The following is a 236,133-nucleotide window of genomic DNA, read 5'->3' as shown; positions in this document are numbered from 1 at the left end:
ATTACTAGTACACCCTCTATAGTTGTAATTGTAATTTACATCAGCAGCCCCTCAAAGGCAAAAACTTACATCAGTACCTCCTGAGATAAGTTACATGGTCTTCTCTTTACGAGGTGTATTTGTAATTTTACAAAAATGTATGGAATAACTGTATAATTAGACATAATTTTAAGGGATGCAGATGAAATTGTTTACACAATTTTTGAGTTTGCAAAAATGGCTTACAAGAATAAAAACAAAACGAAGTTTTATAATTTATTTAAGAAGATGTAACAGTATCTGAAGTAAAGATTATCCCATGATTCTTACCCTCGAATATCGATCGAAGGGCTTACAACATATTTTTGGATGTAGATGCATAATGTCCTCCGGTTGTGTGGAGCAAATTACATGTTATTTTGAATTGTGGTAGGCTTGAAAACTTAATATCGAGGAAGATATGGAACCTTTGCAATTGCAACACTTTCATCACGACATACAGATTTGTTGTAGTCTTGTGTTGTTGTGTGTTGACTTGTTGTACAGTGATGGCATCTTTTTTATAGGCACGAGTAGCACTTAAAAAATTTGGACTCACTTCAATTGTATTTACACACCATGGACTTTGACATAAATTAGTCTCTTGACGTGTTGTATTTGAATATATTTTGACCCTATTTAACCGATCCAACATAGAATAAATAAATTTATACTTATCTTGAACTGACTCATAAAATGCATAATGCCTAAATTTAGTGCGGGCTTATTTATTATCTTAGATATATGTAAAATTCAAATTTATTATGAACTTTAATTTGAAACCTAATTATTAGTCAATTTATTTGGAATTTTAATTGATTATTTGTTCCAAAATTTTCGACACACAGTAATTTATCCTAGAAAACATGAAATGACCCAAAAAAAAATGTATATGTAGTGGCATCTTTATAAGGTTAATTAAATTCTATCGACACCTAAAGTGCGGTCTAATTAAACAAACACCTTTTGTCATTCGTAAAATTACAAGTAAATTCTTGCCACATAATATAGGGTGTACTTGTAATAACAACTCCAACATCAAGAATGTACAATAATTTTACATTGAATAGAGTATTTGTGTAATTAAATTTGATTTTAGATAGTGTCCGTATCATTGACCTAATATCAAGGGTGTAAATGTCATTTTGATTAGTTTCATTTATGTGGTACTATTCCCTCACTTTTCTTTCAATATAATTCCTAATTTACCCTTATATATTTGGGAAAACTGCAGCGCACCCTTTGTGATATGGGTAATGTGCATGATACCCCCTGTGATATAAAAAATACCAAATTACCTCGTGAAAATTTTATTGTAGCAATTAGACCCATGCGAGTCCAAGGTGTGGCACACATGCCAATGTTGCAGCTGGGGGCCATATTTATTTTATATTTTAACAATTCTGCCCCTCCTTCATCAAATGAAAGAGGTTAAGAGCAAAATACCACCTGTGTTAGTGATAAAGAGCAAATTACCCCCTGTATTTTAAAGTGCACCAGCTTGCTCATCTGTTATTGTAATTTCTCCTTCTTCCACTTGTTTCTCACTTAAATTTCAGAAATGGAAGCTGAAAATGTACAGAAAAATTAAGCACAAACACTAAACAAAATTGACAAAAATATAAAATTGAATTCCATTAGAATGGATTGAAACCTGATATTGTTTTTACTGCCACATTGCAAGTTTGAATGAAATCCATATCTACAAACATTGAGTGTCATATTATAGACAAGTTTTGCCACATTTAGAAAAGGAACAGACCATTTACCCAAAAAAAAAAAAAAGGCCATTAACAAGATAAAGATGCAGTCTAAACTACTCTTCTTGTCTTCTCTTTTATCTTTACTTCATTTTGTCCAAAACTTGTGAAATAGTTGTCTCTTGTTGTATCTCTTAGTTGCAAGTACTGAAAAAGTTGCTGGAGTATCATTCCCCAACAAGGATGCATTTCTAGGGCCTTGATAGCCTACTTGTTATTGCATTAAATTTGGATTTAGAAAAATATTGCTGCAACTGGGTTTATTTAAAAATATTTTAATAAAGAAGAGCATACATGGATTGCAAAGCTTGGTGCAGGTGTAGGTGGTTGTATTACATTTCTGCTTTTTCTCTTTCCTTTTGCTACAGCCTGCAAATTGTGATCAGAAATGAGTTTTAAAATAAAGGTGAAGGGATAAAATAGAAAGAGCATAATTCATTGAACAGGCTTGATGTTAGATATCCCAACTTAATACCATGCAATTTTAATCCCTAAATGTAAATGAAGACATACAACAAAAACAATTGTTCAATTCCTCTGCATTTGCACTACTGCAATTTTACCGGGTAGTTATACTCTGTTCAATTCAATTGAGAGTACTTATTTTTTAAGACTTCAAAAAAATAAGCAGCAGAAAAATAACCTTGTTTAGAAATCTTAATCTACCAAGCCTTGGTCCATCCTCGATTCCATAAATGTCAACTAAAATCTCGTAATGATGCTCATCAACTAATTCTCCAACTTCCAAGCAAGCCTTGATCCCCGTATCAACACAAACACATTATAGAGATCAATCTAAATAACCAAATATATTCAAAGTGTAGTAAGGATTATTCGACTTCAATCAAGAGAATTGTAGAACTCATTTGAAGCTTTAGAATTACTCACAATGAACACTCAAAATCCATTTTCCTTCCAACACACCCATTAAAAATTTGAGTGTCCTTCTGCATGCCCGATTCTCATTTGTGGAGGCAATTACATGGGTGACACTTGAGTCCCAATTCTTCAGTATCGTTACTCCACATGACAAAATCCACAATCCCCCAAAAAAGGTATAAAACATACTAAACCCTAATCTGCTTTCCAAATGAAGAAAATACAGAAAAATAAAAATAAAGTTATTAAAATACTTACCGAGTTGCTTCGTTTTAATATTCAGTCATTTTAATAGGGTTCATGGTTCAGTCGCCTCTCTTCCTCTCTCTCCAGAAACAAAGTCGACAATAGAAACTCTAAGTTTGACTAGCAGTCAGTCTTTTCAAATATAAGGAGGGATATTTTTGTCTTTCATCCTTCACACCAACGTTTAGTTCGTGCAGGGAGGCAGTGTGCTACATTGTTTGATTCACAGGAGGGTAATTTGCGTTTTTATTTAACACAAAGGGTAATTTGCTCTTTATCACTAATACAGGGGTATTTTACTTTTAACCCTTATATATTTTTTTGTTCTCATAGCTCGATTTTAAATATTGTGTTGGATAAACCTGACTGACTAGAGTCCGTATAAAAGCCTTTTTTTTTTAAATATATTTACCAAATTGCCCTTTGAATGGAAATATGAAAAATGAACATTTGGATCTAGTTGTTGTTATAATAATAATAATAATAATAATAATAATAAGGAATAATTACACTCTGCTATCTTGAGTTTGGTGTAATTACACGTAAACCCCATATGGTTTGAGAAATTACATCTAACACCCATGAGTTTTTGCTTCCATATATTAAAAATCTATATTTACTCCTGATTGACTTATTACTAATTTAACTTACGTCTTCACGTATTAATGCGTGTGAAGAAGTATGTGTATCTTCACCATTATAAGGGTACTTTAGTCAAAAAAAATTCTTGACCTTCAATAAATGAGTAATAGGTCAACTGAAGGTAAATATTAATTTTCATTCAGTTTTTTTTGTTAATATCAGCAAATTCAATAAATCTTGACTAATGGATGGACTTATTTGTTAGACCAAAGTAAATCTCAGGGGTGCTAAATGTAATTTTTCAAACCACAGAGAACAACGTGTGATTACATCAAATCGCAGGAGAGGAGAGTGTAATTATCTCTAATAATAATAATAATAATAAAATAGGGGTAACAACAAACAAATATGTACCTAATTAATAATATATGAGAGGACATTAAAGTCATTGTGCACATGAAACTATGTGAAGAGTCAAAATTCCAGACTTCCAGACTTGGAGAGTTAAAGAAGCTGACACCCCCCCCCCCTCTTAAAATAATAATAATTATTATATTATTATTTATTTTTTGGGGCTGAATCCCATTCGAGATTCGAGAATTAATGGAACCTCAAAAACATTAATTAATTCACATCTAATTAATTTTAATCATTATTTAATAATCGAAAATATTTAATTATTTTTTGCATTAAAAAAATTGTGAAGATAGGTGCAGGTAGCAGGTCCACATGCTTGGGACATGGAATTTTCCCACAAGAAAACAAAATAGAAGCCTCCCCCACGTACGTTACTCTTTTAGAAAATAATAATTATTATTATTATTTTGTCTTCATTATAAATTAATTAAATTAATCAATTTATTAATTTGCTTCATAAGTTTAAAATTAATTTAAACCCTATAATTAAAGTAAAGGGTTGTATTAATTATTTATCAAAAAATTAAATTTTTCCCTACACTGTAAATCACTTCCGTTTAAAAATCATGATAAATCAATATTGTGTCTATTGTGAATCTATGATCAAATAAAACCAGTACTTTATATAATTTCAGCAACGATCAAAATATCTTTCATGATTTCTCATTAGGGCTAGCGTCTTGAACTCGTGTGCATGAATAATAATTAATGGTCGATGCGTAAGTATTATTAATTTGTATTTATTATAATTTTTTATTTTTAATTATAATTATAATAAATTATATATAACAAAAAGTCATATGTTTCTGAAATATTTTAATATTAAAACAATAATTGTTTGGAGGAAAAGGGATATGAATTTCTTGATTCCAAAGAAAATTAAGAGCTTTTGCAAATATTTAATATTTTCCCATCTTACTTGCAAGAGTAATAAATGTTACAATTATATATATATGCTTACAAAGAACAAAAAGAGACATTAAAATCTTTTGCCTTGATTCTTCTTCTGATTACTGGGCCATATATATATATATATTTGTTTATTTAACTAATTTTAGTGGTAGATTTATAAAATTTAAATAAGTTAATTAGCCACATATATAAATATTGATTTTCCAAAAATAGTGCATGCTCTAGCACATGCATAACTATACTGTAAGTAATTAATTATATTGCACTCTATCATAATTTATGTTAATTATATAAAACTAAAATTAATGATCAATACGGAATAATTTTGAAGGATTAAATGCAATTTTGGTCCTCTAATTATAGCCAAATTTCGTTTTAGTCCTTTAACTTGTGAGGGTTTGGACTTGGTTCTCTATGTATTTTAATTGTTCAATTTTGGGACTTTTTTCGCCGGAAAAACATATATTTTCGCTCTAGTTTCACCGCTACCTTCTTTCTAAAAATTTGCCGTCGTCACTCAATATTGCTGAGAGCCACATATACCGTTCGACTCCCCAGCTCAAGACGAATAAAACCCCTCAATCAATTTCAGGTTTCGATCACCACAAAAACTGGGCTTTCACCTTCACCGCTGCAGCCTCTTCGCGTCAATTTGCTGCAGTCCATACGAACGGCGGTCGCGGACTACCACAGTTCGACTCGCCTCTTCCTTGCGACTCTAACGAGACAAGTCCCAGCTATTTTCATCAACGTGGTGTGGAGATCCAAGGATTTGAAGTTCACGGCCATCGTCCGGCAGAATGGATATTTTTCTGGCAAAAAAAGTCTCAAAATTGAGCAATTAAAATACATAGAGGATCAAATCCAAACCCTAACAAGTTAAAAGACTAAAACGAAATTTGACTATAATTAAAAGACCAAAATTGTATTTAATCCTAATTTTAATTATAATTAGTTAGGTGGCTGTGACAGACATAGTTTTGTAGATACCAATAAAAATAACTGCACATCACTATTACAAAAAATCAAAAACCAAAGAAATCATGATAACATTAAGGGTTAATATATTACATTGCCTTTTTTATCAAATTTGGTGTAATTATATATAAATTTTTTATAATTTAAAAATTATATTTATTAATCGTAACGTCTGTTTGTGTTTAATAAATAAAAGTGAATGTAAGTCCAAATTCACCAAAACATGTAACCAGTACTGTGTGTGTGGGAGGGGTGCATTAAAGAAGGGAGAAAGGGGGTAGGTCTGTATTAATTATTAATTATTTATAATGCTCTGATTATACATATATATATATATGTGTGTGTGTGTGTGTGGATGGATACTTCTTATTTTCCTTCTTTTGATCTCATTGTGGAGCAACTGTGCGTGTGTGTGTGTGAAATGAAGAAGGGTCATTGTTGATAGATATGTATCTATAAATCTCAGGCAGAGAAACATAAATATTCACATATATATATATATATAGAGAGAGAGAGAGAGAGAAAGGAGAAAGAGAGGCAATCATGAGTTTGATGGTAGCTGAATGTGTTTGGGACTGAGTGCATATTCCATCTCTCTGCTTAATTGCCCTGCAACCACCTCCCTTTAATTCCCCAGCAACTCTTCTTCACTCCCTTACTCTTCTCTGTGTGTGTGTGTGTGTGTGAGAGAGAGAGAGAGAGAGAGGTATTAGGTGTATATATATATTATATATATTATGATGAGGAGATGGAATTGAATAGAGGTCATTGTCGAAGCCTGCTTTCTTGCTGGCCTGTTTTGGGGTGGGCTTATTATTAAGAGAAGGTGTAGAGTGTGGAACTTGTCTTACCCACCCACTAATGGTGTGAGAGTGTGTGTGTGTGTGTGTGTGTGTGTTTTGTTCTCTTTTTTTGGCACTGAATGAAATGGGCAGTGTTGGGAAGATTAAGGGGTTTTCAATTTCATCACCATCATCAACAGCAGCAGCTCTTGTGTTATTTCCTCTTGTGTTTCTTGCACAAGAATCCATAGCCACTTCCGCTTCGAATTCCTTAAACTACACTAACTTCAGACCACAAATCAGCAGCTTGAGACTGGCCAGGATTCAGAGGCATTTGGACGGGATCAACAAACCTCCTGTCCTCACCATTCAGGTACACACACCCCACTTGCTCTCTCTCTCTCTCTCTCTCTCTTTTCTCTCTCTTTGATTCATTTTTGTGTGTGAATTCGTTTTGTTGCAGAGCCCCGATGGAGATATCATAGATTGTGTTCATAGAAGAAAGCAGCCAGCTTTAGATCATCCTCTTCTCAAGAATCACAAGATCCAGGTATATACCCCCCCTACATCCCCATTATACCCTCTCTCTCTCTCTCTCTCTCACACACACACACACAAACACACACTGGAAGGTGGAAAAAGAGAGAGACAAAAGCAACTTTTTATTAAATTTGAGGAAACGTAACGCAAACACATACATATATACTAACTTTTTTCAGCTGCTAATTTCTCTCTTCATGGTTCCATAAGTTTCCAACTACCAACCACCTCCTTTTTTTCTCTTCACATCCACAATACCCTGCCCTCTCACTGTGTGTAAAAACAAGAAGAAAAATCACACACAAATATATATAAATTATATATATATATATATTGTCGATAAATAAATTGCTTCGTGTGTTTACATACGCTCGAAAATGGATTATATATATTCATCGAAAATTTCAATTCAAATTAGATTTGATCGAATCCAACAACAGCTATTAGGACGTTGCTATTTTGTATTTTTTCTTAAATATACAAAATATTAATTAATAATAATGTGAGATATATATATACACATACAGAGAGTTCCATCAGCAATGCCAAAGGCAATGAGAATGGTGAAGACAGATGCCGCAAAAGACAAAGCCAACAGCAGCGGCGGCGGATCCAAAGGGGTCCGGCAAACATGGCATCAAGATGGGCGGCGCTGCCCCAAGGGCACCGTGCCGATACGGCGGAGCACCGTGCATGATGTGCTCAGGGCTAAATCTTTGTACGATTTCGGCAAGAAGAAGTCCAGGTACACGCCGCCGGCGGCAGGCCGCCGTCCAGAAGCCCCTGATGTTGTCAGCGGCAATGGCCATGAGGTATGTGTCTATCTGTGTGTGTGTGTGTGTGTGTAGATTCTTGATTTGTACACACACTTATATGTGCGTCTCATAAGCAAAAGACACACACATACACATGTGGGTGTGTGTAGTGATTTTCAGTGGGGTGCAAGAAGAAATTGCATGGGGTATTTTATTATAATTATTTAAAATTATATTTTATAAATAAATAAATGTGTGAAATTATATTGATTATTGGAATTTCAATAAATTAAATTATTTGGTGCAAAGTAATTAGTGCAATTAGAATATAGAGTAAATCCGTGGCTGCCACGGCATTGTATACAGTTTTGTCATCTTTGGACACACAATTTTATGTAAAATAAGTGCTATTTTTAATTTATTAAAAACGTTTGTAATATATTATTTTATTTTTGGGAAATAAATCTAAAAAATTATAAATTAAACAATAGTAAAAATTAAGAATATTTGTGGTAGGAATTTCAGTACGTGTTTAAAAATTTAAGAAAAATAACTTAATATTTGTAAGGATTAATTACATTGACACTCCCTGAGGTTATAAGGTCAAATTACACAAAAAATCCCTATATTTTGCAAAATTGTAGCTACACCCCTGCAAGGTGTTGGTGTAATATTTTTCAAGAAGGGTTTGTGTAAGTTTTGTATTTGAATATGGAGTGCACTTGTAACTACAATTATAACATCAAAAGATATAGTAATTTTATAAAAACCCAGGGGTTTTTTTGCATTTTAACCTAACTTCAGGAGGTGTAAATGCAATTTATCATATTTATAATTTTTATCAATAAACTCAATAAACTAGACAACTGGATAAGCTAATCAACCACTGTGATAATTATTATATCACGTAACCTAAAAAATTTTAGTTCAAATTAAGTCTTATAAATTATAATGTCCAAGATTATATTTATTCTGAAATATTCATTTAAAATAATATTAAAAGGGGGGGGGGGGGTTGAATAATTAATTAAGTCTGATGAAATTATATTTGGACAATAATTTTCCCATATGAATATATGGGACTTAATTTTTATCCCACCAATGAATTTATTTATGAAATTCATGCGATTTTTTTGTTTTTTTTGGAAATGAAAAAAGACGTATCTTTAATTAATGGCATGAGTATATATATAAATATGTGTGTATTAATAAGTCGGGTTTTGATAAAAGCACGCGATAGCATACACGACGGGATCGGGGGAAGTGTACGGGGCAAAAGCGACAATAAACGTGTGGGACCCACGGATAGAAGTGGTGAATGAGTTCAGTCTCTCTCAGATTTGGGTTCTCTCCGGCTCCTTTGATGGCTCTGACCTCAACAGCATTGAAGCTGGTTGGCAGGTACCTCCTCCTTCCCCATCCACCCACACCCACACCCACACACACGCACACCTGTTTGTGTGTGTGTATTTATATATATATATTGCATCACACATACACATGATTTCTTGGGGTTAATTATTTGTTATTCTACCAGTGTCATTATAAATGCATTACTAATTATTTTCAGTGGTAATCTTTTTACTTAAATATTAAGAATAATTATATGGGTAAAATACATTGCCCTCGGAAATATTCGTCGTATAATTAAATTACCCTCTAAACTAATAAATGTAATATTTACCCCCCACAATTAAATTTTTAGCCAATATTGCCCTTATATTCTATATGTATATCTAGTTCAAAGAATATATTTCTTTTAGTAACTTTGCATTTTAAGTTAATTAAATTTTTCTTAATTGAAAAAAAAACTTGTATTTATAATAAAATAAAATATAATTAACGAGTTAAATAGTTCAAATTTTATTTTTTTATTATTTATTCTTTTAGGTAAAAAATAATATTAATTTTTTAACATATTTTCTTTAAAAAATATAATAAAATATATTTATTCATTTTTTAAAAATATTTAATTTTTGGTTAAGCATATATATATTTGTCCATTTCTTTTAAGAAGCATATATGAGTTGTGAGTTATATTATATTTATTATGTATCTACTATATATATTAATTTATACTCCACTTTTAATGTAAATTCTTCACTTATTAAAAAAATTAATTAAAAATTAATTTGGTGATGATTTAACATGCAAAATACTAAAATATATTAAAAATAATATAGTTGCTCAAGGCATGATGGGCATTTTTGTCCAACTAAGGGGGTAAGTATTATATTTGTTAGTTTAGAGTAGTAAATGTTACACGACGAATAGTATAAGATGGCAAGTGTATTTTACCCTAATTATATTTATACCCCTTTTATCTATAGTTTATTAACACAAATTATCTCTACATTTAAAAAATTATACATACACCTACTATTATAAAGTCAAATTTATTATTTTTTTTTAAGAAAAAAAAAGGTTTGAAATTCTGAAGCTGTGATGGTTGTACTAGTCAGGTTAGTCCGGAGCTGTATGGTGACAGCACCCCAAGATTATTCACCTACTGGACGGTTAGTGCTCTCTCCTCTCTCTCTATACGTTATTTTTGTGTGTATATAATATTTAATCTTTTATATTTTTAAATATATTCTAAAGCCAAAAAAAAAACTTAAGGTAGCATCAAGTCAACAGAAAAATTGATGTGGTGGTGCTAAAATGACGTGGAGTCATTTTTATAAAATTTAAATATAATAATTATTTATCTTTTGTTTAATTTTTTATGAAGAACATATTTCTTTCGTTTTTTTTTAAAAAAAAGACAATTGATATTTCTCTCATTTGTTATGACAAAAAATAATATCATTGACAAAATATTAAGTAACAATTATAAAATTATTTCGATTTAATTATTAGTGACATGATTGGGCACAAAATATTCTTAATTATAATTTTAGAAACAATTTTTTTCATTATTATTATTATGAATTGTTAAAAGTACAGTAAAATCTCTATAAATTAATAAACTCTCTAAAATAATAAAATTTTCCAGTCCTGACTTCGGGCCTTTGTAAAAAATCATCAAATTCGATTATAAGATAATAAGATAATAATTTTTTGAAAAATTTCTTTACAGATATTAGGTCCCATTAAAACTCTAAATTAATAATTCATAAATATTACAATTATAAATATTATGATAATTTGCTAAAATATGAAGTTTGTAATGCTTTACGCATTTGATCATTCATGGATGATTTTGTGATGGCTTTTAAATGAGAAGACATGGTTGGGTGTTATGAATTATTTTATTTTCATATTGAGATTTATATAGTTTATATTTCATTTATCATGCACGAATGTATTTAATTGGTTATAATAGTTATTTAAGTGCAACGAATTAATGTAAACATGTATATTTAGGTCATTTCAATGAATTAATACATGCGTCTATGAATATAATAGTTAATTGTATACAATGAATTGGTATTATACATGAATATATTTAATTAGTTACAAATAATTGATTGATGCATGAATATAATCGACGAAACATATATGAATTCATTTATTTTCAATACATATATACTAAATTTGTTGAATTTAAAAAGTTTCTCTTTTAATTAATAAAATATTAATTTATCAATAAATTAATAAAATTTTATGATTCCAAAGTTATTAATTTATAAAAATTTTACTGTATATAAGTTTTTAGGAGGGAATCTTGATATAGGTCAGAACCCAATTAAATAAATATATATAATTCTAATCCTTCGGATCGAAACTTGGAACTCCAAAAAGTCAAATTAAATGCATAGACTTTCCCAATTTTTTAATTATTAATTAATAAATTAATAAATGAACCTCGAGATTGTTCCTTGAGAAAGTCATCGTCTCCATTTCCACCCCACTATTTTATAAATATCTAAACATTTAAATAATATATCAAGATTCATAAATGTATTATTTTTTTGTACCTACTTAATGCTACTGACAATTAAATAATGTATATATATATATATATATATTCCATTTGAAGCCTTTGAAATCGCAAAGAGTGACTTTGTGTTAATATTTGAATGTACTGAATAATATAATATATACAAATGTTAAAAAATTAGGGATATTATACTTTTTTTTTTCCTGAAATTTGATATAATAACACGTAGACATCTTGTGATTTGGAGAATTACATTTAACATCCTTGAGGGTTGTTTCCATTTAATAAATAAATCATTTCGTTAGTTAAAATCTATCAAATTTGCTGATATTAACAAAAAAAATCGAATATAAAAAATCTATATATATTCTTGATTAACTTAGTACTGATTTATTACAGACCAAATAATTTTTTTTATAACCAAAGTACCCTCATACGTTTTCATACATTAATGCATGTGAGGAGATATATTTTCACCGTTATATGGGTAGTTTAGTCCAAAAAAAATATTTGGTCTGCAATAAGTCAGTAATAAGTCAATCGAGGGTAAATGTTAAATTATTATTTAATATTTTTATTAATATCAATAAATTTTAACTATCCTACACATACATAAAGAGTAATAAATACAGTTGGAATAATTAGGAGTGGAGCATTTATTTTTGCTTACCCTTCTTCTGCCTTAGCATTGATTGAATTTGCAAGGTCAAAATGGTCATTTCGTGTTATGAATTGTTTTAGAGCGATGCATACCAAGCGACGGGATGCTACAACCTTTTGTGTTCAGGATTTGTGCAGACAACCAACGAAATAGCGATTGGAGCTGCCATTTCACCGTTATCGTCGTTCGATGGCAATCAATACGACATCACCATCCTAATATGGAAGGTCCAATCAAATTACCATAATTTTTTCAAAGGTGAAATCTCCATAATGCCCTTCTCACATAAACCAATTTATTGTAGGACCCAAACTTGGGGAATTGGTGGATGGGCTTTGGTGAAAACACCCTAGTGGGCTATTGGCCCACTGAGATTTTCAGCCACTTAGCGGACCGGGCCACGATGGTCGAGTGGGGCGGTGAGGTCGTTAACTCTCGAGCTAACGGCCATCACACCTCGACACAGATGGGCTCAGGCCATTTTCCCGAAGAGGGGTTCGCCAAGGCCAGCTACTTCCGGAACCTAGAGATCGTCGACTCGGACAACAGCCTCAGCTCAGCCCATGACATATCAACCTTGGCTGAGAACACAAACTGTTACAACATCAAGAGCTCCTACAACAATGAATGGGGAACCCATTTTTACTATGGTGGGCCTGGGAAAAGCCCACAGTGCCCTTGAAAAGCCCATCTTAGGCCCAATTGCTATATTCTTTGGTTAGGGTGTAGAAATATATGCTATTTCCAATCATGTTTTTTGCTAATTTTCCATATTGGTTTTCATGTTTTGTGTGTGTTGGGGGAAGGAATTGTATGGTTAAATAAGCATCAAACAGGTGTGGAAATAGCTAACATTCTATTGGAAGAAGAAAAAAAAAGAAGTAATTATTAGTAGTTTGTATTGTAATTCTACATTTGTTACTATTAAGATTAATCTTTTTTGGTTAATTGAGTGCGTGTTTTTTCTCGTTGTTGATTTTTATGTAATCAAAACCACAAGAATGTATGGGAAAAGCCATACTAGAGAAAATTCTTCTCATTTCTGTAAAATTTTTTCATCAATTAGAAAGATGGTGTACCAAGGCATTAAATACATAATGGGCGTAACTGCCCCAGCAAATTTAACAAACTTTGTTACATAAAAGATAAAAAACAGTTACAAAGAATCCATCCCGTATTTAGGATAACTGCTGTTGTGATATCAGCGACTTGGCTAGCGACCTCAGTATCAACGACCTCATGAAGTTCAGTTGGTAATATGTCCTCAGGATGCGCATGATGACCGGTCTGGATGGCGACCTCCACATGTGCGACCTGATGTTCGACCGCATGATGTCAAGGCTAGAAGGTCGAACTCTCAACACTCGTACTTGATTTTTATTTTAAAGCCCTTCGTGATAACTCATAGTTGGAGAATATTTGTTAAATAAAAATTAATTTCACAGGGACATTTGTATTTTTTAAATAATGAACAATATTTAAAATTATGAAAAATATTAGGGGAGTATGTAACTTACCCTTATTAGAAATTGATATTTTTCCTTTTATATTCCCCTCTTCCATATGATATAAAATATTCTACAAATATCAAATACTTAAATCACCTAAATTCAATCTCATAACATATATATATATATATATCTAAAATAAAAATATAATATACTAAATTAATTATAATAAAAAAACCCAACCTTTTTTTTTGGAAAAACAAGAAATTTATAAAAATTGCTAAGCATTGAAATGGGCCATCTCACAAAAGCCCAATACCATACTAGAAATTTATGTGAAGCCCTCAACAAGAAAAAGGCTGAATCCAAACACAGAGCAAAGAGCGGCAAATCCACCACTCTCCGGAGAGCTTTCACCTTCACCCTCAACTCTGAGAAGGGACTTCGTAATATATTACGGTTGTACGTATACATACGTATATATACATAGAGGTATACGTACATACAGAGGGAGAAAGTGATGGGAGGCGAAGAAGAGATTTTTGTGACGCCTGGTGAAGTATTGGGGAAAGCCACGGAGTTGAAAGCTGGGAAGGGTGCTTATGTTTCGACCAATGATAGAACGGTGTATGCCTCCCTCACCGGATTCCGCTCCCTTACTCCTCCACCGGAGGGCTCCGACGACCCGGTAATCAATTTGAAGAACTCATCTCTGCAAAAGCGTTATTATTCTGATTTTGGGTTAAAGAATTGTTTTCTTTTTCTTTTTTGTTTGAGTTTTTTTGCGATTTAATTTGTAAAATTGTTTGTGGTTGTTTCTAGAGGCCTACGGTGGAGGTGAAAGGTCACAAGGCACATGGTCCAGTTCCTGAGCCCGGTCTTGTTGTTATTGCAAGAGTAAGCTTCTTTATTTGCTGATTGTTGCCGTCTCTGTTCAATTTCATTTGCTAGTGTGAAGGAGTATGCTGAATAATATAGCTTGCCCAGAGTAGAAGTTGCTTGTTTTGGGAATTCTTTGATTGGTACTGGAAAAGCTGTGGGGAGTTGATAGGCAAATGTACGAGGTAGTATGAGATATTGGGGTGTGACTGAGGGATCCAGGAATTGATATGCGTGTAATTTCGTCGTGTGTTTTCTTCCTCTGGGCTAAGTTACTTCCTTGTTTGTGTTGCAGCAACCTTTTTGTTAGTTATCAGAGTTAAACAGATCTTTCTAGTTGCATTTTGGTGCAAAAGCAAAATTAGTTAATTTTATTTATTTTGGGGTTTATCCTTGTCTTTTGACTGCTTATATTGGTTGTGGCAGGTTACAAAGGTGATGGCTAAAATGGCTTCAGCTGATATAATGTGTGTAGGTCCCAAGTCTGTACGAGAAAAATTTACGGGCATTATTAGGTACCGATATCTAAATGCTGGTTTCTCCAGCGTTTCCAATTATCATGATGCAATGATGATAGCTTGATTTCTGGATAAGATGCGATTTTTTGTATTCCACTAGGCAGCTGTTTCAAGCTTTGGAATTGTTGAAGTGGGTGAGAAATAACTTATAACCAACTTTGTAATATGACAGGCAGCAAGATGTCAGAGCAACGGAGATTGACAAAGTAGATATGCACTCTTCGTTCCACCCGGGTGACATTGTTAGAGCATTAGTTGTATCCTCCATGAAACGAAACATCTATTTTGCCCCCCTTCTTTTTGTTTGAATTTTATTCCATTTCCATAGTTGATTAATCAATGTTTACTAGCAATCTGCCTTTGAAGCAGCTTGGTCATGTTCCTGAATAATTGCGAAACATACACTTCTCTCTATCATTCTTTTGCAAACACAGATGGAATTTATAATGGTGGCTGTTTAGTCCGAGTCAGAAAATATATATATATATATATATATATATATGTACATCTCAATGCCGATTCTTCTTGTTTTTATTGTTGGCATTATTCTCTGTGTGTGTGTGTGTGTGTGTTCACTAACCTGACTATGCCTATTGATTTACATTGTATCGATTCTATTCTAATCTTCTGTGTAATCTGTTCGCCTTAATGTTTTTATTTGAAAAGCTATCACTCGGAGATGCCCGAGCTTATTATTTATCAACTGCAAAAAATGAACTTGGTGTTGTTTCAGCAGAGAGTGCAGCTGGTATGAATTTCTTTACAGCATTTATTCTACTGACATTAGTTTCTGAAACTTTTGTGTATTAAACAAGCCCACCTTCAATGAAATAATAGGCTTGTTTATCTTATTCATTGGACATTTAGTGAATATGGAATTGGTCGTTGCATGATGGACTCTCATTAGCTTCTTACTACATTCACACTCTGCTTTCAGCATTATTATGATAACAGTGACAGGCTAGATTTTTTGTGATGACTTCTCATAACTAAATTGGCCAATGTTTTTCTGTCAAAGTTGCCTTACATATGTCTTGCCGCATACCTTGTTGAAAGGATTATTAAGGTTTCTGTTGTTAATGTGCACCACTTTTTACTGACTAGGGCTAAGTTGTATATCTCTTCACTTGACGTTGATCATTAACAGTCCGTTAGCCATTAGGTTGCCTTATTATAGGTTTTCTGCTTAGTTTCAATAGTCTGATTTTGTTCATATAGATGCTTATGACATTTTATTCATCCTTCAGAACCCTAATAAGATGGCTTTTTAACTTTCTGCAGGTGCAATGATGATTCCTATAAGTTGGACGGAGATGCAGTGTCCCTTAACAGGTCAAGTAGAGCAGAGAAAGGTGGCAAAGGTCGGAGCCTGACTGATGGATGCACGTGTAGACTTAGAAATCATCGTGTGGAAAGCCGAGGCTAGTTGCAGACTAAAGAGTAGAAAATGTTGCTTGTAGTATAAAACATCTTAAGCTAGTGTGGTGCTACTTTGTCCAGGCTTCCTTCTTGAGGGGAAGTGTGGGAAACTTTGTCTTTGATTCCAAAGATTTGATGCAAGAAAACATCAGTTGTAGCCGAAAGTGCAGTTATACTACTTTTAATGGGAATTCCCAGCTTTATTTCCTTGCTTGGGATGCACTTGTAATGTGAGAAGACAAAGCTAACAGATATTAGAGTGATTTCTGGGATGGCAACAGGGTGAGGGAGGGTTGATATACGTTTTACTTGAAAATTCGTGATTTGGGCCCATCCCGCTCATAATGGGATGCGGACTTGTCTATTTCGTCTTAAAAGTCATCTGGCTTGCAGCTCTGATGGATTTAATATGGAAGATCCACGCATTGAGTGTTTCCATTGCTTGTACAATATAATGCAGGGTTTCCTCAAAATACTTCTTAAATTACATTTACACCTCTTAAGAAAATTCACTGTTTATTAATATTTAAATGAAAAATATAAATGTTAGTAAAAATATTTATATAAATTTTTAATTGTATCTCTTATTTAATATAAACGTATAATAATTTTGTATTTATAAGGAAAAAAATATAATGATGTTAATCTCACTCTCTCTCTCTATATATATATATATTTATTACATTTATCCTTTGATAAGTATAAAAATATAATTGAAAAAATGAGAGGTGAAACTAAAAATTTATTTTATAAGGTTAATATTTTTTGTCTAAATCTCAACAGAAGGAGATCATGTGTAAATTAAAAATTTTCCAGAGAAAGTGTAAGTATAACTTTAAATTTTTTTAAGAAAAAGTATAATTGTATATTTTTTAGAGTGTCGACTATCCCTATAATTTTTAGGGATAATTATACCCCTCGCTTGAGGTTTGGTGTAATTACATGTAACCTTCTATAATTTAAAAAATTACATCTAGTATTCTTGAGGTTTACTTCCGTCTAACAAATAAGTTCTTCCGTTAGTTAAAATTCATCAAATTTATTGATATTAACCCAAAAAAGATTGAATGGAAATTGATATTTACCCTCGATCGACTTATTACTGACTTATTACAAGTCAAAAAAAATCTTCCAACTAAACTATCCTTATAACAGTGAAGATATACCTCATCACATGCATTAAAATTAAAGAAGTATGATGGTACTTTGATCATAAAAATATTTAGATAACCTGCAATAAATCAGTAATAAAACAATCGAAGGTAAATATAGTTTTCTTTAATATAAGCAAACTTGATAAATTTTGATTAATAGATAGACTTATATGTTAGATAGAATCACATCAGCAAACCTCAAAAGAATTAGATATAATATTCTAAACTATAAAGAGTTTATATGTAGTTATACCAAATTTTAGAAAAAAGATCAAACCAGACGTGTATTTGAAACAAACTCCACCATATCCAAGAATTTGTGCAATCATTGTCAGCATGGCAAGTGTCACAACCAGATGGATGGATAAAAATCTCCAGAATCCCAAAACCAGAAAAAATAATGCCGAGAGTGAGTGAGAGGCAGAGGAGAGGACTAACTCTTAACACAACTGCCAAAATCTCTTTCACAACCACCTTTCAAAAATGGCTACTGCTTCTCTTCCACCTCTGCATCTTCCACCTCCCTCCAAATTCTCTTCCTCTCATGCCCACTACTTCTCTCAAATTCCACTCCATCTGTCCTCTTTCCCACACTGCAATTCCCTCAAATCCAAATCCCTGTCAAGAATCTCATTTGCTCTCACAGAGTCATCAGACTCCCCGAAATCCCTTGACCCTGACCCGAAAATTCTCCTCCAAGAACTCGCTGTATGGGCAATAAAATCAGCACCCTTCTTTCTTCCATTGTGAATGTCATGATGTTTTGCTCGAAAACTGTTTTATGTTTATGTTCTTTATTTTGGGGGTATTGGTAATTTCCTTTTGTTGGGCTCGCAGGGTTGTTTTGTTCTTCCGGCGGATTATTTTCAGCAGCTACCGCGGGATCTCCGGTTAGATGTAAGTTTTAATGTTAGAGTAAATGCGCAGATGACTTTTTGGATTTGTGGTTTGTACAATATCGCTCAGAGGTTGTACCTTGGATTGGTGGGTTGTTTGTTAGCTGATGCATGTTGGCGTTTGGAGCATACTCTCATAGTGTGATGTACATTTTGGGTTTACGTATATTATGCCTCAAAGGTTGTAACTTGCACTTAACAAAAGAAAAGTTGTACCCGCATTCTGTAAATTCCTTAAGAAGTTTAGTTTTCAGAGTAAAAGGACAATTTATAGTGGCAAAGTAGCGTTGTTCGGACTTTGAGCATCGTACTATATTGCTGAAAGATTGTAACTTGTTTTGGTTGGATGATTGGAACTGTTGAAGCATATTGGGATGGCACCCAATTTTATACCTTTTGCTCTGGAGATAACTCTTGTATCTCTTTGATCATTGCTTTGTAATACAATGATGTAACATGAGTGTAACCTGTGTTGGGGGTTGCATATTGAGAGTAGGAAACTGTACTTTGCTCTAACAAGATTAAACGTTGTTCCAGATTTGGCTTATTACTTTCTTGGGTTTTGTTCTCTCTTCATTTATGGACAGGAGAAATTCTTCTTGTGGAGAATGTCTAACTATCTTCCCATTTATTTATTTATTTTTTATGTTGAAGCTGAACGATGCAGCATTTGATCTTTCAAATGGTGCTGTCAGAGATGAGGTTAGTACTCAATATTTATCTTATAAATGGAAATATTCATATACTAGGAATTTTGACCGATACTCCTTTTGTGAAGACAAATGCTTTGTTTAGTTTTTGAACTTAAATGAGAAAACACCAAGGAAGTATTATCTTAACTTCAAATGATAATACCAGGTGTTTGTTCTTTGATCTTTTTCCTTTTCCTCTTCATTTTCTAACCAAAATCCAAGATTTAAGTTAGTTTGAAGGAAAAACAAAAAATTACATGAGAACATCAATTAATATAATCTTGTGATGCTGTTTGCCTTCTGTTAATCTTCACCTCTAAGCTCAATTTCATAAAGCTTCATATTTGTACAGTAGTGTATGTATGATTTTCTCTATGTGCTCATGATAGGCACTGGATACCACATTCTCGTTATGCACTTAGGGTTTCCTATAAAGCTGATCTGGGTCCAAACTGAAATTTGGATTACCTTGGTATTTACTCGTATGGATAAAAAGATAGTATCAGCTTGTACTTGTACCAGATCTACTGAATAATTAGCTATAGATATACCACCTTGCTATGATAAATTCTCCAGTGTGAGCTACAGATAAAAGTTTATAGAAAGACAGCAGCATTCACACTAGAAAGGGAAAAGAAAACAGGATTTGGGTTTGACGTAGGCGTCCTTTTATCCTGATCAACGACTAGAGAGGTATTGAGAACACAGTCTTTTTCTATCTTTGAAGCATAAATGAAAAATTAAACCTCTATGCTATTATCTGAATACCTCATGTAACCATTTTTAGGTGATTCCTTATGAATTATGGTGTCATATAACATTCCTAGTGGTATTACATTATGAAAGTATCTTGCAGTAACCTGCAGATTCTTTTTGCAAGTTCAGATCAATGATTGGCTTTAAGAGATGATTGAAAACTTTCTTCCTCCACTGCATACTCTATCTATTACAAACATGATAAGGGTGATGCTGCAAAATTACTTTTGAGGCTACTTGTCTGTTAATGGAAAATCGCTTTAACTCTTCCAAATCCTCTAAATGCTAATTGACTAATTCATAGATGTTAATATCTGCTTCACTTTGTATTATAGTGTGGTGAAGAGCTGGGAGAGACTTTATTAAATATAAGTCGAGCATGGGAAGTTGCAGACACATTGACTTCGGCGAACTTAGTAAGCAAGCTGCCTCTATTAGCAGGCTCTCTCACCACCAAAAGTAAATCAGGCAAGTGTGTGGTCATATATACACTTCTATGATCATTCACATATTTTATGCTTTGTTAAACTCAGTTCGAATTACTACTTCACTGATTTGGCCTTATTGCTAGTTAGCACTTGGCAAGCGCTTGGTATCTGCTTCTAGGAGGTTCCAGTCCATGGGTCAGTATGGTCAAGGTGAACTACAAAATGTATGGACTGGAACGTTTTGGTTTTTCTTTAGATATGATGGTATTGCCTAAATTTAACTTATAGTGAACTTTTAACCAGCATAGATGCTTCCCCCCCCCCCCCCCCCCCTCTTTTTCTGCCTATCCTCAAACTTACTGTTAGTTCTTGATCAGCATAGATTGCCAAAGTGATGAATAGGACAGGAAAGCTTTTATCTGCAAGGCCTACTGAGGTAGCTACTGAAGAACCAAAACAGGAAAACAGGGTGCTGAAGGTATACTTGCTTGCAGTTGAAAGAAATTTCAGTTGCAATTGGATGGGCACCTTATTTCATGAGAATGTGTTCTGTTGATCTGTTTTTTTTTTTTCTTGGATCTCATGTGTGTCTGTAATTGAGAAAAATGCCTCCAAACTTTTTTCTTCCGTTTCCTAGACAACCTTGCATGCTAGAACCCCTTCAAACTTTTGGAAAACTGTTCTCTCCTACATACCCAAAACGTAAATGATATGTCACAACAATAGTAATCATCGTATTCTTTCCTATAAAACAACCCTTCCAAACACACATATCTAATGGTTTCTCATTTCCATAAATTTACTTTTTCTCATTTAATTTTTCTGGAAATCAAGTTCTAGGAAGTAGCCATCCAGCCAATCGCAGCCTATCGTTTCTGCTTCATTACATTGCAACTAATTTAACAGAATAACATTGGCCCTATGCAACAGTTTGGCGATCTTCAGGTTGAATTGACTCCAGAAAAAGCATACATTGGTGCTGCCATTGGCTTCATTTTTGGGTAACCACTACATGTAAGCTGTGAGTCTTCGTTCGTCAACTTGAGTTTTTAAAACTTACAACATTCATTCTTGAAACCTCCAACTATAGGATTCTTTCATGGCAAATAAGTCAAGGCATCCAAAGCATACCGGAAAGCTCGTTGGAGTACGCAAATGACAACGCATTGCTTCTTGCGAAGGTGAATGAAAATGTACTCGGTTTAGTGCATTTCTTTTATGATCCTCACTGATGATCAATCACGAAAATGATCATGGTGAATGCAGTCGTTGCGTGGAGCTCTTCTCGCGCTTTTCTATTCGTCAACGGTCTTATCTGCTTTTGCAACTGTTGGACTCGTCCTACTTGGAGGTCAATTGAAGTCAAAAGGAAACTGAGACTGTAAGTTTAATACTTGAATAGACACTTGCCTTCTGCTGCTGAAGTTTGTTATGTAATTCTGTAGCTATATGTCAAAAGTAAAGTTTTGTAATATATCAAGTGGTTCTACTTTTATTTTGGGCATATCGAGTTCACGTGATCCACAGAATGTTGAGCAAATTTTGAATTATTTGAAATAGGAGAAATTTTGCATGGAGCAAGACAAATTATCTGGTAAAATGTTTCTCATTGGCTGATCCAGGAGCTCATCTCAATCTTTTAAGCAAACGAAGTTATTTTAGCTTTAGGATTCTTGTAACAACCAAATCATAAAACTAAATAGATCGATAATGTCAGTGCCCATAATGAGGTTGTTAATTGCTTGATTTTGTGGATTGAAGTCTCATTTTTGGTTGTGTAACTAATTGGATCTTGTAAATGGTTGCCTCCAAAAGTAGGGTTACTAGCGGCTATGCGAGTGGCTTGTGAGATTTGCTGTTATATTTTTGACAGAGGAATGAGAATTTCAAAGGATAAAGGTGAGAACCAAAATCGAATGAAGCCTAAGTTGTGGATGAAAAATGAGATTTTCCATCAGGGTCTCCCATGTACTGCAACATATTTAGATTGTCTAAAGAGCAAGCTCGTCATGACAGTTCCACCGATTATAGTCAGACCAGGATATTCACAACCTACAATCATCGCTGAATCTAGCTTGTGATTTGTAGAATAATGATAAGTTTGATAAACTGAAATACCATCTTAACTGGTTGCTAATATTAATAGGTCGTCAGTACAAGTAGCCAACCCCTGGGTCACTAGGGGGTGGGGGTGGGGATTTGCTTTGAGCTCCTTGGACTTACTTGCTTACTAGTACTATCTTGTCCCGAAATCCATCAAGAATCTTGTTTCTTTTGAAAAATAGCAGCAGTTATTGGTACTGTCACAGCATATAGAGACATCAATGTTTTTCTGGTATGAAATTCTTTAATTGGGGTCAAAGTGACCACTTCTCCTTCTGAGAAGCCATGTCCAGACTGTGTGATTTAGCCTCTTGGATTATATTTATTAGCTTAAACAGTTGTGTTTTAGTCTTCTGGATTATATTTAAAGCCTTCCAACTGCAGACATCACTGTCAGTATGAGCTACACATGTCCTGTCATTTGCTTCATTTTCTAGCTAGGCTTTCTTTCTTCTTACCATTATGTTTTCTTGATTTCCTCTACCTTTATTAGCTCATCTTTTCTGTTCTCCCTCACTTGTCTGTACTTAGGTATGGATCTTACTGGTAACGTAATATGCAACTTGATTTGGTTTGTAGTACACTAGATTTTATGTTTAAGCCGTTCAACTTCTTCTCAAGTTGTCGAGTTGATCCTCATATACTTGTGTTCACAAAGGTTTTTAAAAACAACACTTTGTGGACTCCGGTTATAAACTTTAGTGTAGTTGATAATAGTCAGTGATACTAATAAATGTGCAATTATTGGACCTCGAGCTACTCTTTAACCCTAGAGAAAAGCCAGTGATGACTGAGTTAGACGTACAATCACAACTTCAAATTCTAATTATTATAAAAAGGGATAACTGTATTTACTCTCCTTGATCTATAATTTATTTATATAAATAATTCATATTTTTTGCATAATTACATAAACCACTCCAAGGATAGTTTGTGCAATAATGATGTTTTTACGAGGTGTATGAGTAATTTTTCAAAAAGTTGTGATGGTCTGTATGAATGATGTTGACCTTTTGTGGGTGTTTGTGCAGTTTTTAAAAAATAAGAGTGATTTGTGTGAATAGATCATGGTTCATGGGTGTATTTATAATTATCCCTTATACTAATACGTTGGACCAATTTGCAAATACGTCCTTGTGAATTTGTTCGTCCAAATTCATATTAAGTTGCAAAGTTATAACGACAACAAATATATGGGTGTTTTTTTTGTTTTTTTTTTTTTGGGGGGGGGGTTTGTTAAAAATATTTATAAATTATTTTTTAGGTCAAAATTGCATTTAAATAATTGGAGATGACGTGTCAAAACGTGGGCGTTTCACAGCCTCACCCTTATTAACAACAAAAGTGGGAATATCATAGACATAATTAGGAAGTAAAAATTAATATAAAGTTTGATTAAGTAGTTTCTATATTATAATACATTTTATTAATTAAATAATTGTAGTAAGTGTAGAATGTGTATATTTTAATTGAAAGTATCAGCTTGAGATTCTTTGCATCTTGAGATTATTTACTTTTTTATTATTTATTTATTTAGAGTTAGGTTTGACATTAATGCAAGTGGATTAGTATTTAATCCGCGGTGGGCCCGCCTCGATTACCTCAGCTAATTTTGATTAATCAAACATTCTGGATATAATACTCCAATACAGATCGATATGAAAAGCCAATGAAGCTTACTTCATTTGGCGAAATTGAGGTCCCATGATCTTAAAGTGTGTTGTGTTTGCTGAACAGTAGGTGTTGGTTATATTTGATTTATTTAATATTATTATTGTAATTCGATAACAATCAATTTTAATTATATTTTGATTTACGGATGATTTTTTTTTTTAAAAAATAAAGCGTAAAAGAAATGTTTAATATGTAAAAGAGATTAATAACGTCATAAATTTGTGGATACCACATATTTATTTATTTGATAACTAATTTTGAGAGAGATGATAATTATATAAATTTAATTAGTCTTAATTAGGCGGCTAATACAGAAGCATAATTAACAATTAATAGTTATGGATTCCATTTAGTGTAATGTATTCTTAAGTAATTAATTAATTCAATTCTTGAATCTTTCATACTAATTATATTTAAAACTTGGCAAATAGTTCAAATATATGATAATAAATAAATAAATAAATTGAGAGACTGATTTCTCAATTAGGGTTAATTGTAATTTGGTATATTAAATAATAATTAATTAGTACCTTTCTTATTTATATCATCATTGATGACCTAACAACCTTAGGGCAAATTGTTTTAAATAAATTGAGTAAGTCAAAGAACCTAAATTAACCTAATTTCTATCCCATGGTTTTGTTACCTCATGACCTTAAAAATTTTATGAAATTATTTCTTGGCTGAATTACAGGACTTCCTATGAGGCATGACGTAATTATGAATATCTCTTATTATTTAAAAAATTACAAATATTCCTATTGATATTTGATGAAATTATATAATTCTTGGATGGAGGTACGAAATTGCCAATTATGTTCTTACTGTATTTTTTAAAAAAAAATTGGACGGAATGGATGAATTTTTTTATCCATTTAGTCAATAAAAAAATTATAAAATAAATAAATTATAAAATCTTGGTCTACAAGAGCATTTTGATTAGTTTACCACAAAAAATGAATGAAAAACTAGCAGAATGGACCAATTGTTAGACGGATGTTAAAATTATGGAGGTATTGGGATATTCATAATAATGCCGAACCTCATGGAAAGTCTTGAATTTGAATAAACAAACAACTACATATAAATAAATTAACAACTATTACTAAAGAAAAATTAAAAACTGATACATTAATAGAATTCTAGTCCATGACCTCATACTAATAGAATTCAGTTTTATTGTTAAATAGATTCTAATATTAGTTGATCATAGAGTAAATAAGTCAAGATTAATATTCCCTAAGGTTATAGTTATAATTAATTAAAAAAAAAAGAAAAATTTCACTTTTAATTTACATAAAAATTGCATTTTTCATATTGGAAATATTAATCATATAACAGAAAATGGCATGTTTTCTTCATATCAAAGCCAAAATCGTTTCAAAATGACCAACGACTTAATAGGTATATAGTTACAGGATTAAACATATTAATTTTATAAATATTACATTTTTCCAAAAATGTAATATTTATATACTTAAAGGACTAAAAATAAAATCTTAGCTTAGTGTCTACATAGAACAAAATAGTCTTACATACCCCCATTATTTGGGTATGGCTTGATTTGACAATTTGCAAAGAGTTGACTTCTCCTACATATGTAAAATTCAGCAATTACCTAATCCCTAAAACATTTACTTTAAACAATATATCTACATGTCTCAAAATTGTGTGACATAAGTCACAAATCCCCTAATTTGATTTTTCTTTTCTTTATCATAAATTATTCTTTAATTTTTATATATTTTCATGATCTATGTAGGTTTACATATTTTTATTATTAAATTATACTCATGCATCACTTTTTCCATTTACACATACACCTATAAAAAAATATTATTTTAATATAAATTTTATATATTTGAAATGAAAATTAAGATATAATTCCATTTTATAATAAAGAATCTTAATTATGATGATATATGTATAAAATTCGGATCTGTCTAAAAGATTTGTTATATTTACCTGTTTAAGGAGGTAAGTTGCTTTATTTTGAAAATATATATGAAAGTAAATTACTTTATTTTTTAAAATACAAGAAGATAAATTACTATTTTTTTTTTATAAGGGGATAATTTGAACATTTACAATAGCATAAGAGAGTTACTGCATTTTTTCCTATAAGATCATAATAATAATTTTCAATTAAGAAAAAGAAAATCCAGAATGGGATTCCCACTATAAAAATCATCTCAAGAATTCATTTCCACTTCAATTTTTTTTCCTCAAACAAAACAAGAAGCGGTTCCTCCATGGCTGATCCCATGAGCTGCACAGCCTCAGACCTCCTCCCCCTCCTCGGCGGCGCCCCCAACGCCACCGCGGCCGCCGCCTTCATATGCACCCGCTTCGAGGCGGTCTCCGCCAAGCTCTCGGACGCCACGTACGCCATCGACAACACGTACCTCCTCTTCTCGGCGTACTTGGTTTTCGCCATGCAGCTGGGGTTCGCCATGCTGTGCGCGGGCTCCGTGCGCGCCAAGAACACCATGAACATCATGCTGACCAACGTCCTGGACGCGGCCGCCGGCGGCCTGAGCTACTATCTCTTCGGCTACGCCTTCGCGTTCGGAGGCCCGTCCAATGGGTTTATCGGCAAGCATTTCTTCGGGCTGAAAGAGTTCCCCGCGCCGGCGGCGGATTACAGCTTCTTTCTGTATCAGTGGGCTTTCGCCATTGCTGCAGCAGGTGTGTATTAAATTACGATTAATGTGTAATTTTTCATCTGCTGCGATTACTTTTACTGAATATTTAATATTTGGGATAATTACACTGTTTAGGGCAATTACACATACAACCCTTATAATTTTGAAAAATTATATCTAACACCCTATGATTTGCTTCCATCTATTAACAAAAAAAATTATATTAATTCTTAAGAGACTTATTACTGAGTTATTGCAAGTCAAATAAATATTTTTTTATGATCAAATTACCTTCATACATCTTCAAGCATTAATGTATGAAAGGAGGTATATTTTCACTATTATAAGGATAGTTTAGTTCGAAAAAAATTGTTTGGCCTGCAATAAATCAGTAATAAGTTAATCGATGGTAAATATCAATTTTCATTCATTTTTCTGGCTAATACTAGCAAATTGAGTGAATTTTGACTAACGAATAAACTTATTTATTAGATGGAAGCATACCTCATGAGTGCTAGATATAATTTTCTAACCACAAGGGGTTTATGTGGAATTACACCAAACTTCAGGAAAGGGGAGTGTAATCATCCCTTAATATTTTCATCCTTTTTACTCTCAATGATGAGTCGTGGATTTATGCCACCCTCATCAATTATAAACATTCACTTACGCTGAGATAATCGTTAAATTGAAAGAAAATAGACAAAAGTACTCTTAACTATTAATAATAGGATAAAATACACTTTGTCCCTTCTAAATTATTCTCGATATAATATTTATTCTTAAACTAGCAAATATAATAATTATCCTGTAAAGTTTGACAAAAATACCCCTCATGTTTTGAATAATTATATTATTCTTAAAATAGTGTAGCATTTTGCACATTAAATCATCACCAAATTATTTTTTAAGTTTAAAAATAAAAATAAGTCAAGAATTTAAATTAAAAATAGAGTAACAAGTTAATATATATATATATATATATATTATATTGTAACACTCCCTACAATATTATACTTAATTATCGCTAATTATCATACACTTTCCTGATTACAACCCTTCTTATAAGATATTTTCAGTTATCAATATAATATATAAACGTCTCATGAGATAATAAGCATATTCAAAAGATAATATTTTACTCTCTCCAAACGTTCTTATTTACAAAGTTCCAAAGAAAAATAACGCAACAACCAGTTATACAAGATTTTAAATGCAAATCGGGCTAGAGATTGGCATATTTAATATTCTCATAACAAAAGTTTTGGCTTTAGATGTCATGGCTAAGCCATCTATTCACAATAACGACATGGTTCAAACTCCAATAACTAGTCAGTGTGATCTATCTCCGAAAAAAGTACATGGCAAGGCGTGAGCTGCCCACTCAGTAAGTATAGTAAAACAATCGATATACATATATATATGTCACAAGTCAAATATTATACAATCATATCAACCAACTAATATTCGTCAAATAATACCAGTAGATATAAGAAATCACAAATGCTCATAATCATATATCAGTTTTTGACATAATAGTGACATTTTAGTTTATTTTTTTAAGGCTTTGCTTAATCAAACTGGAGTACATTACTCAATGGCTTTACCGACTATCAACCTCATCTCAATCACAATATTTCCTTTTTTTTTTACTCGATATCACACAGCACACAGCTTGTATGATATCCCCATCACCAATCATATTACACAACACACAACTCGTATGATATGCCACATCATTTCCACTTATCAATTACAGCACACAGCTCGTCATTAATCATATCATCATAAACCATTGCAGTATGCCCTTCCCTAGTTAGGTAAGTCATCTTTTATTCCAGTTGACAATAACAATATCATTAACTTCATCAGTAAGTTCAATGACCACTTGTAATATTTTTGTCATTAAAATTATATCTAATATAATGCACAAATATTTTTTTTCCAAAAGTGATGTATATGTTGGTAATACACATTTATTTATAAGGGTAAAAAAGTAATTTTTATATATAGCCATATAATAAATACACAAACTCCACCACACTACATAATTTCTAGCACCATTATAAATACTCAAAATATTATTTTTACAAGAGGGTTACTCTCTCCAAAACCTAATTTCACCTGGTAAGTTGTTGTGTCAAGAGTATAATTCCCATTTCATCCTTCATCAAAGTCACAACCACATAAAAAGGTACTAAAATTGATATCAATACTTGACAATTATAATGTTAATTTATTAACATTGTAAATGAATAAAATTAGAAGGAATAAAATGCAGTCAACTCGTGTTTTTTGTCCGAGACGGCGTACTTTAGAGGTATAAAATGTATCTAACTCTGTTTTTCTTTATTACATATGTGATCAGGTATTACTAGTGGATCAATTGCAGAAAGGACGCAGTTTGTGGCATACCTAATATACTCCTCATTCCTAACCGGTTTTGTGTACCCAATAGTCTCACACTGGTTCTGGTCTGGTGATGGTTGGGCTGGGGCGGCTAAGTCCGATGGAAACTTTCTATTTGGCTCAGGAGTCATTGATTTTGCCGGTTCAGGCGTGGTTCACATGGTTGGTGGCATTGCCGGTTTGTGGGGAGCACTCATTGAAGGCCCTAGGATAGGTAGGTTCGATCGGACCGGCCGGTCTGTTGCCCTACGTGGCCATAGTGCCTCACTAGTAGTGTTGGGCAGCTTCTTATTGTGGTTCGGCTGGTACGGATTTAACCCCGGTTCCTTTCTGACAATTTTGAAGTCGTATGATACAAAGGGGTCCTACTACGGCCAATGGAGTGCAGTCGGGAGGACGGCTGTCACGACAACATTGGCCGGGAGCACGGCCGCCCTGACAACTCTTTTTGGAAAGAGGTTCTTGGTGGGCCATTGGAATGTGATTGATGTGTGCAACGGGTTGTTGGGAGGTTTTGCTGCGATCACTTCAGGGTGCTCGGTAGTTGAGCCCTGGGCCGCTATCATATGCGGGTTCATGGCAGCTTGGGTCCTAATTGGGTTCAACAAGTTGGCTGAGAAATTGAAGTATGACGATCCATTGGAGGCAGCCCAACTTCACGGTGGTTGCGGGGCGTGGGGTGTGTTGTTCACTGGACTATTTGCAAAGAAAGATTACGTGAATGAAGTGTATCCGGGCAAACCGGATAGACCATACGGGTTGTTCATGGGTGGTGGTGGGAGGCTCTTAGCAGCGCAGGTTATCCAAATCTTGGTGATAATTGGGTGGGTCACGGCTACAATGGCACCACTCTTCTTGGTACTCCACAAGCTGAGGCTACTTAGGATCTCTAGTGAGGATGAAATGGCCGGAATGGACTTGACAAGGCATGGAGGGATGGCCTATATTTACCACGATGAAGGTGAGAATTCCAACTTGCCACAGTTCAAGATGAGGAGGATTGAGCCAACAGATACTCCGACACCCGACCATACATCCGACCACCCCCCACATATTCGTGTGTGACATGAAAAAGTCGACACTTTTTTTGGAGTGAATTAATACGTCTTATAAAGACATGTGAATACAAGTTCGGATATGGTTATTGAGGATGACAAGATGTGAATGTTGGCCATATGAAAGGATGTTTTTGCCTTGTGTTGGAGCCTCTAGGAGATCGATTAAGGTGAAGTTTGCTATTAGGACATCAATGTTCAAGTGGTTTTCTACATTGATATGTTTCTATATAATACCTGTGCATTCATGTATAAAATATTTCCTTAAATATACGCTTCAATATAATTATGTGCACATGGCGCGAATCAAACAATGAGAATGCCCCTATAGACTGTATAAACTATACGTGTAGTGTTACTTCACAGCATTCGTTCTTTCTAACACAGAATACAAGATAAATACATAGACTGTAAACAGTCCTCTAGTAAGCTAGCAGATAAGGACTGTAGACTGTAGTAATGAAATTAGGAAAATTAACTGTGGAAGCAGGGTTCAGACACCGAACCAGTGCACATCATACCAAGATTCACCATACATTTCAGCTCTAAAATGGCATAGTCAGCAAATGTTGTTCGACCCCATCTCATTATCTGGTTCCGACTGGTTGAGCATGAGCAACGTCAAGGCCATGTGACCATATTGAATGAAATCTTGATTCCCCCAGAATGGATACCTTTGAATGCAAACTAAAGTAGATTAGAATATTTTTGTCCAAAATCCCAGATAGGGAAACATGGCAATCAACAGTCTCATAAGAAGTGGAGTATCTCCCTTTATTCCCCTGCGTATTTTTACTGCCATTTGCGCTCTTGGTTCATTTGCATTTTTAACAGATGCAACACGAGGTTCCTCATCCACTCTTGGTTGATTATCTAGCTCATCCCATCCATTGAATCTTTGTTGTTTACGTTTCTCATTTTTGGTACAAGCATTATTTGCATCTACCCATGACTTATAATTCCCGGCTTCCTTTCCCTTACGAGTTTGGACTTCTTTTTCTTTTCTCACTCTGGTATGATTTTTGGCTCCAGCAAAAGGCTTCTTCTTGCTTTTAGGTCTTGGTCTTGGGGGTTCATCGGCCGTCCCCAATAATGCTTCAGCAGCCAAAGAAAGTGCTGATTGGGCAAGGGGTAGTGCTAAGGCCATGATGATAGCGTTAGGTCCAGTTCCAAGCAGCAACGAGATGATAACTGCAGGAATCATCCACCCAAAGGCTCGAAAAATCTGCAGTAAAGCTAACTCTATTGCATCACAAAATGGAAACAAAATTCCTGGCACGAGTCCTTAGCATCATGTGTAGTGAAATATTAGCTGAAATGAGCGCCCATAGTCGACCATCTTACTAATGTTTACAAAGAAAATTTTATAACAATGTCGTGAATGAACAATCTATTTACTGCAGCAAAACTGACAGATGGTTGATGCATTAAACAATTATGTAAAGAACAGAATCTCTACATGCTAAAAGAGATTATGTAATAGCACAACATTAACTCGAACACAATAGCAAGAGATAGATTATGTAATGAATAGAATCTCTACATGCTAAAAGAATAGGGCACAATTAACTAGCAAAAGAGTTTAAACTTGAGAAAAAGCCTCAGATAGACCTTGGATAATCTAAATGTCTTAGGCGTCTATAAATGGATGACTATAGTAAAGCGAGAGACCTATTAATTGAGGTGTAACGGATGCATAAAGTAGAGCGAACAGAAGCAGATAAAAAAAAAATTGCTAATTACGTTCGATACTAAGTACAATATATCCAGAATGGCCACAAAAAAGAAGCCGACACTTTGCCGCCTGCTTAAAGCACCAAGTGAGACCAAATACATGATTATGAAGAAGATTAGCAAGACTGACATGAATTATTTGAAATTAGAAGGCGATTCAGTCTATGATCTGTGGTAAGAACTAGCTTTACCAACCCGATTCTGACTTCCAAAACTTCAATCGAACTTGCCCGTCAACCTCTACCAAGATTATGAAAGATATCAGCTGTGAAAAGCAACAACCTCCGAGTATATTTGCTTCTCAACAAAGATTACACTGTTATTTCAACTTATAACCAGAATGACTAGATTGTCGAAAGTTAGCCTGAACTTGAACACGAATATGTGGACGTAGTCAAATGGGAAAATCGAACTGCCTTATATGTGTTTTACTCCCATCTGCCTATTTACCAAATTGCTGGCAAGACCAGGAACAGAGCTATATGTGAACTTTAGAATTTAAGACAGGTGAGTATAAAATAATCAAGCTCTGAATTTCTCATATGTCTGTCAAGATTCACCACAACTCTGGGATAATATTATCTTAACTCTACACTAATAGCAGTTAAAAAAATCAAGCAAAATTGAGTTCAAAGGACTACCTTCAAAACCCAATTAAATCCAATGGAAGCTTCGAGAATCCCAAACCCTTCGTCGTCTTCATCGTCATCTTCTGCACCGAAATCATCAGACCACCAAATCCTCTCCTTCGCGCCGTTTCTGAAACTATACTCAAACTCCTCATCATACTCGTCCGTCACATAAGAGTCTGTAAATCTGGACCTCTGCCTGGGGTTTACATTCTTCTCCCAATCCCACCGCGAGCCGCCGCTCCGGCCACCAGAAAAACACCACCACCAACGAATTTTACTATTACCGTATCCACCATCCAAGGACCGACCATAACAGTTGTGGCAAATTGAAACGGGGAAATGGCAGAGAAATTGAATTGCTTGAGAGCCCATCAACAGTGGCGATTCAAGAAAGCTCCATTATCAGAGTAATGAAAATAGAAAGTACAATAATTCCATCACGAGGTACAATATTGCGATGCAGTAACTTGATCCACTAAGCCAGTTTGATTGCTGGTTGGTCTTCAACTGTTTTTGAGCTGAAAAAGTAGGAGATGTCCATATTGTCCCTAACTTTTCACATATGTACATATAACACCCCTAACATATTCATTGTTACAAAACCTCCAAATTTAATTGGCTAAATTCCACTTTACACATGTGTTTGTTGAATTAACAAAAAACTCCTTGTATTTAATACAATAGGCAAAAAATCTCTCTTAATATTAAAATTCTAGACAAAAAATCCCATTCTATTATAAATTTATGGAAAGTGGTGTGTACGTGCGGATGTTGTACCTCGTTCTCGATTTCAGCCGTTTTGGTTAATATTTTAGTCTATTTTTAATTAAAATGCCCCTTTTTTTCACTTATTTTTAACTTGGTTTGAGTATTTGTATTTCTATTTTCATCTCTAAAAAATTAAAAAAAATATAAATATATTTATTTAATAATACAAAACATTATATAAAAGTTTTAATATTCAATAATTTAAATTAAAAAATTGAATTACAATCACAATATAAAATTTAAAAATAAAAAAATGTGGATATTAATAAAATATAAAAATTATACATTACCAACTAATTTAAATATTATATACTTAAAAATATTAAATAAATTATATTTAAATTTATTACATTATAAAAATTATACATTATTATTTTTTATTTTAAATTTTTTTAAAAATATCAAAAAGATAAAAATATACTTTCTATACATATTTATATACATTATTTGTTTTATTTCAAAAATTTTTAAAATATATTTATATGAAAAAAAATACCAAAAAAATATAAAAACTTACATTATAAAAAATAATAAACTAAATTTTATTTTTTTAAATTTAGATATGGACATGAATATAAATCTTAAACAATTATAATAAATTATAATTTATAAATTGATTTAAATAAAATATTTTATTAAATTTATATTATTTTTTATAAATGATATTTATATTTAAATTAGTATTATATCAGACAAATTATTAATTAAATTTCTAATAATTATAATAATTATCTAAAATTAGTTTTAATTAATTAAAATATATATTTAATGATTAATTAATTAAAAAAGAAAAAAGAAAAAATTGGGGACGTCCGCCGCCCCTATCTCATCATCACCCTCTTTCTCCTGTCTGGGCGACGACGGCATCTCCAAATTTGGGGGTGACAGTGAGATTGTCAGCCCTTTTTTTTTGGGCAACAACTCTTTCTTGTTGTTGGGAGATGTCGTCATCCCTAGATCAGTCACAACAAGGGCGGGGCATGGCAATGGAGGTAGGCGGTGGGGGTTGGGGAGGCTGGGATGGGAGTAGGGTTTTCTTTTTTTTTTTTTTTTAAAAAAAAATTATATATATAAAATGATAATTTATTTTTTATAGTTTTTAATTATTTATATATAATTAAAATAGGACATAACGGTCAAACGATGTAAAGCTTTAGTGCCATTACACTTCAAAATAAAAAATGGCGCATGTGTTGAATTAAAAAAACACAGGGGGTACTTTATCGATTTTTGAAACAGGATGGGGGGTTTTCGTTGAGTTTTCAAAATACAAATTTTTTTTTTTTTGCAATTTAGCCATATAATTTGTGCTAAAGTTATTTATTATCTTTCAATTATTATTTATATAAATTATCAAAAAGATTATTTTATTTCATTAGCAGCTTTAGCCTTATTGGCCTAACCCCACCTCTTTCTCCAATCGAAGTCAGACTTGCGTACTCTGAGACTGTTCTGGGAACCTACTTGCCCTACTTCCCTATCGACAAAGAACTCTGCAATGAATGCCTATGATGTGACTAGCAGGGCAGGTAGAATGGAAGTCGAGTGAGGAATAGTCGAACTTTTACGTTCAATAGTTCAACACTGATAAATTGATGAAACAATAGCCGATCCAATAGCTGCTTCAGCGACTGCAATAGCTATAACAAAAATTGAGAAAATGTTTCCTCTTAATTGACGATTATAAAAAATATCAAAAAAATTATAAAATCGATATTAACTGAATTTAATGTAAGTTCAAGACACATACGGGCTCTAACCATATTTCGACTTGTGATAAATCCCTTGATACCAATAGAAAATAAATAGGCACTCAAAGCAAATATATGTTCGAGCATCATGTCACTTTTATAGCTAGTCACTTGCGTTACTTGAAATGATACTATCTGGCTATCCTAGACTTCGAGCAATCGCTTGAGTTCTTCCTCAGGCCCCCCGTGAGTCCATGGAGAATTAAAAGATTACCTGAAGATAAAACAATAGAAAAGATATGTTGAAGAACGGGGAAGTGATTCTTCCCTTATCTCCTTTGAGTGATACCCTTATCTCCTTTGAGTGATACAAGTGGTTTAGACTTTCCAACCTCTGAAATTTCCACTTCAGCGGGTCAGCCGATCAAAACATAGAGAGCGCAGTTCCAGCAGAAGCCTAATCAAACCGAGAGTTTATATATTGCTATTTCTTTTTATTATCTAGTCGATGCCAAGATGAACAAAAGCTTAACACCTCTCATTCTTATTACTTTTTCAACGAATAAAATGAAAAATCAAAAGGTCGTCTTATTCAAAACCCCAATTATGATATACCTTCTCTTCCACTTCATACCTAGGAACGCACTGTTTTTATAAAGATAAGCGCACTTTCACATCTTCTTAACCTGAAAATGGCTGGGGAGAGGATTGCAAATTTTATATCATCAAAATAAAGATGAGCTAATATTTTAATTTAAAATAAATTCTCTCTACTCTAAATTTTAATCTTTTTTATTTTTCATAAGCAAAACTTGGTTTATACATTTAATATTCAATATTTTTAAAAAGGATTTTCATATCTAAATATGCTTTAGAATGTGTTTCCAAGCAGACTCTTGATGCCCTTTGACCTTCCAAACAATCATGCTTTGCTGTTTAGAGTGCAAACCTAAATATCTTTGATTTATTTTTTAATAATTATTTTTGAAATTTAATTCAATCAAAACTATATCTTTGAAATAAAAACTACAATTTGTTACTTTTAATTCAACCACGATTATTTTTTATTTAATTATCTATTTTTCCATGCTAATCAAATTATAATTCTTCATTTGTCTTTAAAACGTGGCGAGTTTAGAATTTAACTACAGTATGTGTAAATAATTATGGTTCATGACCCATCTTTGGTAAGCCCAGCCCAAAAAGGCCCAACACCTAAATCTCACTGGATAGTCTGGATGGCTCTCAACCTAGCCCACACTACCTTGGCCCATGACCCGACCCACCACCTGGCCTATTACCCGACCCAAGTTCTATCCTATTTAATCTTAACCCTAACCCTAATCTCCCATTCTTCCGCCTCCCTCTCTTCTCTTTGTATATGTTCTCCTTCTCTTCTCTCTTTGTCGCTTGGTTTTCTCCTCCTCATTTTCCCAAAGGTTTTGAAATCATTCCACCGCCTCCTCTTCTTCTCCGCCTCTTTAATGTTGCCCTTTGTATAATCAATTGTTAATCCAAATCTTGTTATAATTTTTTTAATTAATTATTTCAAGTTCATTATATTAGAACATATAGCGATTGAAGCACACTTCATGCGCGTGCAAAAAATTATTTTTTTATTATATATTAATTAATTGAATAAATATAGAAGAAAGACAAAATAAATACTTGATCAATTCTGATGCTAATCTAAGAGAGTAAGCCCTTCACCCTTATAAGAATAATTTTGACACATAACAGAACCTAAGAGATCATAATCATATAAGAATTATGGGCATCTCCATCATGTTTATGACAAAAAATCAAGATTTCATATCGGCCCATGGACGAAGATGGCTTAGTACTGTCCTAGCTACTGCCTGACCTCCCTACTAGGTGGCAGAAAACCATTCGACCAAAAAAAAAAAAAAAAGCAAACGGCCACATAGGCTATGACAAAACTCAAAGACGAAGGCGGATATAACGCGTGCCCTAACCACCCCTTGGGAACTTGCGGATTATCTGACCGAGGTTCCCTTAGCTAACGGGATTCCTTGGAAATTCTTACCTACTGCCTCCTATTTTTTAGGGGATTTATCCTCGAGGTCAGACTTCTTCACCCGCTGGGGGACTATGGCTACAAAAGCAAGCCTTCCCCCTCGATTAAAAGTAACACATTTTTGCATTACATACGCATGAAAGCACTACAAGAACACTCTACCAAATACTCTCTTATCATCTTTTAAGCACTCATTTCTATCTTATGTTGCTTAATTCTATTTTTCCTCAACTGTTTATTGATCTGAGTATAGGAGTGTTAACATTTTTTTTTCAGGTCTCCTTTCCCGACTTTTCAAAAAATTTAGCCGGAACCTCAAGTCCGAATATCTATTTAGCGAGCGATTCTTACTCGCATCACTACCCAAAAAAATTCCATAATCTTTTCGAATCAAGCCAAATCTTGTCAACTAAACACACAATCCTTCTCGAGCTTGTAGAAGTGTAGCAAAATTCAGTTGTTGTCTAAGATACAGAGAGAAGTTCAATTTTTCGGAAATAGTATACGTCTCATTAATTGATTCAATATATCAATAATTCAAATCAACGATATTGCAAATGAACAAATTATTTTTCATAAAAAAATAATAGCAATTTATTCTCCTCCCCCTATATTTTTTAAAATGAATCAATTTACCTCACATTTTGAAAAACACAAAAGGGCAAAATGCCGCTTATTTTCATAAAATGATAAATTTACTTATTTTGCAATACAACAAAAGATTTACTTACATTTTTTTTTAAAAAATAATAAATTATTATCAAAATACACATATATTTATATTTTTAAAACTCGAACTCATAAAATTTTAATCTTATCAATTCGGCAAGGGTTTATGTCCCCTGGATCCTACAGCCAAACAGGGCCTAATCTTTCTGTTGGGTTGCAGTTACTTATTTCAACTGTCTACGGTTTGAGCCCAATGGCTTCACTTTCGGGTCTATATATATAAATGGGCTGAGAAAGGTAGCCATCACTTCTTAGTTTCATCCGTCGAATTTCTCCAGTTGAAAGAGACTGTACTGCTCCTCCGCCATACACCGCCCCCTACTCCTCCGCTGCCGCCACCTTCTCAACAAGAAGCCAAGAAATCCAATCAAGAAGAGCATAAAGTCCATAAGAATAAGAGATTCATTGCGATTTTGATGCAAAAGCTGTTCCATTTCTCCAAAACCCTATTCCCACTCTCGCTAAATTTGTTGCCAAAACCCTCGTCCGCTTCTTCTCCGGTGCCTCATTCTTCAGTGTTCGTTCCCTGCTTCCGATCTTACAAATCTGCGTCAACCACCGGTGATTTTATCAAAATCTCGATGGCATCGTCGGCAACGGTGAAGTTGCCGGCGTCACCGATAGAAGAGGGTTTAGGGAGGAGATTTTGGATCAAGTTTAGAAAGGAGTGGACCCAAGCTCTCTACACTCCTTTTGTGGTCAGTTTGGCCGCCGGAAATCTCAAACTCGATACATTTCGCCATTATATCGCGCAGGACGTACATTTCCTCCGCGCCTTTGCGAAAGCGTTAGTATTCTACAACCGTTTTAATAGTTTGTTTTCCCTTTTTGCCTGTTTTAGTTTATTGTGTTTTCGCTAATAGGGCTGTCTTAATGTTTGTTTCTTTGTGTTGAGTGTAGGCTTGTTGAAGTTTCTATGGTATCTTGGAATGTTAGTATTGATTCTATGTCAGTTATTGGATAGTTTTCTTTGTTGGTTTTTCTTTATGAATTCATTCGTCAAATAGTGAATTTTAGTATAAATATGGGTTTTCGGACTGTCAACCTCTTATCATCTTGCTCTGTTATTCTTTTTATAGGTTTATTTGGTATACAAATTAGGATTCATTAGTAGGGATAAAATTGCAGTAAAGCGACCATATTATCCACTTCTTCTGCACAAAACATATACTCATTACATTATTTGTTATTCTTGGGATGATAGTTTACTGGGAAAATGTGGGAGAACAAATAATCGGGAAGTGTCTTCTTTTATCTTCAATTTCAGGAATAAAACAAATAACAAATTATCTTAACCAGTTTCCTATAGGTGGTGATGCTTCTTTATGCGGAATGCTATTCTCGTTCTTCTTTCCACCTGCCATTATTAGTTCATTTCTCCAGCTGATGACTTGCCAAGTGGCAGAGGAGCAGATTGACACAAAATTAAAACACACAAAATCTTTTACAAATGAAAACAAAAATATAAAGACACGGGAGATCCACAGTTTTTGGAGGGCAATCCATCACCTATGGATTCAAAATTATCAGAAAGATTTTCTTTGACCAAGTTGCCAGATGTTGTAACAAATGTAAATCTAGGTCGCCACAGGCCTAGTGTCCATGTTTTGGCTTCTGTTTCACCCTCTGCTGCATGTCTATGATGTCAATTGTGGTCAAAAGTGACAGGATTTCTTATATTCATAAAAAAAATGTGCATCAGGTATGAAATGGCTCAGGAGTGTGCGGATGATGATGATGCAAAAGTTGGGATTAACGAATTGCGGAAAAGTGTTCTAGAAGAGCTTAAAATGCATGATTCATTTGTTCAAGTAAGTATGGATAAGACTCTGCAGATGCATATATGCATGCGGATGCTTTATGCATTTTCTGGTATGAAACGTTGGTTTCTATGAACTGATATATTGCTTTTGTTGTATTTACTAAAAGAAAAGGATAGATTTACTCAAGATAAAAGCTGCTAGTCGCAATGCCTTAGGGCTTGGTGATAAACCAGAACTTTGAAGAAGATAAGTGTGTTAATGTCATCAAATACTGAACAGTGGAGTTGTAGTTTTCGGTGAATTTGTTGTGAAGAAGAATATTTGTACTGAAGATGTCTTCTGAAGATTAGCTTAGGCCAGAAGGAGATGAGTCTAATCAGATCAGCCTGCTTGTGGCTAATTCTGTTAGTTGTTTCATTATTTTTGATGGAACCTTTTCTGTTCTCATACCAGTCCCCCTTCCCCCGCACACCACCCACCCATACACAAAACCACTAAACAAATACATAAATGCTTCTGAATTATCTTGAAAGTTTGGCAACAGATTCACGTATGCTCACCTTTGTTAGTGTACATGCTCCTAATTCAACTTCTCATTTTCTTTATTATACGTTCTCTAAAGAATCGCTGTTTCCTCTGATCAGTATCTATCATGTAATGCAACATGAGCTGTGCTGTCTTTCGTTATGTTGTTTGGGTATCATGTGCAGATAAGTTTTCCATTCTGTAACGGTTGTCCGTATTGGAATATGCAGGGATGGGGTTTTGATTTGCCCAAAGAGAGCACTCCACACGCTGCAACTGTTAAGTATACAGACTTTTTACTGGCAACAGCCTCTGGAAAACTTGAAGGAGTAAAAGCTCCTGGTAAACTGGCCACTCCTTTTGAGAAAACAAAATTGGCAGCTTATACTCTTGGTGCTATGACTCCTTGTATGAGGCTTTATGCCTTTCTGGGCAAGGAGTTGGAGGCATTTCTGGATCCCAATGAAGTTCATCTTTATAAGAAATGGATTGACAATTATTCATCTGATGTTTTTCAGGTTTGTATTACTAATGAAAAACCCATCAGGGCCTCTTTGTTGTTAACAATTGACTTTCTCAGTCATGAAAAAGAAATTGGACATAGTGTTTACATCTGAGCAAGTCTGTTTTGTTGATGTAGGCTGCAGCTTTGCAAACAGAGGACCTTCTGGACAAGTTAAGTGTGTCTTTAACTGGGGAAGAGCTTGATGTCATTGAAAAGCTCTATCATCAAGCTATGAAACTGGAAATAGAGTTCTTCCTAGCTCAGCCGCTTGCTCAGAAAACTGTTGTTCCTCTATCTAAAGAGCATAATCCGGCAGAACATTGTCTCATGTTATTTTCAGATTTTGATTTGACATGCACTGTTTTGGACTCATCTGCCATCTTGGCAGAAATAGCTATTATAACCGCCCCAAAATCAGACCAAAATAAATCAGAAAACCAACTTTCTCGGATGTCTTCAGTCGAGTTAAGAAGTACATGGGGAGAACTTTCCAAAGAATACACTGAAGAGTATGAACAGTGTGTAGAAAGCATCTTGCTTTCAAATAAAGGTGAGTGCATTATAGTATCTCCCTCTTAAAAGAATAACGATGCTTTTTCGTCTTTACTTATGATTTGGCATGTGTATGACCTGAGGCTTGAGAAACAACTGTGCTTTGCAGTGGAAAAATTCGATTATGAAGGGCTGCGAAGAGCACTCGAAGACCTCTCAGATTTTGAGAAAAAAGCAAATCTGAGGGTGATAGATTCTGGGGTGCTTAAGGGTCTGAATGTCGATGATATAAAACGAGCTGGTGAACGCCTTATTCTCCAAGATGGTTGTACCAGTTTCTTCCAGAACATGGTTAAGAGTGAGAAATTGAACACAAATGTCCATGTCCTGTCCTATTGCTGGTGTGGAGATCTCATCCGGTCTGCTTTTTCCTCAGGTGAGTTCTTCTGTGGAACGATGGGAGTTTGTATTTATTTATGGATTCAATCAGTTTCAATTATTTATGCCTTATTTGTTTTAATTTACTTATGAGCTAATGATTCCGTTTTCCCATTTGCAAATGAGCTTATTACAACCTATACTACAAAATCAAAACAATTCTCGTTAATTGCTATAAATTAAGGGAAGAGTTGTTGCCTTTACTTATTCATTTCACAAGTTTTAGCATCTGACCAAGTATATGTATCTCAGGAAGGAGACATCTGATTACTTGTACCCTTAACATGCCTTTTTCTTGCTATTGTTGTCTTCTTAGGGAAAGCTGAATTTGTCCATTTTCTTATAGCAAAGTTTCTGTATTGTTCTATCCTGTTAGTTATCACCTGAACTTAGGATTCTTCAAAGGACTGATTTTGTTCCAGGTGTGCAGCAACTTTTTGGTATGCTAATTTTCTCTGATGTCAAGCAGGTGGCTTGGACTCTGTGAATATACATGCAAATGAGTTCATCTACGAAAACTCTTTATCCACGGGCGACATTGTTAAGAAAGTTGAGTCTCCTCTCGACAAGGTTGAAGCTTTTACTAATATTCTGCAGAACTGCTGCAAGGATCAGAAGATTCTGACAGTATATATTGGAGATTCAGTGGGTGACTTACTTTGCTTGCTTGAGGCAGATGTTGGTATCGTGATAGGTTCAAGCTCAAGTCTGAGGAGAGTGGGAAGTCATTTTGGTGTTTCTTTTGTTCCTCTATTCCCAGGTTTAATCGAGAAACAGAAACAGTTTGCTGAGGAAAGTTCATCTGGGTGGAAGGGCCTGTCGGGAGTTCTATATACAGTATCTAGCTGGGCAGAGATTCATGCTTTCATTCTTGGATCATAGAAAACAATTTGAGAGATGTTCATATAATAGGATACATATACAAGCTTGGTGGCTGTTTTTGTCTCAGGCCACCAATCACCTCTGTTGTTTTTGGTACAGGGTCTTCTAATCAGCAATGAGCTGTGTATCGTTCCCTTTGTTTTTTACTATGGGGATCATTCAGAACTGTAAATGCAATTCTTTTGCCTGGTGCTCTTCTACTCGTCGAACCTTTTACTCACTCCTGCTTGAACCCTGCCCCATTCGATGTGTATAATATTGGGTTTTTACATTTGAATGACATTTTGGACTAGTTGGTATGTGGATTCTCAAAACTGCAATTGTATTTGAAGGGGAACTTCTTTTCCATTTCGCAGCTTTTCCTATGATGATTGAATTTTTTGTTTTTCCACATCACAAACGAAGCCATATGTAGATGATGTGCTCTTGTCTTGATACAAAATTTGTTTTAGCAGCATATCTACTTACCTTTTTGTTTCTAATTGCAAATAGTTGAGATATTTTTATAGTTGTTCACTCGATTTTTGGTATTAAATTATAATATAGTATATTTGGACTATACCCTTTGACAATATGACAAAGAGATGAAGCATTTTCATTTTTCTAACCTAAACAACAAAAGGGTATCCATTTACAATATGGTATCCCATAAGGCAAATCAATCTCAACAAGATTCTCATGAGATAAGAAGACAAATCCCCCAACTATTTTTTGGTCATGTTAGGCCCTTTGTGTGATTGATGGAAAATTGAGTTAGACTTCTTACTCATCTCCTCCAATAATTTTTGTTGTTTAATGGATAAAGATTCAAACTTTTTCTTGCCTCCGTACGAAAATTTGTCATTATCAACATGGTGACTTTTGCATTGTTGATCTTCTTAGTGGGTTGGATGGACATTAGTCACTCACTTTTAACCTTGTTGCAAACTTCTTTTCAGAAAAAATAACATTATTTAATTCACCCAATATTATTATTTTATAAAAGTATCTGTCGATGATTCATTGGTTGCAAGTACAACATTAAAAGAAATTGATATGAAACTAAATTCTTATCAATAACTATAGTACGACTCCAACTTTCTTTTTTTTTTTTTGGCTAAAGTATGGCTCAAATTTAAAGCATTTAAAATGGTGTCTTTCTTTAGTGGGTAATTAACCGACTTTGAGGATGTTTGGTTGGAAAAATAAGTGAGAAACTGCTATAAGCTCCTAATAATTTATTTTCTAGTATTATAAGTTTATTCTCTAAAAATATTCAACCACACACTTCTATTTAATCATTTTATAAAATATTTTAAAAAAATTATAAATTCTTATAATACAAAAACATAAAAATTCTCAATAGATGTCTATCATACTTTACACTAAAAAAACTCTTGAAGCCGCCCACAATGCTTTCTACTTCCTTTATTTTCCATGTATAGTTTGGCCAACATATTTATATATGCACACCTTTCTTTGCCCCCTCCTAAATGGAGAGGTATGACCCACAATTCTTGATGGGCTCTCCTCAGATTCCCACTTCAATTTGAAGCAAAGTTCCTTTATTTAGTTTCCATCCACTTCAACAAAGTAAAAATTATTGAATAGGTCCTCTACTATGTTTAATACATTATTATTTTTTTCCTATTCAACCCTTTGTACCTGTCGCCCTTTGTTTATTTCCCTATGAACTAAGCAAATATTATTCTTCATTATAAGTACTCATAACTACTCTTTCAAGCTCCAAACCCTCTTACACATACGCCTATCTTCTTCTTCTCCTTCTTTTTCTTCTTTCTCCTCCTTTAGCTCCAATGATCAATTTTAGGTCATATTTCGTGCCAAGAACCATGTCGGGACCAACGAAAAATGACCCGTCAAGATATCTTTGTGGTCCTCGCTTACGTGTCGAGATATATATACACAAGAGTGTATGCATATTTGGTACATGGGATGTATTGTGAAGCAATTGACACCAAGGGGTTGAATTTTTCAAGAAAAAGTGCAACTTCTAGGCAAGTCTAATGCTTGGCTTCCATTTACTTTGTTTTTTCTTTTTTCCCCCTTCTTGAATGGCTAAATGGGATTTGGACAAATGGTGGGAGGTATGAAAATTTGGGATTTTTGGATAATTATGTTGTTGTCCAAAGATTTCAAGATTAACATTTATCCCTTTGTCTTTTCAACAAACCAACCCCCCCCCCCCCCCCAATTGTTTTTCCTTTCAACTTTCTCATATTGTTTATGGGAGTTCTTGTGGTTTTAAGCTTTGTAAGAGAGGCCATTTTCCTTGTAAAACCCTAATTAATGATGGTTCACTTCTCCTTTACATTTAGACTCTTAAATCATTTGGTGTTTATTTAATTTTTTCATTACGTTGATCGTTAAATAATTAGTTGTAATAAATTAAAAGATCGAATTGTGTTTAACATATATATAGTTCAAATTTCTAAGATACAATGAGTAAAAATAATTTATGTATAAATACATAATAATTTATTAATGGGAAAAGAAAGCATAATTAAAAATTAACATTGAAAATAAAAAAAATCCAACATTGGCACATGCAAAGATAAAGGATGTTATGTAATACAAATGATTTCTACCTCAATTACAAACTTTTGGAAAGCTAAAAAAGTTTGGTGGACTGGTCCCATCACACACACTAACACTATGATTGTGTGTGTATATGGAGTAGGAGTTGGTTTAATAAATTGCAATATTAGCTGTTAAAGTTGCAATGATTTGTCAAAATAATTAGTTAATATAAGAGGAAGAAGACTTTACCATATGATTAATTACTTTTTTTTTTCTTTTCATAATAATTCTAAATATTTAAACCACCAAACATTAGTAATACCTAACATGTAAGTACGACTCGTCGGGTAATTTCAAATTATATTTTAAATATCCTAAAAATTATTTTCGAGAGACTATCGAATCCCAAATATTCTTTTCCAAAATACTATTGTAATAGAGCGATGTAGTATTGTTAGGAATGGCGATTCAGTGATTTTAAACTTACACTGAAATAAATTGAAAAAAATTATCATATATTCAAATATTTTACACGCATTTATTGTAAATGTTTGCTGGTTTTTATGGATATGATGGGCTCTTAGACTTGCAGATCATTGTCAACTTTTGCTGGCTATAATCCATCTTTAGTAGATCTACATAGGCAATATCAGTGCTTGCTTTTACTATTCAAGTATATATTAGGTATGATTACGCTATTCGTTTTTTAAGTTTGGTGTAATTACACGTAAGTATTCTTAGTTTCGGAGATTACATCTAGCACTCTTAAAGTTTGCTTTCATCTAATAAATAAGTCATTATACTAGTCAAAATTCATCGAATTTGTTGATATGAACAAAAAATTAAAAAAAAAAATCTATATTTACCTCCGATTGAGTTATTACTTATTTATTGCAGGTCAAATAAATATTTTTATGAGCAAATTACCCTCATACGTCTTCACGCGTTAATGCATGTGAGGAAGTATATCTTCACCCTTATAAGGGTAGTTTAGTCGAAAAAAAAATATTTGACCTGCAGTAAGTTATTAATAAGTCAATCGAGAGTAAATATCAATTTTTATTCAGATTTTTTTGTTTATATAAGTAAATTTGGTAAATTTTGACTAACGGCTGGACTTATTTGTTAGCGAAAAGCAAACCTCAGAACTATTAGATATAATTTCTCAAACCATATAAAATTTACGTATAATGACACCAAATTTAAAAAAAAAAAGTGTAATTATCCCTATATAATATATTTGCAGTTGAACAGAAAAATTCAAGTCCTACAGTTGTATTATCTATTCTTATATAACCATCACAATCACATAATGATTTACATTAATGAATTGGTAAATTACAATACTTTTTCGTTATTTAAAAAATTATAAATACCCCCTAAAATTATAAATATCTTAATAAAACTCCTCTAGTGACAGCTTATTGTATGGGGTATTTATTAGGATATTTGTAAGTTCAAATGGGTATTTATAATTATTCTAATAATAAGGAAGTATTTATAATTAAGACAAACATCAGGAGAGCCCTTGTAATTTACCCTTAAAGAAATAACCTACAATAAAAAAGAAATGGAAGAAAGCCAATTCTTTTTATTAAAACAAAAAATTTATATTTTAATTGTAGATATATGTAATTAATTGATTATCATCCTTAATTATATTTATCAAAAAATAATTATTTATTTATGTAAGGATGATCTCATATGATCATTGCGTTAATGGATCATTTATATTTAATTATATAATTAGTAAAATAATTGCATGATAATGAGATTTCACTGATTTTATGTCCCAAATCACCATATCTTAAAAATCTTGAAATTTTAATCTCAACCCTTTTTGTGTTATGATTATGACACAAACTAAAATGAAAATTTTGAAATATTCTCCTAAAAATTTTAAGCAAATAAAAATACTAATTATATTACCTACTCTTAATTGATGGTTTATTAATAAAGACACGAACTAATTACCACGATTAATTAATATTCTTCAAGTTTACGTTATGGATGATGAATCATTATATCACCTTTCCACGCCAAACATGCACAAAATAGTGATAATTAGCGTTAATTATATTTAAATCCCTTTTAAAAAAAATAAAATTATATTTTCTCTCGAGAATTATTTTCTCCCATTATGATTTGAACGACAAATGCTAATGTAAGCAAGAAAAACTACATAAACTTCTGATTATACACCTCATCCAGCATTCAACATAAATTATTGACAATATCGCTCGTTTTTCAATTTTCATTCATTGATGGTTACTTTTTATTCAATGAAAATAACTCGAGAATAATATTTTATTAGGTTCCACCGTTTTTACGTTCTATATATTACATTTACACCCTACAAGCATAAAAATATTAGGAAAAAAGAAAATTTCCGTCCTATAACTTTGATTCGAATTTTTTTTGGTCGTTTAGCTTTGACAATATTAGACTTAGTCCTTTATCTTTTAATTTTGTGTAGATTCGGTCCTTTAGCCTAATTTAGGACTCTTTTGTCCTTTTGATGATAAATTTTAGTAGTTCATCCTAATACTTTTAAAAGTCTCAACATGCTTTCGAAATAAAACTTATGTGAGCATTAGTTACGAGATGCAAAATGAATGAAGATGGACTAAATTTGCTCTTTAAAAAGCTATGTAGGGGTAAAATTGTTCGAAATTGAGTCAGAGGACTAAAATTACACATTTTTGAAAATTACAGGAATAAAACTAAAATGGGTAAACTTAAAAAACTAAAATTAATAACAGACAAACTTAAAGGACTAAACAAATAATTTTTTTAAAATATTATTATGATATATTTATCAATAAATTATGCGGAATGTTGAGTTAAGGGTAAAATTAAATGCTTATATAATTTTTTTACAAACTTATTTATTTTCCATCAAAATCCTAACCAAAAAGGGGTATAGTAGTAAGCGGAGAATCCTTGGAGTGGGTGCAAATGTAATTTCAAAAATTTTCTAAGAGAAAGTGCAATTTCGCACTTTAGGTGGAATTGAAGTGTAATTAATCCTAATAATTATGATAAATAAATAAAAAAAATTGTCCTTCAATAGTGCAAATAATTAATGGAAAGGGACAGGTTAATCAAATATATATATGCTATATATGAAAAGAAAGAATCTAATTAATAATTAGTAAAATCAATTATCAATTTTCTATTGGTTGATGAGTCATCAACGAGTCAGCGACAACATTAATTATATAAATAATAAATAATTAGAGTGGTGAATTAGTTGAGATGACAGTTCACAACTATGGATTAATGATCCTTTTTAGCTGTCTTAATTTTCATTAATCTCCACTAATCATATTTGTTGTATTTTTACCAAATCTTTTGCTTTTTGTCTCACCATCCACACCTTTATGTTGGGTTGGTAAAAAGAAAATAAATATTAATTTATTTTAAGGAAAAAAAGGGTATTTCTAATCCATAATAATTCATGATATATATTTCAAGTGTATTTTAATGGATCGTCATGTATTATATTATAAAATTATTCTACAGAATCAAGTTTGGATCGGAATTTTTCATTCTTTTACAAAAATTTAAAATCAATAGAGTAAAAGTTGAATGGTTTTCTTGTTGGATCGAGCGTTTGTTAATGTGTTAAAAGTTAAAAACGTTAGCAACAGTGCTACTGAAACTTTTAAATTTATATAGCAGCTCAAGCACCACGTTTCAATCATGGTCCCATCATGAGAGCGATTGCTGCCACAATAAAAAAATTTCATTGATCTGTAGCTGCCTTATCCCTTTTCTGTTTTTTGTTGAAAGAAGGGATAAAACGAAAAGATTGTGGGTTTCTGGTCGGACCACATTTTCAGTGAGGCCTTATATAAAGGTTGAGACCTCGCAATCAAAAGATTATGGACTCAAATATCAAGAATATGGACGTTTGTCTATTTATTTATTTATTTATTTGGTCTTTAGTTTGAAGTTATTGATATAATATATGAATCTACAAAAATGGCTTAGAGGGTGTTTGGCTAAGCTTATAAGATCTTAAAACTCGTGTGGTAAAAATTTGTTTAAAAAGCTTATAAGATCTTAAACTAAGAAATTTTGGATCTTGTAAGCTTTTTTTTTTAAAAAAAAAATAATTCTACCCAACTTTTTTAAAATATCTTATAAGCTCTTTAATCTTAATATTCAATAAACAAATTTTATTGATTCATTTTTACCCTTTATATAATTGGCGTCCCTCCCCCCCCCCATAAAAAAAATAAAATCTATAAGAGTTTGATGGCTTATTTTGTAATTATTACAGTATGAAGAGCTTATTACGATAAATTCTCTAAGATCTTATATATCCAAACACTTTAAAAATTTATTTTTAAAATAAAATTAAATATTTTTAAGCTTTTAAAATATCTTATAACATATAAACTTATAAAATATTTCAAATGAACTTAGCCAAACATCCTCTTAGTTAACTAAGATAAGAACACAAGAAAGAGAAAAAAAAATCTCTAATTTAGTTTTATGACTTAGGAAAAAAAATTTATATCAATTTTTTTTCCAACAAGCATGAAAATACACAATGAAACTACTAATTAGGGTTAAAGTATCAATTGGATCTTGGGATGTAGCCCAAATTAAGGATCCATTATGAATTGAAAAAAGAGAAATCTAGTTGGGCTGCCTTAAATGGGTCATTTAATTTGTATATGGTAAATGAAACATGTCCCACAACCAATTTCCCCTAAGAAATTAACGAAAAAAATCACATGTAAATTACGTGGTTGTTATCTCTTTATGATGGAGGGAAGGACCACCTGAATTGCATGCGGGTTTTTCATCAATTTTCCTAACGTACGTTGGTAGGAGAATCGAAAGTGAGAATATTGTAAAGTTTTAGGACTATTTTCGAGAATACCATAACCAACGTGACTAAAGAATTTAGATCATAAATGATGAAAAGAAAATTGCAATTTCCCCTCTTGTTGATGATTCATCTATGAAGAATTAAATTTGGTCAGATCTAACTTTTTATGTATCGTTATATGAATATGAAATTAATAATGAAAAAAAATTGATAATATGATAAAGGAGTCGAATTCGAATAGTTTAAAGATTAACTCAGTCCAATTTGAGAAGAAAAAAAAATTATATATATAAAAATGGGTCCAAAAATTTAAATTGAAATTTAACTTAAATAGCTTTATGGCCTAATACCTATATTTTGCTACAAGTATTATACCAATTTCTTAATGGTAAAAAAATAAATTTATTTACTCTTATCAAAATGATTCTTCCAATATTATAATGGTAATATAGACTTTCATAATTTAATACTTTTTTTATTTGGAATAAAATAAAAAAAAAAGGGAGAAATGGGCCAACATGAATTTCATATTTTTTATGTGTTTTCCAAAGAAACAAAAAGAGAGAAAAAGGGGGGGAAAAAACCAATTAAGTATCAATCTTATAAATATTGTCCACAAAATCATAAATTCCAAATCAAAACCTTTCATAAACCCAAAGAAATGGGAAATACTAACAAAAAGTGGCACTTTTTTGTAATTTAAATAATGTGTAAAAAAAAGGCCAATTATTTTTTTTTTAAAAAAATCATAGTTAAGCATGAAAAGAGATTAGTCATCATCAGTACCATTCTTGAAAAGCTTCATGATCTTGATTTTATATATATATATATATATATATATAATAATGAAACATATTTGAGGGGTGTTTTTTTTACAAAAGTCATATAAACTTGATGCAGGTTGTACAATCGGGATTGAGACATCGAACCTTGGTACCTTGAGGTTGGGTTGATGAACCCTTCTTCGAGTTTCCTGACAATAGATATTGAGAACATAACATACGTTAGACTTGTTGGGTGGCCCCCAATACTTAAGTTAGAATGAATAGGGTCGAATTCGATCTAAAGAGCTTGAAAGGCTGAATGTAATAAATGCTCCTCTATAAATGCTCATATTTACCGATATTTATAGTGTACGGCACCGTATGAGAAGGCTCCATGTGGCATCATCTGGACGTCTGTGTCAGATGATCAAGCGGCTGACAATCCGGGTCTTCTCATATGGACTGGGTCATGCTGGTCGAGTCGCGAGTATATACATGGATCCAGTTCTTTTCAATGAATCCCATAAAAATTTAAGGAAAATTTGATCCTTTTTACCCTTTGATGTAATTACCCTCGTCAGAACTGATAGTTATACTTAAATTATTATACAATAAATAGCACATAAATACCACTCTCTCCATTCCAATTTAAATATTTTTAGCAATAGCACCGAATTTTAATTGATATATCCACTTAATCAATATTTACTTTTTGCGGGAATCCTTGTGAATTGTAGTTATGTTTATAAGCAATAGTTGATGGTTAATAGCTGAAATTTTAAATTGATAAGAAAATTATTATTTTGAAAAACAAAGCATTTGGACATTTCAGAGAAAAAGGGACATGCAGTCTCGTTTCCTGAGATCTGGGGTAATTATTCATAAAATTAATAATTTGAGAAGTTGCACCTGGTATTTCTGATGTTTGTTTACATCTAACAAATGAATCCGTTCGTTAATCAAAATTCATCGAATTTGTTGATATTAGAAAAAAAAATAAAAATTCATATATAATCTCAATTGACTTATTACTGATTTTTTTTTATTTTTATTATTATTATTAATGATATATGTTTGGAAATATTGAGGCAAAAAATCCTTGTAGCAAAGTAAGCAGGGTGTTCCTAAGTGCAAATTGGAAGTTCAATTTTGGGAAGGGGAAGCTGCAGCTGCACCTTCATCACCTACCCTTTCCACATGCTATCCAACCTTTTTCTTTCTTTATTCATCATCATCATCATCATCATCATCATCAACTCATCACACCACACACACATACCATATCAATCAATATAAACTTTTTTTTTCAAATTTTCCATAAATAAATTCATGTATGATTCAATGAGCCAGATGGGCTCCATGTGCTTTTCCAAGTAATAGCACTACTTTTTCCATTATTGGGGGGTGGGGGTGGGGGGGGTGGGGGGGGGGGTTCTTGTATTATGGGCACACACAAATGAGATTGATAATTGTGTGTGTGTGTGTGTGTGTGTGAAAATAAGAAAGAAAAGATTGTTATATGTTGTATGATTCTAACTAATATACCTTAAGCTAACATGCATAGATTCTTGGAACACCCTTTCTTCATCATGTTCAACATTATTCTCATTTTTATTGCAACTTACAAGAATCAATTTTGATTGGGAATAATACAACTAGGGAATTGTTTTTTTTTTTTTTTAACAATTATTTAGATTTAATATGTTAATGTTAATTAATATTTAAGAGTATGTTAAAGTTGTATTAGTACGCGGATTGCGTCGTTAATATCACTTTAGTACCTGAAAATTCATTCGCAACTCACTTAATCAGTGTCCGAGTTTCGCAATATTTTCATCCATTTTTCTGTTGTTCGTTTGCGTAATGACTGTTTTACCCTCAACAGCTGATATAAAAATTGTTGAATATACCACAAATTGGTTTATATCAACATATTTTATCCTATTTTATTCTCTTGACTTTTATTTTTCACATTTGATTATTAATTTTTAACGGTTTTTAATTCGTAATGAATCGTACTTAATAATTTATGCTAAAAACCAAGTTCAAAATTCATTACAACCTAAAAAAATAGGTCCAATTTACATTTTAAGTTCATATCATCAACATAATCTTGTTGGGATAATTACCAAAATAGGCTTGTTCAATTTCAATCAATTAGTGAGGAGACAAAAGCAATGGACAAAGAGTTGATAAGGTTGTTATAGTTCAATAGGACATTTGTATATGATGTAAATAAGAAAACATAGTATTAGATATAATATTATTTTCATTTTATTTTAGTTATGTGTTAATCAAAATGTTATTTATGGTTCTTTTTTTAATTTTCTCCATCTTTTATTATTATGACCTCTATTTTTAACCACTGCATTAACAAAAAAAAAAATATTAGTAACAAAATATTGTCCGATAATTTTAAGTTATCATAATAACATGTAAATCGCCTGTGATTTGAGAAATTACATTTTTTACTCTTGACGTTTAGGTTTGTCCAATATAGAAATCCATCTATTAGTCAAAATTAATTGAATTTGTTTATATTAGCAAAAAAGAGAGAGGGAGAGAGAATCTATCTACTCCCAATTGACTTATTACTAACTTAATAAAGGTAAAAGAATCTTTTCTAACCAAACTACACTTAGAATCGTGAAAATTTTTAAGGATAGTTTGGTTAGAAAATATTTATTTAACCTATAATAGATTAACAATATGTCAATAGGGATAAATATGAATTTTCATTTTATTTTTGCTAATATTTGCAAAAATTAGTGAATTTTGACGGGATGATTTAGTTATTGGACAAAGCCAAACGTCAAAGGTACTAGCTATATATAATTTTTCAAACCACATATATCTACGTGTAATTACTCCAAACCTAAGAAAAAGAAGATGTAATTATCCCTATTTTAGTGATAAAAATTATGTATTAAATTATTATTATATTTATGGTCACTGAGTTATCAGTGTACACGTGCCAATGCGCCACTAATTATTTATAGTGATAATTTTATACACAATTATTTTTTACCGTTAGTTATTTCTAGCAACAACATTTACTTAAATATAGTCATTGTTAAAATTACGAAACTTATAAAATAAAAATTCTCGTCACTTGAAATATATATTTTGTGAAAATTTTAATATCCTTACTGATTTTTTGGGTAATATTTTCTTTTTCTTTAGGTGAATATCCGAACTATTTTTTCGCAAAAAATGACCTTTTTTTTTAATTTTTTCATCGTTAATTAAATATTTGTGTATAATATAATTATTTATTTTCTATATCTATAAAAATAATTAATTGAAAAATAAGAACAATTAAAATTAATAATTAGGGTATAGTTAATTAAAATGACAGCTTCCCTCAAATAGCAAAAGCTTAACACCCCACATGGTGGGATTATATTCTTCAACAGTTTTCTCTTCACAACCACAGAAATAAAATTTAAAAAACAAAAAAAAAACATTATCTTTTTAAGGTTAGCAGAAAAATCTGAACTCCATTATAATTGAAAATAATAAAAATATAATTTTTAATTTGACCAAATTACCTCGAAATATCTTTTGATTTATGGCGTAATTTTCATAATATTAATTATTACCAAAACAAGTATTAATGGCGTAATTCCATTAACAACCTTGTTTGAGTTGACCAATTGATGAATAAATATTGCAAGTACAAAGTAATATTGTAAATTATGATTCTCTTGCAGTACTTAAAACACATTCCTTCCATGTTTTAATGTCTGAACAACCACAGATCAGTCCAAAGGTTTACAGTCCTTTGCTGCAAGATTCATAGCTGGTTAGCATCCCAAGGCCTCACGAACTCAACTAAACTAACAATCCATCACTAATTAAACTACTAATCCCACACTAATTAATGATTAGAATCATGCTTAAAACACAAGAACATTCACACACATGGACAGGGGTCCCATTCTTGTGCAAAAAAAGATGTAATGATGATAACTAACTTATTGTCCAATCATTGATCTGAATTTTCATTCATATAACTCTTCCTCTGTCCATTTTCAGACACCCTTCTTGCAAGAACCTAAAATGGTGCAAGAAAACTGAGCAAGAAAGAGTGTACATGAACTAAAATGAGCACTCATCATCATCACCTCTTCTTGTTCCTCTACTGTTCCATTGGTTTGTGTTCCGTTTTTGCCGATGTCCGAAACAGTGCGGAGTTATCAGCATTGTTGGCAGTGAAATCCAGCTTGGTTGATCCATTGGACAACTTGAAAGACTGGAGAACGACGAATGATGCGCCACATTGTAGCTGGAACGGTGTCGTCTGCGACTCTGAGGGCTATGTGGAGAAGCTGGACTTGTCCAACATGAACCTCAGCGGCCGTGTATCCGACAGAATCCAAGATTTGAGCCGTCTATCGACTCTCAATCTCTGCTGCAACGGGTTCGAGTCCGAACTGCCGAGATCACTGGCAAATCTTACTTTGTTGAAGATCATCGATGTGAGCCAGAACAACTTTGTAGGGAGCTTTCCTGTGGGGCTAGGAGGATTTCCAGGCCTAAGGAGCATCAATGCGTCGAGCAACAATTTCCAGGGCCGTCTGCCGGAGGATCTTGGCCGTGCAGCATTGTTAGAAAGCCTGGATTTCAGAGGCAGCTTCTTTGAAGGCTCGATCCCGACATCGTTTAGGAATTTGCAGAAGTTGAAGTTTCTTGGCCTTTCTGGTAACAATCTTACTGGAAAGCTTCCGGTCGAGCTTGGCGAGTTGTCGTCTCTGGAGACTATGATTCTTGGATACAATCAGTTTGAAGGTCCAATTCCAGCAGAGTTTGGTAATCTGACTAATCTTGAGTATCTTGACTTGGCTGTTGGGACACTGAGTGGTCCAATTCCAGGAGAATTAGGCAAGCTGAGAAAGCTAACAACTGTTTACTTGTATCAGAACAATTTCGGAGGAAGAATTCCAGCTGAGATTGGAAACATAACATCTTTAGTGTATTTGGATCTCTCAGACAACCAAATTTCAGGACAGATACCAGACGAGGTAGCAGAACTCAAGAATCTGAAGTTGCTGAACCTTATGTGCAATCAGCTGAGTGGTCCTATTCCAGAGAGGCTTGGAGAGCTGAGAAAGCTAGAGGTTCTTGAGCTGTGGAAGAATTCATTGAACGGTTCTTTGCCGTTGGATCTTGGGAAAAACTCTCCGTTGCAGTGGTTGGATGTATCGTCGAACTTCCTTACTGGTGAGATTCCACCTGGTTTGTGTGAATCAGGTAACCTCACTAAACTCATACTTTTCAACAACTCATTCTCCGGGCCGATCCCAGCAAGCCTCTCGAACTGTTCATCTTTGGTTCGTGTTAGGATCCAAAGCAATCGTCTCTCAGGTTTGATCCCATTTGGCATTGGAACTCTTCCAAAGCTCCAGAGGCTAGAATTGGCTGACAACAATATCAGTGGTGAAGTACCTCAAGATTTCACTCTTTCAACTTCACTTTCGTTTATCGACATCTCCAGGAATCACTTGGATTCATCATTACCTTCGACCATTCTGTCCATTCCAAGCCTCCAAACCTTCATAGCTTCGTCTAACAACCTGCAAGGAAACATCCCGGATCAGTTCCAAGATCGCCCGTCTCTTTCTGTGCTCGATCTTTCTTATAACTTTTTCTCTGGAAAAATTCCTCAGAGCATAGCTTCTTGTGAAAAACTGGTGACTTTGAACCTCAGAAGCAATCGGATGATCGGAGAAATCCCAGGAGCCTTAGCCACAATGCCAACTTTGTCGGTTCTTGATTTGTCCAATAACTCTCTTGTGGGAAGGATACCGGGGAATCTTGGGAGTTCACCAGCTCTTGAAACGCTGAACTTGTCTTACAATAAACTCGAGGGCCCTGTCCCAAACAACGGCATCTTAACGACCATCAATCCGGACAACCTCATAGGCAATGCCGGTCTATGTGGAGCCATACTCCCACCGTGTTCTCAAAGCATCATCGATGCACCTAAACCTAGAAAAGTTCACATAAAGCACATAGTTGTCGGATTTCTTGTAGGAATATCAGTAATTTTAGCTGTAGGGATCATAGTTTTCGCAGGGAGACAGATGTACAGAAAATGGTACCTGTGCAGCAACTCCTTCACAGATTGGTTCAAGAAAAACAACACAGAATGGCCGTGGAGGCTAGTTGCATTCCAGAGGCTGAGCTTCACCACTTCCGACATTCTATCTTGCATCAAGGAATCAAACATCATAGGCGTTGGGGGAGCTGGGATCGTCTACAAGGCTGAAACTCAAAAGCCACATGCTCTAGTAGCTGTGAAGAAGCTCTGGAGATCAGAGGGAGATGTTGAAACAGGAGACGACCTCTTTGCAGAAGTCAACCTTTTAGGCAAACTGAGGCATAGGAACATAGTGAGACTGTTTGGATATCTTCACAATGAGACGGACGTTATGATGGTGTATGAGTACATGCCTAATGGCAGCCTTGGCGCAGCATTGCATGGAAAACGAGGGGGGAAAATGCTGGTGGATTGGGTGTCGAGGTATAATATTGCACTGGGTGTAGCACAGGGGCTAGCTTATCTGCACCATGATTGCCATCCACCGGTCATCCATCGGGACGTAAAGTCGAACAACATTCTTCTTGACTCGGACTTTGAGGCAAGAATTGCTGATTTTGGCTTGGCAAGAACAATGCTGCACAAGAATGAGACGGTCTCAATGGTGGCTGGATCATATGGATACATAGCACCAGGTAAAATAAATCGCCAATATCAGCAAGTTAAAAATTCATGTGAGTTCCTTTTCCCTTCTAATTAATACTAATCATGTTTTTTTCCCTACAGAATATGGATACACATTGAAGGTTGATGAGAAGAGTGACATATATAGTTTCGGAGTAGTACTTCTTGAGCTGATAACAGGGAAAATGCCATTAGACCCTTCTTTTGGTGAGTCCATCGACATAGTCGAATGGGTTCGGAGAACGGTAAACAGCAAATCAGCCATTGAAACAGTACTGGATCCAGACATTGCAGGACAGTGCAAACATGTGCAAGAAGAGATGATTCTTGTCCTCAAGATTGCACTCCTCTGCACCGCTAAGCTCCCCAAGGAGAGGCCATCGATGAGGGACGTCGTAACAATGCTCGGTGAGGCAAAGCCACGGAGAAAGAGCATTTGTCAGAACTGGGGATATGCTGCTAACAAAGAGAAACTGATATTTGCACATTCACCAGTGATAGGCCTTCTGTAGCCACCTCCAAAAGAAGTGTATAGTTTTATGATGTCTTTTTGGGACGATCGTGCTGATATCCTCTTGAGGTTCTTGCAAGACTCTTCTCGAGTTTAGACTATTAAACAACATTTTCCGGCAGTCATGTTTTACATTACAGATTCCCATCCTGAAGATTGGATGTTCATCAGGGGAGAATTTGTATTACAAATATGACCGGCACGGGTGTTTGTGTAATTTTCTAAAATTGAGGGGCTCTTTTGTAATATGCCAGAAACTACAGGGGGGGTTTTCTGTAATTGTCCCTTTTTCCTATTCTTTCCCCCCTACATAGCAAACAAACATAGTGATAATGTTATGTTGCTATTGGAAACAATGGCTGTGGAGACAGAAATTAGTACATCCAAAGCCAGAATCAAGTTCAGACAAACAACTGTTCATATCTCTTCTTATGTGCAATAACCTATACTATACCTTCTCTTTTTCTAACATACAATGTCTCAAGTCCATACATCTAATCATGAGATGGGTGAAAACAACTTGTGTAGATATGCTTATTCCAACTTTTCTTGGAAAATTCATTATGTACTACTTGTGCAACAAAGGTTGTAGGAGAAATTGGTCCATTTCTTGATTATAGAGTGAAATAACTAATAGTTATATGTTTAAATCAATAATCGAGAAAATAAAATTTACTATCGATAATTTAAGAACTTGTTTCATGTTTCTTATTGGACGCAATTTGACAGAGGGTGAATAGAGAAGGCAATAGGCCCCGCTTGGGGGTTGTCAAAATTCGGGAGTCGACCCATCAAGAATTTTTTTAATTTCGGGACTTATCAAGTTGGGCTACTAAATCAAATTTAATTTTATTTAAAAATAATATATACTAAAAAATAATACTACCACAGTATTATATTTATGAGCAATAATTTATTGGAAGATTAAAGTTCTTTTTTGAATTTATATGTATATATTTTAGATTTAAAATATTTTTTATATGTAACTTATATATGTATTAAAATAACAAACTATATAATTTTATTATTTTAATATATAAAAATATTATTTTTATATATTATGTCGGACTTTAAATATTTTTCATATATATATATATAAATGTATAAAAAATTACTAAAAGAATCAGGTTTGGATCCAAAACATCAAAATTAAAGGGTCGATTATGACTTCAAAACCCGCCACAATAGGTTGCAGAAAGAATTGATACTTTATTAATTCCAAATTTTATAGTTGCAGAAAGAATATATACTGTATTGATTTTTTTTTTTTAAAAAAACTCTTATCATGACTTATATATTGTGCCCAATTATTATTAAAATATATAATTTGTAACAACATAAGTTTACATCAAATTGCCTACAATTTTGATGTTATATTATTCTCATAATATGTTAATAATAGATTTTAAAAAATGTAATAAATTAAAATAAAACTCAAAATAAAAAAAGAATATAATAATTAGGGGAATTAATTTAACTTAAGTTTAATATAACAAGCAACAAAGAGATAAAAATATGGGATAATTACAGCCATCTCCTAATGTTCGGTGTAATTACACATAGACTCCATTATGATTTAGAAAATTACATCTAGTTTGCCTAACAAATAGATTCACTTGTTAGTCAAAATTTATCGTTTTTTTTTATATTAATAATAAATGAATAAATAAATATTGATATTTAAATTCGCTTGATTGATTACTGACTTATTGTAGATCAAACAAATATTTCCTAACCAAACTACCTTTATAAGGTGAACAATATACCTCCTTACATACATTAATGTACGAAGATATATAAGGGTAGTTTGATTATAAAATAATTTATTTGAACCGAACAAGTCACTAATTGATCAGTCAAGAGTAAATATGAATTTTCTTAAATTTTTTTGTTAATACCAACAAATTTGATAAATTTTAACCAATGTATTTATTTGTTAGACAAAAGCAAATCTTAAATATATTAAATATAATTTTTTAAATTGTAAGAGATTTATGTTGATGAGTGGTATTTTAGCACGGATCCAACGAGTTAGGACCTTTATAATGGACTTGGGCTGATTAAGCAAAAGATCTTGAAAAAATGAAACCTGCAAAACAACGCGTTAGTACTTCGATGCCAAAGTTAGTATAGAATTTAGGAATAAATAATCGTATTAGTAAACTGTAATGAGAAATTGAGATAAAGTAGGATATTCATGAGAAAATTATGGTCAGAACGCAAGTTGATAGCTTATAGCAGGAGTAGAAGCAATTTTCTAGATTATGGAAGGTGTCCCCATTGGGGGATTGTACTTGTATTTATAGAGGGAGTGTCTCCCTCCGTTGGAACTTTGCATACTACCTGCGTTTTCGAAAAAAAGGGGCAAGATATATGAGGATAAGACATGGCTTGGTTTTATCTTTAGTTGATCAGTACACAACGACACATCTTTGCTTGGGGGAGGACTCCTTTCATGTGAGGACTCCTTTTCTGCAGGGAGTCCTTCTAGGTTAAGGAGCCCTAAGTCTTGGGGGCGCCTCCTTTCTCCTGGGTTGTTTTAATTGGGCCTTGGAGGCAGGCTTGTGGTCTGGTAAGCATTTTACTGGACCCCCCTCTTGGGCCGAGTCTGGTAATATTCTGGTGGGCTACCTTCTTAATAGACTGATGGGTTTGGTTTGGGCTCATAACCTCTTTTAGGTCAAGTGCTTTTAGGTCGCACACATTATTCAGTCTTCCCACTTTAAAGAGGAAGGATGCCTCCTAACTCTTTAGAGTAGGAGCTCTTGTAGCGCAAGAAGAGGGGATCCTCCATCAATATTCTGTCGCTCGTTCATTTCTGCCGCCTTCTGCAACTTAGGAAAGCATATCCCAGCTTTTTGTCAGTTCAATTTGATAACAAAAATTACTGCAAAGTTAGGTGACGTTTTGGTAACCACCCCCCACGCGCCTTGTAACCACCCATCGACGCACCTGGTAACCACCCACTCTCGTGCGGTTACAAGTGGGTCATGGCTTAACCCTCTTCAAACATTATATTGGCTAGGTGTAATCTGCCTCTACTTTTCCCATTCAGAAATTCCTTTTGAAGCACGAGGGTTTTCGATCTTTAGCTCCAGTAAGTATTCTCTCCCTTCTTGTTTTTTCAAGATTCATCTTTCTCCACGTTTTCTTCCAGTGAGTCTATCCATTTCCTCAAGGAAACCTTCTTGGGCGATGATCCCTCCAAGGCCACTTCAAGGAAAACAAGTCCTATCTTGTCTCAATTTACCAAGGGTGGAACGAGGAGCCTGCGACAGGTGATGACTGTTGCACGCGATTAATAAACGAGAATTCCGATGAAGAGACAGGGGAAAATGAGGGTGAGGGATCTTACCCAGAGGAAGAGAGGGAGCCCAGGTCTCTTTTAAGGGAAGATGAGACACCTGTGTCTTCCTTTGGGGAGGACAGGGTGTCTGGATCTCCTCCTAGAGAGGAGGAGAAGAGGTCACACCAGGAGAAGGAGGAAGAGGAAGAGAGGGTGTCCCAATCACCAATAGATTAGGGGTCTTCTACTCTGAAAATTTCCTCCATAGACCAGCTGCTCCAATAGTTTCACGTTCCTTCCTCATCTATTATGTATACTCATTCTCCCATAATTCGTCTGTTCCATCCTCCCCCCAATTATTGGTGTTTTTTCGTTGTCCAGCTACGTTCAAGTTTGCGTTTTCCCATCCCCATTTTTTATTCATAGGTTGCTCGTCTTTTTCAAGTACCTCTGAATCAATTGGTCCCCAACATTTTTAGGATTTTGGCCAGTTTGTTATGGTTTTTCGCTTTCATGGCTCCCCTGTAACAACACATATTTTTGCTAAATGTTATCGCTTTAAACGAGTTGAGAAAGATTTCTTTTGTTTTGTCCCTCGAAAGGTGGTGTTCTTCTTACCACCTCTAAATCCCCCTAAACATTGAAAGACAGTTATTTTTATGTCCTCCGCCCCATGCCTGGTCTTTCTCCAGTCAGTGGGTCTAGGAAACCCCGCCTCTTGTACATGTGGGGGCAAAAACAGTGGCTTTGTCTTTTTGTTGGGTAGGTTGAATGAGGCCCTCTATGATTGACGATCTTTTATTGACGAGAAATTAGGACACTTTGGCTTGGCCCCTCAAACAGAACCTTTGGGAGCTTCCTTCAGTATCTCTTTGTTTTTTGTTTATTGCTGCATATTTTTCTTGTATATCATTGGGGTACTGACCTTTTCTTTGTATTCGGCCGAAAACATCATGTTCAGTAAGCTCATGAGGGATCATGTCTTGGGAAGTCGTGCTGGAGGGACCCCTACTCTTCCTTTGTCTTTCTTGTGGGATGCTCTTTACCTTTCTCGGGGGTTGCCTCCTTTGCCTTTCCTATATCCTAAGTGCTCAAGCATGGGGTTATTGTTCATATTATATCATGAAATGTACTTATGTGAAAAGAAATGGATGAGAGATGTATGAGGGCTTATAGGAGTCCCTGTAGAGGCTGATTGTTGCCAGGTGTCTCCACGGCCTTTTACTTGTTTGCTGGATTGCTGGGGGTTTCCATGGTAACTCATGTCTTTAACTTAAGTTTTCCACAGACGACGCCAATTGGTGCGTGAGATTTTAGCACAGATCCAATAAGCTAAGACCTTGATAATGGATTTGGGCTGATTATGCAAAAGATCTTTGAAAAAAAGGGACCTGCAAAACAACACGTTAGCACTCCGACGCCCAAGTTAGTATAAAATTTGGGAATAAGTAATCGTAAAAATAGATTGTAATAAGAAATTGAGATAAAAGTAGGAAACTCATGAGAAAATTATGGTTAGAACGCAAATTGATAGCTTATAGCAGAAGTAGAAGCAATTTTCAAGATTGTGTAAGGTGTCCCCGTTGGGGGACTGTACCTGTATTTATAGAGGGGGTGTCCTCCTCCGTTGGAACTCTGCATACTACCTGTATTTTCGAAAAAGGGGGCAAGATATATGAGAATAAAGCATGATTTGATCTTATATTTACTTGATCAGTACACAACAAACACGTCTTTGCTTGGGGGATGACTCATATTCTATAGGGAGTCCTTCTAGGTTAAGGAGTCTTGAGTCATGGGGGCGTCTCCCTTCTCATAGGCTATTTTAACTGGGCCTTGAAGGTCGGCTTGTGGTCTGGTAAGCGTTTTACTAGACACCTTATTGGGCCGAGTTTGTAATCTTTTGGTGGGCTAATTTCCTAATGAGTTGATGGGCTTGATTTGGGCTTCATAACCTCTTTTGAGTCAAGTGCTTTTGGGCCGCACATATCGTATGTATAAGTATACCAGACCATAAGGGAGGGCGGCATAATTATTCATTAAATATATATAAATAGAAATGAAGTGAGAAGCTTTTGCGATTAGGGAGAACTAAATACTTTTCTTACCGCCAATTACGATTTATCAAAACTGGAGCTATACGACGTCGTCCGGCTGTTTCCCCCAATTTTCACTCTTTTCCTAAAACCCACTCGAAATTACAACTGATATATGGGTTATGTTTGTATGTGTAAGCACTTAATTTTGATTCGAAAATTGTTCAGGAAATGGTTGAAGAAAAGGACGTAGAGAAGAAAGAGGAAGAAATTGAGGCTGTGGGAGCTGATTCTTCCGACGATTATCTTGGGGACGATAATGAGGGGGAGGAGGAAGAAGAAGAAGAAGAAGAAGAAGAGTCGCATTCTGAGGTGTGTTTCATACTCGTTTGATCAGGGTTTCGTTTCTTTCTTTGTAATTTTTAGCTTATTCTTTTGGTTGGAAGAATGTTGGCTGTGTTGGAAGTTTTGGAATGAAGGTTCTACAGTCGCCACCCTTTTGATCAAATTCTGTTCTTTTGTTTTACAAGTTTTCTTTTATTAGTGGGTTTGTCGTTTTGTTATATGAATCTTTGTCTTTATTTAAAGTTTTCTGATTGTTTCCGAGTTTTTCCTCTGTTTGCTTTTAAGAGAAACTCAGAAGTTTTTGAATGAGATTCATGTGTTTGCACTAGAAGAAAGAAGAAAGAAAAAAGAATCACATTCAAGCACCTTTGCTGTGTAAAGTAGATCATGTAAGGTGGTTTTTTTCCCCCTCTGGTGCAGAACTTATCCGTTCTGTTTTCAATTAATGCGCTTAGTTGCCCGTGCATGTGTGTTTCAGTTATTTCTATTAAGTTGTGATTGGATGGCCTTTGTGCCTTCATCTTCGAGATAGTGCAGACTGCAGAGTAGGAGCATACTTAGCAGCAATTGTTTTGCTTTGTTTCTGGTCATTAACTCTTTTGGGTAAATTCATTATTTGCTCCATTCTTTTGTGGATTTTTTGATTAGTCAAATAACCTTGAATTGCTATGATATGATGACCTGATGGAAGAGAGTAAGTTCAGGGGACAAAAAATTGATGGATTGTTGTATCTGGTGAAAGTACTTTTGGGCCTGTAAGAAGTGGAATTTTGCTACTCATAACTTTTACTGGACGATTTACCAATTCCTTAATATGAAAGAAAGGGGTGGGGGAGGGGTTGGTAGGGTCTTAACAATTTTGATGAAGAAGGGAAATCAACACATTGGAGATAAGAACGGATTTATAGAAATAGGTAAAGCATCAAGAGGACTGTAATCCACAAGTTGAATCACATTATTACAATGAAATGAGGAATCAGACATCGTAGTTCTGATCAATATTAGTATTATGTTTGCTCATGCTTATGCCGTATTTTCACTCTGATGATAATGGCCCAATTCGAATATCCATGCGGGTTCTCTCTTTCTAATTAAACTCCAAATCCTTTATCTATGTAGGATTGTTCTCTTCTTAGTAAGTAACTCTGTTTGCTCATGGCTGGGTTCAATCTACCTCCCAGTTCACCTCTTTCATTTTCTACATTTTATCTGAGTGTAAATGTCAGAAGATCCTTATTAGTGACTTCCCTAGGCATAGCTATGTTAAGTTTTGTTTAACCAACCGCATTGAGTGTTTTCATGATCTGAATAGTTTGTAGAAACTTCTCCTCCACTCTTTCTTTACTACTGGAGAAGAATGGGGGTGACCCCCGTTCATTTCAATCTTGATAAGATTCATTTCTTTGACTATAACCTGGCTCCGGAAAATTTGTTTATGTTTTCAGCTCGTATTTTCATGGGTTTTTGCTCTTATCTTGATAAGATTCATTTCTTTGACTATAACCTGGCTCCGGCAAATTTTGTTTATGTTTTCAGCTTGTATTTTCATGGGTTTTTGTTCTTTCTTCTTGTCTTTTTTTTCCCCTGGTCCATTTCAACTTGTAAGGTTGCCATTTTCCATGTTCTCAGGAACCCTTGACCGAGGAGGAGATAGAAGAGCTCATTGCTGAGCTTTTAGAAGTTGAGAGCAAAGTAACATTTTTTTACTTATCTTTGCTTTAAAGTAAAGCAAACTTGTTTGGATCCACTAATTTATTTCTCTAGGCTGCGGAAGCTCAAGAGGCATTGGAAGAGGAATCCCTAGTCAAAGTAGAGGCTGATGTTAGGAAAGAATTGGCTCAATCTCTGTCTGGTGATGAGGTAATATATCCTTTCTCCTCTTCATATATTTCGTATGTTTTTGTATTATTACCTTGGATTTTGAATCTTTTTGGTGGTTGGGTAGTTGGATAAGGCTGTTACAGAAGAGATGACAACATTGAAGGAGGAGTGGGAAGTGGAGCTTGACAAGCTTGAGACCGAGAGTGCTCATTTACTGGTATAGAGTTTAGATTTGTTTTTATTCCATGTGAAACTAGGGCTGTTGTAAATTTTAGTTTTATTACATTAGTTGTATCATTAACTTTGTTGAATCCAGTTCAAAGTATTGGCTTCTTTGGTTTGTTGGTTTAAAATATTTTGAAAAGGTAAAGAAGGAATAGACACTAGGATATCTACTGATGTGTAATTCATACCCAAACATGTCTGAGGACATCATTTTGACTGACTTAACCTTTTATTTTTTCATGGCTGATTTTCATAATTTCTACTAATCTTCATGTAATTCACCTAATAATGTCATATCGATATGAAAGTCAAATTTTTGATTCCCAAAAATTTTCTGCATTAGCAGTGATGCCCTTTGTTCTGTTTATTCATTGTTCTCTGATCAGGAGCAACTTGATGGTGCTGGTATTGAGCTCTCCAGTCTCTATAAGTGGATTGAAAGGCAAGCTCCTAATGTTTGCTGCACTGAAGCATGGAAGAAGAGGACTCACTGGGTTGGAAATCAAATGCCCACTGATGCTACTGAATCAGTTGCACAAGCTGAAGAGTATCTCCAGATTCACAGGCCTGTGAGAAGGTTCATCCTCACCCTTCTCTATGAGTTAGTACACTTATAGATTAGGTTTGAGTTCTTAATTTGGGATCTTAATTGTAGGGCAGGCGGCATGGCAAAGTCTTGGAGGAGGGTGCCAGTGGTTACCTGGGAAAGAAAGTTGTGACAAGTGAAAGCAGTGTAGCTGTAAATGATAGTATGAATGTAGATTGGGATTCTTTCAGCAAAATGTGCTCTGATAGGTCATCTTTGGAGGATGTCTCTTTCGGCAGCAAACACTGGGCTTCTGTCTACCTGGCCAGCACACCACAACAGGCTGCTGAACTGGGCCTAAAATTTCCAGGAGTAGATGAGGTGACATATTTTGGAGTTGTTTTACCATATATCTTTGGTGACGTTTGACGTTTACCTAAAGGCTACCTGGTCGCGGTTCAAATAATTATTGTGCTGAGTTTCCTTAATACGCCCCTGATTAGATGATAGATCTGCACTCTTTCTCAAGTTGCTCTATAAAAATTCCATATGTATCTTTTTCACATATCATTCCTGCTACTATGAGTAACTCCCACTTGAAACCTCCTGTATCATAGTATTGTTGCAGCCCCAAGAATAGAGATAGTCTTCTAGACGTGAACATTCTCATTATTTTATTACTTGAGTTGATCATATACTGTGTGATTTTGCCTCTGTAAAGCAGGTGACTTATATATCATTTTGTGGTATATTATAAGTGATCCTAATTGGTTGAAGCAGAGTTGGAGGTTTATGAATAAGTAGTTTAAATCCAGGGAAATGGACTACTATAACAAAAATGTGAGAGTATTCTGGAACCAGAGAAGCTGGGGCTAGGAGCAGTCACAGAAATGATCTTAAGCTGGTGGAAATTATGATTCTAAAACTTCTGAAGAGGATCTGTATCATGCTTGATCAAAATGCTATAGTAACTTTACATTTGAAAGATAGTAAATGGAGTCTTTTTATCTGTTTATTTTAGTTTATTGCATTTTCAGAATGTTTTATGTCTCATTCTATTGCTTGGTTAGGTGGAGGAGATTGATGATGTTGATGGTACTTCTAGTGATCCGTTTATTGCAGATGCTGTAGCAAATGAAGGAGATTTGAATCTTACTGAAGAACAAAAGAGAAACTTTAGAAAGGTTAGTCAGCTGTATTTTGTGCGACATTGTATTCACTTGCTTCTGAAATCCTTTGATTGATAGCAATACCAGACAAAAGCCACTCCTCTCTTATCCATCTCATTTAGGATGTCTCAATGTGGCGAATTGTGAATCATCCAGGGCCTTTCTTTTTTCATGGTTGAGAAGTTTTAATAAATTCTCTTTGTAACTCTACTTGCATAATTGAGTAAATGTGGTACAATAATATGCCTGAGTCTGGAATCTAGTGTTGAAATTGTATTCTGTTGAATCCCAAGGTCGATGGATGAGGAAAGATGTACTTAACAAAAAGAAGTCATCCACAAATATATTTTCACATTGTCACTACTATTCAAGGTGAAATAAGGTGGCTGTACATCCTGTACTTGTTTTAAGCAATAATTTGTCTAGCATGTGAAAATGATATTGCCTCATTCATGGGTCACGGACATAGATGGATGGGAGAATCCAGAAAAGCTACCCCTAGAATTACAGATTTACCTTGAGTATTGCATAAAATATATTTCTAGGTTGGGTAAATGTTATATTTGGTCTCTTAAGTTTTTGTTTAAAATCACTTCATTCTCTCAAGTTCATTTGTTGACTTTAGCATCCCTAAATTTTAATTTTTGTCTCAGTTTGGTCCCTTTGACCATTTTCCGGCGAAAATATGGCCGGAGTTTGACTTTTTGGAGGGTAAAATGGTCAATTTAAGTTTGATTTTATCATTTTAGTCCCTTAAGTTTATAAAATTATTGAAATTAGTCCTTTTTTAGAAAGAACTATATTTTATATTTTTATATGGTGATTGATGTAATTATCTTGTATGAAAAATGAAAATTTTGAACTCTTATGAACATAATATTAATATATTGCTTAACTCAAAATAAAATAGTTTCTTTTTTTTCACTTTCAAAAGTTACCAAAAAAATAATCATAGTTTTTTTTATAAAACTTATCTAATAGAAAAATTTAAGTTGATTTTTTAATCTGTCTAATAAAATTAAATCTTAACAATGTTATTAAATATTAGGCTAAAATGCATAAAACCCCTATGTGTTTTAAAAAGTCCGTTAAAAACCCCCCTCTGTGTTAAAAATAGGCTAAACCCCCCCTTTGTTTTCTTAAATATAGCCCAATCGTCCCTCTCCGTTAAATATAACTAACGGCGTGGATTTTTCTCTAAAGTAAATGTTATGTCCTTACTTACTGTATATTTTTCCTTATTTTAAAGGACCATTGGATCTTTTTTGAATGAATAAAAATCGTAGATCTAATCAATTCATCGTAACCTATTGATCTTAAAAATTGAAGGGGCCAAATATAGTATTTACCCTTCTAGGTTTCAGTATTCTTATGGTTTATAAGATATATTGTTATGTGATTAAATCAATGCATGGGGACGGGAATATATAATGTTGATGCTCAAGTAAGGATATGATTATGCTTTATTTGCCACAATTCTTTTTCTTTTTAAATATACACAAGGAATCTCGTTATAAACTCATGTTCTTTGAAGAATTTGATGACATGTATCTTCTTATTTCCTTTCAAGTCTAAGCTCAAAGTTGCATGTGCTATGAATGTTAAGGAGCCATATATGAGCTCCACAAGGGCAGCAGTCTGGGATTTTAGTTCGTCTAAAACATGTATATCTCAGCAGTTCTATGCGGCGACTTCATATAAATTCTGAACATCTGTCCAGCATTATAGTTAAACTTAATTTGCAATATAGTGGATATGAAAAATATTAATATTGATTAAGAACAGGTGTGTTTGTTGCATGTTTAGTTAAGGTAGAACACTTTCTTGAAGCAAGCTGATAAACATTCTGGAACTGTATCAAGTTACTGAGCTAGATAACCTTTCCGTTTCTACAGACGACATCCTTTCTGTGCATTTTACTTGTCTTCCTTATTTTTCTTCGATTATATTAGACGATTGATTTAAAGAATATTCTATGAAGTAGTTTCGTTGACTTTTGGTATGGGAACCTCTAAAAAACTTCTCCTTTGTCTGAAATTTTGAACTCAATTTGGATTTTCAATGATAATGGTAAGTGAATTAACAAGCCAACCAATTTAATTTTTGAGGTAACTATAGAGGCTTTTATAACTAAGGGACCACCTATTAATATAATAAATTCCATTACCAGTCAATCCTTGGGCTATAGATTCTGTTGGACTTTCACTGCCATTGTAGTGTAAGCAGGTATTATATGGATCTTTCTTTTATTTATGGTGCTAATGGAGTTTTTAGGAATGTTTGGTGTGTTTTGCCACCTTTACAATATAACATTCCTGAGGCTTGCTTCTCTTGCGTGTAATAGCTGGTAGGTTTGCTGTTTTCTCAATTTAATATCTATTTGTTGACAGGTTAAAGAGGAAGATGATGCAAATGCTGATCGCAAGCTTCATAATCGTTTGAAACGAAGGAGACTTAAGAAGCAGCGGAAAGAGGTTTGCTTCAAGCTCTCGTCTGTTTAGGTTCCTTATTTGGTTTAATCCAATTTGTTACAATATCTAATTCCAAGTTTTCTATATGACTTAGGCTAAAAAAATGTTTCGGGTATGGTTTTCTTAATTTTCATTAAAGTAATGGCATCCCCATATTCGTGATACTAGTGATTAAACTAAGCCAAGTAAAAAATAGCCTAGTCGAATAAGCAGTGAATTACATGTTCAAAAGTAATAATCTAGTTGGCTACAAGCAACTTTATAGAACTTGAGCCGATGTTGTGGTGGAGGAGGTAACAGATAATGGTTGGGTTTTCATCTGGTGGTCTCTTTTGACCATGCTGGGCAAAAAATAGCTCAGTTTGAATACGTCGATAAGGATGCAAAAGCATGAAAAATATGCGCTATTCATCTTTAGGTCACTCTGGGAAAGAAAAATAACAGAGCCTCTAAGAAACTGAGAAACATACATTGATCAAGAAAGATCTGTTTGACCACCTTTTCCTATGTTGCATGGAGGAGGTATATTCAACATCTTCTTGCCTGCTGACTCTTTATGTTACTATACACATTTCAACATCTTTATGTTTGGTGACTCTTTATGTATACGTGATTGTGTATGATTGATTGCTTATCCATGTCAAATTCTAATTCAAAGTAAGTTTGATCAAAACTCAAATTAATCATATAACAGAGTATTAGATAATCTGAAAATTGCACTTGCCGTGTGATTCAATGAATATGACCAAATCTAATCTCATTTCAACATAAGACATATGGAGGACAATTAGTTATACCAATTTATATATGAAACTGGGGCCTTTTTAAAAGTTTAGTAATTTTCTGTGTTTTGTTTGGTGTTCTTGTGGTGGGTGGCAGATCTGGTGCCAGGGAGGCAGATTCATTGGCACCCATGATTTTCACTGTGTAAATAATCACATTATTGGCATATGCTGCCCCTAGTGCTATGGATGTACATAGAGCACACATTCTTGTTAGAAGTACTTTGTTGCCATCATAGATTTGTTAGAGTCTAGTAGCAAGTTCAAAGATATTGTATTGCTACATGAATGGCTCTTGATGAGCCACAGCATAGCCAATTAGAGTGGCGAGTGCATTGCTCAAGATAGAGTTGCATTGACGTGCTGATCCATTCTTGCCTCCCTCCTGCTATCCATCTGACTGGCTATCTTTGTATGGTATCTTTACTTACATGATTCTTATTCCAAGATGTATCTGAAATTCTGAATCGAGTTAAGTCGTTAACCCGAATTTCTGCAGACCTTAGGGCTCTTCTATTGCTACATGCCAATTTTGCTGATAGTAATAACAAAAATCTGCATTCAGTGTTTATAACTTGATTTCTGGATTGTTATAATTTGGTTTATCTTATCTGTGAATTATTGTCGGTTCACTAGATTTTACTTTATGAATGAACATTTTTTAGGAGACTTGAGTTAGGATTGCCATCTTAATTTAGAAAAATTTAGTATCAACATATATGGACCCTGGATCTGACAGAAATTATTCCGTTGGTTCCTTGTAGTTAATGAGACACGATATTATAAGTCATGCAATCCCGAACTGATATTATGAATCAAGTAAGGAACTTGATTTAGGATTATTATTACAATTTAGAAAATTCAAGTACATAAATTTTCTGACAGAAATTATTGTGTTGGCCCCTGGTAGTTAATGAGACACGATATTATAAGTCATGCAATCCCGAACTGAAATTATGAATCAAGGAAGGAACTTGATTTAGGATTATTATTACAATTTAGAAAATTCAAGTACATAAATTTTCAATTCTGGAATCCAAAGAACTTGTTCTGTTGGCCTCTTAAAATTAGTCTGATGAGCATTCTAAATCATGAAATTCTTGCTCATTCATACTTACTCGTTCTTCTTGGATGTGGGCCCTCACGTTTGTGTAATGGGACTTTTAAGTGACACAATCCAGAGGTAGCTGACCGGTGATTCTGAGGGTTTACATTTGGAATGGGGGAATCCCAATAGATTAACAGGACAGATAGTTAATACTTTTCTGTAGCTGTGTCTTGCTCATTCAAAGCCACTCTCTTTTTCGGTGGTCTCTGCTGAATAATTGGGTGGGTAAATACAAATTAAGTATTTCTGCTGATTATGTAATACATAGCATCTATAATAGATGGCAAAGCATATGATGTATATAAGATGGTTATGTGGCTATTAGTGTTATGTGCAATTGTGCATACAAGCACTTTAACTGCTGTGATATAAAGGTATATTGATTGTTGATGATTTTTGCTCCAATATGTTAAGATTAAACCATAGCTATTAAAGAAAAAATTAACTTAAACCAGTGTGCTAGTTCTTGGACCAGGTTTAGTTTCCTTGAGAAGGAAGAATGACCTCGTTGGTTTTCCTGTACCGTTAGTCAGTTACATGTGAATTAGAATGGTAAGAGTCAAAAAGAAAAAGAAGTAGGAAACATCATTCAAGGTGCAATTTTTTCTAACTCAAGTTCTGCTTAGACTTCAGAAGTACAATCTGAATGCTCTTTAATGTTTCTTCATTTAGATGCTTCATTTCTTCTAATGCTGTTTTTAATTTCGAATTATTTGTCTGACCTATCTGTTTGATCACATTGGATGCATGAGTTATGAAATAGACTGGACTTTGTGTCTTGGTTCTGTATGGTTTGTATATGGACATAATTCAAATTTGTTACATATTTGGAATAGATAGTCACCTCTTTCTTGCAGCTTGCCCTTCTATAATTGTGGTTGGCATGGGCTTTTTTTCCCCCTCTATTTTGATCAGGATGCTATTCAGGGAGAACTTTCCTCGGTTGTTGGGCTAAGGGAGCGACAATTAGATGGTTCCATGGTTCACGAGGATGGAACTGCTAAAAATGAGATCGAAGATCAAGAAATAATTAATATCGTGCCGGAGTTGTCTGGTTTTGTTGATGGAGAGAAAGCAAAGAGTGACAATGATGCCTCTGCTTCCGTGGACTTAGTCGAGTCGAGGGGGGTCAAGCGTTCAAGTGATAATGAACGACCCTCTGACGATAACAAATGCACAATTACTATAGAAAGTGACGATGAAGCCGAAGTCGCTGTAAATAGATCGCCGCATATGGACGAAGCCACCAAATCAGAAAGCCAAATATCCTCTAGTTCAGATTCTGATTCAGATTCTGATGTTGGTGTCCATTCCAGGTAACTTGATTCGCATCCTATGTTGTGGTTTCTGTATCTCACATTGAAATCTCCTTGTTCTCTGAAATCGAATTTCTTTGTGAAATTCACTGTTATCTTTCAATTCAATTTGATTATTGTTCCTTTTGTTCCAGCACTAAGAAAAGACGTAAAAAGAAAATCCGGAGGATCATTGATGATGCTGAGTTGGGGGAAGAGACTAAGAAGAAAATTGCCATTGAAAAGGTAAGACAAACTCTATATTGTATATCTAATACCTTTTATCAGGTTCCTATCTGTAAATTTAATTTTACAGGAACGTCAAGAGCGGCTTAAATCTTTGGAGGCACGATTTTCTACACAGTCTGTTATGATGAGTTCTGCAGTCACTAATGGTAGTTCATTTGATGGAACTGGCTTAGAAGTGCTGGGCGATACTTCTTCAGGATACATAGTAAATGTTGTGAGAGAGGAAGGTGAAGAGGCAGTGCGGATTCCTCCCAGCATCTCGATGAAATTAAAACTCCACCAGGTTTGCCTAATATTACCTTATTCTTTTTCCATGCTATTCATGTATTTTGAGAATTCGAACCTGGAGTGAGTTTAGAGATCTCTGCATTAGGAATCTTTCTGGGTACTAATGGGGATGCCATTCCTGATCTAACTTTTCTTCTCTGTAGTTTCTCAAAATTGGAGAAGTTTCTTTTCTGTGTACCACATTACAAGTTAGAAGAAACTGCATATGCATTTGGTGTTGCTAATTTTGTCTTTAGTCAGGAGCATTACATTCTTTTCTTCTGATTTCTCTTAACTACTAAATACAATTTTTGCATGCGGGTTGTACTTGGGTTGTTCCATGTTATGTAAAATGTAAGATAAAGTAATCATGCATCTATATTCCACCTTCGTTTTTACTTGCTGAACTAACTTCCTTTAGAATGTTCTGTCTTGTTTGTGTCTAAATTTCATTTATGGTTTACACACAGACTGGGGTTTAATAATTCCAACTTGTTCTATACTTCAGATTGCAGGGATCAGATTTATGTGGGAAAATATTATTCAGTCAGTGAGAAAAGTGAGGTCCGGTGATAAAGGTCTTGGATGCATTTTGGCTCATACAATGGGTTTAGGTAAAACTTTTCAGGTATTATTTCTAACTAAATCAAACTATTCTTTCACTTGAAACTTGTCTGTTCCTTTACATTGATGCAATAACCTATGTATAGCATTCTTTTCTTATTTTGTTCTAAAAATCTTCCTGAGAATGAAATTACCAATACATGGTGGACAACTTTAGAAATAGACTGAGTATACTAATGAAGACCAAAACTTCATGTCTTAGATGTTGGTACTTTTACTGAATCTGAAATATTTTGGTGTTGGTATGAAAAAGCCCCTCATGATGTCTTCATTTCCTTTTTGCGATGTTCAAGTTCATATGTATTTCCTCTCCAAGCTTCTTCAAAAATTCTTTGTCAGACCTGCCACGTTAAATTAAACCTTCTCTTTACTTTTCTGGCTGTCATATTCATTTAGATTCACTTCATGCTGTACATGTAAGAATGAAATCCTAAAGTATATAGGTTGAACTGCGAAATGTCAAGTGGTTCTAGGGTGGGGAGTTTATTAGGTTCCTCATAACTGAATATTGTCAATTTTCTTGAATGAAGAATCTACCGGTCTTTGTTAAACGTCCAGACCATCTCAAATATTCTTTCTACAACTAATATTTTGTAGGCGTAACTTAGTTGCTCATGATCAATAATTTAGAGTTTCTTCAAATATAAGTGACCTCTCTATCAAACAGAAGTCAATTCAGTTATTCTTACTAGTTTTTAGAATCTAAGCTTTATAAATCTGTCTCTTGAAAAAAAGAAAAGAAGAAAAGAATCAAACTTGAACAGATTCTTTTACTTTAACCATAACTGAGGGGCTCCAAATATCCATGCAGAGTCAGAATTTCCTTTCTCTTTGTCATGTTGGCATGTATGTCTCTGTTCATACTAGTTGTCTATCTTATATCAAGCTAACTTATGCAATGAATTAGAAGCATACCCACCTAAACAGCAAAAGCAGATGATGCCATACACATGGTATAAAGTGAACTATGTGCGGGTTTCATGATTGGACATAGGAAGAGAAGAAGAAAAATATAACCTTCTTTTGGATAATGAAATAACTTAAAGAAAATCAGTGACAGGATATCCATGCGGGTTGAACAACCTTTGTAAGATCAATGTTTCTAATGCAATTAAATTCCAGATTCAAGAAACCACTACATGCTAAAGATTCCTGTTGGTTGTTTGAAATTTGAAATTTTATATCTCTGGTTTAGGTGATGGGGAGGGAATACAACAATAATCATGGTTTTCTTAAAATGTCAATTTTGTGCATACAGGTCATTGCTTTTCTGTACACTGCTATGAGAAGTGTGGACCTAGGGTTGAAAACTGCACTCATCGTGACACCAGTTAGTGTTCTACACAATTGGAGACATGAGTTTATGAAGTGGAGACCGTCTGAGCTAAAGCCTCTTCGTATCTTCATGCTTGAAGATGTTCCAAGGTTTGTATTTTCTGCTATTTGTTTGTTTAATGGAAACAATGCAGGCAAAACTGGTAGTAGTTGTAAAATTTTTCTTAAGAGTTTATTTCAGATCCTGAAGAGGATCTTGACTCTTGGATCTGGTTGGCCTTGGGCTGTTCTTTTCATGGATACTCTAAGATCTAGTTTGTTGTGTGTGCTAGAGTATATGTCCAGTTACATTTGAATTTCTTTTCTCTACATGACTGCATGCTTTATTTTGTGCTTGTAGGTGGTACAGTCCCTAGACTATAAGAACTTGACATGAATCTCTTTCACAAGTTTTCATAAATGTAATATTTCTAGGTTTACTTCTTCAGGGAGAAAAGGGTTGAGTTGCTCATGAAGTGGAGAATCAAAGGTGGTGTCTTCTTGATTGGCTATACTGCCTTCCGTAACTTGTCTCTTGGAAAGTATGTCAAGGACCGATACATGGCTAAGGAGATTAGTCGTGCACTTCAGGTGATTTTTCATTATTTGAAACATTTGGGGAAATCAGTTTGTGTCTTATGCTATTTTCAGCGACCTTTTAGTTTTCTTTTGCAATGGATCTGGATATGACAACGTGGCTGAGGCATCAGTCTTGCATGAAATACCAGGATCCAGTAGTCGACTTTCAATTCTATTGTCCTGTTACTCTCAATAAAAGGCATTGGCTCATCCTGTCATCATAGCTCGCGTTCCTTCGTCTTGCTACATATAAAAGAGGATTTAGGATGCTTAGAAGTTAGAAGTAATTCGAGAGAAGTCAGATAGTAAAAAAATCGAACTTCATTTCCACCAGGCTAGGCTAATCGACTGTTGATCCTATTCTATCTCGCCCTGGCCAAAAGAACACCTGATTGTTTTAAGTGCTCGTTGATGTACTGTGGACTGATGCTTCTACCTACAATAAGGGCCTTGGAGTTTAAACTGTATGTTCAAGATCTATCCTGTGCTACTGGGAATTGTTCCTTTGTAACTTGTACACTAGCGTTCTGGAGCATTACGTTCTAAATATTCATCAACCTTTCTCAATTGTTTCAATTACAGAACACATTGATGGAAAATTTTCTAATCTATCCGCGCCTTGTAACTTAACGAATGAACTGCCTTGAAACTCTATTTTTGCTAGTTGGCCTATCTGAATCTCAATCTGTTTCCATGAATTAGAGCAGTTGATGTAATAGGTACGATTAGCCACTATATTGTCACCTGTGGCAGATGAGACTTCAGTATATCTGTAAGCCAGTGTTTGGGTGCTTCCTTTTCTGAATCCTTATGTAAGGAATTACAAAAGAAGTTCTTTCACAAAGATGTGCATTAAGAAGGATTGGATGACGAAATATGAACCGAAGATTGAACCTTGATATACCCGAGAACAATACATTTTTGTTACCACGAGACATCACAGTGAGATCTGTGGTCTAACCATAATTTACTTGTTTGGGCTATCCATCCTATTTCCAACCGTTTCTCTTATATTGTATTAGATGTGTCAAGGTATTGTGCTAATTTGTTAGTTCAACCATTGTCATCAAAATGGTTGGAGAAATCATTATCACCATGCTTGATCAGTCTTATCTTTTTTCTTGATAATGATAATCTAATGCTTCTGCAGTAGGTTATCTTTTTCTAGTGCCGAAATTGGCTAAAGTCCTGTACAGAGATCCTAAACTTGTTTGTTTTTGTACTTTTGATGCATTTTCTTTCTCGTTTGACCCACTCAGTGTGGCTGTCTGAACATCCTAATTCCACTCTTTTTAATTGTTGGCTGGAACTTCTGCTTATAAATGCAATTGTTATTTCCAGGAAGGACCTGATATCCTAGTCTGTGATGAGGCCCACATTATCAAGAACACTAGGGCTGATACAACCCAGGCACTGAAACAAGTGAAGTGCCAGAGAAGGATTGCATTAACTGGATCGCCTCTTCAGAACAATCTGATGGAGTACTACTGTGTATGAATTTTAAATGACATTTTTTGATCTGACATGTTATGTCAATCTACTGTCTGACCATCTTAAGTTTTATCTGGAACAGATGGTTGATTTTGTTAGAGAAGGATTTCTAGGCAGCAGCCATGAGTTTAGGAACCGGTAATAATCTTAAATGCTATCCTTCGGTTGTTACTCCTTTTATCCTTGCTGCCTAATAACCATTTTGCTGGTTGCAGTTTCCAAAATCCAATAGAAAATGGTCAACACACCAATTCTACTGCAGAAGATGTGAAGATAATGAACCAAAGGTCTCATATTCTGTATGAACAGTTAAAGGGATTTGTTCAGAGAATGGACATGAACGTGGTTAAAAAGGATTTGCCTCCCAAAACTGTATTTGTTATCTCTGTTAAGTTATCTCCATTACAGAGAAAACTGTATAAGAGATTTCTTGATGTTCATGGTTTCACAAAGGACAAGGTTTCTGGTGAAAAGATAATTAAGAGATCATTTTTTGCAGGGTACCAGGCCTTAGCTCAGGTAGTTACTCATTGGCTTATGTATTCTCCTCCTGAACTTTCAGTTTCTTTTATATGCATTAGGTTTCCTTTTAAAGTGCGACCACAATTAAATAGGGTTTTAACAATGTATGCGCAAATTGAAACCTGATAAATTTGCTTGGAACTATAGTGCTGTTTCTCAGCAGACACACATATATACTCCCCAGATTGCTGACTGAATTTGGTTTCTGTGAGGGATAGTTCAGCATGAAAAGAATTAGAAGTACAGCATACTGGATTCAGTTTTACAAAGCTTTGTGGATTTTGACCTATGATTGCTACACTATCCTCCTTTGCAATCATTCTATCAAAGCTCATGCCTACAATTTAATCCCACATATATGAATCTTTCTTATCAGCTCATGCAATGTAATGTCAGGTTGAGCTTTCTCTTTTGCTTTACCACCGATTTCCTTCTTAAGTTTTACATCTCGCTTTTTTGATGTGCTTAAACCAGCTGTAACAATTATGATGCACTTTATATTAGATGGGGGCCACTTTTGGCAATTGAGTCAAGGTTGAAGAACTTGCGCCTAAGTGGTGAAAGGGAATGCAATTTACTTTGGAATTAAAAAAGTGTTTCAAATTATTAGGGTAGAAATGAATCAGCAGGTGCTCTTTTCTGTCTCATATGTTGTCTATCGATAGAAAATCAAACAATTTAAGACATTCTTTGGACCTGTACGTGTTTATAATGTCTTAGTTTCTTTGCTCTATTCATATTGAAAGAGTTCTTTGTATGAGTAAACTAGAAATTAGGGTGAACTGATGCTTTGAAAATTCAAAAGCTGCTGGCTTCCTTATTTTATTCAAATTTTCAACTTTTTGCCTTTTGCGATCTTTGACCCTCTTTTGGGATCCTTTCTCATTTGTTTCTGAATATGTTATGTCATAATGCTGTAACTAGAGTTAAATTCCCTTGAACATACAGGAACTATTTTATTTTGGAGAGTTACAACTGCTATCATACTTCATGATTTTCTGTAATGTGTGTACTTGATCTTACTGTTTCCTGGGAATATAAGATCAACTTATTATATGCTATTCTCTATAGATATGGAACCATCCTGGGATTTTGCAGTTGCGGAAAGAAAACAAGGACTCCGGTAAATATGAAGACATAGAAGATGGCAGCTCAAGCGATGAGAATGTGGATTACAATGTGATCTCTGGAGGTACTTTTAGACGCTCCTAAGTCATTTTTTAAATGAAACGCTTGAGCCAGGTTCTGTATTGGTTAGTTAATTAGTTAATTTTCTCCTTAGCATATTGTAGAAATCATACTAAAACATTTAGATTTTCTCTTTTACATTCAACTCAAAACTAGGAAGTCCCTGCATTATCTTCAGTACTCTTAAACAATGATGGAAGGTTTCTGGATGCCTCTCTTGTACTTAGGGTTTGAATGTTGCCATACTCTGTTTTATTCAATTGTCCTCCACCTATGTTGTTTTGCAGAGAAGCTGGTGAATCCTCAAAGAAAAAGTGATAACGGATTTCTGCGTGAGGTGCGTGAACTCCCTTGTCTATCTCTATCGCTTCGTGACTAAGCACTTATCTTTACTTGATGTAATAATGTTGTGGAGTCACTAAATTTGTGCCTCTTGCCAAGTAATCTTCTATTTCTGCTTTTATGTATTCCTGAAGCTGTTAATGCAGTCTAAATTCTGTTTTAAGCAGTTCATATTTCTTCAATGTCCTGTCGCATGGTAAGAAATTGTTTACTGCATTAATTTGCTAGCAGGATTGGTGGAGAGATCTTCTTATGGAAAATAATTACAAGGATGCCGATCAAGGTGGGAAAATGGTTTTGCTACTTGATATTCTCACAATGTGCTCAAGCATGGGCGACAAGGCACTGGTTTTCAGCCAGAGTATATTAACTCTGGACCTGATTGAATTTTATCTTTCGAAATTGCCTCGTCCCAGGAAGAACGGAAAATGCTGGAGAAAGGGGAAGGATTGGTACAGGTTTGTTTGACTTATGCTTTTGGTAACCAGGATGTCAATTTAGATTTTTTCATATTTGATTGTCTGACTTACCCAGCATTAGTGTTGAATTTGGAACAATCAAAGTAATCTTGTCATCTGTCTTTACAATGCCTAAATAGGTACGATTAAATGCAGATAGTGCATTTCACATACTGGGTTGTCGTCTTTTTCTGTTGTATGTGAACTATGTTTCAGGGGAATTATAGACTTACCAATCTACATCATTGCATTTCTGCGGAAAATAGAGTCAATTTTTTTGGTTGACTTGTATCTAGAACAGCATACCAGCTGATCCCTATCCTTTTTATTCAAAATGCTTGCAAAGCTTGGAACGATGACTTCTTTCTTTTCTTCTCTTCTCTTTTTCTTCTTCTGTCCTCACAGTGTGGTTATTAATTGATGTTCTCCAGTGAAATTCACAGTTCTACTGTAGATTGCGAAAAGAAGTTTTCTATTTGACTGTGGTATGATCTTTTTTTACGGATGTTATATGTCTTGGTATGATATATCACTATCCGTTTTTAGAAAGGTTTGCACTGTAATAAGTGGAGATATTTTCTGCTAAGAAAGTAAGAATGTAATTTCACTTGTCTAAATTATTTAACAAATATCAGCTTATGCTCATGGCAGTTGTGGGAGTTTGCCGTGGGAACTTCAATCCTCTTTTGGTCCAAGGGAAAGCATGAAAAAAAGTAAACGGCGAGTTTATTATGCTCATCACTATTTCCACGTATTTTAGAAAAAGTTTAGAAGATGAAAACGCGAGTTTCTTTGTGGTCCTCATATGTGATTCTTTGTTTGATTCTTCAACCATTTTTTGTATTTCCTCAAGGTGCTGTTGATAGCTCCCATCATCTCATGTTTGAAAACTGTATTGGTTTCCGCATACAACAAAAGTGAGTAAAATTATTTTCTTTCTGCATCCACAACAGGTTAGATGGAAGAACTGAGAGCTCCGAGAGGCAGAAATTGGTTGAGAGGTTCAACGATCCTTTCAATAGAAGGGTCAAATGCTGTTTGATTTCGACTAGAGCTGGATCTCTGGGGATTAATCTTCATGCAGCTAACCGAGTAATTATAGTTGATGGATCTTGGAATCCTACATATGATCTTCAGGCAATATATAGGGTCTGGAGGTGCGTTCACCATGTTCTTCTGTTAAATGGAACAAGGTTAAGTATGAATTGTGTGAAAATTAGGTTACTTGTGGTTTACAGGTACGGCCAAACAAAGCCCGTCTTTGCATACCGATTGCTGGCACATGCTACAATGGAGGAAAAAATTTATAAGCGTCAGGTAATGGCAGATTGGAATGTTTATCAGTAAGTTGCTAGCTCAAACAAAACCCGACTGAGAATAATTCTGCAGGTAACTAAGGAAGGCCTTGCAGCTAGGGTTGTCGATAGGCAGCAGGTGCATAGGACGATGTCAAAAGAAGAAATATTACATTTGTTTGATTTTTGGGACGATGAAAATGCCGACATAATGCCTGAGTTGGGTCAAGAGACTGACCCAAATACAACTTGTCGTGTTGGAAACTTATTGAAGCAGAAGCTGCCACTTCCTCATGGAAGTTCATCTTCGGACAAATTAATTGAGACTTTGATAAGCAGACATCATCCCAGGTAGATCATTTTGACTGACTTGTAAATTTGGCTACTTTAAGTATGAACAGTTAATTTTGCATTGTTCAATAATCTTTCCGTTGGATACAATTTTCTTTGTTGCTTTGGTATCTAATAAATGCCAACAAGAAGAAGATCACCTCTAAATTTGTTCTGTTAGTGTCTTGGTGAGAAAATGAAATAAGGAAAAAAAAATAGAACCATCTAATTGCACAGTCCATGTACCTCTTACTATGATGCAACTTGAATGATGTTATAACATATGGTCCTCAGTTCACCCGGATTCTACTCTGTTACCAATCACCAAATTACTTTCTTGCTTTACATATTCATACTATGTGGCATGCATGTCTCACTACTTTGGTTTTATATTTTCCTTTAATTTTCCCCCCACTTTCTCTCATTTATCCTTTGGTTATTTCTCAGTAAGATTGTCACTCTCCTTTTGTTGCAAAGGTTGCTTTATGATTTTCATGAATCTTGCTTGCAGTCCTTATCCTGAATTTAGGAAAAAATGCAAGCAACAACTTTGTGATATTTGCAAATGAGCAAATTACCCTATACGAAAAAAAAATAGCAATTTACCTCTCTGTGTTTTAAAAAATGCAGCAATTACTCCCGTGTTAAAAAACACAGGAGGTAAATTGTTAAGGGGGTAATTTGCTCCTTTGCAATATCACAGGAGGTAAATTGCATTAAACCCCCTGAATTTAAACGAATATCCTTCTGTTTGGCTGTTGGCAAAAATTGATTATTAGCCACCAAATGGCTGTTTTGCTAACTTTCTATGCTGTTTAGGTTCCGTAAGGTTGGTCGGGTTACATTGTTTCTTGCGAAAAAATACATGTCCTTGGAAACTATTTGCAACTTAGCCCCGTACACGCCCAAATTCTAAAGGTTTGTGGCATGTGTTTCTAACAGGAAACCTTTCTCTTTTATATTCTTTAGGTGGATTTCAAATTACCATGAACATGAGACCCTCTTGCAAGAAAATGAAGACGAGAAACTGTCGAAAGAAGAGCAGGACTTGGCTTGGGAAGTATACCGGAAAACCCTCGAGTGGGAGGAGGTTCGACGAGTTTTTCCAGATGCAAACCTATTTGAGCAGCAGAAAATCTCCGTTGAAGAACATGCACCGAGTCAGCAGCAAAGACCTGTTGTTGAACCTGTGGTCGAGCAAAAGTCTGATCTTTCAACTGTGAAGGCTCCCAAACAGGACCATGCACTTGAACGAGCCAGGCAACGCCATCGATATACTTACAGGCTGCGAGATTGCACAAATCTTTCGCACATAATGACCTTAAAGAGTCAGAGAGTGAAGATGGGTGGCGGTGCAATATGTGGGGAATGTGCTCAATTGGTACGATGGGAGGACATCAAGCCAGATCCAAGGTTCTAGTAATCTGTTGCCTGTTGGTACTCCCAATGGCCGCTTATAGTCATTTGCTGGTGCATCTCATACTATGTTTGGTATAATACGAGGAAGTTTTGGATTTGGCCTGTAAATGATCGATCTCTTTCGGCTGCTTCAGGTTGTAAATTCTCTTAACAGGGAGTTGGCCCTTTAGATTTGAGGGCTAGTCCAATTTTCATTGATTTCATTACAATTACAGGAGACGTTGCCTCCTTTCTCCATAACCGGCTGAAGTATTTGTCCCAAGACAATTCAGCCCTTTGGAATTGTATGTTGTTGATAGGCAAACCACATATTCTACTCTATAGGGGATTCACATGTTTTTTAGCCTTTGAGGGCAACTATAATTACAAGAATTGTGCTTTGTTCTCATTCCAGAAGAGAGTATTCGTTAATTGTATTTATTTTTTGGCCTTATGACGTTGATGAGAGCTTAACGATTTTGAGTAAATATAATTAGTTCTGGTGAGTACAGTTAATTGAACTTGCAAAGATCACGATCCCTGATTTTGCATGCAAAATGTAAGAATGTAGAGGCAAACATTGCCTAAGAATGCAATTCCAAACCATATCTATGTTGCACTTCCCAAGTATGAGTAATTCGTAGGAGGTTTGATCTCAAACAATCACAATCACTTATGGATGACTAGTAATTCTTAGAATGACTGCGGACCTCAAATCTTGCACGCACACAGTTATCTGTGTATGATGAATCCTGAAGAGCCCCCATCATACTAGTGGTGGTGATTGTCCTCAGATTCGAAGTCCTCGACATCCTAAGAAGTTTCGAGAGTACTTGGGATATAACAAGACTAGCATCTTTCATCCCCCAGCCAGTTGTCCTTCTCCTTTGGCCCCGTTGGCCCTTCCTCGCCATAAAGTTCAGTAGGAAACAACTCTATGAGATTTTCCAACGAAAACCTGACGAAAAATGGGAGGTGTTTGAGTATCTTATCCAGTTCGGATCGAGAATCATAAACAACGGTCGGACCCCATTCTCTCATGTACTGCAACCAATGAGGTTCTTCAATTTCGTCTCCCAGGTACTCAGCAGCAATGACTTGATATTTTGTGCTAGAGTCTATGGAATAATTGCTTTTAGCACAATCGTTCCTCGCTCCAATGCCCAACTTTGTCGAGCCCTGAATGTAGCAACCCTCATGCGGGAAGCTTGCATGGCCGCTTTTTGATGCGTATATGATCGGCTTATTTCCGTCGATGAACTCCAACGCTGATGCATCGAGCCATTCACCTCCACTGTGCTCGGAGAAATACACACTCCAGAGCTCTCCCTCAAAGTTGCTCAGCCGGAGCGTATAATGCTCCCAGTCACCGACATGCTGACCTATTCTACTGAAGGTATAATTGAAAGCTCCGGCTTTAATGGTGGACGGACCATTGAACGGGCAAAATATCCACATGGCGATATCAGTGAAAGTTCCTCCAGATGCCGGTTTCACATGAACGTAGAGCTCTGCGGTTTTCATGCTACCTGATTTTACATGATCACTTCTATTGTTATCTACAGGCAAATCGAGCCAGAACTGTCCGTCGTTCCTCCCACCACCAGGTAAATTTGAGCCTTTAGAATCAATGGCTAATCCCTTATCTCTCCCATCTTTGTACAGAAGAGCTCCGTTTTCAAAAAACCAAGAAACTGATGATGGCAAGAAAGCTTCATCAGGATGTAAATAAACAGTGGGCCCGTAATGCTTAATGAGTGCATGAACCTGGTCCAGATTTGGCATTGCAAGAAGGGAAGAATCGAGGTTTTTCAAACAAGCAATACTCATGTCGTTCTCAGAATCCTCGTCTTGACTGCAATAGAACGTACCAACGGGAACACCTCTGCAGAGCATCCCCCTTCTGCATGGTCTTGTATTCCCAACATAAATCCGGCCCTTTGGAAAGAGTGAATTTCTCTCAAATATGACCTCATTAACTTCACAACTCTCAGTGAGGTCTTCTCGGACACATCTTACTTCCTCAAGATCTGGCTCTTCAGGCTCCGTGGTCACCACAAACCCTGTTGGTTTATAGCCTTCCGGTGGATTGGGAAGCCATATATAACCATATTCGTTGCCATGAGAATGTGAACTCCATACCAAAGTGTAGTTCAGAGGCTTTGTAAGAGCTGGAGAGACTGATTTTGAACCCTGAGACTCGTCACTTGATATGCATTTGGCTACAAGGACATAGCCCCTTAGTTTCCGATCACTTGGCTGGCAATAGTGGCCGAGGCTGGAATATCCGTCCGGAATTCCGACAGGTTTATAGAATGCGACAGCATTGGCCTTTCGACTCAACGAGCTGCAACTCCATATTTTCTCGAATTCAGTGATTTTAACAACTTCTATTTCTCCGAGACAAATCTTCCCCGTAGCAAAACCTTTACCTGTGAATGTTTTAAAACTGACTTGACAGACACTTGTAGGCAATTCAGATAGAGGAACACAACAATTTGAGCATAAAATAAATGAAGTCACATGAAGACCAACTCAGAAAACTTTTTATCTTAGAAAAAACATGAGACACGGGAAGAACGTGAAACATGCCAAGAACTCCGCTTTTCATATTTAATTAACCTTCCAGTTAGCGCCCCGACTCAAAATTCCAAGCCATCTTCTTCGTCTATCTTGTAGACTTGACTCGCTGAACAAAGTACATTTTACTACAAACATCCATAAACAACAATGAACAATCCAAACAGTTTGACCATGTCCTCACACTAAAATATAAATAGTTTCTTCTTCTCCAGCACCATCATCCATCCAAATATATCCAGGAGAATTTTTCTTCAAAATATATAGTGGAATGATTTAAAGGAAAATCTATGATTGCAAGTCTCTTTTACAGTTAAAATGACCATTACCTATACTCAAATCCATGTCCAAGAGAAAAGAAAAGAAAGCCATTACTTTGATCAAACCATGCTCTAGCCTTGGAATCTTGAGGTGAATGTTAAACCAAAAGTAATCAAGTCCATTATAAAGGTGAAGGAACTGCTATCACACTTTGGTATCACACACTGATTTCACATCCACTCATGTGCTGGATGGGCTCAAGAATATGATTATCACCTCATAAAAAATCACGAACAATGATACAAAACAATCAAAGTGGATTATCAAAACCTTAACTACAGATATCCCAATTTCTGGTTAATGTTGATTAAGTTCTCTATTCCTCTAAATTTTTCCCCCTAGAAAAGGTCAAAGAAAGAAACAGGATGTCAGATAATATTCTGCAGACAACAGAGCCCAATTCCAACACAAAAGAACTCAATTTATGGTGAAAAAAAGATTGAATCTTTACCAAATTATTTTCAAGAACAAACCTTTTGGCCATTGAGGAAGTGGTGAAGGCAGAGAAAAAGGCTCTGGGTCCTCCAGAAACTCTTCATAAACTCTTTCACAGCATGATGCAGCACAGCACTCCCACCAGCCAAACATATTCCCCCTTTTTATTCTCGAAAGCATTAGAAATTAGAAAAAAAGGATCCCAAAACCGACCAAGAAAAAAGTATAACTTCTCAAGATAATGATCTCACATCTCAGTAGAACAGAAGTTTCAGTGCAAACTAAAGTGTATCTTCATAGTTTCCAACAGTAGATAGAGCGCTTAAAACAAGAAAGCAACCTCCATCATTGTAGGAAAGAAGAGCTACCAAACTGGATGAAAGAAAAGATTACAAAATGTATGATGATTTGAAGGCTTGTGTTTGGCTAGTGAGAGAAGACAACAAATGGGTAGTTGGATGAGAAGACGGCAACATGTTTGAGGAGAGAGAGAGAGAGGAAAATTTGGTGAGTTTGAAGTGGGATAATTACAGTTTGTTCATAGTATATTTCCACTAATTCGTTTTCAGTCCCTAAATATATTTAAATTTTATTTTAGTCCTTTAATTTTTAAAACATTAATAATCTCGATCCTTAGGACTAATTAGTAACCATTTTGTCCTTTTAAAGAAAAAATATAGTTTAACTATCTTTTTCTTATGCACATGATCAGGTCCAACATGTGTTCAAAAATAAAATTAAGCTTCCATAAATTTACATATTCCTTTCTTTGATCGTTATGTTTTCGGGGTATTTCAAATCCTCAATTTTCCGAACATTCTCTAACCATACTACCTGAGAATACCAAGGACTTGGAATATCTGCGAACAAGATGGTTAAAGAAAGGTATGATTTTATGGAGGCTTAATTTTATTTTCAAAACCATGTTGTTCCTGATCATGAGCATATGAAAAAGATAGTTGGACTATATGTTTTTTTTAAAAGGGCAAAATGGTCATTAATTAGATTTAAGGACCGAAAATGTTAATATTTTAAAAGTTGAAGGATTAAAATAGAATTTCAATATATTCAGGGATTGAAAATGAATTAGTGTTAACACATGATGACCAAAATTATAATTATCCCATTTGAAATTGACTTTGCAAGTGAGTCGTACCATTGAAGACTTGAAGTTCTAATCCTTTATCTCTGTGGGAATCGATAAAGAAAAATCTTTTATATGGTAATTATAATTTTTTTGAATTTCTTTTAGTTTTTCAAAGTATATATATGAAAATAGAAAAAAGAAATTTTTATCTTTGAAAAATGTAAAGCATAAATACATGCCATAAACTCAAGAAGCTCTCTATCCAACCTTACTTCAATATTCTATTTAACACACCAAACTTGTAGATTAGCTTTCATATGTGTACTCTAAACTTTGTTCCATAACAAGATACACAATAACAATAGCCGTCCCATGAAAACGCCTTTATTCCTCCCTTGCCAAATGAAATAAATTTGGAGTTAAATTCATTTTTACCCCTATAATATAAAAAAATATTAAAAAATTCTCTGTGAAAATTTAAATATAAAAAATTATTTCTATGTTATAAACAATAAATTACAAAGTCTCTGGTCAACTTGTACCTATTTTTTTAAGGACAACAACTGAAATGCCCCTCCATACATATGAGGAAAAATTTTATATTTATGTAGTATATTATGTGACTTTTAATTAAAATGTACATATAATATATAAAATTATAATTTTTATATGAAAAAAACTATTTTTTTTGGTCTATTAAATATGCTCAATATTAATTTTAATATGATAATTATGCCTAACTTTTATGCATTAAGTTTCAAAATTAATGAATTTTAGTCCTTTGATGCCCCAAAATTTTGATTTTTATCAAAAAATGACATGACATGTCAATTAAATATTTTTTTGGAGGTTTTTAGTCCTATTTGGCTTTAAACAATGAGTTAGACGACACATTGGATATGATTATATTATACAGGAGCGTCCTTATAAGGTTCTGGAAAAAACTTCCAACAGAGGTCTTTCTCTTGAATCAAGCTTATTTACACCCCTGGTAAACTGAAGCTATTCAAATTAAAAATAAAAATATTAATTTGAAAAATAATAATCACTTCATCCCTCCCTCCGTGTCTGGGTGGTGCCAGTTGCCCAGACTTTTCTGGTTGATCGCCCTGAATCGATGGGCGTTGGCGGTCGCCTAGGGATGAGGAGGACGGTCGCCCTACTTTGCTGTCATTTTTTTTAAGAAATTAATTTTTATTAACTTAATTATGTAATTAATAATATTATATTAAAAATACTAATATAATTATATATTTATGTAAAGTAAATTTTATTATTAATAAATTATTTATATATTATTTTAAAATTTATTAAATTATATATTATATTATATAATATTATATTATGGAAAGATAAGGGCAAAACTGATAAATAAAATATACTTTTAGACCCACATTTGTCAACACACGTGTACTACACTCTCTAGCCTCATGGGGGGGGGGGGGAGTTAGAAATTTTTTTATATCACAGGGGGTGTAATTGATATTTTATTTTTCTCAATTTATTTTTTAATATTTCCAATATCACGGGTCCTTGAATTTTTTCCGATAAACTAGTATAGCCAGCACACAACCTTGTTTGCCGCATTGAGGAGGTATTGGTCCTTTCACCTATGTGTTGCCCAAGTAATCCCTCTCCTCCGATCCTGCGGATACATCCAATAAACCTGACTTGCTGCCTAAGAATAGCAAGCGATTCCTTTGCAAATTTTAGAATCAAAGAACATGTGATTTTGTATGTCGAGTTCTTGCTCGTTGCAGAGACAAACAAGCGCTTGTGGAAGCCATGGTTTATCCAATGTGGTCAATCTCTACGAGATACCCAGCCAGATTAATAAACCTGTGCATAGGAATGTGAAACTTGCTTGCCATCAAACCGCTCCACAATACCCTCTGACTAGGTTGTTTGGAGAGTTTCAAGCCCCTCCGTAATAAAATAAAGAGTAACCCCACAACGACTTTTTCTACAATTTAACATAATTACGAATACTCTTTCGTTATTTAAAAAATTACAAATATTCCTCTAATGTTTGATGAAATTATGTAATTCTTGGATGGATGTATGCAATTGTCAACTTTGCCCTTATTGTATTCTTTTATTTTTTTAAAAAAATTTATAAATAAATCTAACGGGGATGGATGGAAATTTTAAAAGTTATAAAACATTATCCATTTATTCTATAAAAAATTATTTTTTTAAAAAAATAAATAAAATTATAATTTTTAATCCATAAGAACATTTTTATCAGTTTACCATAAAAAATGGATGAAAATCTAACAGATTGAGCTAATTGTTAAACGATTGTTAAAATCAGGGGGTATTGATAATTTTTCAAACAACGAGAGATATTCATAATTATGCCAAATCTCAAGAAAGATCGTTGTAATTTATCCTAAAATAAACCCTTGATGAACTCGTCCATGCAATGATACCCATAGATAGAAGGGAGGTTAACCGCAATTTGAGCGATATCATTGCTCAATTCCACAGGCCACTGTCAGTGTCCATCCTGCACCAACTCTCCAAGCTCATCACCAAGAAACCCTGTTATCGTCATTGCTTCATGGATTGCTTGCTGCAAAATTCCTGCCGGATGCCGTGGATCCCACTTAATGAATCTCCAGTGCCCATCTAAACTCAAATGCTGGAAACAACCACAGTCTGAGTTTTATAAGCCGTTTCCATGCATCTATATGAACCCGAAAATACTCCCACTATCCAGACCGTGCTCTTATGTAATATGTACTTTTATATCCATTCTACCGATAGAGAGTTCTTATCATTGTCTTGCTTGATAACATCCCATAAATGTTTGCTCATTAATGAAAGATTCATAGATAACACAGATTGAATACCCAATCCCCCTTTTTCCTTCGGTAGAACAGCTTGTTACCATGCTATCTTTGCATAACCTTGTTCACCATTGCGCTTCCAGTGAATGACATGGAATCTCTGTTCAATCTCTCTGATGCGTGCAAACATCACACATGATAGACGATCCATGGACTATAGATCTATTGGGCCGGATTTATTTGCAAGCCTAAAATAGGGTCTTGCAAAAGAAATATTAGCACTGCGACTCCCAAGTTGATACACGATTTTTAGAATGATAAAATTAAAATAAAAAATAGTCAAAACGAAATAGCAACCTATAGAATAATCAACAACGATGAATATGCGTTAGGCAGGTTGCTTGTGTAAATAGAAAAAAAATGTTACCCTCCACCCAAAGAGGATAATGGTTATTCCCAGCGGTAGCAGAGGTAGGTTCTCAGGGGACTTGGGTTGACGGTTTCTTAGGGATAAGTTTCCTCCAAGTCTGGGACCATTGGTAGCAAGCTTCATGGGGTCCTAGCTGCGTCGGGGAATCTTCCAAGGAATAAGATCTTCTCAGAGATACACCCTAAAATTTCAAAGTGCGTTAGGGGTTTGGGACATATCCTCTCATCCTTGTCACGATTTGAAATTTTCATTTAAAATATGGTTTTGAAAAATTAATAAATTTTGATGAACGACCAACTTATATAGAGAGTTCAAATGCTAATGCTGCATCTTCTATTCCAATTAATGTATATATTAATATATAATTTTTTTAAATAAAATAAATGATGATAATTTTTACACACATGACGTATATATATGTGTTAAATAAAATAAAAGATTCAGTAAAAGAAAAAGAGAAGCAAAAGGGGGAGAAAATCTCAAATACTTTTATTTATTTGGTACGAGAAAAACAGATTGAGATAAAAAGACTATTTTTTATAATTTTACTGAATAATCATTCTCTTTATTTTGCATCAAAAAATAAATAAATTAATATTATACTAATATAATTTAGCATACAAAAATTTAAAATTCTTATTAATAAAAATATTTATCAAATAAGAACAAGAATGTTTTTCTTTAATAAAACTATTCATCATTGACTTCGATGCAGTAGTTTTTCAATGATTTTGTTATTTATCTTTGGCAATTATGTATGGTATTATCGGTGAAAAAAAAAAAATAAAAAAAATTATATATATATATATATATGGACAATAAAGTAAATAAAAATAAAATATATACTTTTTTTGTCTTTGTAGCCTTATAATTTCACTTTTCCGTCCGAATTTGAATGGAAAAAAAAATTAAACTCAACAGGGATTTCGTATACATTGAGTTTTACTTTTCCTCCATCTCTTTCCCTAATCAAATATCAAATTATGTCTTATATATTTATTTTTATTTTCACTTTTCACCCCAATCAAACATATTTTGAATTCGTCAAGAGTTTGGGGTAATATTATCCTTCCCATCATTTTTTACGCACCACCAAATTCTATTGAATATGAAACTAAGATATAATGCAAATTAATTTAACGTTGTAATGAAACATTATAAGAATAGTTGTGGGTTGAGTTGGATTGACGGGCGACGATCAGCGTAGCAATCCGAAAACGTCGTAAACCATCCAGAAGTAACTGAAAACTCCTATTTACTTTGCCAATAACACTACTTTCCATTCCCTTTCTTGCCAGCCTCAGGCCACCTGATCACACCCAAAATTCCCTTTGAGAAAACAAGAAAAAAGACCAAATTCCTCTCTGCCCTAATTAACCTCTATCTCTCTGATCCCGTAATTCTTGCCTCCGCCCAATTGGGATCCCTGCTCGTCGTCCTGGCACAGCCCACGACGACGAGTGGATGCAGGTTGGTTTACATAGTCAATATTAATTCAATTTTATGTCGCGAGTTCCGTACCAGCTCCTGGAGCTGGCTATCATCTCAGCTCAGGATCTGGCATCCGTCTCCAGAAATCTGCGCACTTATGCAACCACCTGGATCAATCCAAACCGAAAACTCAAGACCCGGGTCGACAATCAGGGCCTGAACAATCCTACATGGAACGACAAGTTCATTTTTCGGGTGGATGACAAGTTCTTGAATTCTGCGACATCTTCCGTGATGATTGAGATTTACGCCCAGGGATGGCTGCGGGATACCCCTGTTGGGTCTGTCAGCGTGTTGATTAGCAACCTGATCCCTCCTTCGGTCCGCCAGGAGGGTTCTAGCCGCCGGTTTGTGGCGCTGCAGATTCGCCGCCCGTCAGGCCGGCCTCAGGGGATTCTGAACATGGGGGTCTCCCTGTTGGACAATACAATGAAGAGCATGCCGCTCTATGCCGACCTGAATGCGTCCGCTGTTGGAGTCCGTGATCTGATGGATGAAAAATTGTGCAAAAACAACAAACGCAACAAGGAAAATGATAACCAGCGAAAAGTACATCGTCAGGACGGCGGGAAGGAATCGTCGGGCGAGAAGAAGATTCAGTTATTGCGGACCCTGAGCGATCAGACGGATCTGACGAGGAAACAGGGCGGAGGGAGGAAAAGAAGGGGTAGTTCAGTGTGTAACGTACCATATTATAATCAAGGCTTCATGCTGAACATCGGAGGCAGTTCAGTGGTCGGAGGTGGTTCGGTTGTACATGCGGGTGGATCCTATGTGAACGGATCCCAATGCAACTCCGATTTGGGGCCGTCTCCATCGGTGGTGGCGGCAGCTGTGGCGTGCGGGCTTTATCCGACGCAGCTAGGGCCGCCTCCAAAGCCTGGGAGCTCAGTCCTGGAGGATTGGACGGTTGAGGAGGCGAGCATGGAAGGGCTAAAATCCAAGATCGAGCGGTGGCGGATGGAGCTTCCGCAGAATCAAAGGTACCAGAGGCTTGAGGCCAGCAACAAACGAAGGGAGAAGAAACCCGGCCACCGGCGCAGGAAAACAGCAAACGGCGCTGATGATGATGAAGCCGGCCGGTTTTCGTGCTTCGGAAATGCGTATGGTTGCGAGTTCACCATTGTTTGCGGCAGTAAGAATGGGGGCAGGAAGAGTAAGTCTGGTGGCTACACGAGCAGCAAGACCAGCACTTCCGAAGTATGAAAGATTCTTGAAAATCTTGATATACATCCACCAATTGATATGGAATGCTAGCAAGTAAAATTCTAATTCCAATCCAGTTCGGTCAGATCAAAATTAATTAAATAATAAGTGTAATACACTTATCATCTGATCAGTGGACATTTAAAAAAAATGACCAATCATATGACAAGTATAATACACTTATTTATCCGATTAATTTAGTTCAAACATACGTAGTTTGGGTTAGGATTTTCAATAAGTAATGGCATGCTATTGATGCTTTGAATATTTACATATGATGAAAAGATTAGAAATAGGAGAAGGTCCCTGATCAGTTTTCAGTGGAGAAAATGGGGTGGATTCGTATTTGTTCTGCCCCTGTGGATTTTTTTTTTACTTTTTATCTTTCGGTGTGTTTGCTTTTTTTTATTTTGGTTTTGATCCTTTTAATACCCCTTTTTTGTAAATGACTGTGAATTGTTATCTAGAAAAAGAGGGGGAAAAGGGAAAGGGTTTTCTGGATTTTTAATCCAAGTGTATGTAAACCGAGGTTGAATTAATTCACCAGTTGGTTACAATGAATTGTGTGAAATTATTGTTTGATTATGATCAATTAATGTCTTGATTTGGGCTTCCTTTACTCATTTTTACATTTGTTCTTTTTCTTTTATTATTTTCTCAGCTCTAGTGTGGTTTTGTTATTGGAATAATTAAATTTACGATCCCAAATATATGATTTATTTATATAAATTGCTTATATCTTTAAAAAATCACACATACACTTATCAAAAACGACAATATTATTTACGCAAACCATCATTACGATTTTTTTTGAAAAACTACACATAATTATAAAAACATCAACATTATTACATATATTATCTTTACTTTTTTACTATTAGAAGTGGTTTTTGTAATTATACAAAAGATAGAAATAATTTGTATAAATAAACCACAAATAAGGAGTATAACTACAATTATCCCTTTGTTCTTGGTAAATCCATAAAACATAAATAGGTTGTATATTACTTGATCCAAGTATCTGGTACAGGAGCTGTTGATGCTGTTCTAACATAAACATATTTACATTCTTGTGCAAAACAAAAGTAGCAAAAAGTTGGGCAGGCAACGTAATTGTAATTGTGATCAGTTAATTGGATTATGATCCAAAAACATAAGGAGAAGCGATGTAGGACATTGGATTGGATGAATGGCTTGGGACATGAGATTCAACATTAGTACAAACTACGTTTGAAACTTTCTATATCTGGAATATTTGTTTAAACAAGGTCATGCAGGATATGACTCAGGTCAAGAATGAGTTGGAAGATCAGTGGGAGCTTAGTTGTGTTCCTAGTATTTTAGGTGTGGACGTCTTACTCATTTGGAATGATGTGAAGATGTTGGGAAATACTGAAGTACTAACATTTTTCACGTAGTTCTTCATGAAGGATCCCTTATCATGGGGTTAAGCTATCTAAGACTCAGTCTTTGTGGACTGATGAGGAGCTTAGAAAGATGTTTGATATCCCCTATGTCTTTTGCCGTTGATAACATGGGTATGTGGTCCGATACACCAGGCCAATGTTGTGTGTGCTTTGATCATAACAATGAATATCAAGGGTATATCGAGAAGGCACTTCATAGCAGAAAAAATTACTCTTTAGTACTTGAATAAAGATTAAAGAAGTGTTCTTGATGCAAGTCAATGGAGAGTTGATTCTGAAAGGTTATGGGGATACTAGCTTCCAGTAATATGTGAATGGTGCCTGGTCTCAATTTTAATATACACTCAGACTTAATGGCGATGTGGTGGCTTGGAATGGTTCAAGCGAGATGCCAAAATGATTTTCACCATAGAAGTCAAATGCATAGTGACTTTAATAGTTGCTCAGGAAGTGTTTTGGATGAAAAAACCACATCCAATGATTGAATATGGAGTCTAACACGATCAAACCAGTAGTTACCTGGAGAATAACAACTAGACAATGACAAAAGCAAAAGGGCCGATATCTCATCAAAAATCCAAATAATATTCTTAGAGGCCACCATTAGTTTGGAACGATGGTAGGAGGCCACCATCTAAATTTTTTGGGCTTATAAGCTTTTCCATTTTTATAGCCAAAAGAGTTTAAACTTGGCTTATATTTTTTCAAAGTGGGACAATTAGCTTTGCTTAAACTTTCCCATCCTATATTAATTTATAGTCAAAAGTGTTGAATTTTATTTTATACCTTTTTAATGTGAGGCAATAAGCTTGGCTTAAATTTTTTCATATTTATAGTTTAAAGTGTTTAAATTTTGCTTCATACTTTTTCAATATGGGACAATAAACTTGGCTTAAACTTTTTCATATTTATAGTTCAAAGTATTTAAGTTTGCTTTATATTTTTCCAATATAGGACAATAAGCTTCGTTTAAACTTTTCTATATTTATAATTTAAAGTATTTAAGTTTTGACATATACTTTTTCAAAGTGGGATAATAAGTTTGGTTTAAAATTTTCATATATATGTATAGTATAAAGTGTTTAAATTTTCGCTTATGCTTTTTGAATATGGGATAATAAGTTTGGCTTAAAATTTTTATATTTATAATTTAAAGTGTTTAAATTGTGCTATACTTTTTTAATAATGTGTGACAATAAGTCACATCTAACTACTAATTTGGTTTAATAAATTGGTATAAGAATTTCTTGATATGTTACAAATATATATGCATGTATATTATATATTTCAATTAATCAATTTTTTAAATTCGATCAAATTAATTAGACCAGTAATTCAATAATCCAATAACTTATTCAATTCAATCACCGATTCGAATTTTTAAATCATCCGACAAGAGGAACACCAACAACTTATCATGAGATCCCTTAGATTTAAACAATAATAATGATGCTACAATAATTGTCAACCAAACTATGGTGAAAAATATATTACATATATATAATTAATAATGGAGAAACTGATAGATGGGCTGTTATCATGGGCATTAACTAAACTTATCCTGCCCACAATAACAAAAAGAAATTGCAGTTTGGTTATCTAATTTCTTCATCACAACTCTAATAAATGAAATAAATTTTTGCTAAGAGTCATTCTCCACTGAATCAAAACATGGAAATATCTATTTCTCCAAGAAAAGAAAAAAACAAAAAAAAAGACATGGAAATAGCTGCTCTCAAAACATCCTCAGAAAAACAAAAAGATATATGCAAATGTTTTAATTAGTGGAATTTGCATCAGTAGTGGGCTTGTTCTTTCTTTTACTCGTGCTATTACTCGGTTTATTACCACTACTTGGATGTTTACTTGCCCCGCAAACTATTGTGAACTCGATTCCATAGACCAAACAAGAAAACAGGCCCCCGTCAGAGTTCCTCCTGGAATGCCTTTTATTCGTCGACAACTCCGAATCATCATCGCAACTTTCCAGGTCAGTATGCCCATCAGAAACCTCCCTTCTCCACCTTTCTCTACTGGTTCTAGTTCTGTACCCTTTGGCCTTGGCTTCCTCAATCGTCAGCTCCTCCAGGATTGAGCTGCTTGTGTCGTCATTTATTTCTAATCTTATCTGGGTTGCGGGCTTCACCGGCAGCGGTGGCTGCAGCTTCTTGGCTAGCTCAGCAGCCACGATGGACGCTGACGGCCCAACATCAGAGCACAATTCAGAGCCATTCACCATGGAACTTTTGCATACTGATCCATTGATGATCGAGCCATCGATTACTGATCCTGGTTTTAGTGCGAAGTCATCGGTGTTCATCTCGGATCCTACGCTCAGCGAGCGCCAGAGCTGGATTTTTCTTTCGAGTTCTTTCTTTTCGTCTTCTCCATCTTCGTCGTACTGCGGCAGCTCCTGCTGCAGGCTGACAGCACCCGCTTTTTTCTGGATTTCATCATGGAAATTGTCGGCGATAGGATTGAGCGGCATGCTTCTCATGGTGGTGTCGAGGAGGGATACTCCCATGTTGAGGATGCCTTGTGGGGCTCCTGACGGGCGACGCACCTGGAGGGCAATGAATCTCGTGCTCCTAGGAAGGTTCTGCAGTGGAATTCCCGATGGTGGAGCCAGGAGGTCACTGATGAGAACCCGCACGGTCCCTACAAGGACGTCCCGGAACCAGGAGACCGTGTAAATCTCCACAGTCATAGCCGAATTTTCCGAGATGAGGGATTTGGTGTCGACACGAAACGAAAACTTTTCATTCCATGTGGGGTGAGTGTGGCCCTGCTGATCCGTTCTGGTGGTGAGCTTTCGGTTAGGATTGATCCATGCCACGGCATACGTGCGCATCGATTTGCAGACGGGAGACAGGTCTTGAGCAGATATCAGGCTAACGTCGAGGAGCTGGAGTGGGGTGGGTGGCAGAGGTGGGTCGGAGATACACGAGGAGGCAGCGGTGGAGCTGGCTGCGACGGTCGGAGTTTGGGTTGTGGAATCCATCCGCCCTTGGTGACAGGATGGACGAAGGAGGAGATGGGAAAGGGAGAGAGCACTGTCTAGTTGTTCTGTTGAAGACGCACGGTGGGAAGGTGGTGAAGAAGTTTTGTTGTTGTTGATGATGTTTCTTGACCATCGCTTGTTGATGTTGGAATTCTTGCAAATTGGTTGGCTTCCAATAATCAAGTAATTCCTTGATTTTAGCTGTAATTATCCTTCACCCATAAGTACTTACACAAGAAATTAACAACTTCTATTATTCATCTAATTATATTAATTAGAGATAATTACACTTTTATTTCTTGAATTTTGGTGTAATTATATATAAATTTTCTTTGGGTTGAGATCTAATATCTAGTACTATTGAGATTTACTTTTGTATAACAATGAGTTGTTTGTTTGGTCAAAATTCACTGAATTTGTTGATATTAACAAAAGAATTTGAATAAAAATTGATATTTACCCTCGATTGACTTATTGCAAGTCAAATAATTTTTGAAACTAAACTACCCTTATAACGGTGAAAATATAATTCCTCACATGCATTAGCGCGTGAAGATGTATGAGAGTAATTTAGTCATAATTAAATTATTTAATTTGCAATAAGTTTGTAATAAATCAATCGGAGTTAAATATTTTTCTTTAATTTTTTCTTAATATTAGCAAATTCGGTGATTTTTGATTAATGGAGGAATTTATTTGTTAGACGGATGCAAACCTTAAGTGTGTTAGATATAATTTCTCAAACCACAAAAAATCTACATATAATTATATCAAATCTTAAAGGAATGTAATTATCCCTATTAATTAATTACACTCTTTAATGATCATTATTGTATTACGTAGTACAGATCCATCTTCTTGAACTTTTATTTTGTGATTTGTTTTTTTTTTAACTATTCCTTTTTAATTTAAATTTTCCCGTACAGCTAATAATAAATTATAACTAATCAAATAAATTAAATGATAATCAAATAATAAATATTTGCTCGAGTAATCATTTTATTGATAAGAATATTATAGTCCACGGCAGGATGTTTTTTGATCCCATAACTTTCAAAATGAACACTGTTAATTACTCATATAAAAAATAATTCAAAACAAATTTACCTTGCCATTAAAAGACACTAAGAAAACATTACTATTGATTATGATTTTACTGGCTATTGATTGAAGTCGTGATAAATAGTTATTATTAAATACAATTAAACGACGAATGATGTAAAAACTTAATTTATTTACCATAAAACCTATTTTTGTCATACCATATCTTTTAGTTATTTCAAATGTATTAGCCATGCACACAATCAACAATCATAGCCAACACGTATTGTATGACCGTGATCAATGACTTTAATTTTGCTATGATTATTAATTTTTAACCATAACAATTAGTTATTATTAAATGTAATATATTTTGTAGCAACGTGTTGGGTACTAGTCCGTCAAATGGCCAACTGGAGGGAAAATGTATCGTGATTTTCTTAGTCTCGTTAAACTATTTTTTTCTGTAGCAGTTCTGACCCCATCATAATTTAAAGGCAAAATATCACTTTTGGTCCCACTAGATAGGGCCATTTTCACTTGCAGTCCCACGCTTTACGTGTTCAACACATTTAGTCCCAAAATCCTATTTTTTTAACAGAAATAGTCCTATTCCGTTAACACTAACGGAGTCACGTGCAGTTAGTCAACTAGGGCAAAATATCACTTTTGATCCCACTAGATAGGGCCCTTCTCACTTGTAGTACACGCTTTAAGTGTTCAACACCTTTAGTACCAAAACTCTATTTTTAAATAGAAATGGTCTTGTTCCACTAACAACTAATGGAAACTTCACGTGTCGTTAGTCAACTGGCAGCTAGCTGAAAGAAAAGAAGACCATGCTTGTATTTAGTTTTTGGAGTACAAAAAAGGCGCCAAAAAAGTATTTTTTTTGCTATTTATATATGTAAATAACCCACAAAAACCACACAATATTTTTATCTTTTTTTCATCACTTAATCTTGAGAGCAATAGGCCAAAAGATATCACAAACATCTCAAAATTCCAATATTGTGTGATGTTTTAAGGAACAAAATGTTGCAAGGTATTGTAAGACTTTTTTTTTTTTTGGGTAAAGGTACGTTTTTATTAATTAAATAATAGTACAGTACAACAGTCAACTGGGTGATCCCTCGACAGGCCAAGGGATACGCCATAGTCTATAGAGAGCACATGTACTAATGGAACTGGGAAGATTAATACTCGAAATCCTCTGCCTAATCGTCAATAATAAAAAAAGCCAATACATTAGGTGGATGCTCAATGTGCTGGAACCGTCTCGAATTTCTTTCACGCTATAAATGCTAAATGAATGATCCAAGTAACGCTCTAAATGCAACGTTGATGATATGCTTCCCTCTCCATTTCTTCACTGCCTATTCCACATATGTTGCCCATGTTCAATTGGGCTAAGGGAATCGAATAATTTTCCGTATGACTGCAAGGCATCGTCTGCTGAAGCGGCATCGGAAGAATAAGTGAGAGTGTGTCTCGACTGCATCCTCATCACAAAGAATACACCCTCCAATGTGTGTGAGCCATGGTTTGTCCAGCAACACACGCTCCAACGCTCAATGCTAAAACTATAGATTTAATGATTTGTACCCGCCCAAAATATGATAACGATATACCCTCCCATCCGGCAATACGGGCATCAATTTTAGATAGGAGTGGCTGACAGTCAGAGATAGTCAATCTAGATGAAATTAAAGGAAGGCCCAAGTACCTCATTGGGAGATGTACCTCTTGAAAGCCCAAGATCGATAGCGATTGTTCTTTCCTTTCTTGTGCAAAACGGGATATAATAATGTGACTTTTGAATATTCAGCCGGAGGCCTGACCTTTCCGTAAATCGGTCCAGTTCCACCTTTAGGACTCTAACCGAGTCCATATCAGCTCTGCAGAAGAGTAGTAGATCATCCGCAAATTCCAGTTGGAATACCCTCGTTGGCTCACATCTTCCGATGAGAATGGTAAACATAATTGGCTCGCCTCCTCATTAGTTAGAATATGCCTCATCCAAGGTCTCAGATAGCTAATGTCCACCAATATTTGACGTCTGTTACCTCCAAGGAGGTTCCAATAATAGGATACAAACTCATGCACAATCTCCCCTGATTCTATGTGAGTGGTGCCAACCTCATCATTAATCTGCAAGATTCTCCTCACCATTGTAAGACTTTTGGGGGGATGTTTTGGCACGTTTTGGGTTTGTAAAGTGGTAGTATTTGGCAGATTGTAAGCATGCAAAGTTTCATTTTACAGCATATTTCATTAATGATTAAAATCAGTGAATTTCAATATATTTTCTATTTTTTGCAATTTAATGCTTTTGTGCAATTTTAGTTTTCGTTTTTATTGCTTTCAAGATTTATGCTTACACATTTAAACACAACATAAACTATAATTACTTGCAAAAAAGGCATATCCATTAGTCCTTTTACACATAATTCACAATTACTAAAAGGTCATCTAGTAATATATAAGAACATCCTTTTACACATAATTCATCATTACAATAGCATTCAATATTTCAAGTATTTTGAGATATTTGTGACATCTTTTGGCCTATTGCTCTCAAGATTAAGTGATGAAAATATTGTGTTGTGTTTGTGGATTATTTATATATATAAATAGCAACAAAATATTTTTTTGACGCCTTTTTTTTCCTCCAAAAACTGAACACAAGCCTGGTCTTTATTTTTTTCGCCAGTTGCCAGTTGACTAACGGCACGTGACAACTCACATGCTATTTCCATTAGTTGTTAATGGAATAGGACTATTTCTGTTAAAAAAATAGGATTTTGGGACTAAAGGTATTGAACACGTAAAATGTGGGACTGCAAGTGAGAAGGACCCAATCTAGTGGGACCAAAAGTGATATTTGACCCAGTTGACTAACAGCACATAACCTGTCACGTGCCGTTTCCGTTAGTTGTTAACGGAATAGGACCATTTCTGTTAAAAATATAGGATTTTGGAACTAAAGGTATTGAACACGTAAAGCGCGAGACTGCAAGTGAGAAGACACCTATCTAGTGAGACCAAAAGTGATATTTTGCCTAATTTAAAAACTAATTATTATTTGTATAATGTCTGTTAATTATTTTTTGAATTTAAATTATTATTTGGTGTGAAATATTATAATACACAAAATTTATTTATTTGAAATAAAAATATGGAGAAATTTATTTTTATATAAATAAAAAGTTAGTTATTAAATTATAATTGTTTGTGTTTGAGGCCAATTTTAATTCTTTTTTGTTATTTTTTAAAGTTAAATTATTATTTGGTCTGAAAATATTTTAATAAATCTTAACCACAAACTATGATACATAAATTCATTTTTTCGAATAAGAATATTATAAAAAAAAATTATCTTAATGATAATTACTTGTTAACTTACAATGTTTTGTATATTTAAGGTAATTTTAACCTCTTTCTATTATATTTTGAAATGATCCTTAAAATATTTTAATAAACTCTGATCATATTTTCTTTTTATTAAAGCTATCTATGTGTTGAAGATCAACACCAAAATCACTACTAAAGATGAGCAAAATAGTCTCTCTAATAGAGAGAAGTGAAAAAAATGAAGAAGAAGGAAGAAGTCAGTTGTTTATGAAGAAAGCCCAAAGTTGTATAGGACCTATCATTCATAAATCAAATTATTTGTAAAAAAAGCTATTGACATTAGTCAAAAAAATCGCATCAATTTTTAATTTTTGCCCTTCATTTAACATTTTTATATAGTAATTTTGTACTTATAAAAGAAAAAAATGTAATGATATTAACCTCACTTTATATATATATATATTATATTTATCCATTTCTAAGTAAAAAAATATTAAATATGGGGTAAAATTTAAAATTTATGTAACTATTTTACTTATATCAGTATTTTTCATCCAAACCTTAACAGAAGGGTGTCAAGTGTAAATTAAGAATTTTTGGAGGGAGTGTAAGTATAATTTTTAAAACTTACTTGAAGAAAAGTATAATTTAATGTTTTCATACTAAATGTAATTAAGCGAAAAAATACTAGATTTTTAGCATTTTACATTTTTGCATGTATATATAGGGCCAAATTGTCTGCAAAGTTCTAAACTATCCTATTCCTTGGACGTTTTTCTTCTTTTTAGGCTACTCAGTTAGTTGACGACGAAATCGATCTTCTTTTTGTGAATTTTAGTTGCGATTCAATTCTTTCAAATTTGAACCAATCATATATATATATATATGACAAATATAATAAATTTGTCGTATAATTGATGTATAGTTCAAGAGAAATAACCAATATATTTACTTTGTAATTGATTTAGTTCGATTAAACCTGATTCGAACTAAAATATTCCCTTTTTCTTTATTCAAGCTACATCTTTTTGCTGAAAAAAGATGGTAAGTAAGTATATATTACATTAATCTTGGGCATTGATGTTTGTCCAAATATGCACATTTCCCCGCTCGCTTAACCTTCCGAGAACGAAGAAAAATGAACAAGAGAATAATGTAGAAATTAGTTTTGAATATTTTCAAATTAGTGTTATATTCTATACATAACTTTATATATACATGTTACTTGCACGGAATCCATGCTGAGCAAGATAACATTGGTTGGTATGTAGCTAATATTCTAAGAACAAAATCACAACATTGGCTGATAGCCAAAGAACAAAAACAGGAATCCTGGAATTACAGAATACAATGTCACAATGACAATGTTAATCTCAGTATAAGAAGAAACATATAACCACCAGGCAAAAAAAGGATGAAAAACGGATTAAGGGGGGGGGGGGGGGGGGGGAAGCTAAAAATATGGAAAATCTTGAAAACGATCAAGTTCCCACACTACAAATGGAGATTAAGAATTCAAATGTAAAACCTGCGCATGTTTTCCTCAGGAAGGGTCATGAAGTGAACATTTTGTTTGCTTACATTTCTGTTCTTCTTCTTCTTGTTCTTCAGGTTCTTCGACCCGCAAAAAAAGCTGCACTCAAATCCATATGCATTGCCGAAACATGACATAAGCCCGGGTTTCTTGTCCGTTCGCCTTGGCCGAGTAGAGACGACTTTCTTTTCAGTAGTCAATGGAATTTGTTCCACTGGCGCCAGCCATTCTATTTCTGGGCTTTTTGGTTTGATCTGCACATTGTCTTCGCTTTTGTCGCCTGCTTCCGTCCAGTCCTCGAAAATTGAGCTCCCGTAGTCATTCCATTCGGTAACATAGAACCCCTTTTTCAGTTCTGAAGCCACCTCTGATGGTAAAGGCTGCATGTCAGAGAAGAATGAGCTAGAAGGGGTTGCAAGAGCTTTTTGGAGCTCAGATAATTCGGGCCTGATTGTTGTTCTGTTTTCCTGGTTTGCACAGATGCTCCCATTCTTGGATGTGATCTTCAGTCCTGGAATGCTATCCTCGTCCTGGGAATCTTCTTCCCTGACAGGGCCTTTTACTTGAACTTCATCTTTTTCAACCATATAATTGTTTCTCACTGACAGAGGGCTCATTTCGAAGCCTGGAATGCTGTTGCCATTTCGAATTGAGAAAGAGCTCATTCCAGCGCCTGGAACGCTGTTATCATTTCTTATTGAGAAAGGGCTCAGTCCAGCATCCGGAAGAGTGTTCTCATTTCTTATTGAGAATGGGCTCATTTCAGCACCTGGAACACCGTTATCATTTCTTATCGAGAAAGGGCTCATTCCAGCACCCGGAACAGTGTTCTCATTTCTTATTGAGAAAGGACTCATTTCTGCGCCTGGAACGCCCTTATCATTTGTTATAGAGAAAGGGCTCACTTCAGCGCCTGGACCGCGTTTATCATTTCTTATCGAGAAAGGGCTCATTTCAGCGCCTAGAACGCTGTTATCATTTCTTATCGAGAAAGGGCTCATTCCAGCGCCCGGAAAGGTGTTCTCATTTCTTATAGAGAAATGGCTCATTCCAGCGCCTGGAATGGTGTTCTCATTTCTTATCGAGAAAGGGCTCATTCCAGCGCCCGGAACGGTGTTCTCATTTCTTATTGAGAACGGGCTCATTCCAGCCCCTGGAATGCTGCTCAATGGGCTCATTCCAGCGCCCGGAACCGTGTTCTCATTTCTTATCGAGAAAGGGCTCATTCCAGCCCCTGGAATGCTGCTCAATGGGCTCATTTCAGCGCCTGGAACGGTGTTGTCAATGAGCTGAACGCCAACATTCAGAGTCCCCTGCAAATGGCCGGACGGTCGGCAAATCTGAAGGGCAACACGCCTGAAGGCTGGGTTCTTTTTAAGAGGCGGGGAGAGATTGTTGATGAGAAGGCGGGTGGTGCCGATGGGTAGGTCACGCAACCAAGCAAGGTTGTAGATCTCGATTGTCACGGCCGACGATTCTTGCTTTAGGAACTTCTCATCGACATGAAAAACGACCTTGTAGTTCCATGTCGGGTTTGTGTGGCCTTGGTGGTCGATCCTCGTGGTCAACTTATGGTCGGGTTGCACGTAGGCGACCGCAAACGTTCGCAGCATTTTGGACACGGGCGGAAGGTCGTGGGCGGAAATGATGTTGATCTCCAAGAGTCTGTAAGGGGTTTGAAGAGCCATGGTTATTGCGCTTGATGTGGCGGCAGCTGTCGGAAGATGATGGAAGAAACGTAATTCTTGTCGCCGCCTTGGGAGACGACAGGCCGCGAAGGAGAGGGAGAGAATGCATGTAGTTTTGTTATAATTTGGGTTGGTGAATGAAGGGTGGTAACCAAATGTTCTTTCTCTAGATAATAGGATTGCAACGGCCCAACATTTGTTGAGAGGGTAGTGTTTTGCCAGCTCCACAAATGCCCAAACTAGGAAATATATAGGTTTAAATATACTTTTGGTTTTACAACACTTTGATATTTTTATTTTTTATTTTGTTAAATTTATAAAATTAAAAAATTCTATCACTTTTTGATATTTTATAATTTTGATTTTTTCGGTCATGTCTCGGTTGTTCAGTTCACTTAATTGTTTGAGGCATGTCTCTGCAATTAACGTTAGGGGAAGCAACTTGGATAAAAATAGAAGTGAATTGGACAAAAAAAATGAAGTGGCTTAGACTAATCCTTTTTGTCGATAACCTTAGACCAATCAATTAAATATTAATTTATTTCAGTGATTTTTGCAAAATTTGGTGGCAAAATAGTCATTAATGTGAAATGTCAAACAATTATAGGAGTCTTTTGCAATCCGTAGAAAGAAAAATGATAAAAATATCTAAATCACGATATGCACGGTTTATTCCGACAATTTTTGTAAAATTTGGTACCGAAAGGGCTAAAATCACAAAAAGTAGAAAAGTTTACAAAATTATTTTGCAACTTTAGAAAAATAAAGAATAAAGATATCAAAATAGCAAAACCAAAAGACGATTACTTTTCTTGCTAAGTTCGTGGTTAAATGTAAATTAACAATATTTTTCACCATTTTGTAAGGAATTTGTGTTGTTGCTAATGACATTATTTCTTATAGTTCATGTTGGATATAATTGCTAATAGGTGTTAGTACAGTGTTTACTAACAAAAACGCGGGCCCGCTACTACCCCTACTCGACCCCATTGATCAAATGGACGGACATCAATTATTATTAGTAGGTGGGTCCCACCATAATTATCTACTAAGTTTTTTTTCTCTATTATTTAATGTTGCCATTCTATAAATTAAAGGACTAAAACTATATTTTTTACTGAGAGAGATGGACATGAACGGGAAAAAATAAAATTAAAATTGATGCTAGATGTTATTATCTATACGGTAAAAAATGAAATTAAAATGGGTGCTAAATGTTATCTATTCAAGTATTTTGGTCAATTCACCAAATTTTTATTTATATTTTTTCGATTCTTTCTATATGAAAGCATCGAGCATATTTAAGTATTTTCATAGTTGGCTAACTGGTTAGCAAATCTTAATAGAGGTAATTATAATTTTCGATCTAGTAGTAGGTATGTATTTGTCTAAACCAAACCTTGGAAGGTATAGATAAAATTGGGCAAAAGAAGTATGTTTAAATGTAGAACAAAACATTGCATATGATGATTTCTCATATGGTTTAACTTGGAATATGTTTGGTGGTCTTGGGAGGAAATATATATAGTAGAGGAACAATGAAAAGACCTGATCTTGATTTTCAATCTACAAATATGTATGCCAAGGAGCGTATAAAGACTCTTTGAGCATTCACAACATGGGGTGATGATCTACAAATATGCATGCCAGGGAGCGTGAATTACAATGTTAGTCTTCTTTATGGATTCCACGAATGAAGAGTAAGGCGGCGGTTAACGCTAGTTCTGTGGAAGGTCCATGCCATTCTGATATAATCAACTCAACAGATGGTATGTTGGAGATGATGTGCGAGTTGACACCTTGGAGCTTAGATGCAAGTTGTGGGGTCGTCTCCAACTTCAGTTCTTTTAGATTAGTCATGAATCTCAACTCTTCCGGGAGGCTCTCCAGAAGAGGGCAACCGATGATCTCCAGACGATTCAGCTCCAACATAGCACTTCTCTCCAGCTGTATATTCTTCAACATACTGAGGCTATTGAGAGAGAGGACTCTCAGCCTGGGGAACCCATCTCGTGAAATTACCATTTCATGACCTACATATGAATCAAGAACCAAATTGAGGTACAGTAATTGTGGAAGCTGCTGCAACACTGGCATCGGGTCTTCACGGAGAAAGGACGAATACAATTTCAAGTAAGAAAGATAGGGAGGGAAATTACTAGCACTAGGTAACTTGCCCACACGGTAATTTATCTTAAGTTTGCTGAGACGGTTAAGATTTGCCAGTTGATCCAGGGATCGAACATTTCGTTCCATTGAACCAATTAGACGTAGAGAGACGAGATTCTCCATCTTAGCCAATGAAGTACAAAGCTCGCCTATATCTAAGTTCTCCCCTAGGTCTATGCTCAAGATGTAAAGACTGGTTAACTGAGTTGCATGCTCTGGCGACCAATTATGCGATGGGATGTATTTAAGAGTCTGAAGATTCTTCAAAGTGTCCATTCTCAATGGCAGCTTGCACTTGATCTGGGACATGTAAAGACAGCGCAACTTAGCCAGTTTCCATATAACATTCGGCACTTCAATGCCATTGTTTTTTGCTATATCAAGAACCTCAAGGTTTTTGAGGCAACCCAATGACATCGGGAGCTCCTTCATACTGGTGTTTCTTAAGCCCAAGTACCTCAACCAAGTCAGTGCCCTAATACTATCAGGCAAATTTGTCACCTCAAAATCTTCAAAGTCAAGTACCCGAAGACGTCCAAAGCTCTTCCAATAAGATGGAATTTCATCAGCTATGCCTACTCCACGGATGAAAAGGGAGCGAAGACGCGTGTTTGAATTCCCCGAGATGGATCGTTCTGCACTACAGTAAACAGCAAGATGGCGGGCTTTATCCAAGGATCGAGAACTCCCCTCCCTCAGGATCTCAAAACTTATTTCTTCCTTTGCTTTTTTGATGGATAGATCGTGAAGAAGATCATGAACGTAACAGGTTTTAACCCTATCGCTTGTGCTCATCTCCTTCACTTGAACCATGTTTCGGTTTATCAACTCATCTAAATAACTTGTTGCTATCTCCTCCCTTGTTATCTTTTCTTCTCCTTCTATACCTTCTTGCTGGATCAAGCCCTGTGCAATCCACAGATTCACCAACTTACTTACACGGATGATAGAGTCTTCCTTGAAGAAGCCTAAGCACAAAAAGCAAGACTTGAGTTGTGGAGGTAACTCGTGGTAACTCAATTCCAAAGTTGGTAATATTTCGCTGCTTCCCGAATGAGACTCCAATCCTTTCAGAACCTTCTGCCATTCACTCATGGACGCTCTCTTTTTCACCAACAGGCCTCCCACGACGGTGATTGCTAATGGTAGACCATCACACTTTTCCACGATAGCTCTCCCTATATCTTCCAAGTGTTGTGGACATTTACTATTGATGTTGTCAATGAATGCCTTCTTCAAGAACAATTCCCAGCTCTCATCGAGGTTTAGAAAATTCATCTTGTGATTATATCGAGCATACTTTGCAATGCCCTGGATGCGACTTGTGAGCAACAATCTACTTGCTTTATCTGTTGAACAAGAAAAATTAGCTCCACCAAATGAAAATCACAATGTTCTCACACCGTACAGCTTTTTCACTCATAAAGTACCCTTTAAAACTTTTTTTTACAAAAAAAATTATTTTAATCCTTCATTTTTTATTGGGAAAAATATTATTTTAATCCGCTAAGTATGCCTAATTTTAAGTTTAGTCCGATAACTATATCTATTTTTGTTTAGATCCAATAACTTACGAAATTGCTTACTTTTAGTCATCTGACAAATTTTCGGACAATTTTTATACTTTGTTTCGGTATATAGCTACGGATACTTCTTAGATAAGAAATTCTTTTTAAGTTTAATATTATCTCAAACAAATTTGAAATAAAACATACTTTTGGTAGTAAAAGAAAAATAAAAAGGGATAAGTAAGAAGGGCATCTTTATCGTATCAACACCAAATTATTTCATAAGTAAAGTTTTTGTTACCGTCCAACAAATGCAACTGCATACATAATTTAAGGATTTAAAATATAGCAACCCTTAATTTTATAGTTCAACAAATTTTAATTTATTAGGGCCCAATAAAATTTATTAAATAAAAATGTAAGTTTAACAAATCAATGTGCAATGAATTAAGAAATGAATAATCTAGAAAGATGAGTGATGAATGCGTACCTTCATCTGGAAAAGCAGGTGCCAAGGATTCCCAAGCTTCATCTTGCCATACATCGTCAACAACTACGAAATATCGTTTGCCCTCAAGTTCTTGGTGAAGCATGTTCTTCACATTTTGCAAGTCCGATTTCTCCATGATCTCCAGCATCTCTCGCTGTTTTTCTTGCTTCACCAGCTGCAACATGAGACTCTTGATTATCTCTCTGGGGTTGAATTCCCTGGAAACGACAGCCCAAGCGCGGCAGTCAAACCGAGTAGCGACGGCCGCATGGTTGTACACTTCCCTCGCAAGAGTGGATTTCCCGATGCCGCCCATGCCGACGATAGTGGCGACGGAAAGCCCTTCCCACTTCTCCAAAACTGCTCTCTCTATCAGCTTTTCAACATCTCTCTCCAAGCCCACCAGGTGTTTGTCTTTTTGCCAAGGAGTCAATTGTCGCTTTCCTCCATCTTCTGATCTCCCCGACAAATTCATCCCACCACCCAGATCTTGAATCCCGTACCGCTGGCGGCTTACATCGATTGCTTGGAGCCGAACCCGGATGGATTCTATCTCTTGTCCGAGCCTATCGAGGTGGTAGATATGTTGCGGGAAGCAAGCGCACCTTCCCAGCAGCCCTCTGCTCCTTCTTGGATTCTCAACATTGAGAAGGAAGGCGTCAACAACGTCTTCTGCTTCTTGAGCCAACTCTCTGATGTCGGATATCCAGTTACGAATCCTCTCGTCGTCAGCTCCCTTTTCGGCAGCGTCTTTGAGGAAAGACTGCATCCTTTTCAACTCATCTTTCAGCCAATTCACCTGTCCCTCCACACCTTGAAGGAAAGCCACCTTCTGGATCGCAAGATTGCCCAGTGTCTCCACCGCAAATGAGACCGCCGCCTCCGCCATATCTCTGTCTTGCTCACTCTATGCTTCCTCCACTCCTGAATTTCTCTTAGTTGTCTTCTCATTTGGCCTCAATCACCAGCTTAAATCATTCAACCCGAGGCAGCAACTTGCTTATTTTTTAACAATAAAGTGGCTCTTCCAAACAAAAGAACTCCTGCCTGTCGCCATTATATTTAAACAATAGTTGTATTTGTCCTCCTAATTTACTAATTTATTTATACAAATTGGTTTTATTTTTGTGCAAGTTGTTCCTATATATTGACTGTTTTCGAGGCGTACATAGATGTTTTGAATCGGTGTATGTATAATTTTTTTAAAAATAAAAAAAAATTATATTAAATTGATGGAAGGTTGGAAATATAATTATCCCTTATACTTAATTCAATATAGATATATAAAGGACTCATCATGTGCTTTTTTTAATTATGTTTTTTTTTTTTAAATTTGAAGATGATGATGGAATCAAATCATTATTAATAAGTATTATTAATTTTGAACTTATAATTTAAAATAAAATACAAGAAATTAATATGTAATAAGTAGATTAAAAACCCACACCGGAACCAGTTATATATAACCTCTTAAATTATGAGAACCTTTTTCTTTTAATTTAATAATTACTAATCCATTTTTCTTTTTTGGTAATTTATTAAAGACTACTCCAGCTATACAAAATTATGATAGTTCAAATTAATCACATAGGACATCATGGATTCTGAATGATTTCCTAGTTTGGTGATAAAATTGAAGTTTAATTATGAACGAGTTCGATATGATGGTTTCAATTCATATTAAATATGTAAAAATTTATTTTATTTTATGAAAGTTTATTATAATTTATTTTATTATTTTTTATTTTTTTGATATATTCAGCGACCAATATACTTAATTTTACGAACGTTATGCGTGTCGAAAATGTTCCTTTTTAATATACTAGCAGCATACGCATGCTATCTTCGCACGCACAAACTTTTAAATGTAAAACTAGGTAGATACAAAAAATTCTTCTAATTGTAAACAAAATACAAAATTGTATATTCCTTACTTCTCCATTTATACATACTAAGAAGTATTAGGTGCAATGCAGGTGTACAAATGTATTTTTAAATATAAATATAAAATTTATTAGTTACTAAAGATATTAAACTCATAATTTTGTTTATAGTGATTCAATAGATTCAGGGTAATCTTAAGAATATTTTGATTTGAAATTTAAGAAATTAATTTGAATCGGAGCTTGAAACAGTTTATGTTCCGTCATTATATACGGCATTCCTAAACTTTAGAGACGATGGATAAAGAATCATTCCCAATTGAAACGGATATCGAAATACATTGTTGTTGACCGTTTCTGATAGTGTATTTGAATATGAAAATTTATTTATTTTTATTGGAACACGTTGGATAAGGTTTGGAATGGTTATGTATTTTAATTCCTGGTATTTTGCAACGATTTTTGTAATACTCATTGCTGAATTTTGAAATTCTATCTATTTGTATTGGTAATATATTTAGGAACGCTAATTGAAATTGTATAAAGCTTAATTTTTTAAATAATATTAGGCACGGTTTGTTTTTTATTTGGAACAGTCTTTTGTAACTGTGTTAGGAATATTTTTTGGAGCTTATGTTATGCACGTGTTGTTTTCGTCAAAACTTTGAAGATATTATAGCTTGGGGCTAAAAATTTAAATTTTTAGAGTTTAAAAATAATAAGACCAAAAGTACAAGAAGCTAACTTGTGATACGTAAAATGATATGCAGTAGCTTGGATCTTGTACTACTCCAAATTATTGATCTATTACATGATTTTTCGAACAATAAATAATTCTTTTTATATCTAATTAAATGATGTTAGTTAAAAAAAAAATACTACTTATTCCACTTTATAAATCATTTCCATAATATTATTAATCAATTTACAACTTTTTCTAGAATCATTTTGAACAACATCATATAAAATAACTTTAGATATGGTGGGTATAACAAGTAAAAACTAAAAAAAAGAATGAAAGAAATAACTTTATTTTTTTCTCCAAAATATGCACAATTATGCTCACTATATTAATAAAATAAAGCTCAAATCACTAAGAAAATAACTTCGAAAAAATATCAGTATCAAAATAATTAGCAAGTAAAATTTTCGTTGCTAATATAATTATTTAATAAATTTACTTGCTAATGAATTTAACAATAGAAATTCACTTGCTAACGGATTTGGTAATGAATTGTTTAAAATATATATTAAAAAGTATAAATTAGCAACACACACTTGCTTACTAGCTCGGTGCTGATTTTAGTATCAAATAGGGGTGGTAGATGAGTCGAGCTGGCTCGATTTTGAGCTCAAGCTCAGTTTTAGTTGTTCACCAGCTCGCGAGCTGGTGAATATTTTTTTTTATATATTTTTATTTTTTAATTTTTTATATATTTAATTTTATATTTAATATTTGATCAATTTTATAATCTAAATTGACCATATATTATAATTATTAATCAATATCATACATTTTATTTTGGATAATAATAAATTATGGTACTTTTATTTATACGTTTAATCTTTATACAAAAATAAATTTAAATCAACAACTTAATAAATTATAATATTTTTTATAATTAAAATTATTATTTAATATGATATATAGAACTTTATGTTATATTTTAATATATATTTGTATTACGTTAATATTTTTTAAATTGACAAGTCACTTATGATTTTTTATTATTTATAAATTTATGTCAAAATTTAGTAATTCCTATAAATTAATCTAAAAATAATAATAATAATAATAATAACAACAACAACAATAATAATAACGATGATGATGATGATGATGATGATGATGGTTGAACAATTCTAATTATTATTTTATTATATATATAATGAGATTAAAAAGTTTAATCAATAATTACGATATCTTAAAATTCGGACTCTTGATTCATATGAAATTTAAATATATACAAGACTCTAATATCAGACGGTATGATTTAAAATCACATGGTTTGATTCAACTATACGTCGTCTTGAATGATTACTCTTATATTTCGAGTACGATATCTCGACATCCGTATTTCGAATAAGTTTAAAACTTTACTAAATGTTTGTAAGTTTTATCATATCTAACGGTCTGATATGAATTTTAATGGCCCGAGTAACCCATGTTGTTCAACAATGTAAGATGATAGTTACATTAATGTTATACGAACATTTATAAATATGCAAATTTTGCAGATTGTGAACATATATTAATTTCAACTATATATATGTAAAAATTTTATGATTCAATCTCATGATTTAAAATAATAATAATAATAATGGTTGAACAATTCTAATTATTATTTTATTATATATATAATGATATTAAAAAATTTAATAAAAAATTACGATATCTTAAAATTCGAGCACCCGATTCATACGAAATTTAAATATATACAAGACTGTGTCCATTAGATCATATCAGACGGTATGATTTAAAATCACATGGTCTGATTAAACGATACACCGTCTTGAATGATTATTCTTATGTTTCGAGTACGATATTTCGACATCTGGATAACCAATAAGTCTAAAATTTTACCAAATGTATTTTTCTGTAAATTTTATCATATCTAACGGTCTAATCTGAATTTTGATGGCCCGATTAACCTATATTGTTTAACAATGTAAGATAATTACATCAATGTTATACTAACATTTATAAATATATAAATTTTGTAAATTGTGAACATATACTAATTTCAATTATATCTATGTAAAAAAATTTATGATTCGATCTCATGATTTAAAATAATAATAATAATAATAATAATTCAAAAAGTCAAAAACCCTCTCTTTCTCAATTCTTTCCCTCTCTTATTTCTTCCCCAAACCCATCTCTTAGAACCCTAGCCCCCAAATTCACGGCACAAGAAAGGCAAGTCGGCAACGAGGACAGCTACGGTGCGGCTTCCAGGTAATTTTTTGTTCTATTTTAACTTAGGCCATTGTCTACGGTTATGCTGTAGGTGCATCTCGTCTTACTTAAAGATCATCATGATTTGAAGGATCTATAAGTGTTTTAGATTTCTCTGCACTGCTCTGTGATGAATTGTAGTTATTAGTTGTGAGTTTCTGATGGATAAGTTGATATGAGAAACTTGAGAAATCTTGATGCTTTTGTGCCTGAGGTTGGGAATTGATCTATAAAAGTTCTCTGGTGGGTAGGCAAACTGGAATGGATATGGTTTTAAAGATATACAATTAATAAAAGAATGTGGCATTGTTGTCTTTGGGTTGATCGCTCGAGCTCGAGCTCGACTCGTTGCCAGGCCTAGTATCAAATACTTTTGTTTCTATTAAACTATTTTCTTTTAGTGATTAGTAAAAGTGATATTAATCTAAACAATTTTGATTAAAAATATTTATGAGAAATGAATTTAGAATAAATTTTCTTACTTGATAAATGATTTTCTAATTAGTATTCTCTATCATAATAATATTATTCAGAATTTATTTTATGAAATAAATAAGTATTGTAATTATTTAATTTATGGAACGTTTAATACCCTTATTGTACACACTACAAGAAAACGGCAAATGTGAGCGATGCTGAAATTAATAAAACCCACCCAACCCACATCAAATTAGAGGGTTAAGTTCCAATTTTAGGATCCAGTCAGTAATTTGATGTGCAACCTAAATAATTTGTGAAGTGGAAGTTTGCTTTGTTGTTCAAGACCAATACCTGATGGTGTTGATGTTGTTGTGCAAGTAGAGGACACTATTTAGCATCAGTAAAGCCAAGATAGATGGTTTCAAGTGAAGGTAAGGTAACATATGCAGGTTCTAGTAAGTTTTAGGTAGAATGAACAGTTGGAAGTTAGAGTGAACAGATTTTAGTGTAATGGATTTAGATACGGTGTGTGCGCGTCTATGAAAGAATAGGTACCTATTTCTAACAGTGTGTGCGTATGTATGTATTTCTTTTTCAATAAAATGACTATAGTGACTAGGAGTTTCTTTGACAACGTACCTCTCTCTCTCCTCTAACTCTCACTCCCTATCTCACGTCTAACTCTCTCTCTAGCGGCGGGAAGAAGAAAGCAGATTCGCTTGTTCGCATCTGGCTCTGGCTCTGGCTCGGGCTCGGGCTCCGGCTCCGGCTCCATTGGCACACCTTCTATCCGACGACATTAACAGGTAATTTTTGTTCTTTGTAATTTTTTGTTACAGATTGTAGGAGAAATTTTAATTGCTTTCAAGGTGTTTGTTAAAATGCCCGATTGAACACCCCAATGTTCTTCTCACCGAAATATTTACTTTTTTTGCTGAAATATGTTGAAAATTGAAAGACTTGGCTGATTGACATGCGAAACTTTTGTAATTTGTTAATTTGTCGTCGGTTTTCTCAATTGATTTGCTCCTCCTTCCTTGTTATATGCTGTGATTGAATGGTGGTTGAGTTGAAACAAATAATATAGGGATGTTGGTGGGGATGATGAAAGATTAGTAGAGGTAGTAGGAGTGTCTGCAGCCAGTCTGCAGCGCTTTATAAAGTTGAAACAAACTTTATAATGAAGAGATAGCATATTGCTGCCAAATATTGTGAAGTGAAAAGAAGCGCTTCATTTGGGATGTAAGCTCATACTTTTTCTGGAGATTGTCCAATTTCACGCATGGATTTGTGTTTGTTGTCTCATTTTTAACATTGCGGTCATTTGTGAAGTTGTGAAAGGGGTACTCTTTCTTTTTTTTTTTAAAATAATTTTTAGAAAAAAATGTTATCTCTTCATTATAAAGTTTTAGTGTTATCATTCTTGTTGTTCTAGCTTATAAGTAGAGTTTGATTTAGAATTTAAATTCTAGTTGTGAAGTGGATATTTTTTATGCATTGTCCTTTCTGTTGATATATTGCTTGATAACTATTTGAAGATATGCTTGAGCTGTTTGCATTTTCTTTTATGTAATTGCATGCTGTAGATATATATCAATTTGATTATAAACTGTGAACTAGCCAAAAATCGTCGTTTGTCCAGAAGATTATCGTTTGTAAATATATTGACAGGAAACTGTTTGATGGATGCATTGGGCTGCTGCAACCTTTAAACGTTCTGGGGTTGATTTAGTGAGTTACTCAACATCCTTTTGCTCCTGAAATTAGGACTTCTATCCTCAATGACTTTGCGGAAACCCCCCCTTCCTCGGCTTCTCCTGAACAACGTTTCTTGCATGAGAAATGCACAACAAATTCTGCGCCATGTGAATGTATCCATCCATGATGGAGGAGCTCTGGTTCTAACAGGTACGAATGGCTCGGGGAAAAGTACTTTCTTGCGTATGTTAGCTGGCTTTTCCAAACCATCAGCCGGTGAGATACTATGGGATGGCCATGATATTACTGAATCTGGTGTTTTCCATCAGTATAAGCTTCAGCTGAACTGGCTCTCCCTCAAAGACGCCATTAAAGAAAAGTTTACAGTCCTTGACAATGTTCAGTGGTTTGAAGTGCTTGAAGGAAAACAAGGGAAGTCCATACCAGCACTAGAACTCATGGGGCTTGGTAGACTAATGAAGGAGAAAGCGAGAATGCTCTCCATGGGTCAGCGCAAAAGGTTACAACTTGCTAGGTTATTGGCTATTGATAGACCAATTTGGTTGCTTGATGAGCCTTCAGTGGCCTTGGACGACGAAGGGGTGAGATTACTTGAGTACATCATTAAGGAGCATAGAAAGAAAGGGGGCATTGTCATTGTGGCAACTCATCTACCCATTGATATTGAAGATCCGATGATTTTAAGGTTGCCACCAAGGTTCCCAAGGAGGATGACTTTGGTTGACATGCTTGATCGTGGTGGATTGGATTAACATTATAGATGACATGGCTTGCAACAACCTGGTAATCCCATTAATTCAAGAGTATATGTAGGTTCATATATGTCAAGGTTTTGTAGCAAGGTCAACAGATGAAGCTGTTAGATTGCAGATGTTGTAGTGTTCAATAGCCATCCAAATTGATTACTTCCGTTGCAAACACTTGCAATTAAAGGCAGGTTTTCATTTTCCTGGCTCTGAGTCTTTAATATGTTACACTAACAGTATGTCTGAACTTCAATTTGTTTGGGGGGGGGGGGGGAGGCAGAAGGGACTACAAAATATCTAAAATAAGAAGCACAATGTTGTATCATTTGAAATGAGAATATTATTTTCTTCTGTCTCTCCTTACTAATATCCAAAGATTCAAATATGGAGTAAGTTTCTCTTTGTCTTGGTGAAAGGGCTTCATGTATCAGAGTTAATAAGAGATCCCAAAGTTATCTTATTAGAGGATTGATCGGCTTATAGGCTACGACATCACATAAGAGACAATGTTGCTTCTGTCTCTTAGAACAAAGGACTGCAGTAACACAAAGATTCTCAAGTTTGTTAGCAAATTTGAATGGAGAAACTATTTCTTAAATGAATCCAAATACGTTTAGAGTAACAATAGGAACAATACATTAGCAATGAAGACGGCACAAAGTTCTATGATAATTACTTACATATAGGACAAAATGGTATTAGATATAAAACTATTAACCTCTTCAATTATTGCAATTCTAGTTCAATTAAGATTGACATACATTTCCAAATTTATATAAGGGGTTAAATGTAATTTATCTATATGATATTGTAAATGTGTAAATTATCTTTCTATAAAAAAAAATAGCAATTTATCTCTGTATGTTTTAAAAAAATAAGAGGATAAATTGCTGCATTTTTAAAAATATAAAGGGATAAACTGCTAATTCTTTTTTTATAACGAGGTAATTTGTACATTTACAATATCACAGAAGGATAAATTACATCTTTCCTTTTATATAAGTATTTTTACTAGGTTGAAGCGCACTCCATGTGTGTGCATATTTTGAATTTTTATTATATTAATTTAATAGGCGAATAGCAATTTTACTCTCTGTGATATTAAAAATAAGCATATTACCTCCCTATGAAAAAAAATATAGCAATTTACTTAAAAACATAGGGAGTTAAATTATTGTATTTTAAAAATAGAGGGAGGTAAATCGCTATTTATTTTTTCATAAGGGGGTTAATTTGCTCATTTGCGATCTCACAAGGGGTTGCTTGCATTTTTTCCCAATTTAATTAAACATTGAAAGAGAATGAAAAAAAAAAACAATTATAAATAAATTATCAATATCGATAATTAAAGTGAATAAGAAAATCACGACTTCATTTTATTCAGTGCACGCTCTTGCAAAAGCTCTCTTCTTCTATTGGAATCTGTTTCGTTTTCTTTGGTGCTGAGGTCTGGTAATTCAGCAGCAGATCTCTTAGTTCAGTATGTTGAAGCAGGAAGGGAATGCTTAATTCCTCTTTACCCCCTGGTCTGGATGATGTTGTTCTTGCTGACTTTGTTAATTGATATCTTAGTTTTCCCCTCAAAAATATAATAAAATAAAATGTTTTATATTATTGACAACAGTAAGATCAAATATGGCATTACAAGTTCACAAATAAATAAAATTGGTGCTATTTCCATCCCCCAATATCACAGAACAGGACCCAACTCATTTCACCAATCTGCAAAAACAAAAAATTAGTCTAAATTAATTTTCTCTAGAGGAAATATCGAAATATATATATATATATATATATAGGAAAAAATGCAAGCAACCCTCTTGTGATATCGCAAAGGAGTAAATTACTTCCTTATGAAAAAACAAATACCGATTTTTCTCTCTGTACTTTTTAAAATATAATAATTTACCCCCCTATGATTTTTAAAATGAAGTAATTTATCTCCCTGTATAAGGAAGTAAATTGCTTCATTTTAAAAAGTATAAAGAGTAAATTACTATATTTTTTTTCATATGGGGATAATGTGCTCATTTTCAATATTACAAAGGGGTAATTATTGCTATTCACCCTATATATATATATATCCAAGAAACAAAAAAAAAGACTGCATGTCATCTTGCTTGCTTGCAACATACATATTGGGTATAGCAGCTTAATAATAATAGCAAAGAAACCACATATTTTATATAATGGAACTCAAGAGATGTGAGGCTAAATTGAACTAATAGATTCGAATTTTGATAAATGGTTTCTAAGGACTCAACATCAAAATAATTTGAATTTTCTGGATATTAAATAAAATATAGTTAAAAACTAGAGTTGAGAGATTTAAAATCCTCCGAGTTTACAATTATTCAAAAGATTTGGAGATAAATGCAATTCCAGACCTGTAAGTTATATAGGAGATGGCAATTTTCATCTGTTCAAATTAATGCAATCAGTTCTGTAAGCTTAAAAATTATTGCAATTTTAATCTTTTTTCGATCAATTTTGACTACAGAAAAATTCCCATCAACACCTAAATTGTGACTTCCGGTGAATTTGATGAGATTACGGTCCAACATATTATTTTGTTTTTAGAAAATGATTTCAAAAGACTTAACATCAAAAGAATCTAAAATCTATCAATATTCAACAGAATACAGTTAAAATCTTAGAGTTGAAAAGGATTTAAAATCGATTGAATTTACAATTGTTCAAAAATTTAGCAAGAGAGTATTTATAATATAGAAGGAAAAGTTTAGTACTTTCCTATGAATAATTTTCCAAGAAATAACTTTACAGTTGCAAATACTTCGACACTTACCCTCATTTTTCTTCCTACATGACCTTGCAAAATAACACAAGCCAAGTCCCAATAGTAGTGCAGCTAACCCGCCAATGAATATGGCGACAAACTTAGGAGAACCGTCTCTAATACCGTCGTCTGCAAATGCATAAAGAGATAATTATTAAAATAGATAACATAATTAAAGTACACTTCTTCTCTTTTTTTTCTTTTTTTTTTTTTTGAACATTTTAGAGTTGATCTTTTAGCATTGTAATCTCATCAAATTTGGGAGGAGAAAAATTCTCTTTTGATGGTAGTTATATTTCTTCGCGAAAAAACTATTACGCCAAATTTTCTTTCAGAAAAAGTTTTTGGCGGCGATCATGGCCATTCTTTCAGAAACAGTTTTTTGACGGCGATGTGATGGCCACATGATCGCCGCCGTAAAAAACTGACCAAAAATATATATTAAATGGAATTAAAAGTAAAATTAGCCTAATTTATAGGGAAAAAGAAATGCTATTTCCCAGTGAACTCAACATGGTGAAAGGGAGAGAACAAGAGAAATGCAGCTCTATTCATACCTTCAAAAGAGTAACTCCCAAAGCCATGACCTCCGTTGTATTCATAGCTGACAAAGCAGCTATCCAGATATATTTCTCCTGAAACTGTATATCTGCATTCATCCTCAGCAATCCGGGCTGCACTTTCAACGCATGCGCCACAGTCACAGGCCCGCAAATTCCCTGCACACTGCCCCACGACGTGGATTGCTTCGTATGTCGTCTCGCAGAATCCATTCCCGCTCACAACACAGCTTTCCAGGGCTGCAAGTGCTGCATATTTCATCTCCTCAAATCCAGTTTTCTTAACTCTATGTTTGCTGCAGGCCTGATGGAGAATTCGATCAGGCCCGGGATCCACCTCCGCCATGTCCTCCTCCTGATAATGAACATAGCAGCCAGAAAGCTGGATTCTTGCCGGTAAATTTTTCCCGCACAGATCTTCTGACAGAACCTGGAAATTCCCCACGCAGCTTCTGCACTCGTCCGGGCTTAAATCGTTCCTGCACTGAAACCTGCCTGAAATCGCAGTCTCATCATCAGCTACGATGGTTTCAAAGAACCTGGATTGTGAGGACTGAGCTATAAATTCTTGAAACAGCGTGGAGAGTAACGACGAATGAGCATTATTTAAGGAAGTCGACTGGTTTGAACACTGGTTGTATATTAACTTATGATGGCCATCTATGATAAGGGTGTTGACAGATTGTAGCATCAGAACAAAACATAGGATCAAAGTACAAGAATTTGCTGATGAATCCATGTGGGCTGTGTCTGATCATTGATTCTGGCCTGATTCAGTCCTGATTTCGTTCTTTAAATGCGATTTGGTTTAACTTTCCGTTGAGAAAATCAGCATCGACTTTAGTAAAGCTGCAGCTGTTTTTTGGTTCTTTGTAAGGGTTTTGGGGATTTTTCCAGCCTAACTACGTCTAACATTGTGGCAACTTGAGATTATTAAACCTCAATCCCCTGGGATAGGTATTGTTGAAAAGTGGGATGGGCTGGTGAATTTTACTGTGATATGAGTTATTTAAATAATAGAATAAAAATAAATAAATTAATAGCAATTTATCCACTGTGATATTGAAAAATGAGCACATTACCCCTTATAAAAAAAATTGAGCAATTTACCCCCCTATACTTTTTAAAATGAAGCAATTTACCTCCTTATACAGAGAGGTAAATTGCTTTATTTTAAAAATCATAGGGGGTAAAATTATTGTATTTTTAAAGATACAAGAAGGTAAATCGCTATTTGTTTTTTAATGGAGGGTAATTTGCTCATTTGCGATATCGCAAGGGGGTTGCTTGCATTTTTCCAAATTAATTATAATATATTTACTTGAACTTTTTTTATTTGAGTAACTCAATCTACCAAAATTCAAGAGGAATAATAATTTGATAAAAATCAAATCTTCATAAAGCAAAGTAAACATCTTAGAATGGTGTATCAAATACTTTATTCAACCTTATAATAAAAAGTAAACTGTGGTTAAAGCAATAAAGATCATACGTTTTCGAGTACTTCAGCAATGGCAGTTCCACTTTTGGATTGAGGAAGCTGTTAATCTATGCTCTATTATACCTTATTATTAAGTGAGAGCACCTTTTTGATGTCTCACTCTTTATTGGTATGCTAATTTATATATTTTTTAATATTTAATTTATTTATTTATTTATTAACTTTTCATCCTTCCACTCTTCTAAACCCTTAAATTGCCCACTCTTTTCAACTTCCACCAACTTTAACTTCTTTAATTTTTTTGTTTAAATATTCTTATTTTTCTTCAATTAAAATATATTTTAAAAATATAAATTATTGGTTAAAACTTTTATTTAATGATGCACACTCAACACACACTGGCTTCTGATTGAACAAGAAATCAGTACTTTCTTGTTAGGTGTGACTTTTGAGGAAGTTTGTGACTTTTGAGCATTAGGGTTTCTCATTATTCTTTTCTTGGGAAGTTAGCATTTTTTATTAAGGGGATAATTATACTGCCATCCTATAAGGTTTAATATAGTTACAAATAAATTTTTTATAATTTTGAAAATTATCTTTACTATTCGACCCTAAAGTTTGTTTTCGTCTAATAAATAAATCTATTTATTATATAGTAAAATTTTGCAATTTGCTGACATCACAAAAAAAGTTGAATGACAATTTATATTTACCAACGATTGATTTACAAATTTATGTCAAACAAATTTAATCTGAACAAACTGCCCCTATAAGAATAAAGATGTACATCTTCACATACATTAGCGTGTAAGGATATGTTAGAATAGTTTGATCAATAATTATTTATTTAATTTGCAATAAGTCAATTGAGGGTAGATATGAATTTTCGATTAATTTTTTTGTTGATATAAGCAAATCCCATTAACAAAGAAACATTAGGTACAATTAAATTAATTTTTTAAGTCATATAAAATTTATGTATAATTATATTAAATTTAAAAAAAACGGTGTAATTATCTATTTGCTGTGAATGTAAAAAATTAATTAATTGAGTAATATGGAGGAAAATGAGAATGTATTTAATCTATGGACAGGGGACTTGTTTCGATGGTAAAGCTGATTGAGAAAAAATAATAATATGAAGGAAATGTTTGCAAAAAATTTTACTTTTAGAAAAGTAATTTTTGTAAAGAAAATTAAAATTAGTTGTAGTAAAATTTAAAGTGGGTATTGTTTGTAAAAAAAAATGAAAAGTAGATAAAAGTTAAATTGGAAAGTGTTTGAAAAAAATTACTTCTAAAATAGACTTAATTGATTAAAGACCGTTTTATCCCTATGTCTTAAAAAGATACTATTTTTTGCTTATTATTTCACTTGTTGTTTGTCAATAACTAATTATTTTTCATAAAAACGATAAATTTTTATTTTGATTTGTATATTTTATATTTATTTTTTATAAATATATATTTAATTTAACAATGTTCCCACTAAGTAATATAATTGTTGATTATGTTAAACTTACATGATTGCAAAAATATATATATTATTAATTAATCAAATAATAATATGCGAATGAGTAATATAATTAGATGATATAGCAAATAAAATATAAAAGATTTAAAACATTAAATATGTAAATGTATAAATTTGATTATTATTAAATTATTTAAAAATTTCAATATCAACTTTAAATATATAATTTTAAAAATAATTTAAAAGTGATAAAGTTGAATTAAGATTATTATAATAAGAGTATAGTAGTAAAACCTAAAATTGTATTTATTTATAACAAAAGTCAAAGTAGTTATGATGTGCATAAAAATAAGTTGGCCCAAAGAGATTCGAGCGGCCCATAAACGAAGAAAATAACAGAAAGCCCGGGACACCCTCCAGGAAGCCCAGGACATCCAACGCCCATAACGACCCCAGGAGGTCAAGGATGTCCCAGCCCACAATTTAATTAGGCAGGTTCAGACAATCTAAATAGCCTAAGAAATTTAGGAAGAATGGAAGAGACCAAGGACATCCTCCAACTCGAACCATGATTAAAGCCCGACAAAGTATTCGACCCAAAAGGTCTACACGAGTGGCAGCTCATTCTCCCACGGGACACCCACATCAACCCTAGCAAAGGAAACCCCCTGGCAGCTAGAACTCCTTGCAAACGAGAGGCCTTCCTAAACAAAGAGAACTCCAACTAACGCACATTCACCTGATAAGGACAACCTACTTTTTCATGAATATCTAGAGAGTGGGATAGACCCCCAACTGATGGGGCAGTCTCCTATAATATAACCTTAGTCCCTCTAGGCGGGGGACACCTTTCTCACGCCCCTCTTACACTTTAAACTCTTCTCCCACTCTCTAAATTATCTTTTAAACTCTATCTAAACATATTATCACGTGTTCTTACACTTTTCACCAAATTTATTCACCATATCTCAATTCTTAATCACATTTACTTACTTTTTCACTTTATTCAATCTCAAATCCAATACTAATTTGGGTGTTAGAGTGCTAACGCCTTTTCTGCAGGTCGTTCCTTCAGGATTTGCATTAGTTTCAATCAAACCTTGAACGATTGTCCAAATACATTGGACCTGTGCATTTTTTGAATGCATCAAACTAGAAGCACGCCCAATCATTTACTTCTAACTTTTGATCTAAAAGCTCTTTTCGTAGTCGTTTTGAAGTAGAAGTGACATCCCACACACTTTAAAAATATTTTTCAAAAGCCAAAAGTTGAAAACACTTTTTAAAAAACGCTCGCAAATACTAGTTAAGAAATTTTGGCTTCGAGTTTGATTATCGGGATAGAAGTCATCCTAATCTTTATGTGACGATCGACTCAGGTCGTATAGATAAATAATAAAGTGGTAGCTTGGATATAATACATAAAATGATTGGATTTTAATTCATAATCCAATTAAATTAAAACTTATTAATATAACTTGATCTCAACTGCTAAACACTATTAAGGGACTGATTGTGAAAACTTCTTCCTTTAAAAAAGTAATTTTTGTAAAGAAAGACGAAAGTTGTATTAGAATAAAAAATGAATAGTGTTTGTAAAAAAAGTAAAAAGCATACAAAAGCTAACTCCGATAGTGTTTGGAAAAAAATTATTTTTTCAATAAACTTAATTGATAAAAACTATTTTATCCCCATATGTTAAAAAATATTTTTTTATTATATATGCATTTTTTTTATCAATAATAATTATTTTTTCATAAAAAATAATAAATTTTATTTTGCTTAGAATGTATCATATTTAATTGTTCTGAAATATTAATAGAAAATAAAAATTTTGATTTAATAATGCTTCCTAACATAGTTGTTGATTCATACTCAATAATTAAACCTGCATGAATGAAAAATGTTTTATTAATTAATCATAGCCATTTAATTTATATTTTTTATGATAAATGATAATATAATTAAATAATACAACAAAAAATATAAAAATTACAAAATATTTAATATGTGAAAGTGTAAATTTGGTTATTCTTAAATTGTTCAAATTATTTAAAAATTTCAATATCAACTTTATAGAAAAATTTTAAATTAAATCAAAAACAGTAAAATTGAATTAAAGTTATTATAATAAGAGTAAAGTAGTAAAACTGAAGTTGATTTTATTTATAAAAAAGCTAAAGTAGCTAGAAGCAACCCCCAAGGTGCTTTTAACTTTTAACCTAAAAGTGCTTATTCTAACAATTTCAAAAGTAAAAGTTGGCATCTCAAATACCTCAAAAGTACTTTTTAAAGTCAAAAGTCGAAAAGTATTTAATATAAATATCTTTTAAAATTAAATCTAAAAAATAATTTTTTTTGTCGGTCAATTGTAGGGAATATTTATTGGAAGACAACTTATTTTTATAGGTATTTATAATTTTTTAAATGCAATGAAGTATTTATAATTATAAAAAATTTTAAAATAATTGTTATAATTTAATAATTAATTTTATTTATTTTTTTAAAAAAAAGGGAAGAGGTGAGGTAGGAGCCTACACCTCCTGCTGCGCCTTTTAACCTTCGGTGGCGGCAACAAGGTGAGTCATCACCCATCTTTGTCCTCCTTTCAGCCAACTTCCATTGCCACCAAATTTACTTGTCAAAAATTGAGAAATGAGAGAAATGGTAAGTTTATATTTTCACATATTATATATAACACAAATTAACCCATGAAATTTGATGCAAATGGAATATCATTCTCTTTCTTTTGCAAATTCCAACACTGTGGATGGGATGGTCCTTCATTTCAAAGAAAGTGTCCTGAGGCGATTCATGATTTGAGAAGGTGAGTCTCACTTAAAATTATATAGGTATTTATAAGATTAGAGGATTATTATATGTACATCGCGTATGATTATTAAATAAGTTTAAAAATGATTCTTTTTTACGATGAAATTCAATTTGAAATTGCTCATTGATTTGTATTTAAATGAATATGATATTCGATTATTTATTTGAATCGAATGAGCTTTTGGAACTACATGGAGCTATGTGCTACAACGTGGACATTATATTAGTTATTGAGGATTCTGGTATTCATAGTGAAATATCGTTGGGAGCCACTCGTGGACTCCATGTATATGAGTATCCAAGAGGTTTTAATTATCTTGATATTGTTTGGTTCATTGTAATATTCAGTATATACATGTGATTTTTATATAGTTTGTTTTTCATATGATCGTTCGACTGATTTTATGGATTTGATCATGTGATTCTTGTTATGTGGTCAATGGGCTGGGGGTGGGCCGATTTGCGAGGCACGAAGGGGTAGATTAGGCTATCGATTGAGGGTTTTTCATTAAGTTTCTACTTAGGTGTCCTTTCACAAACAGGCTATAGATTGTCTATGTGATTGGCACCAGCATGTACTCGGTGTGGCAAACCAATACGGTGGCTGGGTAGCTCCCTGCATGGAGGATAAAGTAGTAAATGTTCTTTTAGGAGACATAATGTAGTATTTATATGATTTGACCATTGCCAGATATGGTTTGCACAGGATCTATCGTTAAACTGTTGCAGTCAATATGTTATATTTTAAGTATTTTGATCGACTATTCTATTATCAGTATTTTATTTCATGTGCACCCACTCGTTGCCTCACTAAACTTTAATTATCTAGTTTGAATTCCTTCCTCTAAATGCAAGTTATAACTTGAACAAGTCACGATCTAACCAACCTAGAAAAAGAGCAAGGTGATTGGGACGAAGGTCAAATGATTAGGAATTGAATTATTAATCGTCGTCTATAAATACCACCATGTATTTCATTTGTAAATAGCTTTTGGAGAGAATAAGAAAGTAATTTGAGGAAATCCATATATTGTTTTCGTTGTATTCTATTAGGAGTAACAGACCAATAAACTTATAATTTCTCTAAGTTTATAACAAGTTATTATTTTTGTGAATACGTTGTTGCTATAATCTCGATTTTGTAGCATCCCAAGAATAGGGTTTAAAAAAGGGATTCGTACTTTTGGGACACGACACTCTTTTTCGATCAGCTCGTCAATAAAAAACTACAATAATTGTTTTAAGCTTTAGATATCTGTTTCGAATCGGTGGTCAAATTCAATCCACATGAGAGATAGGGAATTGACCTTCTAGCCCCATGTGAAAGGCTTTCATGGGCATTCTTTAATAAAAGCACACTAATTCGAAGGGTTGGCGAGATGATGTCAGTCCTCGTTATGTTCTTATATATGGGGTCAATTTATTTAATGAGAATTTCATATTTGAATCCCATTGGATGCAAATTCTAGCAAGCTTGCAACAGTCATGAACTGCAACAGGGGATTGATTAGTCTCTAGCCTAACAAAGCATGGGAACGGGAAAAATATTATTTTAGTCTGCTAAGTATACCTAATTTTAATTTTAGTCCGGTAACTATGTCTATTTTTGTTTAGGTCCAGTAACTTATGAAATTGCTTCCTTTTAGTCCTCTAGTAGATTTCCGGACAATTTTACCACTATGAGTGCATATGGACTAAAACTGTATTTCAAAAGTTGCATAGGGGTAAAATTGTCCGAAAATCTGCCAGAGGACTAAAAGTAAGCAATTCCGTAAGTTACTGAACCTAAATAAAAATGAATATAGTTATCGAACTAAAATTAAAATTAGACATATTTAACAGATTAAAATAATACTTTTCCCGCATGGGAACACCCTCTTAATTGAGACGCTTTGTATCAATGTAGATAACTAAAATCATATCTAATTATTATTGCTAATAGCATGATTCTTGCTATTTCATTAATATTGATGACGTAATTTGTGTCCAATCAAATCATACCACATCAGCCCCTCCAACCTCAAATCCCAAGAATTTTGGAAATAAAAGATTTGGGAGTTGACTTGAGCCCATGGGCTTGATGAGCCCAATATTCCTTCTTCATATATTTAAGAGGTCTAGAGTTCTCATTTTCTCATCAATTACCCTATTCTTTTGAAAAACTCTTTGTCATCTCATTCTTTCTTGCATCACTCTTCAGTCTTCACATGTTCTATAAAGAAAGGTACTCATTACTTCTAATTTTTTGTAATTTTTTTTTCAATTTATAGCTTATTTTATATTTTTTTTCCTTTTGTGTCTGAATTATGACGATTAGTAATAATATCGAGATTACCTTGGAAAGCGGAGGGTCGGCCTCTCCATAAGGGAACGAGAGACTCGACTTCAAGAGCAACCTTTGCGAGTTAATTTGTTCCTATTGAGGCGGGTCGTGAGGCATGAGAGATTCTTATCCCGTTGCCCTTCCTCCTTTTTAATTAGTTCACTCTTGATGTTTACTTTTGTTTTTTATTTAAAACTTTTTTAGAATATTTAGGTCGTTTTTGTTTTCCTTATGTTGTAATTAGTCGTTATGGTACGTTGTTCCTATGCACATATAAAAATAAAATATATAAATTAAGAAATCATATTTTTACAAAAAGGAATAAAATAGAAAGAGAATCAACTTAAAGTAGTATCGACAATAAAATAATTGGTGTGATGATGTTAAAATGACGTGGAATCACTTACATATATATAAAGATAATTACAATCAATTTTAAAATTATCTAATTATGGATATATTTGTCGTACTTAAAAATTTATATAACGGTGTTATTAAACGTGTAGGGGCCGCCTTTTATGTCAGTGTATATGTATATAATTTCGCTGTGGTTTCCATATTTTAAGTAAATAAGATAATTATTTATTAGAATAGTGCATCATGCATTAAATTACGTATTATAGGAAATATTATATATATAAATAGTGCATTAATCATCAATTATAAATATGAATATTAATTGCTTACTAAGTCCAATATATTTCTTTTATATCATAACGTTGGTAAGGGATTATTGAAACAAAATTGCTTTGATGGATTTCGTGAAATATTTATTAAAACCCAAGAAATTTTAAAAAATATTAAAATCGATAATAAATAGGATTATATGTACAATTTTAAATTTGGGATAGAGAGAGAATCAAATTAAATTGCCTTTAAACAAATATTCATAAAAAAATTTGGTTTCAATCACACCCAATCATTAGAAGCCAACTCATCATCCTCCCAGCACGAGTTCCAATCAAAGTCGGCCCAGAATCAATTCAACCCTGCACCCGAACATACAAAATAATTACTCCGCATAGAATAGTAACTCACTCATATAAATAGTCGGAGACTCTTGCTATTGCCACCCTCTCTCTCTCTCCCTCTCTAGAGATATAGTTGTTAGGATTTTTCTGGTTTTGTTCACTGGGTCTGCTTGACGTTTTTCTTTTCTGTTTGTTTGTAAAGTGACAAAGCTGATGATACCTTTTTCATGCTTTGTTCTGTTCCCTTAAGATTTAGACTCTCGTTAAGGCCTTCCCTGCATTGGGTTGCTTGTTAAACGTGGAATCCGACGCTTGTAATGGTACTGTTTTATCTCTTCGTTAAGAATCTATGGCTCTTTATGTTCTTGTTCTTTGTTTTGCGGTGTTCATGGAGTTGTTGATGAAGGGTTTGCTTTTTTCTTTCTGGCTTGTTTTGTCCAAAGCTTGAAAAAAGATAGTTTTGAAATAGACCCTTTGCGTTGAGTAATCTATTTTGTTAATTTTTGCTTGACCTTTTTGTCGCGCTTTTGGGAGGTTTTTCTGGATTTCTGATGATGTTCTTCTTTTGTTCTTGATTTAACCATGCATTGTCGTGTGGAGTATGGTTCATGTGTGTATACCTCCTTTTCTTGATGATTAAGTAAGATTGGGTAAATTATGTTAACGCGGCTGAGGTTAAATCTAACTATACAAATACCCCTTGCCTTTTTACAAAAAAAATAATTACACTCTCATCTCCTAGGGTTTTGATTTGGTGAAGTTATATTGAACTTCTTGTGATTTGGGAGAAATTACATCTAGGATATATGAGATTTACTTCAATCAAACAAATAAGTTCATTTGTTAGTCAAAATTCACTGAATTTGATAATATTAACAAAATATTTGAATTAAACTTTATATGTACTCTCGATTGATTTATTATTGAATTATTGCAGGGTATGCAATTTTTTTTTTGACTAAATTACTTGAGGATATGCCTTTTCACATGCATTAACACATGAAGACGTAATGTGGTTATAAAAAGATTTATTTGACTTGCAATAAATTAATAATAAGTTAATCAGGGGTAAATATAGGATTTTTTTCTATTTTTTTGTTAATATCAGTAAATTAGTGAATATTGACTAGCAGATGGACTTATTTATTAGATGGAAGCAAATCTCAGAAGTGCTAGATGTAATTTCCACACCACAATAGGTCTACGTGTAATACACCAAACTTTAGGAGAAGGGAGTTCAATTATTCCTTTATAAAATTACAGGCTTAGTGACAAGTAGGGGCCGTTATGTAAAGTTTCACCATCAAGTATGGGGTAACCTAGTAAATACTACTATAAATTCAAATAATATACTTGTAATTTTGCAAAAGATAAGGGATGTTGTGTAGTTAGATCTAATAGAGTTGTTAAAGTAATTACCTTAAAAGATTTGCTTTAACGATTAGTTACTAAGAATGATTCTTAGTATATATAAATGCTGTTGTAAGACAGAATCGTGGAGTTAGAGGACATCCTTCCCTTTTTTTTCATACATGTTACAAACTAACCTTTTTCTTGTTCTAGACCTATTCGTTTTTGGTCTATCTCATGTCCCCACTCCCCCAGTCTGTCAGTTTGCGAAGGTTAGTCAAAGTATTTGGGCCAGCATTGTTTGGTGATGGACTTGGTTGGATGGTTGCATTAGATTAAGGTATTATAAATTTAGATGAGGAGAACTGCAGTATCTGCACTTTTTTCTTTGTTATCTTGTTTTTAGCAATGTTTTTCTTCTCTGGAAGTGCTGCTCTTCATGTTGTCGGGTTATTAGTTGGTAAATGTTCTCTAGCTTTGAATTCGTTAGGCAAAGAAATGATATGATACGTGTTGATTCGTAGAGTTCAAGAACCGACGTTTTTTGTTCTTTATTTTGTCACACAATTCTGCAGGTATTTCAGTATTTGGATAAGAAATCAATGAGGTGATGGTAGACCATGGATAATTGCTGCGAGTTTCATCAAGTGAATTGTTCTAATATGACACCTAAACATTGTTTTGTAATATGGATAATTGTTCCAATATGACACCTAAACATTGTCTTGTAATAGGGATGAATATCATAATTCTCGTTCGTGCTTATCCATGTTCATCTTAATATTCTCTTGAATCCTCTGCCATCTCATTCATTTCTGTATGAAAGTCGCACATTTAAAATCAAGTGTACAAGTGAAAAGGACACTTTCTTGTTCTAATTATTTGGAATTTTCTTTCTCTTGTTCTGTCTTCTGTTTCTCAGGCATGACAGACTTTGAATTTCTCTCTATTAAAATCATCGAACTTTGGAGTATATCATGGCGCCAGAACGGGATCCAAGAATTGCAAACGCTTTCAGGGCAATGAGGAGCTTGGGGATTGATGCAGAAACTGTAAAACCAGTCCTCAGGAGATTGTTGAAGTTATACAACAGGAATTGGGATCTCATTGAGGAAGACAATTTTCGTACACTTGCTGATGCTATATTTGAGCATTCAGACGATAAGGTTCTCAATTCTTGTTTCTTCTCCGAAACTTTTCTGCACTCCTTCACAAGTAACTCCATTTTGTTGTATGACATTACCCAGAATTCTTGAAAGTTCACTAAATCTGCTTCCTTGGATCATTAGTGCCCTTTAAAGGGAAAGATTCTGCTTCTTAGCTGCTTTGCCTGTTTCTATTTGGCTTTTGTTTTTACCAGAGTTCAATAAATAGTTGGTGAAGCTGTTCTCTTTGCACTTGGAGTAGATTTTCACCTTTTATTACCAACAAGATGTAGTTCTAAGTTTTTCTTATTAATGTTATGTGGGTAGGCAAAGGCTGAGAAAAACAGCGATACAGTCGATGAGGATGTCGAGCCTCCATTCAAGAAACCACACAGAGGACTCCCTGAGGATCAGGTTTCGTCTACTGGAGGCAATGGCAAAAGCATTAAAGATATAGAAGATGGTGAAGTTCCAAAAAGTTCGAATGATATCATGATGGTAGAGTCGTCTCAATCCGTTTCCAGGGATCCTACTCAATGTTGTGTAGGTGAAGCACCAAGCGGAAGCAAATTCAAGAATCCCATTCGTGTAAATTCGGCTCTGGATGAGGAAAATTCATCGAAAAGGCTAATATTAAGGGCACCTTGTTCAAATCAAGATGCTAATAATTGTGTTTTAGATCCTATGATAAGAGACATAGCGCTTGATCGTGAAAACGGAAATTCAATAGGCCTAAGGGAAATTCAGCGATCTCCACAGTTTGCTGCTCCCACGTCACGTATTTGTCCAGGTATATCAGCATATTAAAGCTTATTTCTTTTTACTGTTCTTGATATTCATAAATAACAGGATGGGCTACCAATGAACTGCTGTGTTTCTGTGACATATTGGTGTTAAAGGCTACAACGTCCCACTGTCCGAAACGTGGAACTCCATGCATCGATCCCACTCCATTGACATGTCTTACCACAGTTCATTTTCTGTCAATCATGTATTGTTTTGCTCTTTCAGGCTCAAGCAATACTTCAGAACATTCGGAAAAAAGAAAGAAAAAACTTGAGTCTGGCTCATCATATGATCATCAAACTACATTTCAAACTGCTTATGATATAGCTTCATCGACCTGTGGAAAAGTGAAAGTCTCCTTAACATGCAATCACGATCAATGGCAACATAACTTCCGCGTTCCAAGTGCTGATGAGGTCCTAAGCTTTGCAGAGAACACTTGCCACAAATTTTACGAAACCACGGGTGCTCAGTTTTCTTTGATAAAGCTATTGAACGAACTCTGTGAGAGTTATTTGGAAACAAACAGGTCATCTGGAAATTATATTCATCGTTCATTGAGCTGCAGCAGAGATTCTACACGAGAGGATCATCCAGAAGCTGATCAGGGCAAAAGGATTTCAAGTGGTTCAGGATCATCAGTTTCACGTGGTCATGTGATTTCTCGAGACAGTGACAAGAAAAAGGTTTTCCATAAAGTGAGTGACATAACAAATGGCACGGAAAAAGTGAAGATTTCTCTACTAGATGAAAAAGGCAATGAGGATCTGCCTCATTACATCTATTGTCCAGAGAACATTACATATGAATCCGCATACGTGCATGCATCGTTAGCTCGTATCTCAGATGAGGATTGTTGTTCAGGTTGTATTGGGGATTGTCTATCATCATCCATACCTTGTACATGTGCTCGTGACACTGGAGGGGAATTCGCTTATACTCCAGAAGGCCTGCTAAACGAAAAGTTTTTACAATCTTGCATTTCCATGAAGCTATCACCCAAAAAACACCACCTTTTCTACTGTCAGGACTGCCCTCTGGAGAGGGCTAAAAACATCAACATGCCGGAAAAATGCAAGGGGCACATGTTGAGAAAGTTCATCAAGGAATGCTGGAGAAAATGTGGCTGCAACATGCAGTGTGGAAATCGAGTTGTTCAGCGAGGTATAACAAGAAAATTACAGGTTAGTGTACTTGGAACAAAAGTTTTCATTTTTCCAGTTGATAGAAAAGCTTTAAATGATGATTTTAGGTAAATTGATAAATGAATCAGAAAAGCATCGATCATATGTTTGCATACTTCCTTTTCCGTGTCCCATAAGTGATTTTGGTTTTCGTTTAATACTTACGTGTGTTTGTAATAGCTTCTACTTCTTTGGTCGGAATGAGTTGGAAAGAGAGTTGTAAATTTAGCTATAATGATCATTGGGAGTGCTTGAAACCAAAAGTGAAAAGAAAATATTGAAGTTGTGAAAGTTGCAAAAATTGTTGGAGGATGTAGCTATGCACTGCACATGTGAAGACATCACATTACAACCAAAAGCACAAGGACGTCTTCTCTTGAAGGGATGGTGCCCTCTAATGAATGCCTAAACTAATAATGATGTATATTTCTAGGTCTTCTTGACAAGTGAAGGTAAAGGATGGGGTCTAAGAACACTTGAGGAGTTGCCAAAAGGGAGTTTCATTTGTGAATATGTTGGAGAAATTTTGACTAACATAGAATTATATGAAAGAAACAAGAAAAGCAGGGGCGACGACAAACATGTGTACCCAGTGCTGCTCGATGCAGACTGGGCTACGGAAGGAGTTCTAAAGGACGAAGATGCTCTCTGCTTGGATGCAACTCATTATGGGAACGTTGCTAGGTTTATCAACCATCGGTAAGCTCCTTTCCTTGTATTTAGATACTGCTTGGTTGATCTTATAAATTTATCAAAACAATTTATAAGATGTTAGAAAGCTTATAAGATACTAAAAGTATTTAGTAAAACTTTTCAAAAATGAGTATAATATTTGAAAATAAAATATTATGAGCTTACAAGACTTCTTAGACAATAGAATTTTTATGTACTTTTAAAAATTCATTCAATTCTAGTTATGTTAGTTATTAAATTATCATGGCGAACACTTTGAAAAATTTTATAATTTTATTTTATCAAGAGATTCTAAGAGTTTATTTTAAAAGTAAGTGTTTATATATATCATATACACTTCAAGGCTATGTTATAAGATTTAGGATTTATTACATTTAGACCCCATTTGAAATGCTCAATTACACTTCTTCAAAAAAGGTTTTGAAATTACTCTTACACCTCCTTTGAAAATTCTCAGTTTACACCCCTTTTATTACGATTTGGTCGAAAAATCCTAATGTTAGCAAAAATAGTTACTTAAATTTTTTAATTTTGCCCCTCATTTAATATTTTCATGTATACTTTTATAATTAATAAGGGATATAATATATATATATATATATTATAGATTTAGGTTAACATCATTATATTTTTCTCCTTATAAGTACAAATTTATTGCATGGGAATGTTAAATGAGGTATGAAATTGGAAACATCAGCATCTTATGTCCAAACCCTTACGAAAGAGGGTCAAGTGTAAACAATGAGTTTTTGGAGAAGGTGTAAGTATAATTTATATTATTAGAGGGGGTTTAAGTGTAATTTACCTTAAGATTTATAAGATCTTTCAAAAACTTAGCCAAATACCATATTGATATTACCAATTTGTCAAAATGAAGAGCTAACTATCACTTCACATTTTTTGTCCAAACACTAAATGAGAGTTTGCAATAGCTAAAAATGAGTATTATTTATCAGTTCTATGCCAAAAATAAATTGAAAAAGGTACTTTTTGATTTATAAGTTTTGATTTCGAACTGTTAAAATTAAATTAATTTAAGCTAAAAGTTATAAGCAGCTCCCTACCAACTTGACAACTTATTCATAAAGGTTGTAAATATTAAGTTGTGTGTCATTTCAACTTTATTTTTTCTTCAATTTTCACTTTTGTTTTCAAACGCTCTCAATTTTCAAACTAAATTCGTGATTTTCTTACAATTTATTCCCACCATAAAAGTAAAAATATTGTTTATTTTACATTCTTAAACCTTTTTTGTCTTGTATGTTGAATAAAGGTGCTTGGATGGAAACTTGCTTGAGGTTCCAGTTCAGGTGGAGACTCCTGATCGGCATTATTATCATGTACGAGGATCAATCACTCCACTCTTTGTTTCTTACCCATTGCATTCTATTACATGAACTAATTTTCATGTCACATGCAATAATTTGACATACACGAAGTATGAGTCTTTTATCACAATTAATCATTTCGACTAAAAATAAAAAAATCATGGTGAATATATTGAGAGAAATATGACTTTTAATTATGGTTATCTTTCATGGTTAAAAGTTAAAATTATGGTCGATACTAGATGACCACGGCTATGTAATGTTATTAGTTGTCGTTTTGGTCCAAGTGTTTTACTGTGGTTAATATTTTGGTTATAGGTACAACCATAGTGAGTATTGACTAACCATAAAACTTTCGCATCTGTTCTGTTTGACTGTAGTAGATTGTATTGTTGTACTATGATTTTTAACTTGTAGTTATTTATATTGTAAGAAATAATTAATTGAAAAAAAATTATATTCTTTGTCATGTAATTCTAGGTTATTAGTATTTTTGGTCCTGTAACATACTCTGTTTATACATTTAGTCCTGAACATCTTACATTTGTCCTTTTTTTTGACAAATTTAGTTTTGTATTGACAATTTTGGTCCTAACTATAAATAATTACAGGATAAAAAATTAGATATATTACAGTGTGAAGTGGACGAGAATTGTCAACAAAAAATTAAATTTGTCAAAAAAGGACCAGTCGTGAGATGTTTAGGACTAAATTCGTCAAAAAAAGAATTAAATGTATAAATGAACTAAGTTACAGGACTAAAAATACTAACCACTAAAAATTATAGGATCAAAAATGTGATTTTGCCTAATTATTTTTTTTGGTAGGATAGTAATTAGCTACAATTTCATGACAACTTTTGCTTGTTTCACCAAATTAGACTAAAACATCATTCATAATTAAAAAGTATAGCAAATATTAATTAATCTGATTAAAATTTTATTTTTACAATAATTTGTTCGACCGTGATTTATAGTATTAATTTATCTTAATTTTTAAAGCATAATTCAACTTATATATTTATTTATTTTTGTTTCTTTACAGCTTGCTTTTTTCACTACAAGAAAAGTGGATGCTCTAGAAGAGCTTACTTGGGTGAGTTTTTGAATGGTTCAATACATATATAAAATTTATAGGTTTTAAACCTGATTGACTTTTTTCTTGTTACATTTGGATCGATAGATTTAAAATTGGATTAATTATATTTATACGCTTTTTGAAAAAATAAAATTACACCTTTTTTATAAAAATTCAAAATTATATTTACACCTTTTTCAAAAATTCTCTATTTACACCTAACTTCTTTGTATTAGGATTTGAACTGAAAATATTGACGTTACAAAAAATATTACATAAATTTTCAATTTTATCTCATCTAATTAAAGCAGGTTAAGACTCTAACTTACGTTGTTACTACAACATTATTATATACATCTCATGATTCAAAAACTTTATTTTATATATCAGAAATAAGTACATTGACATTCTTAAAATCTACGAATACTTCAAAAAATTCATACAAATTTTTAGAAAATTGTGTTGTAGCTTTAGAGTGCGTCAATGTAAATTTTTTAGACTTAATGGGTTCTTTTATAGTATTCTCAAAGCTTTTAAAATGTGAGTCTTATTGAAATTATCATGAATTTTCACAAGTACTTATGTTTGATTATGTGTTGATGTTTTTAGGATTATGGGATTGATTTTGATGATAAAACGCATCCGGTCAAGGCTTTCCAGTGCCACTGTGGAAGCCAATACTGCAGAGACAGGAAATTGAAGAAGAATTCGTTCAGAAAATTTTAGTCCAAATCGAGTTTGGTTGAATCTGAACTAATTATATAACAAATGCAATATATTTATCTTATAATTAGTGTACAATTTAGGAAAAGTGACCAAGTGACAAGTATATCACACTAACTCTATGATTAATTTGGTTAAGGTTGAATCTGATTTGAGAAAAAAAATTTCTAATCGATTTTAGGATTTTGCTGCACATTCGAGATTGCTTTTCTTCTTATAGTTTTACTCAGCTCTCAAGAATTGAAGAGAAGTTTCTTCGTGACATGCAGACCATCTCTAGAAAAAATATGACTTTTTGTGATGGTTAAAAATAAAAAAATTGTGGTGAATACTAATTTTCTACAACTGTGCAATGGTTAGATGGTGCTTTTACAAATAAGGCTAAAGTATTAGTTATACAAAAAAATTATGACTTTTGACTGTATGTAAAAATCATGATGGGTATTGATTAACTATGGTTAAAATTCAAAGTTTCTGGTTGGGTTAAGTCCAAACTTAATGCCTTTGGACTTGATTTTCTGCAACTCTTGGAATGTGAAGTGCAAATACACTGGCACCCCGACGCCCAATTCAGTAAATATTTATAACAAGTAAAGATTGTGTAAAATAAAGTAACAAATAATGGTGGTGCACCAGAATATTTGAATAAATCGATTTCTTCTACAAGGTACGTCTCTACAATTGACGCCTCAACGTGTGCTTTGTTTTTTTACCTTCATTTTCAATTCTTGAATAAATGTAATAACCGAATATTTATTAGAAACCAAATAACACAAGAATTATTTCAAAAAACTACAATAACTCGTGTACTTACCTCTCAAATGGATGCATCCACCTGTATTGCACATGCCCTCCCACGCCTGCTTCATATGGCAGGTGAATAATTAGGTGCTCCATTGAGTAGAAGAAAGCTGGCGGAAATATTTTCTGGAGGTTGCACAAGGTGGTCCGAGATTAGCTTCCAATTATTTCGTACTTTGTTTACATCTAGCGTCGTCGAACATTGAATCTAGAATAGAATGCTGACCTCTGTCAACGCACTCCACACAGGTTCAGAAAGCATTTCACGGAAGACAATCAGGATCAACTTCAGCGTGAATACGTGACAATCATAGCTCCTCATGCTGTCCAGCCTCAGCTCCTTCATGTCGACACAATAGGCCAAATTAGATGCATAACCATCAAAAAACTTAAGATGACTAATCCATTCACATATCATCCTCTTTTGCTCCTTGGTCAGCGTATATATGGCTTTAGGCATCACATTTGGCCTACTTTCGTCCATCTCAAGCTCCGGTCAGTTACGTATGTTCTTCAGGTCCTTCCGTGTATTTTGACTATCCCTCTTTTTATCCTTTATATCCATCACCATATTGAATACATCTTCAAATACATTCTTCTCAATGTGCATGACATCAATATTGCGACGTATCAAACACATCGACCAGTACTCAAGCTCCCAGAAGATGCTTTTCTTTGTCCACTTATGCTCACTACCATACTCGGCTGGGAATGACAACAGCACTTCAACTGCAAGACTAAACTCTTCAACTCAATCGCAGATCTATTTTTCCGCCAATCTTGGTATTACAACCTTCCTTTCTATTCGGTTCTTAGTGAATACTTTCTTGTTCCTATAATACTAATGTGGAGGAACTGTCTGTGGTAGTCAAAGTAGCACGCCTTCCTACTGTTTTGCATATAGAATGCACGTGTGTCTTTCATACAAATTGAACACCCCATAACATCAACAGAAATTCATCCAGACACCATTCCATAGGCGAATAGGTTGTTCATAGTTCACATCAATGCGGCGCGCCTCGTGAATGTCTCGTTCTTCGCACTGTCGCATTTCAGTACATCCACATGCCACAAATTCTCCAACTCCTCGATCATCGGCTCCAAGTAAATATCGATGGGACGTTTTGGACTGGAAGGACTAGGGATCACCATTGTCAAGAACATATACTCAGAATTTATGCACATTCCCAGTGGGAGATTGTATGGTGTAAGTATAACAGGCCAACATGAGTACGAACAACCATACTCCGCGTGCGGTGCTAACCTATCCGTGCACAAACCCAGTCTAATATTACGAAGCTCTACAAAAAAATTGGGATATGTCCGATCAAAATGTCTCCATGCCTCTGCATCAGACTAATGGCACATGGATCCCTCATCCGTCTGATGGTTGGCATGCCACATCATTTGCTTGATAGTCGCTTCTAAAGCAAACAAACTTCTGCAGGCAAAGGGTAATCGGTAGGTACCTAAAAATGGCATACGGGGTCTTCATGCGGTTAGGATTTCGTTCCCTAGTTTGCTTGTACCTAACTTCTTCACAAAATTTGTAGTGGTTCACATCAATATAGTCCTTCCAGTACAACATGCAATCATTCTTACACGCATCAATCTTCTCAACAAGTAAACCCAAGTCTCTTATCAACTTCTTCATACTATAGTAATCCATGGGCAGGGTGTGATGGCGGGGCAATATATGATCAACCCACTGGGATATTTGATCATATATATGCTGAGAAATATAGCCCTCGGTCTTGATATTCACCAACTCAGCCACAGATGCCAATTTAGATTGGCTGCAATCGTTCCACAATGGCTGCTCAACAGCATGCACTACATTGTGAAATCAATCTGCCATCCCAGACACATAATAATAGGGGCCCCACAGTAATATGAACTAGATCAGGCATTAGTGGGACACAACCTCATACCATCATGAGGCACACCATCTTGCTTATAATTAGAAAATCAGAAATATGGCCCGACAATATTAAAAACCATCCTCTGTGCGCACACCATCTATGTCGCATCACCCTAGTGCGTACTGGTACCCTCCTCCTCATGAGAAACGGTAGTTTGCTCCTCCTGCAAAAGGGCCACAGTGACGGTCTCAAAATACTCCTGCACCCTCTCCTCACCATGAGAAGTTCAATTATAATACTCCGACATAAAATCTTTCATATACATGTCAAAATTTACCTAGTCCGAAATTTTGAAAACTTTATTTTTGTACTTCCAACAAGGACACTTAATTTTCTCATCATCCATATATGCATGTTAAGACTTGGCTCATTCCATTAATGTAGCAACACTATCCTCAAACTCCAGAGTAAGACCCTTCTACTCGACAGGTTCTTCTCATACATTCATCTCATCAACTGTCTTAACATGATAAGTCCTACACACACACACACATATATATATATGTTATAACATTAAATTTAATTGACAAAATTACAACAAATATAATGAATTGACAAATAAAGAGTTAAAGTTGTTACTTGATCAAAATAATTTCAAATATCAATGAAAATTCAAGAGAGATTGACAAACAAGAGTATAAAAATATTAGTGAGATAGTGAGAGATAAAAGAAATCGAGAGATTGAGGAAATAAAGAGAAAATAAGAAGAATGGAAGAAAATAGTGAGATTAAATGGAAAGAGAAGAACATATATATATATAAATTAGAACGGGCTTTGGAACAGGTACTGGAACACATATTTAGCTATTATTTTACAATTTGCAACGGTCATTGGAGCAGACATAGGAACAATATTTTGTCCATTGAATTATAGCTGTTGTACTTTATTTGGAACGGTTTTAGTAATACAATATTAATAAAACAACAAAATCGTTTCAACTTGTACTAATTTTTGGAACATTCATTGTAACACATTCCGTCTTAAGTAAAGCTCATACGTAGGAATGATTTTCGCATAATTGCTTAGGTACGTACTCAAAACTATTCCAAAGTGTACCTCATTTTGGAATACATTTACTGTTATCTTTTGGACATCAATTGTCCCACATATAGGAACGATAAAGCAAGAACGTTCTTAAATTGAATAATGTGTTCCCAACCATGTATTGTTACTATGTTGGTACGGTCATGGGAGAGAGCATTGTAACTATTATTTTGGAGCACATATTGGCACAATTTGGCTCTTCTAAAAAAATAACCCATAAAAATGGGGATCATGATTGTCATCTACCAAGTTCCATTCCTATTGTATTCCAATACCCGTTCCAATATAGAACGAGCTTTGGAACGATCGGCTGATCCGTGCCAAATCCCACCTCTTTTCATAGTATAATCAAAATTAATTTTAAAAATGAATGAATATAATTATTTATTTTGTTTTAACCACGACCACGAGTGCCAAGTATTTCATTCCCTCTATCTTTTTCGCGAAGTTATGCTTTAAAACTTAAGATATACAATCAATTGAGATATATTTATTCTTTCAATTTGAAAGGCAAGATAAAACCATATATTCTTATTTACAATATATTTTCATCATAATTTTCACTCCAGATGGGGAAGAACATGTAGTTGTAGTAGTAGTAGGAGTAATAATAATAATAATAATATTTTTAGCAAGGTTAATATTTTGATAATGAATGTGGATTACACTTCTAAGACGAGCAGATACGCCTCAAGTCTTCCTCTCGAACAAGAATATTTTTTTATTAATTGAAATATTCATTAAATGAGTTTTATGCATTTATTTTAAATTATTTAATTTAAATAAAATAAAAATTACTATCAATAACTGAAATCGTAATACTTTTTTCAGCAATTTGGTTATCTTCTTTTGAGAGTTATGTACTAATATTATCAATAGGAGGGGAAAAAAGAGTTAGAGAAAAATTATATATATGTTTAATAGAGTAAATAAAAATGATGTACTTTTTTATCTTTTTACTCTCACTTTTGAACAGAAAAGAAATTAGATTTTAGAGGGTTTTATACACAGCCAGTATTACTTTCCTTCTAACTATTCTCTTTATCACAAATTTTTTCTTATACATCTATTTTTATTTTCGATTTTCTTGTGCACCCACTTCTCATCAAAATCAAACAAACCCAAACTTTGATAGTTCATAAGGAGAAAACATTTAAGGTTGTAAGAAATGTTATAGGGGCTATATATTTATATTTTGTTTTCTCTAATTGTACGTTTCACGTTAATCACATCTACAAAAATGATCAAATATTATGGTGAATCTGTATATATTAGGATTTTGAAGGCACCAAGATCAAGTTGTGATGACTAAAAATGAATGGCATAAGTCCAAAGTTGTCCGCAGTTCAAAAATGAGTTTGGACATAGGTTTTATGGAGTGTTTGTAAAAGGTTTTTACTTTTAGAGAAGTGATTTTTATAAAAAAAGTTGAAAATTGTAGTAGAATCAAAAGTTGATAGTATTTGTAAAAGAAGTAAAAAGCAAATCAAAGTTAAAGTGGATAATATTTGGAGAAAAAATAATTCTAAATAAAATTTAATTGATTAAAAACTGTTTTGTCCCTATGCATTAAAAATATATTATTTTTCATATTATTTTACTTGTTGTTTAGCAATAATAGCTATCTTTTCACAAAAAAAATAATAAATTATTTTGATAGTATATTTTATATATATTTTTTAAAATATATTTAATTAAATAATGCTCCCACTAAATAATATAATTATTTATACATACAACATAATTGAACTTATATCATTGCAAAAAAAATTATTAATTAATCAAATAATAATATGTTAATGAAATAATATAATTAGATGACATAGCAAATATTACAAAGTTCTTTTATTAAATATGTGGAAGTGTAAATTAATTATTATTAAATTACTCAAATTATTTGAAAACTCCAATATCAACTTTAAATTTATAATTTTAAAAATAAATTAACAGCAGTAAAAAGTTGAATTAAGATTATTATAATAAGAATAAAGTAGAAAAAAAATTGAATTTATTTACAAAAAGCTAAAGTGGCTAGAAGTGCTTCTAACTTTTAGCCTAAAAGCATTTTTGTTAGGTATTTCAGAAGGAGAAGCTGACATTCGAAACACTTCAAAAATATTTTTTTGAAGCCATAAACTTGAAAAAAGATACTTTTTTTAAGTGCTCGCAAACACTCTCTCTTAGTGAGTGCATGCGCACTTCAAAAAAATGTTTTTCACCTTCTTGCTCCAAAAAAACACTTTTGAAGTGTTTTGAGTACCAACTTCTGCTTCTGAAAAGGCTAAAAAAGCACTTATATGCCAAAATTAGAAGCACCTTAAGGGGTGCTTTTAGCTACTTTGATTTTTTTGTAAATAAATTCAACTTTATTTTTTACTATTTTACCTTTATTATAATAATTTTAATTCAATTTTACCGTTTTTAATTTACTTGTAAAATTGTATATTTAAAATTGGGGGCGGAGTTTTCAGATAATTTAAATTTTAACAATAATTAAATTTATATTTTCACATAATTAATATTTTAAATTTTTATTATTTCATGTGCTATATCATCTAATTATTTTATTTCGTTCATATATTATTATTTGATTAATTAATAAATTAATTATTTTTTGCAAACATGCAAGCTTAATTATTGTATAGCATTATTAAATTAAAAATATTTTTATAATATTTTTAAAAATATAAATATAAAATATCTATAATTGAAATAAAATTTATAATTTTTTTGTAGAAAATAATTAATAATAACAAACAATAAGTGAAATAATAAGTAAAAAGATAGTATCTTTTTAACATATGGAGACAAAACAGTCTTTCATTAATTAATTTATTTTAAAAGTAATTTTTCTTCAAATATTATCTAATTTTTATCTGCTTTTTATTTTTTTTACAAACACTATTTACTTTTAATTCTATTAGAACTTCTAACTTTTTTTTTTAAATAAAAATCACTTCTTTAAACACAAAACTTTTGCAAACACATCCTTATCATAGTTGGGAGATTACCAATCTCCTACATTAAATAATAATAATAATAATAATAATAATGTTATTAAAAAGAATAACCAAAAAAAAAAAAAATCTTCTCTTGTTTTTTTTCCTCAAATTATTGAAGAATGCTTCTCCATGTGGGACCCACAGATGCCCCACTTTCCGACATAATCAACACCAATAATGGTGTTAATCCATGATGATTAATTAAAACCATAATTAGCTAAAGACGGTCTCACCACTTACCAACCGTAGATTCAACAGCCAACACATAAACAACGGCCCAGATGACAATAAGACAAACAACAAATTACCCCCACGCAAACACCAAACAATCATTCATTTCAGACGCAAATACTAACATACTTGTTCACATCATCATCATCATATATTTCGCTTAATTTGGAAAGTCAGCGTTAACAGAATATTTATGCAAAAATTTACTAAAGATTATCATCCCAGCTATTGTTATTATCAATTCACTCATCGTTTCATGTTTCTTGTCGATACATTTTACTCAGCCTCCAGACAACCGATATCCCATCAGATTCTCTCAAAGGTTGGTTTTCTCATCTTTATTGAAGTTTATACTCTGTTTTCATGGACACCTACTTTGAATTTCTTTGGTTTTTCTGCCATTTCTTCTTCCCATTTGTGGTTTATGTCTGATTGGTGTAGGTGATTTCCTTGAATTGGATTGGGTTGTTACTAGTTCCAGAAAAAGATTCGTTTTTTATAGGTTTTTGAAGTACTTTGGATAGCCCTCTTTCAGTTCTTGAATGTTTGTATAAGTTCTTTGTGTTTGCTTCCACTGGTGAATTGCTTGGTTTGATATGGGGAGGTAGCTCTGCAAACTTTTCTGTTTTTTGCTGTAATGATGAGTTGGAATGGTGAATGAGGATGATGGAATGGGCCCACCTTGAGTTCCTGAGTTTTATGTTCTTGTTTTGTAATTGTAGATTGATAGAAGATGGATTAGATGGACATGGTTTACCTGAACTTTGGGTGGCTGGTTTTCTTAAGCTGGATCAGAGTTTCGGTTAATTCACCAAAAGATGGATTCTTTATGATGTAGGGGGAAAACAGCTATTTTTCTGTATCAGTTTGCTGGATTTGTATAGGAATTGCCTCATCAGAAGCTATTAGAGTGATAACATTGAATACTGGGATTACGAAACGATAGTTGGTGGAGGCTCTCGTTGTGGAATTTACATGGTTGATCTCTTATTACAACACATGAGGATGGTGAGGCAGTTCCTTATTGTTGTTTCAACTGGCGTCGGTTTTGTGATTTTTTTGTCTTCTTTTTACCTTGTCGTTCTCCATATCAGCTTGTTTTAGTTCTTGTATGCATCGGCTATGGCGTAACTCATTTTATCAAGTTCTATAATTGCTTCGAATTTTCTGCGCATGCTGTGAAACATTACATTCTTGATCCCTTTACTATCATTGTGAGTAAAGATGGTTCCCTTGTCACAAAAGAACAAATATCCTACATATTTCTGAATCCCACAATTTGTTTGAATGTTGAAAATCAATGATATGTTTAGCAGTAGTTACTTGTAATACAGGAATCCTCCACCCACCCCCTTTTCGCAATTTGAGTTTTAATCTTTTAGTATTGAGGCTTCTACTTCTGATATCTTTGTTTTCCAGGTGCTATAAGTGATGAATTGTTGATAGACGCATTTCTTCAAGTGTAGCAGTGACAGGGTTTTGGAAGCAATAGTTGTGTTTCTGTGAGCTCACAGTCGTACTATTTTAGAAGTCTTGGTTCTTCGTCATTTATGGACAAACTTGAACATGCCCCCTGCAGCTTTTAAGAAGAAATACAGTGAAACACAATCAAGTGAGATGGAAGCCTCTGGAGCTATGTCAAGATCCTTGAGCATTCTTCCCTCTCCTGTGAAAGAAAAGTTTCCCCAGTTGCCTGATTCACCTCAGGTTACTTTAGCGCAAGAGCTGACTTCTAATATTGTACCCTCTTTCCGCAGTCCTTGCTCTTCTAATCAAAAAATGGTAGGAAATTTATTTTCATCAGCTCCTGGATGCCCTTCTGGTCTTGGTTGTTCTTCTTTGTCACCCAATACGAATCGATGGATGAGTTCACCATTTTATTCCATCTCACCAAGGGATGGAGTTTCTTTTCCATCAACCCAACTTTCAGTCTCAATTGTAGAGAACAATGATGTTCCCTGGAACGTAGATGCGATTGAAAACTTTCTTGATATGCCTTTGAACATCCCTGTTCAAAATGGCCCAATAGAAACTTCTACAGGCATAATGTCATCAGAAGACCGTGCTAAGAAAACTGATTGGCAGGACTGGACAGATCAGTTGATTAGAGTTAATGATGATGCACTTGATTCAAACTGGAGTGATCTTCTTGTTGACGTCGATGTTCCTGATCCAGATCCCAAGGTCAGTTTTTACACTACCATTCCTGCATTTAACATTTTCAGGAATAGTTACACCGACACTATGGAAGAATAGTCGAAATACAGAAACCATCCCTTTTTCTAAAGCTTAAGGACATAGAATCCCCACTTTATGCTATGCTACCTTGTTTTTCTATTCATCCTTTGGCAAACATCAATTACCATAATTATAAGCTGATTCTGTTACAGATTCATGATTCTGTTCTTGCATCTGCCATATATTTGCCTAATCTATTAGCGGATGCTCTTTCTGAAACTGTTTTTGAGAATATTAATGACTTCCAGCTGCTGGATCTGCCACCTGATGTCTCCACGTGCCAGCCACAAATTCATCAGGCTCATCCTCATCCCGTGCCAAGTGGAGAAAGTTGTCCAGTAATCGACTCTCCCACAGCAACCTCAACAAAAGCACGAATGCGCTGGACACCAGAACTTCATGAAGTGTTTGTGGATGCCGTGAATAAGCTTGGTGGTAGTGAAAGTGAGTATTTCAGGCTTCTAATTTTTGTTTCGTGATCTCATGAGACATTGATGCCTACTTAGTTGTCATCGTCAATTCAGTTTTCATCAGTTTGGAAATGCAAAAACGTGTTTGTTGTCGTATATTTTTCAGCTGGAAATATCTTTACATCTTCCCACCTCAATCACTTCCTTACCAATATATATAATATATCAATCGCTAACTTAATAAAACAACTAATATCATAATAAATTAACTAGTTTAAGCAATGAAACAATACGACTATCAATCTTCACTCAAATAAAAAATAACTGATATGACACCTCTAACAATATACGAATGGATCGACTAAATAAAAACCATTCTTCTTTCCATATAAGAATCTTATACAAAGAATAAGACCACCTGAACATATTTTAAAGTTGAAATATGAGAACGAAAATAGAACTGAACACTCCCTGTAAATTCTCAAGCTTTCTCTTGTATTTGTTCTATGATACAAAACTGAACAGAAGCTACACCAAAGGGTGTTTTGAAGCTCATGAATGTTGAAGGCCTGACAATCTATCATGTGAAAAGCCATTTACAGGTATGACGAAGTACATCCATTGAGATTTTGGTTTTTTCTGCTGCAAGAACATCTCCGTACTTACCATGTCGTAAAAATTTCAGAAATATAGAACTGCCAGATTCAAGCCAGAGTCATCAGAAGGTAGATATTTTACTTCTAGTCCTTAATTTCTGGTTGGCTACAACATTTCATCTTATTATTTAGCACTCAATTTAAGAACCCCTGCACTCTTGAGTGTTGCATCTGCTTTTGAGTTCATTAGCAAATGTCTTAAGCACTTGTTGGCAGGAACTTCAGAGAAGAAGTCAAATACTGGATCAGAAATGACATCCCTCGACTTGGAGACGTGAGTCTCTCTCTCTCTCTCTCTCGCTCTCCATCTCTCACAAACACTCACACAGGGACACACGCTTGTCTTAAACTATCATTTTGACGGCAGGACCATGGGGATAACTGAAGCTCTCAGACTGCAGATGGAAGTACAGAAGCAGCTACATGAACAACTTGAGGTACGTAACAAAATGCTTAATGTTCCCTAGAAAGCCGAATGGCCAAATTTGCCACCTTTCTGAGCATTCCCATGTTTTTATACTCGTGAACCTCATGCAGAATAATCCTGCAAGTTTCTTATGGGTATCATTTTATGCTTGAGTAGAACCTTTAGTTGTTCATGTGTAGATAATCTTTAGTTAAATCTTAGGCTTACCTTTTTACAATATCACGAGTGTGCTTACTAGAAATTTTTAGTTGTTCATTTGCCGAAAATCATTGCCACTGATCAGCTGTTTTTGGGTATAGTTGAAACTACAGGGCCAACTTGTTCTATTATCCTTTAACTCCAGATCATTTCTAGAGCCCCATGCATTTCGAGCGGTGCAAGTAATTAGATATCTACATATATATTAGCTTAAACCTGTATAAATTTATTTTATGTACCTACATATCATGTCCTGGCACTCTAAAACTGATAGTACCAACTACTAACTACTGAGTCCCGCTTCTTCAGATTCAAAGAAATCTACAGTTACGAATTGAAGAACAAGGGAAGCACCTCCAGATGATTTTCGAGCAGCAAAAAAAGATGGAGGAAGAAAAACTGAGAGCATTGTCGAATTCAGATAAACATTCAGAACCATCAGAAGATAATCATGCCAGCATCAAAGATGTTGCATCTGATGTCTGCATTCCGGTAGATGAACATCCTAGTAAGAAGGAAACATCGTCTGAAGCAAAACCCTGCAAGGAACGTGCACCAGATGACAGGGGATGTAGTCCACCGATGAAACGAGCCAAGGCCTATGAAACGGTCACGTCTGGAGCGTCTCACGAGTCATGACATTTGGTCTTAAGAAAAATGACGTGTTCATCATTGTGTAGATTTCTTATCAATTGATGCCAATTTGAATAACATGTAAATTTTCTTGCAAAAACACCATCTTTCTTCTACTCTTCTTGATTTTTTCTTTTTCTTTTGTTTCTTGTATTTGTAAATAGTCAAGTCATGTTCTGATTCTCATTGTATTCACTCACTCCAATTGCTTTATGAACTTTCATTCAGAAATTGGCTAATGGATAATCATACCATACACCCCTGAGGTTTAAGCATAGTACATCATATTAATTTAAAATTTTGATAATTTTAATTCTTTTTCAATTTACACGATGAGCTTTATCAGTTCAGGGATGGACCCACATAGGTTACACAACAGTTCGATTCAGGACCCACACTAAAAGTTTCTCATTTTCTCTACAACAAACATAGAAATTGTTAAAATTCTTTAAAATCAATTTAAATTAACAACATTGCTTTCTGTTTCTGAGGATAAAATCGAAAACAACAACATTCTCAGAAACTAAAAATATGTCTCAGAAACAACATATACAACAATATATAGACAAAAACAAATCCATTTTTTTTTACAAAACAACAGTACAAACAACTGCAAGTTGACAAAAAGCAAACCCAAGTTGGAAAATCGTATTTCTCGTAAAGCAATTCACAAGTTTACTAACCGTATTTCTCGCACTTAGGGTCTGGAAAATCGACTAGCACTTGGTGCCTCAAGCTCATCTTTCTTCCGCCGCTCTTTGCTCCAAAAATTGGATTATTTTGTTTCGTGGATTTGGGAAAAAGGGATTTGGGCGATTAAGGATTTAGGGATTTTGTTTTGTAGATTTGGGGAAAAGGGGAAAAAGGTTTTTTTTTTTTTTTCCATTTGAAAAGGCCCAATGTGACTTACCAGTTGACTTACCCCACTACTTACCAGCTGACTAACCCCACTACTTACCAGCTGACTAACAGCACGTGACAAGTTTCCGTTAGTTGTTAACGAAACAGGACCATTATTTTTAAAAAAAATAAGATTTTGGGACTAAAAGTGTTGAACACGTAAAGCGTGAAACCAAAAGTGAGAAGGGCCCTATCTAGTGGGACCAAAAGTAATATTTTACCTAAATTATAGTATAAAACATACTCTGTCCTCCGATCGAACAATGGCTATTTTTGTACTCTAGCATGTTTTTTTTTTAAATTTAGCATACCATCTATATAAATTTTGCAAGTTACCATCTAAAACTATTTTTTAATAGAATTTTTCACCGACAGATGGTTACAAACAACGTTTAGTTTTTGTAATCTTTATGCAAAAAGTCAATTAAATATTTATTTCGTAGTTTTTCTTCTATTCTCATAAATGAGTACACGTCTTGTCTGAGGAACGATGATATGAAAAATAGGGTACATTAAAAAATAAATAAATTAATAAAATCAAGAAACAGCCAGCCCTTTTGCCTTTAAACCCCCCTTCCAATAACAGTAATTAGCATAATCTCAAATAATATTTAGTTGAAGCTAAATAAATATTAGCCTCAATTTGATAGAATTATATTAAAATTTGGTAGAATTTGAACCAATTCTTGATTGTTGAGTGGTTTGGAAAGCCAAGTGCACTTTTGTACCAATGGATAGCCATAAACCATGAAATCAAGCTCCCAATATTTTATTTTCCTTTTTTCTTTTGAAATATATATATATAAAAAGGGAATATACAAGCAACTTTCTTGTGATATTACAAATAAGTAAATTATTCCCTTATGACAAAATAAATAGTGATTTATCTTTCTGTATTTTTTTAAAATACAACAACTTACTCCCCTTATGATTTTAAAATAAAACAATTTACCTCCCTATATAAAGAGGTAAATTGATTCATTCTAAAAAATACGAAGAAGTAAATTGCTATATTTTTTTTATAAGGAAATAATATACTCATTTTCAATATTATAAGGGGATAATATGCTTATTTTCCATATTATAAGAGAATAAATTGCTATTCACCCGGTGTATAAATATTAATGGCTTTCAAGAGGTTGTGCCCATTAAAGAAGGCATCTAAGACTTTCTAACTCCTTGGAATTGGTCCAAACACTCCTTTTCTTCCCAAACTCATCATCATACTTCTAATGGAATTTCTTATATTCCACAAAACTCAAAGTTGAAACTACTTTTCAAACATCAAACTCACAATTTTGTGTTTGGGTCCATCACTCCATTCAAAGTATTACACATCTCTACAACAAAAAATAAACAATTATGATAATAATAATCATTATAATCCTCATAATTAAACATATATTAGTAGAATTACTTTTTTCATGTAAAAAAAATTATTTTTTTTTCAGAGTGAGAACCGACCGCACTTGCTGGACTCATTGTGGAAGAGGTTAGACAGAGGGTTCTTAGTGTATCTTTAGCTCACTTTGTTAGTTCTTGTACGTTATATAAACTTTGGCATATCTCTTGACCTGTCGAGGGAAGATGCCACTCATCGAGCACTGTTGTATTGTACGATTGTACTATTTATTTAATAAAAATTACATCTACCCAATAAAAAAATTATTTTTTTGTCAAAATATGGTAGCAATTCAAGAATCGCACTTGTCGGATCTTATTACCCTTTAATATTCATTGTTAATATGAATATTCATCTTTAATGTTCAAGAAAAATATGGATCGATGAAGGGAATAGGGTGGGAATTTTTCGGGGTAAAACGACATTTTTTGCCGTACTTATTCCACTTACCTTCCATATATTCTACCAAACAAACCCTTAATTATTGAAAAAATTATCCAATATTTCTTATATATGGTATGAACTTACTTATAATTATAGCACAATGAAGAATATGGTATAATTATATATAATTTAAAAACATTTAATAATAAATATTGATCATATAGTTCACCCTATATTATAAGACTTTTGTTTAGAGTAACTTCAAAGCTACGAAAGAGGTAATGAAGTCACGAGGACTAGCTCACATAATTAAATAATGGGTCAACAATTAAAAATGTGGTGACATGCTTGTGTGCTATCACGTGTAATTCTTGGCTTCTCTAGAATTAATTTGATGTCTCTATTAATACATAAATATTTTTTTTATTTTATTTTCTATTTCATGTATGTATATGATTTAATTTATTTTATATTATAATAAAATACGGGTTGAGGAAGTCATTTCTTGAACTTTATGTATATTATATTTACCTTCTTACAAGTATAAAAATATTACAAGAGGGATACTGAATGAGGGTACAATTGAATTTATTCTTTTTTTATTGATGTCGGCATTTACAATCTTACTAATTTTTCATAATTGGTTGGGAGTTGCTTCAAAAGCATAACTACGAAAACACTATTTTTAGCAATAAATTGATAAGCACTTATTTTAAATTATTACAAATATTCCTGTAAAATAAATAAACAAAATATTAAATTTAAAATAAAAGAATTCAAAATGATTTTAAATCTTGAAGTCAAACATGGAGAAGGTGAGGTGGATGGAATTTTTCATACTAGGAAGAGCCAATTTTGAAATTTGAGAGTACCAGCCCTAAGGTCAAACTATTGTCCCTTGGTAGAGAGAAAATAACTTGATTTTCATACTCTATCAAATATAAATAATTAATGTCAATATCTTTTTTTCCTTTAATCAAAATTAAAATTAGATCAGAATAAATTCGTTGCGGGCCAACTGATCGATTAAGAGAACTTAATTGTCCTGGAATGTTCTTTTCGTCAAAATTTATTAAGACATTGTTCAATTTGATCACCGTAGTCCCAACAATACATCAACAAGTCAAGCCCAATCATCACTCGAAAAGTACAATGGGTGGATAAATACTTTTAGTCCCATAAGATGAGACGTTCAGCACTTTTAGTCTTACTCTCAATTTAAAAAAAAAAAAAACACTTTTAGTCTTCTGTTTACGAAATTTTTAAAATAATCTCAAATTAAAAAAACTCGACACATTTAGTCCTCTACTTTATGGAATTTTTAATATGGTCCCAAAATTGAGAAATATGCCATATTTAATCCTCTGGTTTGCAGGATTTATAGAACCAAATGTGTCAAATTTTCTCAATTTCAAACTAGCAGATGACTAAAAGTGTTAAACCCCCTATTTTATAGAACTAAAAGTGTAATTTTACCATCATAAACTTTATAGAACTAAAAGCGTAATTTTATAGACTTTGATGAACTTTACATGTGATATTTCAAAAATACCCCTCATAAAATTTTTATTGTAATTAATTTAATCAATTTTTCATACTAAATGCCCTTTTCACCAAATCTCATGCACTAGAGTAAAAAATTACTATTACCTAAAACCGATGGTAAATAATTATCATTATTAATTATAGTCAAATAAAATCAATACAAAAAACTACGTCGTTCTTTTTTATTAAGTGTTTTTATTTATTGTAAATATTTTAAAAATATATAAATTTTGGAAACTAAATAACTCAAGTTTGAAAAAATAAGAAAGGTGGACTTTGAAAATTAAGGTTACTGATCTTTAGTATTCACCATAAACACTTGCCTATCATTTAAAGTATTTTCATAATTAAAGAAAAAAAAAAGAGAAAATTACAATATGCTCCTCTAAAATTTGCCTTAATTATAAATATTTTTTATTATTTGAAAAATTACAAATACTTTTTTGAAATTACAAATACCTTCCTACAATTAGTTGTCACAAGGGGGTATTTGTGATTTCAGAGGAGTGTTTGTATCTTTTCACACAACGCGAAGGTATTTATAATTATGATAATTTTCAGAAGACCCTGTTGCAATTTACTCTTAAGAAAATCAAAATTCTAAATGTTCACCTTTTGGTCAAAATGAAAGGATTGAGTCAAAGGACCTTTTTCAAATATAATATATAATAGATATTTATAATTACTCCAAATTTCAAAAATAGTAACTGTAATTCACTAAAAAACCTATGAGTACATATAAATACTCATAACAAATACATAAAAAGAACATTAAAAAAAATTGTAACATGAAACTTACCAAATCACTTAAAAATCAATTCACAAAAACCTTAGATACTTTCCTAAATTTAAGAAAAGGGATGAATAACAATTTATCTCCATGTGATATTGAAAATGAGCACATTATCCTCCTATAAAAAAAAAATACAACAATTTACCTCCTTTTAGAGGGAGGTAAGCTTCATTTTAAAAATCATAGGAGGGTAAATTGTTGCTACAGGGAGGCAAATCGTTATTTATTTTTTTCATAATGGGATAATTTGCTTATTTACAATTTTACAAAAGGATGGCTTAGATACTGTCTCCAAATTTTAGTTTTATCCAATGAGAGAAAAGATAACATATTCTATAGATTTATGTACTTGAGTAGTTGTTGTGGATTTTGACTTTGGTCAAATGCTTTTCCCAATATATTCTTTGTGTATATTCAATAGTAGTAATAATAATGTACTTCACACCCACATCATGTGATGATATATTTGTGTACTTCCAAACAAGCATGGCCATAATATTATCTCCTAATTATTTAATATTATTTATTTGTCTTTGCAAGAAATGGATTATTACACATTATTATTAATTTTTCATAATCTCCATTTATAAATTCTAGTAAAATATTATTTCAAGAAAAATTATGTATTTTCCTACTCTAGTTATATGTTTTATCATACCAACAATCACTAGAAAAAATATTATTTTTTTATAATAATTAATTATTATGATTGAAAGTAAAATATTGCAATGACTATTAATCGTTGTTTTTATAAGTGAAGCCAAAATATTAGTTATAATTTAAAATTATAATAAATATTTTTTTATTATAGTTGAAACCAAGATAAATGCTTATTAAGTATGGTCAAAATTTAATTTATTGTATCAATTAAGTGTGGTGGATAATTTAATTTACTCTAATTTAATCAAATTTGATCCTTAAATTATGATAATTACATCGTCCTCCCATTGAATTTATATTACTTATATTTATAAAAAATTATACCTTTAATTTATATATATCGAATATTAACACAAAATATAATATTAATTATAATAATGAATTCGACTCAAAACTTTTGTTCAAGATGTCCACAATTAACATCAATAAATAAAAGAATTATAATTATGTTAGCACCCTTGATCTATAATCTTCTTATATAAATTATTTTTGCTTTTTATATAATTACCGGAATTATCTTTGACGGTAAAATATAAAAATAGTTTGTATAATGATATTAACGTTTTTAGAATGTGTATGCGTAATTTTTTGAAAAATAAAAATAATTTATATATATGATGTTGACGTACTTTTTAGTGTATGTATTTATCCAAATAACAAAAATAATTTATTTAAGTAGATTATAAAATATGAGGTGTGAATATAATTATTTCTATATAAAATAAATAAATAAATAAAAACATGGTTAAGTTCTCACCCTCAGAAAGTAAGAATTACTTGTCGGGGAAGAACATCTCCCAGTTTTGGTGGGGCCCGCCCCAGACAAGCCCCCCACCCTGCCTGTTTGGCATTGTCAATTCCCAAAACGCCCCTGTCCGTTATTCTTGTCCTCAACAACATTTCTTATAACGTTAGTAGGCTTCCGTTAAACAAGAATCAGATTAAGATCTCTCTCTCCATCTCTCTCTCTCTCTCTCTCTCTCTCTCTCTCCCCCCTTCACACAACATTAATGCCTTAAGCCTCTCTGATGTTTTTATGCTCGCTGATGTTGGAGGGGCGAAGAGTACCAGAAGAACAAGAAAAAGAAATATATTTCAATAATTATCCAAGACTTTTGTATTGGGAATTTAAATTTGTGTGAAGAATTTTCATTTTCAGGTTTGTGGAAAAACATGTCCTTTTTTGTTTCTCCCTTCACAAAAATACATTTGACTTGTTGTTTACGTCTCTTGTTAGGTTTGTGTTTTGTATTTGTCTCTCTCTGTGTGTGTGTGTGTTCTTCATGGAATGTTTTGAGGTGGGCTTCCTGCAGATTTTGATTCTCTTACATGATTATATTGAGGGGTGGTTGCAATAAATTTGAGGTTGAATAATGGATGGGTTTATAATTCTTTAATGAGTTTTGATTTCTTGGATTACTACTTGTATGTTAATCAAACCCCTTTATCTGTCTGCAGTTGGGGTTCTGTGTGTATCTGTGTGTGTGTGTGTGTATTTTTCTTCTTCTTCTTCTTTTGGAGGGTGGGGGGGTGGGGTGTGGGGGGGTTGATGAGGGTAGGTTTTGTGTTTTTTCACAAAATGTGATATAATGTTCAGGAATGTCAAGGAACTTTGACAGTGAGGTATATTCAGGTAGATCTGTTCATCATAATGTGAAAGTAGTGATTTTTACTTGATCAAGAATGAGTAATAATCAAGATTTTAAAATAATATAAAGCAATTGATGAGGAAATTATCTGAAAATAGTGCTTAAAATGCTGCAATAATTGCATCTTTACCCCTGTCTTTTCTTCCTTCCCTGATGTTTTTAACTAGGAATGGGGAAAAGAGGGGGCTGGGCTACTGCAGTGAAGAAAGTTTTTGGATGCCAAACAGGAGGGATAAGAGGAAAGGTAGTGAATTGATTTCATCGTTTTCGTCAATTCCCTCTAAGTATGCTGTTCTGAAACGGAAGCATAACCGTTTCGTTCTTTTATGATCAGAAAATCAGTAAATCAGAAAAACAGTTGGGGAGGCGGAGGAGCATAGATTCAGACGCTTCCAGTACAGAAGATGCTGTGGTTGTTCGGGCAGCCCATTCTCCCACAAGGGACGTGAAGTTGACGGAAGTTGACAACCAACAGAATCAGCATGCTTACAATGTTGCTCTTGCGACTGCTGCAGCTGCTGAGGCGGCAGCTGCAGCTGCAGCTCGTGCTGCTGCAGAAGTTGCCCGGCTCGCTGTAGCTGCCCGTAGTTTGGGTAAAACGAAAGAAGAGCTAGCTGCTATCAAGATTCAGACAGCATACCGAGGGTACTTGGTATGACGATAGTCTCAATGATGTCAGAAACAAAATATTGATGCTTCTATACGCCTAAAATGAAGGAATTTGTGTTTGTTATTAATAAGTTTCATGACAGAAATAGGAAGGAATTATGTGCTTTTGCAATTGTTTAATGATTGGATCATACTTAACATCTGTCCATAGTTGTTATATGCTGTGAACTTATTTGTTATTCATTGTCTAACTTTAGGCAAGGAGAGCATTGAGGGCTTTGAGAGGTCTTGTGAGGCTAAAATCATTGGTCGGAGGCCACTCTGTGAAACGCCAGTCTGTGACTACCTTGAAATGTATGCAGACGCTGGCTCGTGTGCAATCCGAGGTTCGTTCAAGGAGAATCAGAATGTCAGAAGAGAACTCAGCTCTTCAGCGACAAATTCAGCAGAAACGTGAGAAGGAGCTTCAGAAGCCGAGTGTATCTGTAAGTGTGCCTTTGAATCCGTTGTTTTGTACTTGTTCCTCTTCAAAGTTCTTGTTTAAAGAATCCATGTTATGGGAAAAGTACTGTTTCTCTGTCTCTGACAGTTGTTTAAACTTAAGTAGCTTTTTCCTGAGTTATTGATTTATGGCGACAGGTTGGAGAGAATTGGAATGATAGCACACAGTCCAAAGAGAAGATTGAAGCAAATATTCATCACAGGCAAGAAGCCGCTAGCAGAAGGGAACGTGCATTGGCTTATGCATATTCACATCAGGTAATATATTCATGACAATTTCTATAGCAATCGGAAAGGTTTTTATGATGATCGTCGGTAGCAGCAAAATCTGGATTGAAATAAACGGCAACAAATAGATATTATCTTGATGAACAAAATTGAATAAGTCATTATGCTTCAGATTACAGTGGTTGTACAAAATGGTGATTGCCTTTCTGGTTTACTGCGATTTTTTTCTGTCAGTAGCTTTTAGCCATAGCCTCTGTATATTGAAGGGGAACTCTGAGAATCCTAGATTGTCTGACCTGGACTAAACTTTTTGTATCAGCAAACATGGAGGGGCTCCTCAAACTCTGCAACCCAAACATTCATGGACCCAAGAAATCCTCAATGGGGCTGGAGTTGGTTAGAGCGATGGATGGCTTCCCGGCCATGGGAAAACTTAAATGCCACTGACAAAGAACTAAACAGTGACCATGTTTCCGTAAAGAGTGCCAAAAGCCGTTCCATTTCCAGTCGACTAGACACCAAATTGCAGTCTCCAACAGCCCGGAAACTGAGCCAACCTTCCACCAGGCAATCACCTTCGACTCCTGACTCGAAAGCTGCACGTAAGGTAAGGCCAGCAAGCCTCGGAAATGGCATGGACGACGATTCCAAGAGTGTGAAAAGTGCTCAATCAGATCGTTGCCGGAGGCACAGCACTGCAGGCTCATCAGTGAGAGATGACGAGAGCCTTGCAAGTTCACCTGCTGGTGTTCCAAGTTACATGGCTTCCACAGAGTCCGCAAGAGCTAGATCTCGGCCAAGCCCACTCGGATCAGCAGAAAGAGTTGGGACGCCCGAGAAAGCAGCATCAGGTGGTTCTGCAAAGAAACGTCTGTCTTTCTCCGGTTCTCCTACCGGCCCCAGGCGGCATTCCAGTCCAGCAAAAACTGTTATTAGTCCTGCTAAGGACGCTACCAAGAACCCACAATAGATTTAACCGTTACAATGCTTCTAATCCTAGTAAAGCAAATTGAGAAAGTGAATTGGTTAAAGTTGATACGTTTTTTCTGACTCGGGTTTTTCTTCTTCCTCCGACAAATTACAACCGTTTGTTCATAGGTTATGTTGTTTGTTACAAAACCGGAGACTGGCCACCTGGTATTGAGAGTGTTCATTGGAGTGGTTTGGATTTTTGTTTCACGTTTCTCTTTTGTGCAAACTGTGGCTTAAGAGGTTGTTCATATTCTTACCTGTTGTAACTGAAGTCATTTGTGCTGTGTTGTATGTTTTATCCAAGGTTTCGTGTTACTAGATTCTTATATTTCATTGTATTTACAGAAACATTTTGAGTATACTTCTGTAAAGAACAGAGCAAACGGATGGATCCATGGATGAAATATGTCGACTGGATCTTCTATAACAAATCAGTATTGCATCTCGTCACATTCATATATATATATATATATTAAATAAAATAAATAATATAACATTTATAGAATACCCCCAAAATAAAGAGATTGTGAGTTTAAATTCTACGAATATTGGAATTTAATTTGCTTTTAATAGTAGTATATTTGTCTCTTTATTTACTTTGAATTTGTTGATTGATTTAAAAATATTGATATATTGCATAAGTATTTTAATAATAACATGTTGGTTGATTAATTTAAAACTATGAATGTAATTTATTTTTAAAAAATAAAAAAATACGCTAAAACAATTTTGGTTTTAAATTAGAAAAACTTTGCAAACATTTGGAAAAAAGGATGTCTGATTTTTATTCTTATCTTTCTTAAATGACTTTATTTCCATTTTTTTTTAATTCACCATATTTGGACAGGACATTGTTAAGTGATTATTGAAAAAAGAAGAAGAAAAGTTTACATTTGTTTTAATTTATTAAGTTGAAATTATTTTTTTAAAAAAAAAGGAAATAAATAAATAAAGTTGAAAGTAGGGGCTTGGGATTGATTATCCATGAGGACAGTGACTGCAATGAAATTAACAGAAAATAGAAGTCCACAAAAATATAACAAAACCTCGTCTTTCTCGTACAAAACCAACCTCAAACCCACAAGGGATCCAACTCCTAAACCACGGCCGCCAGCAAATGCAGAGCGAAACAAATCATCCGCAGTTCAGCAAAATCAAAACTCGCAAAGCTGATCAAATTCCCAGTCTTCTTCCGGAAGAAATCGTCGAAGAAATCCTGTCAAGACTTCCGGTAAAATCCCTCTTGAAATTCAGGTGCGTTTCGAGATCATGGTATTCTTTGATCGGCAGCAAAGAATTCATCAAAGCCCACCTCGAGAAGTCGACAAAGAACACAAATTTCACCCACCACAGGCTCGTTTTGAATTTATTCCTACCCAATCATACCCTCAGGCACTGTTCTTTAAATTCCCTGTTGAATGAACCCGTTACCGATGCGTTTGTGTTTGATGATCCTATGTATAATCCGGATTATTCAATTCGTATTGTTGGTTGCTGTAATGGGGTGATCTGCATTCTTATAGACAGAAAACGTTTTTTCTTGTGGAACCCCTCTACGAGGATGTCCAAGAAATTGCCTGATATAGATGATAAACTGAAGCACGGTGACATTACGAAATTCGGGTTTGGTGTCGATGGTTCTGGTGATTACAAGGTGTTTGCTGTTTTGTCTGTGTTTTGGATTACTGGCAAATACCAGGCTACAGGAAATGTATACAGTTTAAAGACTAATTCTTGGAGAAGAATTAAGGACAGGGACGAGGTTTCATTCGATGAAGGGGGGAAATTTGTGAGTGGCAAGCTTCATTGGGGCAAGAAATCAGGCCGGGATCTTCGGTGGGATATCGTTTCGTTCGACTTAGAGAGGGAGGTTTATGGAGTGGTGGAGCAACCAAGTTATAGGCAGGGTGGTTTTAAACCGTCGTTGGGAGTGCTTGATGGATGCCTTTGTGTGCTTTGTGATTATTGCGATAACTGTTTAGATGTTTGGCTTTTGAAGGAGTATGGAGTGAGTGAGTCTTGGAGTAAAGTGTTAACCATTCCTTATCCTCGTGATGGTTGGGCAGGTCCATTCTCGACCCCGTTATTTATAGGTCCAGAACGAGCAATTTTGGTTGTCAATGGATTCATTTTCGTAGTTTACTGTCCGAAAGATAATCAGCTTTCAAGTGCCCGAATAGTTAACTCTGATGACATTCATGGAGCAGAGGTGTATGTTGAAAGTTTGGTGTCACTTGTTTCTGATGGTGAATGATCGAGGCAAACTGAGATAACAATGTTATGAAAGGTAAAAGCAAAATCTTTGAATGATGTTTTGAAAACTTTGCTACTAGTTATTTCCTTCGGTTTGATCAACTTGACCTGTAAATCCGGCATTGTCCATCTGTTTTTCCTTCTATCATGTGAATGTGATTGTTTATGGAGTAACTCTGGACAAAGTAAAGTCATTGTGTGCTATGAAGCTTAAGTGTCTCTTTTCTGGCTTATGTCAATATTTGGCGTGTAAGGATTGGTTGATCGTCTAACGTTTCTTGATCTGTATTAATAAGGAGTTCTTAGTAACGTAACGTGGAAGAAAAACACGAAAGCAGCCTATTGAAAAGATCCATGTATTTTATGAAAGAAAAGTTTATTTAGCTATGGTGGTAGGAAACCGAAAGAAGTGAAGGGTTGTGCATCTTTGAAGTGTTTGTTCTTATGGTTTGATATTGTCAAGGAAGAGCTGATGCTTCATAGTAGACGACAAAAATGTTTGTTGTGTTTGCTGCCTTCTGTTGTCTGGAACATCTAGAATTCATGTTTGGCAGTATGGAGTTTATGAAATTAAATCGGACAATACCTTGCGCCATCCAACATCCCACGCGGCATCACATTTATTATAAACAAAATTAATATAACAATTTTGTTGCATAAAATTGTCGTGCAGGAGGAAAATGTTAAAGAAAAGTTTTCATTTGGTTGAATTTCTATGAAGTTGAAATTTCAAGGAAAAAAGAATAAATTAAGTTGAATTTAGGGGCTTAGGATTAAATACCCACGAGGACAGTGACTGCAATGAAATTAATAGAAAATAGAAGCCCTCCATAAAAAGAAGGGTTAAATTCTATTTTATCTCTTATATTTTTCGAGGAATAGATAAAAAATCTCCTTATTTTAAAAATAGGCTAACCACCCGTTGTTAGATATACTAACTGAAGGTGGGTTGTACGCGTTTCAAGTGCGTTTGAACTTAATGTTTTTGACCTGGATTTTAACCCTTAATTGATTAATATGTTCCCATATTGTGTTCAAAATTATAATGATTAAATTGACTTGTTTTAACCTTGTTTTCAAGTTATTTTTCTTTTGTACTTTCATTCCTTCTAAAGATATAAAAAAAATTATTTTTAAATATATTTACGTAAAATATCAAAAAAAGTAGAAAATCTATAATAAAAATTACAGTACAAAGATTAATATACTAAAATTTATTTTTGAAATTTAAATATTTATATGAATATAAATGTTAATCACCTATAATAGTTATATTTTATTAATTAAGTAAATTATTATTTAGTTTAAATATATGAAATTTATTATAGTATTTATTATAAACAATATTTATAGTTAATTACCATATATTTATTCAAAATAAAAATATAGTACTTTTCTTGAATTATATTTAAATTTTAAAAAATTAAATTACTTTTCTCAAATTTTTAAAGACTTTTTATTTTTAATAATTTTTAATTTTTTTCTTAAATTAGGTGATAGCGTTACCACCGCAGCATATAAGGACAGCGTTTGTCGCCCCCAATCACCCTCCCCTCTGTTTTTGGTCTAGGCGACGATGATGTCACCTAAATTTGGCCTAAGGAGCATAGACGGGGTAGGCAAGGGGTTGGGGTTTGAATTTTTATATATAAAATAATCATTTTTTTATTATGTATATAATATAAATTCAAATATTTAATTTTTTAAAATGAAACTGAAAGAAGTGCAGGACTAGGATGGCTGTCCCTAAGTTGTTTGCTTTTCCTGTCTTGTTTCTTGTGCATCTTTGAAGTGTTTGGTGCTCCATCTAGACATCATGGAGGAAGATATAAGACATCGAAAATGTTCGTTGTTTGTGCTGCCTTTCTATTCTCTATAACATCAAGAATTCATGCTTGGCAATATGGAACTAACTCGGGTCGAATTTTCTGTTGCAAACTCTATTCCGTTTTACTCCATCCAACACACACGCACCACATGTATAAAAAAAAATTCTAGATAAATTATATGATGTCATTATTATTCATGTCGCGTTTGTATATTTAATAAAGTAGAAGATGGAATAAAATTTGCAACGAAATCACCAATTCGGAGCTAATTAGACAAGGTTATTTAAGAAACACCTAAAGCGTTAGTTGCAAGACCAAAGGGCTTTGTTAAATGACGAGGTTAGTGAAACATAGGTTTTTGAGGAAGAAAGTCATTTTAGGTTTTCTTGCATTAAGATTTGCGTTGGCATGAACATGTTGGTTTGTTGGTGTGTAAATTAGATCTCGTCGAGCTGAATACACTACTGTGCAAGTTTGTTGAATCCTTGTCGAGCTTTAGAGTCGAGTTGAATACACTGTCGTTCAAGTTTTGTTGAATCCCTTCTCGAGCGTCACAGACTGTGTTTGAGCATTGAAAAAGTTTTATCTTCTTATACGCATTTCATTTTTTTTTATTACTTGAATCGAGCTTGAGCTGTGCGTTCTTATCGAACAAAAACTGTGCGTTCGATTGGTTTCTTATGTTTAAAGAACTAAGCTCAAGCAGAGTGTGCATAAACGAGCTCTATTCCACACACTCTCATAGTTTAATAAATAAAAATAATTTTTAAATATTAAAACTCGCTATTTTTATCTCGAACTCCAAACATGTTTATGTAATATTTGTAGTGTTTTTTATTTATTCATTTTATATATATAATTTTCTTAAGGGAAAAATGAAGAAGAAATGAAGAGATAAAAAAAAACCCTAGGGTCAGTGGTGTAATGCGCATGTTTATCTTGCGTGTTTGCTTGATTTTTAAATAATAAAATATTATTTTATATGAAATATATAATATATGAATTATTTTTTTATGAATATATTAATTTTTATAATAATTATGATAATAATAACAATAATAATATAATTTTATTTATTATTTTTTTCTTTTGCCTTTTCTTTCCCTTCCCTGACCTCTTCCACCTCCGCGTCCATGTCAGCACCGCACCTTCATCCCTCCTCCACCCCATTGCCGGCCCTCGACGTCCCCCCCTCCCACGCCCCCAAACCGATCTCCCCTTGTTGCCACCCCTCGCCTCCCCCTCTCTCCCGATCCTCCTCCCCCATTCCCCCTAGCCGCCGTCCTTTCCCCTTCACCTCTCTTCCGCCGGACCTTCCTTCTGTCTCTCTCTCTCTCTATATATATATATAAATATATTAGATATAACTAATTTTAATTGTATATTTGTATGTTATACGTACAATATTAAATCAAAATCGTTGATTCAAATTAAGTAATATATAGACAATTAATCTACCAATAAAATTCGGTCCTAAATTCAAAGTAAGATCCAAACTATTTAAATAAGAGTATAAATACTATTTTATAATATATACATATAAAAAAAAAGTCCGTGCGTGAAGTACGCAAAAATATGCAAGGATGTTTTGCTTTATTTTAAAAAAATTGACGAGTAAATTGCATTTAACCTTATATACTTTATATAATTATCTATCATAATTAATTATATTTGAATTCTAACTGTAAATAAGTTAGAAATATAAGTACATACACATCAAATATCCTAATTCCTCTACTCAACTACTAAATAAGTAAAATCCAGTCAACCCAATTTGCTCCATTTAAAAGGATAAAAATAAATCGTTTTTAGGCATCGTGTGGCGTTTACGATGAAGACCAAATCCTTGTTTCCTTGTTTGTTGTTAAGGGACATTTTTTAATTTTAGTCCAAATTATCCATCTAAATTGTTTAGTTGGATGGGACAGAATCAGTGCTTAGTAAGCTACAGTAAGGGCCTCGGTTGGGGCTATGAAGCGAGAAACATCTTTTATCTTTTGTAAAATTACTTTTATATCTCTTCCTGAAAGGTGTTAGTGCAATATGTTTCAAGGAGTATTCGCGCAAGTTTTACTTTTAAATAGGGGTGCAGTTGTAATTACAACTATAATCTCAAAGGATGTAGTTATAATTTTAAAAACTTTAAAGTTCGTCAGAGCCCGGCTCATCTAACAATCAAATTCAAGCATAATTTCAGTATCGGCATTAATTTCAAAATGAATTCTGAACGCTTCCATGTATACTTGAGTTTGATTTGTTTACACTCTGCACATACAGATTTTCTGCTGTTATATACGAAAAAAGAACATAAGTCACTGATAATCATTTTGCCCAATAATTAAGGTTGAGAAGTTTGTCTCCGAACATAATGTATGTTTTTTATAATTAAATTTGTTCCACTTTATTATTTACTAGAGATAATTACTTTTATCCAACTATTAAAGAAAGTCTCAGGACTAACAGAATTGGAGAGAAGAGTCGTGTGATACATATAAATTTCCCAATAAATTAATCAATATATTAATTTAACCCATATATTAATATAATTAAAAACAATAAATAAATTACAATAATTCATATAAAATTATATAAATACCTATACATTAAATAAAATTCAAACCCATAAATTTTAAATTTATTCATAAAATTTCAATCTTATCCACTGATACAACATTGGATGAAACAAACTGCATTTAACGCCATCCCAACCATAGATTCCTTCTTTCCTAGTCAGCCCAACGTCAGAATCTATCCATCTCCCCCATTAACACATCATTAAATACTTATTTAGTACTAATCTCCCTAATTAAGATAATAAATACTAAAATCCCCCATTACTTAAGAAGTTGCCAAGAATGCCCTCGTGATTTTGAGGTTTGGGTTTGGGTGGTATATACACTCTGTGTGTATAAATATTTGGGTTTAAATACAGTTACCACTCTTGAAGTATTCATCCTATATCAATTACCCCTTGAAATATTAAAACCTTCAAAAATCTTCCTGATCTTTATTTTTTAAGTCTAAAAAGTCTATTTTACCCTTAAAAAAATAACTTTGTGTAAAAAAAAATAAACAGATTTTTAAAATGTCAAAATTACTATTTGTCTAATTCTAGTTCCACTTGTTCATCGATCTGTTTTTATTTCGTAATCCTAAAATACTTGTACCTCATTTTATTTTAAATAATTTAAACATGTGTAAAGTCACCACATTTAAATATTATATATATATATATATTAATTCTATATTTTTGTATTAGTCATCAACCCTTTTGATTTTATTAATTTTATATTTGTTTAAGTAAATTTTTAATCTGATTTTACAAGCAAGTGAAACTAAAATAATATGAGCTCCAATTATTTTAGGATTACGAAAATTAATTGTATATACATATATAAACTTATTCATCAAGCTCATTTTGTTTCCGTAATCCTAAAATATTAGGGACTTGTATTATTTTAGTTTCACTTGTTTGTAAGACAAAATTAAAAATAAATTTTTACATGCATATATATTTATTTAAAAAAATATATAATTAATAAAACCAAAAGGGTTGATGAACTAATAAAAAAATATAGAATTAATATATCTATATATATATGATAATTATATAAATATGATAATTTTATGCATGTATAAATTTATTTTTAACTTTATTTGACAAATAATTAAAACTAAAATAAAATGAGTCGCAAGTACTTTAGGATACAAAAGAGAAAGGTAAAATAAGAGATAAAATATTATCTTTTGAATATAATTACTTTAGTTATCGCATTTAAAATTGCATTAAAAGTAGTTATTTGCGGCATCATGCTTTATTAGTATTTATGTGAAATTTTATCATTAAATATAGGATATATTTATAATTACAACTATGATATCACAGAATATATTTATAGTGTAGTGTAAAAGATCATGAAACTCTTTAATCAAGATTGTAAAATTCTTTTCTTTATTATATCAATATTTAACTAAATTTTATTTTCTTAGAATAATTAGTAAAAAACAACTAATAATATTTGTTTTATTAATAACAAAATTCGAATAACTTTCCAAAATATGAGTACCTTAATTTGCCCATATACTCAAAATATTATAATTAAATTGCAATAATTCATTTATCTACGAGTAAAATTATTTTTATTTTAGAAATTAATGTAATATATCTATGCGTAGTAAAAAAAATTATTTAATTTGCAAAAAATCAGTAATATGTTAAGTTAGGGCAAATATCTATCTTTATTTATTTTTTTAATATCAATAAATTCAGTAAATTTTAATTATCGGATAAATCTATTTATTGAACTGAAAGCAAATTACAAGATTCTTAAATATAATTTTTTTTATATTATAAAATTAAAGCAGGGGCATTTAATTATCCCTTATTACACCTCAAAATCAATCAAGACATGGTGAAGAAAAGTGGGGTAAGTTCTTCACCTTTTTAAATCACTTCTTTTATACTTTAATTAGTGAAAATTAATTAAAAAAAGTTAAGTGCAATGATTGAGACATGACAATATCAAGTGAGTCATTCCATCAATACTTTTGAAATGTCAAATATGCCCTTTGCACATCATGCCACAACAGTGACATGTCAAAAGGATAAGGATGAAACTGAAGGGCATTCTCGCCATTTCAGTTGTTGTGAATTAAATAAATTCTGGAAAAGAACCTCTCCTCCTTCCTCTCTTTGTTTGTTCTTCCTCACTCTCACCATATCTTTCAGATTCCCCAGATTTGCTTGAAAATTGCAGAATTACATAAATCCCTTATCCGAAATTTTATTAGCCTCATAAATTTTCTTGAAAATTCCCTGTGAAAATTGTGTTTCCCAGGTGACAGAATTTATCCCATTATCTACATTTCTTGCTGCTCGAATGTGTAAATACGTACACTTCCCATTTCACTGAGAAGTCTATCCACACATATGATATACATATATTTTGCATGTATTTGTACATATATACGGTTGCAGACAGCACGCGTAGACAAGACATCAAGAGTTGACTATGTTTCTATGATTTCCTTCAAGAATTCCACCTGCCCATTGAGTTGATGCGGTTCTTATTTGGTTTTGATGGGTGTGGGAATTCTTGATGTTATATTGATTGGCGGGGCAATTAAAGGCTGATTTTGTGTTTTCTGTGGGATATAGTTCTTGGGTTTGGAATTAATTTGTGTTTTGGAAAATTGGGATATTCGTATGAGTTGTGATTGAGCTAGGGTTTTGAGTGATGGTGGTGTCAGGGAATGACCCTTTGGAATCGTTTTTGAATTCGATTCAGGTGGTTAAGAATGCGTTTTCGCCTCTAGAATCGAATTTTCGGAAAGTTGCCAAGAATTTCGAGCATTGCTTTAATGGGCCTTCGAAGTATGCGAACTTGAATGGTAGTGTTAACGATCGTAATAATGAGGTGGTCGCAGCTCAGTTGGATTTGAAGAAGAAGAGTGGTCAACATGTTGTCAGTGGCAATGATCGTCGAAAAGGGAAAGTTCCAGTCAAAGTATTTGTGGGAATCTTTATGGAGAAGGATGGAAATAATGTTCATAATAACGTGAATGTTAGTTGTGACGAGGTAGAGAAATTTAAGGTAAATCTCTCGAAGAAAGGATTGAAAGAGAGGTATGGAAGTGATAATGGTGGGAAAGAGGATAGGAATTCATATGGGAATTGCTTGCCTTTTGATTTGGCGTTATCCTTTTTGATTAATGGTTTTGTACAGGCCTTCCCAAGACCGTTGAAGTCTGTGAAAAAGCGGGTTCAGAAGATGAATAATGAGGATACTTTTGTTTGTGATGATTCACATATCAAAGTTGAAGTGAAGCCGAGGGCTACATGTGGAATTAAGAAGGAGCAATTGAAGGCTAAAGAAGGGAAAGATTTGCCATTTGAGTATTTTATAGGATTTGTGGTTGATCAGTTGAATCACTTGCCAAAGTTTGATGTGGGTGTTCAAGAAAATGAGTGCAATAATGCAGAGTGTAAACCTTCAACGGCCCCTGTTAATCAGTTTGACCACTTAAAGGCACTTTTCAGTATTTTAGAAGGTAAAAGAGCAGATGTGAATGGATTTTTGGGGAATTTGAAGTTTGCTCGCGTGGGAGGAGTGCCATCAGGTATTGTTGAGGTGCCTTCGGTGAAAGATGTGGGAGATGAGGGAATTAGTAATGCTGTTAATCAGGAAGAAAGTGGAGGCAATTCGCCACAAAAATTGGGCAATGGATTGCTAAGTATTCCACTGTCCAATGTCGAGCGTTTGAGATCGACCCTGTCAACTGTATCATTGACGGAATTGATCGAGCTTTTACCACAAATAGGGAGACCTTCAAAGGAAGACCATCCTGACAAGAAGAAACTTTTCTCTGTCCAGGACTTTTTCAGATACACAGAAGCTGAAGGTATACTTTTCACTGCAAAATCTTTTTCATTTGACTGAAAAAGCTTGAAATTGTTACAAAGGACATGCTAGTGTTGTAATTACAAGGAAAATTTTGAATGATAATGTTCCTACTTTTGATCTGAAGTTGTCCCTGATATGCTGTACATTTTCTCTTGCATACCCCGATAATATGCAGCACAACTATATATAAAATCAAACTTATTTCAATTGGCAAGTGGTTACTTCTGAGGTTTTTGTATTTGCAGAGCACTCTTTATGTGTCCAATACTAGACAGTTAACTGCTTCTGAACGAGAGAGCCGTATCTACTTAAATGCTGAACATGTTTGCTATTGTAATCATGGCTGGAAGGAGCCTCAAGCACAAACTTATACACAGGACTTTCTGTAACAGAAATTCTTTCATGCCCGTTACGAAGTATGGTAGTTGTTACCTGCTGACAAAAATGACTCAATTACCTGACAAGCCATTGATTTAGTAGTTAACCTTTCGTAAGTGAATAATGATTTTACCTGAGGATTTCAGTGTGGTGGGGCTTCTAGTTGTCCTCCTCCTGTCTGCTATTACTATGCTTAATGAAGGTGCTAACCTTTTTCTTGAATTAGAGTTGGACTGCAGCTATAACGCCAATCTTTAAGTGCAAATTATAAAGCCAATTCTTTGCATTTGTTTAGGCTAGAGTCTCTGCGTAGTAATTGTTAATCACTGTAAAAATAGAGTAGCCAATTATTGAAAATCTCCTTGGGCAGGTTACTTCCATCCAGCTTGACTAGGAACTTCCTCTTCCAAATACTTGCCTGTGAAGGGCTTCCATAAGACAAGCTTGTGCCAAATAAGTTATTCGTAATTGCTTTGACCTTGTGAAATTTCATTATCATATGACTTTTCTGCTTACTGATGCATGCTTTTGGTTAGTATCATTGTAATATGAATGTAATTCACTGTATGCAGGAAAGAGATTCTTCCTGGAGTTGGACAGAGATGGTGATGGACAAGTTACTCTGGAAGATCTTGAAGTTGCCATGAGAAAGAGGAAACTACCTAAGAGATATGCTCATGAATTCATGCGCCGTACTAGGAGTCACTTGTTCTCGCGTTCTTTTGGTTGGAAACAGTTCTTATCCTTGATGGAACAGAAAGAACCAACCATTCTTCGGGCTTATACCAGTCTCTGTTTGAGCAAGTCTGGGACACTACAGAAAAGTGAAATCTTGGCATCCCTGCAGAATGCAGGACTTCCTGCCAATGAAGATAATGCTGTGGCAATGATGCGGTTTCTGAATGCTGACACTGAGGAATCTATATCTTATGGGCATTTCCGGAATTTCATGCTTTTGCTCCCATCGGACCGACTTCAAGAAGATCCACGGTACGTTAAGCCTGTTAAGGTTTCCCTTCTGTCATGCTCTTTATACAAGTAATTTGATGAATGCGGTCTTTGTATTTCATTGATCTGACTTGTTTTTACATTAATTTTTTTCATAAGAAGAGCAAACACAACGATATCTACAGGGAAAATACAAGTGCCATTAGGAAATTTAAGCTGAATTTATTTTAGGTTTTAACTTTTTTTTTCTTGTTTATATCCGTTCAAGTGTTGGAATTCCATGTTGAGGAATAGATTTAATTATTTAGCTGAAGGATCTCTTATTGGAGTCTTTTAAGTTGGGAATATGTTATGAGTGTATAGTTTTGTCTAATCCTGGTAGAAGAAGGGTTTCCTTAATCCAGTCTTTCCTAGTCACTTCTCTAGTAGGATCAGGTTTATTTAAGTCTATGAATCCACCTTAAAACTTCCCATGCAATTTTGTCCGCCAAAGATTTAGGTTTCGCAACTCTCGGATGATGAGACTTTTATTCCCTTAGATTCTTCAAAAGCTTTAGAAGGTTTTGTTACAGCTTTGGAGTGATCACAAAGTCCAATGTTTTCACATCCACCTAGTATGGTGTACAATAATTCATTTTTACACTTAGTGCTGCTTGTTTAATTCTCCTAGTATCAGGTTCTGATAGCAACTAACACTGACTTTTACTTTGTGACTTGCAGAAGTATCTGGTTTGAAGCTGCTACTGTGGTTGCTGTTCCTCCATCTGTGGAGATACCTACTGGCAGTGTTCTAAAATCTGCATTGGCTGGAGGTCTATCCTGTGCGTTGTCTACAGCTTTATTGCATCCTGTTGATACAGTTAAGGTAAAGTCTTGAGAAACAGATACATGTATGGATAGGCGATGTCTGTTTTGATCTCTCTTTTGCACTTTGATTGTTTGGAAATCCTACAGATGATGATTTCATGAATTAATGGTGATTGTTTGATCGCATGTTGGTAGGCACACTGCTTTCAAGTGTTTTCATCCTGTTTCTTCTGGTGTTAGGGTTCATCTACAATGAGTCATTTGTTTCTCGAGAAACTTGAATTATATAAATGATCATTTTATGCGTACTGCTTGCTTTCAACTCCTCCCTATCTAACTATTTAAATAGATTGATATACATTGCACATGCGTTCATTGCTCAGACAGTTTGAAACAAGTTGGCTACGTATTTTTAGAGTTGCGCTGATCCCAAATACTACATCAACTCTTCTGTAAATCGGGGGCCATCTTCAGTAACCTTTGAAGTAGTTGTGATCTGTTTGTTCAGTGGTAGGATAAGCTGAGTGATTTAGCTCTACTGGAAGTCTTGCAAACTGTTGATGGGACTTGATTCCTAATCACGGGTTTCGTTAACTGTATAAGGAACTGCTATTATAAAAAGTAGATATATTGAAGCTTAATTTTCAAAGTTGATTTTGAATTACTATTAGGTTTTTTATATTTCAAGAGTTACTGTAGGCATAAATTGGAAACAGGACAGGAGAAGAAGCCACGCTGGAAATATAATTAGTATTGCAGCCAATTTTGGCTGAACACTTTGTCGTGTATTTTCAGACTAAAACATACATTTGAGGCCTGCCAAACTCATCTGCAAACACCTTTGATAACTCCACATGGTTTAGGTTTCCTGAAATGCATCTCTAAACTCTTAATTCTTTTCTTAATATTGTGCCTTATTGTGGTTACCACTTTCAATTACATCATTATGGTACAAAATGTGGTTTCTTTTATGAGGTGATTGAAGCATCTTATGATCCTTCACAATGACTTTTGATGACTAAAAGAATATGATATGGGGAATCTTAAAGTTGGTGGTTGAATGAAGATTGTTCTTTGGTCAATATTGTGTGTATAGATCCTATGGCATGAAACTAATACTACACAAATGAGGCAAATAGGAGTTGTTCATAGATTTTACAGGTTGTCTGATTTCAGTGTTCTATGAGACCATCTAACTCTTCTCAACTGATTTGTCTGTCAGACACGAGTGCAAGCTTCAACCCTCACCTTCCCGGAGATTTTATCCAAGCTTCCTCAACTTGGAACACGTGGATTATATAGGGGTTCCATTCCTGCTATATTAGGGCAATTTTCAAGGTATAATTTGATTAGTGGGCCTCATTTACTTTATCGATAATTTCCCAGCAGGAATTTTAATTTAATTATTGGTGCAGTCATGGTCTCCGAACTGGAATTTTTGAAGCAAGCAAGCTTGTGTTGATAAATGTTGCACCAACACTTCCGGAATTACAGGTTAGGCCATGATGGTCCGTTCTGTGATTTGCTCTTTTACATCATTCCTTTAGCAATGTTAACGGCTAGTTTGCTCTTTTGTGACAGTCTAGCTAAATAAATACTTCCACTACATCTTTTTCGCCTATGGAATCAACATTGTAATTGCCCACAGCATTGTTATACTTATGCTAGTATTTCTCTTTTGGGGGAGCAAAATTTCACTTTATTCTAAGCTTGTTGATACTTCTTCTGATGTTGAACCCACTCTGTTCTAAGTTGGTGACTTCAGTTATATGTGGAAATTTTATGTAGAATTTTCCCTTTTCTTTTTAATTGTGGTTGGTACGAAAGGTTTATCATTTGGAGAATGCACTATTAAGATTTTCATTTACAATTTTAATTGGATTAAGTCTGCCCATTTCCTAGTAGATACTTATTGTCAGCATTGCGTTTAGGTTCAAACTGTGGCATCATTCTGTAGCACTTTTCTCGGAACAGCAGTAAGAATTCCATGCGAAGTATTGAAGCAAAGATTACAAGCTGGTCTATTTGAAAATGTGGGGGAAGCTATTCTTGGAACTTGGCAGCAAGATGGTCTACGGGGTTTTTTCCGTGGGACTGGTGCCACTCTCTGCCGGGAAGTTCCATTCTATGTTGCGGGCATGGGTCTTTATGCTGAGTCCAAGAAGGTAAGAAGTCACCGAACTCTTTTCTGGGTTGCTGATGTTCTCTTGGACCTCTTTGTTATTTTGTTCTCTTTCCTTTGGTTCTTAAAATAATAGAATTGTTCAAGTTTTGGTTTCTGACACATGTGCTTCATCAAAATGGCCTTGTCGGCATCGTTGATGTTTATTCTGCCTGGATTACTTGAAGTTGATTTGATGCTGCTACTGGTCAGAGTAAGAGTACTAGAGTAGGCTATGACCTTCATGGCTAAGCAATGGGTTAAGAGAGTTAATTAATGCTGGTGATTTGACCACAAAATTAGGTCGCAGATTCTTGTCATACTTGCCTAGAATGTTAGTTTGAGAAGGCAGGAATTTTGCTCAATTTTAAGGAGGGCCTGGATATTCTGCATGGCAATTTACAGAAGATTCAACTGATATAACATTTTAAACGAACATCTCATGACTCAGTTTCTGACTTTGGATGATCTCTCGAAGACCAAAACAAACCAATTATAAACCAACTTTCTTTGTTTCAATGTCTTGATTGAATAGAAAACAATAGGATGATCATAAAGCAATCAAGGACCAATTTTTGTCCTGTTTAATTACAGCTACCTGATTCCCACTTGATTTCTTTCAGGCAGCCCAGCAATTTCTGGGACGGGAGCTAGAACCTTGGGAAGCCATTTCTGTTGGGGCTTTATCTGGTGGACTGGCAGCTGTCTTGACAACACCATTCGATGTCATGAAGACGAGAATGATGACGGCTCCTCAGGGACACCAAGTAACATTGTCAATGGTAGCATTCTCTATTCTTCGTCGTGAAGGGCCTCTTGGACTATTCAAAGGAGCCGTTCCCCGTTTCTTCTGGATCGCTCCATTAGGTGCCATGAATTTTGCTGGCTACGAGCTTGCAAGGAAGGCAATGAACAAAAGTGAGGAAACCGGTGAGCCCCTCGTGCAGAAATAGATAGCCAGCTCTGTCCCTTTCTCCGAGGTGACAAATCGAGTACCACTTTTAGCACCCTTTGTTTTGTAATCTGAAATCTGCCCGCAGGGAGAAAAAAATTTTGAGCTGTTCTCCAGATACAGCATCTGATATACCCCATCTATTCGTCGACGATTCCTTCTCTCTTGGCTACTGTTTTGATATGTTTTTTCAGGTTTACTTGTTATGAAATGCTAGTCTCTTAACATGGATTCATTGTTAAAGTACATGCTTACTGGTTTTTTCTTGGAACTAACTAATTTGTGTTTTTGTATATCTTTTCATTAGCATATATCATTCTTTGACCTCAGATGCAATAAGAAAAGGCAGAAGACAGTATTTTGTGAATGTACTATGTGACTATTAGGACAGGAAATGAAGTTCTGAAGACACCTCTGATGATAGTTCTTTTTGAACTGTTTGATGATAAATACTTCGTTAGCATTTCCCATGAAAATGGTACGATGTAATGCATTTACACCCCTTGCTTACTGCCTTTTTACATAAACTATTCCTGCGTTTTCTAAAATTACAAAAATCATCCTAGGTAGGCTTCAAAATCACAAAATGCTCTTGTTGGTTTCGTTAAATTTTAATATAATTTTTTAAGAACAGAAATATCCTCATGCATGTTTCTGTAATTATTAAAAGGTAGAGGAGATGACAAACTAATGCATGTGGAGATGGGTAATATGATCTCATAGATTTTTTTATTACTTATATTAATTTTTTAATTTAAATTTAAATTATTTTATTACTTTTTTAATTAAATTTTTATATCAAAATTTTACTTTTTAATAATTAAAATATTAAATTATTCAATTAATATATTAATAAAATTAATTACTAAATTACGAGTATAAATTAAAAAACTATCAAACTTTTATATTTATTTGAAATTATTATACCCTCTATTTTTATTTATAATTAAATTTTATAAAATTTATATGTAATAATTTAAAATAATTTATGCAGTTTATATTATCATTTACTTATTAAATATATTTTAAATTATTAAATTATTTTTTTATAAATAATTATCCCCTTTTCCCATTGCTATCGTCATGCCCACCTTCAACTCCTGCCTATGTCCTCGCTGCCGCACCCCATTGTGGCCTATGGCCTTTCCCCATTTGTGTTCATCCTTCAGCCTCTTTTGTTATCATCGGCCATCAAAATATGTATGTATAAATGTATAAATATATATAAATAGAATATGTTCAATTATTGCATATTTATACATATATAATATAAATATATGTATAATTTATTAATTTTAATGAAATTTAATTAAAAATAAAAATAGAGAATAATTTTTTTAATTTAAAATAATTTACACAAGTGTGATAATTTTTTAATTTAAATTTATAACCTAGAAACTAATTGTTATTAATAATATTAATTGAATAATTTAAATTTCAATTATTAAAAAATATAATTTTATATAGAGATTCAATATAAAAAATTAATAAAATAATTTAAGTTTAAATTAAAATTGGTATCAATGATAAAAAAAATATAGCGGGCCATATTATTTATTCCCATAAATATTATTTTAACACCCCTTCTACCTTTAGGTAATTACAGAAACATCCTTGAGCGCATTTCTATTATTGAAAAATTAAATTAGTTTAATCGAGTCAACAGGGGTATTTTTTAATTTTAAAAGCTATCAGGGGTAATTTTCATAATTTTTAAAAAGGCGACGATCGTTTGTTTAAAAGGACAATAGATGAGGGGGTGCAATTGCAACTATTCCTTATAATTATAAGTGCCCTAAGGTTCATTATCCTCCCCCTCTGTTTAGGTCTATGCCTATGTCGGTCACCCTTTTGCTCTGGTCTTAGATAGGGCTTTTAGTTAAGCACTAGCAATACTATGTTGTCTAAGAGGATTTACCTTTCATTCCCCAACTAAGAGCATAAGGTTGCTTTGGTTTGTAGCGCAATCAAGCAAGTCGCATAGCGGTCAGCGATAGGGCAGGTGCTACTATCTATAAGGCTTGGTCCTTCCTTCTGTTGCGCTCCTCCTCTTCGTTGTTGAAAATTACAAATACTCTCTAAAATTAATGATTGTCTAACAAATACTCTATCATTCTATAATAGAGGTATTTACATATTTGTTAGACAGTTATTAAAACCAACGGGTATTTATAAATTTTCAAATAATAAGTGGATATTCTTAATTTTCAGAAAGCCCTTTATAGTTTATCCATCAGTGAATGAAGACCAATGTTCTGAAACCCAAACCGTTCATCGAACTGGAAACAAAGTGAGTTACGGTCATTCGTTCAACCTTTGGATCAACCATGGTCGAACCAATGACGTCATATTTATGTCGTAAATAATTATTAATATTTTAAAAATAACATTAGAAAATAAATTATTAATATACTTGACAACCTAGCCCCCCCCTTTCTTTTTAATTATACTCTATTTCTTTGATTAATAGTTCAGTAGGATATATAATATAATATTATATATATATATTTTTTTTACATATTCACGGTTAGAGGTACCCTGCCATAGAAATGCCCGTAGCCTCTACTCCACCTCTCTAATGACATCATTGGGTAATATAAAGGCTGAAGCCCAATATACATTGAGTGCTGTGAGTATAGATTTAATAATCTGCAGACGTCCAACATAGGACAAGGAGATGCTCTCCCAACCCTTAATACGTTGATCCAACTTGGTAAGGAGTGGCTTGCAAACAATAGTCACTTCGGAAGATATAAGAGGTAATCCCAAGTATTTTAACGATAAAAGTCCCTCGGGAAAGTGAAATACCTCTAGCAGTTGTTCCCTTATTCCTTGGCCACCACGCGAGAGGATCAGGTGACTCTTTTGAGGGCTGCCCCGAAACCCAAACATGTCTAAAAAATAATCAAGTTCCCGTTTGAGTAATTGAACCGATTCCACCTTAGCCCGAGATAACAATAGCAAGTTATCTGCAAATCCAAGCTGACCTAGGCGAAGAGGTTCACACTTCCAGTGAAATGCAAAATTCATGACCTACTCTATCAGTTGCTGCAATATAAGGTTCAAAATTTCCATAATCAAGACAAATAGATATGGTGACATTGGATCACCTTGCCAAAGGCCTTGACACCAACAAAGAACCCATTAGGTGTTCTGTTAATCCTAATGGAGAAAGACGGAGTTGTAACACATTCTTCAATCCAGCAGATGAATCTATGCGGAAAACCAAACAACTGGAGCGCAGCCAGAAGGAAATCCCAATCAACAATATCATAAGCCTTATGGATATCCACCTTTAGTGCACAACAAGGTGGGAGTCGCTGCTGGTTATATCCTGTAAATAATTTTTGAGCCAGAAGAATATTGTCGCTGATAGAATGACCTGAGACAAACGCCTGGGTTGGCTAATAATTTTATCCAAGATCGAACTTATACGTTACACTATGATCTTAGTAATAGCTTTGTAAAGAACATTGCAGCATGCAATAGGACAAAAATCAGCCACATGATTAGGGTTATGGACTTTAGGTATAAGTGCCAAGTATGTAGCATTTACCTACTTCAATAGCCGCCCAGTAGTGAAGAAGTCAATGAACCTGCGTGATTTGAGAACCCACAATAGGCCAAGCCGCTTTATAGAAGGCTGAGGTGTAACCATTAGGACCAGGGGCTTTATCCTCAGCAACATGAACTAAAGTCAATTTTACCTTAGCTGCCGTAACAGGACGTACCATCTCCTGAGCCTCCTCATCAGTGATAATATGGTGAGCCCAGGGGCGTAAATAACGAAGATCAAGGAACCACCTGCTCCTCTCACCTCCCAATAAATTACTATAGAAGGCAATGAACTCTTGGATTACTTCTCGAGGGTCATTGATCTGAAAAATCCGCCTTTTTGTGCGTCGCTATGCTATTTTTCAGAAGAACACCCTAGCACATTGGTCACCTCCTTTCATCCATTGCATCGTGGCCCGTTGTAGCATAACTTGCTCAAGCTTCACCGCTTTCACATAGAACAGCCTACAACAATGCTCAAGTTGTAAAAGTAAGGTGTTGTGCCGGTCAAGGCTTAATAGCCGTTGTGCCACTTCAAAAAATTCCTTGGCACTGTGGACATTCTGCGATGTGTTGGGTTTGTTCAAGGAAAATGTTTGAGAATTAAGAGAGAGTGAGAAGATGGAGATTTTGCAGATATGAAGAGATCTGCTGCGAAGAAGAGAAGTAGAGAACAGAGAGAAACAACGGTAGATGATGAAAAAATTAGGGATTTGGCATGTATTTATACTTGACTCTAACTCGTCCGTTCACTCAATCCAGTACTAGGTCAACTGGTTCAACGGTTGAACCACTGAGTTAGGCAGTTTTCGCTAAAAAAAGGCGACTTTTGAGCTCATTCAATTTTCAAGTTTTATCTGACCCATTTTGTGGCCCGAGTGGCAGTCTGGACTGTTCGACCGTCTGAACTGGGCTGAGTTTCAAAACATTTATGAGGACATACCTGTGTGACATGGAGATATTTATTGCTATTGCTTGGGAGTCATCTCAAATGGGCTTTTGTAACATATATATTTTTTTTAATGATTTTCTGAGTCAAATATTTTATAAGATGATTTTAGGATTGATAAAATGTTAAATTTTATTTTAGAACAAATTATTAAAATATTTAGATAAAATAAATATATAAAGCTTATATACATAATAGTATAGTGAAAATTAAAAGAATTTGTTAAGATTTGTAAAAACAAGTAAGTTAGATATTTCCAATTATTCATGGATATTGTACCGTGGTCATTTTTTAAATATTATACGTAATAAGCGTCCACACATTCTAGAAAATGTTTTAAAAAACGTATAAATTTATTCAAATACTTGTTTTAGTATCATATCATAAATCCTTTCTAGAATTTATACATCGATATATTATTTTTTTTAGTTGTTGTTGGAGTGCATTTTTGACATACAGATGCCAGCCAATACAGGATATCCTTGTATATCATCAAATTTCAAAATTACGCCTACTAAAAAATATTAAAACAAGATACATACATCCATAAATTATTTATTTATGTAATAACCAAATCTTAGAAAAATAATTAAATATCATAGTTAGAACCTAGCTGATGTTGTCTAGTGCGTTTGTCTAAAGCATATATTTATTTATATATATATATATCATTATAATATATTATTTAGTATTTAATTATGACACAATTAAATGTCAAATGGACCTTATCACAGTGGGGAAAGGGGAAAACATTCCACCCTCAAAGAATCCAACTATTGACCTCTTACCAGAAAACAACATATATATATATATATATATATATTCATATATAATCGATCGTAGAAAAAGTCATATTTTTGGTTCTATATGTTAAGACTTTTTGTAATTTAATCCCATTTATTACGATTTTTTTTATATTGCATTTCATAAATTAAAAATTTTTCCATCTTTTTTTTGTGTGCATTTTTCGTTCAATGAAAAACGCACGGACATGCACGTGAGACTACTGAGGGCTCCGTTAATTACTGGATTAAGAAAATTATCAATTTATGAAACACAATGTGAGAAAATCATAACAAATGGGACTAAACTGAAAACGGCCCTGACATATGAGACCAAGCATGCGATTTTCCCTCAATTATAATTATACATGAATTTTAGTTATCAACAATTAATATACACAATTATAAGTGCCGAATATATATGTTGATCAATAATTACTAATAAAGTAGATCAATATCCAATAATAAGATTCAAACTCATAATTTTTTGATAAAATATTTAATTTCGCCAACTAAATTAATCCTAATGATAAAAAATATTTGGAGTTAGGCAGGAGATTTTTGGTCTAAGTCTCAAATCTTTTCTTCTTAGTTTCCGCGTTGGTCTCAAAAGTCAACCACAAACCACTATCTCTAACCTCAATAGATAATGAGTTAATTTCATTTACACTCCCTTAAAAATAAAAAATTATATTTTTTATTAAAAAAATTAAAATTATATTTACATTTTCTTTAAAAAAAAATATTTTCACCTTACGCCTATCTATTAGGTTTTGAATGCAAAATGCTGATATTAGTAATAAAAGTTACATAGATTTTCAATTTTCATCCATATTGACCTAGTTAGACTACAATGAGTTTCCTTAAAAAAAAAAAAACCAAGCAGGTTTTTGCGTGAAAATTAATCTGGTTTGTCATCAACAACACATTCTAACGATGAGAGAAAAAATATACGATGTTCGGGTTCATGTTTTATACCTTATCTGTGTATTTTTTTATTTTTCAACTTTCTATATATATAATATATATATATATATTTATATACATATATAATATAAAAGATACATGATTTGACTATAAACAGTGATTTTTGTTTCCCAAATTCCAACATTAAACCTACACTATTTATTTTAAAATATTTTAAATTACCTCAAAATACAAATCCGAACATACTATCTATTTTCAACACATACTTATTTATCTCTATTTTTTTCTCTCTCTATCTCCAAAACTCAAAATACAAATCCAAACATTATGATAGATTTTTAAATATACCAAGATGTGAAAAAAAAAATGGTGAGAAATCAATAAAATGGTTTCGTCTTGATGGGTACTATGGAAAAATAAAGTACCCGAAAGTTGAAATTATGCACATAACGTGGTCCCATAAAGAAAATTTAAGTTATGGATTCAAATCCTACAAGACGTGTAGGTATTTATATCACGTTACGTAAATTTAATGTGATTTATTTTATAAATTTCATAAGTTATATATATTGATTTATCGGTTAAATTAATATATTAATATTCAGTTTCTCAATTTATTAAAATATTAATGTAACTATATAATTAATTTTTTTAAAAATTAAATAGAAAATATAAGCACACACTTTTGTAAATAATGTGTGTAGTGAAGAAGTAAGAAAGAGGGCAGAGAAAGTCAACACAAAAAGACTGCGTTGTTGGGTTAGTGGATGTTGTTTGACTGTTATCATTAGGTTGGAAATTAAACCATGCAACAATTTGAACAAACTCTGCGTGCAACTGTGTTTTTTGGATTCTCATACGCCTTGTAATTTTATCAGAATTTTATGATTTTGTCCTGAAAAGATGTATTTTTAAAAAGAAGAGATCTTGGGTCAATAAAATTTAACTTAATTAGCGAAATTGATGCCTCATGACGTTAGAAGTAATGGGTTTGAACTCCGTTTTATGCGTGGAATATTGTTTCTACTGAATAATATGTGTATTGTTTCTAGTGAATAGTAGGTGGTTTTTTTATCCTAATAGTATGCGCTGGTTTGGTTTAATGTATTTGATATTATTGATCATAGTATGACTGTTGTATTTGATTTGTTAGATATCTGACATAAATAATTGCAATCTATTTATTTCAATTAATAATAATTCATCGTCTTACCTCAAAAAAAAAATCATAAAACTTATAAACCATACAAACTCCTCGTCTTTACAACTTTCAGGACATCTCCGTACGTCAGATTCACTTTTAAATACATGTTATTGTTTTGTTTGTGTCTCACTGTGTGTATGTATATGTATATATAGAGAGAGAGAGAGAAGGAGAGGGAGCAGACTTTCCATTCAAAAAGTAGTCTTCTTGTTCTCACTGATTCCATCTTCAGAATAATATATATTTTCTTAAATTAATATATAATTACAAGGATGGAATAATTTATGGTGGGATTTGAAATTAAATTATAATTATATACCTAATCTTATAGAAAATAGTGCCTATTATTCCTTCTTGCCTTTTTCAGTTTATAAATATTTTACTTAGCTACGTACATTGCAAAGTGTGAGACTAAAGTAGTTGGGATTAAAATCAAAATTTTGAAAGATATGGGACTAAAAGAAAAATAATATATTTTATTGGATAAAAAATGTAACTAATTTTTTCCTTTTATATCACTACTACAAGGAGTTCAAAATATACCATACAAATTTTATTTAATTACACTAGATGAATTATAACATTTAACTACGGTTAATTGTCTGTATTATTAATAAATAGCCGTAACAAATAGTTATTGACCACAACTACGCAGCGGTTGTTGATCACAAATCGCATGGAAAATATTTTTTTTCATGACAAAAAAGCTAGTTTTTTACGTTGGTTTTATTTAACCGTAGTTAATAGTAGTCATTTGCCATGATTTTTAGCCATAACCGTTAATATTACAGCTAATAGTAATTTTTTTCTAGTGTTTACACTTTATATAAATGTCTTTATACATGTATACGTGTATAAATTAATCGCATATAAGATGCAATAGAATGTGAAATAGAAAATTTATTCCGGCCCACACTAGGCCAAAAAATTCATAATCTTTCTAATTCAAATGTTCACACTTATATATATAATAAACTCATTTTTTTTGCAATATCTTGGAATTTAATTATGTATAGTACTTATATAGGATACTTAAATTAAGTGAATTATTTAAAATTCTTCAAGAGTACAAAGTCAATGAGTTAGTGCAACATTAATAGATTAAAAATCCATTTCTAATATAAAAATGGTTTTTCAACTTCTAAAATGTACTATATATTTTTTATTTAATTCTTCTGACCCAACCAAGTCTTATCTCTGCTTGTAGAAAAGTTAGCATAAATTAATATAACAGACTAATCAATTTAAATTATAATTAAAATGATGGTTGGTTCTTGTATGCATGTAATATTTTTAATCATAAGGAGGTTGAGGTGTACATACATATTTTTTATTTAAAAGTTTCAGATTGAAATGTATATAAAGTCAAAATTTTCAGGTATATCATGATTTGCTTGATAATATATTTTTAATTAATTACTTGAATTCTTTTCAACTTTCGTTTGGCTTGCATTTAAGTTGTATATTTTTTTAAGTCACGCCTTGAGCCGGGGAGCCCGACGGACGTGAATTTTGTCTCTCAAAACCCATTAAATAGGACCATTAGGTCTTAAAATTTGGTGATGAACAACTCGTTAATAAGATATATATTTAATGGATGCATATTGATTTTTTGACCAAATCTTAATGGTACTCTTTTTTAAAAGTAAAAGAGGTGAACTATTATTTTTTAAGTATGTCAATTATAATTATTAATATCAAATATCTAACAATAATCGATAACTATAACAATCATGTACTAATTATCACATATTGTATGATTATATTTAATTAACAATTACTATTAAAGTAGAATGACAACTACTATTAAAGTATAATAACATCCCACACATTGGTGGAATTCGAATCCATGATCATATAGTCATGTGGCGTTAGCTTCGTCAATTGAGCTATGCCTCATTGGCCTTGTCACTCACAAAAAAGATACGGGATTTATAACAGCTATTTTCTGAAGGCCACAAGGCCATTTTGATACAGACGATTTTTGGCACAAATTTGTAATGGATAAATTATGCTGACACCATGTCAATAATAATATAAATTTCGCTAAGTTGTAAAGGCCAAAGCCTTTACATGGCCGTTACAACATGAATATATTACAAAAGCCATTACATCACAACGAACGTTACAATTTGTCACAGTTTCTGTAATTGCTTATTAATTTAGGGACGACCAACATTTCTTATAATGTCAGCTATTATAAACAATGTGCTACAAAGTTTTAAAATAGAAAGACCGTTACAAAACACGTTAATTATTTGAGATCATTATTATTTTTATATGATTTTTGGCACGGTTAGTTAATTTTGCAACGACCAATAAAAAAAATGAGGAGTTATTACAATAACCACGTGAAATACAGTGAGAAAAGCTATGTTTGTTTGGTCTTACAAAAATCGTGGGAAAATGGACTATTTTTTTTTTATCTAAGTGTATTACAAAAACCTTTCAAAATGCGGACATTATAATGATTACTTTTTGTAATGGCTATATTTCAACAGCTATATGTTTCGTTCCAAAGGCCGGTATAAAATATCTTATATATATTTGTGTTGCAAGTTATTTTTATTTCATTTTATTTGTTGTAGAATTACTTATTAACCACACACACTCTCAATATCTCTTGGATTTTCGTGTATATACACTTGATAACATACATTGCTTAATTTTTGGACCATCAACAGCTGATTTCTTGAGTTGGTTGACCAAGTAATAACTAATTTAAGCCGTTTGTATTAATTAAATTAATTATAGTTTAATTATTTTAGTTTTATAATTTTTTGGTCTTATATGTTATGTATTCTTAATTAGTGTAATGTAATATTTACAAATTTATAGATTAAATTATATAATTAGAAATACTTGTGAATATGCAGTGATATATATCATACTATGACAACTAAGGAGATGAATGTATCATAAGAACCTCTCAGGAAGGTAGGTCTTACACTGAAGTTTGAGGATGAGGTTAAACTTTCATAAAATAGGCCAAGTGTCAGCGTGGACATATGGATGGAGACAAAATTATGTGCCCTTGTCGAAAATGCAAAAACACAAAGTTCAAAACACCCAGCGATATAAGTTATCACTTGTGAATGCAAATGTTTATGCCAAAATATTATAATTGGATTTCTCATGACGAGGAGAGGGTGCATGATTACTTTGATGCTGTGGCTGCCCCTCCAGTGCCGAAGAAGCAAAACCTAGGTCCTCATGAGGAGGGTAATTGTTTAAACTAGGATGATGAACAATAGATAAATTGGGCGTAGAGGATGGTTTTTTATGCAGTCGGACCGAGTTATTTTCTTTTTCTCACGATGGTGTGCCTGATGATGGTACAAGATTCTGCCTTATTGATGCCGACCCTAGTTTATATTATTATGGGGTGGTCCCTATGATTATGTTTTAGGGTTGGCAGCCGTTTTTATAATGTAGTGCATGTTGTTTACCAGCCATTATGGAACGGTTGCACTTAATCTCAATTGACATCTGTTGCTGAGTTGGTGGATACTAAGGCAGACGACCATATTTCTGAGATCAAATGATCGAATATTAGTAGGCTGATAAAATATTGCCCCCAGTCACACCCTACCGAGAAATTACTACAATATGAAAAAGTTGATAAAGAATTTGGGTTTACCCATTGAGAAGATTGATGCGTGTAAGAATGACTGTATGTTGTACTGGAAGAACGACGTCGATTTGGAATATTGCAAGTTTTGTGGAGACGCTATGTACAAACCGGCCCAAGAGCGAGAACCCCACCAGAAGAAGTCCTCGTATGCGATCATTAGGTACCTGCCGCTTACTCCCCATCTGCAGACGTTGTATACTTTGAGAGCAACTGTGAAGCACATGACGTGGCATGCCACACATTAGACGGAGTAGGCTCCATGTGTCATCCTTCCGATACAGAGACATGGAAGCATTTTGATCAGGTGTATCCCTATTTTGCTAAAGAGCACGGAATGTTCGGCTGCGCTTTTGTAATGTTTATAATTTTTTTCATATTTTCTATAATTTTTTCATAAATTTATGTAATTTTAAAAAATTCTAATAAATTACTGTAATTTTAAAAATATTTAATCATTTTCTATAAGTTTTAATTTTTTTTCGTAATCTTCTGTTTTTTTTTTAAATTTCTGTAATTTTTATAAATTATTTTCATACTTTTTGTAATTTTTTCATATATTTCTGTATTTTAAAAAATTCTAATAAATTTCTGTAATTTTAAAAAAATTTAATCATTTTCTGTAATTTTTAATTTTTTTTCGTAATTTTATGTTTTTTTTTAAAAATTTTCTGTAAATTTTCAGTGATTATAAAAAAAAAATTCGTAAAGAAAAATTATGTTATGTAATTTCTACAACTATAAATTTCTGTAATTTCTACAATTATAAATTTATGTAGTTTCTGAAACTACATTAGAAAAATGGACCTTCATGTAATTAGGAAAAATTACCTTCATGTAATTTTAGGTAAAATTTAGACCTTAATGCAATTTTTAGGAAAAAGTTGGACCTGAATGCAATTTTTAGGAAAATTATGCATTTTAAGAAAAAATGGACCTTAATGTAATTTTAGACAATATTTGGACATTTATGCTATTTTTAGAAAAAAAAATGGACCTTACTATATTTTAGATAAAATTTGACCTTAATGCAATTTTTAAGAAAAATTATGCATTTTAGGAAAAAGATTGGACTTTAAAGTAATTTTAGACAAAATTTGGACCTTCATGCAATATTTAGCAAAATTTAAATGATTTTTAAAAAGAAGGCACAACTCGAACGCCCCCATCAAACAGATGGAGGTGTTCGAGAAGTGGTACAAAAAGGAGGCAGTCCAAGTGCAATAGAGGTCACGGTAAGTATAAAAAATAATTTAACTTTTGAATTTAAAATTAGTATTTTTAAAATCTAATCATTTAATCTGTTCGTAGGAACTATTCCTAAGGATGATGGATGAATGCTAGAACCAACAAAACAGTGATCAAGACCTCATTGTCCTCTCAAGGCTAGGTGGCCTCCAATAAGCAACAGGTGTGGCAGATTTGAATTATATTTATATATATTTTAAACTCAGTATTCGGTTAGGTTCGGTTAATTTGCATAAAAAATTCAAACCGAATTGAATAATCGAAATCTAAAAAACTAACCAAAATCAAATCGAATTTTTGATTTAGTCGGTTTTTGTTCGGTTAATCGAAAATTGCACACTCTTACTAGATCGATTGATAAATAATAATCAATTGAATTGAGTACATAAACCTATGGGTCCAAATTGAGTACATAAACCTATGGGTATTGATGAGTAGAAATCCTATCCAAACCCAATTTATATTTTTTTATGGGTCTGGGTCTAAAAATATTGAATGGATCCGGCTTGGTTATCTGAATTAAGTTATGGGTTTGGGTAGGATCTTACCCTACCCATTGACACCCTTAAATCTTGCATTTTGGATAATTATACATACAACTATTAGAAAGGTCAATATCATTGGGGTGTTGGAGTAATTTGTATAAATAAATTATAAATCAGAGTGTGTAAAAATAATTATCCGATAACTAAAAAAAATAACAAAGGAGTTTGAGTAGTGGGAGTGTGGGGGGATTCACATGGTTTGCCGACATGCACATATATACATATTATAAGGTTTAGACTCATCACAAAACACTGCTACTTTTTGAAGATTGAAAGGTGTTAAAAGTTAGAATTTAGTTAAGTACGTCAAAGTGATGAAATATTCGAAGGTTGTAAGATTATGAATTCAACACTGTCTGCATGTAAAAGATCTCATCTCTTTGTGTTTTGACATATATATAAAAGTCATGTGGATAGAAGAAGGGGTTGGGATTGGATTCAATTGCCCACCAACATTAATGTCACATTTTTAACAGACAAAGAGATCATCTGAACATCCCACCATCATCAAAAAGCAGTTTGAATTTCTCTTCTTCTTAATTCTTTATTCTAAATTATGTTTCATTTTTTCAGATGATATAATTTACTTTTTTGTGATATGAGAAATAAGTAAAAAAACTCCTGTAAAAAATAAAATAGTAAATTACCCCCTGTGTTTTAGAAAATGAAGCAAATTATCCCCTATCTAAAGTCTAAACCATTGATCCGGGGTAGTTTGTTTCATTTTTTGAAATACAAGGGATTAATTTGCTAAAACTCTTATTTCACAAGGACTATTTGTCCATTTCACATATCAAGAGGGGTAAATCACATTTATTTTTTGATTAATTATATAACAAGTACAATACACTTGCAATGTAATTGGTGTATAATTCAGAAAAAATGATCAATTACATGGCAGGTGTATCACACTAATTGCTCTGTAATTGATTTAAATCAGTCAAACCTGATTTGGGTAAGAATTTTCCTTGAAAGAAATAATCGAAAAGTAATGAAATATAACGTGGAACAAATGATATGAAGTGCTACCTTAAACGTGAAGATGTCAATGTATATAAGAAATACAACTTTTTGTTATGATTAATCAATATGGTCAAAAAGTAAAAAATAATAACAAATACTAATTCACCACGACTACATAATAATAATTAATTATTTTTGTAAGCAAGATCAAAATATTAGTCCTAATTAAAAAATCATGATAAGTATTCTGACATAGCTAAAATTATAAAACAATATTGATTAACTGTGATTGAACCTTTACTTTTTGATTTATTTTATTTAACCACGATAAATAATAATTCATTTAATCACCATGCTTTTTAAGCTATCGTTATTTATAACGTGGGAAATAATTCGCTCTTTTAGCAATGAGTCCTGCAAAATTATTATGCTGGTCGGATTTAAAATATTTTTCTTAATATCAATTAGTTAACAAGTCAAATATATATATATATTGGGTGAATAGCAATTTACCTTTTCTGTGATATTAAAAATGAGCACATTACTCCCTTATGAAAAAAATATAGTAATTTCCCTCCTGTATTATCTGAAATGAAACAATTTACCTCCTTATACAGGGAGGTAAATTGCTTCATTTTAAAAATCACAGAGGGATAAATTATTGTATATTAAAAAATATAGGGAGGTAAATCGCTATTTATTTTTTTCATAAGGAGCTCATTTTCGATATCACAAGGAAGTTACTTGCATTTTTTCCTATATATATTTGACTTAGAGAAAAATAAATTAATTAGTTCTCATACATACTCCACAAGAACTTTCCAAAGGTAAATTAATACTTATGTCTCTTGCAATAAATGATAAATGACAAATGTTACAAACATGTGAAAAATAGATGCTAATAATTAGGACATTTTTATTACATGAGAGTGTGCATGCGTAGGAATGCTTCTTTTCGGACAAACATATATATGTATGTATGTTTGTTCTGATTTGATCTTCTGAATCAGGACAAAAATGTTGGACAATTATGCATAATTTTCAGTTCATCTGTATATGAATTATTTCCCTTTCTTTGATCTATATTTTCCCACCTACCTAATCATGATTTAAGTACCGTCCATGGTTAATATTATTAAGATTTAATTGTATTTTTAGTCCTATAATTATATATAGTTTTTTTTTAAATTTTAATTCTATGATTTGTTAGGGTTGTAAATTAATTCTTCACAGTTTTTAATTTTGCTATCTCATAACAAGTTTGTCCAAAATATTCAAAAGTTAGCTGGAAAATATATATTGTGTGCGCTGGTTAAAAATTGAAAAAAATACATCTTATTGGTTGAATTATGATGATGTGGCAAGTGGTGGCTGATGTGAAAAAATTGTGATGTGGCATAAGTTGCCACGTCATACCTATTTGCCGCATCATCAAATATCGACCAATAACATGTGTTTTCTCAATGTTCAACTGACACATGCAAATTTCTGGTCAACTTTGAAAACTTCAACACAATTTGTCCTGAAATCACTAAATAAGAAAATGGACTATCTTACAACTCTAACAAAATTACAGAAATTAAGTGCCAAATAACTGTAATTACGGGACTAAAATTACCACTAAACGTATTATTAATTAGGACGAAAACATTGGAATTATTTCACTTAAAATAACTGATTCAATCAATATTATTCAAAGCGATTAATCATGATACACAAAGAAGTAAATATAAAATAAACATCAGCCCAAACACCTGGTCAAAAATCAAAGTTTGATAAGGAAATAATTATACGAAACAAGAATTAATTGTCTTGAAATGACAGCATTAGGTCACCCAAAAGATGCAAAATGCAAGAATTCCTAGTCCCGAATGACCCTTTTTCCTCCCTCTTCTTTTAACCTCTCTTTTCCTTTGGAAAAGTAGGAGGGAGAGGTCCAAATCTCCCCTTGTCTATGTCTAATACACAAACCTCAACACATCAAATCTTCCTCTTAATTTAGTACATCATGAGTACAAAAACCATTATTTCTTGGTAAGATTCTTTCTTCTAAGTATATATATATGTCAATTCTTGACAACCTTAACTGGATCAAACATCATGTCCAGAGGGGCTCCCAAGCCACTCCAAGAATACTTTCATCGAAAAAAAACGTCGTGTTCTCATGAACTGAAGGTAGTGTTTGCGGCTGGCGATCAGTTTCTGCGGCCACTTGCTTGCCAATCAACTCAAACAAATTGGCGTTCTGGCATTGCATGTTCAGGATCTCAGCTTGAGCCTTGGCCAGTTCAGCTTGGAGCTCACTGATCTGGTATTGAAGCTGGCAAATCGCACCGGCACAGCCGTAGACCGGATCCCTCAGCCTAGCGTTGGCTTCATACACCATGCTGTTCACAGCATCTGCTCTTTGAGCCTCAGGAAGTTCCTGAAAAACAAATATATATTTATATTGGAAACTTGAATAATCTAATTATTTCTATATATATGCAATGTGATCAGCTAGATGATCGATCGATCTTTTAAGTTTTGACAAGTAAATTGTGAGAAAATATTTAGATTATATATAAACCAAAATCATGATCGCTCAAGATTATGGTGTAAATCATGTATGGAAACAATTTTTTTTTTTTGGGAATTTTTAGAGGATGATGAGATAGATAATTTGACTTGTACAAAAGGTTATTTTAAAAATTTTAAAAGAATTTGAACAATTATTTCATGAATACATATACATATATATATATATACACACACGTGTGTTCTTTGTTCATACCTTATATTTTTTCTTCGTGATATTATAAAATTTAATTGTATTTTTAGTTTTATAACTTGTTAGAGTCGTAATATGGTCCGTAATTCACCTTTTTTAATATTGTCATTTTAAGGACAAAATTGGCCGGGAATTTCACAGCATCTGAAAAGTGATATTATAATTATTGTAGCCAATTTTATTCTAACGTCACGAAATTCAAAAGGGTGAAGAATTATTTTACAGCCCGACTAAAGTGTCAAATAAATATAATTATAGGACCAAAAGTATATTAATTAAGCCTATTGTGTATATTTGTCTCTTTCTTAAAAAAAGATAGAGTTGAATTAGAGTTTGAACATCAAATTTGGGTCATTTTAATTAGGTGCCCTACTCTTATTGACCTTTAGACATGTCCCTTTCCAATTTGAAGAGTGATCAATTAATCTTCATATACACAATACAATACATATATAAATACAAGAAACTTTTATTATTATTATTATTATAATAATAATAATAATAAGAGTAGGAAAATATTGAGGTCAAACTAAAATATGTTGAAAATAAACCATATTCGAAATTTCCATCTCTTTATTGGTAGCTACAATGATAAAACAAAGACTTGCTTAGTGGATCATGAAAGATCTTCCACTTCATATATATATAGAAATAATATAAAGTTTATTTTACTTTCTTTTATTCCCTCATTTATTCCATATCTCTATGTTATATGACTTGACATAAAGATTCAAATGAAATAAAAATAAAAATAAAACTTTTGATTTTACACTTAAAAATAATGATTCAAAAATTAATAACATCACATCATTACTTTACCTTAAAATTCATTGTAAGAAATAAAATTTTTGAGCCCTTTTGAAATGTTTTATGATTAAATTAAAATCATCGGAAATTAATTCAATATATAAACGCGTATATTGATGACATCACCATATAAATATACTGCAGTTCACTAGCAGCATAGATAAAGCCTTTTTTGACCCTTAAATAGAAAAAAAATAAAGTGAAGAAATTGTAACACAGATGCTACTGGTATGTTTGGATTTGTATTTTGAGGTAATTTAAAATATTTTAAAATAAGTAGTATAAGTTTAATTTTGTGATTTAAGAAATAAAAAACACTATTTATTATCAAATAATGTCTCTTTTATATTATATATAAATATAAGTGTATATATATTATATATAAAAAATTAAAAAATAAGAAAACACACCGATAAAGCGTAAAAAACATAGAAAAACAAATATTGGGTAAAGATCCTTAAGTACGTTTTATACATTGTTGGTGCATTAGGTCAAAGGGATAAGGGGCAAGAAATTTGATAATGTTATTATTACCTGCAACAACTTGATAATGTTGCTTGCTCCGAAAACCCGGTGGGCGATGGTGAATTTGAGTGGTTCTGTGGGCGGAAAGTAAGGGGCCAAGACGCATTTCTCGGCGCAGCGGCGGCGGAGGATCTTGCAGGCGGCGCATGGGCTGAGAATCACCGGTGGAGAGGAGGGTGGTGAAGATGATGAGGTGGGAGACACGGCGGAGGGAGAAGGTTCCGCCGTGGCGATAGCGGTGGTGTTTTCGCTGTATTCCATTGGGGTGGGGTGGGTTGGGTTCTTGGTTATGTGGTGGTGTGCTTACACTGCGGGGCAGAGTAGCTGGTATTTATAGACGAAGGAAAAATCCCGCCAGGGGGTGGGGGGGGGGGGGGTGGGGGGGGGGGGTGGGAGGGGGAGGGTTGGTTGTTGCTACTATGAGTTGTGTTTATGAGTCTATCATGTTACACGGGAAATGAGGGGTAAGGAGAATCTCATCATGTCAAGCTTACGTCATTGATCACTTGGATGACGCACCAGTGTGAATTCAGAGTTTTTAGATTTTTATTATTATAATGACAAGACATCTCCTATTATATGTGCATGTATGCATGTCATGTGAATTGGGATTCACATTTATGTTTCAAAAATGAAATTCACACCTATTTATTTATTCTAAAAAAAGATTATATATATATAATATAGAATATAAAATAATTTAGGGTGAATAGTAATTTATCCCTATGATATCGAAAATGAGCATATTATCCCATATGAAAAAAAATATAGCAATTTACCCCTTTATATTTTTTAAAATGAAGCAATTCACTTCCTTATATAGGGAGGTAATTACTTCATTTTGAAAAACCTAGAGAGGTAAATTGTTGTATTTTAAAAAATACAGGGAGATAAATTGCTATTTATTTTTTCATTGGGAGTAATTTGCTCATTTGCAATATCACAAGAGGGTTGCCTGTATTTTTCCCAAATAATTTATAATAGATAGTATAAAATATTTGACGACGATAGGATTTTACGTGCCACGATATAGATTTTAATTTGAATTAGTTCAAAATATTAATTAGAAAGCTAATCACATTTATCGTGAAATAGTATACAACAAAAGTAATGTTTCACATGGCATAATTAATTCAATTTAGAGAAAAAAAAAATTAACTTGACGAGCAACCACTCATCCGCACTAAAATAATTGAATACATTTTCATCTCATTTTATATGTATAAATTTAAGTCAAAATTTTTAACTCCATACTCAATATTTGGAGTCGAGCAACATCATAAACGTCGAAGGACCAACTGAGTATATTAAGATTTAGGGATCAACACATGGATTTGCACTCCAAGCTTAGGTCAGTAATGATTTTTTAGAAGAATTTAGCAAGAACTTATATGGAGAAGGTGCGGAGTGCTATTAAAATGAGATAATATGATAGGTAAGTGAACTAAGTAAGCTGAAATAAGTATACTCAAACATTTAGAGGGAAGTTAGCTATTTGTCCGAACCGAACTTAGCCTTGTCCCAAAATTTCAGTTGATATGTTTATTTCTTGCTAATGTGTCATTTGTCCGACGTGTCATTCTAAAATAGAAAGTAATATTGACGTGTTAATTAAGTTGGTTGGGCTATCAGCGGACTGAAAGTGGGCTTGAAATCACTTAGTTTCATCAGCAGATTTTAATTGAACCGAGAGATGATATTTTGTTTTCTTGAATTTCGTGCCCGTTCATCTATCGATTTTACCTTAATTGAGCTTGGAATTTTTAGTGATGAAATGAGTTGGATGACTCCATTATGTTATGGAAAATTGATACCTATGATGAGACATATTATTATAGGGAGAAATGTAAGCAACTTTCTTGTGATATTGTAAATGAGCAAATTATCCCCGTATGAAAAAATAAATAGCGATTTACTTCCCTGTATTTTTTAAAATACAACAATTTATCCCCCTATGATTTTTAAAATGGAGCAATTTACCTTTCTATATAAGGAGGTAAATTGTTTCATTTTAAAAAGTACAAGGGGATAAATTGCTATTTTTTTATAGGGGGTTAATGTGCTCATTTTTAATATCACAGAGGGATAAATTGGTACTCACCCTATTATTATCACTTGCAATTAGGGTTCGGTAGATCAAGGCTAAAATTTACACCTACGCAAGGCCAGGTTTGAGGATTGAGGCTCTAGCTAAACAGATAGGGGCAGGTTCGAATTTTAACTTTATGAACTCAATCGAGTTAGGATAAATCTAAAATCATATTATTATTTAAAAATTTTAATTCCTATTCGATAGATATATTTGCAAAAATAAATTTACATCTTAAATATAATAATACTTGATGGATACTTATAAATAATCGACCTATTTTTCTTCAAAAAAATATTAGTTACTAAAAAGAAAAAAATAATAAGATTTTAGCTGTCGAGTCCAACCACATGTTAAAGTGGAACAGGGTTTGACTGCTAGTGTGGACTGGGATACAGGTAAAGTCAGACACGATAAAATTTGTGTTTTTTTTATTTTTATTCTCTAAATTTTTTGCATTCACCCACATAATACACGCACATACATTCAAGATTCGAATACGAGACTTTCGACAGAAAACTTGTGTATCCGAACTATTGAACTGTCCTTGGGATGAAATTTATGTTTTGTAAATAATAAGCCTTTTGGATCTTGACTTCGACCATCTCTGCATATTACTCAATAGTTCAATAAATTAAAATTAATAGTCTCACATAATTATTTAAAAATTAAAAAAAAAAATTCTAAATTGAAGACAGACTCAAACTCAACAGATTGATTGACATTCGGATCTGATCACCCCATAAAAAAAATGAAAAGTGAAAAGGAGATCCATCGTATCTGATAATGTAAAAGGCAAAGGGATTATTTTAGATTATTTAAATAAGTAAAGAAAGGGCCTAAAAAATCAAGATTCAATTGACTTAAAATTAGTCTTTTTCCTAATAATAATAATGATAATAATTAATAGAATTTAGGCATATAATAGAAATTGTTTGATTGACTGATTTGCCATATTTCTAGATTGTTGGAATTAAATTGTCAATCGATATAAAGCAAAACCAGGCCAGACATTGGACAGTCGGAAACGTGGACCAGTTGATGTCTATCCCCCAAAAAGGTTAACATATTCCTATTATTATTTTTTTCTAATGCAACTAACTAACTTTTCTTCCTTTGAATTAAAAAATTGAGTTCAATGCGATTAACGTTTTTATGATATTGTAAATAAATAAATTATTTTATTTTTAAACAAAAATAATTTATTTTCTTGTATTTTTTAAAATGAAGTAATTTAACGTCCTATCAGGGATGTAAATTGCTTAATATTAAAAAATATAAGGAGGTAAATTGCTGCATTTTAAAAAATACATGGGAATAAATTGTTAATTCTTTTTTTTTTTCTTTATATTGGAGTAATTTGCACGTTTACAATATCACATATGGCTAAACTGAATTTTCTCTTAAAAAAATTATTTAAAATCTTACTAAGCCCGTTGTCTGTTAACTCTTCGATTATTCTAAATATTTGTTATGTTTTTTTTTTACTTTGAATCATAGTAATTATTCGTCACCAAAAGTAATTTTTCTTTTATACAAACTAACAATTACTTGTATAGAAATTGCACTTTCATTTAACATTAGAGGCTAAATTACAATTTTTTTTAAGATTTTATATAATTACAAATATTCTTTTGTTGCTGGAGATACGATCAATACTTTTTTATTTTAACGGGCGTCTAACAACTAATCCAATCTGTTAATTTTTATTAAATTTTTATTTATTTTTGTGGTGAAGTGATCAAAATGTCCTCATACTATTATAATTTGTCTCACTTAATTTCTTATAATATTAGTTCATTGATCGAGTCCACGTAATTTTTCATTTTATTGATATAGATGTCCGTAATTATATAATCATCCTTTTTGTCAACATAAAAGAAAATAAAACTGTGTATGTAAAATGGTTTTATATATAGAATAAATGGTAAGAGAAATTTATTTTTCTACTATTATTATTATTATAATTATTATATATATGTGTGTGTGTGTGTGTGTGGATGTAGCTTTCAATTGACTTCAATATTTCCAATAAACATTGGAATGTCTCCAAAACAAAGGAATATTTCACTCTCATTTTGCGTCTTTATGGGACTAATAAAACATTGGAAAAAAGAAGTAAGTGAATTTCATTTCCTATATAGAACATTTTACTTTACACATTCTTATTATAATGTCAATTAGTGGTTAACTAATTTCTATCCTATTTATAATAAAAAATAGAAGTTTTAATTACGTGCAGTTTTTGCATATGATGGGGTTAATATTAAATGATTATTTTTTTAATTATCAATTTAAATTTTTAGATGGAATGATAATTTAATATCTAAGTACATAAAATTACCTTATAAGCCAATAAAATAAAATATTTAAGATTTTATGAATTACAAAAAGAAAGTTATAAAGACTTTATATAAAGCAATTGTATTTTAATTTATACTATTATAAAAGAAAATCTGTAGCTATAATGATTCTTAAATACCAAATTCACTATTTAATTCATTCATCCCTTAAATTTTTTATGCCACTATTTGAATGCTTGTTTAAGTTCATATAGAGACTTAACAAGTTTATAAACTTTATGCTCGTTGCCATGAGCTACAAACCCCTCAGGTTGATCCATATAAATCTCTTCCTCAAGTTCACCATATAAGAAGGTTGTTTTCACATCCATCTGATGAATGGGGAGATTATACACCGAAGCAAGTGCTATAAGCACCTAGATTGTAGTCAATAGAGCTACCGGAGAATAGGTACCGAGATAGTCTATTCCCTCATTTTGTTTAAACCTTTAGCCACCAATCTGGCGTTTAACTTATCTATGGTCCCATTAGGTTTAGTTTCTTCTTAAAGATCCACTTACACCTAATAGTAGTACAACTAGGAGGGAGATCGACTAACACCCACGTTCCATTGGAAACAATAGAGTCCATCTTACATTTGACAACTTCTTTCCACTGCTTGGCTTCTAAAGAAGCCTTAGCATCTTTGAAAGTAATAGGATCATCCTCGATATAATAAGTAACAAAGTCACTTCCAAAATCCTTGACAACCCTAGCTCTCTTACTCCGTCTAGGTTCATCTGACTCCTCATGAGTCTGATTAGTACTACTAGGACTAACCCCCACATTTGACATCTTTTCCACATGTTCAGGAATAGATGTGGAGACAAGTGAATCATCAAGCGAAACATTTGAAGGTATTCCTGTTTTCAAAGGAAATACATCTTCTAGAAATATATCATCACGAAATTCGACTATTGTGTTGACCTCAATGCCTGAAATTTCTGATTTAATAACCAGAAACTTTAGGGAATAACTTGTCTCCATATAGCCCAAGAACACAACATCAATAGTCTTAGGATCCAATTTCTTTCGTTTGTGTTCTAGGATTAGCAGTTTTGCTAGGCACCCACACACTCGAAAGTATTTGAAGTTTGGTTTCCTACCTTTTCACAACTCAAAAGGAGTATTCGTATTGTATTTTAGAGGGACTCTATTCAGAATGTGGCAAGCCGTATTCAAAGTCTCCCCCCACAAATATTTTGGTGACCCGGAGGTTAGTAGGAGACTGTTAATCATGTTTTTGAAAGTTCTATTCTTTTGTTCAGCCATTCCATTAGATGAAGGGGAATATGGAGTAGTCTCTTCATGAACAATGCCAAAAGTTTGACAATATTTATTGAATTTACTTGATTCATACTCTCCTCCTCTATCAGATTTTAGTCTTTTAAATTTCTTACCAGTTTGGGTTTCTGCTTCATTTTTAAATAAATAAATGTATCTAAGGCTTCATCCTTATTTTTCATAAGAAACATATAACAATATCTACTGCAATCATCTATAAAGGTGATAAAATATCGTTTGTGGTCCTCGGTCAAAACTCCATGAAACTCACAAATATTAGTGTGAACTAAATCAAGTATTTCTGAATCCCTTTCAACTGATTGATAGGGTTTCCTAACTTGTTTAGCTTCTATACAAACTTGACATTTGTGATTTCGTTCAATATTTTAACTAGGAATTAAATTCAATTTCATCATTCGTTTTATTGAATTAAAATTTAAATGACCCAACCTACTATGCCACAGAGTAGAAGGTTCCACATTTAATATAAGAGAATCATAAACATCAATTTTATTATTTTCAACTCGAACTTTGAACAAGTCATTGTCTAAATAGCCTTTACAGAAAAAATAACAAATTATTGAATTACAACTTTATTAAATTTAAGAGCTAATTCATATCCTTCTCTAACTATTATAGAACTACTAATGATGTTTCTTCTAACAGTGGGTACATGATGAACTGTTTTTAACGACAGAATGCGCCCTGAAGGAAATTTCAAGTCACAAAGAGAGATTTATCAGTACAAACGTGCACAATTTGCTCCAGTGTCAATCAACCAATCATACTGTTTGTAAATAGCCAGGAGTTCGGGTTGTACAGATACATACCCGCCAGTTGCTCCTGAGGTACTAGCACTGTTAGAACCTCCCACAACCATGTTGACAGCTGCCTGCCCAGTCTTGGCTTTTTTATTAAGACAAAACTTGACCCAGTGTCCAACCTGCCCACAGTTCCAGCATGGTTTGTTTGCTTTTGATTTCTTATTTTTGGAGGCATTGCCTTTATTGATGGTTTTCGAGTTCGAGTTACTCTTGTTCACTTTTTGTTTCTCCACTATAAGATTGGCCTTAGGTTGCAAAACATGTGTCTTTTTTTTTTTTTTTCAAACAAACAAAAAAAAAAGATCATATATGGCAAAGTACAAATTTTTCAAAATTGAGATGATAAGTTGATACAAAAAAAATTTTGACGGTAAAGTGTAAAAACAAACATAGTTTAAATGATAAAATATAATTTATCCTAAAAAAGGAATTACATAAAACCCCTATTACAAAATTTAAGAATTTATTTTATCCAAATGGTTTTATAATATTTTTTTGTACAATAAAAGTATATTTTTAAACTAAAATATAGTATCTGAATTATCTATAAACTTTAAAAATATCTTGTAAAGTTATAAACAAATAACGAATAAAATATCTTTTATAGGTAAAAATTATTGACAAACAATTCATCATGCATAATTATTTTATTATATTGGAATGAGAATGTTGTGAAAAGACACATAAAAATTAATTGCCAACCCTCATCAATTAATAATGCTTAATTAATTAATTAATTAATAAATGGACTAAAAAAGAATAACACGTGGCGGAGTTTGCCGTCCGTTGCCGGTTCTCCGGTGCCGACTTTTCATCGCTGAAAGCAACGGGTGGTGCAGGCACGAATGAGACAAAGCGCGTTTTAGAAACTAACAATTATTACGTGTCATTGGATGATAAGGTAGTTACGGAGCCGCTGGGGCTCGTGCCTAGCAAGAATGCGACTCTCTGTTTGAAGTCTCCATAACATTGAAATTGCTCTTTGTTTGTCTCCTTTTTTTCCTCCTAAAATGATTACTTTTTTCTTTACTTAAATTTTCAATTTGCATTGAAAAAATTGGTCAATTGTGGTTGGGATGGAGTTTGGAAATTTGTTGGATAAGTGGGCTTCCTTTTCTTCTTTGCCCTCCATATTTATTTATTTATTATTAATTTTTTTTTCAAATCAAATATTTATTTATATTATTGGAAACTGATACTGCAAGCCCCCATTTTATTATTATTATTACGGGAAAAATACAAGCAACCCCCTTGTGATATCGCAAATGAACAAATTATCCCCTTATGAAAAAATAAATAATGATTTACCTCCCTTTATTTTTTAAAATACGACAAATTTATTCCCCTATGATTTTTAAAATGAAGCAATTTACCTCCATGTATAAGAAGGTAAATAAATTGCTTCATTTTAAAAAGTATAGGGAAGTAAATTACTATATTTTTTTCATAGGAGGATAATGTGCTCATTTTCAATATCACAGGGAGTAAATTGCTATTCACCCTTATTATTACCAGATTTATTTCCGATGGTGGCCCATAGTCTTTTGATTTAGGGCTTGGAAAATTGTTAAAAAAGAATTAATGTACATCACGTATATATATATATATATATATATATATTAAATATATATCTCGGCATACAAGATTAGACAATTTGGATTGCCTCTCGAGGCCTAAGTAAGAAACCACACATGGAGAAAAAGTGAGTTTATCTTGACTAAATATAGTTAAAATTCACTTTCAATCTCATTGGATTCCATAATATTTGGAATTATTAGACATCTTGATTAGGGTAGAAAGTATGTTTTTTATTTGAAATTGTTATATTGTGGATTATGTCATAATAATTACACACTTTTTGCTTTATGTATTACATTTTGCCCCCTTACAAGTACAAAACTGTTGTTAGATTATCTCTGTCAACAAATTATACAAATTAATAAATAATGGAAAGAATTGAAAATTTATATAAATTTTTGGAGAGAATTGCACTTTTAGTCCTCAAACTATACAACTAGTTCACTTTTGGTATTTGCACAAGCAAGAATGCTTTCATTTTTGCCTCTGCAATGCCTAAAAAGAGCAAAAATGAGTATTTTCTTCCTAAAAATCTTGTAGAGCACCACTTTTCAAGTGAAAAACACTAGTTATTTTTCCCCCCAAGTAGCCTCACATCACATGTTTGACACGTGCATGAGGGCTTCCGTTATATTTGATTGAAAGATGATGGAAAGGACTGATTCCGTAAAAAAAATGCACGTGTCATCTTTCAGTGTATGTGAGGCTATACAACTAGCACCCTTGACCGTTTAAGGACTAAAAGTGAATTACTAGTACAACTTGAGGATTGAAATCTAACTCTCCCTAATTTTTGTTTTATGCCAGTATTTTTCATCCAAATTCTAACGAAAGGGTTACATTTATAAATAGAGAATTTTTAAAAAGATTGAATGCAAGTAGTGTAATTTTCAAAGTTTTTTTGAGGGAGGGTGTGATTTTATATTGGGAAAAGTATTATTTCAGTCCGCTAAGTATGCCTAATTTTAATTTTAGTCTGATAACTATGTCCATTTTTGTTTAGATCCAGTAGCTTACTTTTAGTCATCTGGCAGATTTTCAGACAATTTTACCCCTATGCAACTTTTGAAATGCAGTTTTAGTCCATATGCACTCATAGGGGTAAAATTGTCCTAAAAATCTGCCAGAAGACTAAAAGTAAACAATTTCGTAAGTTACTGGACCTAAACAAAAATGAATATAAGTATCGAACTAAAATTAAAATTACGGCATACTTAGCGGACTAAAATAATACTTTTTCCTTTTATATTTTTAGAAAAGTCTCAATATAATTAATCCTAAAAATAATCATCACTTCTAGAATGATGGTTTTGGTAAGAGTGTGATTTTTCTTAATTGAATTTTGATACGTAGCATAGGCATGACTTTGGTACAGCATGCATGAAGGAATTAAATGATAAGACCAGTCATTGCAATCAACGTCGTAGACATCAAACAAGTAGTGACAAAATGCAAACCTCATAAATTGGAACAACCACAATGTGTAATGATGATTATTTCCTTAATTAAATCACAAAACCTTTTAATTTCACTTCCCTCTACATCTCTTTGTTTCTCTGTTTTAATCAGTTGGAAAAAAGTTTGGTCAATTATTAAGAAAAAAGTGGCACTCCATTTCATTTTTCCTCAAAAAGCATTGATACTGTCCCATTTGTGGCTGCTATTAGCATAACGGGTGCTATATTTAACTAAGGACAATTATTTGGATCCAGTTCGGTCAAATGTAAAAAAAAAAATCACATGTAAGTTATGTGATCGTTACTTTTTCAAAATAAAGAAAACACCACATAACTTGTACATTTTTCTTTGGGGGGGTGGGGGGGAATTAGTTTTCTAAATAAAATTGGTATAAAGGATGAAAGTGAGAATTTTTTAAAATTATCAAACTATTTTAAAAAATCCCATAAATAACAAGATCAGATTTATACGAAATTTAGTTATGGAACGAAAAATATCATTTTTTCACCAAACTCTCATTATCCTTAAATACCCAAATATTTCTGATCGGAAATGATGAGTACCGTTGACGAAATTAACTCGACCCAATGAGATATTAATCACGTTTATTAAGGTGCATGCTCTCTCTCTCTCTCTCTCCATTAATGCTTTGTGGGATCCATTACTTAGATTTGTAAACTCCAAGCACCATATTTAGCTTTGTAAGAAACAATCAGTAGTTACATTTATTGTCCGAAGGGAATTCTCCATGCATGATTTCGATTGAAAATTTATCCACAGTTAGAATTAATTATACGACTGTATTAATTTTATCATTAATTAATAAAATAATAAAGTTTGAAATAGATTATAAATCTCCTCAAAAAACCCATAAACTCAGCTGAGGCGTCAGTTGTTACTTTTCCTTAATCACATAAAAAATAAAGAGGATCCGACACCTTAAAATACTGTTATTATAGTTGTCTAGTGGAGAACTAGCAAATAGTTTCAGGCATTCAGAGTGTGAATGTTGAAAAAGATACCGATTGTCTTCTTTTACCGAACGTAGAATCATTGCATCAGATAGGAGGTTAGATCTATTCGTTGAGGTCAGATCCGCTCATGGTATAAGGCATACCAAAAGGAAGAAGTCAACAAAGTTAGTATTCCGCTACCCATATTAGTATGGGAGATTTCTAACCCAAAGCAGATTCGGTGGGATTTGAACCAACTGTATGACAAGTGTAATATACTTGCCATGTAGAAGGTGTACAGTTTAAGAAAAATGACAAATCACATGACAAATATCTTACACTTACTCTGTAATTGATTTGGTATTAGAAAAAGTATAATTTTTCGCTACGATTAATTATTATAGCCATCGTTGCAAATACAAAACAACTACGGCTTCGAAATGGTCATTACCCGTTGTTTCTGCAGGTGTGGCAAAATATTAGTCATGACCTAAACTATGAAAAATATTTTGGCTATAGCTAAAAATTATGGCACCCCCGCCACGGCACAGACAACTTCTTTAAAATATATGTATATAGGCTAAAAACCCATATCGAATATTGATTAATCATAGTAAAAGATTAAAGTTTTTGCTTTGGTTTTATTTAACATTGGTTAATATTATTGGTTTACCATGATTTTTAAGTTGTGGTCATTTATATTGTAGTGAAAACTCAATTTTTTTTTGTAGTACGATTGGATCAAATTTGACTTAAATAAAAAAAATTTCAAAATTATATATTTGAAGTGCACATTTATGTTGAAATTCGTCGACATTCCGCAATGATTTCGAGCTAAAGAAAGGATTAACTGCGTAGAACTTTATAGAAAAAAATTGTGAAGCAATTTTTTCAACATGGATCGTACATGAATATTATTTGCAATATGCAATTTAATTTTAATTAATAATTAATTTAATTTAAATTACTAGAATTTCAAAACCATGTTATGTCATTCCTCAAAACTATCGACACGTATATTACATACTTTCAAGGCTGGATGCCATTTTCTCACTCATATATTTAACTAATACATATAAATTAAATTATATATTTGGCACTATGAGTGATGCCTGTCACGATCCAATAATATTATAATAATTGAAGAATTTTCACAAAAATCGTAAAATTATAGAGAGACTAACTTGTAAAATAGAGATTAATATTCTAATGTTTAAGTCAGTAGCCCGTTTATTGAAGAAATAAAAAGAAAATTGAATCAAAGTGAGGATAATGGTTGAAAATGGTGGTAAAGTGATACAATTCATGCCGAGTGCAAAAAATAAACTGAAAATAGTCCAAAAACCAGGAGAGAATAAGAGTAAGAGTGTGATAGCTTGTGTTATCAAAATGATTGCACAAAGAATTCATTTATAGGTGACCTTGGAGTAAGATCCGAAAGGTGGTTACGATGAATCATACACCCTTGTAGAGTTGCAACCTAGTCTTGCCTAGTATGTCTGCCAAATCCTGAAATCTCTTACATGCTGCTAAAAGAGTTACTTTCAGCCGAATTATTTAGAGTTAGTTCAAATCGTTCAGTATGACGTGTCTTAAGGTACCAACGACGTATGTCACGTGTCGTTTCTACTGTATGTTGACTCATCTTGCTGAATTGGGCTCGGTTTTTAGACCTGTCAGGTTAGTACGGATAGAGCATATATACTATGGGCTAAATGCTTTTTTGCTCAGCGACGCTCATTTTCTTAACTTTATAATATAAAATAATACTTTATTTTTTTAATATGTGATATTTAATTTTTAAAAAAGTTATTAAATAAAATTTATGAATCATGGTAAATTCTAAAAAAAAAATCATGTAATTAAAGAAGATTATATTTGATTAAGAAAATAAAAATATAAATTTGAGGGACGAATATTGGAACACGTTTTGAATAACCTCAGAAAGAGCGAACAAGTGAGAGGAAAGGAGACGAGGAAGCTACTAGAACATGTGCACGTGAATGCAAGCAATGAGGCATTCTTTTCTTGAAGGTAACATCTACGTTTTTGGATATTTTCATGATAAAAAAATAAATAAAATGGAATTTGACACGGATATATATGACTGTTTTAAAACCCGTATCACATTGAAATGGGCATTGGAACTCAAGAGAAACGAACAGTGATTGATGATGTTATGATCTATAATTTTTTTTTTGTCTTATTTTTTTGGAATGGAAATCGTTCCAAATGGTGTTCTAAAATACTTACAATGTCCGTTCCTAAGACCATTCCAAATTTGTAATGACAAACAATTGAAACTCGTTCCTAAGACCATTAACTATTCATTATAAGTTATTAAAATACATAAATTAAATTATTTATTAAATTTTATTAAATATACAAGTTAAATAATTTATTAAAATTTTATTATAAAATTAAAATTAGGAATGGTTTTAGTAATTATAAAAAAATATTAAAAATCTAAACAAAAAATCGTTCCTAATACCAATACTAAAACAGTTTTAAAAACGTGTTCCTAAATAAGATTGATTGATCCTAAAACAGTTACAAAAGACTGTTCCAAAAGATTTGACCGTTCCTAATACTATTTGAAAAATTGACCACCAAACAATTGCATGACCTTCCTAAATATATCACTAATAAAATAAATACAGTTCTAAAATTCAGGCTTCAGTATTACAAAACTATTCAGAAAATAACCCGAATTAAATTATAAAACCGTTTCAAATTTTATCCAATCCGTTTCAATTGAAAAAAAAAGTTTTTATATTAAAATACAACATTAGGAATGGTTACTATCAATGTGTTATAATATCCATTCCAAATTCAAACGGTTTGTCACCAACCGTTCCTAAATATTAATAACGACTTCTATAGTGACGGTTCATAAACTAATTCAAAATCGTTCCAAAATCCGGTCTAAAATGATTTCTTCAATTCGAACCGTGCCAAATGACGGAAAAATCATTCCTAAACCCGCACCAGATCCCGTAGTTTTTTTTTTGTAGTGATAATTCAAATAAATAGGTATCAATATTTAAATTATGTAAATAAATAATGTTATGAAGCAAGTGAAATAATAACTTTTATCATATATTATGTTTCCTAATTGCTTCAATTTAATTTGATGTTCAAAATTGATCATCTAGTATTTTTAGATATTTGGCAAAACACTATAAGAAAATGACTCAGTAATTACAAAAAAATTTAATGTCAAATCAGTATCAAGCTAATTAGCAACAAAATTTTACTTACTAATTATCTCGACGTTAAATTTTTAATTTTTGGTTGCAGTCGAGAAATTTTCTTTTAGTGAAATTTACAAGAGGTGATAGAGGATTTGCATGCCCACGATCTGGTCAAATCCGATCAAACACCCAAAAAGAATTATTCGTCCCCTTGCCGACATGGAGACATCCAAGATAATAACAATTGGATCCATATATATACCGATATATGGTCCTATAAATACCTCCAACGACAAGATTTTGAGGTATGACATCATATATTTGTATAATCTTGTTAAGGTTTTTTGAACTGTAAACATAAATCGAAACCAAATTAATTTAGACATAAGAGAATTTTTGTTAGAAACCTCCCGACAAATCTGACCTTTGCTATTTAACACCCCTAAACCTTAACTCAGGACATGGATTGTTAAGTGAAACCCCGCAACTTCGAACCGGATCACCATTAAAACCTAACTATTGAAAACCTGCACAAGTTAGGACAAGAATTTTCAAACTTTAAAATCAGAATTATCTCAATTTGAACTATTTTATCCAACAAACTTTGAAATAAAAAAGACTTAAGATATATAGGGGTTTTAATACCCAAATTGGATTTGATTGAATCAAATTAATTACAGGACAAGTACAACATACTCGCCATATTATTGATCGCTTTCTCTAAACTGTACATCAATCAAATAATAAATATGTTACACTTATTATATAATTAATTCAAATTCAATCAAACTAGACTTAGATTAAAATTGTCCGAATTTTGAGATGTTTTATTTTTCTAAAATTAAAAAAAGAGCATAGTTGCCAAAGAATAATCAGGAAAAGTTAGGTCAGAATGATGAGCACTTTGGAGACACCAATAACTATATATATATATATATATATATAATAATTAATAATAATAAATAGGGAAGAGAGTGGAATTGGCAGAGCTGACTTTGGGAACAAATATGAAGCAGACATGCGTCAATTGGCTTAGACAAAGTCTTAGATTCGCCTAATTATAGTTACAATATCAAAGCTTTCTGTCTGCACAAACAACCCCTCCCCCCCCCCCCCCCAAGAATTTTTCTTTATATTTATTTTTCCCATTAATAAAAAAAAAGATATTAAGATAAAAATAATTGCCTCAAAATGTTTCTTTCATCAAAATTCAGTCACTCGCACTAAAAGGTAGTTAAGTTTAATCTTCACTGGATCAGATATTACATCCTCATCAATGTCGGAAATTTGAATTGATTACAATCGAATCAGGTTACTTTAACTTAAAAATAAAAAAATTTAATCTGATCGGTTCATCGGGTTACCAATTTTTCCCAAAGCTTAATTTTTATAGGTGTAGTTCGATTTTTTTTTTTGCAACCAATTTTTATAAAAAATTTATAGTGAACACACAATCAATTCTTGATTAAACCACTCGAACATGCTAATCAGATCGAGGTATGTACTGATCCTCAGTCCGTATCACTAGAAGAAAATTTTACCATTGCATGCAATTTTATTGGCGATGGACTAAAGTTGTGATGAATAACTGTTATTAAATATTGTTAATTAAACACAAATCAATGCAATAATTCAGCTATTTTTGCCATGGTTATAAGCCATAACAAATATTCTTGTCATGGCTCTTAGTCATACTAGCAAAAATCACGGCCAACAACCGTTGCATGATCGTGGTCAACAACTATTTATTACGATTATTTATTTTTAATCATGTGAATCACCTATAATTAAATATTTTATTGTTTCTAATGTAATACACTTATATATAGTATAAGAAGTCTACATTTTCAATGAAATCCAAACTTACAATATTCAATAGGAAAAAACCAATGATTCAACTACTGCATATAGTCATATTAATTAGTGGGCATCAAGACTCTATATTTAAAGTTTGAAACCATCCATTTATTTATAGGGCTGGTGCAACAATTTCAAAAGAGTTAGCAATTTTGGGCACTGTTGAAAGTGTTGCCTGAAATAAGGCATGGGCCAACTGGATTGACTGTGGAAGAAGAGGAAATACTTGGTGGTTCAGGGTGTTCAATTACCATCTTGTCTGCTCATCCATCTCCATCTCTTACATTACATGGGCTAGATACATGGAAGAATCGAATGAACTTGGAAAAACATGTATATATAGTAGGGTTTTGTCCAAAATTTCTAGGATAATGAAGTCATGTCCTAATCTTGCCACATGCAAGCAGTTAAGATCGATAGTGACTCCATCACCAAGTTTAATGATGGAGCGGAAGTGATAAAAGAATATATTGGGGTTTTACAACGAATGGTAGCCCTGTACAGTATAATTAGTTCTAAGGGATTAGCTTCTGTTTGAAAAAGTGATTTTGTCCGTGCATGTGATTTGCCGTCTGATTGAAAAGGTTATAATTATTTAGAGTATTGAATGATTATCCTCTCCAACAGTTTACATTTTTATATGAGATGATATTAGAGTCGGGCCGAAGAAATGGTACTGAGTACGAAGCTCATGGTTATATGAGATGAGGTGGTTGTGTAATAAAATTTTAGGATTGAATCGTGTCCGCGTCTTATTCTGCATCAATTAAGTCATTTGTTGTTTTTTTTCTTATCCTAATTATTGTGATGGATATAAGTACTTAATTTTGGTCTAAATTACCACGTGGTCTGCTCATAGATGTCTAGCACCATACATGGAAGAGTCAATGCAAAAATAGTATGTTTTTATCCTAAAAGAGTTGGGGGATAATGATCAAGTCGTGTTCGGCTTCTCAAAAGTTGTAATGTTGCCAACATTGTACAATCTCGTGGGATGAAGCCATTTTTGTTATTACCATGTGAAAGTTATGTAAGAATTTGGAACAGAGTTCTCAAGCAAGGACCAATTATTACAAGAAAATAACGTTTTAAGAGACGATTTTTTTTGGTACAAGAAACGAGAAAAATACAAGCAACTCTTTCATGACATTGTAAATGAATAAATTATCATTTTATGAAAAGAAAAAATAATAATAACTTCTCATCCCGTGTTTTTAAAAATGCAGCAATTTACCATCCTTAGACAGGGAGGTAAATTGCTTCATTTTAAAAGACACAAAGAGCATATTACTATTGTTTTTTTTTATAGGATGGTAATTTGCTCATTTGCAATATTACATGGAGGTAAATTGTATTAAACTCTATAAGAAACTGGTATTTCCGTCTATAATGCTTGTTTGTGTTTTCATTTTTAATTTTTTTAAACCGTAAGTAAAATGAAAATATGCTTGCAAATATCTTATTGAAAATATATTGATTTGGTACGACAGTTCAATATAAAATACAATCTCATTAACTAATCAAAACTCAAAATCATAAATTCGAATCCCACCAAATATGTGTATATCTGTCTCAATTAATATCAGTAATTTATTGTAATGACTATTTATTTTATTTAATTGTGTTTATTAACTGAATCGATTAATGTATTTATAAATTTATTGATATTGTTATAAATTATGTAGTCACCATTTCTATCAACATAGAAAGAAGAAGAGAAAAAACTTGTGGGTTGAATTTTTTCCTTGTCTAAATTTTGAAGCATTCCCTCTTGTACAATTCTTACGTTAATTAGACATTAATTTGCAGAAAATTTCATTTTAATTTTTCTTGAAAGGTTTTCATTTTAATTTTATGATGTAATGAAAATAGTACTTTTATTAACTATATTGTAGTTTTTTGTACATTGACCATAGCAGTTTTTCTAATTAGATTCATCAATATCTCTTCTAGCATATGTATTAAGAGTTGAAGTTTCTAGGTATTTTAAGGGTAAATTACAACGATCTCCTCTGAAATTTACCATAATTACGAATTTCTTCTTGTTATTTAAAAAATTATCAATATCTCCCAAATATTAATAGCCATCTAATAATTAGCTCAATATGTTAAGTATCCGAAACTTGGTGTAGTCTACGTGCTAATATCCATCTCAAAGCGATCCCCTTGCGCTAGTATCAATTATACAATGCATATTGCTTTCTGTGATCAATGAAATCCATATTTTGAAACTGTGCTCAGTTTGCTGCTATCCTACTTCACCTTGCTTATTTATGTTGTTGTTGTTGGATTCTGTGTGCAATTCCTGTTGGCGAGTTGCACTAGTGTCGGCAGGAGTTCTATTGTTGTATTGCTATTTGGCGGAAGTAGTCTGTACTACGGAACGCTAGCCACATAATGCCCTTTCCCCGCATTGATGAAGGTGCCTCATGAGAAGTGGTATCAGAGCCCTGGTACCTTCATGAGGCCGAGGCGGGTAGCTGTGACCCAAGCCTTCTCAGTGCTGATGCCAGATATTTGAAACATGTCAGAGAAAGACAAGCTCTTCACCTTCATGGAGGGCTCGAAACTGTGGGCGTGTCTTGAGCTGGAACGTCAATCGGTGACTGATCTAGGGTCAGTTAAAGAAGCGGTTGAACACTTGCCATATTTCAATCCGGAGAATCGGAGGGAGATTAGATGATGTCTAATCCCTATATAGAATAAGTCGAGCGGGACGAAATCATTTAGTGCTCGAGCTCACATTGTTTAGTTCTCAAGCCTGCGCGCTCAAATTTTTGGCCGAGTTCGGCTCGTTTACAACCCTATTTAGGAGTCGAGCTCGGTTCGATTGTACCCCTATTTAAGAGTATTAACCTCGTGTTCGATCTCACGAACATCAACTTGAGAGCTTTGCAGCAATTCCTGTTGTTGTGCCAAGGAAGCAGATAAGTTTGTCCTTCATTGCTTCAAGTCATCAAGTTCCAACTCATTCCATGAACTTAATTTGGTTAATCTCTTTAGCTTGGGCATCATCCAGACGATCTTGGGCTGCATTAAATTATTGAGCATGTCTTTTTTTCGGTAGCCTTTCAGAAGATGTTGGTATTGCCTCATCATAAGCATTTTGGGTTTCAAATAAAGCTTTCAATAGCTTGTCTATAATGGAAATTAATTTTGCACCGAATTATATAAAGACAAGTAGAAGATAATGTATTAATTATCAAAATATATTCTCTTTTCTATTTACATTTTGGAGTATAAATAGTCAATTTAATTGATATCTTAATATATCTCTGGCCATCAAATCAACAACCAACAAATGTCAAATGAAGTATTCAGCCAATCAAATCATACTTCGTAGGAAAAGATCAAGCCAATATGATGGTGGCATGTGGAGTATTTTGCACGTATGCTCCAATCGAATCAAGATGAATAATTTTGATATTTATCTCTTTAGAAAATACAAATGTTAAAGAGAGAATGTCAAATTAACCAATCATGTCATTCCAAATATTTGATGTATTTATCTCTTCAAATTCAATCATAAAGAGATAATTCAAAAGATATTCAAATATATCACAATTCTACTTCTTTGACACCTATATAAAGGGGTCCTTGAAGCTGACTTAAGATAGACACATACATAAAGAAGAGAGAGTGAAGCGAGAAAAGAAGGCCTCTTTACAAAGTTTTTCGAGTTCAAAAATTTTCAAAGTGATCAAAAAAAGGAGATCGAGTTATTTATCAAAAGTAAGCAACAAATCATAGTATTTCATTCGGGATTATAAGAATGAGCTTCAAATTAATATTACAGAATATCAAAACTAAGTCCAAAGGAGACCTACAAGAAGACTTTACCATTAAATTTGCCAAATCTACAAATACTTTCTTTGAAGAGAAACATTAAGGGATAGAATAGAGATTACATTAATGTTACTTTATTTGAATCCATATATTTTATTTGTGAAAATTTTCTTGTGTTCTAATTTACAGACACGATAAAATTTGAGCTCACACCTGGTTTCAGCAAATCCACCCTAAACCTGCCCCTTTGCCATTGCTATACCAACCCGTCCCAGACCTGGCCCCCATCTTGCTAGTTCCATATTGGAGTACATGCCTAAATCTTATATGAACATAAAAGTGTGTTTTCTCAATTTCATAATGTTTTACGGGCTATTCAGGTTTCAATTTATTACATCGTTCAATAATTCCATCTACGGCGATCATGAAAATACAATCCAAGTCATTTTTGGACCACGTATCTCTTCGTTCTAGCGTCTTTTTGATCTTCCGTCTTGCTTTTCACAAGCTTTAGTCGTATCTAGCAGTTTGCGACAAAATTAATATACACAGATCGTATTGTCAGCACCAAAGATTTAGCTGCTAGAATTTCGTTCACTTTCCCAGTAAAAGCAACAACAGACACAGCAAACATAGCATATATATAAAGCAAACTCCAAAGATATGCCAAGAAGGTGGCATAGTTCACTACTAGTTTCTGTATTTCCCCGGAAATGGAAGCATTTTGTCAGACATTTTACTCATCATACACCTGCAGGTGGCTACTAAGTCACTTGATTAACCCGACCATACTGTTCCATGTAAGGGTTGGTTGTGGTCTTTGGAGGGTATCCATCAATTATATCCCCCCAAACATTTCCATCCTCCAAATCCCTCAACACTTCCCACACACAGCTGTTGCACTTGAAACCAGAACCGAAACTAATCATCCAAACTTTGTCGCCTTTCTTGAGCCTCTTCTTCGCTTCCATGTACCCCAACACGTACCAGAGACTACTGGAAGAAGTGTTGCCAAAACGATGCAGAGTCATTCTCGATGGCTCGACATCTTTCTCAATTAGCCCCAAATTCTTTCTAATTTCCTCAATCACGGCATTTCCACCAGGGTGCAAACAGAAATGATCGATGCCAGCCTTCAGATTGAGAGTCGTCATGTTTCCTAGATATTTCATCACAATGTATCTGATAAGCTCCTGTAAAGGCAAAACTTTTGGTGCTATACCTGTTATGTTCTTGATGAAAGCCAGAGTGGCCGTCTTTGGAAGATTCTTACCAAGATAAAATCCCAACCTCCCTTGATCGTCCTCTTTTTGCATGCAACAAGCATGTGCTTCATCATTCGCGCCCAAATGAGTACGGACGAGGCATTTGAGCCTCAACTTTGCCCGAGTTCTGAAAGACCTTTTGTTCGTCAGGAGAAACGAGCAACCTCCTGAACGAAACAAGCAGTTCGTTAGCATCATGGACTTGTCATTTCCAGAGTACCAGTTTGGAGCAATGGACTCAGATGCGACCACAATGGCGAAAACATTTTTGTAGGATTTCAAAGTATTCTGCACAAGACTCAGGGAAATTAGGCTTCCACTGCACCCCATTCCAGAGAGATTGAAGGATTTGACATCATCCCTCATCTTGTAATGGTTGATAATCGTGGATGTAAAGGAAGGAACCGAAGTAAGCGAAGAGATGTTCACAACTAAAACATCGATTTCTTGTGGAGAAACACCAGTCTTCCGAAACAGCTGATCCAACGTGTCAATGAAACACTCGTACATCTCCGAAATCCCATCTTCAACAGTGGGCGAGTTTTCTCGACACTCGATGATGTTTCTCGGGCCGTAAGTCTCCTCACCAATCCCAGAACTCACGATGGCACGCAAGAGAAACTTGTGCTCTTCCTGACCAAGAATCTTGTTCCGGGCTACGATGTCCCCACAGAACTTTGTGTTTAGCTTCCTGTCGTCAGAAGGCTTGTGGCACTCATAATGCACAAGGTAGCAGCACCGATGCCTTCTTTCATCAGAGACCTTATACAACTGGTACAGCAAAAACAACAAACAGATCGCAAACATTACCACCATTACTGGTTCCATTTCTGCTTCTACTCAAGAACTACAGAGGAATCAGAGAGTTATGAGCAATGATGACTAATCACTCATTTATACACCATCAAAGGGCATTTAATGAGCGATTCCAAAGCAAGAACTGAAATCATTTACTCATATGAACAAGCCCAAAATGCCAACAGTAGAAATTACCTGGAAAATGAGCACATTTATGAAGGGTTGGTTGAGAAAACTGGAAGATATTAGCCAAGTGAATTGAATACATTGTAGGATTATTCTTCTTGCAGTCCGTCAGCTGAGTTATGATCAAATAAAGTCTGTTTGTCAGCTTCTCAACATCCATCTCATGCCCACAACAAATGAGGTGAAAATTCAAGTTCCTTTGGTTTTTCCTCAACTAATTTTGTTTGTCTATGGCTTTTGTACCCAGTGTTCAATTCGATTTCAGGGGCGTTCACAGTTGGATTTATGGAATCAAAACCAAAATCAAAATTTTCGTACAAGACTTTTTTTATTTTTATTTTTTGTGTGTGTTAAATACTACTTTTTATAATATACTAATTTGTGTGGCACGTCGTTTCTACGTACATATAATAAATAATCTTTCATATTTTAAAATATATTATGAAAAAAAATAAAATATGAATAAGTACATCACATTAATTAAAAATAATAATAATTTATCAATTACGTAAGTTAATTATTTTGTCATAAAGGGCATTTTTAATATTATAAAAAATTAGTGCGACATTGTCATTAATCATGTGGATGGACTTTTCTTTTTATATTAGTATTGATTATAGATAATAAATAAATATAAATACTGATTTATTTTTAAAAAAGTATAAAAATATAATATATATATATATATATACAAATACAGTAAAAATGTATGATATATAAATACAATAAAAATTTAAATATATATATAAATTAAAATTTATGATTTGTTTTCTGGTAATAACCAAACCATGACGAATTGATTCGGTATTTGATATGTTCTTTTTATGTAATGAAAATTTCAGTTCGATTATGTTCGATACGATTTTATCGAGTAATTTCGGTATAGATTTACCGAATGAACCCCTTTTGAGATAATTGATTTTGAATTTTTTTTTTTTAGGGAATCAGTTATAATTATATCAGCAATTATTAATATCAAATATTATAACTAAACAATAATTGTTGTTAAAGTAGATCGATAACTATTATAAAAATATATGTATCCACACATTTGTGGGACTCAACCCACAACTTTTAGGTTATGAGGCATCAATTTCGCCAACTACATTAGGTCGTATTAGTAAAATAATTATAACTAACATCATTTTTAAGGTTAATTGAAGCAGTAGAAAAATTATTTAATGGAAACAATAGATGATCAAGATAAAAATAATTATTGAGGACTTAAAAATTAAAAATTGTAGCTTTTATTAAAATGTGATTTAATGGAATTTAATCTAAAAAATTATTAAAGAAAAGGCCAAACAATATAAAATTTGTGTTAGGTTGCAACATCGATTTGTTAATTCGCAAGAGAGAAGTTTTATATATATTGTACGGATAGAAAGACAAATACAATTATAATGTTATGTGGATTCTCCATCTTCCAGTCGAGCTTGGTAAAATTATTTTGGATGGCCAATGAGGTTGGCTCCAGCTCCAAGCGTATTGAGTTAGCGAGAACTACCAGCAAGAATCCTAAAAGAATAAGGCGGATGAGCGGCGAACCCCATAGCATCCTCGACTGTGTACCGCGGGAATCTTCCTCTGTCGGTATGCACAAGAGGAAGTTAATAAGAAAATCACATTATTTTTTTAAGGTTTATCTTTTATAAATAAGATGCTAATTATTTTATTCTTCTACATGAGGTAGAGTTTGGTCGACCGTCCAAGTAAATGGAGTTATTTGAAAGATGCTACAAGAAAAAGGAGGACGGCGGCTGGAGCAAGCCGAAGCGAGCAGAGGGCGTGGCGGTAAGTACTTTATTAATATTATTTTTTTTAAAAAAAATAATTCTTGATTAAAAAACATTCCAAAAGCTGATGGAGGATTGTCAGCCTCTGCCTACGACCGAGGACCATGATTCCCCGATTGAATCGGATGCTTCGGTGGCGATGACGGAGCAACAGATATGACTAGCTGTGGTTGGGAAGCAAGAACAAGGGCTGAGTATTTGGCCTTGGTTGTGAGGCCCACGTCTCCAGCCGGACCTTCACATCACCATCGCCATCGCCACAACCAAAGCCGTCATGGAGGACTGCATCGCCCACCTCGAGACGATGATGACCGACATGATGGCCATGATGAGGGAGATGCAGACCTCCTCCTCGATTGCGGGACCGTCACAGCCTACTGCAATATCGCCTCCGACAGGCCTTAGGACAATATGGACGTCGCTGACGAGAAGGGTTCAGATTAGGTTTAATTTTTTTTTATTTTTGTAATTAGATAATATTTCATATTAATATAATATTTTTTCTTAATTATTCATGTTTCATAATATCTATTACATTTCATTATTTCATATTTATTCAATTAAATAAATTCATAAATATAATTAATTAAAAAATTAATAAATTAATATAATTATATATTAAAATATATAAACTTATTTATTTATTAAAATTTATGAAATATATGAATTAAATTATTTGTTGAAATTTAGTACATAAAAATAAAAAATTACAAACTATAAATAAATTATAAAATTATGAATAAATTATAAAATTAAAAATTAGAAATGGTTTTAGTAATTCTTTGTTATTGCCTCCTTCCGTTTAGGATCTCTTACGGCATCCTGTACATTATTAGAAATACGCCACAATCTATAAAGTGCACTAGTACTAACAGAGCTAGTCAAATTTATGCTAAGAATACGTAGTTTGACATCCTCTATAATGAAGCTAGCTAAAATAGACGGAGTCCTCTCGGTGTTTTGAACCATCTCATGTTGCACTCCCTCCAAATGTGATAGACGCATGATTCAAATAACGCACGATATGCCACGTTAATCATCATGAAAGACTACATCATACGTAACATATAATTTCCAGGAAGGGGGTGATAACATCCATTTCTTGAAAGATTTCTACAAAGAAAACCAATAACTATGAAGATACTAAAAAGATAATTTGCAGATGCTATGATGTTTGTACGACAAAGGAAGTGGGATATGTCTGCGCTGGCTTGGAAATAATAAGCATTACTTTTAACAGGGCTGTTTGGTTTCTTTTTTTTCCTTTTCAAAATGAAGATTTTTAGGACTAAGATCTTTCATAAAAAGAAATCTCGAAATAATAAAATTGAACAATATGAAACAAAAGCTGAAAATAAGAACAATGGTGAAAAAAACTTATTAAATGAATGTTTTTTTTTAACTTGAAAATACTACAACTTTTACGGAATGAAGAGATGTTCAGTGATATGAATTATCAAAGACATTTTTCTCTGTATTCTAAAAGTTATTTCAAAGAACACAAAATATAAATGTCTAACAATATGGATAAATTCATTAGAAGCATGAATTCTTTAGCCTCCTCATCAGGGGACAACCAAGAAATTTTAAATATAATCACCACAGCAGAAACACTATGAAAAAATAATCATCTATTTAAATGGGAACCTTCTAAGGTCAGTGTTAAAGAAATTTATAAAAAGTCATTTGTTAATTTTAAATCTGCATACATGATAAAGACTGAGGAACAAGTCTTACCATTAGTTTTCAATCAACCAACCTTGCATTTGCTTTCAAAGTCTTTAATTATTAAATATATTAAGAACGAATATAAATTTCTGTATATTGATCTTGTTTAAATTGCCATAAAGCCCTAACAAGAGTTAGGATTCGATACCAGTGCTTTTCTCGCCTTACAAGATTGTATACATCTGGATTTCTATGACTCCCACTAGTCTTTGTGATAGTCCTATTTATTTCAATTCTTAATGATCCCTATATTATTTATATCCTTACTTTAAATGTCAAAAATTACAATTACAAAATGAAGTTCTCATGCTTGTGAAACATTTTGTAGGTTTGATTAAGAAAATATTTTGTAGGTCTCATGCCAAGTCATAAGGCCAGACAATATTTTGAAAAATAAATAGAGTTAAAAATCTAACCTTATGGTCCTCAAAACAATTTAAATGGAAAAAAGTTGTACTACCTGAAACATGATATCTACGCTCTGGTTCTATACCCCCATTTCGATTCATATAAAATTTAGAAATTGATCAAATTACCCAGCATCCTAATGGATCTGTAGGAGTCAAGTTCTTTCGACAAAACTCTCTAAAAACCAACATAAACTTTCACTCTCATCATGTTACTCCTTCCAACCATCCAACTTCAGAAATTATTAGGCCTAATATCTTAAAATTCCAGGGAATATGAATAGATCAAAATCGCACAACATGTCTACAATGATTATGGGGAATCTGTTCAAACAGGATCTCCCAATTCTGCACCATCACAGATTCTTACAATTACTAAAAAATTTTCAATTAATAAAAATCTCTTAAAAGAGACTTCCTTTCAAAAGAAAATACAATCAATAGGAAATGGTTCATGTTTAGCTTTTCTATATCTCAAAGATCAAATATCATATTTGAATGGTATGAGTTCATGCTATATACTAAACAAAAAATCACTGTTCTCTCTTATTTATTCCGAACATATGGAGAAGATAAATTAACAGTCATCTAAAAAGCTCTCAAAAAATGGACAAAAAATGATGGATCAGTAATCTCTAGTGAGCATCCACTATTAAAAGAATTAGGAATCTCCATAAAAGGTCTATTTATCCCATGAATTGCGTCCAAGAGGAGTTAATCCCAACCAAATATTTTGAAAAAACTAAAAAAAAAAATTTCAATTGCTAATTCAGCCAGTCTCATAATTGATTTCAAACTTTCCAAAGCACATGTTTTAATGACTGAATTTGTTTCAAAACTCATATTGTTCTTTTCAAAGACCTTTAATAATCCAATTGTAACGTCCATAAATTTTTATATACAATTGTGGGACTAATTCATAAATATTAAATTTTTTTCTTTTTAAAATTTATTTTATTTTTATTTATGAAGAGATGGATTTCATTAAATTTTAATATTTTCCTTATATTTAGAGACTAACTAAGAAAAAAATAAAAGAGAATTAATGAGATTGACTTTCTTAATCAAATTTGAAAATCTACCATAAAAAAGGCACCGAGTTAACCTATGTATTACATCCCTCCCCAATATATATAAATCACTAATTACTCCAATTAAATTATAATTAATTAATTAATCAATGATCATATTAATTAACAAATCCCATATCTTATTTTCACCAAAAAAAAATTCAAATTTTTACTCATAGCCCACCTCTCCATTTTTCCTCCTAAATTACTATATATCAAAAATCAGTAGTCTTGATAAATTCAAGAATTCTCAGTTGCAAAAAGGGTTTTTTTTTTTTTTAATGTAAAAATTGGCAGAGAGAAATGGAAAGTGGTGAAGAGAGGAAGAAGAGTAGTTTTGGTCCGAGTCTTGAAGATGACAAGATTAAGCTTATTGACATATTGTCTGAAAATGATGATTTTCTTGTTGCTTTTTCATCACCTTTCTGCAGCGATTCTCTTACAGGTTCCAAATTCTCTTATTTCTTCTTTACTTAAATCAAATACAGATACCGAACAAAAAAAAAACAAATATACTGAATTTTTTATACCACGTAGGTCCTATACGGATCACAATTCATGTGTTATCAGATTGAATTTTGTTGTGTTTTCTATTTCAATTGACATTCACACGTCACATCTACAAAAATTTTCTTTAACTAAAACAACAAGCGTCATTTTTATACACGCGACATATATATGTCTAATGGAATAGAATATGCAATGCGGTTCGGAACATAAATTCCAAGTATTTGAGTTCTTGAAATTGGCTGCAAAGCAATGAAGTAACTGTTATTGATGTAAGAACAGATGGTGCAATAAGGGATGATGGAGGATTCGGACATTCTCAAGAAGTTGAGAAAATCCCTTGTCATGAGTTTGTGCAGTCATCCAGACCAAGTTTTCTGAGGAGAAGCTTAGCTTGGGATAATGCCTTCTTCAATAGTGCTGGTATAGTGTTCTTCTTCCCTCAATTGCTAGCTATAACCATGGATTCAAGTTTACTCTTTTTTGCTAGCGATTGAATCACATTCGAGTGCGTGTGCAAAATTTAAATTTTTAATTATATTTATTTAATTAAATAAAATTGGAAAAAAATAGGATAAACAATTGATCAAAATTTATAAGTGATAGTATGACTAATTAATTAAAAAAATGGTTGTTTATGGAAGAAATAAATATATATATGTAACGGTATTTAAGTAAATCCGTATATAATTTGCTATAAAAAAATTAGCATTTAATGCAATTTACTCCTTTTTTATTTATAAATAATCAAATTATCCCCTATGAAGAAAAAAAGATACTTTACCCCCTATATGCTTTTTAAAATGAAGCAAATTGCTTCATTTAGAAAAACACAAGGGGAAGGTAATAGTCTTTAATAATTCAGGGCATAATTCATTTTTTCTATAGTATTATTAAAAATATATTTGAAATAAACTTTTTCACTAGAAAAAATTTTAGAATTAAAAAATTCTGTAGAAAATTTGAATTACGAAGATACCTACCATTAGAGTTCACGGTAAATTGAAAATGAAAATTTTTACACAATATTTGGTTTTATTTTTGGATAATTTTCGAAATAAGATAAAACACATGTAATGTTTGTCTCTTTGTTTTCACACTTTGTTTGTGTGGTTTTTTATTTTTGAACTTTCTATATATAATAGATACATACATACTTATATATATAAATATAATATAAAAGAAACATGATTTGACAATGAATAATAATTTTTGTCTCCCAAAAATACAATATTAAACATACAATTTATATATATATTTATTTATTTATATATAGAAAATAAATAGAAAAAGACATGATTTGATAATCCGAACAACAAATATGCACCACTTATTTTAAAATATTTTAAATTACCTCTAAAAACAAATTCAAACATATTATCTATTTCCAACTCATACTTATTTATCTGTATTTTTCTCTCTTTCTATTTCCAAAATACAGAACAAAACACTCCAACAATAAAACAAAACATAATGTTACTTTTTCACAGTTTCGACGAGAACTGTCCATTCCCAAACATTTGATTTTGTCAAGTACACAGGTGTACTTGATCCTGATGAGTTATCCTTCATAAACAAAGGATATAGAACAGCCATAGACGTGCGCAAGCGAAGATCTGAATCGGGGCCGACGCCGCCAACTGGTGGCGGACTCTCTCTAGACTGGTTTGAGATAGAACCATCCATCTACGACTGCACGCCGGCCGGTATGAACTTGTTTGCTTTCTCTTCAAGCTCTAAATTTCATGCATCCGTGTGTTTGAAGATGAAGTTAACTTTGTAATGTCCTACTTCTTTGCAGCCCCCAAGAAAGTCGAAGAATCCTCGAGAAATGAGGTGAGTAGAAGTGGTATGATCGGTAGACCATCTCAATGAAAATGATGTTTAGATTGAAGAGTTTGTTTGATTCTTACAGGTGATGTCTGATCGAACTTCTACTAGGAAAAGTATCTTTGTCCAGAGTGAACAGAAGATTAGAAAGGTTTGTCCCTTATGACACACGTATAATTCTGTCATTTTCATTCATAGGGGGAAACCAGCTCTGCATGGCACGAGTTCCGTTAAGTCTTGTGAGGGAATTAAGGTTGTTTTCATTAGAAATTAAAGCCGGAGACTAAAACAGCAAACTTTTGGAATTATGGGATGCAATGTGACGACTGACGAGTTCAAAAACAGTGATCTAAAATCACAAAGGGTTTAGTTTGTGGAAATTAAAATAAAATTTCCCCACTATTAATGTAACGCGAAAGTGTGATAAAAGATCCTCTACTATATTCCGACAACCTGCTGGTTTGCATATATATACTTCCTGCATAATGTGTGAATGTAGTGAAAAATTGATGCTGCTGATTGCTGATCATTCACTTATTTCGATCTCTCTAGACAATCAGCAGCAGGAGACCAGGCAGAGTACCGTCGCCTAAGCCACCAAACGTATTTGGAAGGAAGACAATGGATTTATCAACGACATCACGAAAGGAATTATCAGGGAGATCGAGTATCACAGTCGACAGCAAATCCGCTACAGCTGCTGTCGATGAGAAGACTTCATCAAATCACAACTCCACCTCTCTGCCGTCTCCCAAATTTTCCTCTGTAGTTTCACCAACATCTCTCATACTTGGCACGTCGAAACTATCTTCATCGGTTTCAGCCTCCAAGATTTGGAGACATACAGAGAGGAGAAAAGGCATCGGACATGTTAGCCTGTCAACCTGTTCATCGTCTCTCTCGAATGGCCTTTCTTGCCTGCCGCCTGGCGGTTCTACCAGCCCTTTGGCTTCCAACTCGCCATCACCTGTTTGCAACAAGCAAAGGTCTAATGAGGCAAAGGTGAGGAAAATATTCCCAGGGCCATTTCAGAATGATGGAAAAGAAGCATCCAACTTGCGAATAAGTTTGAACAGTCCATTAGGCTCACACAAAGACTACAGTTCCCAGGCCATGATTTCCTGCAGGCCATCGAGGCTCCGTCCGCCGGCACCTCAGATCAGATTCTTTGACGAGGTTGTTTCTGCTATCCTCCCAATCTCTCTCTCATTTCTTGTCTTTTTTGTTTTTTCGTGAACAAGTCTGAAAATCTGAATTCAAAATGCAGAATACACCTCCGAAGTATGACGGGACAACAAGAAGCAGAAAAATACCTCGAAAAGTTGTGCCTGGTGAATCCTTGCAAGAATCAAGAATCGGCAACAGGCATGCCTCAGCTTGCGTAAAGCTTCCAAGTCCACGCTCAGGAACAACAGGGAAGAACATCAAGAGATCAAAGATCGATTACACGAATCCATTTATGAAAATCGGGAGTGCTGATGATGTTGGCAACCGTTCTGTAAACAAACATGGGCCGAATTCCTGCCAGGAGGAAAACAAAAGAAGGGACAAGTTGAAGAACAAAGCACGGGAAGGGAGTCGCCGGCCCGAATTAGAAGTCGAGAAATCCAGTGATCTAGAAAATGGAAAGGAAAACACGTCTCGTTCCAGCGATCAACTCGGCAACCTAATCGAACATTTTGACGCCATCGACCTGAACCAAGAAAAGAGACAAGAACTGAAGAGGAAACAAGCAGGGCTCCGATCAGCACGCAACAAGAACGACGTACAAAACAATGGTATCCCAGCTTATACACTCATCAAGAAAGAAACTCACATGCTGGAATCTCCACGATCTGGGAAAGATGCTGCTTCGATATCGGGCATGAGAGCTCCGCTTGCAGACAAAACATCTGCTCGCAACTTAAGCGAAGAATTCCGATTTCCGACAGAACCGAAGAAAGAGAGGTTAGTGCAGAGAGCAGCGGTTTTTGGTTCTTCAGGATCAGCTACTCGCGACAAGGAGAATAATGAGAAAGCAAAATTACCTCATTGATATTCATCAACCTAGTCATCACGTTTGATTGTATTTTCCGTCTTCTAATTATATTTTAATTCTTTATATTATTACTATATGCATGAACAATTAAAAAGGGTTAAATGCAATTTAACTCTCTGTAATATGTGAAATGAGCAAATATCCCCTATGAAAATAGAATTAGCAAATTATCCCCTGTGTTTCAAAAAATGAAGCAAATTACCCCTTATCTATGATTTAGATAGGAAAATAATTTGCTTATTTTTTTAAAACACAGAGGGCAATTTGCTATTTTATTTTTCAGAAGAATTAAAAATATTTATAACAAAAATACTCATGTACATTAATTAATGTATTTAAATTATGTATTTTGATCAATTTTAAGACATAGCATTTAGTAAAACTAAATTAAACAAAAAAAAGATCAAATAATGTATGTATATAATTTGAATAAATATGTGATTCGAGATAATATAAATTTAAATATTTTTAAAAAATAAAAATATAAAAATTGTTAACAAAAATAGACAATCTTCTTCCTTTTGCCTGTATTAGAAGAAAAATTAAATATGTTAGGATTTATAATATCACAAATTTGTATATTATAATCTAACTTATGTAATAATAGAATTAACGATCGACGATCTTTATATTATGACTGTGTCAAAAGAGAAAAAGAACAATTATGTAAATATAAATTCATTTTCAAAATAACAATATTTTATTTAAAAAAATTTGATTTTGTACCATTTGGATATTAGGACCATATATCCTGTTATGCGGACATATTTGCTAGAGAAAGTGGTTTAATCTGAAAGAGTTGTAATAAAACTTGATAAATGATCATAATAACATAAAGTATTTTTATCAAAATTTCACAGTCAACAAAAATATATATATAATGAACAAAATAGACTTATTTGTGTAAATAATATATTTCTTACATTTATTTATGAAATATTAATAAATTTTATTTCACCCATGAAAAATGCAAACACATTTTATTTCATTCATGCAAGACGTTTTAAATATTTCGAGTTAAGAAGAAGGTTATATTTTTTTTTTTTCCTATTTCAATGAGTTAGATGCGATTTACCCCCTATATTATATGAAAAATACCCCTGTAAATTAACAAATCACGCCCTTCCAATAATTTAATTAAGAGTTAAATGCAAAGGAAATGAACAAATTTACCCTCTATTAAAAAAAAAAACAATAATTTACTCTCTTGCTTTGTCACAAATAAAACAGACACCCATCGCGTGTTTCGTGAATTACTCACTTTCTTTTTTATTTTTTTAATTTAATAATATTTCTGCCTTCATTTAAAAAGCATTGAATCTTAATTTTTATCTAAAAAATCAGATTCTTTAACTAATAAATCGATGAAATAAAATTTATTTAATTTAAATCAAGACTCAAATTTATTAAATAATAATTAATATTATATATAAGTGAACGGGGGGTTGAGTTTCTTATATACAAAGAAGAAATGCCAAGAACAAGCCACTATAGAGAAAATCTTCTCTAATTTTTTGTAATTTTCATCATCAAGATTCAAGATGAAGGTATTCAAAGAATTAAATATACAATAAACATAACCACTCCAACTTACTGACCAAATTTATTATATAAAAAACAGAAAAAACAATAGTTAGTATCCCGTATCTGATAAACCTGCAAACGCAACATGTACCACCGAAGATACAACCTCATGAAATGCTGCAATGAAAACTGTGTTCTAATACGTAAGCTCAAGTGTGATCTCGCAATAACTGTCATGGACCACGAGATTCGACGTCGTGGGACTGGGAGAATGAATTCTCAACAAAAAATAGTATGTGCAATGCAACGCCGAGTGTGAGTGATTCTTTCTCAATTTTTTCTCTATTTATAAAAACATAGAAGAATAAATTACTATATTTTTTAAATAATAGATCATTTGCTATTTTATTTTGTAAAATAATTTACTATTTTATTTTTTTAAAAGAATGTTTTGCCTATTTATGGTATAAATTGCATTTTTCCCCTATTGAATGCTGCAACTTGACGTATTGTAATCATAATGAATAGAATAAAGGAAATAGAAGAGAGTATATATACAGAAAATATATTAAAAAGTCCTCATTATACATAAATCCAACGACACCACCACCAAAAACAAGAAATTAAAATTAAAAAGTCCTCATTATACAACTAAGACATATAAGGCGTATATAATCCCGGGTATGTACCCCAAGATCGTCAGCAATAAATCAATCCAGAACTCCACCTGCACTTCAAACAATTCAAATACCCACATTACTTTTTTTAAAAAAAAAACAAACAAGAGAAATAACATTTTTAAATATATAAATAATGCAATAACTAATGAAATTCTCGTACCAAATAAAAGGGTTTTAATGCATTTTGAACTCTTGTAATATTAAAAATAAATATATTACCCCGGTGAAGAATAAAGAACAAATTTATCCATGTGCTTTAAAAAATAAAGCGATTTTTCTTTAATTATATAAATATAAGTAGGTAAATTACTATATTTTAAAAAACGCAATAAAATAAAATAAATTAAGTATGGGGCAGATGGATCCCAACAAAAAATTAATTTAAAATTTTAATTCATGAAATTGGGAGGATAGATAGACTTTTTCTATTCTAATTCTGAATATCCCTAATTTCAAGTCCTGACCCGACGGGTTTTGACCAGAAAAATTAAACCCTTAACTCAGGAATTAATATATGAGGTGTTGATAGAATAATTAGTGACGGAAATTGTAAGAAGAACAACAGTGAATGTCTATACCCCACAGCCATATCTGAGGAAGACACCGACAGGGGGCAACAGTATTGCCAGAATCACTTCAAGGAACGTCTCCGAACCCATCACCTGATGATCAAACCACCAACAGTGTCTGTGCCTGTGCGTGTGTGTGTTTTTGGGTGATAAATTTTCTGAATAAGAGTTTGCATCAAGTGAAGAGAAATGAATAGAAATATAAAGAGGAGAAGAGAAAGGTGTCAGCTTGTAAAGAGCTCAGCAGTTGAAAATGGAGCACGTGGAGTCCCACGTGGCTACGTGGGGGATGCCCTCATTCTTTTCTTTTCAAATACTAAAATTATTAAAGAGAATTTAGAGGTCAAACAAAATTCTATTTATATTTGATCCAACCTAAATTAATTGGGTTTAATATAATTTATTTTGTATAATATTATAAATAAATAAATTATTTTATTATACAAAAAATAAAATATTAATTTTTAGAGTAACTTATTATTTTATCTAAAGAAGTAAATTATTTTATATTTAGAAAATATATAGGTAGGTAATTTATTATTTTTTTCATAAGAAGATAATTTGATTATTTTACTATTGTAGGGATTGATAATATTTTTTTTAAACTAATTATACGATGGGTTAATTGCATTTATTATTCAATATATAAAAGGGTGGCAAAATAAGGACTCTGAATATAATTGTGGCAAATAGTAATTTTAAATTAATTCATTTTCTAAAATTACGGACTCTGACCACCCAAATTTTTAAAATGATTAAAATTTATTGAGGTGGACAAAATTAGAATTTTTATTTGAAGCTTTTTTTATGACTAAGTTTTTTTTTTTTTTTTATTGTCCATACGCCACGTAAACTTTAACTTACATGAAAAGAAAAAATGTCAAATTGCATAAATAAATTTTTAATTTATATTATGTATATATTTAGAAACTAAAGCAGAGATAAATTATTAGGAAAGAAATCCTTAGAGAAAGATTTTCTGACCCAAGGGAGTGCATCACCAAATCGTTATATTAATCATTGTTCAAACAAGATTAATTTCACAATCAAGCATTCAACTTTGAGATCTATTAGGATAGTCATGATTGTAACTGGGCTTAGGACAAGTTATGGCAAGAAGAGGCAAATTGTGGCTTATGAATTCATAAGGATGATGTGAGCCTAGTTGCTTGCTTTGTTCCATTCATTATTTTCCTTTCACTTAACTCAAGTGTTTGTACAATTTAACTCTTCGACTTTATTTTCTTTTTCTAAATCTGTCCCCCCCCCCCACCTTTTTTTTTTCTATTTCATCATTTTTCTCTTCCTTTCATTTTTTTTCATTTCCTGCTTTCTGCCTTTCCTTCGAGGCAGCAATGAGTCTCTTGTATGCGATTTGAGTCATTTCATTTTGTTTTGTTTCTTTAGCAACTTACAAGCAACCCAACCACCTTTTGAATGGGTTCAAAATCTTTTATGAAAATAACCAAGAAAAGAACAATCCAACTTATAACATGGTTTAACTAAGAAAAGAAAAAAGTCTAAGATTCAAAAGAGTTTTCTAAGGGCGAATCATGGATATGCTCTTTTCAAGATCAATTGGCTATTCCTAAAAATGCCTTTATCACTTTCATACACCAATTCACAAGAATGTGGTCTCAAAATGTATTACATAAGCAATACACTGAATTGGGCCAAAAATTGCAGTAGTGGATGGCGGGTCGTGGTTAGATGGCAAGAGACGTGGTGTTGGAGAAAGCTGCAGGCTGAATTAAACAATCCTTAAAGCGTGATCATGCGTAAACCTCCCCTCAAGTTTGTAGTGCAAGATAATGTTCAAGTCCATTTTGCAAAGTAACTGTAAACAGAACTTAAAGTGAGAAGGGACGTGATCACGCCTTATCGGTCAGTTAATATGTTGTGATGAGAGGTTTAAGGATGATTTTGGCTCAAGACAAGGCGTGATAATGCCCTATGTGAAGTTCAAACCTGCAGAATCCAAAGAGCTAAATCTTAAGAAAATTGAAAAGAAAGCAAATGAAAGAGCTGGGTTGCTTCCCAACAACCGCAATTGTTTAACATCATTATGCTCGACGAAGTGCTAACTATGAATTTTAAAGTTTCAACTAAACTAATTTCACCAAGTTAACCATCAATTTAAAAGTTTCAATTAAACTAATCAAACTAAGCTAATCTAACTAAGCAAACTATGAATTTTAAAATTTCAATTAAACCGATTTAAGTAAGCTAACTATCAACTTAAATGTTACAACTAATATAACTAAGTTATTTTGTTTTATTTACTATGTTCATGTAGATATGGTACGTGGAGGATCTCAGGGAGGTAGGGGTCATAGGGTTGCACTATTATCTACTCCACCACCTATTCCGCCTTTTCCTATAGCTTGAGAGACACTCTCCTCATCCCCTATTCTACCCCCTTCTCATATTGGGATGGAAAATACATATATAGCTCCATCAGCATCACCATCAGCATCACCGGCAGTATCCTCATCAGCAGCAGCAACACCACCACTATCTTAATGTCCCTTTCAATAACTATTCCATAAAATTTCATTATGCAGAAGTTTATCTTGTAAGATAATTTAGATTTTGAATTGTTTATAAACTTTTTGTTATTATTGTATTATATTTGTTATTAATAATTAATTATTTGTTACTTTGTAGGAATTTGAAAGTAATGACCGTCATTAATCACATTATTATAAGCTACTATTTAGGGACATGGCCTTGCTTTAAAGATATTCCACAAGAGATTAAAGACTTTTGGTTTTGAAAATTTAGTTTAAGATTTTAATTTTTAATTTTTAGTTTATATTTTTATTAATTAAAATTTTGGTTATGTTATCATTTTGATATATCATATATTGTAGGCGTACTACACATGGAATCCAACTGATGCATCTCAAATTCGCAGTAATTTTAATTTTAAGGTTGGGAAATGGATTAGGGAGGTGATGGGGGCGATGTAGGAAAAGAAATAAAAAAGCCGATTGGATGTCCGGTGATGTTTGGGCGGGGTTGCAAAGTGCGTGGGCTGGTGCAAAATTTCAGACCATCTCACATATTAATAAGACATATCCCCAAAAGATTATTGCATCTGCATCTAGCATCTATCGAGGTAGGAGGGTTTGCCTGGTCTGCCACCTTCACTTATTGAGCAATTGGAGAAGTACTGGAAAACAAAAGAAGGCAGTTGGGCTGGCCTGAGAGCTGAGGATACAGTAGTAAGTTTATATTATTTTCAATGAAAAAAGTAAATAGTTTAAATTTTATGAAGCTATTTGCTAATTATATTTGTCTATAGCTGTATAGGAAAATTTTCAAAAGTTGAACGATGATCATAACATTACTTCTCAATATTTTCCGGAGTCATCATCGAGCACTTCGATTAATGATCAAAAATTATGGTTGGAGGCAATTGGAGGAGTAAAAAAAGGGAGAATTTGGGGTATGGGCTCAGAAGTGAGGTTATCCACTTCTCGTACGTCGACTACCACTAACAATCTCAATTCAATGCTGGAACAAGGTGAATCAGAGTTAGTGCAAAAATTGCTTTTTGAAAATAATACAATATATCGGGAAATCAAGCACGTGCAGAAAGAGATGCAAATGCTAAAGATGCAATTTGCAAGTAAATTTGGTATAACATTGGAAGATGTAAATGAATCAGAAGATGGCTCCAGAATGATCCACCATCCGGTCAACCACCTTTAGAGGATTGTGAAAATGATGATGACCCCCCATATTGAATATTGGACAAATTTTTAACATTTATTAGACATATTTTATTTAGTGGACATGAAGCTTTAAATTTTTGTGTTGCGAACATGTATTGACATGTATTAAATTATCTTTTTAACTTTTATTTTGATTGAATATCTTTTTATATTTGAATTTTATAACTTGTTAATTGTAAATTAAATATAATTTAAATTTAAAACAATTATGTATAAAATTTTGAAAGAAAAAAAGATTATAAATCATTATAACAAACTTTTGCAATGAATTTTAACAAAAATAATCATTGCAAAATCTGTTGTAAAATTTGCAACGGATTGAAGTTCTTTGCAAATGTCGTTGCATAATTTGCATAATTTGCAACGACAGTCGTGGCAAATAATGTATTGCAATTTTGCAACAGAATTTTGTTGCAAAATCTCGTTGCAAGAAAATTGAAAATTGCCGCAAATTTTGACAACGGAAATATTATCTCAAAGTCGTTGCAAAAACTTAGTAAGGTCCAATGCAAATTTCGTTGCAAAAGCCATTGCAAAATTCACTAAAAAGTCGAAGTTTAACAACACGATTTGCAATAGATTTTTGCCATGGATAATCATCCGTTGCAAAATTTGCAACGGACAAAAAAAAACCATTGCAACTATAGCATTAGTACATATGGGACGAAAAATTTTCCGTGGCAACATAGTTTTGCAATTGATTTTATGCAAATTCCGTGGCAAAAATCCATTGCTATAGCACTGTTTTTTTTTTTTTTTTGGTAGTGTCGTGTTCACTTTCTTGCTCAATAAAGCCACAAGATTCTTATTGTAAGAATCGAACAAAAATGTGCTGGAAACACTCTGCAAGAACCAAACAAAAAGGTGTGCATCTTTTGTTGAAGAATATTCATCATCATCAATGGTGTGTGGACTTGGACTTACTCTTCAATTCTCTTAAATTATTATTGTAATGATACTTAAATTCAATATGGCCTTAATTAATACTTGAATTCAACATGGGCATCATTGATAATTTGATCATGTTCATCCATTGGGAATTGATTAATTGTGTTTAAATTTTACCAAATATTCTTTTTCTTTTTTGTGACATCATCGAGAATATCGGATATTATCATATACGAGCAATAATATTATTATATTGGTAATAATATCGGCTAAAATTGGATATTATCAGTGATACAAAATCATCTGTAAAAATATAGGCAATATTTGGATTCATGTTTTTGCATTTTTTGAGACAAGATAAAACACACCAAATATTTATTTTTATGTTTTTACACATTATTTGTGTGTTTTTTTATTTTTTAACTTTTTATATAATATATATATACATTTAATAATATAAAAGAGACATAATTTGACAATAAACGGTTATTTTTATCTCCAAAAAATACAACATTAAACATACAATATTTATATATATACATATTTATATATAAAAATATATATAAAAGCGATATGATTTGACAATGAACAGTGATTTTTATCTCCCAAAATCCAATATCAAACCTACACCATTTATTTTAAAATATATTAAATTATCTCAAAACACAAATTCAAACATACCATCTATATTCAACACACACTTACTTATCTCTATTTTTCTCTCTCCATCTCCAAAACACAAAACAAAACACTCAAAACACAAATCCAAACATAAGAATAGAGTATCGGGTTTATTTATCAGATTGACATCGACCGATCCGATTACATACTGGCGGATATCATCGAATATTGACCGATACTTTGTACCATGATGTTTAGTGGTAATTTGAAAGTGGGCACTGGAAAGGTAGCGCGAGACTGGTCTGGGTCGGAATCTACTTGCATGGCACTTATGCAGGCTATTTTGTGAGGGAAATGTAGAAAACTTTGGAAACTAATAGGGGTAATAACCCTTCCTTTGAACAGAATGACATAAATGCTCTTCAATTGCAGACAAATAACAGAAAGGGGACAAGATCCTCGTACTAATTAGCGGGTCGGGTCGCTGAACCGACCCGCCCAAATTACCAGCGATTGGATCTTCTGGCAGGCATTCTTCCAAATGTTGCCACGTGGAGCAATCCAATATGATATGGTAAATTATAAACATCGTCAATCATGAACATTTATGGCATGTGCATTTAATGCTATTTCGATTATAATTAAACCTTCCAAATCATATTCGACCCACTTACTCTAACTTAAGCTTCCCAACAAGTCTGATGTGTTGGTTTGTTCTCAGGATTCATATTACTGGGAGTTTTGGGATCGCATGCAATCCGACCTACAACTATCAGGGGGTCATGACCCGACCCGTTTTAGCGACCTGGATTAGAAACATTGATAGTAGGAGATGTTATTCAATATGCTGCACGGCGGGAATGGCAGAATATTATTCTGGAGATGATTACTTGAATGTGATTCAGAAACTATCAGCTGCAATATGCGGCGGATCCTCTACGGGATCCATTATTGCAGAAATTTGTAGCATTACTCTTAGTTTTAATTCTTGTAATTTTTCGTTTGTCCGAAGAAATGTGGCTCATGCTTTGGCTCGCTTTAGCATTAGTTTCTAGGAGGATTTATTTGCATGTTGCCCCTCCTCGCATTGTTAATCTCTTGTTTGTTGATTCTTGTTAAAAATTAAATGTGGCCCATGACCAAATATAAGGTAGGCTCAAGGCCCATCATCCTATCTTACTTGGATGACTCCTTTAATTTACCAAACCTACTAGGCCCACTAACAAAAACTAACCCACTATCCTACCCTGCCCAAAAAAAACCCAACCCAGCAACCTAACCCGACCCGACCCAATCCCATTACAAATCCCTAAAACCTATCACCTCTTATTTCTGCAACTCTCTCTCTCTCTCTCTCTCTCTCTCTCTCTCTCTCTCTCTCCCCACATTCTTGGCAGTGGCGCATTTCTCCCTTTCTTTTGTTTCTCTTTGTTTTCTTATTCTTCATTTTTCAATGATTTTGGAAATGCAATCCACAGCCCAAATCGTCCTCTCTAACTCATATTTTTACGGTATAAATTTTTCTTTGATCCAAGAAAATTATACAAGAAAAAAAAAAAAAGCAAAAACCGAGAGTTTTGAGATATTTGTGATATTCCTAAGTGGTTGGTTCTTTGTGAACGATCCTAGCAATTTCTTGGTGAAAATATTTGAGCAAACGTGAGATTGTTTACTGGCCTTTGTGGCCGTCTCTTGCCTCTCCGGATCTCGGCTCCCTGAGCCGTTTTACTACTTTATATTAATAATCACTTGTAAATTCATTTATAGAAGTGGTTTGTATTATTAAGGGTTTGAAAAACTTACAAATATGTAATAGTTGATTAGGGCCTATTTTTTGGGCTTCTACTGAAGGGATAAATACCCAACAATTCTCTAACTTGAATAAATTATATTGCCCTTTCATAAAAGAAACAACAAACCATTTTAAAAAAATTGATAAAATTAAATTTTTGGACATGTAACTCTAGTCATTAGCATTTTTTATTTTGTAACTTACTTTATTTATACTTTTTTTTTTACGAATTTAATTCTAAACATCTCCCATTTGGTCCTTTATTAGCAAATTTAGTCCTGTGTTCACAATTTTGGTCCGTTCTCCTTAAAATAAATTTTATTTTTTGTCCCGTAACTATGAGTTGTAGGACCCCTTCACATTATAATAGGTCTCATTTTTTATCCCATAACTATGAGTCGTTAAGACTAAAATTGCTAATTTAGGACTAAATTTGTCAAAAAATGATCAAATGTGAGATGTTCAAGACTAAATTCATAAAAAAAAAAAAAGAGTAAATGTGTAAATAGAATAACTTATAAGACCAAAAGTGCTAACGACCTAAAGTTACAGGACCAAAAATGTAATTTTGCCAAAAAATCACATTTTTTTATCTCATATGTTAGGGTCTTCTTCAACTTAATCCCAATTATTATGATTTTCTCACTTTTCATCCCATAAATTAGAAATTTTCTCAGTTTTAGTCCTCACATGCCTTTTTCGTCCAATTAATGAAAGTCGCAGGCTGTTAATTCAAACACATATTAGACTAAAGGCCCCATGACCTTTTCCTTAATTATTGGACGAAAAAATCAAGTGCGAACTGAAAATAAGAAAAATTTCTAACTTATGCGATGCAATATGAGAAAATTATAATAAATGAAATTAAATTATAAATAAGCTCAATTTATGGCACTAAAAATACATTTTTTCCAAAAAAAAAAAAATCAACCAACCTTCTCTTAAATAAAAAAGAAATAATTATCCAAATGTACCGTAAAAAAAAAAAGAAAAATAATAGTATTGGAGTCAAGTTGTTATCATCTATATTATATACAAAAGAATAAATTTTAAGTTTTTGTTGTCACTGTGAAAAAACACTCATAGCCTGACTTAAGTAATCTTTTTAGTAATAAATCAAATTTCATTATAAAAGAATAAAACTTTTTAAAAAGAAAAATGACACTTAATAGTGTTAATATCTCTTAACTATTTAGACAATATGAAATATATTCAATTAATAAAATAGCAATTAATAATTCTAAACGACTAACTTGTGAGAAGAAAAGTTGAAAGGATACAATAAAATTTAAAATCTTTCTTGAAATTTTAAGTTAAAATTATCAATCTTATTAAATTAGAAGTACTTTTGAAAATTTTAATATAATTGTAATTTCTAACTAATTAATTTTATTTTAATATTAATATTAAATAAATTATTTTTGAATTGTACTTTCACGCACTTTTATTTTTTATTATAGAAATAAAATAATACTAATAAGTATAATTTATAATTATTATTGTTAAATATATAAAAGTAAGATCTTTTAAGTGTTTATTTCAATTATGAAAAGACACTTAACTACTCGTTTCAATAATAAATAAGAATTAATTATATAAAAAATAAATATAATTGACATATGACTGGCACATAACTTAATCTATAGGGATTATTTTGTCTAAATAAAATAGTAATTTCTATCTTACCGTCTAAAAACTACATAATTATTTTTTATTTAAAAAAATATTTATAATTTCTCAAATTTAATTCATTTTTAAATCCATTATAATAATTACTATGTACCAAATTGCAGTACGTAAATTGATTATGAACTTAAAAGATTAGCCCATTCTTAGTTGTCCATAGTATTAATTACTATATACCAAATCCTAACACCTAAATTTTAGTTGATGAACCTACAAATTAAAACCCTTTTCAACAATTTTTAAACCATTTATGTATCTTGAAAACATAAGAGATTTGCTAACAATTAAGTCTCAGTTTAATAGACAAAATCGAGTTTTCGTGACTATAAAATTATACGTTCGAATCCCATTAATATATAAATGTTAGTCTATTTTGGTATTAATTATCTATAAATATTTGATGATTTTTAATTATTAATTATTAGAATTAACACTGTAATATAACCAAAAAAATAAATGACAAAACACTAAAATGAAAAACCTGAGCTTAACTCATTCATCTGAACGTAACCAATTAAGTCATAAAAAGCTAAAAACAATTAATACTTTCCCCACCCCAAACTGCGTGTGTGCGAATTTGCAGTCAACTTTCTAATATAGGAACAGTAAAAGACATAACGTGGGAAAATTCAAAAAGTCGAGGACTAGAAATGAATAAT

The 236,133-nt window shown here is 33.2% G+C and overlaps 22 protein-coding genes and 1 pseudogene across 36 annotated transcripts; 15 read left to right on the top strand and 8 right to left on the bottom strand.

Annotated features, from left to right (window-relative positions):
* The first annotated feature begins 6,154 nt into the window (after positions 1-6,154).
* On the top strand, positions 6,155-13,361 carry LOC105161161 (protein neprosin). The gene is made up of 7 exons (XM_011078765.3): positions 6,155-6,947; positions 7,038-7,124; positions 7,642-7,926; positions 9,100-9,270; positions 10,332-10,385; positions 12,494-12,640; positions 12,718-13,361. Exons 1-7 carry the CDS (start codon positions 6,720-6,722, stop codon positions 13,093-13,095), a joined length of 1,350 nt encoding a protein of 449 aa, XP_011077067.1. The 5' UTR covers positions 6,155-6,719; the 3' UTR covers positions 13,096-13,361.
* An 852-nt stretch (positions 13,362-14,213) lies between these two features.
* LOC148788541 (Nucleic acid-binding, OB-fold-like protein) lies at positions 14,214-16,884 on the top strand. The gene is made up of 6 exons (XM_088879504.1): positions 14,214-14,549; positions 14,684-14,758; positions 15,167-15,255; positions 15,431-15,515; positions 15,925-16,006; positions 16,540-16,884. Exons 1-6 carry the CDS (start codon positions 14,382-14,384, stop codon positions 16,629-16,631), a joined length of 591 nt encoding a protein of 196 aa, XP_088735630.1. The 5' UTR covers positions 14,214-14,381; the 3' UTR covers positions 16,632-16,884.
* A 1,330-nt stretch (positions 16,885-18,214) lies between these two features.
* Positions 18,215-22,107, top strand: LOC105161213 (LOW protein: ammonium transporter 1-like protein). Its single transcript, XM_020693507.2, has 9 exons — positions 18,215-18,539; positions 18,669-18,728; positions 19,382-19,429; positions 20,511-20,643; positions 20,751-20,827; positions 20,986-21,081; positions 21,534-21,604; positions 21,694-21,784; positions 21,870-22,107. Exons 1-9 carry the CDS (start codon positions 18,315-18,317, stop codon positions 21,978-21,980), a joined length of 912 nt encoding a protein of 303 aa, XP_020549166.2. The 5' UTR covers positions 18,215-18,314; the 3' UTR covers positions 21,981-22,107.
* Positions 22,108-26,536: 4,429 nt separating this feature from the next.
* On the top strand, positions 26,537-30,784 carry LOC148788540 (ammonium transporter 1 member 2-like). Its single transcript, XM_088879503.1, has 2 exons — positions 26,537-27,068; positions 29,394-30,784. Exons 1-2 carry the CDS (start codon positions 26,633-26,635, stop codon positions 30,497-30,499), a joined length of 1,542 nt encoding a protein of 513 aa, XP_088735629.1. The 5' UTR covers positions 26,537-26,632; the 3' UTR covers positions 30,500-30,784.
* A 9-nt stretch (positions 30,785-30,793) lies between these two features.
* On the bottom strand, positions 30,794-33,369 carry LOC105161160 (uncharacterized). Its single transcript, XM_011078764.3, has 2 exons — positions 32,865-33,369; positions 30,794-31,714 (listed from the first exon to the last, which is right to left on the bottom strand). Exons 1-2 carry the CDS (start codon positions 33,225-33,227, stop codon positions 31,187-31,189), a joined length of 891 nt encoding a protein of 296 aa, XP_011077066.1. The 5' UTR covers positions 33,228-33,369; the 3' UTR covers positions 30,794-31,186.
* Positions 33,370-38,314: 4,945 nt separating this feature from the next.
* On the top strand, positions 38,315-43,034 carry LOC105161159 (heme oxygenase-like, multi-helical). Its single transcript, XM_011078763.3, has 6 exons — positions 38,315-38,868; positions 39,784-39,892; positions 40,600-40,887; positions 41,010-41,424; positions 41,536-41,802; positions 42,274-43,034. Exons 1-6 carry the CDS (start codon positions 38,498-38,500, stop codon positions 42,684-42,686), a joined length of 1,863 nt encoding a protein of 620 aa, XP_011077065.1. The 5' UTR covers positions 38,315-38,497; the 3' UTR covers positions 42,687-43,034.
* Positions 43,035-54,795: 11,761 nt separating this feature from the next.
* LOC105161212 (uncharacterized) lies at positions 54,796-58,479 on the top strand. Its single transcript, XM_088879354.1, has 2 exons — positions 54,796-57,554; positions 57,646-58,479. Exons 1-2 carry the CDS (start codon positions 54,923-54,925, stop codon positions 58,053-58,055), a joined length of 3,042 nt encoding a protein of 1,013 aa, XP_088735480.1. The 5' UTR covers positions 54,796-54,922; the 3' UTR covers positions 58,056-58,479.
* A 4,948-nt stretch (positions 58,480-63,427) lies between these two features.
* On the top strand, positions 63,428-83,584 carry ATRX (P-loop containing nucleoside triphosphate hydrolases superfamily protein). 6 transcript variants are annotated; one of them, XM_020693446.2, is made up of 24 exons: positions 63,438-63,748; positions 65,351-65,413; positions 65,486-65,581; positions 65,667-65,759; positions 66,154-66,344; positions 66,428-66,674; positions 67,364-67,477; positions 69,853-69,936; positions 72,751-73,139; positions 73,274-73,364; positions 73,435-73,650; positions 74,143-74,262; positions 75,517-75,683; positions 76,022-76,163; positions 77,493-77,642; positions 77,725-77,780; positions 77,858-78,161; positions 79,236-79,356; positions 79,640-79,689; positions 79,923-80,152; positions 81,106-81,309; positions 81,391-81,469; positions 81,542-81,798; positions 82,747-83,584. In XM_020693446.2, the coding sequence occupies exons 1-24, from the start codon at positions 63,608-63,610 to the stop codon at positions 83,195-83,197; spliced, it is 4,056 nt and encodes a 1,351-aa protein (XP_020549105.1). In that variant the 5' UTR covers positions 63,438-63,607; the 3' UTR covers positions 83,198-83,584. The 6 variants fall into 6 exon arrangements, with proteins under 6 accessions (XP_088735531.1, XP_020549105.1, XP_020549104.1 ...); XM_020693445.2 differs by having other exon boundaries at positions 72,739-73,139; XM_088879404.1 differs by having other exon boundaries at positions 63,439-63,748; positions 79,926-80,152.
* Positions 83,585-83,719: 135 nt separating this feature from the next.
* On the bottom strand, positions 83,720-87,018 carry LOC105161158 (hypothetical protein At1g04090). 2 transcript variants are annotated; one of them, XM_011078762.3, is made up of 3 exons: positions 86,763-87,018; positions 86,550-86,671; positions 83,720-85,607 (listed from the first exon to the last, which is right to left on the bottom strand). In XM_011078762.3, coding segments are annotated over exons 1-3 (1,707 nt in total). In that variant the 5' UTR covers positions 86,765-87,018; the 3' UTR covers positions 83,720-84,024. The 2 variants fall into 2 exon arrangements, with proteins under 2 accessions (XP_011077064.2, XP_020549107.2); XM_020693448.2 differs by having other exon boundaries at positions 86,550-87,017.
* A 5,305-nt stretch (positions 87,019-92,323) lies between these two features.
* On the top strand, positions 92,324-94,118 carry LOC105161156 (uncharacterized). The gene has a single exon (XM_011078757.3). The coding sequence runs from the start codon at positions 92,324-92,326 to the stop codon at positions 93,515-93,517; it is 1,194 nt and encodes a 397-aa protein (XP_011077059.1). The 3' UTR covers positions 93,518-94,118.
* A 2,347-nt stretch (positions 94,119-96,465) lies between these two features.
* LOC105161211 (uncharacterized) lies at positions 96,466-98,189 on the bottom strand. Its single transcript, XM_088879901.1, has one exon. It carries the CDS (start codon positions 97,943-97,945, stop codon positions 96,722-96,724), a length of 1,224 nt encoding a protein of 407 aa, XP_088736027.1. The 5' UTR covers positions 97,946-98,189; the 3' UTR covers positions 96,466-96,721.
* Positions 98,190-107,087: 8,898 nt separating this feature from the next.
* LOC105161155 (putative disease resistance protein At1g50180) lies at positions 107,088-110,794 on the bottom strand. The gene is made up of 2 exons (XM_011078756.3): positions 109,730-110,794; positions 107,088-109,080 (listed from the first exon to the last, which is right to left on the bottom strand). The coding sequence occupies exons 1-2, from the start codon at positions 110,616-110,618 to the stop codon at positions 107,231-107,233; spliced, it is 2,739 nt and encodes a 912-aa protein (XP_011077058.1). The 5' UTR covers positions 110,619-110,794; the 3' UTR covers positions 107,088-107,230.
* Positions 110,795-114,444: 3,650 nt separating this feature from the next.
* ABCI1 (non-intrinsic ABC protein 10) lies at positions 114,445-117,659 on the top strand. 3 transcript variants are annotated; one of them, XM_020693109.2, is made up of 3 exons: positions 114,445-114,571; positions 115,685-115,797; positions 116,663-117,659. In XM_020693109.2, the coding sequence occupies exon 3, from the start codon at positions 116,773-116,775 to the stop codon at positions 117,460-117,462; it is 690 nt and encodes a 229-aa protein (XP_020548768.1). In that variant the 5' UTR covers positions 114,445-114,571; positions 115,685-115,797; positions 116,663-116,772; the 3' UTR covers positions 117,463-117,659. The 3 variants fall into 3 exon arrangements, with proteins under 3 accessions (XP_020548768.1, XP_088735568.1, XP_088735569.1); XM_088879442.1 differs by lacking the exon at positions 114,445-114,571 and adding an exon at positions 115,268-115,422; XM_088879443.1 differs by lacking the exon at positions 114,445-114,571 and adding an exon at positions 115,279-115,427.
* A 1,384-nt stretch (positions 117,660-119,043) lies between these two features.
* On the bottom strand, positions 119,044-121,630 carry LOC105161210 (plasmodesmata-located protein 2-like). Of its 2 annotated transcripts, XM_020693514.2 has the most exons (3): positions 120,811-121,630; positions 120,263-120,382; positions 119,044-119,178 (listed from the first exon to the last, which is right to left on the bottom strand). In XM_020693514.2, the coding sequence occupies exons 1-3, from the start codon at positions 121,550-121,552 to the stop codon at positions 119,171-119,173; spliced, it is 870 nt and encodes a 289-aa protein (XP_020549173.1). In that variant the 5' UTR covers positions 121,553-121,630; the 3' UTR covers positions 119,044-119,170. The 2 variants fall into 2 exon arrangements, with proteins under 2 accessions (XP_020549173.1, XP_020549174.1); XM_020693515.2 differs by lacking the exon at positions 120,263-120,382.
* Positions 121,631-126,308: 4,678 nt separating this feature from the next.
* On the top strand, positions 126,309-138,289 carry LOC105161152 (putative inactive histone-lysine N-methyltransferase SUVR2). 2 transcript variants are annotated; one of them, XM_088879375.1, is made up of 8 exons: positions 126,309-126,554; positions 132,126-132,369; positions 132,676-133,138; positions 133,360-134,318; positions 134,752-135,017; positions 136,285-136,351; positions 137,384-137,434; positions 138,026-138,289. In XM_088879375.1, exons 2-8 carry the CDS (start codon positions 132,181-132,183, stop codon positions 138,140-138,142), a joined length of 2,112 nt encoding a protein of 703 aa, XP_088735501.1. In that variant the 5' UTR covers positions 126,309-126,554; positions 132,126-132,180; the 3' UTR covers positions 138,143-138,289. The 2 variants fall into 2 exon arrangements, with proteins under 2 accessions (XP_088735501.1, XP_011077054.1); XM_011078752.2 differs by lacking the exon at positions 126,309-126,554 and adding an exon at positions 129,936-130,173.
* A 6,950-nt stretch (positions 138,290-145,239) lies between these two features.
* LOC105161151 (protein PHR1-LIKE 1) lies at positions 145,240-149,934 on the top strand. 4 transcript variants are annotated; one of them, XM_088880166.1, is made up of 9 exons: positions 145,241-145,463; positions 145,980-146,149; positions 146,561-147,325; positions 147,628-147,823; positions 148,315-148,391; positions 148,475-148,514; positions 148,662-148,719; positions 148,813-148,882; positions 149,380-149,934. In XM_088880166.1, exons 3-9 carry the CDS (start codon positions 146,708-146,710, stop codon positions 149,707-149,709), a joined length of 1,389 nt encoding a protein of 462 aa, XP_088736292.1. In that variant the 5' UTR covers positions 145,241-145,463; positions 145,980-146,149; positions 146,561-146,707; the 3' UTR covers positions 149,710-149,934. The 4 variants fall into 4 exon arrangements, with proteins under 4 accessions (XP_011077053.1, XP_088736292.1, XP_020548743.1 ...); XM_020693084.2 differs by having other exon boundaries at positions 145,864-146,149; XM_011078751.3 differs by lacking the exon at positions 145,980-146,149 and having other exon boundaries at positions 145,240-145,463; positions 148,671-148,719.
* A 6,386-nt stretch (positions 149,935-156,320) lies between these two features.
* LOC105161150 (protein IQ-DOMAIN 3) lies at positions 156,321-159,684 on the top strand. Of its 2 annotated transcripts, XM_011078749.3 has the most exons (6): positions 156,321-156,546; positions 157,204-157,280; positions 157,371-157,688; positions 157,903-158,130; positions 158,285-158,404; positions 158,694-159,684. In XM_011078749.3, the coding sequence occupies exons 2-6, from the start codon at positions 157,206-157,208 to the stop codon at positions 159,342-159,344; spliced, it is 1,392 nt and encodes a 463-aa protein (XP_011077051.1). In that variant the 5' UTR covers positions 156,321-156,546; positions 157,204-157,205; the 3' UTR covers positions 159,345-159,684. The 2 variants fall into 2 exon arrangements, with proteins under 2 accessions (XP_011077051.1, XP_020549083.1); XM_020693424.2 differs by lacking the exon at positions 156,321-156,546 and having other exon boundaries at positions 156,930-157,280.
* Positions 159,685-160,380: 696 nt separating this feature from the next.
* LOC105161149 (F-box/kelch-repeat protein At3g23880-like) lies at positions 160,381-161,807 on the top strand. Its single transcript, XM_011078748.3, has one exon. It carries the CDS (start codon positions 160,464-160,466, stop codon positions 161,598-161,600), a length of 1,137 nt encoding a protein of 378 aa, XP_011077050.1. The 5' UTR covers positions 160,381-160,463; the 3' UTR covers positions 161,601-161,807.
* Positions 161,808-168,112: 6,305 nt separating this feature from the next.
* On the top strand, positions 168,113-175,371 carry LOC105161148 (uncharacterized). The gene is made up of 7 exons (XM_088879746.1): positions 168,113-169,830; positions 170,783-171,200; positions 171,879-172,023; positions 173,188-173,303; positions 173,381-173,459; positions 173,897-174,130; positions 174,750-175,371. The coding sequence occupies exons 1-7, from the start codon at positions 168,666-168,668 to the stop codon at positions 175,077-175,079; spliced, it is 2,487 nt and encodes an 828-aa protein (XP_088735872.1). The 5' UTR covers positions 168,113-168,665; the 3' UTR covers positions 175,080-175,371.
* Positions 175,372-190,637: 15,266 nt separating this feature from the next.
* On the bottom strand, positions 190,638-193,285 carry LOC105161147 (LOB domain-containing protein 1). The gene is made up of 2 exons (XM_011078745.3): positions 192,994-193,285; positions 190,638-191,307 (listed from the first exon to the last, which is right to left on the bottom strand). The coding sequence occupies exons 1-2, from the start codon at positions 193,243-193,245 to the stop codon at positions 190,981-190,983; spliced, it is 579 nt and encodes a 192-aa protein (XP_011077047.1). The 5' UTR covers positions 193,246-193,285; the 3' UTR covers positions 190,638-190,980.
* A 19,622-nt stretch (positions 193,286-212,907) lies between these two features.
* Positions 212,908-214,601, bottom strand: LOC105161146 (3-ketoacyl-CoA synthase 12 pseudogene; annotated as a pseudogene).
* Positions 214,602-219,902: 5,301 nt separating this feature from the next.
* Positions 219,903-224,220, top strand: LOC105161145 (uncharacterized). Its single transcript, XM_020693165.2, has 7 exons — positions 219,903-220,044; positions 220,389-220,529; positions 221,648-221,812; positions 221,908-221,942; positions 222,013-222,087; positions 222,489-223,112; positions 223,204-224,220. The coding sequence occupies exons 1-7, from the start codon at positions 219,903-219,905 to the stop codon at positions 223,969-223,971; spliced, it is 1,950 nt and encodes a 649-aa protein (XP_020548824.2). The 3' UTR covers positions 223,972-224,220.
* A 1,808-nt stretch (positions 224,221-226,028) lies between these two features.
* Positions 226,029-226,936, bottom strand: LOC105161144 (Low temperature and salt responsive protein family). Its single transcript, XM_011078742.3, has 2 exons — positions 226,757-226,936; positions 226,029-226,225 (listed from the first exon to the last, which is right to left on the bottom strand). Exons 1-2 carry the CDS (start codon positions 226,835-226,837, stop codon positions 226,142-226,144), a joined length of 165 nt encoding a protein of 54 aa, XP_011077044.1. The 5' UTR covers positions 226,838-226,936; the 3' UTR covers positions 226,029-226,141.
* Positions 226,937-236,133: the final 9,197 nt, after the last annotated feature.

This window comes from Sesamum indicum, linkage group LG4 (genome assembly GCF_026168435.1).
Source record: "Sesamum indicum cultivar Baizhima isolate 11 linkage group LG4, ASM2616843v1, whole genome shotgun sequence".
NCBI classification, from domain to species: Eukaryota; Viridiplantae; Streptophyta; class Magnoliopsida; order Lamiales; family Pedaliaceae; genus Sesamum; species Sesamum indicum.
The sequence above is the reverse complement of the archived record's forward strand: the minus strand, read 5'-3'. Positions and strand labels throughout refer to the sequence as shown.

Coding starts and splice junctions, on each gene's coding strand:
- LOC105161161 (XM_011078765.3), top strand. CDS start 6,720: ATGGGCAGTGTTGGGAAGATTAAGGGGTTTTCAATTTCATCACCATCA. Junction 7,927..9,099: donor TCAGCGGCAATGGCCATGAG/GTATGTGTCTAT, acceptor TTTTGATAAAAG/CACGCGATAGCATACACGAC. Junction 9,271..10,331: donor GCATTGAAGCTGGTTGGCAG/GTACCTCCTCCT, acceptor TGTACTAGTCAG/GTTAGTCCGGAGCTGTATGG.
- LOC148788541 (XM_088879504.1), top strand. CDS start 14,382: ATGGGAGGCGAAGAAGAGATTTTTGTGACGCCTGGTGAAGTATTGGGG. Junction 14,759..15,166: donor GTCTTGTTGTTATTGCAAGA/GTAAGCTTCTTT, acceptor TGGTTGTGGCAG/GTTACAAAGGTGATGGCTAA. Junction 15,516..15,924: donor ACATTGTTAGAGCATTAGTT/GTATCCTCCATG, acceptor TTATTTGAAAAG/CTATCACTCGGAGATGCCCG.
- LOC105161213 (XM_020693507.2), top strand. CDS start 18,315: ATGGCTACTGCTTCTCTTCCACCTCTGCATCTTCCACCTCCCTCCAAA. Junction 19,430..20,510: donor ATGGTGCTGTCAGAGATGAG/GTTAGTACTCAA, acceptor TTTGTATTATAG/TGTGGTGAAGAGCTGGGAGA. Junction 21,605..21,693: donor GCCATTGGCTTCATTTTTGG/GTAACCACTACA, acceptor CTCCAACTATAG/GATTCTTTCATGGCAAATAA.
- LOC148788540 (XM_088879503.1), top strand. CDS start 26,633: ATGGCTGATCCCATGAGCTGCACAGCCTCAGACCTCCTCCCCCTCCTC. Junction 27,069..29,393: donor TTTCGCCATTGCTGCAGCAG/GTGTGTATTAAA, acceptor ATATGTGATCAG/GTATTACTAGTGGATCAATT.
- LOC105161160 (XM_011078764.3), bottom strand. CDS start 33,227: ATGGGCTCTCAAGCAATTCAATTTCTCTGCCATTTCCCCGTTTCAATT. Junction 31,715..32,864: donor GATTTAATTGGGTTTTGAAG/GTAGTCCTTTGA, acceptor GCTTTACTGCAG/ATTTTTCGAGCCTTTGGGTG.
- LOC105161159 (XM_011078763.3), top strand. CDS start 38,498: ATGCAAAAGCTGTTCCATTTCTCCAAAACCCTATTCCCACTCTCGCTA. Junction 39,893..40,599: donor TGCATGATTCATTTGTTCAA/GTAAGTATGGAT, acceptor TGGAATATGCAG/GGATGGGGTTTTGATTTGCC. Junction 41,803..42,273: donor CCGGTCTGCTTTTTCCTCAG/GTGAGTTCTTCT, acceptor GATGTCAAGCAG/GTGGCTTGGACTCTGTGAAT.
- LOC105161212 (XM_088879354.1), top strand. CDS start 54,923: ATGAGCACTCATCATCATCACCTCTTCTTGTTCCTCTACTGTTCCATT. Junction 57,555..57,645: donor ATATGGATACATAGCACCAG/GTAAAATAAATC, acceptor TTTTCCCTACAG/AATATGGATACACATTGAAG.
- ATRX (XM_020693445.2), top strand. CDS start 63,608: ATGGTTGAAGAAAAGGACGTAGAGAAGAAAGAGGAAGAAATTGAGGCT. Junction 67,478..69,852: donor AAAAGAGAAACTTTAGAAAG/GTTAGTCAGCTG, acceptor ATTTGTTGACAG/GTTAAAGAGGAAGATGATGC. Junction 78,162..79,235: donor GGTACCAGGCCTTAGCTCAG/GTAGTTACTCAT, acceptor TATTCTCTATAG/ATATGGAACCATCCTGGGAT.
- LOC105161158 (XM_020693448.2), bottom strand. CDS start 86,691: ATGCTTTCGAGAATAAAAAGGGGGAATATGTTTGGCTGGTGGGAGTGC. Junction 85,608..86,549: donor ACTTCCTCAATGGCCAAAAG/GTTTGTTCTTGA, acceptor AAACATTCACAG/GTAAAGGTTTTGCTACGGGG.
- LOC105161156 (XM_011078757.3), top strand. CDS start 92,324: ATGTCGCGAGTTCCGTACCAGCTCCTGGAGCTGGCTATCATCTCAGCT.
- LOC105161211 (XM_088879901.1), bottom strand. CDS start 97,945: ATGGATTCCACAACCCAAACTCCGACCGTCGCAGCCAGCTCCACCGCT.
- LOC105161155 (XM_011078756.3), bottom strand. CDS start 110,618: ATGGCGGAGGCGGCGGTCTCATTTGCGGTGGAGACACTGGGCAATCTT. Junction 109,081..109,729: donor ACCTGCTTTTCCAGATGAAG/GTACGCATTCAT, acceptor CTTGTTCAACAG/ATAAAGCAAGTAGATTGTTG.
- ABCI1 (XM_020693109.2), top strand. CDS start 116,773: ATGACTTTGCGGAAACCCCCCCTTCCTCGGCTTCTCCTGAACAACGTT.
- LOC105161210 (XM_020693514.2), bottom strand. CDS start 121,552: ATGGATTCATCAGCAAATTCTTGTACTTTGATCCTATGTTTTGTTCTG. Junction 120,383..120,810: donor TGGGAGTTACTCTTTTGAAG/GTATGAATAGAG, acceptor ATGCATTTGCAG/ACGACGGTATTAGAGACGGT.
- LOC105161152 (XM_088879375.1), top strand. CDS start 132,181: ATGGCGCCAGAACGGGATCCAAGAATTGCAAACGCTTTCAGGGCAATG. Junction 132,370..132,675: donor TTGAGCATTCAGACGATAAG/GTTCTCAATTCT, acceptor TTATGTGGGTAG/GCAAAGGCTGAGAAAAACAG. Junction 133,139..133,359: donor CACGTCACGTATTTGTCCAG/GTATATCAGCAT, acceptor TTGCTCTTTCAG/GCTCAAGCAATACTTCAGAA.
- LOC105161151 (XM_011078750.3), top strand. CDS start 146,708: ATGCCCCCTGCAGCTTTTAAGAAGAAATACAGTGAAACACAATCAAGT. Junction 147,326..147,627: donor TTCCTGATCCAGATCCCAAG/GTCAGTTTTTAC, acceptor AATGACTTCCAG/CTGCTGGATCTGCCACCTGA. Junction 147,824..148,314: donor TAAGCTTGGTGGTAGTGAAA/GTGAGTATTTCA, acceptor AAAACTGAACAG/AAGCTACACCAAAGGGTGTT.
- LOC105161150 (XM_011078749.3), top strand. CDS start 157,206: ATGGGGAAAAGAGGGGGCTGGGCTACTGCAGTGAAGAAAGTTTTTGGA. Junction 158,131..158,284: donor TTCAGAAGCCGAGTGTATCT/GTAAGTGTGCCT, acceptor TTATGGCGACAG/GTTGGAGAGAATTGGAATGA. Junction 158,405..158,693: donor CTTATGCATATTCACATCAG/GTAATATATTCA, acceptor TTTTTGTATCAG/CAAACATGGAGGGGCTCCTC.
- LOC105161149 (XM_011078748.3), top strand. CDS start 160,464: ATGCAGAGCGAAACAAATCATCCGCAGTTCAGCAAAATCAAAACTCGC.
- LOC105161148 (XM_088879746.1), top strand. CDS start 168,666: ATGGTGGTGTCAGGGAATGACCCTTTGGAATCGTTTTTGAATTCGATT. Junction 171,201..171,878: donor CGACTTCAAGAAGATCCACG/GTACGTTAAGCC, acceptor TGTGACTTGCAG/AAGTATCTGGTTTGAAGCTG. Junction 173,460..173,896: donor CAACACTTCCGGAATTACAG/GTTAGGCCATGA, acceptor CATTGCGTTTAG/GTTCAAACTGTGGCATCATT.
- LOC105161147 (XM_011078745.3), bottom strand. CDS start 193,245: ATGGAATACAGCGAAAACACCACCGCTATCGCCACGGCGGAACCTTCT. Junction 191,308..192,993: donor ACATTATCAAGTTGTTGCAG/GTAATAATAACA, acceptor TTTGTTTTTCAG/GAACTTCCTGAGGCTCAAAG.
- LOC105161145 (XM_020693165.2), top strand. CDS start 219,903: ATGGAAAGTGGTGAAGAGAGGAAGAAGAGTAGTTTTGGTCCGAGTCTT. Junction 220,530..221,647: donor TGCCTTCTTCAATAGTGCTG/GTATAGTGTTCT, acceptor TCAAGTACACAG/GTGTACTTGATCCTGATGAG. Junction 222,088..222,488: donor GTGAACAGAAGATTAGAAAG/GTTTGTCCCTTA, acceptor CGATCTCTCTAG/ACAATCAGCAGCAGGAGACC.
- LOC105161144 (XM_011078742.3), bottom strand. CDS start 226,837: ATGGGTTCGGAGACGTTCCTTGAAGTGATTCTGGCAATACTGTTGCCC. Junction 226,226..226,756: donor TCCTCAGATATGGCTGTGGG/GTATAGACATTC, acceptor TTTGAAGTGCAG/GTGGAGTTCTGGATTGATTT.